Here is a 277,097-nt window from a genome sequence, read left to right on the forward strand (position 1 = left end):
CCCATGGATATGACAGGCCAACTGTATTTACCTGTCTGAAGAGCAGATAATGGAAGGCAGAAGTGGGGTCGGAGGGCCACATTCTAATAGATCACAGACTGGTTGGTCAATTGTGTGCACAGAGGCTAGGTTTTTGTGACCAATATTTATTTCATGCCACCTTTCTCTCAGAAGGGACTCAAAAATACCTGAAATTTAACCTCAATTGGTGGGTTATCTTGCAAGGTAATAAAGATTTGATGTTCCTTCCAAGGAATCAACAATGGGATTTTGAACTGGTTGATAGCTCTAACTTTAGGGTTACAAACACAGTGATTGCATGAAAACAACCCCAGAAGAAATGGACAAGGAAGTTGGCTGGAAGCATGGCAGGAGGAAGGCATCAGTGCAATGAGTCCTCTTCTGTCTCTTGGTGCAGAAGAAAATGCAAAAGATCCCAGAGTGAAGAAGTAATCAGCAACCCATTTAGTTTTGATTGAAGCATTACCTGGATTGTGCATATGCCCTTGGGTCTTCACTCCTTTTCTCCTAGGAACTTCACCTAGTGTTCCAAAAGGTCACTGTGACCTCTTACAGACATGATGGCTCCAGATATGAAAAGAGGATTGGACTTGGTAGCCCTTGAGGTCTCTTCCAACTCTGTGATTCTATGAAAGCATGGAGACCCCAAATACAGTGCAGGATATGCAAGATGCACTGTCAAAAGGGAGTGGAAATAAAAACATTTTTGTAATGTCAGGAGCTCCCAGGAAATACTTTGCCATGAGCAAAACATCTAATGGTTCTCCAAAATAAAATTGGTTTGTTTAGGAGACAAACTTGGCATCTCCTGAGACTTTTTGAGGCACCCTGAATTTCAGCTGAAGACCAGCCTTTTCTGGGACCACAATTTGTCCTGTTCTTGTGAATTTTAGATTATTTTCAGTGTTAACAGCCCGGTTGCTGCTTTCCCCCACTTTTGGCTTCCCAGGCTGTCTGCTCTTGCTGACGGAAGGTCTGCTAGCCCAGCCAAGATTCCTCAAGTGAAATTTCCCTCATAGATCTCACTGAGGCCCTGAAAGGAAAATGCTGTGACTCATTTTCCTGCCTGGTCACAAAGACGTTGGTGGGGGGAAGAGGGAAAGAGGAGGGATGGGTGGATGGATTGAAAACTTCCTGTAGAGACAAAGAAATGAAGTGTTGCTCAGAGGAATTCTGCCAAGAATTAAACCCTCTAAATCACAGTGAAATTGCCTGAAGTCAGCTGCCGTGGCAAATCCCACTTCTCCAGCTGCTCTGTGGCAGCCATAAATGGACCCAGGGAGGGTAAGCCACTGCGGCAAGAATGTAGTGGAATCAGGATTAAACACAGTGGAAACCTTTCAGTCTATTGACCCCTCTACCCATTTCAAAAAATAAAAACACACAACCCCCGGCTTCTTTTTGAGGTTCTTGCAGATTTTATTGAGGCCGAGTGAATCACCCAAACATTTCCACAGCTGAATCTATCAAGCAATATGCCCTTCAGCATTTGTCAGCTTGAAACGGACATGCTCATTTTAAATTGCTTGACGGAACAGGCTGTCCTGGTGTAGTCAACAAGTTTCTGTCTGTGTCTGTGTGACTGTTTGTGTGTGTGTTGTGTTCCTTCAGGTCGTTTCCAACTTATGGCAATCTTAAGGTGAACCTCTCATGGGGTTTTCTTGACAAGATTGGGTCTTATCTTTTTCAGATTGCTAGAACTGGATGATACTGGGGGTTTTTTTAAATGTGCATTACATTGTTGATACTGTGTTCCTTCAAGTCATTTTTAAACTCTGGTGACCCTATCATGGGGTTTTCTTGGCACAATTTGTTCAGAGGGGGTTTGGCTTTATCCTTCTCTGAGCCTGAGAAAGTGTGACTTGCGTAAGTGGGTTTCCATGACAGAGCAAGGATTTGAACCCTGTTCTCCAGAGTCGCAGTTCAACACTTAAACTGCTGCACCAGTGATTCCCAACTCCTGCCCTTCCAGGGGTTTTGAACTCCAGCTCCCAGAATCCCAGACCATTGGCCAAGATGGTTGAGGCTTCTGTGAGCTAAAGTCTAAAATACCTGGAGGACCCGAGTTTGGGAATCACTGCACTACACCATGTTACATACCTTCCAATATTTCACAAATAAAAACTGGAACACATGTGTCCAAAAAACATCAGAGAGTAGTCAAAATAATAAAAGTTACTAAGGAAAAACAGACATACTAGGAGAGGTTGCAGCAATTTACTTTTGCCAGAGTCTGCTGGGAAAGGATAAGATTCTATTCCTTGCTGTCCTCTTCTCCCTTGCTGAGTTAACTGAGTGCAAACTACTTTTGAACTTTGAATTCAGTTTGCTGCAACAAACACTTCTCCCTGGATCTACATCTAGTAATGAGGATGTTGTTACTGGGAAGTTTAGCATTGGTAAACTTTTATGCATACTCCTAACAACTTGACTCTGGGGAAACCTGTTACTGAGGCACGGTAAAAACCACCAAAAAATGGCGGCCTGCTGGCGCCTGTTTTTCCACTGGAGGGAAGCCGCAGCCGCCAAACCACGTGGCTTCCCTCTGACGCAAAAAGGACCCGCAAAAAGTGGGTTCTTTTTATGCCATAACACCTCATTATAATTGACCTTACAGAGAATTATGGTAATCCTATCCCCATCCTGACATGGCTTCCACGTCTGTCTTGTGTATATACATTTTAATAAAAATGTTCTGCTCACTTGGCAACTGGCCCCAAAGCAAACCAAACTAATCTTGCCAAGCTAACTGCCTGGTAGAAAGCAGACTACAAATGTAATAAATAACATTATAAATAACTGACTGGCCCAGCTTTTTAGGCCAGGATCCAATATATGTGCTTAGAAGGCCAAGACTGTGCAATAACACTCAGGAGAAAATCCTTCCAATTCCAAAAGACAATTTTCATATATTGCAGGCAGAGCATTCTTGCGGCTGGGCTAATATCTGGGAGGAATTTAATAGAGGCATCGTATAAAATCCCAGCCGGGATCTAGTGTCCAAGGAGCTGCCAAGATACACCGTTCTGTGTATCACCATTACAGTCTTGGGGGCAGTGCCTTAAGCAACACCATATGAAATTGCGTCTGGGAATCTACTGGCATTTTCTTGGGAAGAGACAATAAAAATCCACCTGCCAAAAGATTTATGAGGGATACCAATGCAGAGCTGAGCTGTACATTGCCTGCCGCTACTACTGCCCTTTCTAAGTAGCAGAAGAAACATTCCCAGTACTCAAACCAGTAGTATACTGGGGGTAAAGCAAACATCGAGAAAGGCAAACTATGTCACTGGCTTCAAAGGGTTTTTTAAAAAATCTCATACAAGTACTGTTGTCCTGAAATCTTAAACCGAGGAGACCTAGCACAACATTTGGGCAAGTCTAGCTTTCCCAACTCCATTTCTTTCTCTTTCCGTTTTGTGGTTCACTGGTTGAACAACCAACGGGGAATTTTGCCTGCAAGTGCTTAAAAACTACATTGACTGCTGGTCGTTTCTAGCCACAATTAAGTGCTGATAGTTATGAGACAGGGATGTAAATCTTTTCGCTAGTTTCACTCTCAAAGGAACAGCAACTGTAGGAATTCTCTTTTCACTGCGAGGAAGTCTTTGAAACCTGTGCAGTTTGCAAAGATTATTTGCAGTTCAAGACTTTTCTGACCAACATAAAAGCAAAACTGAAAACAAAAAAAAAACAAAAAAACCAGCATTATTGTGCAGAAAACAACTTTTTTGTGTGCAGAAAATTGCATTTACACAAAATTGTACAAAAAAAATTACAAAACCACTTGGGCTTTCCTGAGCAGAAAATTCATAAACTGCAAAAAAAAAAAAAAATCCTTGACACATGGTGATTCTTACTGGAGTTTTCCAATACCAGTCACTCTCCAAAGGGCTGGACCATAAAGTACAGCTGGCCCTCCACATTTGCAGTGTTGACTTTGTGGACTTGATTATTTCCTGATTTGATCAATATGTTCCCTCTTGGAATCTCTAGGTCCTTTAATGCAACTCTCTTGAACATTGACCATACAGAGAATCCTAGGGAAAACATTTATCTAGGCATTTGAAGGCCCTCCAGTGCAATTCTATGGTCATCTTTTGCCAGATGTTGGCCAGAGTTGCACTGGAAAACCTAGAGAACCCTAGAGCCATGTTCTCTCAGGCAAAAAGTGAGTTTTTAATTTGCATTTTTTTTTCACTTTCATGGGAGTCCTGTGCCCCTTGACCCCAATGAATGCAGAGGGCCCACTGTATTAGCAACTGCATTCATGACCCTACCTACACACTTGTATTGCTTGATGCAGTTGCTGATACTTTATGGTCCAGCCCTTTGGAGAGCATCCTTAACAACTCGTTACTTTTGCTGAGTGCCCCTGAAGAAGAATAAACAGTTAACCATCTAGCTTGTCTCCTTTCTGTTTTCTGCTTAGTACTCTTTCTATGCTTGTCAGAAGTTACCTTATTGGGCTACACAGACCAATAGTCCAAACTAGGCAGCTACTGAAGGAACCATCATTCATTAAATGGGAGGCAAATTCCCTTTGTGAATATAAGAGATTGTGTTGCACTTGGAAGAACCAGGTAAGTAAAACTCAGCACTGAATTGGCATTTTGCAGTTTAAGAACACTTCTTCGTGTTCAAAAGTAAGTGATGAGGCACTAAGAGGGCCAGCCCTACCATTAGGAAGAGTGAGGACCTGCTTTGGGCAACGGATTTTGAAGAACCATTAGAAGACAAACAATTAAATTATTCATTAATGTTTGTTGGTTGTTGTTTTGTTTTTGTTTTTTTACCAGCAGGCAAGAAGAAGAGACACTTGTGGGATTTTATGTCCTGGGTGCCAAATTGATTAACCATGACTATATGCATCTTGGTTTCTGAGAGAAGTGGGGTGATTTGGTTTTCTGCCTCTGGGAGTAAAATGTATTGGGCTGACCCTGGATGCCATAAGTATTTTCAAAGACAAATCCATAAACCTAACAATTCAGGTGATTTTTAAAAAATCAGTGCACAATTGGTTGTGCATTCTTCATTGTGCACTAGTAGGATCCAATGTCTTTTTAAATGCATTTATTTCCCTTTGGCAAGATCCCTACCCAGTGGGATTCCATGGCTGAGCAGGGATTCAAACTCTGGTTTCCAAGAGTCCTAGTTGAACACTGAAACCACACCACCACCCTGGCTCACTGATGTATATTTATACTATGCTAAATGCATGTAGATCCAGTGTGGTATAGTGGTCTGAGCATTGAATTATGAATCTGGAGACCAAGGTTCAATTCCCTGCTCAGCCACGGAAACCTTCAGGGTGGCCTTTGGAAAGTCACTCTCTCATCCTCAGAGGAAGAGAATGGCAACCCCCCCTGAACAAATCTTGCTAAGAAACTCCCATTATAGATTTGCCTTAGTGTCATAAGTCAGAAATGACCTGAAGGCACACAGCAAGAAAAATACATATAGAACCTCTGCCATAGTATTTACTGTTGCCTGGTGACTGGTGAAGGACCGCCACATGCTAACCATCACTTGCTACAGCAAAGTGATCAAAATATGTCCACGGGAGCCCCTTGTAACTGTAGAAAGTTAATGATAGCTTCAGAATTTCCTTTCTGCTCATATTCATTCCTTGCCCCCCAGCATATGTGCAAGCTAAGGATTTTTGCAAAATTTCTCAAGGCTTGAGCCTTCACAACTCTCAAGAAAGAAGGGGGAGGCATTCCATGCGCCTTACAGCTGACTGATTTATATATTTGCTCTATCACATTTGTGATTAAGTGTCTTAATACCAAACCTGGTCCTGCATATTGAAAACCAAACCAGCTGTCAAGTGTTGCACAACGTCAGCTGCATCGTGCACTTTCACAATGGCACATGTCCAGGGCTTTTCATGATGGGATCTGACCCTTTCTGAAGTTGCCTAAGGCTACAAAATCAAGCTGGTCTCATTCCAGAGGTCCCTGCTCTTCTTAAAGGAAATATTGTCGTAGATTAAGGCCCCAGTGCTTTGTCCATAGGAGAGCTCCCAAGAAAGGGCTTCTGTGTTTTGCAGGAAGAGATATGCTCCAACCCAAAAATTAACTCCAAGGTGTAAGGAAAGCAACACTGGCACATAAAAAAAAACAAACGTAAGACACATACATGTACATTGAGAGCAGTTGAGATTAGGGATGGTTTCCCCCCCTATTAATCATTTTCAGGTTTGAAAAAATGGGTTTCACAACATTCAGGAATCCCCATTGGAAGAGTATCAGAGCACCAAGAATTCTGCAGCTTTCTCCCACTATGACACCACCATGGATCTGATGAAGTGGACTGTCAAGCATGAAAGCACAGGTTAATGCTTTCTGTTAGTCTTAAGCACTGAAATAGTGTCTTCAGACTTTAAAACAGAAAGTCTCTGGTTTGAGGAAATGGTTTCCTTGGGAGAATTTCATTTTGTCAAATTATTTCCAAGAACTACAAGGTGTCTGGTGACAAAATATTTCCTTTATTGGGGATGAACAGCAACAAGGCATACTGCTTATTTCCAACCTTTAAAAAAACCACATAGGCTATGTAAAATATTTTTTTATTATTTTTTACAGTACACATAATCTGATATCACCAAGGAACAAGAAATGCAAGAGAACAAGATGATAGACAGAAACACCGTCTGCTTCTTGAGATACAGTATTCAGGACATTCCAGCTCCCATAGAGAGTAACTCTCAGTTTCATCCTAATTAAAAACTTAGAATGCGCTATACCAGATTCTAAGCATGTGTAACGTAGAAGCAAATCTCACTGATTTCAACAAAACATTTCAGAAGATTGATGAGGATGTGTGACTTACACTTCTTCCCATTCTTCCTGTTTTGAGCCCAACGGGGAAGATGCATACCAGATGCATGAAAGATGCACCAGATGCATTCAGTGAGTATCTAACATAATACATTCAGTGAGCATCTAACAAGACTAAAGTGTAGGGAGTGGAAGCGTAATATTCTATTGCTTCCTCTCTTACTTTTTGCAAGTATCCTTGACTTTTAGACTGTATGTTTAAAAATACCTTCTAAGGTACAGATATAGACATGGCACTCCTAAGAGTCACAGAATGCAGTCAAAATGGGAGTTTGCTTTTGCAGGTGTTTGTTGTCCAAAGATAAGAGGGGAGGATCACAGTACACATCCTACAGTAGAAGGCCCCCTTTAAAGTAGCTCTCACAGTCACTTTAAAAGAAGCAATCTGACCCTCTTCTTTCTTGAGCAGTACTATAACAAGAAATCAAGAAGAGTCACACTTTCGTAGGAAAATGCTGAGATGTCAGCATTTTTATTTTATTTTTTTGCTCTTCAGAAATTAGATATGGCTCTAAGAGTTGTCAATGGCAGATGAGATCATCAGGTCTTCCAAGGACTGCTCTGCGACAGTCCAATTTCCAACTCCTAATATGATTTCACATGAGTAAAGCTGGAAAAACATCTCCTACAAGGCAATTTTCAGAATTGCCAGAAAGAAAAGAAATGAAAGAATCCAAGCCACCAATGATGCAGAGATGGTTTAATGGTTTTGACCGCTCTTGTACCACTCTGGTGAAATGAACCAGTAACTTAGGTCCATTACAAACGGGCCTATAGTATGGACTGGGTCCGTATTAGGGTTAGAAAGGGGCGTCCCTTCCGGACGCCCCTAACCCTAATACGGACCGAGTCCGTACAAAATGGCAGCACCCGTTCCACACAGGGGGCGCCATCTTTACATAGAGGACGCGTTGCACCTGCACGTTGCACAGCGCTTATGACGCTGCGAGTGCGTCATTGGCGCCTCATGGCGTCATATCTGCACCATGGAAAGAAGCACCATTTTGGGGCTTCTTTTTGCTCCGCGAGGGAGCCGTGCGGTTTGGCTGCTGCAGCTCCCTCGCGGAGCAACCAGCAGCGGCGCGGGACTGCCCCTTCTGGGCGGTCTGTAATGCGCCTAAAAGAAAGTTCAGCTGAGAAAAATTACAGAAAAGTTCAAGCTAAAGTGTGTGTTACATCAGAATGCTCACTGAGCCATTCGGTTCCTTCATTTACAATCTCCTAGACAAGGGAGCTTGAGAGTATGGAAGAGACCTTGACAGTGGTCCAAGAGTTTTAGAGAGGTGCTCCTAGAAAAATGCTCTCTTGCTTAGTGCCTGGGTCCCTCCAAACCTAAGCCAGGGCAGCTACATTCAAGTGTCTGAATACCTGTAGGCATTCAAGCAATTCAAGGATTTCACCTGATTGGATCTGTGGTGCTGCTGTGGTACTTTCATAGCACCACAGATTCAATCAGGTGAAATCCTCTTTGCTAAGTCTCCTGTTCCATCTCTTTCTACCCTGTGCCTTTCATGTAGATTTTCCCATATTGCCCTTACAAGAAACTTGTTTAAAAAAAATCCCCTACCATTGGTGTCTTTAGCCATGATTGTATAGATAGCAAAATGTGAAGGCTTCCAATAGTTTGCCATTGACTGAAAATGCACCAGCTGCAGGATATCAAGCATAAACCTCTCTACACTCAGCATACAAGGTCTATAAATGAGGATGCTTTGAGGAGGAAAATTGCCCTGTGTCTCAGAGCAGCTTGCATATGATTGCCACTGCTGATTGTGGCTTCTTAACTCTACAAGAGCTTTTCCGGTCATTGGATAGTCAGATTAAGGGAACACTGATATATGCTATCCTATCCTAAGTTTCTTTTCTAAATGGGTTTTGCTATTGGTGCTATGGCCAAAGCTTCTGAAATTATTTCAACATGGACCTGCATGGGACACAGTGGCAGGATCGATCCCTGAGTTCAAGCTCTGCCATATACAGTATTTTCTCTATGGCCTTTGGCAAGCACCTCTGAGCCACCGATATCCTGACCAGATGATTCACTAGCCAGATGTGATCCACCTACAAGGGACTCAGAAACAATTTAACCACCTAGTCATCATTAAGTTTGCTTTGATGAATAATTAACAGCAGGTACTGTTTATTCATAAAAGCAGGATATCAAGCATAGAACACCCTTCTTCACTGAACCCCCAAGCCCTGACAAGGGCAAGGATGGGCTCACAACAGTTTGGCAAACCTCATACGAAATCTAGTGCATGAAGAAATAAAAACAAATAATGCAACAAGATTAACACTCTCTTAAAAGTTGTACATCAAAGACATTAGAGAGGACATTAAATGCAGATAGAGATGTTTGGTCCATTATTTTAAAAACTTCATACAATTACAACAGCATGGCACTTTCACTAGGGACCAACTAAAAAGACACAAAACAGTGAGTGAATATTTGAATTCACCAGACCATTCTTTCATTCTGGATGCTGATTTTTAAAAGGGAGGGAAGAACTGTTCCTAGACATGATCTAAAATAACACCAAAGTCACAGGCTTACAAAGTTACCATAATTTTTTTAAAAAAAATCAATGCCAGGAATACCTTTTCCACTGTACGTATGTATATATCAGAACCTCTACGGTTTTACTCCATGCATCCAAGTCTTCCCTGTTAACATCTCTTAATTTCTCTTAATATCCATTTGAAGAAAGGTTCTAATGAATTCAACGCCTCTCTCACACTACTGGATGTTTTGGTCAGTCACATATCATGTTACTGTTGTTCTTTGAAGATTAACTTCATTTGTACAGCATATGAAATGATTTAGTTGAGATATATATAATCTACACAGAGACATGGCTGGGGGGAAACAGTTTACAGCAATTAAAGCAGAATCTGGACTACACATCTAGTCTTTCTGACATTTTTGCCCATAGATATCTCAGTTTTTGGCATATTAAATGAATCCAAGTGAAAATGGTGTTTCTTTTCCTTCAGCTGCTGCAGAGTTCATCCTCAGATGTAATAAGATGATTATTGAAATGGATTGAGATTATCAAGGTCTTATCAGTGTGTGGCAGAGACATACGGAAGTGGCTTTTGAGCAATGGCCAGCTTGTGCTAAACTTCACATATCGGTTTGAATATATGGCTGTTTCGTATCTGTTATACTTTCAAGACATCTCCAACACACAGCAACATTTTCAGAAGTAAACAGCATCCATATGCTTAACAAATCACCCCGTTTTTGTTCAGCCATTCCACTTTTGGGTTTTCACTCTTTTTGAAGGCCACTGGAATACCGACACGGTACACAGGCTTAGACAAACAAGTTAATTCCATAACCGAGGGCACACCCATTTCTCGAGTCTCTTTTGTGTACATTTTCCATTTTTGCTCTTAAATTCACCTAGTCATTTGTGAAACTTACTTGAAAATCCGAAAAATACTACATTCCACTTTGTAGTGGTCTTGTCTTTTTCTGGTATTCATATCAGTACCTCAAGATCTATGTTACCAAGGTCTAAAAATCATGTTTTCTCAGCTCTCAGTGTGATCAAAGGTGTGCAACTGAATTTAGATGAGCTGTTGATCTAGGAAGGCCGTTTTCAAAGCCAATGATGGATGTGCAATCATAAATAGAGTACCAGATATGGCTCTTTTAACATTTTCCAGTGTTAAAAGTATTTCTTTTTCTTTAAAAAAAATCCATCTAGAACTATAAATGACTTGGAAATAAAATTTAGAATAATTCTGGATCTGTAGAGGGTATGTATCTGTGTTTATTCCATGTACCTTTTATTTTTTAAATGTAAAAATATTTTTTGAAAAGTTATCTACTGGAATGAAATAAAATTAATTTAATTTAAGCATATTTTTATTTTATGCACATTCAGGGATTTCTTAAATTTTCTTTTTGATATATTAATTCATTGATATTTATATATATTTATATTTATATAAAAATCTATCAGACTGTGACAACCAGCCTCAGCGATACAGAAATGCTTTCTACTATGAGAGAGGTGGAATTAAAGCCTTTCCTCTCTACAATGTTTCAGTGTGTTCAGATTGGTAAAATAATGTAATAACGCACTGAAACTGTGCAGAAGTGGAACGTAAGCCTTCTATTTGACTGTTAGGTTAATTAACTCCTCAGGACAAACTCATCACAGGCTAATGTGTCACTTCCAGGGCTGCTCAACAGGTATCTCTGGTGGTGCAACTGTATATCTAGGGTCAAGTTTAGGTATGAAATCCTTGAAATGCATAGATGCTTCAGTGCCAAATACATCCAAAACTTTCCTGTTCATGACAGCAAACCTAGAAAATACAAAATTTGAGAATAAATTAGAACATCATTTCAGTTAGAGTACAAAGTAACTCTGAAAAAGGATATCATGCTAACAGTAATTGATGAAATTCAATTCACATTAAGCGAAGAAAGTGTTAAGGAACTCAGCCTCACATCATCCCATGACAAACAATTATGAAATTGTGGATATATATCGATTATCATATACAGTCAGCCCTCCGTTTTTGCGGGGTATCTGTTCTGGATTCCCCCCCCCCTCCGAAATGGAGACTTGCATAGGCTTGAATTGGGCACATGCCTGCAAGCACACTCAATGCAAACCATGGGGGCATGCCCCATTCAATATAATGGAGGTCGCCCTTCCATGAATATTCAAGACTGCAGACCTCCTGTCTGTGAGAAAGGAGGGGAGACTGTATAAATATATGATATGATATCATATCGTATCATATAAAATCAACAACAACATTCCCCAAGTAAAATAAATAGGCCCAGAAAAGAACATTGAAGATTTCCAAAAGGCTGTGATTGTTCTCAAAGTTCGAATCTATTCAAAATGGTTTATATAGGATCTTTTCTTGAACTGCTTATGTGAGAGAAGCAAGGTTTCTACTTATGCAGTTTCACATGTATTTTCAGCTAAATGGACCAGAAAGAGTAATCTGATGCAATTGAGCTGTCTCTCTTCATAATTAACACACCATTTGCAAACTAAGAATGTTGGTTTAAGTATTTATCACCTCTCACCCCACTAAGGCCCCAGAGACAATGTTTAACAGATAAAAACAGTCCCAAAGGCCAACCCTGCTTTTAGAGACTAAACTGCTGTACAAAATGCAGTTATGGCTGTCCACCAGAAGCCCAAAAGGGATTGAAAAGCTCCATTTCTCTTGGGAGCATGTTGTACAAGGACAGGTTGCTTACCTGTAACCATAGTTCTCTGAGTGCAGGCACTGGATAACCCATTTATGTGATTCACAGAGACCATGAAGAAGAACCAAAATGCTACTACAGAGAAAGCTCTGTTTCATGTACCTACCAAACCAAACTCTTGTGATGGTTGGACATACAAAAAGACTTCTACTGAGGAACTCAGAGGAGTTTATCACATGGGAGGAATTTCTCTTAATTTTGAATAAAAAGAAAGTGGGGCCAGAACGCATTCACGTGAATTCGCAAATTCAGAGGATTTACATGAATTTCAATTGCATCTTCCCATTTCCCGAAAATAGCATGCCATTGCCCGAATTTGCGTGTGGTAGTCTATCACGCAATAATGTGAAGCCCATGATTGCATTCAGATTGCCATTGGATTATACTTTCAATTTCCCTTGTCTGATAAACTCCAGAGTTTCAGCAAGCCCATATGGGAGGACACAGACTTTCAGACCTCATGGTACCTTTTAAGGCTTTCCATGTCAAAACCAGCTTTTCAGTTTGGAAACAAATTGGAAACAACTGCAGCTGGTACAAGATTTGTGATATGATTCATTCAATTTCTATCCTGTCTTTCTTACGCCAAGGGACCCAAGGAGGCTTATACCATTTAAAATACAAGCTTAGCTAAACTATGTACTATACAAAAGTTTAAAAATAATTAAATGTCTATTAAAACCACATAGTTATAAAAGTTTTAAATACATTTAAAAGATAGTTTAAAAATACAAAATAAAAACAGAACACACCATCTTAAACAATATTCTGCCATATAATTAAAATCAGTCAATTGTCTGTCTAAACAGAAAGATCAATCTGCTGGCTGGAAGAGAGCAGGAAGGAAGCTAACTTGATAGCAACAGCATTTACATTTCTATACTGCTTATCAGTGAATACAGCACTCTCTAAGCAGCTTACAATCAGTAAAACAGTTACCCATTTACTTTAAAATGGGTACTCATTTTACCGACCTACAACGGGATGGAAGGCTGAGTCAACTGTGGAGCCCTGGGATCAAACTCACAACCTTGTGGCTACAGTACCAGCATCCCTGGTACTGATCCCTGAAGTGCATGCTAGCCACCAGTGTAGCCATAGCACCTTTAATTATTTATTGAAATTCTTTAATAGCCATAGCTCCCTAACATGCTTTTTTCAAGGAAAGCCCTGTGTAGAGCAGTGGTCCAATGGGAAAGTAATAATGTCATGATCCACTGTGGCCAAATCTACCTGGAATGTCCTTACAGCTATGTGACCCATTGCTCTTCTTTCTTCCATGCCACAGAACTGTGACTACAAAAGCAGTCTTCTATTTCACCAAGGGAAAATTTTGAATTAAGAAAATCATCATGAACAGGCATGGAAATGAAACTGTCAGATAAAAGCAGGAATGAGGGAATGTCCAAGGAAATGATGTGGCCAGCCCCTCGATATAAGCCTAACACTCTTGACATTTTGACATACCACTCTGCAACTAACGTGATAATTATTTATTTATTTTTATTTATTTAAGGTAGTTATACCCCGCCCTTCAGCTCTAAAGGCTATCAGAAAAGTTTACAATTATTTAGACAGTTCCCTGCCCTCAGGCTTACAATCTAAAATGAGATTATCCGATAATCTCATCATTTGCTAAACAATTCATTCACACTGGTGTTTTTCATGAGTTGGCCTTACAGAAAGGGAATTGCCGTTGCGTATCAGTAACCATTGTCAGTTACTCACCTTCCCCTTGTCAGCCGTAGTAGGAACTTCCAGTAGGAAGGTCTCAGGTTCTGAACTTCCATCACAGCCTATGAGAAAAATACTGAGTTTAACTTGGGGGGGGGGGGGGGGGAGACTGTGTACAACTATTTGCTGTTTCATGCTGATTAAAATGAGTGCTCTCTGAAATTCTTGCCTCACTTACCTTCTGTCAAAACAAAGTTTTATTCTTAAGGTCCTCTCCTCCAGATATAAGCTAGTCCAAGTATCACTGACTAAAGGTCAAAAAACAATATCTAATTCTGAGTCCTCAGCATCATTATAATCACATTGCCTTCTGATGACCATTACATCTGCAGCCCACCCTGTCAAAGAGATGCACATGGAGTTATGACAATAGTCACCATTTCCACAAAGAACTAGTGATATGAGCCCTCTGGGTGGGCTGTGCAACAGGCGAGCCATCAATTTACATGACAGCAGCAATTTTCCTTTTCACAAAAGATCAAGGACAAACTCACATGAGTTCTTTGCTCATGTGAGCAGTTATTTGTGGAAGCAGTGGCCATTTTATGTTGCATGAACATATTCTTAGCCAAAGGAATACTTGGCAAATCTTCCTCTGTAGTAGCCTTAAAACACCAGCAAACATTCTAGTTGGAAAATAAAAGTTTCAACCATCCTGACATAAGTATGAATAATTGTCAAACTGCCTCCTTCCAGCTCTTTTTTACTGCACTGTGATATAACAGTATGATCAGAGACAAAACTAAAGGTCTTTCAATTGAAGATCACATACTTACTGCCTGGAAGCAGATAGCTGTGGACACAGCATAGATGATACTGTCTGCATGAGGGAAATACGGAACTTTTCCAGCTTCAATGCCTTTGAAATACATGGCCTACAAGATAAAAATAGAAACACCACCCAAACAAATCAAGTGCATGATACTTTGTAGGATGTACAAAGCAATGGTCAGGTGACCAGCAGTATAGGTCTGGAAAGGAGGACAAGTGAAACAGCTGGTTCAGAACAGATGATGCCAGCCTAGGCCACAGTCTTGCCATCATTATGAGGATTCATTAGGACTTGGGAGTAACTTTAAACAATCATTTACTTTCAGTAAATTCTTTTTCAAAGACATTAACTGTATTGCACTAAAACTATAACTTCAGATTAAACCTTTTATTAGAGAATGTTTAGAAATACATGAAACAATAAGTAATACTTATCAAGTCCAAAGAATGCAATTGTAAATAAAAATATATAGTGATATGATAATATATAAGAATATATAAGAATTATATACAAAGCAAGTTTCATTCCTAGGATGCGTTAAATTATTAAAACATATTTTAAATAAAATAGAGCATACTAAAGAGGCCAAAATATATATCCTTTACTTTTAAATAACTGATGGCAATCACTAATATATCCAAACAGTTGCATACCATAAAAGGAAAGAAAAAAAAAGAAAAAGAAGAAGGGGGGAAAGGGGGGAGGAAGGAGGGAAGAAGAAAAAAAGAATGAAACATCACCGTTCCTTTTCTACCAAAACCGCAGCTGGTTCCTCATACTGACGATGGCCCGAGATGTGCTCAATGTAAATGTCTCTGGACCATCTAATGATATCTGATATCATTAGTTTGCATATGAGTTTTGCATAGCGCTTTCCCACTCCGCAAACTCTCAGCATAGGTTCATTTGCTGAATCCCAGGCACCCAGGGCTCCAACAAGCAATGCATGGACAGAGTCCTCATACCCCTTTGGTCTCAGAACATCAGCCAGAGGGGTGTACTTTTGATGTTTCCATTCCCTGGCCTCCCTCATGGCTGGCTTCCTGTTTTCAAAGGGGATGGTGACATCCACAATAGTAATCTTCTTGTGATCTTCATCTGTGATAACTATGTCAGGTCTCAGCTGACTATCTGTCTCAGGCACAGTTTGATTTAGAGCAGGGGTAGGCAACCTTTTTGAGCTGGGGGCCGGGTTGCTGTCCCTCAGACAACTGGGGGGCTGAAGCAGGGGGTGGAGCTTCCACCCTCTGGAGGTGGAGCCTCATGCCAGGGGTGGAGCTTCCACCCTCCAGGGGCGGAGCCACACACAAGGGGCGGGGCTTCCGCCAAAGCCCTGGAGGAGGAGGAGGGGTGTGCTGACTGATATCATCATCATCATCATCATCATCATCACCACTATCATTGTTAAAGCAGACCTTTCAGCAATAAATGCATCGAAAATACACAGAAATGCACTTTGGAAAGTCACACTGTCTCACCTTCAGAAATAATAAAAATACTGAAATAAAATAAAAAAGCAATAATAAAAATAATGAAATGAAATAAAAAGCAGTAATAAAATACAGAAATAAAATAAAAAGCAATAACAAACATAATGAAATAAAATAAAAAGCAGGAATAAAATAGTGAAATAAAATAAAAAGCAATAATAAAATACTGAAATAAATTAAAAAGCAATCATAAAAATAATGAAATAAAAAAAGCAATAATAAATTACTGGATAAAATTAAAAAGCAATAATAAAATAATGAAATAAAATAAAAAAGCAGTAATAAAAATACTGAAATAAAATAAAAAAGAAATAAAAATACTGAAATAAAATAAAAAAGCAATAATAAAATACTGGATAAAATTAAAAAGCAATACTAAAATAATGAAATAAAATAAAAAAGCAATAATAAAAATACTAATAATAATAATAAGAAGCAAGAATAAAATACTGAAATAAAATAAGAAGCAAGAATAAAATACTGAAATAAAATTAAAAAGCAATAATAAAATAATGAAATAAAATAAAAAAGAAATAATAAAAATACTGAAATAAAATAAGAAGCAAGAATAAAAATACTGAAATTAAAAAAAAAATAAGTATTGTATATTTTAAAAAATTAATAAAAAAAAACCCAAGGCAGACCTGAAAAGTCTCACCTTTCCAATTCCTCCTTATTTCTCCCTCGGCCTGAGTGGAGCCTAAGCCCCAGGCAGGCTGGGGGGGAAAGCCAGCGGCCCCGCTGGCTTCTCCCTCGGCCTGAACGGCGCCATGGCCCCGTCCAGGCCGAGAGGGAAGCCAGCGGCGACGCCGGCTTCTCCCTCGGCCTGAGTGGAGCCTAAGCCCCAGGCAGGCCGGAGGGGAAAGCCAGCGGCCCCGCTGGCTTCTCCCTCGGCCTGAACGGAGCCAGGGCCCCATCCAGGCCGAGAGGGAAGCCAGCGGCAGCGGGGAGGCAGGGAAGGTGGCGCGGCTGCGCGCAGGAGGCACCGCCTCCACCTTCGCCTCTTCCGCCCCAGACCTCGCTGCCCTCCTCTTCCTTCGCCTCCTCCGCACGGCCATGCGTGGTGGAGGAGGAGGATGGCAGCGAGGCACCCGCGGGCACCCAGAGCAGCGCCCAAGCTGCGGCGGGGCGGCAATCGGCAGCGGGACCAGGCTGGGGCCGGTCCCGCTGCCTTGGCGGGCTGATTTCGGCGGCGATTTCGGCGGCAGGAGGGACCGGGGGCCGGCGGAAAGGCGCCTGCGGGCCGCATCCGGCCCGTGGGCCGGAGGTTTCCGACCCCTGATTTAGAGAGATGGTGCCCATTGAAGCTAGGATAACTTTGGCCAGACGATTCATCACAGCATCATGCCAATGTTTCCAGGCTGTCGAGCATGGAGGACAGTTGCAGAGCACATGTGGAAGTGTCTCATTTGGATGGCCACAGTGGCGGCAATGTTTATCGTGGTGGCCATTTTTAACAGTGCCATTGAGAGGCACAACATTCAGGTGGGCTCGGTGAACAAAACACCAGTCAGCAAAACAGGTGAAATCTCCACGTGGTATAAAGTGGTTGCTTGAATCCCATTGCGATGTCACCTCGAAGACCTTGGATTGCTCAGAAGTGCAATGGTATATTTCTCCCTTAGGAGTTCTTTCGATGAACTTTCTAGAATCATAGAGCTGGAAGAGACCGCAAGGGCCATCCAGTCCAACCCCCTGCCATGCAGGAAATCTAAATCAAAGCATCCCCAACAGATGGCCATCCAGCCTCTGTTTAAAAATTTATAAGGAAGGAGATTCCACTACACTCTGAGGGAGTTTGTTCCACTGTCGAACAGCCCTTACTGTCAGGAAGTTCCTTCGAATGTTGAGGTGGAATCTCTTTTCCTGTCGCTTGCATCCATTGCTCCGGTTCCTACTCTCTGGAGCAGATGTCTTATGGGAGAAGCTTTGGACCTCTGGGTGGTTTCCTTTGGTGACGGTGAGCTGGGGACCCTCTTCAGCAGCCCACACCCATTGACAGCCAATAAGTTTGTTTAAGTGATGAGTTGCATTCCAGGTGTGGGTGAAGAGGGAAGAGAAGTCACCACCATCATGTCCAAATTCATTTTCCAGCGAACTGGAAAGATAGGTTGCCAAGTCACTCTCAGATGGAATTCTAGCAATGCGTTTTTGGATGACTTCTTTTAGGGAGTCTAGAGCAATAGATTTTAAAGTCTTGTCAGGGCAAGTGAGAAGATGATATGCATGGATGATGGTTGCAGCATCTCCTGAATCTCCCAGCTTAGGGATTCCTATTCCTCCATGTCGCTGAGCAATGTGCAAAATGTCATTGGTAGCACACTTAGGAAGATTAAGCCACTTCTTCAAAGAAGCCGTAATTGCTCGGTCAACTCTATTAAGTGCTGTTTTCTGGACTGACGATCCGCGAAGAGCAAAGTCAATCCTTGGGAGGAGGAAAACCCTAAGCGCGTCTATCTTTTGCCATGGAGCTAAGAGAGATGCATCGATCTTCATGGCATCCATTGGAATGGCATGCAGCAGAGCCTCAGGAGTCCGGCAGCTTTGGAAGCCCATTGGAGTCTCTAGGTGTTGGTAAGTATCTCCTTCTTTAAGATGGATCATGGGTTTCCACTGGATGGTAAAAGCAGTTGGCAAAACCCGATCCTTCAGGCTCCCATTAATGTGGAGCACTGCACATTTTTTAGCATTGCACTGTAGACCCATCCAATCTGCAGCATGTGCAGTCGCATTTATCATTTGCTGGAGTTCATCAGATTTTTCAGCTACTAGAACTAGGTCATCAGCATAGGCCAAGATGCTCACTTTACTGCCATATAGCTTGAAGCCACTGGGACCGTTAATAATATAGCGGAGGAGAGGCTCCATAGCCAGGTTGAAGATGATTGGGCTAAGTGGACAGCCCAATCACACTTGATCTTAGCCAAAAGGCCGAGAAGCGATAATTTATTTACAAAGTCCTTAATAAATTACTATTACTAACTATAACTATAATTACTATTACTAACTATAACTTCATTAGGGATGACCAATTTTATTGGGATTACTTTTGCAGTAATAGGGGTGCAGCCTCACTAAATGGTAAATGAGGAACATCACATAGCTCAAGTGACTTTATGCTGCATTTTGTTTCTATGTTTTCTCTCGTGCTTGCAAGGAAGCATATATAAGGAGAGACATTCACAAAAATACATACAGTATACATTTTTATGATGACTTTTAAAACAAAAATCAGAAATTGATGAGTATCTGGATGAAACACACTTAACACTGGAAAAATCAAGAAACAGCATGTCATGGATTTGTCCATCCCAATGTTCTCCAGTTCATTCATTTTCATGTTAAACCAGAAATCCTAGTGTATTGTTACAAGTAAACATATCCATTGTCTGATGGGCAAGTTGACTATCTTTTCCTCGTAAAAATTGCTGAGCTGGAATAATGGGCTTGCTATGCTTAGACCAAGAGAAATAAATGGCAATAAGGATGAAAAGAAAAGAGAAAAATCTATCTAGTTTCAGGCAAGCAAAACTAGAGAAATGTTGGGGAACATTCTCTGGCAGAAAAAGCAATCAGAAGAAATTGCATAGATTATTTTTCATAGGCAATTTTGTTGGGTGGGATCCCATATTCTGATACCAGATTCTATGGTTGTAAAATGAATTTGTATATGCCCAAATTTCATTCAACCATACTAACAAACTAGAAGCCTGAAGCCATTTAATTGGTTCCAATAACATCTACTACACTAATTAGTTTGTGGTTCATAGCTATTATCTATAATTAGAGCAAGAGAAATTAAAGGGATTTTATTTACAAGCCTATTGTGTTCGTATCCTTCTAGTGAAAGCACTTTCCTAATATCATACCACTGGATTTACATGCACAGAGGACATTTTATGTGAAGACAATGTCATGTTTCCTATATTAATTTTTCTTATATAGTGTTGGTGCGTGTTATTATACATCAAAGCAGTAACTTAAATAAAGTTACTTTTGCAGCCCTCTAAAAATAACAGTCGTGTACTCTTTTAAGTTCTTTCTTTTCTCTCCTTCTCCTTCTTCTAAAAAAAATTAGAAGTTCATTTTCATCCAATATTTATTGTCTCCTAAGCAGCACGGTTCTCTTTGGTCAGTTAGCTTTGGCTGCTTTAACACAGTAAACCACGCAAAGCTTCTCATTCACCACTGCCACAATGACCTGGAGTACACCCCAGACAGACCAAGCAGCAAGTGCCCAGTCCATCATTATTATAGAGCAACACAGAGCAGCAGAATATGCCATTCAGTTTTAGAGCTTTTCAGAACGTCCAAAGATACAAACAACAAAAACCAAGATGTACAGGAAATTCTGTATTTCTAAGCTGATTCTTGAGTTGACTAGTTTTACTTGGGATTATTTCTTGACTAGTTTTGCTTGGTGCCATTTTTTTTCTCAAAAGGAAAAAACTAACACATGGCTCCAACTTTATTCCTTGTTTTTTAATTTCGCTATGGTAAATAGACTTCCTTCAGTGCCAAGGCAGGCATGAAGATAAAAGAAATGGCTGCCATCAATACTGACTTTCCTAAACCAGCTGATATACTTCTTGAAACCTTTCTGCTGATCTCTTTTTCAGTCACAACTCCCATCTCACCCTAATTCAATTCAAATGTGGGACTAACAGGCTTATCCTCCAATGGTGTGGTAGAAACGGTCCTCTCTGGGTTGAAGAACAGGGCAGTCATGAGAGTGTGAGACAGGCATGAATGCAGGAGAAAGATTGCCACTTGGCCACTGACAAATTAGAACATGGACAGCAGGGGAGATTCAAACAAATCTGCCATTCCTGAGGAAATCCTGAAATATTTTTTTCCTCTTCCTTGGGGTCAAGAAAGTGCTTTTTTGAAGATAACAAGCCCATAGGGCACCCTTTTTGGACATCACAAGCCCACAACACACCCCAAAATTGAAAACTGTCCTAATGATAATAAAAGCACACTAAAATGTTGTGATTGCAGTTTATTCTCCCACTACAAAGAACCTTCAAAGAATCAAACAAAAAAGGCCACAAGGAATGAATATGATCAAAAACATCCCCCTGTGCCTCCTGTGAGGGAATGAGATTAAGGTGGGGGCGGAGGGAGAACAAGAGCAATGGCTTACCTCCACTAGTTTAGAAGCCAGATACATAGAGATAGTAGTGCTTTTGTAAAACATCATTGACATTCCTGCCAGAGACCCTGCATTAAGAAACAAGTCAGTCACATTCTTCATACTATACTACATAGAACTCTATGGCATTATTATTCAGATAAATGGACAAAAGAATGCAACAGCAGCCCTGCTGGATCAAACCAACTGTCTATGCAATTGAGCATCCTAGAACAACGAATCAAAGGACCTTGGAAGCAGAACATGAGTGCAGTAGTTTTTGCCACTATCAAACCTCTGCAACTAGTATTCAAAACCATGCTGTTTCAGATCCCGGAGGGAGCATACAACCATGAGAACCAGCAGCCACTGGAGGACATATCCTTAATTAATTTGTCAAATCCCTACTTTTAAAGTAAACTAGAATCATGCCACAATGTGTGGTAGCAAAGTCCATAATTTAACTATACACTATTATTTCCCTTAGTCTCTCCTGTACCCCACACCATTCAGCCTTACTGGAAGAGAAGGAAGGAAGGAAAGAGAAACAGAGAGACTTCTCTCTATCCACTCTAGGTACTATCATGGAGAATGAGCTCAGTGGCACAGATCATATACATTACATTCAGCAGGGCTCAGGTTCAGTTCCCTGGCATCTCCAGTTATGACTAGAAAATACTGTCTTAAAAGGTAGTGAGCTGTTCTCAACTAGTGCTAATGATACTGAACTAAATGAACCCACGTCCTGACTCAATTTAAGAGCTTCTTGCTAAGCCTCTGAGGTTCACTTTTTCCTCCTAAACAGAAAGGCCCCTAATTATTTCATTGTTTCCTACAGGAGAATTGCTCCAGTCCACTGATAATTCCTGTTTCTAGTTTCTTTTTTTTTTTAATCTCTACCAGTGTTAAAATACCCTTTCTGAACTGTGGTGGTCAAAACTGTATGCAATATTCTAAGTGGAATTACATTACAGATTTGTATGAAGACATTAAAATGACCATTGTATCTCTGACCTGCTATCTGTCTCACACATTCATGACTTGTGACATTGTCACACTTTCCTAGTCACATCTCCATCCTTGGATACGTGTGGACTTTATCTGCTCATTCCCCCCCCCCCCAAAAAAAAAAAACTAGAAGTGATCCAAGAGTCATTTCCATTTTTGAGACTATTTAGGGGATGAGAGAGAATATTCTTAAAATAGATTCATGCCCCTTGAAGGTTTATGGGACTATAAATCTCCATTTGGGGTCCAGTGATGAGGTCCCTGGGTGTCACCCTAGGGCCCTTGGCAGGCCATATGCAGCCCAGGAGCCATGCATAAAACCCACCCTGATTTTAGGCTGATGTATGGAATGTATTAGATTGGGTCATCTGGGACACAGTAATCAAGAAGGGCAGATTTACCTGCAATAAGTGCATGGAGTTCATCATCCAGGTTCCGTACCCAGCGCAAGAAACAGCTTGTACCCTATATTTTAAAGATAATCATAGGTACACTGTTAGATAGCAAAGCACAATAGTTTAGCCAAAAAGCCCCCAATAATACTTTAAAATTTTAATCAAGTAAACAGAGCCCTCTTTTACTACTCCAGCTGTAAAGGCCATTCAGTAGCTGCTTAGTACCATAATTGATCAAGTAATCTAAACATACTGTTTGGAGACAGATTAAAGGGTCATTCTTGAGCAGGACAAAGCCTTTCCTCAAATCCAAAAGAATATATACACAAGGTTTTTAAAAAACAACCATGACCTCCTTCCTCTTTCCAATATATTTAAATGTTATTTACTGATTAACATGTTTTACACTATCTACCCCTCCTCCCTCAAGTCCACATATCTCTTATCAACTTGTAAATGGCCATTGTGGATAATTTGTTTTCAGAAATTCCACACTTAATTCAGCATGAAGTGTTAAAAATTCTAGATGGTACTCTTTAAAGACAAAATATTTATGCTCATGGTAAACTAATAATTCAAGAAGTGGAGCTCAATCTCTCTCTCTCTCACACTCTCTCTGATTTATAGCCTGACTTTCTCCTCCAAAGATACAAGCAGCTTACAAAATTTAAGTCTAGCTCAAACCATACTGTTATTATTACAATAGTTTAAAATACAGACATCATTTCTATTGAAAATACATAATTAAAAACATTTTAAAATATATTTAAAGCATAATTAAAGCACAGATAATAAAAACAGAGCACACCACTCTGAATACTATTAAGCCATATGACTAGAATCAGGCAAAGGCCTGCCTAAATAAAAAGTTCTTAATCTGCTGGTGGAAAGCGACTGCTGAAGGGAAGAACCAGACCATCTGTGGAAAAGAGTTCTAGTCTGGGGGCAGCTATGATGGACCTCTGCCATGTCTTCACTGCAATGGGTCAGACAGAAAGCCCACCCCTAATGTAATAATATCTCAAATGTGCTGACTTAATACTTGAAGGGAGCTTTTAACATGAGAGAACACTGAAAATAAGAACTTTCTGGCCTTGCTTTTGCCCCATTATGCATACATGTCTGAAGCTGTACAGTTGAAAAGACTACCATCTGAATCTACTCTGACATTCCACTTAATGGAAAGACCAGCTTTTTTAGAATCTTAAGTGGGCATCCCAGAGTGGCTCAAGAGGCAATCCTTTTGAGGTACACTGGAGCTGGACACATAGGCATACAAATGAACCTAAAAGTTCACTTGGCTATACCCGCATTTGTATACAGTCAGCCCTTCATAACTGTGGGGGTTCCATTCCAGACCCCTCTGTGGATGCCAAAAACCATAAGTCCTGTTGGTTTTAATGGCAGTGTGCTGTGTGTGTGGCTGTGTGCACGCACCGCCATTGGGGTGAATGGGGCAGGACCATCTGCGCATGCTGAAATCTGCAAATGGCAAGCCCACAGTTGGAGCAGGCTAACTGTATTAATGGGAGTTGTGAGTTCACTGTCATATGGCTCCAATGGGGCATTTAGTAGAATAAGCAAGCAATCTGCCATAACTATTCAAGTAAATTATTTTCTGGAGTGGTGTGGCAAACTACACAAATGAGGCCTGTGCTAAATTAAGTAATGTAACAAAGTTTTTTCTCTACGTTGTTACAGAGAAATAAGCTGAATGGCTTATCAGGTCCTTCCCATACCCAGTCTGTGGAGACAAACTATATAATATCTCCCTCTCTCTCTCTGTCACACATTCGCTTTTTCAAGCTAGGACTATTCACATCTTCTTTTAGGTTTCCTTGATGCTACAAAGCTATGGAGTCCTATAAAGGTTAGATCATTCCTACAAACACAAGCCAAGTAAAATCCAATGGAACACCTTTTCCCCATGATGCTCTACTGGAAGGGGTATATATTTTATGACCAAATCTCAATAAAAAAGCAAATGTTTCCTGCTGAGGCTCATATGGTAAAAAAAAGCAAACGAAGACACTGATAAATACTCACTCCCCCCCCCTTTTTTTTTTATGAGGAAAAAACCTTTGATGGCCAAAATGAGTGCAAATGGGAGGTACTGCGGCTCAGGCCTTAGAATAATAAAGATGTTCATTAAGTGGATTGCTGGTTTTGCTGCTGTAAAAAGAGTAATGGTGGAATAATTAAATTCTATTTTTTTTAAAAAAAGACATCTTCAGCCCCTTAGAAACTTACTTTATATATACTGACAAATGACCCCAGAAAAGCCCCGAGCTGGAAATTTTCTTTGTTGTAGAAGAGTGAGAGCAACCGGGAAGGTTTTGTAAACAGATGCCGGAATGCTGATGGGATTCGAAGGCAACACTGGATCAAATAACCAACGCTAAACATCCTAATGAAGCCCTAGAGAAGATATTAAGAATGTGACATTTAGAGAGAGGGAGGCAGAGCAAATAAAAGTAAAACAGCAGTGTCAGGGACTCCACAAGTAAACCACACCATAAAACAAAACCTTAGAAAAGTTTTTATTTGCAAACATTCACTGGGACACACATACTGGAACCTAAAATCCAGTTTTTTGTTTAATTTTTCCTGGAGAAAAGATTATACTGGATCATTATTTTATTTCTAAGTTTTTCAAAATATGAGAAAGATCTCTCTATGATTATTGCATTTTTACCAAGTTTTCATTCAAGGAGTTGAAAGGTTTGTACAGGGTTCTCATCTCTGCTTAATCCCAGAACAACCTCATGATGTAAATTAGGTTGGGAGGCAGTGACTAACCCAAGGGCATCCACTGACCTTTGTGGCAAAGTAAAGATTTGGACCAGGGTCTCCTCAGTACTAGTCTAATTCAGTGATTCCCATACTTTGGTCCTCCAGGGGTTTTGGACTTCAGCTCCCTGAAGTCCTAACCAGATTGGCCAGCTATCAGGAATTCTGGAGCTGAAAACATCTGGAAGACCAACGTTTGGGAACCACTGGTCTAACATACAGTATTAATCACCAAACTATACTAGCAATATCTTGATCAGATGTGCAAACTGTGGTCCTGCACACAGTACTGGCATATAACTCACATGAGCCTTAGCTGGCATAGCCAACGATGAAGGCTCATGGTAGCTGTAATCCAGCTACATATGGAAGCCCTACATTTCACATCCATGCTTTAGACATTAAGACACCTGCTCCTGGAAGAGCACACTTTGTTTGACTTCCTGGATGAACCCAGAATTTATGGTTTAAATCCAGTAGTTAGTCCCACCTACAGTAGACCATAGGAGCTTGATAAATCAACATTTATGTAAATTCCACAAATTCAATGGGACTAAACCTGCGCCTCTCTTGAGTGCGCCTTTAGACCAAGCATAAATCAATTTCTTATCTGAACTTTCCCAATAGAATAACATGGATGAATGTTCATGCCTCACAACAACTTCTTGGTTTAGTTGATGATACTTTAGAACTTGATAAAGAGAGCAGAGGAGCGGGGGAGCATGGGATTATTTTACTTTACTCCTTTGGAAGCTTTAAAATACACCTTATATTCCTCCCTTTGTTTTTAATGATTGATTTGCGAGTCAAATGAACTCTACCCTTCCAACTGTCTTTGCCTTAGCTATACTTTCAGGGAGCTGGCTGGCTCCACGTGAGAAATTTAAGAATATTCATTTAATTTAAACAGAAACATACACATCATTTGAATCATAATTTTTCCCTTTAAAGCATCCTAATGGATCAAGCCCTTCCCTGCTCAGCTGCAGTACAGAAAAGAAAACAATGTGGTAGGGAAAAATCCTTATGCTTCACACTCAAACATCTGGAAGAATTACTGAGGGAATTACAGCAAACAAAGGTCTTCCTGAAACTATGAGGACTAAGGAGCTATATTCCATGCCTCCTGCCTGTTCAATCCCTGGGTTCTTTCAACAACCACTTTGCAATGTGTCTGGCCTAACAAGCACTAAAGCTGTGTGCTGAACTGTTAAAAGGTTTCCAGCCAATGTTAAGAGTCCATGATTTGTTTCCATTTGCAGCACACTCCAGCTTTAAGGCTTCAGGTAAGTTACTACAAACTGCAACTGTAAATACATACATACATACATACATACCACAGAGCCCTGTGAATAAGACTAAGGGACCATATACTGTATACAGTTTCTCCAACGCTCGTGAGCCACATATTGCCAAGGATTGCGCAGGGAAGTGGAAAAGCTGGACCTTGGTTTTTTTGTCATCAGCAGGACTAATGTATGTGTATTGTTTGCCTTCAAGTCATTTCCAACTTATAGTGACCCTATCATGGGGTTTTCTTGGCAAGTTTCTTCAGAGGAGGTATGTCATTGCCATCCTCTGAGACTGAGAGAGTGTGACTTTCCAAGGTCACCCAGTAGGTTTTCATACTGGCCCAATCTAATTTGCTGCCTGAAACAGAGTAGCAAATGGTGTTTTGCCCACCCAAAGTACAGGTAAGGGTTTGGGGCACATGAGGAAGAAAAACCTTCAACACCTCTCTTCATCTTTAGCCAAAAAAATACAATTACATCTAATTAAATAATTAATAATGTGCTCCATTTAAGTGACACACCAAATCTGTGGGTAGCAGATTGCCTCATTCTGTCAGGACTGGTATTTAGCATTTGGAATTTAGCAGTATGCCCACTATAAACACACAGGTTTATTTTACCTGTAATGGACAATGGTTTTCCAAAGACATGTATAGACATTTATTGTGAATTTGTTTCATCCCCCCTTAAAAGTCAGTCTAGTGGTCCCTCACACAATCATGTGACAGAGAATCTATTGAATGAATAGGATATCAAGCATAAAAAGAGCACTCATTTTATCTGTCCCATGTTACTGTGGCATGTTCTTTCTGATATGTGTAAATTCTATGTTTATTATGACATGTATAAATGCAAAGACACCAAGGACACCAGAGTCTCTATAAACATTCATATGTACTAGAAAGACAATCAAATGTCAGAGAGAAGTAATCGCTATATCCAGCTTTGATTGAGATGGCAACATACAGAAGTAGCAGTGCCTTAAAAGGATCAAGGTGGCCATTTGGGTGGCTTTAGACATAATAAACAATTTGCAAACCAGATTCTTCTGCTTTATCTGAAGTCACTGTCCACTTTACCTATATTCATACTGCCTCCACTCACAAATATGCTCACTCAGCTCCCTTAGCCTGTTTGCTCAGTAAAACTTCCAGTTCTCTGCCTTTCTATCCCATCTCTGATGGACTACTATTGAGAAAGCTTCTTTCAAACCCCACCAATGATGAGTTTTAGGAATCACAGAAACTTAAGACTGGGAGGGGATACAAGGGCAATCTAGTCTAACCTCCCACCATGCAGGAATACACAACTAAAGATACCCATCGAAATCTCCATTTAAAAACCTCCAAAGAAAGACAGTCCATCACTCTCTGAAGAAGGCTCTATTCCACTGTCAAACAGTTTTTACAGTAAACATAGCAGGGTTCCAGAAGAAGACTGTCAATTTTTTTTAGCTAAAATCAGACCTTTAAACCAGAGAGGAAGCAAACATGATACATCTTATTGCAAAGCAGATTGCAATGAGCCAAACCACATATTAAGGAGAAGGCAAAACAACTCTAGAGTTATTGACCTTGGGGAAATGTCCTTCTAAATCCCAAATACAGATGGTAAAAACCACAGTTTCAATAAATTAATACTTTTGTAGTTTTCCTTACTCCTCCCTTCCAACTTTACTGGAAGACCTTGAGATTAACCAGAACAGGGAGCACACCTAATTCCCAAGTAATCAAAGAGAGGATTAAAATACTATCAAGGATTTGGGATCTGGAAATCTTAGATGGCTCCAGCCTTCTCTGAATTTGCCCACTGCCTGCTGATTTTTATTTTATTTATTATATTTATAGTCTTCTTCTTTAATCAGAGTGTACGGAATGACTGGCAAGCAAAAACTGGTTGTCTTATATCGTTCTAAGAATGACAAGACTTGCAACTGATGGAGTAGACTTAAGCTTACGAAAGCTCATGCTACCAACTTCTTTCTCTTAGTCTCAAAGGTGCTGCAAGATTTCTTTGCATACTGATCCATACTAATATGTCTTTGTCTTTGAAGACTAACGATATTTTTCAGTCCTTCAATTAGAAGAGTTGATTTGTTACCTGAAACTGACAGAAATGAACAAAATAATACATTCTCACCCATTCTAGCTGACCAAAACCCAGTCTATCATGAATAACAGCAATAACAATGCTATTTATTCTCTTGGTTGCAATAGTAAGATTTTGTATTCCTTCTCAAGAGAAGACTAAAGTATTATTATGAATTAACCCACTTTGTCTACTATATAAAGTGGAAAAACCAGACAGCAGGTATGATGATGGAAAGACAAGCTGTTTGGTTGGAAAGGAAAGTATGACAAATAAGAAAAGCTGTTGGCAACTATCCATCATGGGGGGCAGGGGGAACCTTTCACACACAAAAAAATTCAAAAACATGTAGGCCTTTCTTTAAAAAAACACACACATTCCTGCTGATTTTACTTTCAGTAAAAGTCTCAAGTAATAGAAATATAATTAATAATGATTAATATAATACACCTTCATGCATAAAATCCAGGCCAAGCAACACCATTCATGCTCATTCTTCATTAATCTGACCCATTTTTTAAAATTATTGCCAAGAAACTGAAGCAATTCCAAAACACAGCCAGAAGTACCATTGGAGCAGATTGTAGAATATAGGGTCATTTTCATTTCAGAAAAAGTGCTCCTATTCTGAAACAGATTAGGGGTTAGAAATGATCCCAAATGGCCAAGTGTAGCCCTGGATGGCTCTGGACAGTATGACTGGCCCTCCAATACATTTGGGGGTACAAGGGCTCCAGAAGTCCCCAAATGGTGAGACTTCTGATGCTACTCCCCATTTCCAAGAGCCAGATTTGGCCTTGTATCAATTAGCAATTAGATGGTGGGATATCTTCAGAGAGAGGATGGAAAGGAGCAACTGATCTTATACAGTAGCTTGCTCCCTGTTTCTTAAACAAAATTAAACTGGTAAGATTCAAGACTGCACCAGAATCCAAAGGCTGATGGACTCCAGAGGAAAATTATTTGAAGTCTTTTTGCTACATCACAGACAGAACAGAACTATTCAGTTTCCAGTTAATCTGAAAACTTTAATCTTGTATCAGCAAACTGCCATTCAAGCTATTAGATAAGTCACCTATGTGCAAAAAATAAATTTAACAAAAAGAATGCCTAATCGCATCACTTACTAAACATTTGACACAAATGGCTTAATCAGCCAGAGTCAACCAGTCCAGATACTAGCAGACTGACGTTAAAGGGAAAAGGCAAATTTATACAGGATAAGGCTACTGTGACAGCATGCCTCCAAATATAGGTTACTTGGGAACAAGAATAGGAGAAGGCTATTGCTTTCACATCCTGCTTGAGGGCTTCCACAGGCGTCTGGCTGGCCACTGCCGAAAACAAAACACTGAACTAATTGGCCTTTGGTTGGATCCACTGTTCTAACCCATGAGGACGTTCCTTTCTATTTTGAATATATAATTTAAAAAATCTTGATGATTTATTTATAGTGCTGATTGTTGTGCAAATATCATTTTACCAGCTCAGTGTATGGGAATCTGAGGTACAATTAAACAGCCTAATGTGCACTGAGCGGCTACAACGTGAAATATGCATGGGCAGTGAAATTCAAACCAATGAAGATTGTTCAAGGGAAAAACCTTGTGTCTTATACAAGGCTTTAAACAGAATACAGTGTAGAAAGTGACATGTCTTGAGAAAATTCTTGATTCAGTGCACATATTACATGTCTGTCTAACAATACCACAGTATCTCCTGTTGATTGTCTCTTCTCTCTGACTGTCTCAAATTTTCAGATCTTAAACAGAAAACAGAGATCATCATACAATCAATGTCTTTTAACTCTGAGTTGGAAAAACAGAATAAAGTGTATAGTCTCATTACTGAGAGGGCCAGTGAAATGTAGTGGTTTGAGCACTGGACTAAGACACTGGAGACCAGGGTTCAAATCCCTGCTTGGCCATGGAAACCCATTGGGTGACCTTGACCAAGTCACAACTCTCTCAGCCTCTGAGGAAGGCAGTGGCAAACTTCCTCTGAACAAATCTTGCCAAGAAAGTCCTGGGGTAGGGTTGCCTTAGGATCACTGTAAGTCGGAAATGACTTGAAAGCACACAACAATAATCAATACTGAGAGAAAATATTTTTAAAAATTAAAGTTACAGGTGTACTGTGTACCAGTTTTTTTTTCCTTTTAACAATGGTATGCATTTATAACCTCCTAAAACTCCTTTTCTGGATACAGTGCTGTCAAATCTGTCTACAAGCAATGCCAAGTTGCTTCCACTAGATGCCATAAACAATAAAAGTGGTAGAAAACCCACAGTGCAAATTTAAGAAGCAGCGATACTGTTGTTGATTTCCTTTTCTGATCCTACCAGTTTGTAATAATTGAAAATTGAAAAGGTGATTGGCACTACATTCGTCCCTCCACATCTGCTGGGGTTAGGGGCACAAGACCCATGTGAATGTGAAAAAAATGCAAATAACAATAACAGAATCATAGAGTTGGAAGAGACCACAAGGGCCATCCAGTCCAACCCCCTGCCATGCACAGAAACACTATGTTTTTACCCGAGAGAACAAAACATCTCTCTAGGAATCTCTAGGTCCTCCAAGTGCAACTCTGTGGTTAACATCTGCCAGACAATGACCTTAGAATTGCGCTGGAGGAGCTACAAATGCCTAGCGGAGTGTTCTCTCTAGGAAACTCTAGGTCCTCCAGCACAACCCTATGGTCAACTTTAACCAAAAGTCTCACTGACGCGCTGAATAATCAAATCTGCAAAAATCAAAGCCGCAAATGTGAAGGGATGAGTGTATATAATAATACTCAGACAACTGAGTTGCATCTTATCTTTCACATGCTGTTTTCCCCCCACTTGCTGTGGAAAAGCCAAAACAATGAACTATGAAAATCTGGATGGGAAAAATATAAAGGCAAATAAAACTGCAGACATTTTCTCAAAAAGCTGCCCTGCTCAGTAGACATTCACTTTTAAAATGTGAAACCAAAATATGCTGGACTCCCACCAAAGGAAATTTAAGCAGGTGCTCTCACCTGTGCCAGTCTCATTCCAGCCAAAACAATTTCCCCACAGAGTTAATTCTTCCAAAGGAAAGAAAACACACACTGATCATATTCTGGGGGAGGATAATTTATATCAGTGGATGTGGACTGCACCCCCTTCAAGCAGCAACTGCAGACTTTCTCCCATTACCCTTAAAATACATTCACGGGCTGAGTCCAAAAAATCCACCCCAATGAGCCAAAGAGGCACAGCTGTATGGGTGCTGTTGCTGGTCAAGCTGCCGAGCACAGCACATTCTCGGTACTTGAGTTAGGGGAACGGCTGCAAGTGGGATCTGTTACACAGTTCTGTTCATAATTCAATTAGGCAAGATTCTCAGAGCCTCACTTTCCACTCTCTTTAAAAGCTAACCACAGACGCTAACTGAACACTTCTTCAAACCATTAAGGCTATGGGAACAGAACAACTTGATGAAGCAGACATCTTTGGCACATTCTTGTTAACAGCACACAGAAATGGATGCTGAAGTGTTGGGTCATAAATCAGTAATCCAGTATTATGACTAGCTATAATCCTGCAAAGGTGTGCAAGACTCTGAATTCTTCACAAAGTTTCATCAGGGTTAGGTTGCAAAATGAAAACAGGGTCGCAGAGAAACACAGAAGTCCAAAAATCTGGTTTATTCCTTAATCCAAGGGGTTATTCATTCCCAAAATGAAAAAGGTAAACTGCTTGATATGACCCCATGATACTGGGCTGAGAAAGTAGCTAAAATTATGGGTTTCAATTTCTGGAAATGTAACAGTAATATGAGTTCAGATGTGTACCACTTGCCCTGGGTGGAAAGAAAACACAGGTTTCTGAGATAGCAAATAGAAAAAGTTCTTTCTATTCTCTGAAGATCTTGTCATTTAAACACACTGCTTAAGCGCAGTGCAGAAGCCCTCCCACATGAGAGGTTCGTGATCCTCAGGTAAATTTCATCTGCTGCTCCTTGTATATCTTTTTGATAAGAACGTAGGAACATAAGAACTGCCTTGCTAGATGATCCTAAAAGTCTAAAATTATTCCAGATGCCCCCAAAAACCAACAAATAGGAAACAAAGGTGATTCTTTTCATCCCTTGCACTGGGTATGCTTTGATATTGTAGGACTGGCTTAGCTATTATAGCTTTTCACCACTGATGGAACCATATTTTATTAATGTGTCCCCTTCTGGTGTTGTTATATTAAAGAAAATAAACTAAAGCCTTTATAGCCATGAACCATTTATAGAAATACCTATTTGAGACACCAGAGCTCTTGAACAAGGGCAGCTACAGCTAAGTACTTATTCTATAACAATCCCAAAGTGTCTGCCGGCACATATGAAGTTCAAATGCCCATTCTAACCTTATGGCAGCAGCTACAGTACTAAATATGCCATTTTTATGAGCAAGCAGTAAAAATGCAATAAATCACATCTGTAGGATTATAAAATGGAAACTGAATAGAAGGTTATTTGATATAGTAATCTGGATCTCCCCAGAATTTAGAAAATTCTATATAATACAACACAAACACCAGATATGAATGTATCACACACACCAAGCAAAATAGGCAACTGGCATGTGCACAAATAGTATACTAGATGGTTCAAAGGGTTATGTAACACCTTTTTCCAGGGTGTATTATAGTTGTGAATATGCTCCACACAAGGGTCCTGAAAGGAACAATCGTTGTTACCGTCTTGTAACTTGCAAAACACTTGTCTACCTACACTATGACATAATTGTTCTCCACCAGCACATGATTGATTGATTATTTTGCTACTCACTTTAATGCAATATGAGATGCAATTATCTTCATAATGTTTACAACATCTGTGCCTTGGCCCATGTTTGCATCTGAAAAAAGAAAAGAAAACTGTATCTGTTTTAACAACTGCTAACTGCTTTTTGCACACCAGTAAAGCAATCGTTATACTATACATATGGTTTTCTCTTGTTACTTCATGAACATCCTTGTCATTATCATACTTCTTTACAATACTATCAAAATGTTTAACAATGTAAAAAAAAGCACTTAAATAACCTGTGGAAATAAAGGCAAGAATTTGGTTCTAGGAAGAGTTAGTATAATGTAACTAACAGACTGACCTGCTTACTGAGAAATTTGTTCAATTCTTACCCTTGCTATGAACTCAGTATCCCAAAGAGTTTAAAATTATACACTGCATTAAATGAGCATTCACTTTCCTGTGTAAGTTTGTTCTTTTAAATATTAGTCATGGGACACTGATCCCTATTGGAATCATGTCTTGCTCATGTTCTTTGTTAAGAAAGTGTGTGTGTGTGTGGGGGGGGGGGGTTCATCACTGACTACCATACCATCTTGAGTACTATTATCAGTATACCACATGGAACACACCAAATCTTGTCTGAGTTCACAGTTAAGCAAGGTCACACTTGGTTAATACTTGGATGGGAGACTTCCAATGAATACCAGGGATCTCCAGGTAGGGAAAGGAAATAATCCTGCCTGAAATGGTGGAAATCTGCTCCCAGCCCCTTTTGGCACTTCTGCTGTAACAATGGTCTGACTAAAGCAACTTCCTAAGTTCGAATTACTGTGTTAGCCTTTGGGAGGTTCTGAATCAATGTAAAAAGGAAAAACACTAACAGAGGAGGGAAGGAACACTCAGTGAGGCAGAAGACATAGGTAGTATGACAACCAGTGCAGCTGGGGTTACCTCCTACTGTAGCTTCTCATACTTTTAAATTCAGTGATTTTTGTGCAAATGTGGAAATATGGGACGTGGTTTTGGAACATATAGGCACCTATCCTTTTGCAACACCCTGCCTGTAACATCACAACCCTGTTTGCAGACTGTAAAGTAGCAGCATGAGGAAAGGTATAAGCTGAACTTTACAGAAACACTTACTCCTACCTTCATTTCTGCCCTGGAGGATGGTGGACTCTCCTTTTTTGGAGTTCTATAAACAGAGGCTGGATGGCCACATTTCAGAAGTGTTTTAGTTTTGTATTCCAACAAGGCAGGGGGTTGAACTAGATGGCCCTAGCAGTCCTTTCCATCTCTATGATTCTATTTCTTTATTTAGTAGGAAATGTTAACAATTGGCTAATATGTGCTCTACAATGCAGCCAAAGTTGTGGGAGGCACTACTGCATGAATTGCTGGTTTAAGGGCTACAGAAAGCAGGCAAAAATATGATTGCTAGGTTGCATGTTCACCTTGCTAGGTTTAGAGCAGTGTTTCCCAAACTTTGGTCCTCTATGTGTTTTGGACTTCAACTCCCAGAAGTCTTAGTCATGTTGGCAAACAATCAAGAATTATGGGAGCTGAAGTTCAAAACATCTGGATCAAAATTTGGGAACAACTAGTTTAGAGGACAGCCTGTGCAGCCCTCCAAAATCTGGACTCTTCACAACTCACAAGACTTCACTTTCTATGAGCATTACAATTGTTCAAATCCTACAGTCATGAAGACTTCAAAAGGCCCCATGGAGGACAAAGAATATGAAAAAGATAAATACTTTTGGGAGGGCTGTCCAGTTGTTAGACATATCAAGTGGAATTAAGAGTAAATCAATTTGATCCTGGTTCTAGAAATTAAGATTTCTCTTATAGTCAAATATTTGTGGTCTGAGCACAAAATAACATTACTCAATCTCTGTATTGTGCCAAATATTTTTGGAAGCTTTGAATTATGCGCTATAAAAGCATATCAGTCATAAATTATCCATGAGGTCAGTTTGTGTAGCAAAAACTATAATGAGGATGTGATCAGGTTACAGACTTTAGACTTAGTTATATCTGAAAGGAAACATATGGGAGGGAAACTCGATAGAGGATTAGGATTAAGAACGCAATGGTTTTTCAGGCATATGCAAGTGGGACGTTAGAAATACCAAAGGAAGTTTGTTCCTCTCATTTGTTGATTATTCAAGCCTTTTCAAGAAAGCCCTGTAGGGAGCGGTTTCATTACTAAGACTACTGACTCGGCACCAATAGCTTTTTCTGTGCTTCAGTTGAATAAGAGTGCAATCTTGTTTGTTTTATACCCTGCCTTCTCCTAATATTAGGATCCTAGGCAGCTCACAACAGGGAGAACTCAAAACACAATTGAACAATTATGTAAGAACATGATTAAGCAGATTATCATGTTTGTTTGTTTTTAAATCTACTAAACTAGAATATTTTGAATACTATTTAAAAGCACATCAGAGGAAAATATCCCCTACTAAAATCACTTTTCTCAGCAACTAGGTACCTGCCAAGAACCTGCCTACCAAAATAAATAGGTGTTTGCCTGCTAGCAGAAGTGCAACAGTAGGGGTGCTGGGAACAGCTACCAAGAAGGCTCTCTCTTGAATCCTTACCAAACATCAGTGAATAGCTCTAGAGAAGGGGTACCTCATGTAGAGAGATGTGGTTTATAAAGCTTTATAGCTCTATGAGTTTTTTGAATGGACTAGAAATGGACTAGTAGCCAATGAAGTAACCTATGTGGCTCTATCTAACAGTCTGGACACAACATTTTGGCTCCACTAAAGATTTCAAAAACTTTCCAATGGCAGTTCTTGAATGATGTGTGTTTGTCCAAATGGGACATAACTTCCTCATCCCAGACTAAACCAGTCATGTGCAAGAATAAGCTACTCACACTCAGACTCATGGAAATGGAGCTCTTGACTGCTCTTGTTCCTTATAAGAAGAACATGAAAAGCTGTTCCTTGCAGTCTTTACATCAGCTATTAGAAAGGGGATCTTGAACTGAAGATGCAGTCAGCAAACTCCAGGTACCTTACTCTCTATGGGTGAAAACACACTGAAGAAATAATCCAGTTTGAGACTGCTTTAACTGCCCTGGCTTAGCGCTAAAGAATCCTGGGAACTATAGATTATTATGGCACCAGAGCTCTCTGACAGAGGCAGCTAAATGTTTCACAAAACAACAGTTCCCAGAATCCCCTAGCATTGAGCCAGGACAGTTAAAGTGGTCTCAAACTGGATTATTTCTGCAGTGGACCAGAGTCAGTCTGGGGGCAGAAGGAGGGGGAGTGCAGTCATGTTCTTCACTCCACTTTTGAATCATTACTGTGGATGGTCACAGAAGACAGTGCTGTGATACAAGAGGCCAAACTGGATACACATCAGACTTTAGATTCTGACCTGACTGTTAGCATAAGTTACTTTCCACTGCTGTACAGGACAGCTCTGTGTCTAGACTCATTTCTTTCACTGTTCCAGGAATCCACCTGCCTGCTAGTAGGCTTGATTATCACTCCTTGTACCAGATCACACTCTGCTCTGTCTCCCTGTTCTAAATCCAAGGAGGTTCTTCAGGTTTTAACACAAAGTCTGATGTCAGCAATAAACTGGATGGACTGAATTCATACAAATTTAAAGATCAATCCAGAGAAGATAGATGTCTAGCCAGACAAAAGATGGAACAAAGATTAAACATTCAACTCTTGGACGGGATTACACTTTATTTGAAGAACCAAGTTCATACTTTGTGCATATTCCTGGTTTTGCCTTGAATCTACGTTTCAGCGAAAGCCTAGCTAAGGACAGGAGTGTCAATTGCACACATTCCTAGAAATGTTTGTTTGCCTGCAGATGAAGTTTATTTATTTAAAACATTTATAGGCTACTCTACCAACATTCAGAGTGGCATACAAAATTTGAAAGCACCACAATAAAAAAACCAAAACAACTGTAAACAATAATAGGAAAAACAGGTCCCAAACAATGAAACTGTTTTTATAGTATACCAGTGGTTCTCAAAATTTTTATCCTTGTGACCCCCTTTACATCTACATGCAGACATTGCATCCCCCACTAGACATATGGGCAAATCAGACCAGCACAATACGCTGGCTTGGGGCAGCGTGGGGGTGTGGGGTTTAGATGATGCATGCCCCAACACTGCCCCAAACTGGCATCATGCTGCCCTCCCAACCACACAGCAGGCAGCATTGTGGCACTCCGGTGGCATGGCATTCATATGCAACATGCTGCAGGAGTGTAGAAAAGCCACCACCGCAGAGGAAACTTGTCTGGTGCAAAAAAGGAGTGGCATTTTGCCACTTCTTTTTGTGTTGGAAAAAAGCCGGATCAGGGCTGTGGCATGCTGTTCCTCAAAGGGGCATCAAGCACTCCTATATGGCCATCTGTTTTGACCCATAGTATATGAATAAAAATATTTTGTTTAGTGTGTATATTTTTGTTCACATATTCATGCATATTCATATTTTAACATATTATAAGGATATAAGTTTACTCCTCCCTCTTCACTTCTTCCCTCAGCCAGAGACTCCAAGAATCCTCCTTGACTTTCTCTTTGTCTCCAGGACAGAAAATGCTTACAAAGGAGAAGGAGGAAGAGAGATCAGAGCCTTCGCAACTCTTATGCCCCTCGAAAGTGCTGCCTCATGGTTTGAGGAACACTGTAGTATACTATTAGTTCTTGAATACTACCCCAGAAAAATCAACAAATGGTTCATTTGAAAATGCTTTCCCTTATGTGCTTTCACTTACGTTTTGTTTCCTTTCTTTCTTTCTTTTTCTGACTGATATAAAAGCATTACTATAAAATACAGACTCACATGTACAGCTATAGATTATTTTTATTTTTGTTGCTTATAATGGTAAACTGATATACTATGGGCATTTTCCAATTGGAATGTATATAAACATATTATCAGAGGGAGCCATCAGGCAGACCCAGCAACATCAGGGACTGCCTGAAGGAAGAGGCCCCTCCCTCCTCAACTGTCATCTCGGCCTCAGAGGGAGCCATCAGGCAGACCCAGCAACATCTTGGACTGCCTGAAGGAAGAGGCCCCTCCCTCCTCAACTGTCATCTCGGCCTCAGAGGGAGCCATCAGGCAGACCCAGCAACATCTTGGACTGCCTGAAGGAAGAGGCCCCTCCCTCCTCAACTGTCATCTCGGCCTCAGAGGGAGCCATCAGGCAGACCAGCAACATCAGGGACTGCCTGAAGGAAGAGGCCCCTCCCTCCTCAACTGTCATCTCGGCCTCAGAGGGAGCCATCAGGCAGACCCAGCAACATCAGGGACTGCCTGAAGGAAGAGGCCCCTCCCTCCTCAACTGTCATCTCGGCCTCAGAGGGAGCCATCAGGCAGACCCAGCAACATCAGGGACTGCCTGAAGGAAGAGGCCCCTCCCTCCTCAACTGTCATCTCGGCCTCAGAGGGAGCCATCAGGCAGACCCAGCAACATCAGGGACTGCCTGAAGGAAGAGGCCCCTCCCTCCTCAACTGTCATCTCGGCCTCAGAGGGAGCGATCAGGCAGACCCAGCAACATCGGGGACTGCCTGAAAGAAGAGGCCCCTCCCTCCTCAACTGTCATCTCGGCCTCAGAGGGAGCCATCAGGCAGACCCAGCAACATCAGGGACTGCCTGAAGGAAGAGGCCCCTCCCTCCTCAACTGTCATCTCGGCCTCAGAGGGAGCCATCAGGCAGACCCAGCAACATCAGGGACTGTCTGAAGGAAGAGGCCCCTCCCTCCTCAACTGTCATCTCGGCCTCAGAGGGAGCCATCAGGCAGACCCAGCAACATCAGGGACTGCCTGAAGGACGAGACTTCTCCCTCCTTTAACTGTATTTTGTATTGTATTACGATTTTACTGTACACCGCTATGATCATCGTGGAATAGCGGTCTATAAATAAAACATATTATTATTATTATTATTATTATTATTATTATTATTAAATAAATAAACAGATGAAAATAAATAAGACTAAAAGGTCCTAGCAAAAAAAATTACACTCACACTTTGTCTACAAATTTCTTTGTTACTGCAATTATGTTCATTCGCTGTATTATATCTTCATGGCATTTTCTTTTTCTCTCTCTTTTTAGAAATGCTGCTTCTGGCGCAAATGAATGTGTGGGTATTTCTTCTTTTCCTACAATGAACCTGGAGGGAAGCAAAATATTCAACAACTACTTTGTTTCTTTCCTTTTCAACAATATACTGCAACTGCCTTTGGCTATGCTACAAAATGCATTTGTAAAGTCAGAAATTTAGGAATATTAGCATATTGCCCAAACAATTTCATATTTGTGCCATTCTGAAATTAAGTGGCATTATTTAAAATATAAAATACTATCCCTCGTTGCAGGTTTTAATATCCCACAGAGGTTTATTACTAAATAAAAGAACAATTGGAAAGAACCATAAGCTTCTACATACAACAACAAATTCAAATGCTTTAGGTTTTTAAAATCTTTCCCTGTCTGTGAGGATTCATGGTAATCTTAAATTATTGGCGCACATGTAATTTGATAATGTGGGAGCCAAAAGCAAAAATGACTGTCCAAAACATCATAAAGTAATGTGGATTTAAGTACTTTTTAAAGGTGGGAATCTCCCTTCTAGATGTCAGGTAAACAAGATTCCAAATCAAAATGGATTACCATATACTGCAGTAGTAAATTTTAGAAAATGAGCAAAAGGCTATGAATCTTGACTTTGGAAGAGATTTTAATATTTGTTTCTTATATGTCACTTGATATATTTTCAATTTCTTCTCTTGAAGGTTACACAACATTTTACTCAATTTGGGCTAGTCGCTTAAATTATAAAAAGATGATCTTTGTCACTTACTTTAATGCGGAGAATGTAAAACCTTTCAAGCCATCCTTGCATCTGAAATATAAACCAGATATTTTGCATGTTGTTAATGTGGTAGTATCCAAGCTCAAAGAGCACTCTCACAACAGAGACAACATACAACATTGAAGCTTTGCATTTCTTTTGTTTTGTTGTTTTAAAAAGTAAAACCAGCCACTTGGTTGAGGATCAGAGCCAACATGACCGCACATGTCAATATTTTGTTTGCAATATTTTTCTGAGAACATCGGTAACACAAACTGAACTACGCAAAATTCCTTCCAGATGAAAAGCAGCTTAAGCAAGTTTAGCAAAAGCCTAACAATGGGAAGTGGTGCTTTGGTTTCTCACTCTGAAACTTGCCAAAAATTTCTACTTTTCTGCCAGCAGATGTCCCTAATCAGCAGTAATTCAAATGGCAACTATCCATGCCAAAAATGAAACCAAAAACAAGCAAATATGCTATTTAGCTGAGAGACATACTGGTCAAGCTCATACAACATTTTATAGTTTTAGTTTACTTAAATATACTTTTATCCTCAAATACATGCCATTTTATCAGCTAAGAGACAGTTTTTATCTTTAAAGGACACAAAAGTAACACTCTTTGTAAGAGACAGAATATAAAAGTATGTTGGACCTGATATTTGGTGAATAAATGTTCACATCAAAGAGGCTATCATTATATTAGAAGTACTGAATTTAAAATACTAATGTCACACATAGGGTACATGAGTTGAAACAGAAAGGAAGATATTGCAAGTGATGAGTTAGTTTTGGGGTAACCAAAGTATAACACAGCTGAATTTCAAAAATCATAATAAGGAGTGGAAGGAATAATTTACTGGTGTAACAAGTAATGGTTTCTAGTTACTTTTACCATTTACTTTTAGGAGTATTTTAATAGGCCTTTTGGCAGGAAATTAAAATGTAATTTTCCAAAGTTTGCATACAAATGGCTAGCTAAATCATGATTTCACAGAGTACATAAACCTCTCTTGGTGATGGAGGTGACAACAAGCAAGGCAGGAGCACATCTGTAAACGCAGCTGTATGCACAATGCATTCATTCACTGAACTCAGTGAGTTCCAGCTGAAACAGTTGTTTGCTAGTTATTTGTAGTCTTTTCATGCAGGGCTGTTAGCTGTGTGTGTGTGTGTGTGTTGTGACCCTTATCCAAGCAACCTTAGCTAGACATGGGTCATGAGAGTTCTTTCATAGAATTTGCCTACTTTGGGTGAATTTGGGTGATCAAGCAGGCTCTCTGTCATAAAGTCTAGTATTGTCCACAGTTTTCTTCATTAATGAAATAAGAATATAAGATTTTGGGGGACAGCCATCAAACTCATGCTAAAAATTATTTGTGTGTCAGGGCACAGTGGCATAGCAACAGGCATTTGTTTCAATCCTGAAACCATGGAAAGGAGTGAAATATTTATTGACGAAGGTCCTTAAAATCATTCACATGAGTCCTGAGGGAGAAATATTTTCAAGCAAAACAACATACTTAACTACATACTTTAAGGGGGGGAAATGCATTGTTGTGTGAAGCATGGGTCTGACTGGGGGGAATCCCTCCCCACTGCCATGTTTTATATTTTTTCTTCAGACACATTTCCATACAAAGTAGTATTTGTTCCAGCCATGTACATCTGTGATATAAATGGAAGGCATTTGGGGTAAGAAAGTGTAAAGGTTCTAATCTTGTTTAAGTGCCACTAAAACTATGTCACACAGTACACATCAAGTCACACTCCCATACAAAATGTTCATATTTCAACACAGACCTAATGAGATAAGTTAGTATGGGGAAGAAGCCCTATAACCTGAAAAACTTCATGACTTAAATTTATTTAAGAACAATACTGAACTCTATTTATGGAAAGAACACCAGGAATTATAAATGAAGAACAATCAGTTATCTCAACAAAACCATAATTCCCTGGACTTTTTCCCCCTAAGGAAAGCTATGTGAGTTGATTTTAACACAGCTTCTATTTGTTATGTATGCATGTTTTAATCTAATAATGGGTTGCTATCAACTTTTGAATAGTTGTTCACTTGTATCACTGTTTTGCACCCTCAGAGATCCAACAGCTGTTTGCAGCCATCACCATCACACCTAAAGTCATCAGACTATTTTGGCATCTGATATGATGACTGTGTGCAGCTGCCTAGAAATAAAAACCTTATGTTTCAAGAAACATACACATAAATTAAGAAATTATACTTGGGGAAGGAAGGAAGGAGAGAAAGTATGGCTTAGCTTGGCAGTATTTTGAGTCATAAGGGTAATGGTTTTGGCTCACTTTAAAATTACAAAGCTTACCTAAGGGCATCATTTCATCTTTTATTCAAAATCATGTAGACACACCATTCTTTCACACAAAATGTCATGTTCAACATCCTCTGACCAGTTCTCTCTTGACTATTTAAAGGAGAAACAACCAACTTGCTGAGTCTGCAAGACCAGAGAAGGCCCGTTTATCACAGCATAGATCTTGGAGGTATCACTCACAGGGTTGCCACAAACCAAAGATCATCTAATGACACGTAACAACAAGAACTCCAATAAGGGCTGTTTATGTAGAAGGAAAGGACTTGCAGATATTACAATTCTTGTAGTTTGTTCTCATGGTTTTCTTGCAATTAAAACTATAGCCAAAAAAGAGGAGGCTCTGCGTTCTGTCTGCTCATGCATCAATATAGATAATCTAATGTCTAACAAGTGGTCCAGTTTACTGAGATCCAAAACACACTGCAGAAACTATTCAGCTTGAGACAGCTTTAACTGTCCTGGCTCAGCGCTAGGGAATTCAGGGAACTGTAATTTTGTGAGACATTTAGGCTTCTCTGTCAGAAAGCTCTGGCGCCACAATAAACTGCAATTCCCAGGATTCCTTAGTACTGAGCCAGAACAGTTAAAGCAGTCTCAAACTGGATTACTTCTGCAATGTGTTTTGGAACTGAGTATCGGAATCATGTTGAGAAGCCCATTCAAAATAGTGAGCCAGTCTGCAGGTGAATTGCAGGGCAGCCGGGGTGGTTGGGAAATACATCCAGGGCAACCTGAGCATAATGAAGTTGCACTCTGCTGAGTATCTGTCCCAGTCCATGTCAGAGAAGTAGAGAGTGGGATGCTAGAGAATGATAAAATTGTAGGGTGCTAAGGAATCTGACAAATATCCAAGCTCTTGCACTAAAAGCAATATCATGCTGGCCACTTTTTCCACCACTTTAAAAGGTAAATAGGATTGAGCAAGGTGTTAGAAGTGACAGAAGGAGGCAGAACGCATTTAGAGTAAACCCAAACAGACCAAGCAAGAAAGCAAATGTTTATTAACTGGATGCAGGAAAGGGCAATATTCTTAGCATGTTAGCTGATTTGGTAGAGAGGGGTGATAACAGCATCAATCAGAAGAGCAACTTTTATCTGACACACACACACACACCCTTGTTCAAGATGAAAAGGAGAAAAATACTCCTCTATTCCAAACCACATATTCATTTCCAACAGCAGGAATTACCACTTCCCTAAGTTAAGTGCAGCAACCCTGTGCTGAACTGTCCAATTTGAGCCTACCCTCAAACCAAGACTAATTGTTCTTGGGCTGCGCATGTGGGTGCACCTAATCTCCTCCCCCATTGTGTGGGAAGGCAAATCGGTCCCCACACAACATTGGGAGGCTAAATGCCACCAATTAGGTTTCCAATTTTTTTGATTAGTATTCCTTGCTGAAAACCTTTCAGAGGTTCCCATTCAGAGGCTGACTCATGATCTTTTCCCCAAGAACCCTGCTGATGGGGTTTAATGACTGGTAGTTTAGAACAATAAGTCGCATGGAATGACACTTGAAAGAAGCAAAAAGTTACAGAACCAAGTAAAAATAAATAGGTATGTGTGTGTTAACTTTTCTCATAAGAAGCTGTCATTATGGTTACATGCTCATATGCACCCCAATATAAATGTGTGCATTTTTACACATAATACTAGAATTGCCATTCCATTAAGGGACAAGGAACTTTATGGTGTTTGAATGTCACATTACTGTTTTCCTAGACATTACAGATGAGAGATCTACCCATGCCATTTTGATACTATTCCTGTGTTTCCTACAATGTATAATTTTGGATAGAAAAATATTTTTGTTTGTTTGTGTTTGTTTGTCATTTTATTGAAAGCATATGGGCCCTGCCTTTCTTTCAGACTGCTAGCAAGGGAGTTAAAACAACAATGTTTTAAAAAAAACAACTTAAAACTACCCTCCCAAGGGAATAAGTCACCAAAATACTACAGGCTGAGTCCTCTTTATCCATAACTCCAACATATTTCAAAATCCAAATCTGTCCATATGGGTAGCTGAGATATTGATAGCTTTCCTTTCTGGTTCAATATACTAAAACTTTGTTTCGTGCACAAAACTATTTTTAAAATATTGTGTATAAAGTTACTTTTTTAAAAAAGGTTATCTGACACTGCCCTCATTGAAGATGAAAAAGAAAAAAATATTATGTATGTGTATAAGGATATACAGTATGTATAAGATGTATACGAAACATAAATAAATTTCATGATTAGATTTTGTCCCCATCTCCAGGATAAAGAAATCCGAAATACTTCTGGACCCAAACATTTTCGATAAGAGAACAAATAGCAACAAAAAAAGTAAAGGATCGGAAATAATTAAAAAGCAAACTATTCGGCAGAAGCTCACATTTGAAATCCTTTCTCAAAATGAAAAAAATGTTCATCTCATACAAAGGCATTAGAGAGTGGGTGAGACAGACTGCATTTAGAAGGGAATTCTAGAGCTAAGGGCATCTCTGCCCACCTACCCATTGCTACTTTAGGCTTCAGGACAAAGTAATATCAGAACATAATAGTTAAAACATAACATTAGAACTTGATATGTATGTAGTTTACAGCTAACAGTAGCCTAAAGATTAATTACCAGTTAATGTACATGCAGATTAAAGCAGTGACAAACAACTTCAGTAAAAAGACTAAGGGAGAAGAATTCAACAGATGCCTCTTTTCCAAATTCATTGAGTCAAAGATAGCAAGTGCATCTTAGTCAAGTCATTGCAGAAACAGATTTCAGAATAAAAAAACAAGAACAGAATGACGGTTTCCCAACATATCTGTTTCTCAATGAAGTGGCATTCATAAAGAAGTAGCATACAGGATGAACAGTGAGTCTCAACTTTATCCAAAGATTGTTGACATAACCACAAGAATTTTCCACCATAAGCCAGTGGTGTGTCGAACAGCAGATTGATTACCACTTAACAATCAAATGGCAGATGTTGCTTACACTTTCAGAAAACATGGCATACAGAGGGGGGAAATAGCATTCTAAAAGGATATTGACAAGCTGGAATGCATTGAGAAAAGGGTGGCCATGATAATCAAGTCTGGAAAGCAAGCATTATGAGGAACAACCTAAGGAGCTGAGTATCTTTAGCTTGAAGAACAGAAGATTGAGAGGTGACTTGATAGCCATCTTTAATTATCTGCAGAGATGTCATGTAGAAGATGGAGTGAGTTTGTTTTCTGCTGCTCCAGAATCCAGGGCACAATGAAATGGATTCAAATTACAAGAAATGAGATTCCACTTAAACAGTAGAAAAAACTTCTTTACTATAAGAACTGTTTAATAGTGGACTAATCTGCCTCAGCAGGTAGTGGACTTACAACACTCCTGAGAGATTGGAGGTCTTTAAACAAAGCTGGATAGCTATCTCTCAGGAGTGTTGTAATTGTGTGTGGCATACGGTTGGACTAAGATTCTATGTTTCTGTGTGATCACAGAGATCCAAAACATACAGGTTGAAAAGAAACTGAAGAATTTATCAACTCTCTAAATAAGTAAGAGAGCCAGTGTGGTGTCATGGTTTCAGCATTGGGACGATGACTCTGGAGACCAGTCTTCTAATCCCCACTCAGCCATGGAACCCACTGGGTGTCCTTGGACAAGTCACACTCAGCCTTAGAGGAAAGCAATGGAACAACCCCCCTAAATAAGTCTTGCCGAGAACAATTCATGATAGGTTATCCTTAGGGCTGCCATAAGTTGGAAGCAATTTGAACTCAACAATAACTAAATAAGGAAAACATTGAGGGATAAATTCAATTGTTAGTCCCAACTTATGTAGACCCATTGAATCAATGGGACTTTCACAAGTCTTGGTTTAACAAATCCTAACTGATTCACTTACTGATTCAGTGGCTCTATTCTGGTTAGGACTATCAATTGAATTTCAGAATCCATTTTGCATTTGTGCTTTGCAAATATTTTTTGTCTGTCCACCTGGAATTTTAAAAAGAATATTAAGAAGTTTCAGGGGATAAATCCTCATTTGGCAAACAATTCTGGTAACAACATGCATGCTACTACCAGCATCATTTCAGAGGTGTGCCTCTTTTTGGTATAGATTATATACTGTACAACATTCCAGAATTAATTATTTTATAAAAATAATTAAGGAGTCATGAGACACATCGAACAATTCAAATAAGAAAGATCAACTGAGGCAATTTAACAAAACAGATGGGATTCTTTCTTTTTCTTTTCATTTTTGTTTTAAGATAGCAATCACAGAATCATAGAATCATAGAGTTGGAAGAGACCACAGGGGCCATCCAGTCCAACCCCCTGCCATGCAGGAAATCCAAATCAAAGCATCCCCAATAGATGGCCATCCAGCCTCTGAAGACCTCTAAGGAAGGAGAGTCCACTACACTTCGAGGGAGTTTGTTCCACTGTCGAACAGCCCTTACTGTCAGGAAGTTCCTCCTAATGTTGAGTTGGAATCTATTTTCCTGCAGCTTGCATCCATTGCTCCGGGTCCTAGTCTCTGGAGCAGCAGAAAACAAGCTTGCTCCCTCCTCAATATGACATCCCTTCAAATATTTAAACAGGGCTATCATATCACCTCTTAACCTTCTCTTCTCCAGGCTAAACATCCCCAGCTCCCTAAGTCGTTCCTCATAGGGGATGGTTTCCAGACCTTTCACCATTTTAGCCGCTCTCCTTTGGACACGCTCCAGTTTCTCAATGTCCTTTTTTAATTGTGGCGCCCAGAACTGGACACAATATTCCAGGTGGGGCCTGACCAGAGCAGAATAGAGTGGCACTATTACTTCCCTGGATCTAGACACTATACTTGTATTGATGCAGCCTAAAATCGCATTGGCCTTGTTAGCTGCCGCATCACACTGTTGACTCATGTTCAACTTGTGGTCTACATGGACTCCTAGATCCCTTTCACACATAGTTTCATTCAGCCAGGTGTCCCCCATCCTATATCTGTGCTTTTCATTTTTCCGCCCTAAGTGCAGTACCTTACATTTCTCTGTGTTGAATTTCATTTTGTTAGCTTTGGCCCAGTTTTCTAGTCTGTTCAGGTCATTTTGAATCTTGATCCTGTCCTCTGGAGTATTAGCTACTCCTCCTAATTTGGTGTCATCTGGAAATTTGATAAGTATTCCCCCAATTTTGTCCTCCAAGTCATTGATAAAGATGTTGAATAGAACTGGCCCAAGGACAGAGCCTTGTGGAACCCCACTGGTCACTTCTCTCCAGTATGAAAAGGAGCCATTGTTGAGCACCCTTTGCGTTCGGTCGGTCAACCAGTTAGAAATCCATGTAACAGTTGCCTTGTCTAGCCCACATTTTACAAGCTTGTTTGCAAGAATATCATGGGGAACTTTGTCAAAGGCCTTACTGAAATCAAGATATACTATATCCACAGCATTCCCTTCATCTACCAAGCTGGTAATTTTATCAAAGAAAGAGATAAGGTTTGTCTGGCATGACTTCTTTCTCTGAAACCCGTGTTGACTTTTTGTGATTATGGCATTGCTTTCTAGATGTTCACAGACTCTTTGTTTAATGATCTGCTCCAGAATCTTTCCTAGAACTGATGTCAGACTAACTGGACGATAATTGTTTGGATCCTCTTTTTTCCCCTTTTTGAAGATGGGGACAACGTTTGCCCTTCGCCAGTCTGCTGGGATTTCTCCTGTTCTCCAGGAGTTTTCAAAGATTATTGCCAATGGCTCCCATATTACATTTGCCAGTTCTTTTAGTACCCTTGGATGTAGTTCATCTGGTCCTGGAGACTTAAATTCATTTAGATTAACAAGGTATTCCTCTACTATCTCTTTACTTATTCTGTACTGAAATTCCCCTAATCTGTCCTCAGCTCCATTATCCTCAGGTTGAGCTCTCTTTGCCTTTTGTGAGAAGACTGAGGCAAAGAAGGTGTTGAGTAATTCTGCCTTTTCTCTGTCTCCTGTTAGCATTTTGCCATCTTCTCCACGCAGTGGCCCTACTGTTTCCTTCTTCTTCCTTTTGCTGCGGACATATCTTAAAAAGCCATTTTTGTTGTTCTTAACCTCTCTAGCAAGCCTGAGTTCATTCTGCGCTTTAGCTTTTCTGACTTTATCTCTACACAGGCTTGCTATTTGTTTGAATTCCTCTTTGGTGATTTCCCCATTTTTCCATTTCTTATACATGTTCTGTTTCAAACTTAGCTCAGTTGAAAGTTCTTTAGTCATCCATCCTGGTTTCTTGAGACAGCTCCCATTTTTCTTCCTCACTGGAACTGTTTGAAATTGTGCCTTCAGTATCTCCCTTTTTAGAAACTCCCATCCATCTTGAACTCCCTTCTCTTTTAGTATTGTTGACCATGGGATCGCACTCAGTATTTCTTTTACTAAAATCGGCTTTCCTAAAGTCTAGAATGCGTGTCTGACTATGCCTGGCTTCTCCTTTCCATTGTATAACAAACTGTAGGAGAACATGGTCACTTCCACCTAAGGATCCCACCACTTGCACTCCATTAACTAGGTCATCCCTATTGGTTAGGATCAGATCCAAAATAGCTGATCCCCTTGTTGCCTCTTCCACCTTTTGGACAATGAAGTTATCTCCAAGGCAAGTGAGGAATTTGCTAGAACTTCCCCCCACCAAGCCAGGGTATCTTTTACATTTAGTTTCTTCCTCTAATTGCCCATAGGATTTACAGTATTATCAAGGACATGAACAACAAAAATAGATCTTGTTCCCATGTCTATTTTATCCTAAAGTCTGCCACATCCAATTGACATCATCCAATTAGATTTTTTTTAAAAAAGGGAATTCGATATTTGAAAGAAAAGTAGTATCGGTTCAGATCAAAGAAAGTGGGTAAAATACATTTCAGTAACAAAAAGGGGCAGAAGCTTTTTTAGAAAATCACAATTATATCAAGTGACTTGCTTTAATAAAAGATACTTTTAGAAGCTGTAAAACAAAGAACACCATTTGCATTGAAAATAGGTTGTATGGATTCTTTATAAGCTCATGATTCTCTCACAGAATGCAAATTTTTGAAATAAAAGATCCAAGCACTGTAGTGCACAAAATCCCAGATTGTTCTATACTCAAGAATAAATCGTGTTGAATGTCTTCAAAAGTTTTTTTTTTTTTTGGTTTTTGCACATTCAACTCCAGCATTGGCCAGGTTTATGGAAGCTTTGTTTTAATTATGATAGGGATGTAATTCTTCATTTTCTTCTTGAATGAAGCAATGAGTAAATATACTAACTTTCTGCCCACTGCAAAAAATTACACATTTTGTAAACTTGGTCTGTTACAAATTTTGGGACCTGGGTCTGTGTAAAATTCACACATGGGTGTTTTGTTTTTTAACAGAAAAAAGAAGCATTTTCTGCATAAGAAATAGAATTGCCTGGGGGGAAAATAATATGACTTTCTGAACAGAAAATGTTGCACAAAAATGAAACATTTGGAGACTTATTCTGCCCAAATTTGGACATGGTCTTATGCAGAGAAACCATGTATTTTCTGCACTGATAGCAACATTCTTTGCACCAAAAATAAGACCTCTGTACAGAAATATTTTCCTTCACAGAAAATGCTTTATATCTCAAACCGTGAAAATTTTCAGTCCATGATTCTTTTTGTCAGAGCTTCTCAACGCTTTTTAAACCATTTCTGAATTTTTGAATATTTCAAGTACTGCTTCTATCCCTAAACTATGGGTGTTTAAGTATTAATAACCTCAGTGTTTGACTTCTAAAATTCATCTTTCACAGGCCTTGACCTGAGGTCTCTTTGGATGATAAGGAAACGTCTGAAGACGTTGTGTTTTGGTTCATTTTATTTTATTAAAAAACCATGTATTACACCTTAAACAGTCTTGGTCCTTATCAGTGAAACTTCCTCAAGATGACCAAGATTTATCATTTAGGCAGATTTCTAGGTGGTGGTGGTGGAGGTTGGGTGCTTTTAAATTGTTTTGAATTCATGGCGACCCTAAGGAAACCGTATTATATTGTTTTCTAGGCAAGATTTGTTCAGAGGGGGTTCTGAGGTTGAGAGAATGTGACTTGCACCCAAGGTCACCCAGTGGGTTTCTATGGGCAAGTGAAGATTCGAATTCTGGTCTCTAAAGTCATAGTTCAACAGTCAAACAAATACATCATACTGGCTCTTCGAATACTTTTTAAATAATTGCTGTGATTTTAATTATGAGTGATAATCTCCGGTGCACTGCAATGACAAATCTAGGCATTTGGGTTTGCACCAAACTAGATCAGACACTATTGTGTAAGCTAGGCTGGCCCTTAGCAGGTTAAGAGGAAAGGTTAAAAAGAATCTGAAGCAACAAGAGTGTGACAAAGTACTTCCTGCCAGAGAAGGAACATTGCCTTCAAAATTGTAACTTCAAAGTTAGAATCAGATCCCAGCAAAATCCAGACTGTAATAGAATTACTGAGAGAGGGTTGACATCCACATATACATGTAAAGGGAGTCACATGGGTAAAAGGTTTGAGACCCATTTTGCACCGCAGAAATAATCCAGTTTGACACCAGCTTAACTGTCATGGCTCAATGGTGTGGAATTCCAGGAATTATAGTTTTGTGAAGGTTTTCTCCTTCTCTGTGAGAAAGCTCTGGTGCCACAACAAACTGCAAGTCATAGGTTTCCACTGCATGGAGCCACAGCAGTTAAAGTAGTATCAAACTGGATTATTTCTGCAGTGCGGATACAGTCTAAAGAGTCAACAACTTAAATGTTGCTAATATAGCACAGAAACTGGAAGGAGGTCATTTAAAACAGAAGGTAACCACCTTTCTTACTTTCTAGATAAAGAAGCGGCATTAACTAGTTCACCAAATTAATCAGACATAACGTCTGATACACGTTTTACCATTTTTACATACAAAGTGTGCAAAGCTTCCCCACTATTTTTTATCAGCTCTGAAGACAACGAGACATAAAATATATCCTGTTCATTTCTGACATGCAAAGAGTTGAAATGTAAACATTTCTGACAGGGCAAACAATTGGCAGCAACAAACAGGAAACAATCAGTCAAAAATGATTTGTTCATGTTATCTGAACAAGGACAGGGGAAAGCAGGGGCGAAAAGTCACAAGGGAAAAGAGCTTTCAGGGTCTTCACCTTCTGCCCTATGACCTGAATGGAAAAATGTGGGGGCAGGCAGAATTGGGGACCCCGCTCCCACAACATACAAAACATACTCAGTCTTGGCAATGTTTTCTAAGACTTAAAGAAGAGAGCAGCCATGAAAAGCTGCAATCTTCAGCTGAAGGTATATGGATTGGGGAACAGGGGCAGGCAATGCTTGACATTATTCCTGTTAACTGTGGAGTGTGAAGTCTCTGCAGATGTTGTTGGATTGCAACTCCCACCATTCCTCACCATCGGTTATGCTGGCTAGGACTGTTGGGAACTGGAGTTCAACAACCTCAGGAGGGCCACAAAAATCCTTACCCTGCTATACATGCTATTTTCTACGAAAATACCCCTTCCCCTGATGCTTTACACCCAGTGGAGGTGAGCCACTTTTTGGTGGTTTATATTTAGAAGGAAAAACACATACAGGAAATAGGAACCTTCATGTATGATTGTAGCTTCTTGTAGCCATTTTGGGTTGGAAACACTAAGTATTACGTACAGCTTTGTCCCAGAAGCTAAATTAAAATTAAAAAATCTACTTTAATTGTCACTTTGTCATTTTTGTATGTTTTTAATTGTACTGTGCTTTTAAACTGTAAGCTGTTTTGAGTGCCAATTTTGGGGGGAAGCAGGATACAAACAAAATCATCATCATCATCATCATCATCATCATCATCATCATCATCATCATCGTGTATTTTGCAGGAACAAAGGAAGGGAAGGGACAGGATGTGCCAGGCATTCTAGTGACCTAAACATGAGAGCATGTATAATTTTCTGGAGAGCAGCAAAAGACGTGGCTGCTCAAGGAGGAATTTATTTTACATTAAACTGATCCCTCTATTGTTATGCTTCTTTGTGGTTTTACATTCTGAGAGTAGCTGCATTTCTCTCCAACTACTGTATTGCTGCGACATTGTGGGTTGCCTTGAGGTTCTTCAAACTGAAAGGTGGGTCTTACTATATATACTCGACTATAAGTCAACCTCATGTATAAATCAAGGGCAGATTTTGGGGCCAAAATTATGGATTTTGATATAACTCATGTGTAGGTCGAGGGTAAAACTTCGTAGCATGTAACAAAGGATCTAAAAGACAAAGCAAAGTAAAGCAATGCCAAAGAACTTACAAAATTCCAGTAGGCATATCTGTTTGTGGTCACCCCAAAGGCTTGTTGGATTTGAGAGTAGAGGCAGGGGGATGTCAATGCTTCCAGGACAGATTGCACTCTTCACTTCCACCAGGGAGTGTTTCATTATGATTAAGAGTTAAAGTACAGTACTTACAACAGCCCATGGATAAGTTGACTCAGGTTTTTTTGGATAATTTTTTAACTAAAATTTCTAGACCTATACAGTATATATGAAAAATATTGTCATAAATAAGAAACCAAACAAGATCAAATGACAAATCTTCTAAAATGTATTTAATTTTTCAAGTGCACCTCTGAGAGTTTAGTACAGTGAGCTGGGGTTTGATTCCTGGACCCCCGTGGATACCAAAATCTGTGGATTCTCAAATCCCATAAAATACAGTGGCATAGTAAAATGGTGCTCCTGATATAAAATAGCAAAATAAAGCTTTGCTTTTTGGAAATTATTTCTTTTTGGAATATTTTCAAGCCAAGGATGGTTAAATCCATGGATAAAGAATCTGTGGATATGTAGGGCCAACTGTATCAACACTGGAAGTTCATATCATTTATTTATATCCTAAAATCATAGAATTTTAGAGTTAGAAGAGACCACAAGCCCAACCTCTTGCAATACAGGAATATACAATCAAAGCACTCCCAACAGATGGTCATCCAGCCTCTGTTTAAAAACCTCCAAAGAAGGAGGCTCCCCATATTTTGAGGAAGTGTGTTCCACCGTCAAACTGTTCTTATCTCTTTCTGATGTTTAGGGGGAATCTCTTTTCCTGTAGTTTGAATCCACTGCACCATGTTCTAGTCTCTGGGGCAGCAAAAAAACAACAAGAACAACAAAAGCTTGCTCCATCTTCAATATAATATCCTTTCATATACAGTGGGCTCTTGTTATCCATTGGTTTTCCATCTGTGGATTTGAGCTTGCACGGATGAAGGTGTGTGTATGCAGCCATGTGCACATTGCATCACCATAGCAAACAACAAGACTTGAGGTCCTGTGTTTTTAATTATCTGTGAGGGGAGGATCTGGAGCAGATTCCCCACAGATATGAAGGGATGCCTGTCTTTAAACATGACAATCATGTCCCCTTGTAACTTTCTACACATACCCAGCTCCTTAAGCCATCCCTCATAGACGCCCTTATAGGGCTTAGGGTCTGTTGTAGGCCCTAAAGCAGCTTACAAAACTAATGCAATTAAATATTATATATTGAGAGTTCCTGCATGGAAGGAGGTTGGACTGGATTGCCCTTGTGGTCTCTTCCAACTCTATGATTCTATTAAATATGCATTAATTTAAACAAACTAAATAAATAAAAAGAGATTCCACCTCAACATCAGGAGGAATTTCCTGACAGTAAGGGCTGTTCGACAGTGGAACACACTCCCTCGGAGGGTGATAGAGTCTCCTTCCTTGGAGGTCTTTAAACAGAGGATGGATGGCCATCTGTCAGGGATGCTTTGATTTGGATTTCCTGCATGGCAGGGGGTTGGACTGAATGGCCCTAGTGGTCTCTTCCAACTCTACGAATCTACGATTCTATGATTCTATATTAAAAACTAATAAAAAAACTTAAACCATTTAAAATGTTTTTAAAAGAAATTAAGAACAGGGGATAAAACATCACATTAAAGATGTATATGTGGCTATCTCAGTAACATCTCACCATCTTAGGCAGGAGGCCTATGCTTAGGCACTATGCTTCTCCTGCCACTGTCATTCAAGCCAACCCATATGTGTCCACTGCAGCAACCCTATGTAAAGGTTTCCCAGCTTTGTGAGCATGCAAACCAATGCTGTCCACCCTGTGCATTTCATGAAGTCTTGTGTCTTGCCTAAGAGATCAAATGATGAGGCTACAGAAGCAATGAGAGGAAATTTAATTAATGTGGTAATATGTTCATGGTTTTTTATCAGGGATGACCCATGGTTCTAGAAAGAGAGTAACATATTTGTAAGGCGATGAATTTCAGAAAATGCCTTTTTCATGCAAACTGCCAGAATTCTTGAATATTAGGGAGCTCCTGTTTTGTTTTTTGGTTGGTAAAAAACTTGTTTGGTAAAAATATATATATATAAATCTGAGATACTGAGAATAACAAAGGGATTAATCACATGGGTTTGGATGTTACAAATCATAATTGACATGTGGATAGGATTCTGTTCCTAAGTATCAATGGGCATTATAGTTTCTGAATGAGCAGCTTTATTTAGGGCACATTCTTTGGAAAAGAAGACTTCAGGGCTGACAACATACTAAATTGTTACTCTGAGTTTATAATAATAACTTTATTACAGCCAATTGGCCAGCACGTTACTCTGAGTTTGACAAAATGTAACAGGCTTCTTACAACCATAACCATTCAAATAATTCTTGCAGCGGACTTTATTGGAGACTCTTGGGTAATTTATTTTTAAACTTAAGAAATTTCCAGCCCATGGTTGAACAATTATTTTGATACTGCCTTTAAAAAAATATATGATGATGTATCAAAACAGGAACCAGTGGGCATAATCCCACTCTAATAAATGGGAACTCTGTGCATGCGTGCATGTGTGTGTGTCTGTCTGTCTGTCTGTCTGTCTTCAAGTTACCTATTGACTGAAAGCAATCCTACGAATTTCATAGGGTTTTCTTAGGCAAGGAATTATCTGAGTTCCTTCCTCTGAAATATAGCCTAAACCACCCCCTCCAAGTACTAACCAGAGCTGATCCTGCTTAGCTTCCAAGATCAGATGGGATTTGGTGCTTTTAGGATATTTATGCCTTGCAAATAGCACAAGTATGAACCTCACAGGATTGTGCCCTTCTGCAGAACCCCTCATCATACAGACGCCCCAATCCAGCAAGGGAGCAATAAGCACATAAATGCTGAACCAGATGTACATCTGGAGGCACATTCCCATCTGCACCATAATAGCAAATGAAGCCTTAGTTAGTGGAATGAATGCGTCTCTCAGGGCATATCTGCATCCAGGACTACCAGTTGTTACACATGACTAACTCCTGAAGGCTGCAACCAGACTGGGGTCAGAATGCTTTACTATGCAATTCTTTATGCCTAATTTAATTCTGACAAATCTCTTTTTAAAAACATACAAAAGCAAATCAGCAACCAAGAGAGGCTTTCAATGCTTCACTACGAACATGTGCGTGCCTTTCACCACAGTTGCTCTGATCAGGCAGATGCTATCTAATACATAGACATCTCAAGGAGAAATAATAATAATATATGTAGTCAAACAGCTGGACTCCAGCTTAAATAGACACAATAAATCACACACAAATGAATACTAGTCTGCAACAGGCCCATCCTTCAGTGCCACACCGGAATCTGCTTGAACTAACTGAAAGGGGCCTGTTTCCAAAGAGGACTTTGAGGAACAGGGCTGAAGCTCTGATCGAGACTCCATGTAAGTGACAAAAACAAACAAACCCCACAGAGAACATTAACATCCCAGTAACGAATGTTTACCAGCCCTGTAGCCTCAACAGGAAAGCATGGATTGAATAGAACTGGCTGATAAGACAACCACACTCTTACACACCCCACAATATCCTTGATCTGAAGGGTCACAACCTTTGCCCTCAAATCAATCACATAATAGAGACAGAGGTTCTCCTCCTTCACTTAAAACCTTTGCAATTATTTGCTAGACACTTCAGTAATTGAGAAAGCACACATTCAGCCTTTCAGTGCTGGCTATTTCCCAAATTCTCTTTCTCTCTTCCTTTCAATCTCTCTTTCACACACAAAACATTAGTCTTGAGAGGGAAGGGAATATATCTTTTATAGTTTGTGTTTTAACAGCTACACATATGCACACTATTCCTCTAGTTAATGCACAGACACATACTCAAAGTATTATAATCATGTAGTTTCTGAATATTCTTTCTTTTTTCATTTTAAATATAGTTTAGCAGGACATAATCTAAATGAGGAAATGGAAATAGTAAAAGAGAGTTCCGGTACTTAGGATCTAACGAAGATTTGCGTGGCGACTACAGTCAAGAAATAAGAAGACCAGGAATGGGAAGGGCAGCTATGAAGGAACTAGATAAGATCCTAAAGAGCAAATACATACATCTGAGCACTAAAGTTAGAATTGTAAAAGCCATTGTATTCTCCATCACCATTTACAGATGCAAGAGCTGGGCAGTGAAGAAAGCAGATAGAAAGAACATCAACTCATTTGAGATGTGGTGCTGGAGAAGAGTCATTAGGACCATGGACAGCCAAAAAGATATGTCTTGTGGTCTCTTCCAACTCTATGATTCTATGAAACAAATGGGTCCTTGAACATATCATGCCTGACGTTTCCTTGGAAGCCAAGGTGACCAGATTAAAGCTGTCATACTTTGGCCATATAATGAGAAGGCATGGCTCATTAGAAAAAGCAGCAATACTAGGAAAGGTAGAGGATAGAAGAAAGAGAGGAAGACCACACGCCAGGTGAATGGACTCAATCAGGGAGGTCACAGGCATGAATCTGCAGGACCTTAGCAGAGCAGTAGAGGACAGGGCATCTTGGAAATGTCACATTCACAAGGTCATCATGAGTCAGGATTGACTCGAGGGCAGTTACCAACAAGAAGGACCTAAATATTCAGGCGAAACTGTGTTGACTGTGCAGCAAAATACAACAAAACCCATAATCCACAAGCAGCGATACCATTTTGGGTCCAACTCCAAAGCATACAATTCATTATGCAAGCTTTCAAAGCTTCACTAGTTTCTTCATCAGACAAAGATGTTAAAAATCATACTGGAGAAAAATGGTGACAATGTTAAGAGTCACAGGTCTACATAATAAATGTGTAATGTATTTTATGCTTTGAAGTTGGCCAACAGATGCTCATCAGTACAGGAGAGGGCTCACTGGATGGCACTTTGTTCCTTCAAACCCAAAGAGAGCCCTGCCAGCTCTTAATTTAGGTTGGACTTCCAGAAATTATACATATGGCTACTTACTAGGTTTCTAATTCAAGATCATATTCCATCTTTCCAACAACTGAACCAAACTGCATACAGCGCTGAAGAGCAACAGTTATAATTCCAAGCAAAACATCCAAGACCAAAGTCATCAACCTGGCTCTGTACCGAGACACAAGCAGGGAAGCACCACTGGTTCCAATAAGTAGTACATGACTGCAATCAATTTTGACAACTGTGGATATTTTTCTACCTTCCAGTAATTCCTTTGTGCTCAGTTCACCCTCCCACCCAGCTCCCTTCAAAGAACATTCAGGAAAGAGAATGAAAACTATGTCTAGCACTTCCAGATCCAAAAAATTAAGCTGGGCAGAACAAAAACGGCAGGCTTTTGCTGGACCCATTTAGATCTCTGAGGGGTAAAATGGGGCCTTTGGGGCCTGGGTGGTCTGCATAACATCCACAAATATATGAACTGGCATCTGTGCAGAGTAAATATTTTCCCCTTTCCCCACAAAAGACATTGTTTTCTTCTCTGTGCAGCAGTAAAGCAGGTTACAATGAGTGCCTGACAACACTGCTCCTGTATAAACTATCCAGTGTTTAGTATAGTCCCAGTGTTCACGTATCTCATCCCAAGATCTCATTTCCACCTTCAAACAACAAACCAACAGGGGACTCAAGCAAGGCTTTGAACAAAAGCCTCAGACATTACAACATATGTCTAACTTAATAAAACGGCTATGGAAATGAAATTTAAAATGTAATCTAGAAACCAGGCTTTCCACTGTTGTTTAGTTGTGTCTTTTAACGTCAACAGTCTGGTCTCTGTTTTTGTCAAACTACTGGCAAGAAAGACAGATTTTGCTGCTTCTTTCCTGCTGAAAACAAGCAACTGAAATCTCAGGGAGGCTAACAGTAGCAAAAGCCTAAATCTTCTTCCATGATTGTGTGTCCAGTCCTTCTTGTTCACAAAACACATATGAAATACTCAGCAATTCACAAAAATAAAAATTATAATCAGGACACCTAAAGGACTATAAACTCTAAAAATTTATCTACAAAGATCACTGGGAACAGCCCTGCCTCCATGTCTCACCACTACCAGAGATATGCTTGGGAGGAACATGGGAAAGGATCTTTTCCATTGCTATGTGCTTAGTCTCGGGAACTGCATGCCCCAAGAAATACATCCATAATGAACAAGTACAAACATATTTGACATTTATCTGTTCCAACAGGCTTTAGTAAGCCTGGCCTATAAAGTGTTATTCTTTTCACTTTTAAGAGAAAGGCAGACTTTTCCATGACATGGTGGTGTGTTAGCTGTTTGGCACAATTGCTAGTGCCAGGGAGCAGCAGGATATGGCAAAAGGACCATGTGAAAAAATATTGTCACTGGTCCCAATTAGTGTCCCTAGTAAAGGGGACTCAGAGGGGGCTCGTGGTGGTCCAGTGCCAGCCCTAGCAACTGATTTTCTCCAATTTAGAGAACCCAATCATGGAAGGAGCTGAGGTGATCCAGAGTTGCCACAACTGTATGTCTGCAGCTGGTAACCAACTTCTGGCACCAGCGTCACCTTCTACCCTTTTGTAATAATTAAGATGGCAGTCTATGGATATTTTATATTAATTAAATAAGTGTAATGCTGGGTTTAGATCATATCTTTTGCTTAGTCTTGAATGTGTATCAAACCAACTTTCATATTTTTACCAGCAGTCCAGACTGCTAGGGTGAAGGCCCGGTCTACTTGATTATTTACCTACAGACCCAAGTGAAAAATGTTGTCTGCTAAATTGAAATATTTATTTATCTATCTAATTTATCTAATTATACAATTTATCTATTCTTTCATCCAAGTCATTGATAAATATGTTGAATAGCACAGGGGCCAGGACAAAACCCTATGGCACCCCACTGGTCACTTCTCTCCAGGATGAAGAGGAGCCATTGCTGAGCACCCTGTGGGTTCGGCCAGTCAGCCAATTACAAATCCACCTAACAGTTGTGTTGTCTAGCCCACATTTACTTACATAAAGCACAGCATCTTAAGAGTTGGAAGGGTCTGAAAGGGTAATATAGTACAACACCTTGCCATGCAGGAAAACACAACAAAAGTATACCTAAAATAAGTCCATCCAACTTCTGGTTAAAGATCTCCAAAGAAGGAAAGTTCATCACAGTCCATGGCAGTCTATTCCACTGTCAAACAGCAATTACAGTAAAGAGGTTTCTTCTAATGTTTAGATGGAATCTCTTTTCTTGTAATTTGAATTCACCGGTGCTTGTTCTGTTCTCTGGAACAGCAGAACAGACTGGGCCAGAGTTAAGGTTCACAGGTTTCTAACAGAAAGCAACTTCATTCCCCGCACCCACCAACACATTAGTATAGAGTAATGAAAACGCCTGGGTTAAAAGACTTTAACCTTACCCCACATCACAGAGTTCCCTCTTTCCTCTTTACACCATCTTTCTTTCACACTGGCCTCTCTCTCTATGCTGATACACATTCAACTGGGGTTAGCAACCCGTCAGCAATCTTTTATAAAATGATGCAAGATTTTGAATTCCTTCCAGAACTTAAGATCTTTTCTTTTAAGAATTACTCCCTTTGTCTTGAGAGCTGAGAAACTCTAGGTCAGTGAGAAAGAAGAGAGATTGAAGAAGTGGGAATTTCTCTATAAAGGTGATCGAACATGTTGCCAAAACTAGTTTGAAGTAAGGGCTCATTGAAGTCATAGGAAAGTGCATGCAAATAATTTGAGATAATAATCACTGTTGCCAAAGTTTCAAAAAGGAAGTAGAAAGTTCCAGATTAATGCTCTCTACAATTGCACAATGAAGTGTTTCACTAGCATAGGTTCCAAAACAAAGAAATGGGATAAAAACAACCCTAACACTGATGTGAAACAATTTCCTGTGATGTAGCCCATCCACTGTTCTTCACATATGGAAAAGGTTCATCTTCTCTCATGGGCTTTTGGATTTGCTCACAAGATGTCTCCTTAATAAACATGCTGGACAAATTTTACAAACCAACACAAAGCACTGTCAACAGTGACAGGTTCCATATAGGTCTGCAACCAGATGAATTCAAGTTCTCTCCCTTTCTGTTTGTTCATATGCCAGATTCAGAATCTACAACTAATCAACATTTCTTGCATTATTGAAAAGCATAAAAAGAAATTCAATATTGGTAAGGTGACCACAAGCACCTGTTTCCACACTCCAAGGCAGTTTAAAAGAACTTTGTACAGTGGACCCTTCATATTGGCTGGCTGGTGATCTTCAGATTTGACCACCCACAGATCTCCATGCACCATACGGTTAAATGGTTGTGCATGTATGCGGACACACTGATGCAGACATGCACACATTGCCGCCACTGAATAACATGGGCCATGCTCATCCACGGTTTTTACCTTCTGTGGAGGGGGAGCATGAACTGAATCCCCCAAGGAGGGAAAGATTCCACTGTACACACACGGGCCTTCCTTACCCAAGGAAGTAAAACTTAACCCAAAATAAAGATGGTAGCATATCCAATCTTCTCTGTCCAAACTCTTGCACACACATGGTGCAATCTCTTACCATTAATACCTCCATCACTGTGTCCTGGTCTCCAGAATATCAGAAATTACCAGAAGCTCTTGGAAGCCACAAAACCAGGAAAGTGCAGTATGTTATCAGATTGCTTCAGTGGTATCCAATGTGATCATATTCCCCAAACGTTGCCTAATAATTAGCTCTGTCTACATGTCAGGTTTAGACAGTAGAGAAAGCAATAGCATTTAGCATTTACATTGCTATACTGTGAACTCAGCACTCTCTAAGCAGTTTACAATCTGTAAGCCAATTGCTCCCAACAAGCTGGGTACTCATTTTACCGACTGATGATAGGATGGAAGGCTGAGTCAACCTTAGAGACCTGGGATCGAACTCACGTTGTGGCTGAAGTACAGGCATTTAACCACTATGCCATCAGGGTTCCTTAAGGTCCTTCTTAATCTATCTGATGTGGGGGAATGACAGCTTTTCCCCCCAATATGCCAGGGACTGTCACCATATTTGTGCCCATTGATTATAATGGTTTTCTCCACTGGAAATTCATTATGGACTGGCAGACAATAGCTTGAGGACAAGCATTGGTCCATGGACCACTACTTTGAGTAGCATTACTATAGAATATAAGAGTATTCTTTGTTATGGAGCTCTTTCCCAAATCACACTTGTTTTTACTTAACAAATCTTGCCAAGAAAATCTCATGTGATAGGTTCACCTTAGGGTCTTCATAAATCAGAAACAACTTGAAGTCACACAACTATTTCTAATTTGGATTTCAGCATCTAAGTCTGAGCATCTTCTAGAATTGTTAAGAGACCTACTTACATGGGGTTGTTTTTGAGAATGAGTATCAAGTCAATAGACAGTGAAAGGTTGTTCAACACTTTTTTAATGTGCAGAGTTGTGGTGTGTTTTCCCGTGGATTATGTACTTTTGTTACTTGATCCCTTTGGATGGAAGCAAACTATAAATAAAGAAGAAAAAGGCCCCCAGCTGAAATGTATGATGGCAAGGTCAGTTCCTTTCACATCTTTTTGGTAACCCCATCACAGCTACATCCCAGCATGACAGCAGGGGAACAGAGAAAAATGATTTTAAAATTAATCACTTGGCAAGTTTGAAACCATATGAAAGACAGCCTGTTTTATATCATGACCCAGTCCCATATTGCTCACTCTCCAGTAATCTCATACTTATTTTATGGCAAAATGCCTGAAAGCAAAAAACCACAAACATCTAACCACAAAGTTGCTTTTCTTTTCCTCCTTGGGCCTAACAAGTTAGCTTACAGGAATAGAACGCTAAGCATTTTGTAAATAGTCTGTTTAATATGCTATTTTTTAACAGTAATCTCACAAAATTTGCAAACCATCTATGAAAATACACTGGAAACCTGTTTATCTAAACTATTTATGAGCAGGCAACCTGGATAACAAAATGGTGTTGCATTTATAAAATCTATGTAGACCTTACTTATTGTCCAAATATGAATCTGATATAAGGTTCAGAAAAGAACGAAGATACTGCATTGGTACAGAAGGCTGTGGCTTAATTGCTTTTTTAAAAGTCAAAATTATCTTCTACATCTCCCAATTTAAATTCATTATAAGGATGACATTTTAAAGTGCCATCATATTTTAAAGTTGCTGGTAACAACAAAAAAACAAGATAGTATATACTACAGACAAGGAAATGTGTTACTTTTTGTTACTCCTATAACTTTAAAAATACAATTTTTATTTATGCTATGTTTGTGTGTCTGTGACCTCAATATGTCTGTCGGCTTATGGTGATCCTATTAATCTTTCACAGGGTTTTCTTAGGCAAAGACCACTCAGTTTGTCAGTTCTTTCCTCTGAAATATAGCCTACAAAACCTGGCACTTGTTGGCCATCTCCCATCCATGTACTAACCAGAGTTGACTCTGCTTAGCTTCCAAGATCAGACAGAAACAAGTGCCTGTAGCATATTTAGGCCCTTTATAGACTGAATACTGCTTGTAAAATTATTTTTACATTAGGCTGAATCCAGATTTAGTCAGAGCCGACTCAATGGAGTCAGTGGGGAAATGGCTAAGTTATGACTAAGTCATGACTAATCATCCATCTCCACTGTAGACATAATGCAGTTTGACACCACTTTAAGTGTTTTGGCACCATCCTGGATCTGTAGTTTTACAAGGTCTTTAGCCTTCTCTGTCAAAGAGTGCTGGTGCCTCACCATACTATAAATCCCAGGATTTTGTAGGATGGAACCATGGCACTTAAAGTGGTGTCAAATTGCATTATTTCTACAGTGCAGATGCACCCTAAAGTTAGGAATCATTCATTTTAATGGGAACTAAATTAGATTTCACTGATTTCAATAATTAAACCTGAGTCTAGATCATCACCGTAAAACAAGAGATTGGCATGCAAAGATTACAGGATTTTCAAAAATATGCCCCAAGAAGTTTGGTGCTGCTTACTCCCAAGTAAGTAAGCACATGGTGGCAGCTTTAAGGAGAAGTAGATGTCACTGCTATAGGAAAATGTTATTATCTGTCTTTTGTCCCCCAGTCCCCTCATGGCCAAGAAAGAGAGTGGGAGCTGTCTGCACTGAGATCCGTCCAGACCATCTTAACAGACAACACAAGCAACATCTGAGACAAAATGTAGGCCTGTGACTAACACCGCCACCTTTCTTCTCCTGTATGATTTTTAACATCTTTGCCTGATAAGGAAACCAGTGAAACTTCAACAGCTTGTATGATGTACAGTCGGCTCTCTGTATCCATGGATTCTTTATCCATATTTTCAACCATCCATGATTTGGAAATATTTAAAAATATTTATAAATTCCCAAAATGAAACCTTGATTTTGCCATTTTATATAAGAGGCACCATTTTACTCTGCCACTGTATTTAATGGGACCTTTGCATCTACAGATTTGGTGTCCGTGGGGTGGGGGGGAAGGGGAATCTGGAAACAAACCCCATTTGATACCCGGGGCCCACTGTATTTTGCTGCTTTTTAGTTGATCCAATAATGGTATCACTTTTTTGTGGATTTAAGATTTTGTTGTATTTTGCTAAAGGGTGTTGTCCCCTCAGATTTAAAAAATGCATAATGTAGATTTTAATCACCAACACAAACTGTGTAAGATTAATAAATGCATAGCCAAATAAATACATAAATCTCATTTAATTCACTCATGTTTACTCCCAAGTAAGTATACATATATTTCCCATATAAAGGCCCCATCAAAAAGAGATGTTATGCAAGCATGTAATGACTCAGTACAGCATGTACCAATTTCCATGGGAGTACATCTCAAAACAGGAAGCTCACACTGAATATCAGGACAATGTTGTAGGCTGCAACACCAGTAAATGTGCCTAGCATACAAGAAAGAATAAGCTCTTATATCTTCTTTATGGAAAACCTAATACGTTAAGAGCCAATGTGGTGCAGTGGTCTGAGTGTTGGGCTAGAACTCTGAGAGACAGGGTTTCGACTTGCCACTTGTCCATGGAAACCCACTGGGTGACCCTGGGCAGGTCACACTCACTGAGCCTCAGAGAAGGCAACAGTAAATTCCTTCTGAACAAATCTTACCAGGAAAACCCTTGGATAGGTTTACCTTAGGGTTGCCACAAGTTGGAAACAACTTGACACACAAGAACAATAAATACAATAGATAAATGGACCATAACAACATTGCTGGACATTTAATCTGAAAGCTTCCAGGAGTTTCAAGCATGGCCTGCTACCACTTTGAAAACTGTGTTATTTCTATGCAAAGACCAAAGAGGGAACTCAAATCTGCAGAGCTCAATTGCTTTCCCATCATCACCCTTGTAACATCAGCCTTGTTCTCAACAATGCCCCAGGAACTGAAAGCTGCAAAAGTAATGTACATCATTGTTGGCAATCCCACCATACAGAAAAGCATGCGGGCAGCTGGGACACAGAGGTCTGCTGTGTAGCCCCAAGCAACTTATTCACTGAGGCCTGAGAACCAGCAAAGCTATTTCCCCCCTCTTTTATTTTGCATCTAAGGATGACAGGAACATGATTAACAGCCAAAGGCCAATCACATCAATGCATTAAGAGGACAAAAGGGCTTTGTGATTGACAAGAGGGGACCTAAATAGGAAACTGAGGAGACCTGCTCAGTCTTCCTCCAGGGATGGCTTTGGACAGAGACGCCTGAAACATTAGCCCTTAAAAGCTTCTCCTATTACGGCCAGCTCACCTTGCAGGTAAACATCTCTCTGGTTCAGAGAGTGAGGCACATATCTGAAACAGAACTTCTGCTAAAAACTGATAAGAGGAAAGGGAAATAACTGATGGCGAATTGTACTATTGTAGATTTCAGAATAGTTTTCTGCCTCTTTGGTATCATCACCTACAGCCAGATCTGATTTAGTTTTTTTTTAAATTTTATTTATTAATTTATACCCTGCCTTTCTTCTCAAATAAGGTCCAAGGCAGCTTACATCCAATTAATAACAAGATTCAGCTAAAATCTATTTGTACAAAAGTTAAATAAACAAACAATGCTATAAAAATATAGAACAAAGAACACTGTTAAAAATACTGATGAAATGAAAAACAATGCACATGGAATGTGTGGGACATACTGCTTGAAGAGAAAGCCAAATGTTCACACAAAACCCAGCAGTAAAGAAGTTAGTTGCACTTCAGAGTTAATCAAAAGGACAGAGAAGATAGCGGTTTGAGGAATTCAGCCCCCCAAAACAGGCTAGCTGCATGAAAAGGGAGAGTGATTGAGAGCAAAGGTACTACAACAATTCCTAGGCAGCATTTGTATCAACAGATTTTCACATCTTTCTCATTTAGTACTCTTCCAGCTTCACCGAATGTAGAAACTGACAGATAAAGATATCAACGTGGTAAAGATATGATTTGTACACAGCACATTTCAAATCCCTAGGTGGCAGCATCAAACCTCTTGGCACAGTAATGGAAATGTAATGAAAAAGTTCTACACCCCAAAGACTGGTTGAGTTACAACTTTCCTTATGCACAGGGCATAGGTTTCTTGCTCATGCTACTTATGTGGAATACTGCCTTACTGGAAAGATGAACTACAGAGTATCTTAATTAGCATTACAGCCATTTTTACATGGGTAAAATGCAGTGCCTTTGTGGTTAAGACACCAGTTCTAATGATCAGAAGATCAGAAGGTTGGCAATTCGAGGCTTGGGTGCTGCATGATGGGGTGAGCTCCCATCATTAGTCCCATCTTCTGCCAACCTAGCAGTTCAAAAGCATGCAAAGCCAAGTAGATAAATAGGTACCACTTAAGTGGAAAGGTAACAGTGTTCGGTGCAGTCATGCTAGTCACATGACCACCAGAGCAGTCTTCGGACAATGCTGGCTCTTTGACTTAGAAATGAAGATGAGCACTGCCCGCTATAGTCGGTTACGACTAGACATCCATGTTAAGGGACTACCTCTACCTTTAAAATGCATACATGAGTAAGACTTCAAAGCCTTTAACTGCACAGATCATGAAATGCTATAGAATGCCCTTAAAGACATGGGAGTGCCAGAACATCTGATATTCCTGATAAGAAATCTGTACTTAGGACAAGTGTCAGAGCAGAACATGGAGAAACAGAATAGTTTACAATTGGCAAAGGGGTCAGACAAGGTTGCATCTTATCAAGCTACCTGTTTAACATATATGCAAAACATATTGTAAAAATAGCAGGCTTAGACATAGAAGGAAGAGGAATGAAAAAAGGAAGAATTAACATCAACAATCTAAGATACACAGATAACACCATAATACTAGCAGAATACCTCCCAGGCCTGGAACAACTACTAAGAAAGATCAAGGAAGAAAGTGCAAAGGCAGGCCTACTATTGAACATAAAGAAAACAAAAATAATTATCAAGGAGAATTTAGACAAATTTACCCTAGACAATGAAGACACAGAAGTAGTAAAAGAGTTTTTATACCTGGAATGAAACACTGATAGAAATGGCGACTGCAGCCAGGAAATCAGAAGAAGATTACAAATGGATAGGGCAACTATGAAAGAACTAGAAAAGATTCTAAAATGCAAAGATATACAATTGAACACAAAAGTTAGAATCATGCAATACATTGCACTCCCTATTACCATGTATGGATGTGAGAGCTGGACAGCAGAGAAAGAAGATGGGAGAAAAATCAATTCATTTGAGATATGGAGCTGGAGAAGAGTGCTGAGGATACCATGGACAGGAAAACATCAAACAAATGGGTCCTAGAGCAGATCAAGCCAGAAATCTCCCTAGAAGCCAAGATGAAAAAAATGAGGCTGTCATACTTCAGACATATCATGAGAATGCACAACTCATTGAAAAAAACAATAATGCTAGGAAAGGGATGTAAAAAGAGAGGAAGGCTGCATGCTAGATAGCAATATCAAGTACATTTCTATACCGCTTATCATGATAGATAGATGGATGGGTGGATTCTATTAGGGAGATCACAGGTATGAGTTTGCAAAAACTAAGCAGAGCAATGCAGGATAGCGAGTCTTGGAGCTATCTCATCCATGGGTCAAAGTCAATTTGAGGGCAGTTAACAACAACAACAACAACAACAACAACAACGGGGACATTCAAATCAAGTTTTACTGTCCCCATTGAAATGCTGCAATTCAAAAGTATGTGATGTGGTCAAGAAGATCATGCTCTGAATATGAACCTGTAAATGGACACAACAGTGTAATCTACAGTATTTGCAAATGGACTTTCACACAGTAATGTTTTCTTGTTTGATTCCAGAAAAGTATAAGTAAATGTCTGCACACACTGCAAGTCATGAATACATACTCTAGACACAGTGCCATATACCATGGACAATGCAGGCATCCTTCCCTTTAATTCCCAGCACCCCTAGACAAAAAGCTTCTACTAGGAATGGGGAAAAGGAGAGCACACAATTATGCCACACAATCTGGTTCTCCTGAAAAAGCTCCTTCCCTAAGTTCTTTCCATTAGAAAGCCCATTGCTAGTTAAGCTAGAACAAAGGGGCCAAAGATTGACCAGGTTAATGATGACCATGAGGCTGTTGTGAGAGGCCTGCTGGATCCCATGACTTGGGTCATAAAGCAGGGGAATGGGAGCAGATGTTCTTCTGGTTCTTTCCAACATTGCATGCGGGATTTCATACTCACCTTATATTTGTTTTGTGAGAGTTTCATCAGAAAAGACATATGGAACTATGGAACACAACGGTGTTCTTTGAAAGAACTCCAACTATAACCATCAACAAGCTGCAATAACTATTATTTACTGACTTAATGTAAAACACTGAACCAAGCCGAAAGAAATTTCTCTTCTGTGTTTTATTTTTCCCCAAGTTTAAGAAATGGGAGTCAGATGTATACAAAACTATGGTACCTTAAGATGTAAACAGTTTGCTTCTATCCGCCCTTCCCCTGGTGGTGTTTTATTTGTTTTTTAAATAATATATGCACAGTAGCAACTATTTTCAGGAAAGAAACGTCTCTAAATATCAACTACTGAAATCTCAGCAGAGAAAATGGAACTTATTAAATTAGAGCTTGTATAATAAAATGCTCTCAGAAAATGGATCCTGCCTCAAAAATATCAAATGTGCCTCTGCCTGGCACAGCTAATGGAATTACTGCAGGGATTAAATTTCAACAGTGAGACTTCAGTAATTGATGTAGAATATGTTTCAGGTTCATGTGGTATGTTGGCAGTAACCATACATTTTTAGGTAGGCTTCTCCTTCTTACAGAGGCTCACTCTTTTCCCACCCCCCACATCCTGTAGTTTGGGTTATGCTCCTCCCACTCACTCCAATAGGTGAAAGGGATCTAGGAGTCCAAGTAGACGATAAATTGAACATGAGTCAACAGTGCGATGCGATGTGGCAGCTAAAAAGGCCAATGCAATTTTAGGCTGCATCAATAAAAGTATAGTGTCTAGATCAAGAGAAGTAATAGTGCCACTGTATTCTGCTCTGGTCAGGCCCCACCTGGAATATTGTGTCCAGTTCTGGGCACCACAATTCAAAAAGGACATTGAGAAACTGGAGCGTGTCCAAAGGAGGGCGACTAAAATGGTGAAAGGTCTGGAAACCATGCCCTATGAGGAACGACTCAGGATGCTGGAGATGTTTAGCCTGGAGAAGAGAAGGTTAAGAGGTGATATGATAGCCCTGTTTAAATATTTGAAAGGATGTCATATTGAAGAGGGAGCAAGCTTGTTTTCTGCTGCTCCAGAGAACAGGACCCGGAACAATGGATGCAAGCTACAGGAAAAGAGATTCCACCTCAACATTAGGAAGAACTTCCTGACAGTAAGGGCTGTTCGACAGTGGAACACACTCCCTCAGAGTGTAGTGGAATCTCCTTCCTTGGAGCTCTTTAAGCAGAGGCTAGATGGCCATCTGTTGGGGATGCTTTGATTTGGATTTCCTGCATGGCAGGGGGTTGGACTGGATGGCCCGTGCGATCTCTTCCAACTCTATGATTCTATGATTCTATGATTCTAAATCCCATACAGACAACCTGTAGAGCCCTGTGGGGATCTGCCAGAAAGAAGAACACAATTAACTGTTAACTAGTCTAAATAGTTACATTTTAACTAATAAAGCCTGTTGATGGACTTGCCATACAACTGGTCCCTGGCTTGGTGGACCTATTGTGACAATTCATCATGCATATGATAAATTGGGCTCAAGGCCATGAAGGTTCATCCTGCGAATCTTTCTTTTAGTTGGCCTCAAGGTGCTACAAGATTCCTTTGCATACTACTGTTATAAGGTTAGCCACTGTGTGGGTGAGCGTCTTTCCCAGACTAGGATTTCATGGCAAAGTCTGGTTCAAAGAACACCAAAGAACACTGTCTTCTTCTGATGTTGGAAAAATGGTCTTGCCTTGTTTTCTGCTAGAACACATGCTCAGATCTAATATACCATATAGCATAAAACTCCATATAGGAGTTACAGCCATCCCTCTTTATGCCCACAGCTTGTGTGTGTGTGTGTGTGTGTGTATAAAACGAGAGAGAGAGAGAGAAAGAGAGAGAGCAAACATTGGTTTTACTATTTTACATAATGGATTCCATTTTACTGTGCCATTATATTTTACGGGACGTGAGCTTCCATGGATTTGGTATCCATGCTAGGTCCAATAACCAATCTCCAGTGGATACCGAGGACCCACTGTACAATTTAAAATTGAAGGTTTTTTTTTCTTTGACAGATCTTTTAGTGGAGAAATTTCTCCCCCTGAAAATGGATAGCAGAGTGTTATCCTTGCCTTACCATTTCATGATTCCATAATCAGCAGTTCATTCAGCCTTCCTATAGGTTGATGATAGTCTGCTGCATGGAGTTGGAGAATTTTTAAAGTCTCCAGACAAGTTCTTCCTCAGATGAAATCAGACTTAATTCTGACAAGAGGCCCTGTTAACACAGAGTGCATCCACGCATCTGCATGGACTCACTGATGTCTGTGAGATAAAGGTTAACCCAGTCTCCCTCTTGCCTAACCATGGAAATAGTCTTATTTTCACAGGTGCACAGATGTTCCAGTAAAGAACTGTACACTGTTCTGTGTGGTGTTGGTGGTCAGACATTAACATTCCTGTTTCAGAGTGGTAGTTAAATCACCTTAATATCATCTTAATTGCTATAACCAGTTGACAAGGTGATCAGTGATAGGGTGGAAGATAGGTACAGAATGGATCAGGTTCCATTCTGATTGATCACATAATCCACATTTTAGACAAGTTAAAACACTGAGGGCTTAACTGGAAAATGGGATTGGGCCGTGGGAGAAAGGGCACCCATGCCTGTCATACCTGCCAATCTCAGGGTGAGCCTGATCCCTCTCCATCTCTCTATACCAATAATAGTTGAAGTGGCAGTCCCTTGACCCGAACTGCTACTCCTGGTGATCTCCCAGAAAACAATGGAAATAATTGCTGTTTCCTCAGACCAGAAGGCATGGGAAACTAACACATTAGTTAGCAGGGATGTCCTTCAGGACTCCCTGAAACCCTCAGTCTTTTCCTTATTGAAATTCTTCCAGGAAGACATGGTCGGGGGCCTTAGGCCACCACAGCCATAAACAGACTTCACTTATAATCTCACTGTTGTGACACAGGCAAGGGGCTAGGATGGGATGGCATCCCATCTCCATGGTCAGAGACTCCTCAGGTGACTTGTTGCTCGCCTGGTCTACACAACACCATTTCTTTTCTGGGATTTATACAGGGTGCTGAGGGTGCTGACAGTCTTAGTTCCTAAGGGAGATACCTTCTGATTGCTGCCCCTTTGGTACATAGGGTCTCTGAGCCCGGGGTCCTGCTATCACAGTAGCAGCTAAATGTTATAAGAACTGACTCCATGGCAATTCAGCCAGACCCAGACTCCACCCTCAGGGTGAGCTCTAACCTCCTCGGAGTTCAGAATCATATCCCCCTCAGCCTTCTCCTTCATTCTCCCAGACATTGGAAAGAATATAAAACATACACCATGCTGGAGAACCAGCCACCCATAAAGGACAAACAGCTTTCGTTCCTCTGACACTCCACTTTCTTCTTTCCTTTTAGCCCTATTCTATGGGCAAGAAGGCATCAGACTCCACACCCTGCATTACTACCTGCCTTAAATCCTTGGGAGGTTACCACCAAGTCACCCATGCCAAAGAGTGCAGATGCATGAACACCTCTAGCCATCATAGGTCCTATAGCAAAGACCATCAGGGTGGCCACTTGGAAGTCACCATACACACTAGTAAACTATCATTAGCTTGAGAACTTGGCTTGGCTAAAGCTGCTGTTGGCAGCAGGGTCTTCAGGCAGGTGCTCAAACCTATGTCACTGAAGGGCCAGCACCACCCACCCTGTTTAAATCGGCTTTGATAAATCCCAAACTACAGGATGTGGTGGTCTTATCTACTGGGAAAAGGGACATTGGCTCTTACCTGTGATATGTCCATCCTGGCCTACCCTCAGGGGTGCTGGCGTGGGAATGGTTCACATCATTTGGGGAGCAAGTTAGAATGCTCACTGGCTGTCTCGGTCGCTGTCTAATTCTCTTTTAATTTGATATACAAATAAATTGTTTATGTTTTTTTCTGGATCATTCAGCTGTTGTAGTGACTGGCCTCCAGCCAAGTGGGGGTCACCAGAAGATCTCTCTTTTTTACTTTCTGCCTATCTGGAGTGAGTAGGAGGAGCATAACCCAAACTACAGGATGTGGGGGCTCTTATCTACTGGAAATGGACATATCACAGGTAAGAGCCAAGGTCCCTCTCTCCCTTATCCAAAATAGGGACCAGAAATATGTTGGATTTCAGATTTTTTCAAATTTGGAATATTTGCATATACATGATGAGCTATCTAGGAGATGGGACCGAAGTCTAAGCATGAAATTAATTTGTTTCATATATACCTTATTTTATACAATAATTTTATACAATATTTTCAATAATTTTCTGCATGAAACAAAGTATGCTTACACTGAACCATCAGAAAGCAAAGATGTCACTATCTCAGCCACCCATGAAAAATACTTTGAATTTTTGGAGCATTTTGAATTTTGGGGGATTTTTTTTGGATGAAGGATAGTCAATCTGTACAGAAAACTGAAGTGGATGGACTCTCACACTCTGAAATGAATCCTCAAATAAGAGCCATTACACCTTGTTTGTTTGCTAATGTATGCTGAATAACCACAAAGCCAATAAGGTAACTAATAAACGTCATCTTTTCTTAAATGTAGCCAAAAATCAACTGAATTTTGAAATATGTCTTCTGCTGCTTTCTTTAAATTTATACTTAAACATTTATGCTGATTATTTATAAGTTTTGCTTTGGTGAACCTCCTGCAGAAAAGACTATGGAAAAAGGGATATCGACTAGGTACATTTAACCCTGGTTCCCTTGTCCTTGTCATTTGCCAAGTAAATAATAAACTTGAGAGAGTGTTTCTGAACATTTACAAGTAGTGATGGAAATCATGGGTTAAGAAGATCTCTTGGGTGTGGCATGTCCAATCCACATGAGTCCCTAGCAAAGTAGTTATCAGCATAAGGGGTTGTGTATTTCCCCCCAAAATGAAACTGACTTCATTGTGGTAATGGTGAAAATGATGTACAATCCAAGATAACAATTTTGGTGAGCACAACCACCAACCATCCTCAACAGTGATGCCCTGAAAAGTGGTTGTCACTATCTCCGTATTCTAGTGAGGGGCTTCTTAAGTAAAAACAACAACAATGGATCTATGTATGCGTGCAAGTCACATTCTCTCAGCCTCTTTTGAACAAATCTTGTCAAGAAAACTCCATGATTACCCCAAGAAATGACTTGAAGGCACACAGCAACAAATGCACTTATACTGAATTTGCTATATCTCTAGAGTAGGGGTTCCCAACCTTTTTGACTCGCAGAGCCCTTATTTCTATGGTGGAAACCCTAAGAGGCTGACCCAATGTCTTACAAGTTAATGGTGTTTAGGAGTATATATAAGAATATATTCTTATTCTTTAATTTCATTCCATTTTTATTCCTTTCATATTCCTGGAGCAGCTGTTGAGCCCCTGGGAAGTGCATGCAGAGCCCTAAAGGCTCCTCAGAGCACAAGTTGGGAACCCCTGCTCTAGAGAAAATGACACATTATTCTGGAAATCAAACACAATCAAAACATATGCCAGTGAATCAGAACTTGTGTATAGGATACAAACAGCACCCTATGAGCTGGAAAAATTACACGGAACTTGTTCAGATACTCTAATGCAGGTATAATGTATTGTTATTTGACCCACTTCCATTACAACATGGGCCAGCATGTTTTTAAGATTAGTTGAAGCTTCTAACATGTCTGTGATTATGTCTTATAGCCCAGCACTATGCAACAGTACTTACAACTGATTTAATGATATTATTATTATTATTATTATTATTATTATTATGCTATTTATTTATATCCCACCTTCCTCCTGGCACAGGGACTCAAGGTGGCTTCCTGGCAAGGAAAATATGCAGAAGTCACACACTATGAGTTCCTAGAATTTAATAAATGCATGTTTTAAAGGCCCCTCTTGGTTCATAACACAAGCCACTTATTGAGTACATTAATTTGTGATCAGAGTGGCTGAGTTTGTAATGACCCCTAGTATCTTTGCTAGAAAATGTAATTTATTTTACTAATTCTGGTTATACAATTTTGTGGTAGAATTATCATGCCTTTGGTTGCAAAAGTTTGAAATAAAATGACAGGTTCTCACCCATCAGGATGATACCTTGAAGCAAAAGAATGTTAATAAATTTATATGCTTGACTTGAGTTATTGGTGGAATTTTGCTTCTTGACGAAGTCAGCAGTGCTCATTCTGGTGGCTAATGAGGATTGATGTTGATTAGTATAATGGAGAAATTGAACCAGGAGAATTAAAAAGAACCCTGAATTTAATACCAAGTTTTCTGAACTAAAAATTGAGATTATGGGGAGGAATGAAATATTGTTTGCGAAAACAGTTGTGTAGGTACTGTTGCAATGTCTACTAGTTACAAGGGTGAACAATGCAATCTTCAGTTTGAAAGGCAAGCAACTTGAAAAGATTTCATTTTCTATTTGCAATTAAAATCAACTAAATCATGCCATACAGAAATTACTATTTTATGTCACTGATTTTTTCTCTCAAAATTGTGCAGAAGTTTGAAAAAACAACACTCTAGTACCAAACAAATGTTTAGCCTTTATTTAAACTGGGCAAAAGCAGTCAGGTTCACCTTGAGAATCAAAAGAAAAATCAGCAGCTGTTTCATCAGACCATTCTAGTAAATAAACAACTTCCAACCTTGACATTAACGTAGAAGGTTACAATGTTCAAATGGCGAAATAGTTCAAATTTTAACAAGTTAGATTAGATTACAGGCCACTCTTTACCAATATTACACTAGATGATTTTATTTTAAGGACAAAATAATCCGTTTCTTACTAATAATCATCATGCCACTAACCATGAACCAGTGAAAATTAAAGACTGTTGGAACAACTCAGTTTACATTCAGTACATCCCACCATGTCATGCAATTAACGTGACTCAAAAAAGACACTTTTTAAACACTTTAATGCATTTCTTTAAATTTCAAAGCAATATGGCATCTTCCATAAAAGTCAAACTACAGACAACAAATATTAGCATGCATTTCTAACTTTCCCCACCCTGTAACTAGTTATTCAGCAGTAGAAAGAGTTTTACTGTGTCATTCCCAATTAAGAAGAACAAGAAAAAGACAGCTTCATCCCTCTCCTGGACAAGATGATAGCGTCTTCCCATTCCACACACAGACACCAGCTGGACGTGCAGTTAGTTTTTCAACACTCTTGATAAAACAGGATCCTCCACTGCACCGAGAGTAACAGGTTGGCTCAACAGATGCAGAAGAAGGCATGGGATATACAACATATCACCACTACTCCTTATTTTCCCCACCAAAAGCACTACTGTCTGAGAGGGCTATCTCACTCCACTCTATGTTAAATCTGGATCTGAATACAGAAATCGAACCATACAGTTAATGTAAAGATTAACATTCATCAGGGAACTCACCAGATGAATATTAAATTAATGTTATTAAGTATTATATCTGCAATGGGAAAATCAGATTATTACTGACTAAGATGGAAGGAAGGAATAAGCCTTATGTATCTACTGGACCCTTATAAACCTATTTCTTGCCCAGCAGGCAATCTCTTTTGTGGTACATCTTAGTCCCTGTTTTTCTTCACCAAGGTTCACTAATCTGGATAATCTATAAACTGATCACAGGTTTGTGTAGGTTCATTTGTTAGGATGTGGGAAATCCATCTCCAATCCAGCACATTCTCATTTCAACGTAAAATAAGGCAAACACTGATCATTAAAGACAACTGAACTGAAAGATTTAAAAAATTGTTGCTGTTTTAATATGTTTTGTGAACTATTCTGATAATATAACAATGTTTGTTATATGGTAGCATATACACACTATGAACACAACAGACAAATAAATGAATGTGATTGTCTTTCTTTCATGATCAGACAATCATTTTTCCTTTCGAAATTTGCAGCTGTATAACAACAGTGCTATTTACAGTGGTAGTCCCTGAGCCATTGGCTTCTGCTCCTTGGCAGGTTTCCTCCAGGCAGGAAAAAGGTACAATTGTATCCAACGGACACAAAATTAGTGCCAGTTTCTGGCATATTGAAAAAACTGTTAGAGAAAAAGATCTTTGGGATGGTTGATGTCTCTTGTTACCGGTGGTTCTGAACTGGTACCAACTGGAACAGATGTAGTCTTCTCAGCTACTCAATATCAAAGTAACTTCAACACAGATTTTCACTCAAATGAGGGTTTATTAACTTTGTTGCTATTTACACTTTACAGCAAGCTACTATACATCTATACTCTTTTAGAGTCCATGCTAAAAGCTTGAATGTGACATCAGTCTTTGTTCTCTCACAAGATCAACTTTCCCACCAAGTGGACACACCTCTTTCCCATGAAGTCACCATGCTACACAGGAGCATAACAATAATACATTTGTTGATATTATGTCTCAGCACATGTCCTTGAAGACTTGCTCTTCCGGGCCTAGACTTTCTGGCCTTCAACAGGAACCATTTTAAACCTTAGTTAACCATTGACACATCTGAACATTTTCAATACAATTTAGAAATATATTTTAACATGCCCCTCCAAAATGTACAGATGTGGAATAACACTGTGTATTTACATTTATATCTTTGTGGAGTTAAGGAACCATACCAATTGCACAAGAAAGTTGTTCATGTCTTTCTCCAGAAAGTGCCTTTGTCAAAACATCTGCCAAGTTATCCCTTGTGTCAATGTACTCTATCTTTAGGATACCATTCTGAACTAACTCTCTTACATTCTGGTACCTTACTCCAATGTACTTAGTCCTGCACTTCAAATTCTCAGCCTCTGCCATCCCAATACATGATTGTGAATCCTCAAAAACCAAAGTAGGCTCAGTGCAATTTTCTCCCAGATCACTTAACAACTGTCTAATCCAAACTATCTCTCCAGACAAATCAGACAATGCAGCAAATTCTGCTTCTGAAGTACTAAGTGCTACACAATTCTGTTTTCTACTTCTCCAAACAACTGGACTACCTGCAAACTTAATCACAATTCCTGTTATTGACTTCTTTTCTGCCTCACTTGCAAAAGAACTATCTGCGTAACACACTAGATTCTCTTCACTTCCTTGAAACACAAGCTTCTTGTTCTTGCTACCTTTCAAATACCTCAAAACATGTTTCACAGCCGTCCAATCATCCACCTTTGGACTATTTGCACTTCTACTCAATAAACCAACTGCAAAAGAAATATCAGGCCGTGTATTGTTAGCAATGAACAACAAACTACCAATTACACTTCTGTACAACTCAGGATTATCAAACAATTCAGCAGACTCTGCACTGGCATAACCAGGAGTCATTGGGCTTTTCACAGGCTTTGCATCCTGCAATCCACACTTCTCAATCAGCCTCTCAATCTTTTTCTTCTGACTCAACAGACATCTGCCATCATCTGTCCACTCTACTTCTATCCCTAGGTAAGCTTTCAGATTTCCCAAGTCCTTCAATGCAAACTTCTGAGACAATTCCTTTTGTACCTCTTGCACTTCTTGTTCTGAATTAGCTGTTACACAAAGATCATCCACATAAATCACAAGAACTACCCCTCCTCTAGTGTAAACACAAGCATCTGCAACACTTCGTTTAAACCCAAGCCTTTCAAGCTCAGCATGAATACACTGATTCCAGCAACGTGCACTTTGTTTCAAGCCATACAACGCTTTATTCAACTTACACACTTTTGTCTCAGTATTACTACCAAAACCAGGAGGTTGTTCCATGTAAATTTCCTCCTCAAGCTTAGCATTTAGGTAAGCCGTCTCAAAATCAAAATGCCTTACCACTGTTCTTTGCCTCACAGCTAATGCAAGCACTAATCTCAAACTTTCTGGCTTTGCAGTAGGTGAGAAAGTTTTGTCAAAATTCTCAAACCTTTGCTGTGTGAACCCTTTAGCTACCAACCTGGCTTTGTACTTTTGACTATTATCAGGCATTTCCTTCTTCTTATAGACCCACTTGCAACCCACAACCTTGTGGTCTTTAGGCCTATCAACAATATCAAAAACCTGCTTCTCAACTAGAGACAAGAATTCTTGGTCCATAGCAGAAAACCATTTGTCTTTCTCCTCCTTAGGAAACTTCTGCAACTCTTCAAAACTCTCAGGCTCATCAGCCACTGCACAACAAGCAGTTGCAGTCTGAACAACAAATCTGTCAGGAGGCTTTCTCACTCTCTGAGACCTCCTAGGAATCAACACCTTTGTTCTACCTCTCTCATCCTCACTTTCTGAACTAGTTTGCACCTCAGTGTCCCTCTTTGACACAACTTCAAACTGACTTGTGGTGATGGGTGTGTGTAGTGTTGGCTGTGTTTGAGTGTGTTGTGAAGTACTGGGTTTCTCCTCCTCTGGAGACATTGTGGACATTGTAGGCTGTCTTACCCCTCCATTTCCAGCACTTTGCCCCAGTCGCAGAAACACTTCCTGATTGGAATGCAACCTCTCCCAGCCAGAATGTTTCTCAAAATTGGCACTTCTGGACAACAAAATTCTCCCATGACCCTGGTAAAATTTATAACTGTTGCCAGAATAACCCACAAACATCAACCTTTTCCATTTACGTTCACCCTTCTTTCTGAATTTTGCTGGCACAAACACATTTGCAAATTGCCCAAACACCCTCAGGTATTTTAAGTTTGGTGGTCTACCATGTAGCATCTGATAAGGTGTTTGCTTCACGGCTGAATTCCACACCCTATTTGCTATATGGTTAGCCATTAAAACTGCTTCACCCCAAAATTTTTCAGAAACATTAGCATCCAATAACATACAGTCTTTCATCTGCTTCAAAACACCAATACGTCTCTCTGCCAACCCATCTTCCTGTGGAACTGCAGGATTAGTGGTGTTGTGACGTATACCTTTCTTCTGCAACCAATTCTTAAGGTCAGAAGATAAAAATTCGCCTCCTCTGTCAGTGACCAAAGAACCCACTTTGTACTCAAATTGGCGCTCTATTTGATTCACCCAGTCTTTGAAGACTTCAGCAACCTCACTTTTCTCCTTCAAGACTTTCACATAGGAGTACCTTGTGTGCCTGTCTACAATTACCAGAAAATACTGACTTCCCCCAACAGTTTTAGTTAAAGGCCCAGCCAAATCAGCATGCACCACCTCAAACGGCCTTTTGGTGACACATTTTGTTTGCTTGGCCACTGGAAAAGCTTTCAATTTGATCTTACTGCAAACAGAACAATCAAGATGATTAGGACAAGAATTCATTTTGAACTCAGGACAAACCTCTCCTAGCTTTTCCAAACCTGAAAACCCTATATGACCAAACACTCTGTGAAAATAATGTGCACAATCTGCATGTAAAGGCACATTACTGACACTGGCACACTCAGCTTTGTCAAGCATAAAATACAATTTATTTTTCTTTTGTGCTTTTGCACATACCTTGTTCCCTTTGCTAATTATGCATTTATCTCCTTCAAATTTCAAAGCATACCCATCTGTTGTTAATGCAGACACACTAACAAGACAATTCTTCAATTTGGGAACACACAAAACATTTTCAAAATCTTCCCCAAAACTAGGAACATGTACAGTACCCATATGTTTTACCTCTCTGGGAACACCATCAGCCATTGCAACAGACTGAACATTTGACACAGACTTAGCTTTCAAGAGCTTATTGTCATTACACATATGGTTAGAAGCCCCAGAATCCAGCATCCAGACTGAACTCACTGTGGCTGCTTGATGGGCTTTGCAGTCATTGTCCCCAGCCACAACTGCCGCTCCACTCCTGCAACTAGCACCTTTTCCCTGCTTCTTCTTCGATGCTGCCAACTTCCAACAGTTCTTTTGGACGTGCCCTGGCTTCTTGCAATAGAAACAAGACTTGGACACTGCAGCCTTCTCCTGCTGGCAATTCTCCACAACCTCCAGTGGGTTGAATACCTTTGGTATCTGTCGCTGCTGCCTCTGGAGCCCTTCTGACTTCCGTCGCTGGCTCTCCTCCAAGACGCGCGCCGACACCAACTCAGCAGTCATCTGGTCTTCAGCCATCCCTTGGAAGCTATGCAATATGTGCTCAAAGTCTTGGGACAAACTCCCAAGCAAGATGTACGCCTTTTGCTCCTCAGGCAAGGTGACACCTCTCAGCTGCACTTGTGCAAACAGGTCATGCATTTCCTCCAAATGCTTCTCAGGATCTTGGTTACTTTGCATCTTGCAAGCATATAACCTTTTGCAACAGAGCATCCTGGACAAGGCAGTGCTACTTTCATGCACATTCTTCAAAGTGTCCCAGACAGCTTTAGCACTAGTCTTGAGCCTCACATGATTAATCTGGTTAGGCTCAACAGTGAGTAAAATTGTAGCTCGTGCCTTTGAATCATCAGCACGTGTAGCCTCAGTAGGACCTTGTTCCACAACACGCCAGAGACCCTCACGGTCCAACAGCGATTCTGTGTAAACAGCCCAAGAGCTGTAATTGTTGTTGTTTAACTTGGGAAATCTTGCTGCCGCCTCCATGATTCAAAGCAAACGGCAAAACAGCCAAGAGTCCCAGCAAAATGTCCAACAAACACTGTTATCTTCCCATTTGCCTCCCGGCACAGGACAGATGAACAACACAGAGCTAACTTACAGCTGGAAAAAAAACTCCACAGCAGATTCTCAGTGGAACAGGAACTTCAGCAACAGCAGACCCTCCAGAAGACCATCTCAGCACACCAGCTTGGCAACCATCCTGGGAACCATCCTCAGGCAAACCATCTCGGCAACCATCCTAACCATCCTCTGCTACCACTTGTTAGAGAAAAAGATCTTTGGGATGGTTGATGTCTCTTGTTACCGGTGGTTCTGAACTGGTACCAACTGGAACAGATGTAGTCTTCTCAGCTACTCAATATCAAAGTAACTTCAACACAGATTTTCACTCAAATGAGGGTTTATTAACTTTGTTGCTATTTACACTTTACAGCAAGCTACTATACATCTATACTCTTTTAGAGTCCATGCTAAAAGCTTGAATGTGACATCAGTCTTTGTTCTCTCACAAGATCAACTTTCCCACCAAGTGGACACACCTCTTTCCCATGAAGTCACCATGCTACACAGGAGCATAACAATAATACATTTGTTGATATTATGTCTCAGCACATGTCCTTGAAGACTTGCTCTTCCGGGCCTAGACTTTCTGGCCTTCAACAGGAACCATTTTAAACCTTAGTTAACCATTGACACATCTGAACATTTTCAATACAATTTAGAAATATATTTTAACAAAAACATAATTGTCAGTCCCTCACATTAGAGAACTGGAGAAGCACTGCACTAGAGTAAACCATTTTCTGTAATATATTCCATAAACTGCAGCTGCCATGTTTCCTCATTTATATTATCTATTAATAAATAATATTTATTTTGTTGTTGTTGTTGTTGTGTCCCTTCAACTTGTTTCCAACTTAAAGTGGCCCTAAGGTGAACCAATCCCAGGGTTTTCTTGGCAAGTTTCTTCAGAGAGGGTTTGACACTGCCATCCTCTGAGGCTGAGAGAATGTGGCTTTACTTTTCCACAAATACCACCAAAGTGAATAATAACAAAAGCTGAACAAATCTTACTAAGAAAACCCCATGTTAGGGTCACCTAACATGGTCGCCATAAGTCAGGAACAACCTGAAGGCACAGAACAATAACAACATTTACCAATTGTACAGGATTGTCATGCTAGCTTTTCAAAACCAAAGTAAATTTACATCAAAGGTAGGAAGCCTTTCCACACGTTCAGAAACAACTGGTTCTTGGGCACATTTTTGAAAACAGATGATATTTCATTTCATACTAAGAATGAGAAAACCCAGCTACTAGTCAAGAGCTTGCATCATGAGATGTATCATAAAGTTCTGCCATGACAGAACATCTTTACTGATTCATCCCACGGGACTCACTTTCATAGAATCATAGAGTTGGAAGAGACCACAAGGGCCATCCAGTCCAACCCCCTGCCATGCAGGAAATCCCAATCAAAGCATCCCCGACAGATGGCCATCCAGCCTCTGCTTGAAGACCTCCAAGGAAGGAGACTCCACTACACTCCGAGGGAGTTTGTTCCACTGTCGAACAGTCCTTACTGTCAGGAAGTTCTTCCTAATGTTGAGGTGTGCCCCTTCTCCATAGCCATTTAGTGACCAGAAGCAAGCAGGCCACCGCTGATTAATGTCTGGCTAAGACTACAGCAGACACATGACAATAACATCATCTTCCAGGATTTCCCGGGAACTCCCAGAAAGTCCTGGAGATTGCCTTCATCATTGGGCATCTGACTACAGTCACACAAACAGATGCTTCTTAGCTGTCATGTATTCCCCACTAGCCACTAAATGGTTGTGTTAGGTATGTGGGGAGGCAGCATGAAAAAAGTTGGGGTTGGGGGGTGTCATAGGACAAGGTGCACAGAGAATTCCAATCTAGACAACAATTTTTTAAAATAAGATATACATGGGATTGGATTTGTGCCTGTGTATAGATGTGATGCTGGAGAATGTGATGCACGGACAGCCAAAAAGACAAACAAATGGGCCCCTGAACAGATCAAACCAGAACTCCCCCTGGAAGCCAAGATGATAAAACCAAGGCTGTTGTACTTTGGTAACCTCTTGAGAAGGCATTAATCATTGGAAAAGATATTAATGCTTGTAAAAGTGGAGGGCAGTAGAAAGGGAGGAAGACTGCACACCAGATAGCTAGACTCAATTGGGAAGGTCACAAACATGAATCTACATGACTTAAGCAGAGCAGTGAAAGAGAGGGTAGCTTGGAGATGTCCCATGCACAGGGTTGCTATTAATTTCGGCCAACGCAAGGGTCACTAATGTCACTAATAGGATCTAAGATCCTATTTTCTACATATGAAGTAACTGTGAGCAGTGTGGACTTTGAGTAGAAAATTAGTGGTGGGCACCTGCAATCCACCACATTATTTGCACAATACGTAAGTGATACTGCCATAGGCCTGAGCCTGAAGGACTTGGACAGAACAGTGGAGGGCAGAGGTTCTTAGAGATGTCTCATCCATGGGGTCACCATGAGTCGAGGTCGACTCAAGGGTTATCAACCACAGATTATGGCAACCTGCAACTGACACTTATTCAAGCACTGCTAACAGCTAAGGTTGCTTAATTTGAAAGAGAAAAATTGAAAGACATTTAATTCTCCAAGCCCCCAGTGATGGCCCTCTCTTTTCAAACTCTGTAAAACTATATAAAGGGAGATACAGTAAAAAACAAAACAAAACAAACAAAAACAAATGGAAACCCAAAAAGCAACAACCTACAGTAATACCCTTTTTATTACATTCCCCAATCCCTGTTTCTTACTATAAAAACATACAGCTTTCTCTTGTTTTTAAAGGGTACTTTTCAATGATTATTTAAATTACTTTTTCCATTTTTTCACATAACTTCTGTTTGTCCTGATTTTCCATTCTCTTATCTCTCATTTCTACCTAATTTTTCTTTATTTTCTTTCCACATTATTTTATTTTTACCATTTTAAGTATTAAATGGTTTCATTTTCCCATTCTGTTTGTACATTTTCTTCTTAATTATGGATTGTTGCCTGTTTTACTTCCTATTCTGTTGTGTTTTTCTAATTTTATATATTTGTCAGTCAACACACTTTCCTAACATTTTCACCCTGTGTTCCTCACAGGAGCAGCACCTCACCCTGTCACCTTCTTCAGCTCTTACATTCATTCATTACCTGTCTTTCCCCCTATATTGGGACACATGGCAGCTTCCAAAAGTTAAAACAAAGGCAGCTTACAAAAATCTTTTAAAACCACATAAAATTATTGTTATATAGGTTGAGTATCCCTTTGGACCAGAAGTGCTCTGTATTTTGGATATTTTTTTAATTATTTTGCAATTCCTCTATTCGCATATACAGTAGACCTTTGGTATTTGCTGGAGTTTGGTTCCAGGACCCCTCATGGATACCAAAAGCTGTGGCTGCTCAAGTCCCATTAAATAAATATATAAAATAGCATAATCAAGATTTTTGGAATTCCTATTTTAAAAAATATTTTCAAATTGGGTGGTTGAACCCATGGATAAATAATCCATGGATATGAAGGTCTAACTGTATACAATAAGACAGAATGAGGCTGGAGAGTGACTGAGGGACTGACTAAATGGGCCAGGAAAACATGGGCTTAGCCCCCATGCTTTCCAAACCAAAATGCTAACACAGATCAGTCCTGGGCTTGCATGGGGATGTGAGGGTGTTTGTATGCCTGCCTCACCATGCACCACTACCTCCATCTGCCATTGTCACTCGTGAGAAGATCCCCCCTCACCACATCAGATGCAGCAACGAGAGTCTATTCACTAGCTGCATTGATGGACAGAGATAAGGGGCATGCAGGGCCATCTAAGCCAGGTTTTGCTGTGGAATAACTCCATGGCAAACAGGGGTCAATCTGATATGTGTTACAGTCCTTTTACCCAGGGATCCATATCCAGTCTGCCAGGATCTGGCACAATCCTGACCCTGGGTTTTGATCTGCATTGTCTAAAGTGTATAACATAAGGCCAGGAGGAACACAGGCCTTGGAACTTGTGCGGACAACCCCCAAGGATCTGTAAAATAGTGGAAATCCAATGTCATGCTTGGCACAAATCCATGCATCCTGCCATTTCACAGATCTTCATCTCTCTCTCTCTCTCTCTCTCTCTCTCTCTAGCTGCATCTTTCTCCAGCCTCATAAATACAGTACAGGTACATAGCTCAGTAAGGTTTGGATTCTGGAGTATTTCAAATGTGGAAATTCCGGAGAAGTAATGCTCAACCTGTAATACAATTAAGAAAGCCACAGAATTATCTCCCCCTTTAAAAACCCATTAAAAGCCAGAAGGAAAAAATAACTAAAGCACCATTATAACAGCACACCATTTAAAAGTCCTTGCAAGCAATTCCTAAAAGAGCAATGTTTACATTTGACAATGGAAGGATAGCTAAACTGGAGCTGACCTAGCCTTCCCTAGGGATGCTAAGGACCTAGTCTCCTCTATGGAGTCTAGGAGCAACCACCAGGAAAGTCGATTCTTATATTCTCACTCAATGTGCCTGGGAGGTGATGGAACCAAGACAAGACAGCAGCCTCCCCAGAAGATCTCAGAGTCCAAACAGGCCCATTATGGGGAGATGTGATCTTTCAGCTAGCCCCATGTGGAAATGAAGATAAGTTCCTATTTGTATGGAGGTTCTCTATATCAGTAAGAATACTGGATGCTCCTGATTCAACTAGAGATAATTCTTTACATATGCAGCTTTCAAAGTGAGGAAAATAATGATGGTTCAGGAATAGGCACTTCCCTATTCTTGTGTTGATGGAAGCATGATGAATAACACTTGAACAGGGCTGCATCTGTGCAAAAAACTACCTGTCACCATTTCTGTTTTACTCCCAGTGCTATTCGCTGGACTCCTCCTCTGAACATCCAGAAAAGTGGGTCTACTCACTTCACAATTTCACATAATAAAATCTATTTTTCCTTCTTCCCCTACAGTTTTTAAAAAAGGAAACACAGATTAATTTCTTCTGCAAAATGTACTTTTCCCCTATTCTCCATGTTCCTCCTGTGTATGGCCTTCATCTGCCATGCTTTGCCTTCAGAATCCTTCAGTTGCACCAGGAAGCCCAGGAAGGCTTTCTGCTTTAGGGCTTTATATAAGAATGTGTAATTTTAAAAGTAAAATTTTAGGGTTCACCCCCACCTTCTCTATACTTGTTTTGGCACCCACTTTAGCCATTTACAAAGTAATCATTTCACTAAGGGGAGAGAGGTGCAGATGCAACAATTCAACTTGGTTCAATAGAAAGCATCTCATATACCTAGTTACGGAGTCCTTTAAAAAGGCATGATCAGAAAATATCAAATCTGAGTGTATACTATTATCTTGGATAATATTCCCATAAATAAGGACAGCTGGCTCTTACATTTAAGGAGCTGGGAGAGTTTAATTATAGTGTGGATCCCAAGAGTGATGCACCATGAACTATTACATCTACCATGAAGGATTGCATTGCTACTGGAAGAAAGAATTGAGTGGTTAGAGGTATTTGAACTCACAGGACTTTGTTTTTGTTTTTAGCAAGCATGGGTTAAATAAAGAGGAAAATCCTGTTCAGTGTTCCTCCTAATGGATTTGGTGTCTATTCTCAAAAGTGGGGGAAAAGAGGAAGAAAATTTGTGTTACCTGAACCACAGGTTATTAGGGCTTACCATGATTTCATTGGGTTTGCATTTTATTAACTCCTCCCCAAGGAAAAATCAACTGCTGCAAACAACATTATGCAACACATTTTTTAAATAAAAAAAACCTTTTCAACTGGTCCCTCTATCTCAAGTTCCATTAAGATTTCAAAGAGTTCTTGCAAAACAGAGAACAAATGAGGCAACATAAAAAGGGTAGTTAAATTAGTACACTTTTCTTTTTTAGATTTCTCACATTCATTGCTGAAGAAGTGGATTTGGACTTTGATCTTTCAAACAATCACAGGAGCTAATAGGACCCCTTTTGTAGGAGATTGGAAGCCTTGTCATCTTAAGCAGCAATTGAATGCCTATACAAATGACAGCAAACTGAAATCTAAGCAACTTATTTGCAAACAAATATATCTGAGATCAGAATGACCGTTTCCTTTCTTTCTTTCTTTTTCATTTCTGGTAAAGTAAGTGGACAGAAACCTCTTAACATCCTTAATAACTAGTTTCTGCTTGCAACCCTAGCTTTACACTTTCCTTTCTAATGTTTAGCAGTGATGAATTAAGACATGTCCATTGTGAATTACCACTAAGGATTAATAACCATAGCAACCAATCTCAACCATTGTCCGTACAACTTCAAGAAAATTACTGGATTTTGTTAAAGGTATGCTGCAATGGGCTTGTATTTAGGTATGTGTCATGAATAGACTAAAGGGTTTAGTCTATATGCATTTCTACCAAAGTATGCAGCACATACCTTTCCATACTACAAGTTAATTTCACATTCTTAGCCTACAGTATATAAAGAGACAGCAAAATACTTGGAGTGAACAATGGTACAAGACAAAACAAACAAGTAGAATTCCTAGCATAAGAACATTATCCATGCATTATAACTGTTTCTTTTAACAAACTAACACAGAGTATAACACTCTCAACATAAGAAAAGGAAGCCATACTTTGACTTTTTCCAAATCTGTCAACTCATGGCCACATGTCATTGCAATAGAAACATAGCATTATATAAATTAAATTTTACAGTGTACAAAGCATTCTGAAAGCTATATAAAATCAGGACTGATAAAACATGCTCAATCTTGTTCTAACAGCACTCACTATGAATTTTGCAGACACAAGCGCAATATTTATTCATGGGGGGAGTGAAATATCTCTTCAATATTCTGTACCAACATTGTTGTTGTTGTGTGCCTTCAAGTTGTTTCTGACTCATGGCAACCCTAAGGTGAACCTAACACGGGGGTTTCTTGGCAGGTTTCTTCAGAGGGGATTTGCCATTGCCATCCTTTGAGGCTGAGAGAGTGTGACTCACCCAAGGTCACCCAGTGGGTTTTCATGGCCAAGCTGGCATTTGAACCCTGGTCTCCAGAGTCATAATCCAATGCACAAACCACTACACCATGCTGGCTCACTTTACTGGTTCTCACTTTACTGGGGGGGGCGAGTGGTGTGTGTGTGTGGGGGAAGTGCAGTGCACTCAGGGTACTGGGAGGAGTGTGCGCAGGGAGAGATGTGCATGACCAGAGCGTGTGGGATGGTGCAGGGGGGCTGACCAGGTGTCACCCCCTTCTGGGTTGTCACCTGGTGTGGTCCACGCCTCTGCACTCGCCCAGTGATGCTACTGCTCCTTTGCCCAGCTTTCTTCTGAGAAGGCCAGGTAGTAGAGGTGGAAGAGGAGCAAAAGCTCACCCCTCAAGTCTCCTCTGTCGCTTGAGCTTCTCCTGAGGAGAGGTCCAGGTGGAGGAGGGGAAGGACAGGCAACATTCTTCTGCCATTTGCCTTTCTCTTGAAGAGAGGGCTGGGCAGAGGAGGATGAGGATGGAATGAATATTAATTAATTTTAATGTATATTATTAATTAGTATTAACTAATTCTAATTAATAGTATTAATTAATATTATAAATAAATTAATATTTAATTAAAACCTATCTGCGACCTGAAGAAGTTTAAACTTTTGGCCCCTACCTTCTGCCAAGTTGTGCAGGTCTGCGTTAGGGTAACCCTAAGTCAGAAAAGACTTGAAGGCACACAACAACAACAACAAGTGACATAAAGGAAGAAGCAAAGGGAAACAATGCCAAAGATCTTACAAAATTCCGGCAGATGTAACTGTTTGTGCTCACCCTAAAGGCATATGGATGAGAAGGAAACTTTGATAAATGGTGCCTGCACAATGTGGAAGCAACCAGTCACCGATTGGGCTAAGAAAATGTGTACATGTCAAAAGAATGTAAAGGCAACAGTTAAGACACAGTAATAACTCTTTTCAGAAAAGGAACCATTCCCTATTTTGAGTAGAGTGGTGAAAAGCGAGAGCTCCGTCTGCTCCAGAGAACATTAAAGAAGCATTTACCCATCTACTCTCTTGGTGATCCTTTGAGGGGAAGTGCCAAACAGCCATCACTGCCATTATTTTCCCACCCAGGCATTCAAAATGGCCAGAAGTAGCACCACAGCTTCTTTTAGGTTCTCCTGGGATAAGGTTTCATCTTTTGCCACTCTTTTTTTTTAATTTTATTACAATTTTATCACCTTTTGCCACTCTGAGTAGAGAAGAGATTGGTTCCTTTTTGGTAGGAGTTAAGGTATAGTTCTTATATTGACCTGTGAATCTAGTCAACCCAGGTTTTTGGAACTGTTTTTGTTTGTTTGTTTGTTTGTTTTTAACTAAGGCCTGTTACAGACTGCCAAAATAAAGCTGCTTCGGGTCTCTTTGGAGGTATGCTATTTAAATGATGCATGGGTCCTAAGAGTCCGGAGGTCGCGCCAAAGCCACACTCCATTCCTAAGCACTGGAGAGCAGCTTTGGTGCAGCTTCCGGATTCTTAGGATGGATGCATCATTTAAACAGCATACCTCCAAAGAGACCTGAAGCAGCTTTATTTTGGCAGTCTGTTAACAGGCCTAAGTGCCACATGGATGACAACCACCATCCCTGTTTCATTTGCAATGTGTCAATATTTCGTGCTGTAGATACTCCTCTCATCCTGTCCTCCACATTGCAGCATAATAGGTACTTACACAAGGGTCATAGTATGAAATTAAACATCCAAACAATTGATACTTTTTATAGGCAATCTGCCTATTCTGTTTAACTTTCCCTGACTTTCAGCTGTAAAAAAAAATCAACTCCCAAAATCCTCAAAATGCACATGTCCCAATAAATAGGAAAAAACAGATAGATATAGATTTACTACAGCCAGCATGGGAGACCAGGATTCAAATCTCCACCCAGCCACGAAAACCCACTGGGTGATCTTGGTCAAGTCACACCTTCTCAGCCTCAGAGGAAGGCAATGGCAAACCACCACTGAACAAATTCTGCCAAGAAAACTCCATGATAAGTTTGCCTTAAGGTCACCATAAGTCAGAAATTATGTTCTATAATGTATGTAACAGCATACATTTTACCCATCTAAAAAACTAAACATCAAGCATAAGGGAGAAAATAAAGTACTTCACATTAATCACATCAGTACTACAAGTACCCTGTTGCTTTTTAACAAAGCAACATTGGTCCAAGTGCAAAGGGTTAAGAGCAAGCCAGATGAACTGTTGCTGGAAGCATTTTCTGTTCACATTTGTTTAAAACTAATTTAAATGGTTTCCTAGACTGCCCATGGCACAGATGTATTAAGTGAGATGCTTGATAAAATGCCTGAGCAAATCATTTAGCATGCATTACCACAGCCAAGTTAGCACAATGAAAAGAGCTGTCATAAAGCAAAGGTCAGCCACAAAACAATGTGATCATCACAAAAGATGCCAAGTCAGACATAAACTGGCCAAGGAAAAGGCAGACAGAATTATGACTGCTTTGCTCCTTCACAGATCCCATGCGTAGGTTAGAAGAGGTTTATACCATTTGTTCTACTTACAGCACTTGATTTGAATGCCAACCACTAGCTTCGTTGCCAAGATTTAGGAGCCCCCCTCCCATCTCCAAAATCCACAAAAAGGAAAGGCTGGAAAGAAAATACCTAGGGAGCTTCACAGTCTACAAAATCTGTTAAAAACAGTTTCAACATCATGCCATAACTTCCACACACATTGTTGTTTTTATTATAATCCATTATTATCATAATTCAGTATTAGGTAAACTTGTCAAGCAAACCCCACGGCAGGTTCACCACAGGGCCGCCATAAAACGGAAACAACCTGAAGGCACACAACACACACACACAGCAGCTAACTCCATCCAGCCCAAATTGACTCCCTATTCCCTAATTTGCCTTTTGAGCAAACAGGGCACCGCTGTCCTATGTGAACTAAGCTTTCATTTGCTTACCATCATCTAATCTATTATTAAACCAGACATTAGTTTAGAGCAGTGGTCCTGAAACTGTGCCTTTTACGAGACTTTGCACTTCAGCTCCCAGAAGTCTCAGCCATGTTGGCCAATAGTCTGGGATTCTGGAAGTTGAAGTCCAAAATCCCTTAAAGAGCACAGTTTGGGACCACTGGTTTAGAAAGTCTCACTGTTCTTTTAACATCTAGTCTAATGAAGAATTCCAGAGAATTTGGGTCAACACTATGAAAATTTGTCTTGTTTTAATAATGATATTATTCTGTTGTAACTTTTGGATTTTTTTAAAAAGTCAATAAAACAGGTGGCTACAATTCATGTCTACTTCGCACTTGTTCAAAGTATAACCTGACTGCAGTTTCATCAGGGTTTCTAGAATACAAACAGCTAATCATGTTTTAACATTTTCATGATTTCCAGTATTGTGAGATGTATTTAATTTTTTCTGAATTTTGGGATGTATTTTATGGTTGTTGCCTCTGCTGAGATCACCCTGTAGAAAACTGGGGGGAAAGGAGGGGAAGGAGGAGGAGATGTTGATGGTTGTGGTGGTGGTGGCAGCGGCGATGATGATGATGATGATGGGAACACCAATGGTTTATCAATTCACTTACCAATCTAGGAACATCACCTTGGGGAAAATATAGTAGCCTAACTTTCCCCATTCCTTTTTCCGGCGGCCTGAGGCTGCCTTAGGTGACCTCAGAGCAGCTTCCAACTGCTTCAGGGGCATGCATTGTCTGCAAACCCCACCTCCGGAGCAGCCAGAAGCTGCTGTATTTGGCCCATCTGCTTCAGGCTCAAAGCTTCTATTAAAAATATAGGAAAACACTAAAACAATATTGCAAAGCAACCAAGCAAATTCTGTTATATGCCATTTATTTTCCATTTTTCTTATCAAGTAGGTACCCTACACCAGGTATTACAAGAAAAGTTTCCCAGGGTAATTGCAAGCTGTCAGCAATTAAAAAACAAAGCAGAAGGATGGCTACCAAGGTCAGAAATGTAAAGAAATGTAAAACTACTTTTCTCAGCCTTCCTTATCCCAACTCTTTCCCTCCTCCTCCACCACCACCACCAGGTATATCCCTGGCTACATTTACAAATGATTTTATGACTAGAATAATTAAAAGCAAAATACAACTGTTCCTGGACTTTTGCAAAAAAAAAAAAAAAAGAAAGAAAGAAAGAGAGAGAGAGAGAGAGAGAAGTCACAGTTGACAAATTCAGAGAGCTATTGCTGTTCTCTGCAGATATCTATTAACTCCAAGAGTTGGAAAGACACAGTTACTTTAGCAAACTACCCAAGGATATGGCACAATGAAACAATTTAAAGAAACCAGGCATGAAGAGTCAAAAGGTGCTCTGGCACAGGACCTTAGGGTCTAAATGGTTTATTGTGGCATCATTTTTTTCAGTTGCATAAAGTAATCTGGAAAAAAAAATAGCAGGCATATATGCTCACATACTGTAAGGTTTGTAAAACTGTAGCCCAACAGGTAATGATCTCTTGCAAATTTAAGGAGTTCTCGGTAGATTTTAAAGACAGCTATGGTTTTACTGAAACAAGGTAGTTTTATACCACGCTTTAAAACAAATCAGAGTTAAAATTAACCAGAGTTCAGACATAATAGTACACTAAGGGGCTCAAAAGACGAGTGGTGGTGAAACTTTTTGTCCCCAATCCTTGCCATGTTAGAGTCCTACAATATCAGACTGCTTTACCACAAGCCACAAAATCTCTATTTTGCACAAAGGCTCATCCATAAACAGATCAGCATGGAAAAAGTTGTCTAGCCACAAATTAGAAAATAACTGATTTGTAATGAGTTGCCAAATGATTATGGGATACTTTGTTTACAGATTTACATTAAAGCCATGGTAAAACCAATAATCAGCTGGCAACATGTATACCTCTCAATAGTCTAAACACTGGGCTTTGCATCAGATAGCTATCTGATGTGAGGTCCTGACAATTTTTTTCCCTACAGTACCTGAGGCTGGTGCCACATTTGTGTCCATTAATTACAACTGCTTCTTTCGTTTTTTCAAGTTCTCCAAAAACTGGCAGCAGATAGCTGAGGTGGGATTGACACCAGTGCATGGCCCAACACTTTCGAGTTGCACTGCATTAGATTGTGAGGGAAACACAGGCTATTTCATTGGTATTCCACTTGTGTGTGTGTGTGTCTATCTATCAAGTAAAACACCATTCCGTTCTTCTGATTAACCCCTACAAGCTTCACCTAACCCATCCCCTGCAATGTCTTCTCTCCAGGTGGAGATAATGTGTATCTCTGCCCTTTGTTAAAGTGAGCTAGAAGGCAGAAATAGAAAAGGCAAAATAAGCAATCAGCTCCAGGCATGAAATCTTTGTTTGGCAGGAGACTTTAACAAAACAACTAAAGCCCAGGGAAGATATGGATATGCGGTAGATTTCAAATCTTGGCTCTACAACCGCAGGAACAGTCAACTGCTTATTTGCCAGACTTGAGCTCAGAAGAATGTTGCTAACAACCAGATAAATATTTTACAGCATTAATGAAATGAACTTTTTAAAAAGGTGTATGTGAGAGGGAAAGAAAGAGAAAATGCACAGGAAGGCAATGTATTTTAAGTGATGCAAATAATGCAAATAACTTATTCACTTCTGCATTACTGTATTTATTTCTCAGGATTTCTGTTCCCCTTTCCTCCCTGCAGAAAGTGACTCAGAGGAAATCAGACAAAAAAGCAAAAATAGATGTGTTCTTTAAAATATTCCATTCTCTTTAAAATACAGAAAGGGAAAAATCACTATATGCAGACTTCTAGCACACATCACCACATCTTCTTCACAATGCTCGTAATATTTGGGCCTCCTTCTGTGTACTAAGAAAAGTATATGGCTTTGGAACTACAAAAGCAGGAACTAGTCCACAGATAGTGTTCTTATTTGTTTATTTTTCAAATATTTGGATATCACCTGATGTCATGAAATCTCCAGCAGTTCACATTTTAAAAGTACTGTAGATATAAAAGCCTGCACTAAGAAAAAAATTAAGCACTATAAGAGTAAGTGAAAATGATTAAATAGCTACTTACTTCCTTGATTATCTCTTATACTTCCTTTTTAGACAATTGTGTTAAATGATAAGTTTTCAGCAAAGTTAATTTTTTGTACTGGGAAGTAAGAATTATAATTCTAATTGCTACAACCCTTTCTTTTTCTAAAAGAAAATTGGAATATTAATCATTTTCTTTTTCACATAAAAACATGAATGTATAAAAACAGGACACTTTCCATTTCAAATAAAACTTCAATATAAATAATATAGGACAACATACCTGAAAAAGAACATAAACAGGGCAGCTGTAATGCAGAACAAAAGGACCTATGAAGAGGAAAAAGAACATGTTGTAAAGAACTAATATTAACAAGTATATCAAAACTGAGTTTCAGTTGTGGAAACCTTAAATAATTCAGTAAGGGGTTCTGAGGATTTCAATTTATTTATCATTAAACGTGCTTTTTATGACTGTATAATGCATTCTTTACATGATGCCTATTAGCAATTATCAGGGGAGTTTAAACCTCTGTTATATAGCTTTGTAAGGAAACTGAACTTATTTCAGAGCACAGCTCTCCTAAATTAGTTATTCCCAGCTGCATAAAATTCAATGAAACAGCCATTCTATGGATTACAACAGAATTTTTAAAAATAAAATGTCTGAAAATCCCTTATTTCCAATGTGCACTTTTCTTGCCAATGCAACATGTTCACGTTTCTGTCTCCTCAGTCCAGGGAGTCAGAATGCAGAAGACTCAAGAGGCAAAGAGAAAATGGGGCAAGGGGCAGTAGTTTTTTGGGAACATGCTCTTCCTTTTTGGTACTTTGCAGAAGCCTCTTGTCCCTAGTTTCCAAACTCTTCAGAAGAGGTTACCTTTTATTTCCTGCAAACTGGTAAATTTGTTAAAATCTTCACACATGGGTGTACTTTTCCATTCACAATTTTGAGTCAATTATGCAACAGGATTAATTTGAAGGTGAGTATGCATCAGTCAGAGTAATCATGGTGTAGTGGTTTGAGCATTGCATTATGGCTCTTGAGAGCAGGGTTCGAATCCCCATTTGGCTATGGAACCCAACTGGGTGACTTTGGGCAAATCACACTCTTTCAGCCTCAGAGGATAGCAGTGGCACACACATAGGGATGCCATAACCCGGTGGCCCCCGTGACAAACCCGCTTTTGGGGGGCCCCTCCCGGTCCCAGTCCGGTCCGGCCCCTAGCCCCCGGTTCGAGCTTTCCCTGCCGTCCTGCGCGCAGCTGTGCGCCACTCTCCCCACCTGGAGCACTGGCGTAGCCTAGAGAGCAGCTCTTCAAAACATCTGCCACTCAGAGCTATTGGCCAGCCCACTTGGTATATAAACCTTGCAAGAGGCATTACTTTCCAGGTTACAGTGAGAAAAGAAAAAAAGGCCATAAATCATTCATGTTGTCTGGGAGTTTAATTGCCTCATCTTTTAAATGTCTACCGCGTCAGTATTCTTGTAATTCTTTATCACAGGATCGTTTTTGAGGCCCTAAACACCTTTACTTGTAATATGCAAATTTCTCCCAAAGCTGACCAATGGGAAAGAAGCAATCAGCCCTCCATTTGGGTTGGTTTTCAATGGCTTGGTATAGGAAGAGGTTTTGCCTTGCTTGTAAATAGGAAGGGCTTTGGGGTAGCAAAAGGCTGCAGAAATAGTTTGAGCCCCCCTTAAACATCCATGGCTCAGTGCTATAGGATTCTGGGAATTGTAGTTTCTTGTGGCACCAGAGCTCTTTTGACAAAAGGAGGCTAAATGGTCCACAGAGGAGGCGTTGCCTGGGGACAGAACGGTGGAAGAGAGGAGGCTGCGATGATGAAGTTCTCTGCCTGAGAATTCTAAATACCCCTCCTTAAAACTTCCAATCCCAGAATGCAGCAGGAGGCAGCTAGAGGAGTCACACTGGAATCATAGCTCATTAAGAGTATAGTGTGATAAACCTCACCGAGACTTCTCTGTCAGTGATGGCTCTGAGGCCACAATAGACTACAATTCCCAGGATTCCCCAGCACTGAGCAGTTTCAAACTGGACCATTTCCTCAGTGTGGATGCACCTGGGGAGGAATTCTGGGCACTGCAGTTCAACTATGTTTGGAGGGTTATGGGACTCCCTGTCAGAGATAGTTCTGGGGCCACAGTGTACTACAATTCCCAGCATTCCCCAGCAGTAACCCAGGACAGTTAAATCACTCTCGAACTGGATTATTTCCTCAGTGTGGATGCAGCTTTGGTGAGGAACTCTGGGCATTTCAGTCCAGCATTGTTTTATTTCTGCAGTGTGTTTTGGACCAGAGACAAGGTGACCAGGCATCCTCCTCCTTTTCCAGGACATGTCCTCTTCTGTCAAATTTCAAAATGTCCTCCATTTGGATCATGGCTAAGAAGCATGGATTTATAATTACATGGGTGTTTTTAGCTTTTATTTTTGGCCATGTCCTACATATTTTTGCTTGGGTGCCCTACATTTTGGGGTGAGGGCATTGGTCACCTTGGTCAGATAGCTTTCCAGGGGTTTAACTGCTATTCTGCTGTGGAGCTGGAACAGAGCACCATTCCCAGAATTCCATAGCATTCAGCCGAGGCAGTTAAAGTGGTCTCAAACCAGATTATTTCTCCAGTGTAGATGCAGCCCAAGCCTTTTGCCTCTCTTATGCCTGAGATTTCAAAGCCCAGCCCTGGCACCACAACAAACTACAAATCCCAGGATTCCATAGGATGGAGTGATGAGAGTGAAAGCAGTGTGGCAGCAGCCTAAGTGTGATTAATGCAGTTCTTAACATGGTGCACCTCTTGCCTACAGAGTCTCCCAGGCCCCAGCGGGGCTTGGGAGAGGCTGTCTCCCAGGCCCAGCGAGGCCTTGGAGAAGGTTTAAAAATGTAGGACCTTTTTTTTGTTGTTGTTAATTTCCTGGCCAGGAAATAAAAAAAAAAAAGTCCTACATTTTTAAACCTTGTCCTACATTTTTCCCGGTTTTGAGGTCCTCCGGGATGGCAACCCTACACACACACACAGACACACTGAAGAAACATGCCAAGAAACCCCTATGATAGGTTCACCTTAGCACTGCTATCAGTCAGAGATGATTTGAAAGCATACCACCACCACCACCACCACAACTCCATCAGTCAGATGTCAAGCTGGAAACACTAGGAATCTTTTAAACTTGAGCATTGTTAATAATTGTAATATTCATCTGTGATAAATATATTTACACTAGTTTGAATGGAGTATGTAACATTGTGATGTGCTCAGTGTGAAACATTTATGTAATTTTTGTTAAAACATTTTGTTTTACATGTTATAGAGCCAATTATGGCTGTAAAAGTTTTAAAAGGTTTTAATTGTTTTTGTAAGATGGTAAATTTGATGCTATAACATTGTATATGGTTGAGCCATGGTGGCGCAGTGGCTGAATGCCTGTACTGCAGCCATTCACTCACAAACCACAAGGTTGTGAGTTCATTATCAGCCAGGGGCTCAGGGTTGATTCAGCCTTGCATTCTTCCAAGATTGCTAAAATGAGTAACCAGCTTGTTGGGGGCAACTAGCTTATCCATTGTAAACCACTTAGGGAGTGCTTAAGTGCACCGATAAGTGGTACAGAAATATACTTGCTATTGCTATATGGTTGTTAGGAAGAAACGGTACTATTGTTAATTCTAATATTGGAAGTAATAGCTTTCAGTTCACTGGACATATATTCAATAGGATATAATATGTAGTAAAATTAAATCCTACTCTGGTTTAGCAGGATTACCTCTGTAACAATTTACTTCCATGACATTTGTTGCCTGTTAACAACAAGAGTCCTCGAAAGTCTTCCAGCCCTGCCAACAGTGAGGTCCATCCATTGAATAAATGGGAATTTTTTCCTTGTGTCTGTCCCTGAATAAAGCAACAGCAGAGAAGCAAAAAGGATGGCAGACAGCCACAGCCAAGGAACTAACAGATTTGAGGCAGCACTCCAAGGGACCCAGGACTAGATTTCATAGAGGAACCATACTGGCTGGCTCAGCACAGCCATGGGTTTTTTTCCAGGCCTCCACAGCAATCACAAACAGGAAAGTGATTGATGCAAAACTATAAGGTGCTTTTAACATCTAGTGCATAGTATACCATTGGGCTGAAGCTGACAACCAGAAGTACTGATTCTAAGCACAGACCATTAGAATGAACTTGTTTCAAAGATAAAATCCTAAGTAAACATCTCATTACCATGTGCCACACATAGAGCTGACAAGGCCTGGCTCTGAGTCTTAAGGGGGCTGGGGGAATGTTAGTGTTTCTAATTCTGTGCAGTTGTGGTCAGCATTTGATGCATCATGCTTAATGACATCACTAAGGGATGCCCCTTGTAAACAGGTGATATCATGAGAAGTAATCCCAAGGATTCAAGTTTTAGCCCTGAAATTTCAGGGTTTGTGATAGTTCCAGCCCAGAAACCCTAGCCCAGTGTTGGTGAACCTTTTACAGACTGAGTGCCCAAACTCCAACCCAGACCCCACTTATTTATTGCAAAGTGCCACGTCCCTCTGGCTTTCTAGTAAGAAACTCTAGCAAACTTTGTGCAAGGGCTACAGCATGTGTGCCCACAGACAGGGCTCGCATGCATAGGTTCGCCATCACTGCCCTAGCCAAACATCCATGTTAACCAAGAACACCTCAGTTTGTATCATTCCTATCTTCACATCACTATGGGGCTGAGTAAATGGGCCAGGATATCACAGGCTGAGCCATCCCTGAGCTGACCCAGAACCCACTACCAGCATGCACTCCTTACCTAGCCGCACTCTTGCTGGTACTGAGAAGCCCTCCATTGCTTCATATGATGGGGAAATAGGACATGTGGCTGCACCCATGCAGCCAGGCACCCCATATCTGCATCCGATGCAGCGTTGGGAAGCTTCTCAGTACCAGTGATGGTGTGGCAAGGGTAGGAGCGAAGGGAGCCATATAAACAGCCAGGGATTGCCATGTAGTTTCCACCTGTGGCAAACCAGAGGTCAAATTGACCCAGGGTGAAGGCTGTTTAGGGATGCAGTGGCTTAGTGGTTAAGATCTTGACTCTGATGATCATAAAGTCACAAGGTCAGCAGGTTGTCAGTTCAAGACTCAGTCACCATGTGACTGAGTGAGCTCCAGTCACTAGTCCCAGCTTCTGCCAACCTAGTAGTTTGAAAGCATATAAAAGTGCAATTAGATAAATAAGTACCACTTTGGTGGGAAGGTAACAGTGTTCCATGCACCTGGGCATTTAGTCATTCTGGCCACATAACCATGGAGTCATCTTTGACAGTGCTGGCTCCCTCGACTTAGTAACAGAGATGTTCACTACTCAGACTCGACTAGACAAACTTGTCAAAGGGGAGACCTTTACCTTTTTAAAGTCTGTTTACCCTGGGAATGAAGCAGATACACTAGATCCATGTCCAGTCTGCCAAGACTGGCCCCGATCCTGGTCCCAGCGTTTTGCCTTGCATCATCTGAACTGGAGAACATGAGGCAGGGGGGAACACAGGCCTTTTTGGCCCATACAGACATCCTTCCCCAAAAAATGCACATGAAAGATTTGCATCAGGTTATGGGTCAAGTGATAACTAGAGAAGCATCCAAACTATGGAACAACACTTGTTTCCGTAGTTAATGAAACTACAGTTGCACATATAAACACTGCTTGCAACTTTTTCTTCCATGTGTTTTCATTGCTACCTGCTGACACAGATCCACACATAATTTCAGCACAGATACGTTGCCACAGTTGCATATCAGCATGTCGGTTCAAGTTAATTATTTTATTTTTCCAACAGTGGGTGATGTTGGCAGCCGTCCAAATTGCTACAAGGGCTTTTTGATCGTTAACAGCCAACTTGGGAGTATGTGATTAGATAAAGAATGGATTCAAACTAAGACACCCCCTCCACAAAAGACAAAAATAGTCTGTGTTGGTTTTTAAGCAGCCTTTCAAAAAACAACAACACAAATCACAAATTAATTGGTGGCATTGCTTCTACTGCCCATAAAAAGGACTATGACATTCAAAAGTACCTTTATAACATTCTAGGTCATTGGTTAGTATAATAATGGTCTAAATCTAATCTTTGTTGTTTACCAGCTCCACAAAACAAACCCTTCTCATCAGTGTGCTTGGCTTAGACATTAAGTACAGCACATTGTACCAGCAACACGATCTGGAAGGTGACCTTCCAGTAGGACAAGTTTGAAGTCACACCAAAAAAGAAAGAAAGAAAGAAAGAAAAGAAATTTAAATATAGCCCTTAGTACATGAAACTGGCACAAAGATGTTTATATGAATGTTTAAGCCATTTTTAATTGACCAAACAAATTTGGCTCTCTTGAGGACAGAAATAAAATTCAGTCCTCTCCCCATGACTGTGATTTAAGCAGTGTAATAGATTTCTAGTGGCAACTCCTTGAGATCATGGCAAAGTCACAAAGAGCTGACATTTGGCTTCAATGACTTGATACTGTTGTGTTTTTGTAGTTGTTGTTGTTGTGTGCCTTCCAGTCATTTCCAACTTACAGCGACTCTAAGGTGAACTTATCATGGGGTTTTCTTGGCATGTTTCTTTGGAAGGGGGTTTGCCATTGCCATCCTGTGAAGCTGAGAGAGTATGACTTGCCCAAAGTCGCCCAGTGAGTTTACATGGCCAGGCCAAAATTTGAACCCTGGTCTCCAGAGTCATAGTCCAATACTTTAAACCACTACACCATGCTGGCTCTCAGCTATTTTCAAATGGGATCTGTTTCTTCTTAAACTATAGGTGTCCATGCTGCATTACTAAGTGCTTGATCTACAGACTTCAGTGCTATATAACAAAATATATCCCCATATGGCATGGGGAATGGGGAAGAGCAGAATGTGGTTTAGATAAATACAAGGTCAAAGCCTCCTTGAATTTATATAAGTAGTCAATCACCAAAATCCTAAATCTAGGGAAAACAAAACAAATACAAGATAAAAGACTAGCTAGATAAAGTCAAAACTTCACTTGTTGATTATATGGGTGCAGGAAGTATTCAGAAGGGCAGGATGAAATACAAACTCTGCCCTATGAAACTGAAGGCTTAAATACGCCAGGAGTGGGCAAAGGACAACCAGGCTACATATGGCCCCTAAGGCTCTTTTTCAGGCCTTGCAGTCCCAAAACAGGTTTGCCAAAAAGTGGAATGGCTGGTCACCTTTTGAAGCCTTCAAGTACAAATCACCTTCAATATTACTGCCACTTCATACTGTTTTACACTAAAAGCCCCCAAAGCTTTCTTTCAAAACCAGGAGTGTGATTCTTACCATTTCTAGTTTTGCTTTCGCAAGAGATTGCATTTTGAGGTGGGATCCTGACAACTCAGGGCAACAAAATTGGGCTCCAGACCATCATATCTTCCCTAAGCAAAACTGCCTTTTGGATCATTCTGAATCAAATTGCAGCTTGCACCTCACCTCCACTCTGTCAGCTTGATATAATGGTGCTCATGAAAGTCCACAACTCTTAAAATTATGCTGATGAGGCTTGAACTCAAATGAAAGTGATGGTCCACACTAAAGAAATTGAAAACAACCTTGTAATACTCGCTCCTTGAGCCTACAAATAAGCTCTTCTGTGTCCACAAGAAAAAAGAGACATGGAACAAGCCACTGGAGATACTATTCAGCAAGAAAACACACAGGGGCAAAACAGATGGGCATAATACGCTGGCTTAGGGGCAGTGTGGGTGCATGGCACTTAGATGGTGCACATCCTGATGAGGCCTCAAGCCAGCATCACACTGCCTGCCCAACCAGATGGTGGGCACCATTGCAGCAAAGCACTTATACACCGCACACCACAGGAGCGCTGCAAACCTGTGGCAGCAGCAAAAAGGGCACCCTTTCCCCATCACAAAAAGGAGCAGCTTTCTTCCACTCCTTATTGTGCCAGGAAAAGGCCAGTTTGGGGGACACGCCATGCAGTTGCCACGGTCCCGATCTGGTGTACAAAGGGGCAGTATGAAGCTGTCACTTTAGGGCCAACTGTTTGCCACCAAACACTCCCCAAATCTACTAGAGTTTACATACCCAACACAGTTAAATTTTGCTTCCATCAGGTTGCAGTGGGTGGGAATGACAAAGCATTGCAGAATTTCAATGGGAATGTAATGTTACACTGTGCCATCCAGAACCAGAGTTAATATCCTGCTTCTAACTGATCACACATGAACAAAGCCTAAACACCCCTATTGTGGTATAAAGATTTGGCAATTTGCCTTTGCTAGGTTTCCATTAACCAATCTTAACTCCATTCCAATTTCTTCCAGTTTTCTACTTTTAAAGAGAAGGGCACATGACTGTTAACACAGATCCATTACATTTTACATAACTTTAAAGTAAGTGATGAAGACATGAAAACAGCTGAAGATTTTCTATAGCTTGGCTCAGTTAATAATCAAAATGGAGACAGTAGTCAAGAAGAAGTCAGAAGAAAGTTAAGACTTGGAAAGGCAGCTATGAAGGAACTAGATAAGACCCTCAAGTGCAAAGGTATATCTTTGAGTATCCAAATCAGAATCATATATGCCATAATATTTCCAATTGTGAAAGTTTAACAGTGAAGACAACCGACAGGAAAATAATCAACTAATTTGAAATGGACAGGAAGAGAATCTTATGGAAAAAAGGCTGCCAAAAAGACAGATAAATGGGTCCTAGAGAAAATCATGCCAATCTATCACTAGAAACCAAAATGATTAAACTGAAGCTTTCATAGTTTGACCATATCATAAGATTGCATGACTCACTGCAAGAGATGGCAATGCTTGGGGAAATGGAAGCACTTGGAATAAGGGAAGATGATATTACAGATGATTTGATTCAGTCAAGGAAACTATGGCCCAGAGTTTGCAAGTTCTAAACAGAGCTGTTGACCAGGACTCTTGGAGGTCTTTCATTCCTGCGGTCACCAAAAGAAGCCACCTTGATGGCAAATAACTATAATAAAAAAATTAATAATCAATTTTCTATACACAGTTTTGCATTGATGCAAGCAGTTTGCTCTATAATAATTATGTATCTTTGATTTATTATTATACAAATTTTGGTCTTTATATTCTAATATATTCATTTTTGGAAATGCTTTGTTCTGTGAACTGCACCACGTAATTCTGAGAAGTGTGAATACAAAAGGGAAACAGCATTCTGGCTTGTACACTGATTCTGGAAGTGCATATAATATAAGAAACAGTGTGGTTGGAAACATCAATATGCTCATTTACAGAGCACTTTACTATTACAGAAATCATCCTTATTGTATTTAAACAGATTGTAGCCCTAAGCCTGGGACACCTAAATCAAAATGTATATACAATCTGAGATAGTTTGATTAAGTTAGCATTTAAAAGGACCATGGTAATGCATCAAACTCAGAGCATCAAGTTAAAGTTTTCTTTTCTTTTCTTTCTTTTTTTTAGGGGGGGGGGCAAAATCAAATTGCTCTTTTCAAAATAGACAAATATGTTTCATCCCATATAAAATTGTAAATGTGTATTCAAGGGAAACCAGAGCTGTAAATTAACCTGCTGCTCTGTTGGAATTCTACTCCATTTTTTCCTTGCCATGACCCATTCATAGTTGATTGATGTCAGAAGGTCAACAAATGGAGCTCAGCAACATATACAGCTTGAAACCTTCCAGCTGCACAAATAGATACATCCAATAGAAAGACTAAAAGTATCTCGAACAAATGATATATACTGGGAGCTCTTTTCATACTATTAACCTATGCAACAATGTTTTTATTAGATGCTCATTAAACTACCAAAAGAGTGTTAACTTTCAGACTACCATTCACACATCAGCAAACTGTGCTCATAAAAACATCATCCAGAGCTCATCACATCAAAACAGGATTATAAGTGGTAGATATAAGGGTATACAATGTTTTAGTAAAATCATAGAAAGGTGTATAAAAATGTTGCAAATCAGGAGTACAGTCCTTTCATGTATCAATTATGTAGCCTCATTCAGATGAAGACTCTGAAACACATAGTTTGTTCAAATGTAAGCTTGCTTTATTAGGTGGCATTTAATGTTGTGGCCAATTTATAAACCCTTTGCTATGACTGAGCTTAAAGAAAAGCCTCTGTGGTTTTTCTCTTGATTCCTATGTAACTTGAAAAATGCTCCCTGCGTTTCCTTTGTCTGTCTCATTCACATATTGCTAGTTTTCTAAGATCAATTCTCATTATTATACTAATAAACATGGGCAGACACCACATACAAATGTCCCCTAGCAAGTATAAATGATATGCATAGGCATCAAGTCTCCCTCTAAAAATAAATAAATAAATAAACCCATATGCGTACACGCACACACTAAGGGGAAACAACAGGGTGCTGCTTCTATGGATTTTCAGAGTATAGCTATCTGATGCCACAGGGCCCAGACAAGGACAATTATGTATCAGTCATCAAATCCAATTTCCTATGTTTTCATGGTTAAAAGTGCAAACTAGCTATAATGAAATCAAGATACTAAACAACATTCCAACCATGAATGGCTGGTAGCTTCCATGTCACTTAGGTGGCAACTTTAACAGAGGTGTAAGACATTCTGAATGCTTTATCTACAAATAGGTTTAACACTTTCTATCACAACATTGAAGTCCTCAGCTGTCACTAAACCCAACCAAAATCTTCATGGTCATTGGAATCAATGAGTCCTATGCCAACTTGTTGCTGCTGTGTGCCTTCAAGTCAATGCCGACTTATGGAGATTCTAAAGCAGGGGTTTCCAACCTGTGCTCCAAGGTGTTCCTTGGCAGCTCCAAGAAAATAAAAGAAACAAAAACTGAATGAAATTAAAGAATAAGAATACAGTGGACCCTTGTTATACGCTGAGATTTGGTTCCAAGATCCCCCGTGTATAACAAAATCCGTGTATGCTCAAGTCCCATTAAATATAATGACATAGCAAAATGGTGTCCCTAATAAAAAATGGAACATCAAGGTAAATTTATACTTTTTTGGAACATTTTAAAACCGTGTATGCTTGAATCCGTGTATAAAAAATCCGTGTATAAGAAGGGCCGACTGTATATTCTTATACATACTCCTAAACACCATTAACTTGCAAGACATGGGGTAGGCCTCTTAGAAGTTCCACCATAGAAATAAGGGCTCTGCGAGTCAAAAAGTCTGGGAAGCCTTGCTCTAAGGGGAAAATATCATATGGTTTTCTGAGGCTGAGTGTGTGGGAATTGCCCAAGATCACCCAGTGGGTTTCTATGGCTGAGTTTGGCGGGGGGGGGGGGCGTGTCTATAAAACCCTCTGTCTGATTTAACTGCAGAAACATCCCCAAGGGATGTATGCACAATTCTAGCAATTTGATGCCATAGTTCCAGTTTTGTAGTTTGATGTGGAATTTACAATTCTGAATGAATTCCCCTGAAATACAGCATTAGAACATTCTGGCATAATTACCTCGCGAGACTCCAAATATCCCAAGATTATAGAGGATGGAGCCATCCTCTAAAGTGGTATCAAAGTGCTATTAGTCAGTGATGTGGATATACCCCAAATCAGCAGTGTGACTGCTTTCCAAAATGGACTATGAGGAAAGGTTTGGCCAAGACCGTGATCCTTCAGCAATGAACAAAAACATTTATATTCTTTCTTGTTGCACTACTAAGCTGCTAAAGGTATGTAGTTTTTAATATGTAACAGTAAGGAATGTTAATGTCTGTAAATTGTTGCCCTGCAGAAAACGTGGCAAATGCAAGCTCAAGTTTTAGGAACATGAGGCTGATGAAATTTTTGTTCTTTTTTTTTTAATGGTCACACACTGCCATGCAGCTGCCTTGGGTTTATCATGGAACAGCTGTTTTGGATATCACTATCAGGGACAGGGCACCTCAGTGCTGAGCATGAGAAAAAGAGAGATGGAGAGAGGGAAGGAAAGGGAAACAGACATCCTTGTATGCTTCAAGCAGGCAATGAAGCAAAAAGAAAGAAATGTGGCCTAAATATGCAGTTTGATCTTTAGCTAAGTATGGGAGAGGAGGATATTCCACACTTTCATGAGTCCCCACCCATTCAACATTATTTTTATTGATCAGTCTTGTTCTTAAGATTTTATATTAAGAACCCTGGTCATAGTTACTTTTGTATGTGAATTTTTATACCACACTTCCTTAGTTCCATTGAATGAAAGGGGATAACCCACCTGTACAATTACAGTCGCCCCTCCTTTTTCGTTGGGATCCGTTCCGAACCCCCTTGTAAAAATGTAGTTTCACATATATTCAAGCCCCATTGGCTTGAATACAGGTGTTCGCCACGGGTGCACACCCCATTCATTCTCCCTCAGTTCATCCCTTGCGAGTCTGAAAACCACAAGAATGGGGAGAGGACTGTATAGTAGTTTGATATTGCTCAAAGTGCCTTGGCTCCATCCTAGGACATGTGGGCGCATTACAGACGGGCCTAAGAGGCGCCGTCCTTGCGCCGCGATTATGTGCGAGGGGTGGTGCTTCCAGACGCGCCTTGCCCCTCGCACGTAACCAATATGTCAAGATAGTGGCACCCTATACAGATGGGCGCTGCCATCTTGACGTAGCGCACGCTCTGCGTCCGCACGTCCCAACCTAAAAGAGACGTTGTGAGTGCACGCTTTGGCACTTGCAATGTCTCTTCCGGGTTGCCGGAAGGAGCGCAATTTTCGTGCTCCTTTTTTGCAGCACGGACGAGTCGCGCGGTTTGGCTGCTGCGGCTCCTCCATGCCGCAACTGGCAGCGGCCTGAGACCGCCCCTTTTGGGCAGTCTGTAACGGGCCGTGGTTTGGTGAGGTGCATGCTAGAGAGCTTTATGTCTGTATTGTTGTTGTTATCTGCCCTGAGTCGACCTCAACTCATAGCAACCATGTGGATGAGACACCTCCAAGAACCCTTATCTTCCACTTCTCTGCTTAGTTCCTGCAAGCCCATGCCTGTATCCTCCCTGACTCAGTCCATCTAGCATGTGGTCTTCCTTTCCTTCTTCTGCTCTCTACTTTTCCCAGCATTATTGTCTTTTCCAGTGTCCCATGCCTTCTCATTATATGGGCCACAGCACATCAGTCTTAATTTTATCAGTGTAGCCTCTAATGAGATCTCTGGCTTGATCTGTTCCAAGACCCATCTGTTTGTCTTTTTGGCTGACCATGGTATCCTAAGTACTCTTCTCCAGCAACACAACTCAAATGAGTTGATTTTTCTTCTGTCTGCTTCCTTTCCAGCTCTCACATCAGTAACATGGTGATTGGGAATACAATGGTTTGGACGATTCTAACTTTTGTGCTCAGTTGTATATCTCTACTCTTCAGTAGTTTTTTCTAGTTGTTTCATAGCTACCCTTCCCATTCCCAATCTTCTTATTTCTTGGCTGCAGTCACCATTCCTGTCTGTATTTGATCCCAGGTGTGGGAATTCTTTAACTTTTTCGATTTCCACATTTCCTTGATTGAATTTATGTAGCCCTGGTGGCGCAGTGGTTAAATGCCTGTACTGCAGCCATTCACTCGAAACCACAAGGTTGCGAGTTCAAGACCAGCAAAGGGCCCAAGCTCGACTCAGGCTTGCATCCTTCCGAGGTCGCTAAAATGAGTACCCAGACTGTTGGGGGCAAATTAGCTTACTTGCTAATTTGCTTACTTGCTGTTCACCACTATGATCTTTGGAATAGCGGTATATAAATAAAACAAATTATTATTATTATTATTATTATTATTATTATTATTATCTCTTATATGGTCATAATTTTTGTTTTATTTATGTTCAGCATTAATCCTGCCACTGCATTTTCATCTTTCTTATTAGCCGTTCCAAGACTGTGATGCTTTCTGCCATTATTATGGTATCAACCACATACCATAGGTTGTTGATATTTCTTCCCCCTATCTTTACTCCTCCTTCTTCTGATTCTATCTATGCTTTTCTTATGCTGTTTTTGGCATAAATTGAAGAAGTAGGGTGATAAAATGCATCCTTGCCTGACCCCTTTGCCTATTGGGACCCATTCTGTTTCTCCAAATTCACTTCAGACATTGGCCTCTTGTCCTAGGTACAGGTTTCTCATTAGTACTATCAAATGTAGTTGGACTCCCATGTCTTTGAATGTGTTCCAATGCTTTGCATGATCTATGCAGTCAAATGCTTTCCTGTAGTCAATAAAACACATGCTGATTTTTTTTCCTGGAATTCCTTGGTGCATTCCATTAGTCACTATATGTTTTCGATGTGGTCCCTGGTGCAACTTCCTTTCCTAAAACCTGCTTGCACCTCTGGAATTTCCCTCTCAATGTATGGTTGGATTCTATGTTGCAGAATTTTGAGCATAATTTTGCTTCAGTGTAAGGTTAATGTTATGGTTCTAAAACTGCTGCATTCTTTTGTATCTCCTTTCTTGTGATGTATATAGATCGTTTCCAGAATGTTGGCCATCTCTTTGTTTTCCATATTTGTTGACATATTTTAATATTAGAGTTGCTTCTGTCTGTATCCATTGTAGCAGTTCCACTGGGATATTATCCATTCCTGGTGATTTTTTTTATTTCTTCCACTACACTTTTTAGGATCTAAAATGGACAGACTGATTTACCTTACATAAGGCAGATTTCTATGTTGCTACTAATTCACTAGGATCCTGCTGATCTTTACATGAATGTGTACTGTCTTAGAAACCTCTAGGCTGACCAGATTATTTCTCATATTTCAGAGATGGAGAATGTGCAGCCCTCCAGACTTGGTTGAACTGCAATTCCCATCAGGATCACAATGGGCCATGTTGAATGGGGCTAATGGGAGTTGCAGAGCAACAGTATTTGGAGGGCCACCTATTCCCCCGCTTCACCATAACGTCACGCTGCTCTATACAGAGAAAATTCAACCCACTTCATGTATGCAGCATTAATGCAACTGCTTCTGGACTTCTGTGCTATTAGTATAAAATGCCAAAACTTAAAGAGTTCCCTGTGCCAGCTTTCTAAATAAATAATATGCTAGAGGTATTGGTGGGAAAGAATGGTAGACTCTACCTTCAAGATTAATACAGAACGTGATTCTTAATTTGCGGACTTGATTGCCCGTCCCTCAGAACAGGTATTCAAAATTCATTAAATCTAACTTTCAAAGAGCCAAGCAAAGATATGCACATGAAATGTGTTTGTACAAAAGTCAAAATTCTTAATTAGCTTCCACTTTGTCATCTTCTCAGCTATCCTGAAACGTTTTAACTTGTACAGAATTGTAGCAAATGTTTGATACGCTTGCTACCTTCAGCTAACAGACATTTGCCCTGTAAGAATTGTGAAGCTTCTTTGGACTTCTTAAGATCAACAGTCAGGCTGGTATCCAGTATTTCACATACTGTTCCACAGTATGCCGAAGGAAAGGAGATACTCAAGGGACAATTCACCAGAGCTTCTTGACCTTTGCATGAAAGACTGGCCTGACCTTCATCATGTTCAGTTCTATAATTGTTTAATTGACTTTTTGAAAGTAACAGATTAGAAAATAAGAATATTCACAGCATATTCCATGCATTTATTCATTTTATTTATAGCCCATATTTCTCTACATAAGTGGGACACAAGGCAGCTTACTGTTTAAAAGAGAAAAGGTTTAGCTAAAAATTTTAAATAATGCAACTAAACTATTAATAACATTAAAAAGAATTTTAAACTGTGCATTACAGATAAAGAATAAAAACCAGAATCAGTAGAGCGCTCTATTAAAAACCCTATTAAAAACACTTTCCAAACAGAAAAAAGCAGTATATTGTCAAAAGCCTGCTCGAACAGAAAAGTTTTGCCTAATGATGGAAGGACAGCAAGGACGAGGCCATTCTACTCAGCTTAAATGCTTAGGAACATCCATGACATCTGGTACATCTGCAACAGATGATGCTTTTAGAAACTTAAATTATGGTGTTTTTTTCAACAGGAAATCATTTAACGCTAATTTGTATTCAGTACAAGGCTGCAGACAGCACAAAATGTACATACTGCAAACTATGTTGAGTTACATAACAGAAAGACATTCAAAGGGAGGGGATCCAGACTTAGGTTGCTATATCCCCACGCAGCCATGGAAATGCATTTGGTGACCTTGGACGACTCACACTATTTCAGCCTCAGAGGAATCATAGAATCATAGAATCATAGAGTTGGAAGAGACCACAAGTGCCATCCAGTCCAACCCCCTGCCATGCAGGAACTCTCAGTCAAAGTATCCCCAACAGATGGCTTTAAGCCTCTGCTTAAAGACCTCCAAGGAAGGAGACTCCACTACACTCCAAGGGAGTGTGTTCCACTGTCGAACAGCTCTTGCTGTCAGGAAGTTCTTCCTAATGTTGAGGTGGAATCTCTTTTCCTGCAGCTTGCATTCATTGCTCCAGGTCCTAGTCTCTGGAGCAGCACAAAACAAGTCAGCTCCCTCCACAATATGACATCCCTTCAAATATTTAAACAGGGCTATCATATCACCTCTTAACCTTCTCTTCTCCAGGCTAAACATCCCCAGCTCCCTAAGGCGTTCCTCATAGGACATGGTTTCCAGACCCTTCACCATTTTAGTCTTTGGACACACTCCAGTTTCTCAACATCCTTTTTAAATTATGGTGCCCAGAACTGGACACAATATTCCAGGTGGGGCCTGACCAGAGCAGAATACAGTGGCACTATTACTTCCCTTCATCTAGACACTATACTTTTACTGATGCAGCCTAAAATGGCATTGGCCTTGTTAGCTGCCGCCTCGCACTGTTGACTCATGTTCAACTTGTGGTCTACTTGGATCTCAGATCCCTTTCACATGTAGTTTCATTCAGCCAGGCATCCTATATCTGTGCATTTTATTTTTCTGCCCTAAGTGCAATACCTTACATTTCTCCCTGTTGACGTTCATTTTGTTAGCTGTGGCCCAACTTTCTAGACTATTAATGTCATTTTGAATTTTGATCCTGTTCTCTGGGGTATTAGCTATTCCTCCTAATTTGGTGTCATCTGCAAATTTGATAATTATGCTCCCAATTCTGTCATCCAAGTCATTGATAAAGATGTTGAATAGCACTGGACCCAGGACAGAACCTTGTGGGACCCCACTGGTCACTTCTCTCCAGGATGAAAAAGAGCCATTGTTGAGCACCCTTTGGGTTTGGTCACTCAACCAATTACAAATCCATGTAACAGTTACATTGTCTAGCCCACATGTCATTAGCTTGTTTGCAAATGGTAAACCCTCTCTGAACAAATCTTGCCAAGAAAACCCTGTGACAGTTTCACCTTAGGGTCTTCACAGGTCAGAAATGACTTCAAGGTACACAGACAACAACATAGAGAAAGATGAGGCAGATGTCCTAAGTTGAAAGAGGGGCTCGTTCTTGTACAGTTTCCTCCCTGCACTCACAGGGGAATAGAGTACAACCTCCCCCCCCCCAATGAACGTGGAAAACCACAGAATTAAATAAATATAAATTGTGGAAAAAAATAACCTTAGAGAACACTTCTCTAGGAATCTCTAGATCCTCCAGTGTGATTCTATGGTCAATTTCCAGTGGAATCTCTAGGTTGTCTCTAGGAATTATTAGGTCCTCCACTCGAAACTGACCACAGAATTGTGCTAGACGACAGAGAGATTCCTAGAGACGACATATAAATCAAATCTGCAAATCATCAAATCTGCAAAAAGGAAACCAGCAAATGGGGGAGCGGTGGACACTGTACTGTATATGGTTTTATTTTATCTAATACTAGTGTCATGGCTTCAATTCACCTCTCAACATCCTGGTGAGGGCAACATCCTCCCATTCTCACCCCACCCACCTTCAATTTGGAGGAGAGAGATTTTAAAAAGCAGAACCTAGAATACAGTATAGTACCTGATGAAATCCTTAAAGAAAGAAACAACAACCTGGGTGCATTGTTTTCCTTTTGTTACCTTTGTATAGCAGTTATATTGTGCTGTTGTTGTATTTATTTGATTTATATCCTACCTTTTTCCCAATATGAAATCAGTATTGTATGCTATGAGAGACAACATGGCATAGTGGTTTGAACATTGGACTATGACTCTGGAGACTAGATTTGAAATCCCTAATCTTGCCAAGAAAACCCCATGATCGATTCGTCATAGGTTATCATAAGTCTCCTTCGTTGGACGTCTTTAAGCAGAGGCTAGATGGCCGTCTGCTGGGGATGCTTTGATTTGGATTTCCTGCATGGCAGGGGGTTGGACTGGATGGCCCTTGTGGTCTCTACCAATTCTATGATTCTATGATTCTAAGTCATAAATTTTTGAAGGCATACAACAGCAGCAGTAACAACAACACTGAATGCTAGTACACTTCTGTGTTCAATTTGTATGCCCTAATGTAATCTCTTCTAATATATGTACTGTATTTTACACCATGCATGCTGATTCCATTGTGTGGCATGGAGTTACAAAAATCAGCCTAGGGCCACATGCAGACTACAGGCTACAGTCTTCCCACCACTGCCCTACAAATGTCACTGTTTTCCTCATACAGTTGGCTTTCCTTATCCATATATTCTTTATTCACGGATTCAAGCTGCCATGGCTTGAAAATATTCAAATAATATATAAATTCCAAAAAGCAAACCTTGTTTTGGCAATTTTATATAAGGGACACAACATTACTATACCATTGTATTTAATGGGACTTGAGCATCCACGGATTTTGATATCCACAGAGGTTCCTACAATAAAATCCCAGCAGTTACCAAGGGCCCATTGTATATACATCACACTGAGGTGTATAAAGGTTACATGGAATTGCATGAATCAGAAAATGTACTTGGGTTTTTAAAAATGGCAGAAATGCAACAAATTTAAAGTACAGTACTTCAAATTTTTCTATCCGGAGCTTTCAAAGTTAAAGAATCAGTGGGAGGAGGCCACTTCACTCCTGCTCGACTTCTTTGCTCAAGGAACTGCAAAACAAGGGAAACTGGCCTATATCCAAGTAGCCTGGGTGGCTCAAGTGGTTCCTGTGCTAGACTCAATGTCTATTTTTGTCATGGTCATCACAGATTTCCATGCACTTTTAAACAAAATTATTTGTTAGCATTACCCGACTGATTTTCAGCTACTCTTTGTGAAATATTATCCCATAAATTGTATAAAATGAAAGTCTACTTACAATTCCCTTCCTTGGATCACATTAAATACTATGTAATTAAAGTGTATTAAATATTCCCTTTCTCAGGTCACACACCCTTCAAACTTGGCAGCTGAAGACTTGGACAAAAGTTTACTTTTGGAACAGCATCAAAACAATGGATATGCTCCATTATTATTATTATTATTATTATTATTATTATTCATAGGGCTATAAATTTACAGAATACAGATAAATTGATAAGTTTATGATAGGTTACAACATGTTACTGTATCTGATTGCTTTCAGAGAGTTTTGAGTATAATTGTGCTTGGCTAATGTTTTAATGTGCAACGGTCAGTATTCATTCTTCTTTTTTCATTGATATGGAAGAATATTAGTGAGGATTTCTGCAATGATTTTCAATGAACTGGCATATCTACATCACATAAAGAAGACATAACAAGGGAACCCAACTTCAGCTCCTAGTTTTTTAAAATAATAAAAAAATTAGCACTCTGGCAAATATTTGTCACCACTTTTTAGACCTAAAGTAAGTAATTCAATAGTGATCCATCATTTACCCTGTCTCTTAAATTCACATGTTTTATGGGAAAAGAATAAAACAATTTGTCAGGCTCAGATTGGGCTCTCAGCCAATATAGCTACACCTACACCACCGCAGCTGTTAAGATACTCTTGAACATTTCTGCCAACAAGCCTCAAGCAAACTGTAGAGAGATAAGATCAAAAGGATGACTAATACATGATATTAAACAAGAGATTGTATAGATTCTTGTTAAAGCAGTGTTGTCTGATCACAGTGAAATTATTAGAACTGGCAATTACAGAACATGACCAAGCTAAAATGGAGAACACCTGTCATTAGGAGGGAAAAACCTAACTCAATCTTGAGATTTTATGGTTCGCTAACTCTGTATACATCCTTAGGAATGACATCCATTCTCTGTAAATACAACCCCAGCCACCTATTTTCATGCTCAGTATGGTATGTTTTCTGTGATTCACATGAAGATAAACAAAATAAATTGCAGTAGAGTGATGAAAAAGACATTTTCTAGTTGCTTTCTGCTGCATTTCAATGTAACTTCATGTTTCAAACTAAATCTTGAAAGAACATGACAGAGGTCAAGATGGACTCGCTCAAGAACTTTGAGGGCTAAGCAAGTTTTACATTCAACTGGGTTTCACTGTGGTTCAATTTGAACAAAAATAATAATTAAGGAGTCCAATAAAATATATCAAACAGGAAATTTAAAAAAGGAATGTGATTCTATCAGGCTGCATTATGTACTGTTCTATACACCCACGTGCAGAAATATGTGTTAATGAATCAGAGTTGAGATTGTGCATCATGCTATCTCTGCATTCATTACACCTGCACTCTCTCATGTACAACACTCACATAGATTAATCCGGACACATTACTGACAAATGTTTTCTCTCACACACACCTTGCATACCATTCACATTCCTTGCATTCGCTCAAGCTGTGATAGCCCTGGCTGCTCGCCTTTCTGGTACACTGCTTTTTCACTAACAGAATGCAGCACTTCTGTCCCTACATTTTGCATGGTGAGTGCTGACAGTTTTACTTGTGAGCAGTCACAAGGCCTTCTTTTATACCAGATGACTCTTTAAACCTCTCTGTTAGAGTCTTAACATCACTAACTAATAGAGTGAACTGTAATAATTCTACTTCATTTCAAACTTTCCATCCCATTTTTCCTTTTCGAACAATAAAAATGCTACCAAAACACCTTTCACAAAACAAATTCAGTTCAAACACCTATAGGAGGATCTTATGACCAGGACATCGTTGTTGTACTTGTTGTTTGCCTTCAAGTAGTTTCTTACTTATGCCTACCCTAAGGTGACCCTATCCTATATTTTTCTTGGCAAGATTTTCTGGGAGGGGGCTGCAATCCTGAGGCTGAGAGAGTGTGACTCACCCCAATATCACCCAATGGCAAAGTGAGGATTCGAACCCTGCTCTCCACTGTCGTAGTCCAATGCTCAAACCACTACTGGCTCTCAACTTCTCATGCAATGGAATGCAGAGAGAGTAGTTCAACACTTTTGCCACTTGTAGCAGCAACATAATCTTTTTATGCAAGTAAGAAAAGCAACAGCAATGCGACAAAGTGCAGTGGGTGACTCTGGCTAACTGCTGTACCCAAATGCCTCTGTCATTGTTGGAGGATGAGACAGCCATATGGCATGTGTTTCCCAACAGAGAGACCAACTCTATCAAAAGCTGATTATTTCTTGAAAGCCTAACTTGGAGTTTGGCAGTGTTGAAACCCAATCACTATGAGAAGGGTGGCTTGGAAAATCACCTTTGCCTGGGCACAGGATCCATCAAAGTCAGGCTTTCAAGAAATAACTAGCTTCATATAGACTCTGGCAGGAGAATGAGGCATAGCTATCCCAGTGGAGTATTCCACTTCACCAATATCAAAATAAGACTGTGGCTAAAATCCATATATATTAAATATGTTCCAGTATAGCAGTGATTTGAGCACTGGACTATAACTCTGGAGACCAGGGTGTTGTGTGTTGTACAGAAAGGGAACTAGGGAAGTAATGAGTTTTCCTTCTTAACTTAAACTTTTTGGGATACTAGCAGTGCTCAGTTATTTAAGATTCTTTCTTAAGGCTGGATAATTGTTCTCTCTTTGATCTACACTACAAAGTGATGGGCAAATACATAAGGAATACTATATCAAAACTCACATTTTCTTTAAATTCTATTAATAAAACTAAATTGTAATGGAAAGTATTTTACCCTGACTGAGGCTGCTGCCACATTGTAGAAATAAAGCAGTTTGACATTACTTTAACTACCATGGCTCAATGCTCTGGAATTCTGGGATCTGTAGTTTGATGGGGTACCAGAGCTCTGACAGGGAAGGCTAACTATCTCACAAAACTACAGATCCCAGGATTCCAGAGCAATGAGCCAAGGCAGTTAAAGTGATGTCAGTCTGTGTTATTTCTGCAGTGTACAACAACCTGAGAGACTGTTATTTCTTCAAATTCATGTCTTTTGACACTCAATGCTTACAAAATTTACTGGTGTGAAAACCAAAGGGCACTACCAAAATGTTCTAGGGCTTCCTGCCAGTCTCAAGATCAACTTCATGTACTTTTCAGATCAACTTCTACTAAGTACAGACTATGGGCAATCCTCTTTAACTTACATACAATACATGCAATTCAAAGTCAGTCTGGCTGTATCTAAATGCCAACAATTTATCTCTGCCCAAAACATTGGAAAGAGACAGATGACACAGGATCTCAGCATGGCAAAACAACTCAATAACTTCACACTGAGATGATGATTAGAAGTGAAATGAAGTCATATGGTCACAAGTAATCCCTTTGCAACACCCAAGCACTCAGACTGAAATTCTTTTCAGCTTCCTCCCCCCCCCCTTTTTTTTTTAAGGCCAAGCACTGACAATAAAAACAGTTCTAATTGGTGCGAAGGGTGATGCAGAGAACTATGCTGCTGAACCATGTTTTGCAGGATTCATACAAATGGATTAAAAGGTGTGCCTTTAAGAATTAGGGTCAGCAAAGAAAGAGGGAGTAGCAGAGTTGTCCAAAACACAGAAAGGGGGAGGGGGTGAGGTCAAACACAAATTAATTCAACTAATGTTTTAATGAGAAATGCCCTTGAGGAGAGCAGCTGGTTCCTGGTACACATTGTTTTGCAGTTTGGGGAGCTGCCCTATGCATGCATTCCTTCCCTCTAATGAAATGATGGCACTGTCAGGAGTGTAGCTGGTGCAAAGGATTAAGTTAGGGAATCAACATCTAAACTGTGTTGCAAAAATCATCTTGTCCAATCAGCATTCCAGATTGGGGATCTCGGATGAATTAATCCATATCTGTACCATGCCTGTGAAATATGTCCAAGCAGGCAGCCCCAAACCAATAAAAATGTTAAGTGATCAAAGTGCTTCTGAGGTCACAACATAAAATATATTTAACATTTTAAAAAAAATATTTCCCAAAAGCTGGTCCCAAGCTTTCTACCACTATATACCACATGGCATGTGTACTATTTATGGGGCAACCACAAGCAGCATCATAGATGTTATAAAAATCGGGTCATTTCCAACTTATCATGACCTTAAAGTGATCCTTCAAAGATATAACTGTGTTAGTCTCAAAGTTAGTCCCAAAGGTGCTACAAGATCCTTTTGCACTAAGATTACCTTGTTATCGTTGTTGTTGTTGTTGTTGTGTGCCTTCAAGTCATTTCCAACTTATGGCGGCCCTAAGGTGAGCCTATCATGGGGTTTTCCTGGCAAGATTTCTTCAGACAGGGTTTGCCATTGCTACCCTCGGAGGCTGAGAGCATGTGACTTGCCCAAGGTCAACCAGTGGGTTTCATGGCCAAGCAGGGAATCAAATCCTAGTCTCCAGAGTAATAGTCCAACACTCAAACCACTATGTCATGCTGGCTGTGATAGGTTACTATATCACTGGTTTTCTCTGCAAGGTTTTTTATTCCAAACAGGTTTGCCATTGCCATTCTCTGAGCATGAGAGTGTAGCCTGTCCAAGGTCACCTAGTGGATTTCCATGGTTGAGTAGTTCAGCACCCAAAACACTATACCACAATGGCTCTCCAACTGAAAGCAATTTGCAGAAAAGCATAGCTATATTGCTGTAATGTCACAGAAACCTAAAATGCAAGTGGGAGATTGAAAGGAGGAGGCCTGAATATATGGTAGGTCACTGATCAGAAGGCAAAGAAGACCTTCAGAGATTGGGAGACTAGCAGACAATGAAAATCTTGGGGAAGGTTTAGGAAAGAAATAATGTAAAATTGACTGGATAACCAAGGTTTGAAATACTGAACAGAGGAAAAGTCTACATGTGTAGCAAACTGAAGATCATAGATCTGACCTCACTTGGCACTGGATGAGATGCTTTCATGTCCAAGACTGTTCAGGGACAGACATTTGAGGCTTGTTAAGATGGCAATGTGTGCTATTAATGGTATGGAAAGGTATGTGGAAAGACCTTTCACACAGAAATCTTTCCAATGTGCCATCTCCTTTCTTAAGAGCTTCCCCGTTCTTCCCCAGGTGGTTGGCATAACTAGAGAAACACAAATAGTGTTTGTGAGACAGCTCCGTGCCTTATTTGTTTTATGTTATTTATTAATATATTTACATCCTGTCCTTTATCTGAAGATCTCAGGGTGGCTTCCAAGGAAAGCTGCTTAAAACAATAAATAATTGCAAAAGTTTAAATGATTAAACTATATATTAAATAGTTTTAAATATTTAAGAACAGACCATTTAAAACTAGATAAAGCAACCTTGAACAATATAACTAGAAAACATGTGCATCCTGGATAAAATTAGGTTGGGGTTTTTTTTAATTTTTTAAAAAAACAGGTTTCCACTTGGAGCCAAAATTATTCTAATCATGATCCAGCCAAACCTCCAGAGGGATGGAATTACACAACCAAAGTGCCACTACAGAAAAGGCCCTCTCCTATGTCCTCCCAAAATGTATATATTCATGTATAAGTCCAGAAATTTTAGTTAAAAAAATGACCCAAAAAAACCTTGAGTCGACTTATACATGGGTCAATGTAAGTACTGTACTTTGAGTCATATTTTAAAAAAGGAACCATTCCCTGGTGAAAGGCAAGAGTGTAAACCTGTCCTGGAAGCACTGACCACTCTCTGTTCTCTCATCTATCCAGCCTTTAATGTGAGCACCAGCAGTTATGCCTGCTGGACTGTTTGCTTCATCCTTTAGATCCTTCATTACATGCTCTAGGTTTTTTTCTCAGCATACCCATTAGCAAGTTTCTTCAGAGGGGGTTTCACATTGCCAACCTGTTGTTATTATTATTATTATCATTATCATTATTAACATTTATTTGTATAGCACTGTAAAATTTTACACAGCATTTGACACACCAGAGATAAAATAGACATAAAACCTGCCAGATGGTATACAATCTACAAACCAAACAAAGTTTTAAAAACATCGAGCCTCTGAGGTTGAGAGAGTGTGAGGTCCAAAATCACTCAGTGTGTTTACATGGCTGAGCCGGGATTTGAACCTTGATCTCCAGAGTCATAGTCCAGTGCTCAAACCACTACATCAACCTGGCTCTCAAGTCTCAATCTAGCCATCATAAAAAAGAAAGAAAGAAAGAAAAGAAAAGAAATATAATCTCATTAGTTCACTACAGTAAATAACTCTCTTTACAAGGTGATTAATGCCACACTAATACAGGCAAAACGGGACCAACCAGGATAAGGGAAGCCTGTGTTGGAGGATTAAAACCACATTCGCTTTTTTTTCCATTGTAATAATAAATGGTGTAACAAATACTTTCAAATTACACCCGGATAACAACAAATAAAGCTTATTGTTCCATCAAAGGCTTGCCGTGACATCACAAACCATAGAAACAGGGGTCAGAGTTATTTGGAGAGTAACTGGATCCCAGAATTAGAGCCTGGAACAACAACTACCATGGCTAACTTGATTGTATTTGCCCTCCCTTTGACTTAACATAATTGCTGTACCTTACAAAAACATAATGGTGGTTCTCAGAGCACTAGTCCGGCTATATCAAGCCATGCATTGATTGCTGCCAACTCAATCACAACTACTTTTTAAAAGCTTAAGTCCAAGCAAGATTGATTGCTATTAATTTGACAGGTTTTTCCATCTTGGTTGAAATTAATACTGCTCTCTTTCAGGACAAGAAGTAAATCAACCCATTAGTAGGACTCAGTATTTGTCTTTGTGTGCTAAGCTGAAGTAACAATGAAAGTAATCACAAAATAAGCATTACAGTTAGCCATCCCCATTTGCAGCTATGACTTTTTCAGATCTGATTATTTGTGGATTTGATTAATCAGTGCACCCTTACCTTACGCGGGGATCCGTTCCGTCTCACCCCGTGTAAGGGAAATACCATGTTGTGATGGAGCCCAACTGAAAACAATGGGACTTCTGTCCGCGGCATGGTGCACACGCCATGGGCACCAGGGACGTAGCCAGGATTTTGGAAAGGGGGGGTCCAGACTAAATGCCACCATTTTGAAAGGCTAAGAGCCCCTCCCCCAAGACACAAAAGGAGGGTCGAGCATTTACCTCAGGATGGCACCACTTTAACTTCCGTTATGGTTCCGTGCTATGGAATCTTGGGATTTTTTGTTTTGAGGAGCTGTTTAGCCATCTCTGTCAGATGCCACAACAAACTACAAATCCCAGCATTCCATAACATGGAGCCAAGGGCAGTTAAAGTTGCATCAAACTGAATTATTTTTTCAGTGCAGATGCAAACAGAGTCCTTTCTCTGAAGGTGTTTACATCAGATAAATTCAGCTCGATAAAGCAAAGTGCAGCTGCTCAAGCAATGAGCGGCAGCCACCCTGTTCATGCTCAGAGACACTCTGTTCATGCTTTGAGACACTGTATTCCAACTTCTGAGCTGAGCTAAGAACCCAGGTTGCATCCACACAACATTTCATTCCCACTTCCAAGAGGGATTTTTAATTCCAAGACACACACACACACACACAATTTTTAATTCCAAGACTCTATCTATCCACCTATCTATCTATCTATCTATCTATCTATCTATCTATCTATCATAATTTTAAATTCCAAGACATTATACCTTCCTTTCTTTTTATGAAAAACAAACCCCTTTAAGAGAATCCTATTTTTGGAGAAAGGCAGGGTATAAAATCAATCAATAAAAAATTATAGTGCAATAGTCCATCAGTGCATGGCTTGCATTATAAGACTTTATGACTTTAAAACTTTATAAATTTAAAAACAATTAAAATCACAGTAGGATCAGAGTGCTATAGAATCATGGAATCATAGAGTTGGAAGAGACCGCAAGGGTCATCCAGTCCAACCCCATTCTTCCATGCAGGAACTCTCAATCAAAGCATCCCCAACAAATTATGTAATTTACATTGTACATTGTAGAAAGACATACTTTAGATTAAAGCTATGGAAAATCACCGCCTTGAGTCCATATATTGGGAGAAAGGCAGGATATAAGAAAATAATAATAATAATAATAACAATATCTGGGTATTGTAGTTTTGTGAGACATTTAGCCTTCTTTGTCAGAGAGCTCTGGTGCCACAACATACTACAAATCCCAGGATTTTCCATAGCATTAAAGTGGTGTAACTGGATTATTTCTGCAGTGTGCAGCCTTATTAGACTGCAGTTCCCAGCAGTCTGTGGTGCTGCTGGATGATGGGGCCTGCAGTCTAGCATTGCCTGGAGCAGGGCCATAGGACTCCACAGCCTTGATTCATCATCTTAGATTAATCATAAAATCATAGAGTCAGAAGAGACCCCAAGAAGGGCCATCCAGTCCAACCCCATTCTGCCATGCAGGAACTCTCCATCAAATCATCCCCATTGACATGCTGAAAAGGGGCCAGTTAACTGTATTTTATTTTATCTGTCTTTTAAAAAAGAGAAAAAACAAGGCTGGAAGGAAGCGCCTTGCTTTTTTGCATCATAGACTCTCCTCTTTTTTTGTTCTTGCAAAAATCCAGAAATGACTGTTTTTGAAAACCTGAGTTCATTATCAGAAGAAATGTACAAAGTAGAGTCCGAGTCTCCTTTCTCTGGACTTCTGAAATCTGAATTATTCCAATATCCAAAACTGACAATGAGAGCATCTGGTCTGACCCCAACTCAAGGAAACTTGGGAATCCTGAAGGTTTAGAGAAATTACTGAATTATTGAATTATACAATTCTGCTCAGTGTACAGAAGCACAACATTATTTTAAAAATATTGTGTATTAAATTACCTTCAGCCTATGTCTATGAGATGCATATGAAACATACATGGATCCCATCTCCCATTATATCCCATTAGACATAGTGTATATAAATATACCAAACTCTGAAAAACTCCAAAATCCAAAATACGTCTAGTCCTCAGCATTTTGGGTAAGGGAGCCTCAAGTTGTAGTTGATAAGAGATTATTATTATTATTATTATTATTATTATTATTATTATTATTATTATTTTACTATATTGTATATGGATATAACTGCTGAAAGGAAAATTCGAAGTCACCTTTTATTTCTTTTATACAGTGCTACCTCGGGTTACGAAATTAATTCGTTCCGCGGCGCCGTTCGTAACCCGATACATTTCGCAACCCGAAAAGGCTTTCCGTTAGCGCTGGAAAGCCGCTAGCCGCGCTTCGCATTTAAATTTCGCGCCGAAATGAATTTCGTAACCCGAAAAATCTTTCGTTACCCGGAACAGTTTTTTCCAATCTAACTTTTTCGTACCCCGGAAATTTCGTAACGCGATCAATTCGTATCCCGGGGTACCACTGTATTTCCTTTTAGAAGCTTCCTTCGTTTTTCTTTCTTCCTTTCTCCCCTTCCTCTTCCTTCCCTTTTTTCCTTCCTTCCTGTCTTCCTTCCCTTCTTCTTCCTTCTCTCCTTCCCCAGGAAGAGACTTTTATTCTGACAAAAGCACAGGGGAAGAGGAGGACGAGTGGAAGGACTGGGATGGAGAGGAAACGAAAGGGAAAGAAAGCACAGGGCCCACTCCCCCTCCCTCCCTCTCTCTAAGCCTGCAACTTAAATTGTCTTTCCTCTTTTCCCTCTCCATCTGAGCCCTGCGTGCTTTTGATGGAGGGGAGGAGGGGGGAAGGAAGGAGCTTGAATGTCCCCAGGGCTGAAGGGGGGGGTCCAAACCCCCCCAACCCCCCCCTGGCTATGCCCATGTGGGCACTCACACCATTGCCTCTTCCGACGCATGGCTTTCAGCATAAGCAGAAAGCCATGTATGATGCGGGCGCACTGTATGCTCTCTCTAGGAATCTCTAGGTCCTCCATTGGAAGTTGACCACAGAGTTGTGCTGGAGAACCTTGAAGTTCCTAGAGAAAAGACTTCTTTAGGCATTTGTAGGTCCTCCAACATGATTGTATGGTCACTTTATGACAGTTGTTGATCACAGAATTGTACTAGAGGACCTAGAGATTCCTAGAAAGATGTTGTTTCAGGTAAAAAGAATAGTGGTTGTTTTGTTTTTGTTTTTTTTAATTTGCAGTTTTTCCACATTTCTTAATCCCTAGCCCCAGCAAATGTGGGGGGGGGGGGAATCTGCTGTGGGGTTTTCTTTGCAAGATTTGTTCAGAAGTGGTTTACTTTTGCCTTCCCCTGAAGCTGAGAGCATGTGTCTTGCCCAAGGTCACCCAGTGGGTTTCATGGCTGAGCTGGGAATTGAGCCCTGGCCTCCAGAGTCTTAACACTCAAAGCACTATGGCACCCATCAAAATAATGCTAGTTCCTCTGAGAAGCAGAACTAGCTTCTGTAGTTTAGTTATCCGGGCTAAATGAAATGTTCTTTGTGCATGCACAGAAACTCTCCAATCATTTCTTTAAATAAGAATTAGCTACTGAGGCAGAGTAGTACAGAGCTCTGCTCCGGTGCCACAACAAACTACAGTTCCCAGAATTCCATAACTTTAAGCCATGGCAGTTAAAGTGGTGCTTTCTGCAGTGCTGATACAGCCTCTGTTTGTATGCCAGTATCTATCACAGACACTATAGCTGCATCCTGTACTACAGATCTCAAAGTGAGCAGCGGGCTAGACTACAAGACCATAAATATCCATTGCAAACTTTGATTCAATTTCTGTAATAAAATGAAATGCCTGTTTATGTGCCTTACATTTCTTTGCATTTGTTGCATTACTCTGTCAACAGATTTCCCTTATCTTGCTTGCATTGAGAGCCCTAAAATATCAGTTTGATTAAAGCAAAAGGCAGTTTCTGCTTTTGGAAACCCCAGTTTTTATTCAAGAAGCCACTTGCTAAACTGACTATAAGCTTTCCGAGGTGCTGATGCTTCCACTGGGAAATAATCACACTATTATTCCTTTTTAAAGGAACATTTCCCTGTTGCTAAATACAGTTGCAAGATTGAGTCTGCATATCAGACCACAAAAATGCCAGGCACCAGTAAAATCTTTGTTTAATAAGGCTATAAAAGAAAAGAATGCTGAAACCAACTGCGGATTAAAAATTGCTAGAAAGGAAGGGAAATATTAGCAGTGGATTCAGCAGCTGATCTTGTTCCCTCAAACACAAGGCTGTCCCCCTATAAAATTTGAAAGCAGCATTATTGTGGCATTTTCAAGGTTTGGTGTTATAAACACTGATCTAGAGCAAGTAAGACACAGTATTTTTTTTCCTCCCCATTCAGGCAGTCAACTCCAACACATGAAAAACTGCAACTGGCTATTCACTTAGATGTGTCATTTTTGTGGCTGATTTTGTAAGTGCATATGCTTCATAACTTGAAGAGGAGGCTGAGCCATCTCTCCCACCATCTTGCCATCATTTTAGTTACTCTTTTCAGTGTAGGGCTGATTATTGTTGTTCACTGTGATCATCTCACTACAAACCAGTGCAGATCTTATTCCATCACACTTCTGTTTTCTGTAATTTTTTAGCAGTTTTGGCCACACACGTGCAAGCCCCAGATTCCAGAAACCTGGGGAGAGGTTGTTTATCAGTTTACCACACTGCTAAAAAGTAACTTTAAGGGCTGGAATCCTGTCAGTGCTGTTTGTGCATGTCTGTGATTCTTGGGATCAATTGTCAACTTATGGCGACTCCACAAATTTCATAGTGTTTTCTTAGTCAATGAATAGTCAAAGGCAGTTTTTCCAGTTCCTTTCTCTGAAACAGAGCCTATAGCATCTGGTATCCATTGCCATAGTACTTCCATCCAAGTACTAGAGATGCAATATTTCCAGAAGTTATGAAGCCATGGAGTGAAGACTGCTTTTTCTATTTTTTTCTGGAAAATCCCAGAAATTTTCATAATTTTTTAAAATGTAATATTAAGCTCCTTTACAGATTAAAAATCACTTTGTTACTTTGTGAGCTGCCTTGAATCCCTACTGGGAGAAAAGTGGCATGCAAATAAATAAAATAAAATAATAAAATAATAAAATAAAATATAAAATAAATCTATTTGGTGTACTAGTGATTGCTCTCCTTCCAGAGTCGCAGGTCCAAAACATACTGCAGAAATCATCCAGTTTGAGACCACTTTAACTTCTCTGGCTCAATGCTAGGGAATTCTGGGAACTGTAGTTTTGTGAAACATTGAGCCTTCTCTGTCAGAGAGCTCTGGTGCCACAATAAACTACTTTTTGCCTCCTTCTGCCACAATCTATACTGGCATAATTAATGTCAACATAGTACACCAACAAGATCCTGGTCCTGATCTACAACTTGCATTGGCTGTGTTGGATGAGGAATTCTGGAAGCTACAATACAAAAATGTAGCCTTGGAGGTCTAAGTGGGACCAACCTTGGTTTCATTCTGGAACCAAGTCAAAACATGACTTTTTATAAAAGTCTTTGGGACTTCTTGTTGTTGTGTGCCTTCAAGTCATTTATGACTTATGGCAACCATCAGGCAAACCTGTCATGGGGTTTTCTTGGTAAGTTTTTTCAGAGGGGACTTGCCATTACTATCTCAGAGGCTGAGAGCATGTGACTTGTCTAGGGTCACCCTGTGGGTTTTATGGCTGAGCTGAGGATTGAATTCTGGTGTCCTAAGTCATAGTCCAACACCAAAACCATTATGACATGGTGGCTCTTAATTTACCTTAAATGTACATTCTTTTAACTGTTGCACCCTTTTAAGTTGTTTTAACGTTGTCATGTTTGATATGTTTTTATCTTGTTAAAGCTATCTATATATTTTTTTAAAAGTGGAATACTTTTAAATTGTTTATTGTTTTATCTGTATGCCACACTGAAATCTTCTGATAAAGGGCAGGATAAAATTAGAGGCTATGAGTTTGCTTTAGGGGTAGCTTAAATTACTGTGCATTTTTGTCAACTTTTGTAATTTATTCCATTTATTTCACTGTGACTTTAAAATTTGACTTATTTAATGTTCTATGGACATTTCGTTGATTTTAATCATCATCCATTTAAATAAATTAATGTTTCAATTATTAAGAAATCTTTTTAATTTTGTGGTTTTTAATCATTTTGTGCCATGGATGCCTTTGAGAATCTGATGAATTCTGCTGACCTCCTCCCAAGAGCAGAGGGAGAGACACTTCAATACAATTCTCAAAGAAACAAGAAGAAAAGCAGCAATTTTTTTTTTTGCATGCTCAGTTCATGGATCTCCTGAAGTCCATCATCCATGGACCTCCAAGGTGACAATGGATCACAAGTTAAGAATCCCAATAGGAATCCATTTGCAGTTGCTAGACCTAATTCTTGTGTTCGTAACACTTGTCAGACAGAAAAATCCCTTTGCCTTTATCCTCTATTCCCATTATCACAACTATATAGTACATTTAAAATTAATTTTAATCCCCTCTATCACAGCCACAAAACTTTTCTAGAACCCTTCGCCAGTCTCCTGTGAATGTATTTTTCTCTAGTTCTCTTTTTGGTGATAGATTTATATTAAACTGGAATTACAGTAGTACATGATTCTTTGTGCCCGAGCAAACAAAGGACCCCTCTTATTTCCAATTGCTGGCTAACAGACTTTCATTTCATGCAGTAGTAGTTAGACATATGATGTGACTTTTACCACCAAGCATACAAAACAACTCTGCAATCGTTTCATGTAAGCCTACTTTGTAACATAAACCAGATTTTTCTATCAAGCCATGAAGTCCATGCAATTTTTGTTAAGTAGCAGCTTCCTGAGAACATGTAGGGAGAGGAGGGGAGGGCTGACTCAAAACACCATAGTAAGCACAAATCTAAAATACCTCTCACATTTCCCAGGGCAGGAAACTCCATAATGTACAGCTGACGTTAGCTGTCACCATATGATAAAATTAACTCCTGGGGGTAATAAGGCCTCAAAACAATTAACATTTTATACAAGCTAATCACATTTAAAAATCCGCAGAATCCAAAGAATTATTTTTTTACAAAATGAAAGGAAAGATCATTCCTTGTGGTGAATGAACAATTGAGAAATGGAGTTCTGTTGAAGATACAGCCTTTTTAAAATGATCTGGATATTCAGACCAGGCAATACTAAAAAGTAAAAAAAAAGGCAACTATTGAGCTACAGTGCAAGATAATATATTTACAATTATATTGTGGCCATTTTATATACCTATCCCAATTCCTGGGGTAACAGTAGAGCACCACATTCACAGCAAAGCTTGATAGGACAGATTTTTCAAGGCATTTGGGAGAATAAAGACCAACATTGTGTCTTTTGGAAATATCTTCTTTGCCATCATCAATTTAATAATTGGAATATTTTGAATAAATTTGCAGTAAAGGCAGAAAAATCTAAAACTAACCCCCTCTGTTGCCTCCAACAAGAGAAAACAGACTATGAATAGAGATTATGGTTGCCAGAATGAAAAGTGGAGATAGCTCCAGTGCCATGGCTATGTAGAAGAGGGAATTTCAGCAGGTGCTGCATGTCATGCAGCTAAGTAACAAGCAACACCTGCTGAAACTCCCTATTCTACACAGCCATTAAAGGTGCAGGATTCCTTTCCAGCTCTCTCTCTGATATCCCAAATACAGATAAGTACAGTGGGCCCATGGTATCTGATGGGGTTTAGTTTCAGGACCTATCCACCCCCCATGGATACCAAAATTCATGGATGAACAAGTCCCATTAAATACAATGGATAATAAAATGATGTCTCTTATATAAAATATGTTTGTGAGTATTCAGGCCATCGGTCATTGAATCTGTGGATAAAGAATCTATGAACATGGAGGGCCAACCGTACCCAGCAGGTATTGGAAGGAGAATACAGGGGAGATGGGGATAGTGGAGAGCAGTTTTGACATTGCAAAGAGTGGTCAGCATAAGTGAATTTATGGTATACAACCTAAAAGGAGAGCCATGCTGGATCAGATCAAACACCCATCCAGGCCAGCATTCAGTTACCATAGCAGCCAACCAGAGAGGAAGTCCACTAACAAGCCATGAGTGCCTGTTATCCATACTGCATCCTATACTGGAAGAAGCATGGTATATTAAATTCTTTTACTTCAAGTCGAGGCTCCATTTTTTGCAAGATACTTTAAGTAAAGACACAAGTTGAGTCTCAACTCTGAGAGCCAACTTTTAATAGAAAAACAGAAGATGGGCATATTTCTTGAAGGAGAACAACAAGCACATTAAGACATAGTCGGAATTAAGGTCCGCAGTGTAGACTGTCCCTGCTACACATTGGAGGGGCTTTCCAAAGCTTTAAAAGGATCCTTCCACCTCCACCCATTGCCTAATGCATTTAATGTTCCCTTCCAAGAAATGTACCTGCACTCTGGGGGCAGATCTTGACTGCTGCTCAAAGTGAAAGATGCCAGTAAGTCAGTTGCTAAAGATATACAAATTGCAAATCAAAACAAGATGGTGTGTTATTTATTACTGAGTCAAGTCCAAGTTGATTCACTGAAGTAACCTGAGTCTGAGTCAAGTGACTCAGTCTACATCACTGGGAAGTAGCATACAGTCATCCCACCTAGTAGTCGTTGAATTTGTCTAAACACGTTTAAAAGTTGTTCAAGCTGGCAGCCATTACTACAATTTGGGCTAGTGAATTTCAAAGTCTACATGTTGTGTAAAGAAGTACTTCCCAATCTGAATATCCACCCAATGGTTTCAGCCAGACCACTTTCTAGTAGTGTAATATTGTATTTTGCATTACTGTTATGGTTGTATTGAACTTTGTTACTTGCTTTGTTGTTGTATATGCATATGTATGCTGTAAACCGCTTTGATCGTAGGAAAAGCGGTATACAAATAAATCATATTATTATTAGTAGTAGTAGTAGTAGTAGTAATACAAGAAATTGTCCTTGCCCACTTTCTCCAAACCATGCATAATTTTATAGACTTCTAGCATTTTATTTATTTATTTATTATGGTATTGTAGCTCAAAAAGGTTCCTCCTTACTCTCTTTTTCCTTGGCATGAAAATCTGTTTTTTTTAATCCCATATTTAGTGGTGCATTTGAAGTGTATAAGTGGTCATTCTCCTCTTTGGCATATTCTGAATTTGTTCTGCAATGAGTAGAGATAAACTGGGTGGCATTGCTTTTACTACTTGAAAGTATTCTTCAGAAAAGAATATGCCTTCTGAGATTTGCTAAAACCAACCCTCTCCAGATAGAGGGCTAGAGGACAAGAAGGTGTGGGGGAAAGTTGGTACCAGGGCAGGCCAGACAAAGCCATGAAAAATCTTTCCTCATTAAATGTTTAACTTTGCCACACCATTCATCATGTAACTAGCCTTCACTATTTCTGGACAGGGCTTGTCCTGTCTTGCAGAGGTCAGTAGAAAGTGGTTTTAACATTTCTTCTCTTAAAATCTCTTTTCCCTTCTCTTCTCTGGCTTGAAATTTGAAACTGGATTTATCTTCACTAATGGGGAGATTGTTTTCCTGACAGCTTTTCTGCCCTTCCCCTTCTGGATCAGTTTACATTCCCTTCTCAGGCACCAGTCTACCCATATCAGATGATCTCTGAGAAAAGAAAAGAAAAGGCAAGATATCACCATGCAAGCAATGAGGTAAGATAAGACTAGGATCGCCATTGGAAGTCTGATTTAAGGTGTCATATTACTGCAGTATTTGGGAATTTTATTTACTTATCCATCTATTTATTTCAATACGTATACCCTGCATCTGACTATCCTGGATGTTGTATAATAAAATCAATAAGAATACTTTAAAACAATATAAAATTATACAAACAATTTAAAGGCTAAAAGGACCATTTTAAAACTTAAACACAAGGAAGCTGAAAGACAATGGTTAAAACAATTTACAGTCAACTCTCTGTAGCCACAGATTCTTTATCCACAGATTCAACCACCCATGATTTGAACACACACACACACACACACACACACAAATTCCAAAAAGGAAACCTTTATTTTGCCATTTTATATATGAGATGCCATTTTCCTATGCCGTTGTATTTAATGGGACTTGAGCATCCACTGATTTTGGTATATACAGGGGATCCTGGAACCAAATACCAGCAGATACCAAGGACCCACTGTAAATTGTGTAAATATGGATGAAATCAATCATGCCCCAAAAGCTTTAGTAAACAACCACATCTTTCCTTAGCAATGCTTAGCATTAACCAAGCCTCTAAGCAAGGAAAGTGTAGTAATAATAGGGGAACCACAAGAGGAAAGGCCATCTCCCATGTCCTCTCACAGCATATTACTTTGACAGGACTGTAAAGAGATGATTTTAAATTGTAGAATTTTTAGGTTCAGGGAGTAAGAAAATCTGGGGAACATCATTCTGACCAAGTGAGCATTAATCTATGGAGCCAGCATAGAACATACTATTTTTAAAAAACAAAGTTTTAAAAGTGATTCACTCAACATTAATGCCTAGTTCCCATATGGACAGTTAGTACTTCATGATATATATAAGTGGCAGATTTCTTATTCCGCCAGCATTTAACCTTGTTTAGTAAACAGGTTTCATTAACAATAGTTCATACAATATTATTTGATGTTTCATTATATTTTTGGATGGACCTGATGCTTTGTGAACTGGAAGACTCCCTTCCTACCTTTCATCACAGCACAACTTCCAACATAAGTAGAATTAGTGCTTTCTTAACTATATCACCCAGATGCCTTCTTCAAACACAAAGGAACAGAGAACTCTAGACTTGTAAAGTTGAAGGCTTTCATAGCCAGCATCCATAGTTTTTCAGGGGTTTGGGGGCTATGTGGCCATGTTCCAGAAAAGTTTCTTCCTGATGTTTCACCACAGGTGCTGGCGAAGCGTCAGGAAGAAACTTTTCTAAAACATGGCCACATAGCCCGAAAAACCCACGAAAAACTATAAATCTAGACTTGTTTGCTCCTTCTCTGTGTTCTCCTTCCCTGAACTTTACATGCCTGAAAGCTATTGGACTGGTACTTACTTCTCAGCCAACATTGACCGAAATGAGCCATGTTGCATATGGAGGGCAAAATAATAATTAATAAAGAAATACTTATATTGATAAAAGAGACATGTGAACATGTCCACTTTGCTTTGGGACCACCAGTTATGGGACTTTGGATATGTTCCATGGCAACAGCCTCATCCACTGTTGGAATACAATCTCTAAAACAGCCTCCAAGCCATAAGAAATATTCTCCAGCATGTGTTAGACATTCCAACTCAACAAACAAAATGCCATCCACTCAACAAACAAAATGCCTGATCTGTCATGGAAAACCACTTGGTGACCCTGGGCAAGTCATACTCTCTCAGTCTCAGAGGATGGCAATGGCAAACCCTCTCTGAAGAAACTTGCCAAAAAAGCCCTGTGATAGGTTAACCTTAGGGTACCAATAAGTCAGAAACAACTTGAAGGCACAACACCAGCACAATGAACAGTCCCTCCTTTCCACCTTCCTGTCAATAACAACAGCATGAATTAGCATGTTCTTCCTCCACACTTAGTAAGGCCATGCCTCTGTAAGAATAAAAGTAACTGAAATGGTACCATCACACTGCCAAAGGAGTGGCATTGTCTCTTGTTACATTATCAATATTTACACTTGTATCGTTTGTTACACTATCCACTATTTAGAATATATTTGGAATATCAACCCAGAATTCTCTCTTAAACAGTTTAACACAAACTTGGAGCCCATATAGAAAGCCAAATCTACTCTGTGATAGCTGTGCCTTCAGCGCCGTTCTCTTAAATATCATGAAATTTTTTTACTATACATCACATTGACACTCAGAGATTTTTTTGTCTGTATCCCACCCCACCTCCAACTGACAATGCAGATTAGATTTTACTGTATAACATCTTCTTTTTACAATTCGCAATTCATTACATAAAGTATAATAAAAGGGGAAATCTTCCATCGTTCTGTGCACACCTAACAACTTACATTTGATATGGCTAAGTACCAGAAGTCTGATATAGAAAAGACCTAATTGCTTGATTTCAGCACTGTAATTCTAGAGCCCTGACTATTACAATAAAAAGTTTTCTCCAAGCCTTCTTTATTTGGCCTATAGCAGGCTGGAACAATGCTAGCCTTTAAGAGGGATCAGAGTTACTCTTGTATTGTTAACATGATGACAAAAGCACTGAATACACACCATGTTTAATTATGCTATCATTTTATCATGTTTGCAATCAGAGGTCCAGAAAATCCAGGAACTAACACAGCCCTCATAAACTTTTTCCTCCTGTAATTGAGGTTAAAACTTTGTGTCTTTCATCAGTGAAGCTCTAAATAAGTCTGCAGTTTTTGCATAATTATATTTCTGGTCTATTTCCTGTGAACTCTCAATAGACTTTCCTGTAAAACACAACCCTAAGTTCACATCCTCTCCAACCAAACTCTGAACTCTCACCTCCCTCCCACTCTTCCCTCCCCCAAAAGTGAATTTCAAGCACGTACACGATCCCCCCCCCCTTTTTTTTTAACTAGCTAGACTAAAAAAAGCACAACCAATTCACACAAAGGCAATATTACGGCCTAGAAACAAAGACATGCTTTATCAATGGCATGCTTTATCCTCATTTTGCATCAAGTTCACTAGTAAACAACAATATTTTTGACTTCTTGCAGTTTGCTAGACTTCTTCCTTGAAAAATGCAATCCAATATTAAAACTGAAGCAGTAGTGAACTTTGCACAGCCACTTAATTAACCACCCTAGGGAGCTGCAGGTCTTTCTTTCTTTAATCCTACTTTATATATGAAAGCCTTGTTCATCTGTGAACTACCTTGTTTCCTGCGAACTAAAGAATCTCTGGTAATTCCAGGAAGAAGTGCACCTGAAATGGTCCAGCGAATTACTTCAAAGAAATAACTATCTCATTTTATCTTGTTCTCAGTGGACTTGACAAAGTGCGAGTCCCCTTTGAAGGACATACTGTGTGTTCATTCTACTACAGTTTGTTTAATACACCTCAATCTCAATAGACCCTCAATTTTATCTTTGCATTTTTTATTTAAAATTTCCACTGCTTGTGTGAAGAGTATCAGTCAAAAAGGAACAAAACAAAACAAAAACATGTGAAGTCAAAGGCTTTCATGGCCGGCATCCATAGTTTTTTGTGGGTTTTTCGAGCTAAAAGAACTCCGCATTTCTAATCACATGCTACCATATCTTTTAAAATTATTTCTTGCCTTCTAAATAGATTAACAATAATGTTCTGCATTTTTTTTTACCTACCTCTTACCCTCCAACTGTCCTGGTTTGGAAGCGACACACCCATCTAGTCTTTTGCTGTCCCACTTTCTCAGCTGCTTTCAAAATGTCTCCATTTCTCTGTCATCCTACTTTAATCCTTCAACCTCAGGTGAAGGGACCGATTGTCATTTTACAGCATGTTGTGAGGTAGAATTCTATATGTATAACTCAACACTTGAAGCCAAGTATCACTGGAAAATGTGGACATTATGTGAAACTAATGTGTAATCACTCAGTATCTGAGAATATAGCAATAGATTTATCAACTGTGGAAAGTTGTTGATTTTCTATATTCCAGAAGACTAAGACAATATGAAAATAGCCATTGAAGGAAGCGCAATACATCCCGACTGAAATTCCTTTATACTATCATATATGCTCTTTCTATATGTTCTGGAAGTGCTAATATAAAGTACTGATCCAAAACTGAAGACTTAGGCCTGGTACATACCGATGCTTTGCGGTGGCCCGGGGCCGAAATTAGGGCTGGGGAGCATGGAGACATTCTAAATGATGCAGCACACAATAGACATCACCACGGTGCTCCAGGGCGCTAATGGTGCCTTGGCAAGGGTGCGGAAAGGGGCCGTATTTTGCGGCTTCTTTTTGGAGAGCATCGCTGCCAGTGCTGTGCAGTTGCCACAGCAACAATGCAGAGGATAAAGGGGCAGCCTTTGTTTGCCGCTCCCCCCTGCATGCCCAGCCCCTTAGTATCTCCCAAAGAATTGCACTTATCTTAAAATATTCATTAATATCAAAAAATGAATTTCTAACATTTCACTGTAGAGACCAAGAAAGAGATTCCCAAACAAGTGAAATGTAATCTTTATTTTAATCCATTAGCAAAGGTATCCCAGACACTTCTCAGAGCTTCATAATCCACCAAGCAGGCTTCTGTCCCTTGCCTTTCAGATCACTATGCCCATCCCCAAGTATTGGGCCTGAACAGACAGGCCAAAGTAAAGCTGCCTCGAGTCACTTTGGAGGTATGATGTTTAAATGCTGCATGCGTCCTAAGAGGTTGGAAGCCACATCAAGGCCACGCTCCAGTCCTAAGGACTGGAGCACAGCTTTTGTGCAACTTCTGGCCTCTTAAGACTGCATGTCATTTGAACAGCATACCTCCAAAGTGACCCGAAGCAGCTTTATTTTGGCCTGTCTGTTTGGGCCCATTGTCTTTGACTAATGTGTGCATTAAAAGTTCTTTATAAAAAGGAATGTTACTGTGTAGCTCCCAGACTTCTCCTACTTTTCCTACATCTTACCGAAAAAGAAATGGGCCCAGGAAAGAAAAAAGAGACAACAGAAGGGATGAAGACAGAAAGAAATCAACATAATTTGGTGTCATACAACAAAGATGCACTTAACTACATGTTCCAACTACTGACTACAAAAGAGAACTCAAATGTTCAGCTAGTTATCATGGATTTTCTTTAGATTATGCTTCTTAACAGAAGCTCTGTGAACAAATCTGGGTGCACTGCTCACCTCTGGAACACTGTGTTATTTCCAGAATTGCAAAAACCAAGACTTAGCCATAGGCAGTGTTCTTTAATTTTAAAGTATTTAATACCTTAGGGCTCCAAACACCATCTGATCTTAGAAGCTAAGCAGGGTCTGCCCTAGTTAATACTTGGATGGGAGACAACCAACAAATACTAGGTCCTGTAGCATATATTTTAGAGTAAGGGGCTAGCAAAACCATCTCTGAGTATTCCTTGCCTAAGAAAACTCTATGGGGTTGTCATGTCAACAGAAGAAATGCATACACACATGAGTTTTTAAAAGCACCACCTTAGATGCCTTTAAGAAGGCACTTAAGATGGATCTCTTCCAGCAGGCCTATCCACCCAATCTGTCATAAGAGATTCAAAAATGCGCCACCTCCATTTGTAATGGTATGTATTTTAGATAACGATTTAATTTATGCATTGTATTGATAGTGGTGTTACTGTTTTACTGAGTGTATTTTATATGATATTGTAGCTTTTATTGTTGTAATGTTGTTTTTATTGCTGTAATCCCACCTCGATCCACAGAGAGAGGCAGGAAATATAAATTAAAAGTATTATTATTATTATTATTATTATTATTATTACAGCAAGGTAACTATAGGAACTCCGAGGCCATTTTTCTGGTCCATGAGCCCTTCTGGTCCAATGTCCCCACCACCGGGGGGGGGGGTCACAAAAGTTCATTTCTACCCCTGGAAATCCCTAGGAACAACAGTTTTCCATTAAAACACAGCACACGCAGGACTCCCCTGTAGCTTGTTTGGCTTTCAACTACCCTTTCCCTAAATAGGTCATACAAAACTTTGGGACACTTCTCGCTTTGATATTTCCTCCACTTGCCTCCTGCTTTTTTTCTTTTCTTTTTTTTAAAGATATTTGGGGATACCGTGACTCCTTGTGGGTCCTAAAGGTGGAGAAATGGCCTACAGAACCCCCAAAACTTACTACTCACCTCTTCAGCTACTTCTTTCTACGTATAATACTCACAGTGTAGAAATTTTCTACTTAAGAGTGTCAGTAGAAAACTTTCTAAACATTAGAACTAGTACCTCTGTTTTCATATTCTCCTCTTCCCTCCCAACCTCACTTTCTTTTTATGCTATGCCTTTTAAACTGAGATTTTATCTTTTAAAACTTATGTAGGCTGTTTTGGCTGAACAATAGATAAATATGTTTTAAATCCAGTTTACCAAAAAGTTACATTTTGAGATACAACTCTTCAGATGCTTGCATTGCAGCAACCATAATCCTCTCAGCCAGCTGGATGCTTCTGAGAACTGTACTCCTATAAAATGACTTTTCCAAGTTTTGCACATCTGAACCAGTATTGTCCAGCACAAGTTGCAACCTGTGATTCTGCTGACTGTAATTCTGTTCTAGAACACAACAATCCCACTGAACACTGGGAATGTTCTTCATTTCAGAGGGCTAAAGTTGCACAAAAACGCTCAGAACAGATGTGTTTGACTAAATAAAACATTTTATCCCGCCTATATGGGCTCTCAGCAGCAATTAACCAACAATATTATTCCCAAGCTGTTCTAATTTCCTCTTCACACTATTGAACTGAGGTGCTGTCTAAGTAGAAACAGGCTTGCAAACCTAGTCTGATTGAAAACACACAAAGAAAACATATGCCAAAAGGAAATGGGCAAAACCTATAAGGGAAACAAAAAACCCTTCCCCACATCTTTCAGAAAGTACTGAAAACAATGGAGAATGTAGAGAGAACTGTCCAACAACTCCAACCTGAGCTGAAAGATAAATTCTGAACTTTGCTCCTTATTTTTACAAGTCTGCATAGTCTGCACAGTTAAAATCGCCAAGCTCCAAAACATTTGGAGGAAACAGGAAACATCATATGGCTCTTCATATGTGTCATTTTTTAAAACACTGAGGTATAACCTGACCTCAAGAGGACCTTAATGTTTATGGGCCGAAGGGAATAATTACCCAAAGTGAAAACAACTGAGTCAAAACCAGAACAGCCCAGCCAGGCAATATATTCCCTTAAAACAGCCAGGAGTCTGACTCTTGGATCAGGTAACACATGCTGATGCTAACATGCTTCATCACTTTGCATCACTGCAAGATATAAATTGATATTTGGAGCTATCACGTTACTGAAAAGAGCTGGGAAAAATGCAGTCTTTTCACACCAAATTATCTTTTATGTCATGAGCAGGTAATTTTAAACATAGTTTGCTGGAGCCCATTTAGTCTAAGGCTATTATGTCATTACAGCTGTAAGAATACCAAATGTTTTTTTAATATAAATGATACACATACATACATACTAACATACATAAGAATAAATCAGGCCCTCCAACATTTCATGGATGAAAACAGGATCAGTTTTGTGCATAATGAGCACAGCCAGGAAAAGAGCCTAGTTGGCCCAGCACCACAGTCTTTTGGACTATGAAGCATCAACCATCCCATGTGGCTGCAGCTAGGAAAAGATGCTGAAGGACTATCTCACTATAAAACTTAATAAACATGACAACTAGGACCTCAGTTTTCTTGTTTTCTTCTTCCCTCCCCTCCTCACTTTCTTTTTATGCCATGTTTTTTACATTAGGATTCTCATATGTTTAAATTGATGTAGGTTGTTTCTGCTGAACAACAGGTAACCACGTTTTAAATCAATAAATAATCCCAATATAATCCCAATGCTAATATAAAAACAAGAGAAATGAATATAGGCAGGTGGTTCCAGAGGACAAAAGCACTGATGAAACTTCTCATAGCTTCATTGCCATGTGCTTTGAACCTACCTCCCACAGGAGGCTAAGCTGGTCCCTCTAAGATCCGTCTACCAGGAGGAGCAGATTGTATTATCTAGACAGGATTTGGGCCATTTAACATTTTGCTGTGGAATGGTCCCTTAATATCCCACATTCACTGGGGTTAGGGGCACAGAACCCCCGTGAAAGTGGGAAAACCACATATTAAAAAAACCACTTTGTTTTTAACCTGAGAAAACACTTCTCTAGGGATCTCTATGTCCTCCAGTGCAAATCTATGGTCAGCATCTTCTGGAGGCTGACCACAGAATTGTGCTGGAGGACCTACAAATGCCTAGAGAAGTATTCGCTCTAGGAATCTCTAGGTCTTCCAGCATGACTTCCAGTGGACGCTGGCCATCGTTATGCTGGGGAACCTAGAGATTCCTACAGAAAACACATTAATCCAATCCACGAATAACCAAAGTCAAAGCCGCAAATGTGGAGGGCCAACTGTAGTATGTGCTGTTCTTTTTTCTCATCGTTATGTTTTAAGTACTTTCAAACTGTTTTAAATTCGTACTGTTTCCAATTAAACAGTTGTTGCTGTTTTTAACTGTTTTTACTTTTATTCTTTCATTTTAATCTATGATGTGAGCCCTATACTGGGAGAAAGGCAGGCTATAACATTTAAAAATATAATAAAAAACAAATTAAATGGACAGATAAGGACACATTTAAGAAGCTTTGCGTACCCAGTGCTCGGTTTCTGCCATAAGGGGTTTAGTTTACCGACTATGCTCAAGCCCCATTTAAATGAATGGGGCTCGTGCATGTGGAGGCACGGCGGCACCACAGGCGTGCACCCCATTCATCCCTATGGGACACGCTACCCCTTCTTCCTGCGCGGCTTTCAGCGTATGCTAAAAGCCGCATATGATGCGGCCGCACTGTATGACTACATTTAACACAATATAAAGGACAGAGTTTGAAAATAAACAAAATCCACACAAAAAATGACTCCTTTGGCCAACCAAAACGCCAAAAACTGAGTCCCAGTTTTGGGGAAAGGGCAGGACATAAATAAATATAAATAAATAAAAATTGCTGTGCATGCTTCAAAGCTTCACTGTCTTTTTCTTCAGGCAAGAATGTTAAAAATCATGCAGGAGAAGAAAAGTGACAATGTTTGAGTCAGTTTTCTTCTGTATGATTTCTAACATCTCTGGAGTATATCACATGGAGCTTTTTGGAGATTTTCCAACTCAGTTCCGACGTGACTGCACTTCAAAAGATGTGCATTCACATCATAAAGTGAATGTGTTATCAGATGCCATTCCTTTCTATGGGAGCTCCTTGCGAGGTGCTTCCACAGTGATTCCAAAGTGACCCCCTCATTTTGGTAAAACCAGAAAAAAAGTGACTTCACAGAATTCGCTTCCAGGCTCACTTTGATTGCACTTCGAATTGGTCTGGTGTGGAAAACCACTCCGATGTCACCCCCCCTTGGCCCCCTGTGTCCTGCTCCGTCATCCCCCTCCTCCTGCTTCATGCCATCTCCTCCTCTCTGCCAACCAGTCGATCCCATCATCCCCTGCATCCTCCTAGACCCCGATCTGCTCCCCTCGTTCACCCTGCTGCCTATCCCATCATCCCCTGCCTTCTCCTAGACCCCGATCTGCTCCCCTCCTTCACCCTGCCACCTATCCCATCATCCCCTGCCTTCTCCTAGACCCCGATCTGCTCCCTTTTCAGCCTGCCGCCAATCCCATCATCCCCTGCCTTCTCCTAGATCCCGATCTGCTCCCCTCCTTCAGCCTGCCTCCTATCCCATCATCCCCTGCATTCTTCTAGACCCCGATCTGCTCCCCTCCTTCAGCCTGCCACCAATCCCATCATCCCCTGCCTTCTCCTAGACCCCGATGAAGGATGACAGCTAAGGAGGGGGCAGGAAAGGAGGACAGCGTCCAGAGCCCCATTGAACATGTGCAAGGGTGCTGATTTGAATCGTTGAACCCTCTGGTATGGTAATACAATGTGCACTCACCACGCTTTGCTTGACTCCACATCACGTGACTTGTCTGGAATCGAACTGACTTCGCTTCTCCCTCGATCCGGAAGGGCAACAGAAAGGCAACCAGGTGTGGTAAAACATCACGTTTTAACCTTAATTCGCATTGCTAGAACAGGAGTGACTCTGGATCTGAGCTGCAACCCCCTCCCCCCCCCCCCACGTGTGATAAGGTCCTCTGTCTGATAAAGAAGCCAAGGAAACTTTGAAAGCTTGCATGATGTATGTTCTGTGGGTGTGGATTTTTCTGCATGTCCAACAAGGCTACCCCTGAATACATTTCCAGAGCTTGAAAATTTTACTTTAAGGCTATAACTTACAGAACTGTCCAGGCTGAAAGCTTTAGCCCATTTTTCATGTGACATTGCTGAAAATATGGTCCTGCCTGCCATTCGGTGTGTATTTTAATGCATGCTTTTAGTAAATGCCCACCATGTTAATTTTCCAAGGCCCTGTTTAAATGCAATTATCTAAAACAACAGGAAATTTCTCTGCTATAAAACATGACACAGTGGAACAAGATACCAAAAAGGAACCACAGAATGCCCTCAATGGGGCTATTCAAATCAGGATAGCCACCCATCCATTAACAGCCATTTAGGAATAATTAACTCAATCACACAACAATGAGGGGTGATAGGCCACCCCACTCATTAGAGGCCCACTTTTGGCATTCATGATTACATGCTGAATTGGAACTGATGAAAAGCAAATGGTTTTTTAAAAGAAAAAGAGAACAGGAACTTGGCAAAATTACATTGATAGTTGAGGTCTGGCAACTGTAGATGACTACAAACTAAAACACAACTCTGACATATGAACACCTTAGTGTTTTAAAGAAAACAGAATGCAACTTTAAAAATAAAATGTTGATGAATATTTGTCCTGCCACTTAGACCTTAGCGGTGTAGCAACATTCCAATAACATGTATCCTACTGGACTGCTAGGGAAAGACTGGTTGTAGAGGCTAAAACATTTAGAGGACATCATTTGGGGGGAAGGCTGGTACAAACACCAGGGAACCACTATATGTCTGCTTGATTTTTTAAAAGAGCACAAATCAAAGAGGAGACAGCTAACATATTTGAACAGAAATAAGAATGTGAACTCCAATGTTCTGAATGTTTGTATCAGCTCCAAGCTTTCAAACTGTAAAATAAATCTGATACAGATAGTTGGCAGACACAGTGAGGCAAAGATGCTCAGCTAAAAGATGGGAAACTCATAGAACATTGTTTTTTTATTTTATTTATATACCGCTATTCCAAAGATCATAGCGGTGAACAGCAAGTAAGCTAATTTGCCCCCAACAGTCTGGGTACTCATTTTAGCGACCTCGGAAGGATGCAAGCCTGAGTCGAGCTTGGGCCCTTTTGCTGGTCTTGAACTCGCAACCTTGTGGTTTCGAGTGAATGGCTGCAGTACAGGCATTTACCCACTGCGCCACCAGGGCTCGAAGGCTTTAATGGATGGGTTTTTCGGGCTATGTGGCCATGTTCTAGATTAAGATGGCTACATAGCCTGAAAAACTCATAGAATATTTCTAGAGCAACTTGGTAGCCCTTTATTAATATCATAAATTAATAGACAATATGGGCAATGAACTGTTCAGAAATTCCACATTGATGTGATTCACAAGCATAGCTGTATCTCTTACATTTAATGTAATTACGCAGAAATATAAGAACACAGGAAGCTGTTTGATATTTGGCTGAGATCACTGGTTTATGTAGCCCTGTTAATAATGACTGGCAGTGCCTCCCCAGTGTTTGAGGGAAGACGGCCCTAGCCCTACATGATGATTTCTCATCCAAGTGTTTTTCAGGCCCAAGCCTGATGCAGCTTCTGAAACCAGATAATATTGGATGTGCTGTTAGTGGCATTTCTTGTTGTAAAGTGTTATCAAATACGCCTCAATTTATGGTGACCATATGAATGAGGCTGCCAGGAGGTTTTCATACGAACAGCGCAGCTCAGGTCTTATAAACTCAGGGCCAAGGTTTCCTTGATTGAGTCAATCCACCAGCAGTCTTCTTCTTTTCCAACTGCCTTCATCTCTACTGTACACAATAGTCTTTTCTAGTGAGTCATATTGTATCATGAGATGCTTGATGTACGATAATCTCAGTATTTTGGCATTTTGGCTTTGAGTAATTTGCTCTCCAGCCAATTTATTTGTATTTATAATAATTTGTGGGAGGATGGTACTCCTTCATATGTAATAATTATATAAATATAAAAGTAGAATGGAACTAAGTCAACCCAGATGCTACAAGAGAGATCAGTCCTGCATGGGACAAGCAACGTACCCCCTTTCCTTCTTCCATATTACTTCTTCCCTTATTACTCCAACAATGTAGAGAGGATGTGTGCCTCAGCATTTCCACTCTTCCAACCCAGCCTAAGTCTCAAAGTGAAAGCAAGGAATCTTACGTAATCAGGGAAGTCATAGTTTTCAACTACAATAGAATATGAAAACCTCATTTCATGCTGTTGCAAGGCAGCCACAACCAAATCAGAAAGCGCATAGGAAATCAGGAGCCAAGTGCCTATACCACTGTTCTTCAAAGGCCAGCTCTTTCAAATCCTGCCTGAAGGACTAGTTGCACATAATGGAGTCATCTGCTTCTGCTAAAACTGTAGAAGAGAGGAATTTCTGCAATAGGAAAGAAAATATAAATGAGGGAGATGTAGAAACTAAGACTTCTGGGGAGCTGAATCCAGAGCTCGTTTCTGCCAGATCCTGTTCTTTGGCAAATAATTTTTTCCACTGCAGGGCAGTAGGGATGTAGAAGGTTTACAAGCATTGTGAGACCAGGATGGGGACCTGCCAGGTTGCCTGGTGCTCTTTTCCTCACACCTCTTCCAAATGGACTGTTTCTGAATAGTCTCTGTACAGCATTATCCTACTCCAGCCTTTCTCAGTTCCACCTCACATTTATTAGCAAGGAATAGGCTGGCTGCCTTTAACCAAGCTGACCTCCTTTTTCCCAGGGAGATAGTGGGGAGGACTCCCACAATATCGTATTGGATAGGTGGTCCAGTATAATAGCCTTATATGAGCTGCAAAGCAGGATGCAGAACCAGAGATGCAGGAGGTTGCACTTTCTTTGCACTACAGAAGCAACAGCAGAGAATCTGAAGCATCCAAACTGTAGTATATTACTGCATAGGAAAAATTTCAACCAGATGAATCCAATCTCATTTCAATTATACCCAATCTCTAAAACAAGGAAGACAAAATGTATTTCAGGATCTCACAAAAACATGTTTTTGATTTTCCTGCCTATTAGGAGCAAGTGGGAAGAGCTACCCATTCTACGGGAGGATGGGCCCTTATCTGCTGGAAATGAATGTATCACAAGTAAGTTCCAACGTTCCTTTCTGTCCCCTCCCATTGAACTTGCCCAGCCATGACAACACAGTGGCTGGTTGGAGACAGGGGAGCATGTTAGTGAGAAGGGGTGGGGTAGGCCACACATACCCACCAGCAGCCCTCCACATGAGGTGTCACCATAAGTAGCGATGTCACTGATATCAAAAATGGCTGAATGCTTGGACATCTTGAAAAATCTTAATTTGGAATAGTAATAGTCTGCAACATTTTTGCTCTTGAAAGCAAAAGGAGAAAAGGCAGAGAAGTGGAATCTAATGCCAGTAGAACAGTAGCTTCCAAGAGACCTGATGGCAAGAAGCAGATAACACTGTCCTCTGAACATCATGATGTTGCTTCCTAATCTGCAATTTCTGCTGCCTACAGCATTTGTCTTGCTCTATATCCCGATAGGACTGGTCTTGATTTGGAGGTCTACTGAAACATTAAACACATATGCAACAGTGCAGTGGAGAAAGAGTAATGCAAAAAAAAAAAACCTTGAAAAGTCACCACATTTCTGCAAGATTCTTAAATCTAGTAGCAGTCACAGAGCAGCTCAATTCCCAGTAGCCGGGACATATGCAAGCCTCTTAAAAAAAAACAAAACACCAGCCATACTTACATTTCTATTTTTGTGTAGTGAATGGAAAGGCAGATCCACTGCTATAATAGGAGCTTCTATATAGGAAACTAATTAATGCCACATGTCTGCGTAAATTACCAAACCAGATGTCCTCCTTGAAGTAAAAGAGAGAGTGTACATGTTCCTGTTTCCCCCCAAAAGCAACTTAAGAACAAAGAACAAAGCTGCTTACTATATTGTGGACTATACAGCAGTGGACATTTATCACTGTTTTCTTGTTAATTTAGATTTATTGTCTACAAAAAATATATGAATCACTGACACATGCATTTGTGGAAAGAAAGTCAAATGACTCCCAAGTTAACTGTGTAAAATTAAGGCCAAAATCCAGAAAAAGTATGTGGCTCGTGGTAAGAGACTGTACACATGCAGCTAGGTAGTTTTGTATACATTTACTGTTTTGCCAAAAACGCAGAATGCGATTTCAGATTACCATCTTTAAAACACAACTAGTGATTTGCAAACAACTGCCAAAAGCAAAATGTAAACAAAGAAAAAAGTGTCACATTTGTAAACCAATAAGACTGCTATTGCAATGAATTCAGGTTCCTAATCTCATGCCCCCAGAGTCAAGACAGGATGGGAACAGAATTGACCACAAATTTTAAACAGGAACTGGGTGTTCGTGAAATACACAGATTGTCCCCCATGGTCTCAGAAAGGTCAGGAGGATTTAATATGGAAAGGAATGAATACATATTCATGAGACATTTTAATTTTATTTTTATTTTAGATTGTTATTAGTTTTTAACACAATCTAATTTACAATCAAAATAATATACAATTAAAGATAAAGAAGCAAGAGGGGAGAGAAGATGAGAAAAAGGAAAAAGAAGGGGAAAAAAGGAAAGGAAAGGTGAGAGAAAGTGGGGGGAGACATATAACAAAACACAGTAGGGTTCTGACCCCACCTCCACAATTCTCACTGTAATGAAAAGAAAAGCAAAAAAGAGGGGGGAAAGTATTATTTCACTGTTACAGATCCAATTAAATAATCCTACTAAAATTACCAACAACCATAGCCACAGATTATTATATTGTTAGATTTCTTATTGCTCAAAAAGTCAATAAACAGTTTGAAAAATATTTCAAAAAGTTTTCAACTGTCTTATCTTTTAGAATCCAGGTTATTTTAGCCATTTTAAATCCATCCTAAGAAATGGTCAATATCATTTTTATTTTTAAAGCAGACTGACAGCCTAAAGCATGGTTGGAAGGATAAAGCAGATTACTAAACCTCTATTTCAGGGGTAGGCAACCTGCGGCCCGCGGGCCGGATGCGGCCCAGCGAGGCCTTGGGACCGGCCCCAGCCCAGTCCTGCCGCCGATTGCCGCCGGGGCCTTTGGCCTCTCATGCGCAGGGGCAAGGGGAGCAATTGTCTATTGACGCCTCAGAAACATGCATTTATATTAACATTTTTTTAAAAATCAGCAATTTTTTTTGCATGTCCTCCACTTTTTAAAAAAAAAGTGTCCACCATTTGAAAATGATGTCCTACATTTGTCCCAGTTTATTTATTTATTTAATTTTAAAAAAAAATTATTTAATTATTTATTTTTTTGGCTTCGGCCCCCCAGTTGTCTGAGGGACAGCAACCCGGCCCCCGGCTCAAAAAGGTTGCCTACCCCTGCTCTATTTGATGCACTGATACACCTATGTACCATTCCAATTGCCAAGACAGGAAGAATGTAGCTTAGCTCAGAATTCTCTTGCTGCATGACACTAGTAGTTGCTCTTTTTCTTGCACAACAGTGGTGAGGAAGACAGACAAAATCTGCTGACCCTCAACAGCCCATTTGTCCAGTGCCTTATTTCTGTCATGGCTGCTAGAGACACTGTCTTTTTCCTCTTGCTGCCACAGCTTAAGGTGGCATAGTTACCCTACTGTAGAGCACCAACAGAATTTGGGCCTCAATCTATGGCTGGAGCATACACTGTGAACAGAGTTTGCATATTAGGTTAATTTCTGTCTTTACACAACTAAACATTTCTTGGTATTAATTTTCTGCAATTTTTAGATGTCCAGCAGATAATTTTGGAAGCTTTCAGAATGTGTTTGAAAATATATTGCTGCTTTCAAAATCCATTTAGTTTGGTTATTTAAGGTGGTGGTTATTATGAGCTTTCAAGCTAACTGACTTATGGAGACTATACACAGAGGGTCCTTGGTCTCTACTGAGGTTTGGTTCCAGGACCCTCCATGGATACCAAAATCTGTGGATGCTCAAGTCCCATTAAATACAATGACATAGTAAAATGGTGTCCTTTATATAAAATGGCAAAATTGTTGGGGAGGGGGTGGAATTTATGGTGGTGCTTTAAATATTTTTAAGCTGTGGATGGTTGAATTCGTTGATGAAGAATCCACGGATATGGACAGTCAACTGTACTAGGGTTTTCTTAGCAATATTACACATCTTAGCAATGTGTAAATTTACAGCACTATATAAATAAAGGATAATAATAATAATAATAATAATAATAATAATAATAATAATAATAATTCACAGGTAATTTGTCGCTGCCTGGAGAGTTTGACTCATCCAGAGTTACCCACTGAGTTTCCACAGTTGAGTGGCAGTTCAGACCCTGGTCTCTCAGAGTCCTACTCCAATACTCAAGACACAATAGCATACTGGTTCAAAGAGAGGTTAATGTGATTTAAATAAATACCTCAAAGACAGCAGCTACCAGTTCATTCCCAGGTACAAGTCAAAGTACTGGTTATGTCCTATGACCCAGGCCCAGACTATTCAAAAGTCTACATCTCCTCCATGAGCCCACTCAAGTCTTTCCATCTTTGTGGAGGGCTTTTTCTCTGTTTTACCACACTCACAAACTCACCTGGTAAGGAAATGGGAGAAAGTCATCTTGGTAGACACTCATAAGCTATGAAACTTTTTCCCAAGAGAGGCTTGACTGGTTCCCTCTCCTCTTTCTCTTCACCAACAGGCAAATACCTTCCTATTCAAACAGGTCTTCTCCCTTTAACTGGTTGGGCTCAAAGGATGTGCAATGGGTGCACTGTTTTTAATATGTAATGTGTATTAAATGTGTTTGCAATTGTTCTTGAATTAATGTTTAGTGCTTAACACTTTTAAAAGTTAGTAACCTAATAGAAAGAGAAGAGCCCCTTTTCTTTGGAAGTGCATGCATTTTGCATGCAAAAGGTCCTAAGGTCAATTCTTCACATCACCATGTAGGATTGTGAAAAAGCTCATCCTAAGCCCTGGAATCATACCATCAGTGTAGACAACACTGAGCTAGACAGCCAAATGGTTTGACTTGGTATATCAAAGTATATTTCAATGTTCTTAAATGAACTGACAACATGTCCAGACTCTTCCCTCTCTTTTTCTTCCCAGATAGCCAAATAATGATTCGCAAAACTGTTAAGCACTTGCAGATGTCCAAGCTCATCACAAGCTTAAAATGTCCCCATAGCATTCGGACATATTTGTTTCCAACTTTAATGTTTGAGGTCAAATAGATGGGACTACAAGTTTTCAGATTCCAGGAAATACTTTCAGCAACTGTTCCCCAGGAGAAGTAACCAAGAGTTCCCATCATCTCAACTCACACACTCTTGTAATACTACATCTGTCAGTTTATTTCTCATTATTGCATGCCTTTATTGGACAAGTAGATAGCCAACCACACAGGCTGCTCAAACAAATTGTAAAATGGAGAGAGAAGAGAAGAAAAAGGAAAAGATTAATTTCACTCACAATACTTTTTTTGGCCATGACCATGAAAATGATTTTATGAGGATATGCATCAGTTATAGTTTCTTGTCTCATGTTCCAACAGCATTGGTGTGTGTCCTATAAATATGAGTTTCTTCTCACACAAGATTGCTATTTGAAATAAGTGTCTTCTTTTAAAAGAGCAAAATTATATATTCACACAAATAAAAGGGCATGCTTAAAATCTAGGAAGACAATACATGGAGCGAAAAACATTGAAATGTTTTGATGGGATAGCAAGGTAGTTGGACAACAGATCAAAACAAACATGTTAGCTAACAAGAAAGTTAGCTGTGTTTTCATTGCATGTATTTAATTTACACAATTGGATAACAAGAAAGAAAGACCTTCACAAATTAATTATTGGGATTTTTCATTACAACACCCTATTCTGCTCTTTCAATGCTGCCTTTTGGATTACTGTCAGTAATCAAGGTAGTGTCTATGACAGATGTGTGGATTCAGAAAAGTATCGAAAATGTTTCAATCCAGGAAATAAAAGAGTTGTGCATCAATACACCACCTAAACATGGAATTTCCTACCTCTTGCCCCAACACAGCATTTGTTTGTTTTCTATACTTATCATCTTCCTCTTTTCATAAAAGATGTGCCATTCTTTAGGCTAAGTATAATATTTCAAGATAAAGAAAGAAAAAATTTCACAAAAGATGCTGAAGATACATTGTTGAAGTATCAATTGTTTTAACTAGAGAAGATACAGTGAGGCTTCAGTTTTGCCTAATAGGATACTTTGATCTGCACAACATCTAAGACAGTGTGGAGTCATAAAATAGGAGGGATAATTCTATAAAAATAAAAAAAGCATGTTTGTTTCAGTGGTTTCAATTCGGTGTTTCTCTCCTATTATTTCTTTCTTAAAATATCTCTTTTTGAATTTATATATAGTGAAACATCCTACTTCTACATTACAAGGGGAAAGATCTATATGCAAACATTTAGAATATAAATAAAACATTACAGAAATAAATCCAATGTTCCTTCCAAACGAAAAAGACTCATTAATAAGAATGGGAATTCTTAGGCACCATTAATTTTAATTGGTCTATTTAGCTGGGACTAACATTGGATTTAAAACACTGGTCCAAAACACACTGCAGAAATAATCCAGTTTGAGACTGCTTTAACTGCCCTGGCTCAGTGCTAAGGAATCCTGGGAATTGTGGATTATTGTGGCACCAGAGCTCTCTGACAGAGAAGGATAAATGTGTCACAAAACTACAGTTCCCAGAATTCCCTGGCAATGAGCTAGGGCAATTAAAGTGGTCTCTAACTGGATTATTTCTGCAGTGTGTTTTGGACCATAGTTTTCACTGGAATCATAGGGATTATTAGAGTTATTTCAAATCTGTTGTTGCTATGTGCCTTCAAATTGTTTCCAACTTAAGGCAACCCTAAAGTGAACCTATCACAGGGTTTTCTTGGCCAGATTTGTTCAGATGGTGTTTACCTTTGCCTTTGTCTGAGGCTGAGAGTGTGTGACTTCTTCAAGGTGATGCAGTGGGTTTCCATGGAGGAAAAGGAATTTGAACCCTGGTATCAAGAGTTATAGTTCAAGACTCAAACCACTAAGCATTAAAACATTTCAGATTGGAAAACTGATTTTGATTTCCTGGGTAAAATTATAAAATCCTGAATATTCTGGATTTTAATTAATTTTGTTAGGTACAGAAAGGAACTGGTACAGAGTCCATAAAGCATCAAGTATTATTACAGGCATTTATGATGTAACCAGAAGGAAAAATCCAAGTACTGTATTTACTTGCTCTTTAGCTTCATTTTGCCAAGAGTTAACATTCTTCAAGCATACATGTTCAACGGTCTAGCAGGGTTAAAGAGTCTACAAAAGTATTATTTCTCACACTCTCAATGGGCATTCCAGGAAATCTTTACTGTACTCAGTTTTCCAAAAATGTCAGATAAGAGGCAACCAAGTGTGAGACATTTCAGCTCATGCGATCATGTTCTTACTATCATAAGTTGCTAAAAATAAAAAGTAATAAATTGGGCACTTATTTATACCATAAAATAGAGCTACTAAAACAATACAAAGGGAAGCACAAAACATTCAAGAACTTGTGTATGTGGAAAGAGAATATAAATGTAAAATGAACATTTGCCTTTTCCACAAAATAACATGATAGCAACAAAGCATTCAGACAACAGCGATGGAAACTGGAGATGATCAAGCTATCCGTGAGAACAGAACTTTTGAACTCACAATAATAATGACATCTTTGTGATATGGAGGAAAGGGGTGAGGAGATCAGATGTCTAGGATCACATCACTATTTTGCTCTATAATATGCCTGTGACTGGGTCTTGGTATGCCCTCAAGCTGAAACCGTACAAAATAAGAAAAAGAGCATGCTGAAAACAATATTAATTAAGTCAGGTTCAACTTTAGAGTGACTTTCATTGCTTTTTCTGTATGAAAGGAGCTACTTTATGAACTCCAGTTGTCTCTCATATACTATACATTTTATTAAACAGACAGATGATTATGCTAATAAGAGTTAAAATTAAGCAAGCACAGTAATTCAACAGCATCAAGAATACATTCCTTCCTTAAAGAAATGTCTTGTTTGATACAAGTACATCACCCTTGTTTATACTGCATATAGTATTAAAAGAACACCCGGGGTTTGGAAGTTCAAATGTTTTCTTTTATATTATCAATAATCAAGTATATAAAGTTATCACACTTCTAAGGGTTTCAAACAGGTGTTTTACATTCACAGCAGCCCTTTGAAGCATGGATATGAAATATAACGATTTGTCTGAAATTATTCAGTGAGTTTGGTAGGAGGAATGGTGTGACATACATGTTGCTCTGTGGGCAGATGGCTGAGGGCAAACTCATTTTAATGTGTGTCATATTCATCCATGCTTTAAAACTCCATGGAAAACCATAAATAGAAAACAAGTGATAATTTGGATGAAATCATGGAATATTATATACATGCTTCTATTTGCTATATTCTAAACAGGCATTTATCTATGTGCTATTCATATCCATCACCCTCATCCATAAAACACATACCAATCCTCACAGCCTTCATGCTCAAAGCCAACTAGACACACATGCATCCCCATTGCCATGTCTTTAATTTCACCCAGCTGGTCATATACCACTTTCATGACACCTCCTTACGGATCTACGAATCTTTCCTCTTTGCACTGGGCTTTTCTACTGTTGTGGTTATGATTTATCAACTGCAAATCTAAAAAGCTTTATCTTGTTTAATTTTTATATCTGGAAGAAGAGACTCCTCCCTCCATAACTGTCATCTTCCAACCTGTGAGGGAGCTGACCAGGCAGGCTCAGTTCCATCAGGGCTCCCCTGAAGAAAGGACTCCTCCCTCCATAACTGTCATCTTCCAACCTGTGAGGGAGCTGACCAGGCAGGCTCAGTTCCATCAGGGCTCCCCTGAAGAAAGGACTCCTCCCTCCATAACTGTCATCTTCCAGCCCGTGAAGGAGTTGACCAGGCAGGCCCAGCTCCGTCAGGACTAGCCTGAGGAAGAAGAGCCCTCCCTCTGGTCCATCTGCCTTGGTCCAGGCCTCAGAGGGAGAGAAGAATGCTGGACCTGATCCCCTCCCCTCCCCCCCCACCATTCCCTTCTCTTTTTGTGTCGTATCTTTTAGATTGTAAGCCTGAGGGCAGGGAATCGTCTATTATCCCCTCTGTTGTAAGCCACCCGGATTTCCAGTGATTGGGCAGCATATAAATAAATCCTATTATTATTATTATTATTATTATTATTATTATTATTATATCTGATGCAAAATACTTAAAGTTTTTAAGCAGTGCTGCACAACTATTTTAACTAATCTATTGTAATAGTTGATCACAACCAAGTGATACACAACTATTGCAATTAATCTTGGGAAGTCAAATGCAATTTTATAATAGAGTTTATTCCACATATATGTATAGGAGACAGTATATATACACTTACTATGAAAAAGCAGATTCTACTTCAGAAGGGCCGTGCCAGGCCCTGAAATGCATTTCTAGTTTTAGCAACTGCTTTTAGCAACAGCAGTGTACCATCTGCTAAAGTATATAACTACTGTCCACTCAAGAAGACAGATACAAGAATTAATATAATTCAACGCATAGGCGGGTTATAGACCGCCATTTAGTACGTATAGAATACGTACTAGGGTTAGGAAGGGGCGGTGCTTCCACACACCCCTAACCCTAGTACGTATTCAATACGTACAAGATGGCAGCGCCCTGTTCATACAGGCACTGCCATCTTGACGTATTGGACGCTGAGCGTCCGTACGCGTCGCGGGCGTTGTGATGTAGTGAGTGCGCCCCTGGCGCCTCGCTACATCACAAACGCGACTCAAAAAGAAGCTCCATTTTGGAGTTTCTTTATGGGTCCGCATGGGAGCCGCGCCGTGTGGAGGCTCTGGCTCCCCCGCGGACCAACCAGCGGAGGCGGCAGACCACCGCAAAGCAGCAGTCTGTAACCCGCCATAATGAGAATATAAGTCCCAACTATCCCTCCCTTCTCCAGATAGCTGCAATGCAAGCAAGGCATCCTCCACTAGCTTATTTGAACTTGGTTGCCTGCATGACCACCAGAGAAATCCATTCCCTAAGAGGATTTTTCCCCAATGGTTGAGGAGGTGCTATGTTCAAACAGCCAAAAATCTCTTCCCCCTACTCCAAGGGAAGGAGCATGCAAAAGTCAGACAAAACCTTCAATGTGCCATTTGCCTGGACACATCTGTAATTAAGAGAAGTGTGGAGACTCAATGAGCTAATCCTATCAGAGAACACTTTCCAGGCCTCCACACCATCAAGTGCCTCCACTAGGGACTTAGCAAAAGCCCATTGACAAGGCTTGCCAAGCAGCTGCTAAGATATTGCTTCAGTCCTGGCCACAGCCCAATTTTTTTGGCTGCCCCAAGCAACATGATCTGGGCAGAAATCACAAAGCTATTAGAGCATTCATTAGAAGACAGAGGGGCAGCAAGACAGCCTTGACATTCAGCTTTCTGTAGTAGCCTGGATCCACGCCAGATCCATCTTAACCTATGTTGAAAACAGTGGCATTTTGAGATGTGTTTTGACCCCAGTAGGCTTGCACCAAAAGGTGTGTAAAAGCTGACCCTACAATTCAAATTGGCAGCCTGCCCCAAGAGAAAAGAGAGATTCTGGGAAGTATGTAAAGGCCAGTTTCACAATGTTTGGGGGAAACAAACCCCTCCTTACCACAGCAACCAAGTATCACTCCCTGTCCAAGCCAGAGGACTAACTTCAGGAATTCAGATATCTTATAACCCCCAGTTTCACACTGCTTGTCTGCAGCCAATAAATAGAAAATCTGCTCGAATTGTCCTACATAACTCTTATGACAGAGACACCAACATATCTATGGCAGATATATAACTTTCCTTGCAAAATTAATTGGGGTTTCTGGTACACAACAGCCTAGAAACAGGTTTTTCACTTTAAGACTTTGTGTGAACCAAGAGGAAATTGGGGGGTGACCCTTTTGCCAAATTCATAAATAAGGAGATTGTTGCTTGGTGATGAGCAAATAATGTGGTTCTCTCCGCAAACTTACCTGAAGATTTTGGGAAACATGGGAGCATAAACCAAGTCAACTTTGTCAAGCCAATCACTATTCCCAAGGGTTAATTTTGGGATTATATCCAGCTTTTTTATATGTAATACAATTTGGCACGAGGAACATTAAGCTATAAAGCATAGTTCATTAATGGTCAGTATCCCAATTATAATGTCTTGGAAGCCTGACAGATTTCAGAGGCACGCACTTAAGTGTGTCTGTATTTTTTTTCATTGTCCCTTGGTAATGGTCCTTAAAACATAACTGCAAGGCTATTTTTAAAGAGCAGAAGGCTAGAGAACAGATTGACACAACTAGAAATAAAAGTAAATTCACAGCGCTCCTCAGTTTTCCCCAAGACTTTAAAAAATGCAAAACCTCTCAGACCCCAGTGCAGCACCTAAGCCCTTGAGGAGTCATGGCTGACCTCTGAATCAACATACATTTTCCAAAAGTGAGTTTTGATGGAAACACTTCAGCAACCAAGAGAGAAATGTGCTCAGTCCTGAAGGCAATTATATTCTTGAATTTCATTACATCCCTTGGTACTATTAGACACCTTAGAGATCAGTCAACTTCATGGCCATAACAGTCCTGAGGTAATTTCCCACAACCGTGTGGATGTTGTTGAACAGGAAAACCATTCCAACCATTATCTGTCTCACTTGGATGAATGACACTTGGCAACAACATGTTCAGGTCCTGTGCCAAAACCCTGTCAATAATTCTGTAATCCATATGTAAACAGCAAATAATACAGCTTTCAGCATAAAAACCTGATTTCTTATGTGGAAAGGACGACAAAAGAAAACTGTTTTCATAGCCAGAAGAGACCGTGGGGATGAATCTCCTGGCATGTCCAATAGCTGAAAGCAGGAAGCAAGGGAAAAGATTTCCCTCCAACATTCAGCATTATAAACTGCAAATCCATCTGAGCCTGGAAACAAGCCAGACCAGAAGAGTCATAAGTGACTGTTCATTTTCGACTTGTATTTTTAAAATCTGTCTGCTACAGAGCAAGATGGGGATCTGTTATTAATTCAAGACTAGTTTTGTTTTTTCCTGCTTACTCACAACTCCACCCAGAACCTATCACACTGAGAGAAATAATAATATTCAGTTATGATGTTTCATCACTATCATGTATTATTTACTAGGTGTTATACACTAGTTAAAACCAAACACCAGTGGCCTGCCCCCAGGGCTCTTATCTATTGTTGCCCTATTTTCTCCTTCCCAAACATCAAGCTCTGATATGGGCAACCTTTGATCGTCCAGATGCTGGCAAACTATAGGCAGAGGGACGTTGCAAAATGTTTGCCCAAAAGCTTCAAGATACTGTGGTAAGACTGGGACCCCATTTTTAAGAAACATATTTGAAGGCTGAAATATCACATACCACATCAGATTTAGAAGACCAAGAGCACTTCTCTTCATTGCTCTTCTACATGAACTGCCCAGACCTTACCCTTGTCGGTTGTTATTCCTGATGAATAAGGTGCAACTGCAATGGTAGTCTATGGCCATCATGAAATAGGGTTGGCTTTAAAAAGGATTTTAAGTTCTGTTTAATATTCTGTTTTTAAAAGGTTATCAAAATTATCAAGGTAAATTTCTAACTTAGGTTTGGGGGTTTTTTGTTTGTTTGTTTTTGGGGGGGTTGTACTTTGCTGTGCAAAAGACATTTTATAAATCACATGTTCCACTGTAAGCAAGACTACATCTCAGGCATTAGCCATTCTACAAGTCGCAGCTGCAACAAAATTGGACAGTGAAGGGTGTTCTGGTTCCATTTCCCTGGAAGTCACCCATATGTTCTTTCAGAATATCTTCCACATTTTCTTTTCCACTTACTCTTCTCAGGACTGTGTGGAGATAACTAATAGAGGAATGATTGTGGTGATTTTTCCCTCTCAGTAACTACAAGTATTTATTTGCACAAAATTTTGATTTTAAAAGTATTCTGTACATAAAGGCAAACAAATATGACTTTACCTCTCCATGTCTTAGAGGAGTAATCGTACCCCTTGAAACTCCCATGCGAAATAGTGTTTCTGTGGCCTGCGTACAAAAAGAGAAAGTTATTTCAAAAAGGAGTCAATTTAAAAGCACAAAATGAAGGTGTCTTTTCTCATGCATTGTTAGTTGAAACCTGACATGCTGCTGATGGGAGAAAATCCCATACTCACAAATGCCAGTTTTTGTTAAATCAGCACTTATTATATTAAAATAATAGTATAATAATAATAATAATAATATTGTAATAAAACAATAGAACACATAGTAAAATAATAAGTAACAATAAAAGATGTTGATTTTATAAAATTAAATATAAAGTGTAGACATGCCTTTAATAACTTCACAGATATCTCTTATGGAATAAAAAGATCTGTCATGTTTTGATACAAAACTATTAAAGAAAATGTAAGAGTTTCCAAAAACGGTCATTAATTGGAAAGGACAGGCATGAAATAATTCTCTTTTTTCAAAAACACTAATACCATACAATACTTTTGAAGCTAAAATTGAGAAAAAGAAAAATAACACACTAAGTATTCGCTGTTTTATCAGTGTTTGTCATTTGGTCATGAATGAAAGAGCTAAACGGTTAACTCACTATAGGAGGGATGCAGTGGCCAGATTCCAAAAGGTTGCTTGAACAGGTGACACAACACAGATAACTTTTGAAATACATAGTGATAATTGGTATTTTTTCCCTTTAAAAGGGCAGCTAGTGGGTGAGCACACACATAACCAATATTTCCCCACACTTCATGTCTTAGTCCATAAGCACTTTTATTTCTTTTAACATTTTGTTTCCCAAGTTGCAATGGCCAACTCACAGGCTTCCATTTATTAGCTCATTTACACCCACGAGAAGTTCATACCAACTCCAAGACCTAATTCTCCTTCACCCTCTTGAAGATTAAAGGGCTGAGAGTCTTATTCAACCTTTGTGTTCTTCAGAACTGATTCTTTTCATCCATTCTTTCCACCAACATTTTAAGGATGTCTCAGTCAAATAGTGTATTCTGTCAATACTGCTAAGCTCCTGTTGTTTCCATTGAGAACCAGTGGTGTGTGTGACTTTCATTCTTCTTCTACTAGTAACAGACTTCCTTTAATATAGTTGGAGTCACACAACTAAAATCAATTGTCAAAGCTCCTTAGAGAAAAAGTTAGATTCACAGCATTTGTGAATCCAGGACTGTGGATTTCTTGATAGAATCACCACTCACGTGTGCTGAATGTTGCTAAGAAGATTAGAACTATACTCGAAGTGACCTACTTAAATGGGTGTGGGGGAAGGAAGTACCCAATGATCCCAAAGCTGCTCAATAGTAGGGTTGTGGAGTTTTTAATGTATACAGAGACAGCTAAGTATTAAAGGGCTTACACAATTAGTCAAGTCAGAGAGAGTAGTAACTGGGATGTATAAGAAGTTGTATTAACATAAAGCCCTGGAAAAGTATTCGAAGTGCACATGAAGTTTAGCAAAGTTTCATTTAAAAAGAAAATGAAAGAAAGAGAAATTAAAATGAGAAGGGATATTAAAAATTATTGGCACTGCTTAATTTAAATGGTAATTCTGCTATGAATGTATGTTTTCTTTAAAAATTTCACACACAAATCTTTTCCAAATTTTAATATTGTACTCTTACTGTACAGAATTAGAAAGTGCAACCCAGCAAATTTTTATTCAAGCTGTCATCAGCTTTTTTAAAAAACTGCATACAGGTTTTGCTCTTAAAGTCTTAACAGCTTTAAATAAATAACATCATCATCATCATCATTATTATTATTATTATTATTATTATTATTATTATTATTAAACTATGTAATGCCTAAGGAACATATACTTTTTGTACAAGTACTTTTTGCTTTCTTAAAGTTTTGTTTTATCTAAGTTATTCAACCCACTTCAGGGTGAAAAAGACTGCCCCGTAGGAGCAGGTTTAAGTCACACCTGAGAAAGCCAGATTGGGACCATGGCAACCACACACTTTTTTGTCAGTCCAAAAAGAAGTGGCAAATAGCCACTCCTTTTTGCCCCAGGAAAAAGCTGGCTTTTCTGCCCCCTGCAGACTGAAGCCAGCTTTCAGGCGCTCCAGCAGCATGTAGCGTGTAAATGCCACACTGCCAGAACACCCAGAGGCTGACCCACATGTGGGCAGCTGGGTGGTATGAAGCTAGCTTCTGGGTGGCTTCAGAGCATGCACTGTCAAAATGCTGTGTTCTGAAGCTACTTGAACAGTTGTGCAAAGGTGCAGTCTGTTTCACCCCTTTGTTACCATATAGAAATCTTTCCCAAGCTGTGCACAAAGCTGTACAAATCATGATCAGATCAATTAGAAAACTATTATCAAATTACTAAAAACAAAATTATAAAGTTAAAAAGAGGTACACAGAGAGAGCACAAACTGTTACTCACCACACTGTCAAATGCCCACATCTGAAATGTGGCCTGCATTGAGGCAAAGGTATATATCCTCCAGTGCTTTTGAAAAGTATGCAGGAACAACCACATAGGCACACTCCACACATCCAAAGGTATATATCCCCTGAAATTCCTTGTGTACCTCCCAAATTACTCTGAAACAGAGACACAGGCCTGTTACAGACAGCCAAAATAAAGCTGCTTCGAGTCACTTTGGAGGTATAGTATTTCAATGATGCATGAGTCTGGAAGCTTCACCAAAGCTGCACTCCAGTCTTTAGGACTGGAGTGTGGCTTTGGTGCGGCCTTTGGACTCTTAGGACGCATGTATCATTGAAATACCATACCTCCAAAGTGACTCGAAGCAGCTTTATTTTGGCTGTCTGTAACAGGCCACAGTATCTTCGGAGTTGTCTACACGGGCCAAAAGACCTAGGTTTCCCCAGCCTCACATCATCTAGATAAGATAATGCAAGCTAAAACCTCTGGGGAAGGATCAGGCTCAATCTTACAAGACCAGACACAGATCCAGAGGATCCAGCCTGACTCCAGGGTAATCAGCTAATGCTCCATTGTAATTTACCTCTGGTTTGCCATGCAGTTTCCCTGAAATGCCACAACTGTTCACACGATCCCCTGCAACATTCCTTACCATGCCATGCATTGCCCTGAGAAGCCCTCCACCACTGCATCCAATGCAGAAACAGCATGCTTGGCCACGTGGGTGTGGCCAGAAACCCTGTTTCTATGTGGCAACAAGAGACAGGGCATCTTAGTCAGGGTGATGCATGGCAAATTAAGGAGCATGCATCTGTCCTGTCCCAGGTGGGTGCAGGGATGGGTGTGTGAACCCATCCCCATGTTGACCCAACCCGGGTCACCACCATGGCCAGAATAGCACAAGCTGAGCCCATACTATCCTGGCCCATCTGCTCAGCCCTTCTGACTGCCTTTGAGTTTATTCAAATATTCACAGAAAGAAAGGCAATTGAACCAAATCTCCTGGAACTATGGCAGTTAAGAATGCAAGTTTTAAAATGATCTCGGCCTCAGAGGGAGCCATCAGGCAGACCCAGCAACATCAAGGTCTGCCTGAAGGAAGAGGCCCCTCCCTCCTCAACTGTCATCTCGGCCTCAGAGGGAGCCATCAGGCAGACCAGCAACATCTTCGACTGCCTGAAGGAAGAGGCCCCTCCCTCCTCAACTGTCATCTCGGCCTCAGAGGGAGCCATCAGGCAGACCCAGAAACATCAGGGACTGCCTGAAGGAAGAGGCCCCTCCCTCTTCAACTGTCATCTCGGCCTCAGAGGGAGCCATCAGACAGACCCAGCAACATCAAGGTCTGCCTGAAGGAAGAGGCCCCTCCCTCTTCAACTGTCATCTCGGCCTCAGAGGGAGCCAGCAGGCAGACCAGCAACATCTTGGACTGCCTGAAGGATGAGACTTCTCCCTCCTTTAACTGTATTTTTATTGTATTAACGATTTTACTGTACACCGCTATGATCATCGCGGAATAGCGGTCTATAAATAAAACATATTATTATTATTATTATTAAGTATGGGAACTGTGCATTTCTCAGCAAGCACAAAATTGATCATGTCAGGGCCATGAGACCTGTTGCTTTCCATGACACTGGAGTGGAGAATCTGTTTCATGTTTTCACCTGAATTTTAAATGAACCATTCAAGACACTGACTGCTATCCCCCAAATAGTTTCAGAACCTTACAGAGCTCATTTAAAGTTCAGAGTTAAATCTGGATCAGAGTAATTGCTCCACTAACACACACCCTACCAGACACTGCTACATCATGAAGAATCTGTCTCCTTGATATGCTTGCCTCTTCCGAAGCAAGCGGCTTCTGATTAGCCTATCATTAAAAACAAATCTTCTCCAACTTTTAAAACAGCTTCCTCTTCCACACATCACTGAAATCAACAGCAGAATGTTTCAAGGCAACATGTTTAGGGTTTAAGTTTTTGGTGCTATTCAGCATCTATAGCAGCCCCATGCAAAACTTTGTCTGGGTGTCTCTTGCATATCATAATTAGTGTTAAAGTACACACCCACCTGACTGAGATAAGATGACATGGGTACTCTATCTGCCTGGCTTTGCTTGATCCGGCTAGGCCTGGCAGTCATTAATCTGCATTCTGGTGGTCTCAGTCTTGCAGAGAAGGAACACATCCGATGCAAAGTAATTTGTACCCTTCTTTGTCCTTTTAATTTCCAGTCAGCTCAGGTTACTCCTTACAACCCAGAACACACCTGATTTTGGAAGCTGGGCAGGACCTGAACAAGTTAATGCTTGATCATACTAGTTATGTTTCCTAAATCCTGCCTGGAATGTATTTATGTTATTTTATTTACTTCCCAACTTTTTCCTAACACAAATAAATTTTAAACAAAATGTAGCCAAAACAATATATAGTACAAATACTTTCTAAAAAAATTAAATAAGCAATCAAATTAAAACACTAATTTAAAACAATTTTAAAAGTGCTCAGAGCATAATAATGGAAATAGAAGTAAAGCACATCTTATTATAAGACAGCGAATAGCCAATGAATAGCTGAAGGCCTGCCTGAACAAAAAAGTCTCTGGGGCAGCAGAGAACAAACCTGTACCCACAAGCAGAAGAGCCCTCCCTCCATGGAATTTGACACCATCTGGCCTAGGATCGGGACTCTTGGGAGAAACAGCAGGCCCAACTCCATTGGGCCTACCCTTAAGAAGAATAAGAGCCTTCCTCCAATCCATCTGCCTTAGTCCAGGCCTCAGAGGGAGAGAAGAACTGCAGGACCTGATCCCCTTCCCTGCCACCATTCCCTTCTCCTTTTGTGTCATGTCTTTTTAGATTGTAAGCCTGAGGGCAGGGAACCATCTTATTAAAAAGACTGTATGTACAGTGCTGTGTAAATTACAGCACTATATAAATAAAGCTTAATAATAATAATATTATCCAACTCTGCGACAGCCTTCTAGATATTTAAAGAGTGCAATCATGTCACTCTGTTTTACCAGACAAAACATATGGCTCAGTTCCCTTAATCTTTCCTTATATGTTTTGTTCTCCATACCTTTTATCATCCTTGTTGCCGTTCAACCTGCTCCAACTTGTCAATTACAGTGGACCCTTGTTATACGCTGGGGTTTGGTTCCAAGATCCCCCGTGTATAACAAAATCCGTGTATGCTCAAGTCCCATTAAATATAATGACATAGCAAAATGGTGTCCCTTATAAAAAATAGAAAATCAAGGTTTGATATTTGAAATTTATACTTTTTTTAACATTTTCAAACTGTGTATGCTTGAATCCATGTATAAAAAGTCCATGTATAAGAAAGGCCGACTATATCTTCCTTAAAATGAGTTGCCAAAACTAGTGCAAATTATAGTAGGAGTCAGACTGTTACTGCACTTGTTTTAGAACTACAATTCTAAAATATTATTTGCCTTATTTGCTGCAGCATCACAGTGCTGCATCATATTCAATTTATGATCAAGAGTAATTCCAAGGTCCTTTCACATGTACTGTTGCTAAGTCAAGATTCCCCATCCTATAAGTGAGCATTTAGTTTCTGTAGCCAAAATGCAGAGTTCAGCATTTGTTTCTGAAGTCATCTCCAACATACAAGCATGTTAACTGTAGCACCTTTAATGTGGTGAGACAAAGGGGCAAACAGGCATATCCCTGCAAGCAAAGCAGACAGACGTCACAGAGTACCAAATTCTCTCCAATTTGCCCAAATTACCTAATTCAAATTTAACATGAGCCAAATTCAGAAGATGTCTTTAGGCAAGGAGCTATTTCGAGGGTACAGGGGGTGCTTGAGGAGAAGGGGTGATTGGTGATTCTGATGGAAGAAGTAGGAGGCTGTAGAATTGAACGACTGGCATTAATAAGTACTACTACTTATAATAGGTGTAACAGATACATATATGTGTGTCTCACTAAAACACAATATTTTTGAAGACTTCCATTCCACAGCTCATATGTACTCCTGAAAACTCAATCTATTTTAAAGGAAATAGCAAATCAGATACCTCAGCATCTCATTGGCCAGCACTCACTGCAATAAACTCTGAACCAGTTCAGATTCAATGGATTCACTATGTGATTCAGAAGATTTATGTTTGAAATTATTGTCAAAATACTTTTACACTGCATAGTTATATCATCTTTTACATTCCCCAAAGGCAGAAGTAAGTTTGGGTATGCAATATTTATAAATGAAAGACTACACTACCACTGAATTGCGGGTTTTTCACATCTATTAGCTGAGTTCAGTGATTTATGCATGAAAAAAATGAAAATTGTATCTTGCCCTGACTGCTAGTAATTTATCACAAGCCAAGAGTAAACAATAAATATTACCAGTTGCGTCTAATCTGAGTGACAGACAAAGCTTTTTTGTTTCGATACACATATGCCATACAATCCCTCCAAACTAATCAGAAACAGAAGAACAAGATTTAACCTATTTCACATTTCTTAAAGTTACCCTTGCATTCTGTCTAGACTGATGGCTAATTAGAACAAAATCATTTCTGGTGAAGGTTACATGTAATCTGATAGAGAAATAGTTAGTTGGTGCAATATTTACTTTTAGAGTATCATCAAAGTGGACCCAAAGATCTACAATTAATTGGGTGAAAACAATTAGAAGGTCAAGAAACCCATTCTGGTATGCATTATAAGGGGGTATTTACTTTTCTAAAACTGGTCATTTTCTCTAGGAAGTATACTGGCTGCCCAACAAGGCATGGAATAACAGACTTTGAAAACTGACGTTGACATGGCCATGAAAATGTTTCACAGAATATAAACTATGAGATCATGCAACTGATTAGCAATACAAAGTACTGTAAAAAAGAAACTACATGTCTGCTGACTTCTACATGTGAATTAAATACCTAGCTGTTATGCAGAATCTATGACTACTGGACAATGCACTGCCCAGTCCAAGGGTGAACTTTCAATTACCTTTTTGATTTAAAAAAGCCAGAATGATTTTTTGTTCTTTATTGCTCGGGCACAATAAAACTAACATCCCCCTAAGTAATCAAGTATGCAAAAACGGGATTGCCCAAGTGAAGAAAAAATATATTTAAACATCCATACCATTATTTGGAGCAGGGGCAAGGAAGGCATGGCTGCCAATCTTTTCTCTAATTCTTTACATGATAAGCAAAACCAAAAAGGAGGGTTGCTCTGAAGATCTCACAATACAGCAATATCAATAGCAGCTACATTTCTATACCGCTTCACACTGAACTAAGCAATAAGCAATCTCTAAGTGATTTACAACGTGTAGGTCAATTGCCCCCAACAAGCTGGGTACTGATTTTAGCAGCCTCGGAAGGATGCCAGGCTGAATTGACCCTGGAGCCCCTGGGTGGAATCAAACTCACAATACGTTAAGGTTTTCAGACTCCAAAGAGTCTGAAAACTCCATGAAAAGGCTGATCAATCATGACACATTCTAGAAGGCCATCTCTCTGTGTGTGTGTGTGTGTGTGTGTGTGTGTGTCAGAGAGAGAGAGAGAGAGAATATACTGCAAATGAAGATTGTCATCAAGAAGGAGCTATTCCATCCTATGAAACAGGAATAGGCAGTTACGGACTACAACTGCTATAATCCCTTTCCACTGGCAATCATGGTTGTTGTTGATGGGAATTGTAGTCCAAAATATCTGGAGGACACCTACCCCTTTTCTTGGCAGCCTTTAGTAAGACTGTTTCCAAATTTGAAAATCATGTACCCAGATCTAGATACTGATTCTGCCTACTGATCATGTCTCATTTCCCTGACAGCTTTTTGAGTTCCAAGCATTGGCTCCATACTTTAACACAACCCAATCTTTTCTTGCTAGAAACACTGCCAGACCAAAAATAAACTGGAAATATGACCAAACATGTAAACGCAGGACAACTGCACTACTCCCTGCATAAATGGTGGTGTCACAGCAATGCAAAGACAAATCATTATTAGATTCCAGAGGCTGCAAAGGCACTGAGGCTGGCGCCCGTGGAGCTAATAATTCAGGAATGAATGAATCCCTCAGTGTGCTTTACAGCAATTAAAATATGTATATTTTATAAAGTGGCACTCCTTTTGCTTCATTTGTGCTAATTAACCACAACTCAAAGCATTATCCTGATACACCATATGACACATTTAACAGCCTTATAAACAGGGCACCAGGACAGAATTCTTTGTGTGATTAGGAGCACAAAATGGGACCAGATTAATTTGTCACTAGGAAAAAAAAGGAGAAGGGCTGGAAACAATCCAACACTTCTCAGTAAGTGTTGTTTTACTAGCACAGCACTGTTGTTAAGTAGACTGTAAATGAACTTCCAGCCTGCCTAGGTGAATGCCAGGAAACAATTGTATCACTGTTCTTATAACTTGTGTAAGGTGTTTCTGTACTCAGCTACCCCCATCTCCCTCCAAGACTGTTTCCTGCAGTAGCTTATCTCACCAGCAGACATTTATTTCTGCCACAAATCATTTAAATCCAACTTAGCATCAAGACATATAGTTCATAAACTCTACTAACAATATGCAGGCTTGTAGTACTCAAAGCCACAACTCCCAAAAAAGTACTTCCATGTCCCCACAGTCACCTATCAATAACTGTGGAATAAAAATAAATTATTTCCATCAATATGTGATTTCTTAACAAATTCCACAGCTAAATTCTGGGTGCGTTTTCAAACCGAAAAGATCTGCTTTGCAGCCCTGGTTGAATTCAAACATCTCCTTTTCATTTAAGATGATGGAGCCTGTTTTCAATAAAGAGTACAGGCATGCCTCAGTTATCAGCGCCTCTGACAAAGAAGCTCCTTTTTACAAAGGGTTTCTGTGTCCTTAGGCTTTTCTTCCTTGCCTTCTGTCTAGCTGGAAGATTTTTTTAGCAGCATATGCACTGGGATGGTAAAGGACAGCTGGAGAAACACAAACTTTCTGTGGCAGTTTGCAGAAGAATGTCAGTGGTAAAAAAATGAAGTGTGTGAACTGAGAAGGATTAGAACCTGCTCTAGCCAATCCTACTGTTGCTGTCTGCCTGCCTTTGTTGTTGTTGTTGTTGTTCTTATATCCTTTCAATCTTGTTTCTAATTTACAACGACCCTATCACAGGGTTTTCTTGGCAAAATTTGTTCAGATGAGCTTTGCCATTACCTTCCTGTAAAGCTGAGTGTGTGACTTGCATTTGGAAGGAGCTTTCAATAATTTTCTAGAAGGTTCAGAATGTTTTTGTTTGCTTCTGTAAGGATTATCTAACCGGGTTGTTTAATTTAATCTAGCCATATTGATAGTTTGCATTAAAACTTTGCTGAAACATATTAAACTGCTCTTCTTCCTGGAGAGAAGTGACCAGTGGGGTCCCACAGGGCTCTGTCCTGGACCCAGTGTTATTCAACATCTTTATCAATGACCTGGATGACAGAATTGGGAGCATACTTATCAAATTTGCAGATGACACCAAATTAGGAGGAATAGCTAATATCCCAGAGGACAGGACCAAGATTCAAAATGACCTGAATAGACTAGAAAGCTGGGCCAAAGCTAACAAAATGAAATTCAACATGGAGAAATGTACAGTATTGCACTTAGGGCGGAAAATAAAATGCACAAATATAGGATTGGGGACACCTGGCTGAATGAAACTACATGTGAAAGGGATCTAGGAGTCCAAGTAGACCACAAGTTGAACATGAGTCAACAGTGTGATGCAGCAGCTAAAAAGGCCAATGCAATTTTAGGCTGCATCAATAAAAGTATAGTGTCTAGATCAAGAGAAGTAATAGTGCCACTGTATTCTGCTTTGTTCAAGCCCCACCTAGAATATTGTGTCCAGTTCTGGGCGCCACAATTCAGAAAGGACATTGAGAAACTGGAGCGTGTCCAAAGGAGGGCGACTAAAATGGTGAAAGGTCTGGAAACCATGCCTTATGAGGAATGACTTAGGGAGCTGGGGATGTTTAGCCTGGAGAAAAGAAGGTTAAGAGGTGATATGATAGCGCTATTTAAATAGTTGAAGGGATGTCATATCGAGGAGGGAACAAGCTTGTTTTCTTCTGCTCCAGAGAACAGAACCCGGAACAATGGATGCAAACTACAGGAAAAGAGATTCCACCTCAACATTAGGAGGAACTTCCTGACAGTAAGGGCTGTTCAACAGTGGAATGCACTCCCTCAGAGGGTGATAGAGTCTCCTTCCTTGGAGGTCTTTAAACAGAGGCTGGATGGCCATCTGTCAGGGATGCTTTGATTTGGATTTCCTGCATGGCAGGGGGTTGGACTGGATGGCCCTAGTGGTCTCTTCCAACTCTATGATTCTATGATTTTATGATTCTATTATTCTTTTTTCTTTTTCTTTTCTTTTCTTTTTCTGTTTTTGTGGCATAGGAATCTATCATGATACTTTCCATGATATTTCTGTCCCTGGTGCCCAAATGTCTGTTTAAAAAATATTAATGCTAAGAAACATATCTACTTTGTTCATGGAAGTATACCTGTATCTTTATTTTGTATCCCCTCCCTAAGATTAATAACACACACCCTTTCAAGCACCTTATCAAACTGGTAATGGTAAATTATCACACATTATCAAACTTGTGGTAATGTGTGTGTGACACAATATAACAAAAGGAATACACAAAAGGAATGTGGCAATACTCTAAAAGTAGCATAACACAGAAACAAAATAAACAAAATTAAAGTTTCAGTGTCTAGAAACACGAAAGGTCTTCACCTAATAGAAGACATCCCGGCAGCATATCAGGCAATTCTGCCTGCAAAACAATCATTCCAAAGCCAGAACACTGCCACTGAAAAGACTCATTTCCCAGTAATCCTAAATCACAGCTCATATCAGAACAGTAAGAACATCCTTTCTGTTTCTTTTAATTTTATTTTTATTGATGAAATCACACTGAAAAGCGATTCCATCTAAACATTTAGGAAGGCCATCTTTATTCTAGGAATGGTGTGATAGTGGAATGGACTGCCTCAAAGTGTGGTGGACTCTACTCCTTTGTGGAGTTTTTTAAAGCCAGTTTTGAATGAACATCTTTCAAGAGTGTTTTAGCTGTGTTTTGCTGCAAGGCTGGGGTTGTGGTCCATTCCAGATATATGGTTCTATGATTCTACTGGAAGCCATCCATGGAAAAAAGATGGTGCCTCCCGTAGAGTTGTCATAACCCAGCTGCAACTGGGATTTTCCCGGTTTTGGCAGCACCGTCCCCCTCCCGTCCCAGGTGCCGCCAAAAACCGGGACAACCCCGGCGGCCCGCAGGGCCTCGCTGCCCTCCTCCTCCTCCACCGCTCATGGCTGCGCGGAGGAGTCGGAGGAAGAGGAGGGCAGCGAGGCATAGGGAGGAGGAGGCGAAGGTAGAAGCGGCACCTCCCCACGCAGCCGCGCCACCTTCTCCCACCTCCCCGCGCCACCCACCTCCTCCTCCTCCACCCCCTCTGCCCCAGGCTGCGCGGCCGCGTGGAGGAGGCGAAGGTGGAGATGGTGCGCCTCCTGCGTGTGACCACGCCAGCGTCCCCGCCTCCTACGTGCGACTGCGCCACCCACCTCCTCTTCCTCCGCTCCCTCCGCCCCAGCCGTGCGGCAAATGGAGGAGGGGGAGAAGGAGGAGGAAGAAAAGGAGGAGGGGGAGGAGGAGGAGGAGGGTGGAGGAGGAGGAGGAGGTGGAGGAGGAGGAGGTGGAGGAGGAGGAGGAGGAGGGGGGAGGAGAAGGAGGAGGAGGTGGAGGAGGAGGAGGTGAGTGAGTGAGTGAGTGAGTGAGTGGCCAGAGGCCTCAAGGTGTTTTTATTGGGGGGGGGGGGGCTTTTAATGCTAACAAGTCTCCCTTGTTTTGACAATGATAGGGTGGTGGTGGTGGTGGTGGTGATGATGATGATGATGATGATGATGATGATGATATGAGTCAGCTTCAGAGGCATGCACGCACTGTTTCTGAAGCCGAGAGAGTGTGACTTTCCAAAGTACCTTTTCTGTGTGTTTTTGGTACTTTAATGGTGATATTGATATCAGCAAGCCTCTGAGGCATGGCCAATGTAAATTGCTGTGATTTTTACAAACTCATGCGCAGTGAAGAAAAACCGAAGTCCCTTGACCAAGTACACACTTCTGAGAAGTACAGTTGGTGCAAGAACTGTGAAACCACCTTGACATCATGTTCAATATGCATAGCCATGTTAAACCATGCTAAGTGTTAAACCCAAGGGGTATGGTTATGGAATAAGCCTCTGATGCAAGAGGCCATGTTAAGTAAAGCCATGTGAAATGCCCAAATGTGCTGTTGTGTGTGTTTTGGAATGGGGGAGGGGTGTTTGGCCAGAAAGGGAAGTACATTTCTGCCATCTGTCTAGAAATAATGCCCAAATGTCCTCCATTTTTATCATGCCTAAGAAACATGCATTTATATTAACATTTTTTAAAAAGCACCAAATTTTTTGCGTGTCCTCCATTTTTATAAAAATGTGTCCTACATTTGAAAATGTTATCCTACACTTGTCCTACATTTGTCCCGGTTTGGAGGTCCTGACTTATGGCAACCCTAGCCTCCCGGTATCTTGGTCCCAAGCCATGAAGAGCTTTAATGTCAAGTCTAGTACTTCAAATTGCACCTGTATGAAGCTAGTGCAGGTGGTATAACACACTCCTAGTATTTACAGAAACACCTACCTACCCTTTTACCAGCCTGCCCATAACTTTAGATAATAGGAAAACACATATCCCAGTGGCATGACATGTCATCGGCACAGAGCACCTTCTCAGTAGTGGCACCTGAACTATGAAATACCCTCTTCACAACAGCATGACTAGAGTCAAACATGGAATCGCTTTGGTATTTACATCTCAGGTTTTCTTTGTTTTAACTACACATGTTACTTTTGTTTTTTATTAATGCAACATATTGTTATTGCTTTATTATTTCTACACTGCCATGATATCTGTAAGAATGAAGAGTGTATTTAAATTTTACAAAAATGACAATTAATAGTAGAACCAGTCAATAGGTTAGCGGCTGCATTCTGAACCAGCTGTAATTTCAAACTATTTGCAGAGGCTGTCAGACATGTGAAGTATTAATCTAACCTGGAGTTTATCAGATACTGGATAACTGAGGCAAGGATGGAAAAGAGGCCATTATACCTTTCTTATGAGAAAGTACATGTGTTTATATTACTGTATAATTTAGTAATAAAAACAACCAAATCTAAGAAAGAAAAGTAATACAATCTCAGAATTTAATTAATTCAGTCATACAGTGGGCCCTTGGTATCCACTGGGGTTTGGTTCCAGCACCCCCCGTGGATACTAAAATTGGTGGATACTCACGTCCCACTAAATACAATGGCATAGTAAAATAGTGTTCCTTATATAAAATGGCAAAATCTAGGTTTGCTTTGTAGAATTTATATTTTTTTAATATTTTCAGTCCATAGATGCTTGAATCCATGGATAAAATATCCATGAATAAGACGGGCCAACTGTATACTGTAGCAATCTCTTTTATCATGGGCTGTGATCTACAGGACCAGAAGTTTACACAACTGTCTTCTGATACTGACATATTTCTTACCTCATTTTGATTAAAAACTGCCTATCACATACATGTGTGGACCTAAAACAGGGGTCCCTAAACATATTGTTGGACTGGAACTCCCAGCTTTCCCCACCATTAGCTATGCTGGCTATGGCATGCTGTCCAACAACAACTGGGGGCCTGCATGGTTCCCACCTCTGGCCTAAATCCAAGTGATAGTCCCAAATAGAGTAAATAATGAAATTTACACATGCATTGGCTTTGCATTCAGCAAATAATAATAATAATAATAATAATAATAATAATATTTATTTATGTTTCCCCGCCTCTCCCGGTTTGGTTTAATAAGAAGAGCAGTTACATTTAGACTATGAACTGCAATACTTTTAAACAAACAGTGGCTGAAATTCAATTTTTTTAACATAACAATCTGCTTAAATCATTCCTTCATAATCATGTAATTGTCTTACACATTTGCCAAAACATTGGTCAGTTTACAAGTGTGCCTTACATGAGTATTTAACCTCTTCATAAGCATTTAATCAGTCTTGGCCTCTTTGCAACTAATAAACTAACCCTCGGTTGCAACAGAAATAGGATAAATAATTTGCAAAAGGAGAGCTGGTAAGTACAAGCATCTGTTTTCAAAGTGTTCTCTGGAAAACCAACTAGTCAGATCACCCTCACCAAACCTTCTGAAGACAAGACATTAATAGTTGACAACTTCATCCCCATCTAGGCAGCTCAAGTTAAATATGGGCAGGAATATCAGTCAAAACAATTTCAGTTTTCAAATATCTGGAACCAATTAGCCGAAGGGGAAAGTTTCCAAAGGGCCACCCATTAATAAACACAAAATAATTTGTGTCTGCTGTCTTGTTTGTGATAATTTTTTTATTGCTACCTCAGTTTCAGATGTCACAGTAATTACTTCCATATTCTGATTAAAACATGAATTGAAGCCACATGTTAAAAGACTCACTTTCTCATCAAAAACTCAGGAATAAGCTCAGTTTTAACTTATTGAAACACTGACAGCTAAGAAAAGAGTTGCCTCATTTCTGAACTTTATTTTTGAAAAATTAACCCACAGAACTCCTAGGTTTCACTGCCCTGAAGCAATAAACCATTGTAATAGCTCCTAATTGAATCCCTTCAAAAGAAAATTAGTTAACCCTTCGATGAAAAAGTAACTAGGCCCTCTCAAAGCTTTACAGTAATTAGAAGATTAAGAGCTCTATTAAAGACAGGCAGGGCCACTGAGACAAACAGAATGACCCAACAAATTTCCTTAGTTTATTATGTACTTATTTTGATTTACAATCTCTCTTAGTCAAAGGTTTAGGATGCTTAACAGCAATTTTATGTCAGGGAAAAAGAAAATTGGAGCCATGTTGTCAGAGAGCCCAAGATAAGATCAGCATCTTGGGGGAGACAAAAAGAAAACTAGATGTTATGTGTGTGCAGGGGGAGACTATTTCCAAATATATTAGGCATACTTTGACCAGCTGGATCTCCTCGCTTTCCCACAGGGCAGCAAATCTTTTTAGTTATCACAGTTGGAAAGGAACCAGTCCCACACGAAAGATTAGGAGGGGTGACAAGTGGTATTTCAACCTCCCTATCGCCCCCGGTTTCCTCCTTCCCTGTTGCTATTGACATCAGTTCCCAATTTGCTTGAATCATTGTTTGTTCAAAATTCATGTGCAGGATAGCCCATTTGTGTGAGTCACAGAGACCATGAAGAAGAACAATACTTCTGCCTCAGTACGCCTATCTATTGCATCTCCAAAAAGTGAAATACAGTGCTTTCTCACTTATGAATGCAACTTATAAAGCCATGACCTTTCTTTTACTAGAGCACCATTCTTTCCTCATGCCCCCAGAATATTCACTCTTTTTCTGTGCTTTTCTTCAAAACTACTAACCTCTAGGTAGCATACACAGATCAGGTAGCAGGTTGTGGCAGCACTTCCCTTTAACAGTCTGTCCTGATATAATTTAAATTTGTTGGGACTCAATGAAGCCTTGAATGCTATCTTATACTTGTTTTAGTATTTAAAGTATTGCACAATAATGGAGAAACAGGTATAAGCCAGAAGAGATTGTAGTGTGAAGTTGTGTTTGGGGTCCTATAGCTAATATTCTTCAGTAACCAAGCAATTCCATCCCACCCCCAACAAAGCTTCTAAACAGATATATAATAGCACTTATGAAAATACTCATGATGAAGACAGTTACATATTTGTTTAAGAAAAAACATATGCACTGCCAAAAATCCTCTACTAAAAGCTTCCTATACCAAAAACACACGGAACACCAAACTGATTCAACTGGTGATGGTAATTTTATGTGGCAGTTCTGACCTGGTGAACACTTTCCTTATAGAAATCCACGAGAGAGAGCCAAGCGTTAGTAATGCAGGGTGGCAATAACTTGTTTGCCAATTTTCTCTAAGCCATTTCATGACAGGAGCCAAAATTGGGGAAATGTTTTCCAGAGTTTAAAAGGTGATACAATATTAATGTCAAAATCCTTAACCATTCCATTATTGAAGTTTATAGAGATAGTTTACTGGGTTTGGTCTTTTAGCTGGTTACATTTTCAAAGAAAGTGAATGTGTGCATGTGTGCACAGAGGGGTAGGTCTCCCTGCATGTATAAACAGTATATCTTCAGTCAACACGTTGAGTCACTTATACGTAAAGGAGAAAAAAATGTAGTCTGTGGAATGCAGAAACTCCTATTCAATCAACATTTAAGCAATTACTAGATTACCTTTACTTAATTACCCAAGTCAGTATTTCTTTCTCTGAAGGGCTAGGAGAGGGAGTGGTAAAATACCATTTTGAAAAGGCTAAATACTCTCCCAAAAACCTAAATACCACCTCAGCTGCCAAGGTCATGGACTGAGAAGCAAGTCAGCAAGCAGCCACTTGGAAATAGCCTGGGAAGCATCTACACAAAGAGAAATAGAGCTGAGTTTCAACTACCCTCTAAATTTTCAAATATTTCCTTCTACTTTCCTGGACTATCTATCCAGGATACTTTGCATGTAGAACATTTCAAGATGCAAACATTCTTGCAAATTAATGTTGCAAACAGATTAGGCAAGATAAAACTATCCATCTGTTATTACACAGTCTTAAGTGTAGATATTTGACATTGGTTAAGTTTAAAATGTTCACACGTTTTGGAACACAACTTCTATAAGCATCGACCAGCATAGCTGATGGTTGGGATGATGGAATCTATAGTCCAAAATGTCTGGATATTATCAGGCTGGGAGAGATTATTAGATTTTCCAAAATTATCAACTCTAGGGAAGTACTTTTATCTTTGGCTTTAGCAACACCAAATTCACTTGCAAAATGAACTGCCTTCCATCAAGTCTGACATTTACAAGCTTTGCTAGAGCTTTTCCACTCTAGTTTCTATCATTAATTAAGGCACATACAAAAATGTCATTAAGACAAGATTCCAAATAGCCCACCTCCCCCATATGCTGAGCCTCAGTGCCTGTTTTCATAATACATTTTCATTCCAACAATTTTAAGATCATTTTCATTGTATAATATCCACTCTGTTACTTCTCTGTCCCCTACATGTCTAAGATGCCTGGGAGATGAAAAAGTACACTGTGAAGATACCTTCATTATAACATTCCCCATCTTACAAACCTCAGACAGCTGTCTCTGCTTCAAGACAGTGCTTCATCGCATTGAGATGAAGTAAAATACAGTAAACAGTATGGAAATTCATTGTTGTTGTCATTGGCTATAAAGTTCACTTCACCTTCCTATCACAATCCTATCAATGAGAGACCGCCAAGAACCTCAGTCATCAACAGCCCTGCTAAGATCCTACAAACTCAGTACCTTGGCTACCCAGACTAAATCTATCTGCATGTAGGGCAATCGTCCTCTTTGTGTACTGCCTTGCACATTACCAAGTATTATCATCTTTTCCAATGAGTCATGATATCGCATGATATATCCACAGTATGGTAGATTCGGTTTAATCATCTCGGGCCCTTTACAGAAAGGCCAGTATGGGGGCAGTTGGGGTGTAGTGTCCTCACAACAAACACCCAACTCTGCCCACCCAGGGCGCCCTGATGCTACACACTGCTCCACATTCTACTCCTGCCCCCTCTCTGTTGCACTATTCTGGCTCTCTCCTTTTAACTGTTTTTGCTATGCTTCTTCTGTGCAATCCCTACCAGAAACCTCAACTTTTAATTTTTTCCCCAAGCTGTAGATTCCTTTCTGGGTTTGTTATTCACAATTTCTCTATCTGACTTTCTCAGAAGCTTCAAAGAATGAAGTTTTTCATTAACCTTTTAAAAAATTAACTATTGCTGCCAATACAAAGTTTTAAAAAAAACTTTTAAGTGAAGCTTTCATAGAATCATAGAGTTGGAAGAGACCACAAGGGCCATCCAGTCCAACCCCCTGCCATGCAGGAACTCAAAATCAAAGCATGCCCAACAGTTGACTCTCTTTTAAACTGGTCAATCCACTTCCTCAGATACATCTACCTTAGAATGCTTTTCAATATCAAGTTGAGTGTATCATATTCCATTCCTAACCTAAGCAAAGTTAAATTTGCACATATATACTCCTTTTCAGGGCTCATAAAACACCATTGCTAACAACAGATAGTAAGCTTGAGCAGGGCCTAACTACACCCTGAATTTTATGTACGACACTTGTATCTTTGATTACTTTAAGCTTATGGTTTTACTTGGCCTGGACCATCCAAGCTAGTGATGGAGCTACTCAGTCAGACTCAGGTTCTGTTTTGATCCATCCTTAACAAGTGTCCTCAAAGTATGGCAGTAATGGTTGCAACACCACAAAACATTCAAAGCAAGCAACTTGCTCATAAAAGCTAGAAGTGACCTGAGAAACTGCAAGTTATTTCATCTAATCTGCTTCTACCAACCTGCACATCAAATCCTAAAATTATGAATCTTTAAAGAGCCAAACCAAATCAAAACCATGGCCTGAAGATGCATACTTCTCTTGTTTTTAGTAGCCTCAAGCTCCCTGCACCACTGGGGAGGCATGGTGAAGTGGGAGCTACTTGACGCTACATGGAAACTGGGATAGAAAGAAGGTATTTGCAGAGGTCCTAGATCAGGTCCTACTGGCTCCTAACCACCAACTTTAAGGTCAGTATCAGGAATACAGTCCAGTTCCTTACAAAGTAAAGGAGCTCCTGACTTGTCAGGCTCTACACCCTCTGACCTCTGAGCCTTAATCCAAAGCAATGTCAGCATACATGCCCACAAGTGTCTTTGACCAGGTTAGACTAAAAGGTAACCAAGGCACGTTACAGAGCGCCCAAAAACTGTGCTCTGCCGGCGCCGCTGGTTGCTGTGTCTGGGAACTGCAGCAGACTAACTGCGCGATTCCCGGATGCAACAAAAAGAAGCCAAAAAAAGCGGCTTCTTTTTGTGCCCCGGAAGTGGCACCGCGAGTCGCACACTCGCGGCATCACTTCCGCCACACGACGTGCGGACACTAGACGTCCGCGACGTCAAGATGGCAGCGCCCATGTAGAACAGGGCGCTGCCATTTTGTACGCGCCAAGCGCGCACTAGGATTAGGGGCGTCCAGAAAGGACGCCCCTTTCTAGCCCTAGTACGTGCTTGGCGCGTACTTTTGGCCCATGCGGAACGGGCCCAAGCCTCCCTAACACAGTAATATGAGAGTTACCAAGATGTTGTGTTTATTCAGGACTGCCTTTGAAAATGAGCTGGAATCTGTATTGACAAAAAAATATGAACTTATCATTTTTGCAGTCTGCAAGATTAACATAAATGCAGATGTATATTTTAGGTTTTTTTTATCAGCAGGAGGAAACTAAGCAGATCAGCATACAACTACAAGTGTGTGTGTGTGTGTGTGTGTGTGTGTGTGTGTGTGTGTTTTAAATCACAGAAAAATGTTTTATTCATGGCGAAAATTAATCAACATTCATCTCTTCAGGAAAAAAATATCAAGTAAAGAAGATGGCAAAGGCAAACATCCTCTGAAGAAAATCCCATGATAGGTTCACCTTAGAGTCATCATAAATTGGAAATGACTTGAAGGAACACAACAACAATGAGCATCCTGCATATATATCAATGCAGAAAGGAAAAAGAAATTGTCTCCCAGCACAATATAGAACTTGGATAGAACAGGAATGCTGGTGGGATTAAAAGATACCCAGAAAAAAATGGAATTAGATTTTCACATCCCAACACTACTCTTGTCGAGGTAGAAAATTCAGACTAAAATAAGTAAAATACCCTCATCTGCCCACATGGCTTGACTATCTAGATTACTGCACTACACTCTTATAGTGCTGCTTTGACTGCCTCCTGCTGCATTCTGGGATTTGCAGTTTAGGGAGGAGCATTTATAATTCTCAGGCAGAGAGCTTTTAGGCATTACTGAACTACAAACATCAGAATGCAACAGGATGCATCCAGAGCAGTAAAAGTAGAATAGCAGCACTGTAGGAGTGTAATGCGGTAATGTGGTCAGTCATTGTTCAACCACACTTTGCGCATCACTGAAGTGGGTTGGAAATGCTAGCAAGTGTGCTCCATGCACAAGGCTTCACATACAGTTTCTCTACCTATATTCCCATTCCATAATTTTTAAGTAAAATATTTTATTATTTGAATAAGCAATTGGTATTTGAGAGTAGAGATATTACACATGTAAGAAAAATTCCTCACACACTTTTTCTTCTCATGCTGTACAACAAGCCAAGTTGCATAATTACTTACCATTACAACATAAAAAGAAGCACTCAATTGTCACTCTACCATAAGGTGGACTAGTGTAGTCCTGGGACAGTATTTGCCAAACACACACCCCACATTTTCTTTGTAACCCCAGCCCCACTCACCCTGACATGACTTTTCTGTTTAAAAAAAAAGGTAGGTGAATTGGTTCCCCTGGAAGCCTCCAGAAAGACTGGTTCATCTTTTAAATAGTCCATACACTGTTTAAGGTTGAAAATACAAAATTTTCAAAAACAGCAATGGATTTCCATCCATGTCTGGGCTTTTTCTTTCTTTTGGGGAGAAGGGAGGATTTTGGGACCCCAAAAGGGATCCAGGGAAAGAAAATTGACCTCTGAATACCCTAAAGTTGCCCATCCTTACTCTAGAACATTTCTGTATAAAGCTTCTGAAATGAGTTAACGAGTGGCAAGGCAACATAGCGTAAAGAGCAAATAAAAGCTAAAATACTGAATGCTTTCACTGGCTCCTGCCAGAATTTCTGGGCTGAAGTGACAGATGAGGTTTCCTGGGGCTAACATGCCAAAGCCAATTAGCCATGTCAATCCACAAGTATGCCAGCTGCCAAGGTCTAACATTATTACTGTATGATTTTAAAAAGTGAAGACATCAGCAATGTTAAGAGTTCACATAACTCCTAATTTTAAAACTTGTCTCAAAAAGATTTACTGGAGTGGCAGCAATGACCTTAGACTTTGGCCTTTGAGAAGTCAATACCAATGCTATTCATTCTCTGTAACTTGATTATACCATGCACTGTTAATCAAATTAGCTGATATTACAAGCCTGGAAAAAAATCTGGATTATCACATATTTTTTGCTTATGTTTCATATAACTTTCTTATTTTAAGGGTATCAGTTCATGGCAGCATTGTCCTTGCTATGCTCCAAACTACATATTCCACAAAATATGAGATGTTTAATATATACACAGCTAACCACTGAAGGCATCAATTTTCAAAGGGTAAAACGCATTTTTGGGAAGTGTATTGAGCACTTTCAAGCTAACATAAAACATGCTTGCTCTGCAATTGCTTTAAAACATGTGCATTTCATTTTTAATGAAGGGACTCAGTTATTGTTGAGATTCAGCATCGTTCCTTGGGAAGCTTTTGAATGAAGAGATAATATGATTTTTCTCCACAATCTTACCTGACTCAACATGCTTGCCTAACTCAACAGAAGAAATATTTAATGGACTAAAAACCATTTTGTATGGGCCACAAATTATTAAACCTAAATGTCTTTCAAAAGACATTTAGAAGTAGTTTTCAGAGACATTAGAACACATTAAGTCAACATTTATCCTCCACTTTAAAATTTATTCTCCACTTTTAAAACATCTAATCCTTATATTTAGCTACACATAATTTCATACATGATTTTTAAAAGTTTCTGATTCAAGGGACTCTTCTGTAGCATTGACCATCATTTCACTGAAGCATTTCCAAAATGGCTACAGAAGTGGGCAACTAGAGAGAGATTGGGGCCATTTTTCTTCCAGCATCCCACTCAGGAGTATGCCACAATGTGACACAATCGGAACTGACATCACAACACTTCTTTGGATGATTTTTACAATCATTTGAGCAGAGCTGGGCATTTGAAAATTATGTGAAGATCTTGCAGGTTTGTGGTAGTTTTACACAATTTTTGGTGGGTTTTAGGGCAAAAAAACAAACAAACCATCCAGAGACATTTGGAATAATTCTTCTCATTTGCGAATTGAGAAATGCTTTTGTGAACCACAAAATTGTGCCCCACAAGCTCCATCCACCCTGCAAGCAAAGTTCTCCCGAACTCTGAATTAGAAAATTGTCATTCTCTTCCTACACATTGCCACACTCTTACCGTTATTCTGAATTTTATAAGCATGCACACAAAATGACCCTCCCTAATGCAGCATCCCCATCTGACCATGGAAACCCACTGGGTGATCTTGGGAAAGTCATACTCTCTCAGCTTCAGTCAATGATAATGGCCCCTCTGAAGAAAGTTGCCAAGTAAAGCCTGTGATAGTTTTGCCTGAGGACAAGATGATCATAAAATGTAGGACGTTCAAGAAAACAGTAGGACATTACAAAATAAAAGTTAAAAACTCTCATATAAATGTACATCTGTGCTTCTTAGTCATGCTCAAAATGGAGGATATGTTGGAATTCCTCCTGGACAGAAGGAAGAAATGTAGGACATGACCAGGAAAAGGAGGATGTCTGGTCACCCTGCCTGAGGATCACCATAAGTCAGATATGACTTGGACAGCCCAATGGTAGAAGTCTGGTTAAGTAAGTTAATGGGTTTGGTGCAATTGGCTAAACCTACATATCTCTTGAGAGGATAAGATTGGGAAAAGTATAGTAAAACTTGGACACCTCTATACCAATATATACTAATATATGAAGTAAGTTAAAGGTATTAAAGGGGGAAAAAGCTGAATAAATCAAAGCATCATCAGGTTTAGGTTCAAGTTAGGGTTACAAACCGCCATTAAAGTACGGACTCAGTCCGTACTAGGGTTAGGAAGGTGCGGTGCTTCCGCACCCCCCTAACCCTAGTACAGACTGAGTCCGTACAAAATGGCGGCCCCCCCCTTCCACATGGGGGCCGCCGTGACAACGTCACGACCGCGCCGCCTCTACACGGGGTGGCGCGGACGTGATGTTGTCGGTCCGTGCCAGGGCGCCTAGGGCGCCCTTTCCACGGACCAGGAAGGAGCTCCGGTTCGGAGCTCCTTCCTGGTTTGCGGCGGCACTTTGCTTCGCTGGGCGCAGCCTTCAGACGGCTGTGCCCAGCGAAGCAATGGAGAAAGGGGCCAAGCGGCCCCTTTCTCCTTCTCCCCGCCACCACAGGGTGTCCTTGGGGCTTGAAGCCCCAAGGACACCCCTTTTCAGGCTGCGGTGTTTTGCTGCTTCCCCGCAGCCTGAAAAGCGGCGGATCGGGGCCTCAGCGGCTGCCGCTCTGCACACTGAGGCCCCGATACACCGGGGGAAGGGGCGGGTGCAGACTGCCCCAAATGGGCGGTCTATAACCCGCCTAAGTTAACTTACACAATTAGATGTAGGTAAAGGGAATTACCTATAACCTGGAATAACACTGGACAGGAAGAAGTCTGTGTTAAATTTGACTTAGTTGGAATTCAGGAAGTTATCTTTTATGTTGTTTGTTAGAATGAATTGGATATATGTTTCATTGTGGTAGTGTTAGGTTGGGGCTAAGTTTGTGGATATATGATTGTTATGGTTGTATATGAATATGTAATGTAATATGTATGTTTATGTTTTTTTTTTCTTTCCTTTTTCTTCATATGTTAGTTTTGTGTATTTTTATGCAATAAAAAATAACAAGTGTTCCTTAGATTTGATGTTACTTCTAGTGGACAGACTTAATACAGAATTAGAGCAGACTAAACTTAAAATTGATGAGTCGTTTTCTAAGTTATCTTTAGATTTTTCTGGTCAGGAGATCCAAAAACGTATGGAGACATTAGAAAGAGAATTGGATATATTCACAAATGAACTCAAAGCCTATAAGATTAAGAAATTTAAACGTGATGAGCTTGATTATGTTAATGAAACAGTGTATCCCTGACTTAAGAGTTCATCTAGCAAGAGAGTACGCTTTGCAGAGAGATCCAGTTTTCCTTCAGATGGTGAATCCTCTGATGAACGAGGATATTCCACAGACACATCCACTAGGGAGGAACACTCAGATGAAGGTTTTTTACAAACAGGTCCACGCTTACGCAGATCCGCCCGGACAGGCCCTCGCAATTTCAAATACACCCCAAGAAGAAGAACAAAGACTTAGTAGTAAATTTGTCCTCACACAATTTGTGCCAAGAAGAGCATTCTTTATTAAATAAAGGCCTTTCATTTGTACCTACCCCGAGCTACAATTCCTTTCAAACCAGGATAGACATCTTCAAACTAGTAAGACAACTTAAATTGCGTTCTTTCTTTGGTGAATCTCCCCATAATTCCCAACACACTTTCAAACATTCCTCTAAGTTTATTCCTCCTGGAGTCAATCACAATATAGCTACCTTTGAAGAAGTAGTGTTAAGAGATGTTGAGAAATTGGAGGCCTCTTTAAGGAAACCTTGGTACAACTTGAGCTATCAGGAACATTGCACCTTACAGGAGTTAGCTTCCAAACAGGAGATTATAATTAAACCAGCTGATAAAGGGGGAGCTATAGTACTCCTAGATAGAAAGGATTATTTACGTGAGGTGATACGTCAACTTTCTGACCATATTAGTTATCGAGCTTTAGACGAAGACCCAACTAACTCTATTAAGTTTGTGATTAAAATTTTGGTACAAGAAGCAGAAATTCTGAGATATATAGATTCCTCCACAGCATCATTTTTAATACAAGAATATCCTCGTATCCCTATTTTCTATGTGTTACCTAAAATTCATAAAGAAGGTTTCCCTCCACTAGGCAGGCCCATTATTTCTGGATCAGGATCCCTTTTGGAGCCTTTATCCCAATATTTGGATTCTTTTTTGGCTCCTGTAGTAGTTAAAGTACCTTCATATATTAAAGATACCCGTCATTTCATACAGAATCTAGAGAATACAGAGGTCAATCCTCTTGGGTGTTTGGTCACCTTGGATGTGAATTCATTATATACTTCCATTCCCCATGTAAAAGCCAGAAACATAATAGAACAATTTCTACACTCCAACAACGTAAAAAACCCACCTATACATTTTTTTTGTTGGATATTTTGGATGTTATCCTAGAAAAGAACTATTTCAGGTTCAACACACAATTTTTTCTTCAAATCAAAGGGGTAGCGATGGGTAGCCCAGCAGCCCCAAACATTGCCAACCTGTATATGGCTAATTTGGAATCGACACACATTACTAATCCTGACAGTAATCCTTTCTATAAATATTTCCAATACTATGGAAGATATATTGATGATATTTTATTGTTTTTTCAGACAGATCGAAGGTTGAATCTTTTTTTACTTGGATCAATTCTGTGAGTCAGCACATTAAATTCTCTTGTCAATTCGACACCCAATGCATTTCTTTCCTAGACGTAGAGGTCTATATTCATAAGCACAAGACTGGAGTCCGTAATTTTCACAAGACAACAGACCGCAATTCCATGCTACATTTTGCTAGTTGTCATCCTCATCAATGGAAAAAAAACTTACCATATTCCCAATTCCTAAGATTAAAAAGGAATTCTTCCACCAACATCTATTATGAGATGGCAGCTGATCAATATCAATTAGAGCTACAGGACAGAGCTTTTCCTTCGTATATAGTACAAGATGCTAGGAACAGAGCTACCCTAAAGGCCATTCCACGTTATTTCTTTCCTCAAACAGAAACACAGATAACAGGATTATAGGCTCCTTCACTTTTAATCATGCTGCTCATCGTATTAAACATATCATTCGAAAACATTGGTATATGGTACAGAATATTCCAGGCTGTTCGCAGGTACCCATTATAGCGTTAAGGAGAACTAGAAATCTCAAAGACTCTTTAGTTCATACAGATTTTCAAGTACGTGCTCAAGACATATCCCATGTTAGAGGACACTACAAATGTGGTCATTGTAGCTGTTGTAAACTATCTTTAAATATAAAATCTTTTACCCATCCAATAACAAAGGAATGCTTTGATTTGAAATCATTTACTAACTGCAATTCTGTAAATGTCATTTATGTGATTGTATGCCCATGTCAGAAAATATATGTAGGTCAAACTACTAGGCCATTAAGAACTAGAATTTCCAAACATAAAAGTACTATTCAGAATAAAAGTTTGGATACCACATTAGTTACACACTTTTCACAATTACATCATTCTCCAGATTCTTTAAAATTCTGTGTAATTGAGCAAGTCAAATTTGGTTCATTTTATAGTGGAAACAAACAAACTAAACTCTTACAAAGAGAATCTTTCTGGATTCATAAGTGAACATCTAACACACCTAAGGGTCTAAAAGAACGTTTAGATTTAAGTTCGTTCTTGTAAGGCTGCTGTAATTTAATCATTAGACAATGGCGGGTTATAGACCGCCCATTTGGGGCGGTCTGGACCCGCCCCTTTCCCCGGAGTATCGGGGCTTCAGCGGTTAGAACGGCAGCCGCTGAGGCCCCGATCTGCCGCTTTTCAGGCTGCGGGGAAGCAGCAAAACGCCGCTTCCCCACAGCCTGAAAAGGGGTGTCCCTGGGGCTTCAAGCCCCAAGGACACCCCGCGGCGGTGGGGAGAAGAGAAAGGGGCCGCTTGGCCCCTTTCTCTTTTAGTCCGCTGGGCACAGCCGTCTGAAGGCTGCGCCCAGCAGACTAAACCAGGAATGAGCTCCGAAACGGAGCTCCTTCCTGCTCCGTGTTCAGGGCGCACTAAGCGCCCTGGTGCGGAGCAAGGACGTATGGAAGGGCTGCCGCCGTTTAGTGCGTGATGAGCACGCACTAGGGTTAGGGCAGTGCAGAAGCACCGCCCTTTTGTAACCCTAGTGCGTGCTCGTCACGCACTAAAGTGCCGGTCTGTAACCGACCAATATTACACATAAGGGTAAAGATGTAATTACTTAATGTCAGTTCATTAAAATGGGATGGAGGACAGGATGATAACCTAAGGTTAATTGTTGTTATTGTTATCTTTTGTTGATAATGTATGGACAATATGTCATAACAAGTGGATGTTTACTACAAATGCCATTGGATGTACATGAATAATATTGGGATATAGTACATTCAGCCAAGTTTTCAAGCTTACTTTGTAGGACTTGTAGGACTACACAACCTAATGGATATACCTTTAAGAAATCACATGCACTAGATAATCACCTGTAGCCTATTGTAGAGGCAAGGTATATTACAACATACACTCTCTGTAAATTCTTACTGAGCAATCTTCTGGTCAGTCAAGCTAAATTGTTTGGAGACGTGGGTAAGCTAAAATATTGTAATCTTGATATTTTGTAACATTAAGTATCTTATTGTCCTTGTAAATTGCTGTACTAATTTCTGTTAACCTTGTATGTCTAGAAACATGACATAACTTGCAATGTTAGTCCAGCATAGAATGATTCAAGTTTGCTGAGGAAGACCAACTGAGTTTCGAAACAGCCTCAAAGCACTCCGGAGGTAGCCATCCTGACAAAAATAATTTTCACCATTAAAAAGGTAGAATCAATGAAGGACCTTGCTACCTGTAAAGACCACATGCCATATTTTCATGCCTCAATGCTGCAAGCACCTATGATGTTTTTTTCAGATTGATTGGACTGGATTGCTGCAGCTTCATTACATGGACTTGGATCATTAGAGACAATTACCAGGATACAGTATAGTGTTATATATGCATACATAGTTGTTCTAATGTGTGTTATGGAAAGACAATATTGTCAATATAAATGTATATGTTTTAGACACGTCTCGGTTGTAATTATCTAATTATCCACACACAGTAATTGTTGTTTCCCTTCTTTTTGGACTATTGTAGTGTAAGCTTGCTGCTCTTCGTTTGTGTCTTTTAGGTTGTAAGCCTGAGGGCAGGGAACCGTCTATTATCCCTCTGTTGTAAACCACTCGGATTCCCAGTGATTGGGCGGTATATAAATAAATCCTATTATTATTATTATTATTATTATTATTATTATTATTATTATTATGGACCAGAGCGCTCAAGAGTATTTCTGGAAAGTAATTAATTACCATTGTAGTACAATGCCTGTCTGCCCTTATCCCCTGATTAATTACTGTTAGAGTTCTAAAGTAACTCTTTGTCTCCTTCTCAAAAGTAATACACTTAATTACATTTCTATAAAAATATGGATGATATCAAGATCTTGCCCTCAAAAACAAACAAAACACTTTCCTTCCATTTACTTCACTGTCACCTCAATATCCACAACTGAACGTGAGGCAGCACATCAACTATGTGATTTTTTCCTTGCCTATTTACTGAGTTCATACCTTCCATAACTAAAAAATAAACTAAAAAGTTACAATTACCCTGAAAAAAGATTCAATGTATCCCTTGTTATGTTTCAACCAGAATCTGACATAGTTATAACTTCATTATTGGAGGAACGAGTTCATTATGACTAGTTACTAATGCCTAGTTATTTCCAAACCCTGGTACAGTATATAACTATTATGTAGCACTATTTTTTCTTTGCAACTCCTTCTAAAACTGGAGCAAAAATCAATTATTTTTTTAAAAGACATTTAAAGGAGATACAGTTAGCCCATCATACCCATGGATTCTTTATCCAAGGCTTCAAGCATCCACAGCTTGAAAATACTAAAACAATATAAAGAAATTCCCAAAAGTAAACCTTGATTTTGCCATTTTATATAAGGGACACTATTTTAATGCCATTGTAATTAATGGGAATTAATTTTGGATTTTGTTATCCACAGAGGGTCTTGGTTGGAACCAAACCTCAGGGGATACCAAGGGCCCACTGTAATTTAAACCACATGTTGGATAATTAGCATAGAAAAGTCTGAAGCTATGATTAAATTTCTCCAGCTGTTTAATTAATGTTTTCATCTACTCATTGGTGGGTTCACATACCATTGCCCCAGTTTTCATACTTGATGTTCCTGTACTCAGGAATACAATCTTCCTTCCATGTGAAATTCATCTTAAAACTCCCCAAGCAAATAACATTCTTATTAACCACCAAGACAGGGAACCCATCTCTTACCCAGAGTTAATCTCCAGCCCTTGTCAGATCAATGCATTCACTGGGATTTATCCTTGCCTCACTGCCTGGCCTATTGCCCTGTGGCCTCCCTTGACCAGACTGAACTTGACAGTGACCCTGCCCACCACAACACCACTCCTATGCCAGCCACTTTGTGGCATCACCCATGGCAGTTTATATTATTAATGTGCCTAATAGCCCTAAAAGGCTGGCAACTCTTTCTTTCCATATGACAAACTACAGCGAGTTTAAACAAGGAAGCACTCTGCTCCTCTGGTCCACAAAAGAAAATGGGAGGGAAAGGAAAGGGATCATCAATAGGCTCATTCACAGAACAAAACTAGTGTAAGATTATGTTTAATCTGTGCTCCAGGGATAGGCATCATGTGGCCTTCAAGGTGTTACCCTGGCTACTTTAGCCAGGTGAGGAATTCTGGATAATGCAGTCCAACAACATGTGGAGGTCTGCATGATTCCAACCCTATCACAGAAAAAGGGAAGCTACCATGCCCTCTCTTACACTTCCAATGTCACTTTCCTTGCTTTCAGGAAAGTGTTTAGAGACATCTACTTTTAATATTTTCCTTTAGCTTGCTCTTTCCTTTCCTTTAAGGGGAAGAAAATTTTGATATGCCAGTGGCATGAAATCTGGGTGGAGAGCTAGAAGCAAGAGACCACAGCAATGGAGAAACAGAAGTCGAAACGTAACCACAAGCAAATGTGGTTCATAACCACAAGATGTGGTTTAAAAAAACCTAAATGTGTCCATAACCACAAATAAATGTTTTCATTTGTGTCTTTCCTTTTATCCTACACAAATCCTGCCTCAACTGGAAGCTCTCCAAGGGCAAGCAACTATCTCTTTTGAGAAGAACTGCTAAAGCACCAAGTGATCTGAAGACTAAGATGAGCAACACATTGGTGGACTGCCATACAGAAGTGCCAGGCTCTAATATTCTGCCCTTCCCAATCAAGAGCTATGGGTAAGACGTCAGTTATTCTCAGGGGTGGCAACTTTATTGTGGAACTCCTCTTCCAGGAAAGCCCACTTGGCTAGCACTAGGCTATTTTTAGAATGCTAGTGAAAATAACTCTTTATCAAGGGGATTTGTTCTGCCAGCTCCCATTCTAACCTAGTCTAGACTTATTTCATTACTCACCACAAAACTGGTATTTTTTTCAGTTATTATCTTAACTTTGTTACTGGTGTATAATTGCTTTATACAATTGCATTTAATGTTTTTGTGTGCTACTGTGGCTATGTCACAACACAAATGTAGCTTCCCCAAGATATATGTGTGTGTGTGTACACATAATATATAAGAAGTATATAAATGTAGGAAATAGAGATCAACTCTGGCTTTTCCAGTGAATACCACAGCGGACATGGGATATTTTCTGAATTGTTCTTCTTTCTCCCATCCATTTTTCTTCTATTTAAATGATTTTAAGATTTTTCCTCATTTCAAAGTACTCTGCTGTTTAGTGTTTTGCCACGTCCGATGGCTTTTGCTTTCAGGAAACTTAAGTGGCATCCTACTTACAGGCCTTTCTCCTACCTTATTAGACAGAAATAACTGCAGGGATCACATTTCACTTTCACCCTCCAGCTGGAATCCTGGGGTTCTCTTTGATCCCAATATATCTTTAGAAGGATCGTCTTATATATACATATATGTTACCAATACATCCCTTTTACCATCTTAGAAATGTCTTGCCTTCAACATGTGCAATCCAAAATAGATCTGGAAAAACATGTGCATGTTTGTGCAGCCTCGAGGACCAGCTACTATCACTCTAAATTCCTTGGTATTACAGAAATGTTGATTCATTGATTGCAACTGGTTTAGATGCAGCAGCCCACATTTCTAAGCTATATGAAATCTAATATTACTCTGCAGACATCTTTTTGCACCAACTTCCAGTGAGGTCAGTTGCTGTGTTATTAAATTTGCAAGTCAAAAAATAAATCCCACTCTACTGTATAAGATCTGCCTTCAACTCCCTTTACTTGTACAATTATTCAACTTTCAAACTCAACATTTTCCATAACTGGCATTTACTTAATTGCACAAGATCATTTATGGCAGTATCCAAACTGCACAATTATAAAAGTGTGGTATCACTTTAAATATCATGGCTTCGCCCAATGAAATCATTTGTAGTTTATGAGGTACTTAGACCTCTCTGGCATAGTACATCTCAAGACTATCCTGAGGGACTGGCAATTATTTTCTTCCATTGTGCCAGGCACCATTGGTACAACTTTTTCTTTCTTTCCTGGAAATCTGCCAAGGACTGGCAGCCGATGACTTACGGACTATCCCTAGTCCATGGACCACCACAGTGAGTAGCTCTGCTCTAGAGCTCTCTGGCAGAGAATGCCAAGTAACTTTCAAAACAACAATTCCCAGGATTCCATCAGATGGAGCCATGACTATTAAAGTAGTATTAAAATGCTATAATTGTGTACTGTGTATAAACCCATGTCAGTTACTACTGAGAGTCACTACCTATTGGATCCTAGTTCTTACAACAACAGTTTAAAATCTCAAGGTCCAGTTAAAAGCCCACAGCAACTACATGAAAGGTTCTGCCACATTTTTTTATTCTCAGTCTCGGGTATTTTCCAACATGAGTTTGCATTGTTGTTGCTGTGTGCCTTCAAGTCGTTTTCAACTTATGGCAACTCTAAGGCGACCCTATCATGGGGTTTCTTGGCAATACTTGTTTAGCAGAGGTTTACCACTGCCATTCTCTGTGGCTAGAAGCTTGTCACTTGTTTTTTATTATACCACTAGCTGAATGGCACTTGAAGCTACACCAACCCATACCTCATACCCTAAAAGGGTCCATGAGGCTTCCTCTTTTCCCAATCCTCCTTCCAGTTCTTTTCCAACCTCAAGAATTTTATCAGAAGTACTTCAGACAATCCTTTCCTGTCTTGCCACCATGTTTTTGTTTTATCCACAAGAATCTCATGAGTAGTGTCTTAGTTCTCTCTTGGTTTGCCACCTTTTCTTTCTGCCTTGGAAATCTCAACAGCAGTATCTCAGAGCCCCTTCTCCTGTTTTCTTGTCCTTTAAAAAAGAAATCTATGATGATGATGATGATTATTATTATTATTAACCTTTATTTATGAAGCGCTATAAATTTACACAGCGCTGTACATACAATATTTTTAATTAGACGGTTCCCTGCCCTCAGGCTTACAATCTAAAAAGACATGACACAGAAGGAGAAGGGAGCGGTGGAGGGAAAGGGTAAGAGGTCCAGCAGTTCTTCTCTACCTCCAAGGCCTGGACCAAGGCAGATGGACTGGAGGGAGGGTTTGGCTTCATAATGGATGGTTAATCATTTTCCAGGGAAAATACATACTCTCAAGTAGGATAATGCATATACAGTACATAGCAATACAGGAAATGGTTTGATAAACAGACAACAAAAGAAAACCAAATAGCAAGCGACAATTATGTAATGCCTGGGAAGGCTACTCTGAACAGGATGGTTTTCAACTCCGTTTTGAAGCTGGTTAAAGAAGTGATGGCTCTTGCTTGTGGGGGAAGAAAGTTCCAGGAGTGAGGGGCAGCAAGTGAAAAGGGGCGAATCCGGGATGGGGCAGAGGAAATCCTGGGCTGAGACAGCAGACCTAGACTACCAGAACGGAGGGCCCTGGTGGGAAGGTGAGGAGAAAGAAGGTCTGATAAGTAAGGAGGGGCCAGTCCATGGAGGGCTTTAAACGTCGACAGCAGGAGCTTGTACTGAATACGGAAAGGGAGGGAGAGCCAGTGAAGGGATGCCAACACTGGAGAGATGTGGTCAGAGCGGTGGGTGGAAGTGATAATGCGTGATAATGCGTGCAGCTGAATGCTGGACAGAGATTAAAGGATGGAAGTGAGCAAGAGGAAGCCCAGCCAGGAGGACATTACAGTAATCAAGTCTTGAGACCACTAGGGCATGGACCAGGATCTTGGCAGTAGAGGCGGAGAGATATGGTCGGATTTTGGCAATATTGTATAAAAAGAATCTACAAGCCTTGGCTGTGGTCTGGATCTGAGGGATACACGACAGAGAAGAGTCAAAGATAAAACCAAGACTGCGGGCTTGCTGGACTGGTTGAATAGAAATGTTGTCCACAGAGACAGAAAAGGAGTGTTGAAGGGTGGGCTTAGGAGGAAAGATGAGTTATGGCAGGTCTTTATTTCTTTCTTCTAAGAAGTCCTGTATTTGAAATTTTGACTTGAAACTGTACACTACAATCTTTTTTGGGGCAAGGTGTTGGAATGTGTGGTGGCCTCCCAGTTCCAGGGATTCTTGGATGAAACAGATCATCTAGATCCATTTCAATCTGGCTTTATTATTTATGTGGATGACACCCAATTCTCTCTCTCCTTCTCATCTGAACCAGTGTCTGCTGTCACTAATGGACTGGATGAGGGTAAACAAATTGAAGCTCAGTCCAGACAAGAGGTGCTCCTGGTCAGTTGTAAGCAAATCAGTGAATAGGGATATTGTCTGTGCTGGATGGGGTCACACTCCCCCTGAAATCTCAGGCTCGCAGCTTTGGTGTGCTCCTGGACTCCACTTGGAACCTGGAGGCCCAGGTCTCAAGATGGCCAAGAGTGCATTTGCACAGTTAAAACTTGTACACCATCTGAGCCCATTCCTTGAGACACCAGATCTGGCTACAATGACACATGGCTTGATTACATCCCATTTGGACTACTGTAGCACGCTCTATGTAAGGCTGCCCTTGGAAACTGTTTGGAAACTGCAGTGAGTGCAAAATGCTGCGGCCAGAGTGTTGACTGGGGATGGCTACAGGGATAATGTCACCCCCTTGCTTAAACAGCTACACTGGCTACCAGTCCATTTCTGGCCAAAATTCAAGGTGCTGATTTTGTGCTTTAAAGCCCTAAACGGTTTGGGTCCAGAAGGACCGCATCTCCTGAAATAAACCAGCCCGAGCATTGAGATCGGCAGGGGAGGGCTTTCTCTCAGTCCCACCACCTTCACAAGTGCAGTTGGTGAGGGCTCAAAAAAGAACCTTCTCCGTGGCTGATCCCATATTGTGGAACTCCCTGCCACGCGAGTTCGGGTTAGCCTCCTCAGTGCTCTCCTTCTGCTGGCAGCTGAAAACATTTTTATTTAGGTAGGCATTTGGTGTTTAGATTTTATTTGAGTGCTGATTTAATGTTTTATGATTATTGTTGTTTTGAATTAGGCTGTTTTTATCCAGGTTTTAGTTGTTAGTAGTGTTTATTTTTAACTTTTGTATTCAATGTTTTAACTTTTTTATTTTTTAATATACTGTAACCTGCCTTGAATCTCACTGCAGGAGAAAGATGGATATAAATTGTGGAAATAAATAAATAAATAAATAATAAGAACACATTCTGCCAAATTTTTAGGCTTCTACCACAATTTATTGATGAGTGTGGCCATTCCCCTTTTTCGCTTCTATTGATCCTCCCCATCAAATTGCAACTTAAAACTGGACATAGCAAGCTAGATGACAATTTTGAAGCATTTAGCACATTGTTCCAATGAGTTGTGTCACAGACACACAGACATTCTCTTTTATACAGAGATACAGTGCTACCTCGGGTTACGAAATTAATTCGTTCCGCGGCGCCGTTCGTAACCCGATACATTTCGCAACCCGAAAAGGCGCTGGAAAGCCGCTAGCCGCGCTTCCGATTTGAATTTCGCGCCGAAATTAATTTCGTAACCCGAAAAATCTTTCGTAACCCGGAACAGTTTTTTTAAATCTAACTTTTTCGTAACCCGGAAATTTCGTAACGCGGTCAATTCGTATCCCGGGGTACCACTGTAATCTGGTTTTCAGTGAAAGTTACTTTGCTGCTGCTAATGGATTTGAAATTTTACTGCCTGCATTTTACTTCCCCTTGTCCCCATCCTCACTTGGCCAAGAAGGGGAGTGGCATTTGCCTACACTGAGATCCCTCCAGACCATCTTTTTCGGGTTTTGGACTGTTGTATTTTCTTGCATGGTTGTGGAGAAACACAGGCAGGATAAAACATTCAGGGCAAACAATACGAGTCAGGCCGGGAAAAGGTGGGGGCTGCTCTTAGGAGCAAATATAAAAGGAGGAAGAGCAAGTGATATATAGAGAGAGACCAAGAGCCTGTTGAGGCAAGAGGTTGTTTTAGAACAGCCCTGGTGGCACAGTGGTTAAATGCCTATACTGCAGCCGCTCACCCACTAACCACAAGGTTGTGAGTTCAATACCAGCCAGAGGCTCCAGGTCGACTCAGTCTGGCATCCTTCCACAGGTCACTAAAATGATTACCCAGCTCATTGGGGGCAACTAGCTTACACTTTATAAACCACTTAGTACATCAGTAAGAGGTACAGAAATGTACTTGCTATTGTTAACTGCCAGGAGATGCAGTTAGGTTTTAGGGGTTTAATCTGGGTGGGATGCAGACTCCCCCCAGACCAGGAGACGAACTTTAGAGGGGACAGGAGAAGTCCAGTATTAGAGTAGATTTACATCTAGGAAATCTGAGAAATATTAGAAACTGCCTGAGGATTTATAAAAAGGGATCTAAACTGAGGAAGCTAAACTGTGTTTATGTTAATCTGACAAATAACCTGAGGAGTTAACAGCTAAAGAAGCTGGGTATAGGTTCTGCATGAACCAAGACAGGAAAGAATTGTACATAGAATCAAGTGAGAGAAAGTAGTAAATTTGTAACAACTGAAGTAATTTGCACACTTTAACATAAGGTTGAGAACCATTCACTGAAAAATATACAGTAAAAAGTTATGAATGTAAATAAAGTTCTTTTCTTTGTGTTCAACAAAGAGTTGCCTGAAGTGTTTTACAGATAACATCAAACACGCTACCAAGTATATTAAAAAGCTACTAAAAGTATATTGTGCATTTTGGTTCACCAATAAAGGTATCACTGTTGGGTGGATTTTTGTTTGAATTAGCTAAATGGCCAACACAGCTACCCCCTGAACGTTTTCCAAAAGTAATAAGAACATATATTAATAAAGACACTTCAGCTAGTGGGTGGATAGCCTCCACATAAATAAGAATTGGTGGCAGCTGATAAGGATTGTTATCACATAATAACTGGTGCCAAGTGGTGGGATCCAAAGGACCCATTGTGTAGGAATCAGAGAGAGAGATTTGGTGGAGTGGAGTCTCCATAAGGATCAATACAGCTACCTCTGAATGTATATCCTCTTTTATTGTTATACATATTACATTATTCCTTGTCTCTGTTCATGCTTTTCATTTTATTTTAATGGTAGGGTTTTAAAAAAAAATGCAAGCCACCTGGAGTGCTTGTAAAACATTAGGCTATAAATATTATACAGTGTGCCCGCATCATACGCAGGCACGCTATACGCAGCTTTCAGCTTACACTGAAAGTCGTGCAACAAAGAGGAAATGGTGTGCACTCCCACAGCACACGCTGCACACTGCGGCATGTGCACAAGCCCCATTAGTTTCAAGGGGGAAACTGCCTTATGCGGTGGGTTCCAGAATGGATCCCCCATGTAAGACAAAGGCGCGCTATAAATAAAGTAAATACTTCATTTTCAGTTTTCAGTACAGCCAGAAAATAGCATCAGCACCACCAACTGTGTTATTACCTATTCTGTCTTTTTTGTGCCCCAGAAATTCTATACAACAAAGGCTCACCAGGCAGTACTTAAGATGTACTTCTGTGCAGAGTAGCTTGGGATACCAAGTACCCCAATGTACGATAAACGACTAGAAGGCTGAGATGAGCCTCCCACTTCTTCCTTCCTGCCCAGCACTGCAAAACAGAATTACACATGGACTAAGCATGTAACACCACCACACATCAGTTGACTATATTCATCTGAGAGCGGCATAAAGCTGTGGACGCCTGGTAAGAACAAACCCCTAATCTTGAGAAGAAACAGACCTCAACTTTCATTAGAAGGGCACAGAGTTCAGAAGCAGACAAAACCATTTTGAGACAATCACATAAATTCCACAAGTCTCTAAATATCAGGTATTGTACTTTGCAAAAACTCCCATCCTAGATTCCAGTAAAGTAGTTAAAGGAATGAGCATCCAAAAAAAAAAAAAAAACCCCAAGAAATAAAACTCGATGCATAGCAAGTGTATTTATTTTCAATATTTTCAATATACAAGTTGATGGTTAACATTTTCAAAAATAACATCAAACATTCTGCTCAGAATATAAACCTACGACACATAGCTGCATAAATATTTTAACATGCAAGGGAACTTTCAGGAAGTAAAACAAAGTTTATCCATTTGTGTCCAATACTAAAATAAACAGATTTTCACTTAAGTTCATTCCCAACATGTTTCAGCATGGCTGAATCCATTAGTGAAATCTAGGCATAATGGAGCCAGGATAAGGTTTGCATTAATGGAAATGATGCATTTTTTAAAAAAAATTGTCTACTGCATTTCTGTGTTTATATATAAACATATAATAGTATTACTTACCAAATTAGCCATGTAAATTGTAAGCAGCCCTCTCCTAGAGACAAAACAATACATAAAATAATTATTAAGGCCTGCTGAACTTAACATATGTTTTATCAGCCCAAATATACTAAAAACCAGCAATTCCTCTGCAAGGTCTCAGATAAAATTAGTCTCAAAAGCAAGAGGGATGAAAACACCAACTTCGCTTTGCAACTCATTTACATTGGTGGCTTGGTCTAAAAGGATGGATTGTCAAATTCACAATATGGTAGTAATCCCAATATTTGTACTCGCTCTTTATTCACTATACATAAGAGGCTGGCAACTTCAGAGCATTGAGGGACCATTTTATTTGCCTCCCAGGACACACCAGAGGCCAGACCTGAAAGTAAGCAAAAATCCAAAATTGAAATCAAATTCAAGTGACTGGATGTCTACTCCTTGTTTTGATTTCTCGAATTCTAAGGTTGTTTGAGCTGAGAGGTCCTGTGATCAAGATCAAAACCATCACTTAAACATGATTCGGGGAGCAGAAAGTCTATTTTGTTTGGTCAGAGAAAGAGAGAGAGGCCTTTTTGGTATCACAAGAGAAAAAAAAAGCATCAGGAATGGAGTACAAAAAAGGGGGGGAATCAGGTGTGCTGTGTGTGTGTCTCATGGATATGAATTTCACAGTTAAGATGCTAGGTTTGAACTTTAAAACTACACATTTGTTACATTTATATCTTTATGACTCCTACAATAAACTTAGAAGAGTGTGGGGTGAGTACACAATTTTTACCTGTAGGAGATGTTAAGCTACAAGGCAATAATTGGTCAAGTTCTCTAACACGAAGATCTTCATTCCAAGTCAGAAACCCCAAAGCAATGTATCACATTGCTTCCACATTTTGTATTCTATGTAGAGAAAGATCTGCAGATTTTATCTCCAACTTTGATATTTAAATCAGCCAAGCTCACTCCCTTCTTTATGCCAGGTTAAGATAGCTATTTCAGTTCTATCCAACTTGTTCTGAACTGCCTATAGATGTTGAAGCTTTAGTATACAACACACCTGTTATCCTCTGAATATCGTAACATGAAATATGTAATATGTACCTACATTAATGTTTAGTGTGTAACCCCCATACTATCCATTAGAGGGTTTTTACACATATATGATACATTCTGCTATAATGTGTGTTTTTACAATGCGCATTAGCAATAACACAATTAACTAATAGAAAAATACTATTTGCAAAACACAAACTCTTATTTGGCTATGGCGTGATTCCATTGTGAGCATTCAAAATTGGTGCCTCTTAGCATCCCACCTGTTAAAGGGCAATCCCGTCTGCCCTCATCTTAGCTGTTCAGTTCACCAGTTGTGCCAGTTTGAAAAGTGAGGGTGAGGTGGCTGGAAGGAGAAGATGGGAGCATCTGCAAGCCAGGGATGAGATTTTAAACTGGGATAGGAGTCAGTGAGGTGGCTGGAAAGAGAGGTAGGAGCATTTGCAAAGACAAGATTTTAATCCAGGACAGAGTGAGGAAAGTGGATGGAAGGAGGAATGGGAGATTTTAAGACAAGACAGGTGTCAGTGAGATGGGTGAAAAGAGGGGCCGGAGTGGTGTTTACAAGGATAAGATTTTTAAGCCAGGACAGGAGCAAGTAAAGTGGATGGAAAGAAGGGTGGAAGCATGTGCAAAGATAAGATTTTAAACCAGGACAGGAGTGAGAGAGGTAGATGGAAAGAGAGATGGGAGCATTTGCTAGGAGAAGATTTTAAGCCAGGACAAGAGTGAAGGAGGTATATGGAAGGAGAGATGGAAGCGTTTATGGGATAAGATAATAAGTCAGGACAGGAGTGAGGGAAGTGGACTGAAAGAGGGGTGGGAGAGTTTGTGAAGTATGAGATTTTAAGGTGGGAAAGGAGTGAATGAGGGGGAAAGAGTGGGAGGGAGCATTTCCATCTACCTCTCTCACTCCTGTCCTGGTTTAAAATCTTATCCTTGTCTGTGCCAAGGATTGGCTATTTAAAGTACTGGGGGTCTCTCAACATTGTAAGCCGCTTTGATAGCCTTGGCTGAAGAGTGGGGTATAAATTATTATTATTATTATTATTATTATTATTATTATTATTATTATTATGGCAAGGGCGGTTCCAGAGGTTTTGGAGCTGTAGTTTGCCCACTCCTGCCATAAATATTTATCCTCACATTTTTCAATGATAAGAGTCACCATTTATGCTTCTAATTAAAATATATTCATTAAAATTTGTGGCAAATTAAATAAGCATCTTCCCTACCAGCGATATTTTTGAGATTTGCATTAAACTCTATTTCTCCCATAAGTCCTGTTATATTTAGAGTGCAGTTTTCTACAACAGAGACTATTTAGGGAACACAGCTATTGCATTATAGCGGAACTTACTGTACACAGTTCATTGCTCAGCAAAGAGAATCTATCTTCCTAATGAATCAACTGACATTAAGAGGGATGAGTATAAGGTGCTCTTACTCTAGCTGAAACAGAGGTAAATGCCTCGATTAGCCAGGAAGATAGAATCCTATGCTTGATATTTCTCCAGGATGGGACCAACTGGTATCATCACATAAGCCCAAGATAACAAGCTGAACCCAAGCATATGGTACCCTTTCAGAAGTCTGGGTTGCATCCGGTTTTAATGGAATTCAGTTGAAGAGAATACATTTAGCAGTGTGTCAGCAATTTATTTGCATATTGTGTATAGAGACAAATTCCTATATGTATTATTCAAGCAAGAGACAAAGGTAATATGAGAATTATATTATCGACATAAACACAATTACACAAACCTGTTCATAATAGCTATTCTTCAGAAAGGAAAGTGTGATCTACAGACAGATTTATTTTTATTTGTAAAGCAAGGCATCATTTAACTTCCATAACTAAATCAAATACAGATAGTTCAAACCCAAAATTAAATCAAGAAATCACAAATTTATCTTCCAAACAGCTGCCTAACTAAACAGCCCAAAATTCCAGATCTAGAACTATGATGGGGGTGAGAAGGAAGTCTGAAATAACAAAGCAATGCAGTCAATGTTTAGGTTATACTTAATCACTCACACCCACCTATTTCCTCCTTTCAGCTGAAGTCCGACAGTGAGACACCAGTGCAAAAGTTCACTTAAAACTAACACGAACGGCTAATAGAGAACACAAACAACTTAAGTAGTGAATTTTCAATGTAAAAGGAGAACTCAAATATAAGTTGTTTGGAAAGCCAGTATCTATCATAACATATGGTTACTGGATTTCCAGTTAGCAATTTCAATCACCATTTCAAACATCCAAATTAAGTAAAGTAGACAAAATACTGCAGTAGGGTAGAGTGATATGTCCACAGCCTGATCAGAATGGACAAACCTTAGGATTAAGCAACAAGCTTGTTACTCAAAATATTCAAAGGTTGTTATAAGTCATCTATAACAAAAGTACATCAAATATGCATCAGCAAGTCTTAACACATGGAAGGAATAACCTGCTGCATACAAAAATTTGTCCATAAAAGTCCCTTTAGAATTTTCTTCTACTATCCACTTGATATTGATCTTTTACTGATTGATTCCCACTCTTTCTTCACTGTACTTTGCAGTGACCAAATAATCAACTAGGGAACAATACTTACAAATGTAACGGCTTTACTTGATGTTTGTACACACGGAATTGTCTTTGTCAAACACCATTACACATGAGCCAAGTTTATGTATTCTATCTGCCTGCTTACTATTATGGAAGCCTGAATATAAATGTCAAATTCAGATAGAATAGCTCTGCTACAGGATACCATTCATACTCACCCAGCCCTGATTAGCCCAGAAGTCTGAAATAATGTAGATATGCCATTCCTACAAAGATCTAAAACTTTATATTAAAAGAAGAAGAAGGAAAAGGAAAAGGAGAACAAGAACAAGAGGAGAGGTGACTTTCTCTTCACCTCTTTGTTTTTCTCCATCAAAGTTGGCTGCCCTGGTGGACAAATCTGAAGTTAAGGGTGCCCTAGAGACAGGGTGGTCAAAGCATTCTTGGACTCTGTGAAATGGCTTGCTGGAATGTGAAAGTATATGCCATAGTTGATACTTATACCCTAGCAAAGCAGAGAGTAAGAACACCTGATGATGCAATCTTTTCTGTTTGATTTTTCTTCATAAACAGATGACTTATTTTATAGGACTATACCTATCATTTTTGACAGAGCCTCACTACACTATCTGATTACTTGTTATCTTGAAAAAAAACTTTGAACCCATATGAGTAAAAGGAAATGTAGAAATTTTGGTTGGAGCAGATAGCATGATCCCAAATCTCAAAACAGGGCTTACAGCCTCAAATAGCTTGTCCATGCTTTCAGCCCCAGGTAGTTTGAACTGACAGTTTATTTCCATGTATATATACCTGGGCATTTGAAAACAGCTAAAATGAGATTTTAAATAATTAATTTTTACCATTACTAAGCAAAACTAAAGAACATTGCATTTTTACACTACGTTTAAAATTAAAGCAAATAATCTATATAATCAGAATATCCAAAGATGTTCTACCAACTAAATCCAATCCTCCAGAAATGGGCTACGCATGGTACAAATACCATATGAAGATTCAACTTTAGTGTGGTAAGAACAAAAATTATAGTACCAGGAAATACAGGTATCTCAAATTTAAACCTGGTGTGGTAATAATCTCCAGCCAAAACACTTAAGGACCAGTGCAATTGCAAAACAAAACAAAAACCTATAAAATAAAAACTTCTATTGTAGAAAGTAGCTAAAGTTGTATGTACATTTACAAAAAAGACAAAACATGGGAAACAACCCCAAGAATTTCAACTCAATAGATCTTGAAATGTTGTCTAAAGATTAACTCATTGGTTTTTTTAAGGCGGGTTACAGACCGCCTTAAAGCAGTGGCCTGCACCTGCCCATCTCCCCGCCGGATCAGGGCCTCAGCAGCCAGAGCGGCAGCCGCTGAGGCCCCAATCCGCCACTTTCCAGGCCGTGGGGAAGCAGCAAAACGCCGCTTCCCTGCAGCCTGGAAAGGGGTGTCCTTGGTGCTCCAAGCCCCAAGGACACCCCGTGACGGCAGGGAGGAGGAGAAAGGGGCCGCTTGGCCCCTTTATCCTCTGCATCGCTGGGTGCAGCCGTCTGAAGGCTGCGCCCAGCGACGCAAAGCCAGGAAGGAGCTCCGTTTTGGAAAGGGCGCACTAGGTGCCCTGGGGCGGCCTCAATACGTCACAACCGCGTTGCATCGTTTGGAGGCGGCGCGGTCATGGCGTAGTGATGGCAACGGCCGTGTGGAATGGCCGCCGCCATTTTATACGCACGGAGCGCGTACTAGGGTTACGGGCGTCCAGAAAGGACGCCCCTTTCTTTTTTTTAAATAAATTTTATTAAATTTACAAAAACAGACATACATAACATAAAACATTTAAGTCACAAACACAATCTCTCATATCAATTGTTTACCATCAGATGGAAAAATTGAAAAAGTTTTCTTCGTAAACAATCCTCTCTCAAATACCACCTTTCTCTTATCTCTCTTATCCTTCACTCCTCTGAACCTTTCCTCCAATCTTGCGTCCTCTACACTCCATAAACTTTCTTCACTTACACTTACCCTCTTTCACATACTGACACATTTTCTTCACCTCACCAAACATTCTTCCTAACTTACAAACCTTTGGTAGGTAGGTAGTTTTTGTAAGAAAGGACGCCCCTTTCTAACCCTAGTACACGCTCCTCGCATACTTTAAGGCCCGTTTGTAACAGGCCTATGTTTCACAAACATTAATTACTTGATGCTTGCCACTGGAGACTATTACAGATAATTTGTTCTCACTAACATTAATGGCTGGAATTGTTCTATTCACTGAATTAGCATTCATTAATTGTTGTTTAAACCATTAGGTTTTAGATAAACTGACAGAAAATGACATGAAAGGTATCAAGCTGAACCTTATGAGCACATTCTGTTATTATCCCCTCCAACAATTCTCTGTTTATTCTGAATTTGTCTTTCTCCAACCAAGATTTTTATCTTTCCGATTAGCTATAAATTTTAGGTGGCCCTCAAGTGTTTTCTAGGAAAGAATGAAACAACTGTAAGCAATGGTGCCATTCCCTGGTACTGCAGGAAAAATATACCAATCCACCACATCAGATAGCTTAAAAAGCACTGGACTGTATAGAACTGTGGCCTGGGAATAGTGGAACTCCAATAGATCTGGAAGTTGTCAAGATGGAATATCTGTCCTAAGATATGAGGTGTCATCTGACAACCTGTTCAATTATTTACTTATTTTTGCCACTGGTCTCCATGCTATCATTTGTCTTAACAAATAAATAACACCATATTATCTTCCTCTTCACTTTTAAACAAGAAGCATGACCTACAAAGATCAGCAGTAGACCACAGTTGCTATGTAAGAGACAGGGATCCCATGTTCAGTCTGTGGCATCTCCAGTTTAAAAGATCAGATATCTAACAAGCCTACTATTCTAGGCAAGGGTGGGAGGACATGGATTTAACTAACTGTATCTGTCATCTCCAAACTCCAAATGTATCGTGGATGGGTGGAAGGCAGAATGGCAGGGTGGAAGGAGAAGGTAAGAGAAACCAAGAGAGGAAGAAATTGATGTAGAAATTTATCTAAGTATCCGCCCCAGCAATAAACACAATAAAGGGACACAAAGAAGTTCATTGTATCTCCCTCCCAAATAATAATATAGAAAAACAAAATCAATAAAAATAGAAAGAGAATTTAAATTATTCACGCGTTTCCCACCTAGAGAGCCTCCAACATCCATACAAACCAATGGGGTGGGTACCAGACATCAGCCCTAACAGCTTGACATTCAAAAGACCATGGCTCCTTGAGGGTCTCTTGCAGAGCAAAGGAACAACCTTCCCACCACATATTTCATCCCTCCATTTTAGGTATGGTCTCACAATTTTCTTGATTCATTAGAACAAGTCAGCCAGGACAGAACCATGTGCTACATTCCCTCCAGTCCTAATCCTGCTCCTTCTGAGACCTTCCTGACTTATTGAATCTGGCAAAAGGAGGTGATACTTTCTTCAAGAACACTGAATATATCCATCCCTAATTTGAATTATTTCAAATCAAAAGGCTGTCCCTGTTTTTCTTCAAAGATTTCCTCTTTCCCACCCTCCTCTTTCAGGCTCCCCTAATCAGCTCCTTTCTCCAAAAGCTGCTCCTTGCAGCCCCTACTACTCTCCAAACTAACAATTTAGAACTAACAATTGCTTACCAGCCCTCCATTCTGAGGATGTTTATCACTGTCCATCAGTGTTTGATAAATTGGGGGGGGGGGGGTTAACCTGGTGTTCATTCGCTCATAAAAAAAGGCAGCTGTGAAAAATAATTTCAAACACACTTCAGATTAACAGGTTTTTACAGATTACTGGAATTTAGAAAAGGAAGGGAGGGAAAACAGATATCATTTTCCAAGATGCATGGTCAGAAGCTGACAAACAAGATCAAAGAATAGTTGAGTAAAGTTAGAACCCAAATATGCATGAACCAGCCTGAAATATATATGAAAAAACACTAATCTTCCCTGCCCACCTTTACAACAACACTGAAAAGTTCAAATACTTTGAAGATGAGAAAAGAAACTCCTATTATCTCTGGCATATGAACTTTCATCTAAAAATTCCCAGGACCTTTACAAAAACTGCTTTGGTGGTCAAAGGGTTTCTGCTCTCTTCTACAGACTGAGTGGGAGAATTTCAAAGACAAGTAAAATGGATATTAAACTCCCAACCATGGATTCAGTTCAGTTTAAAAGTGATTCTGAAGCAGAACATTTGCAGAACATTTGCTTGTGTTTCCACTTGTATATATACTTTGCTCTCTATTATAACAATGCATTTTCACTTACAGACCTATACCACCTCAATAATTTCAATAACAGCTACAATTTAAAAAAAACACTGAAAACTAATCAGAATATTTACCAAACAATATAAAACAGAGAGCTGTCAGCTGCTTCTTTTCTTTTCCTTTAAATGTGCATCATTCTGCGCTAAATTTGTAATATGCAAATATGCATATATTTTGAAGCATTTTTCCTAATATTCTTAAGAAATAATGAGCACACAGCAAGAAAAAGGCCTCAGCTAATGAAATATCTCTTTGCTCTGCTTTTGAGATTTCAGGTGCAGACTACAAGTCAGCTTCTTTATTTAACGCTGAAATTCTCATTATGCCTTCTACTGAATTCGGCATTGTGTTTTTAGCATTTTGTTGAAACATCCACAGAATGCAAATGTCATAATTATAAAGGTCTCTCTGATATTGTAAAAGTTATGTTTTTGGACTACAGCTTCTAGAATCCCCAACCGACATGTGTGTTTACTATTTTAAAAAAATAAAACATGGTACAGTACTAGCAATGCACACTGAGATAACCTATTTTACCCAAACTGACTTGTGAACTTAAATCCATTCTGATGCAGAGCAACTACTGCATAGAAGCACCAGAGAACAGGAAATATTTTTATAGAATTAGGCACTGAAGCTTGAATATACTACGCAGCCACAAACATTAATTTGCAATAATATTTAGCCTGCATACAATTTGTGTTTAAGTTGTCAAATCCACAAAAGCCACAGCAATGTTGTGGTGATCAGCTTATTGTGCACATACTGTGGGATATTTAACAGACGGCATGCCATAATCGCTAAAAACATTATGCCATACAATCAGTCCCTGTAAAAAAATTGTTGATTTTTTTCCTTACTCCTGGAGAGCAGAAACTCGGGACTGTTAAAATTTCAAAATAGGAAAGCTCATTACAAACTACAGACTACTAAGAAGGAATCCGTCTCAGTTCACAATTAGCAAAAATGAAGATTCTGCTTTTTTAGGACAGTCTTGTGAAGCCCTTGGTAGAGGCAAAAGCAGGCATCTCATAGAGTTCCATCCCAAAGTCTGGAGCAATCATTGTAAACATTCTGCTAGTGTAAGTCTCAGAGTTTCTTTTCCACCCCTTCCCCCAAAATAAAGGCTCTTGAACTAAAAGGTGTTAGATGTAGCCTAAGGTTCATTTTTATAGCCAAATTATAAAACCTCAACTTAGGACTTAATAACGGTACCAGTGAAACAGCCTGCTCTACAGCAGGGAGACAGGCGCCACTATAATGTTAACAGCCACTAAGTAAACACTAATTCTGCCTAGAGGACACTTAAAGGGGGAGAGGGGACACAAACATACACACCCCTTCAAAGCTGCACTGGAACTTTATTTTGATTAGTGGTAATTAGATTTCTTTATTGGAATACATAGTAGAGTAATTAAACAAGGAAAGGCATAGAGAGCTAGGCTCATTAGGCAAGTAATACAACAATTAACTTTTAGGGAGCTCTAATTGCCTTTCCTCAAACTGTACTAAAATTTACACTTTCCTTTTTTATACATCAGGCAACTTTGCTTGCTTGGCAAGGGCTAATAAATGACTATGCCTTAGTAGCAGTTTTGAATTAAATATGTAATTGGCAAAATATTTAAGCAGCACAGTAATATCTAACTCATGGTAACTGTTCACTCAAGGGAGTTTTGTTTTATTTTTTTCAATTTAAAAACATCTCTTCATCATTTGGAAAAGTAATGCATAGAAGTGCCCCAAAACTTTCCAAGAGGTTTAACAGAGCTGCACATAACGCAGAATGCCAGGAAGGATAGGGAGTTGCTTCCCTGTTCTTTGTCCTGCCTCCTCTTAGCTTTCTCAGATAAAAATCCAAGAAAAAAGGTACTCCCTCTTTACAGTCTAACACAATCAATTCCAAAGCCGACTCATAAGTAAACAGAAGGGATGACATTGTTTTTCACTCTGGGTTTTTCTCTTAGTCCATGGAGGGGAAACGCTAGGTCCCAACTTTTGACACTCTCTAGTCACTAATGCAGAGAAAGCAAGTGAAAAGTGAAACTGGTCTAATCCTGAAGTCAGACCTCAGTTGGTTTGGAATTCTTAGGATTCCTGAAGTGCCAGCTGAATTCATTTTAACTCTGAATCCCCTAAAGGCACCAGATTCTGTCTGATCTTGGAAACTAAGCAGGGTCAGCCCTGATTAGGACTTAAGATAGGAGACCACCAATGAGTATCAGGTGCTGTCAGCTATATTTCAGAATTTTCTTGCTCAAGAAATCACTATGAAATTCAATACACACATTTAGAGAGAAAAAGCAAGGAGGCACTTGCAAGTCAGGATTCAGACAGTTCTCAAAAGGCTGGGCAAGCAAACCTTGCTTCCTCCACCTTCCAATATGCACAGAAAATGAGTAAGCAATGAAGCCATAAATGTCGTCCACCTCCAAAGAGGGGCAACCATGGATGAGGGTTGAATGGATGATCACAGCACTCCAACTTAGCTCCGCCAGCCAGGGTTTTTTTCCTCCTCTGCTATGGTGTGACCAATCTGCACAGGTTAAGAACAATTTTGATTCTCAAGGTCACCAGTTCTATTCCACCAGCCCAGTGGTGTCACTTGGGAACGCTCTTCCAGTGAAGTATAAGGTATACCCTGAAATTCTGGTTCCAAGTGGCCTTGCCCTCAATCATACAGATTGTACCATGTCTGTGTGTGCCTGTCCATAGGTGTGCTACACTCACAAGGATTCTTGTAATATATAAGGTTTCCTTTCATGTATGACGGATATTATGGAACAGAGGCTACCCAACATTGCAATACTTATTTATGAGTAAGGATACTTAGGATCATACTTGGGATGATGTCACACATGATGCACATACTTAAGAAATACAAATAATGAAAAAGTAGCAGAGAAGGAAAGAAAATGATTCATAAAAAGATAACCTAAAGGATACAAGGGCTCTTGACATGCTCTTCATAGAGACACAGTTGGAAAAGACCTCAAGGGCCATCAGATCTAACCCCATTCTGCCATGCAGTAATACACAATCAAAGCACCCCCAACAGATAGCCATCCAGACTTGGTTTAAAAACTTCCAAAGAAGGAAACTCCACCACATTCCAAGGCTGTATCAACTCCATCGTTCACTGATACGACAAAGTTAAGGAATATGAAACATACACTCTTCAGTCCAAGAAGACACTAAATGGTGAATGATCTTATAAATCATATGCATCAAACTATACCTCAATCTGACCAGCCCTCATGTCCAAGATATTCTAGCTAAGAGAGGTTGCTCTTACCACAAATAACTCTTTGTTCCTTTGCATTTGTCCAGCCCAACCTAGGCTGGCATTGTCTTCCTTATTTTGAGTCACTCATTGGTCATTCCCATTTATTCTCCTAATCACAATTCCCCATACTGCTAATGAATTACTACAAGATAACTAACCCAGGAATGTGCCTGTATGTATTTCTGCTAGATAATCAGACTCCTGGTTCCTATGTGAAGGAGATAAGAGTTGTCACTAAATAAGACCTCAGACCCTCCATATTGTAAGACTGGGAGGATGGCATCTTTCTAAGGGCATACAAAACAAAAAAACAAACAAACAAAAACCAGAATTAGTTATGATGGTTTGGAAAGGAGGAGAAAATTCAAAAGCATGTAGAAAGGAAGTAGTGGAACAAGGCTTCTGAGAAATGAAATCATAGAATTTTCAGACTCAGCATTGAATCCAATTCATTTTTGAAAATGATGTCTCAGAATAGATATCAATATGATCATAGCCTTGTTAATAAGCCAAAAGATTATAACCATCATATAACCATTACTGCATTTAAAAGATTTTATAGAAAGATATAAAAATAAAATACCAACCGTCCCAGCCTGAAAAGCCAAGTTTAGTCTCTTGTATAAATATATGTGATCAAATACTGGGCTTATAAACCAGAAGAACAGAAAACAATTAATAATCACCACATGTACCTGACAATCAAATTAACTCCCACTGATAAAGTGCACAGCTTGTTTGAACTCTTCCTTTACACCAGTGGTTCCCAACCTGTGGGTCAGGACTCCTTTGGGGGTCGAACGACCCTTTCATAGGGGTCGCCTAAGACCATCACAAAACACATATTTGCATGTAGCAATGAAAATAATTGTATGGTTGGGGGTCACCACAACATGAGGAACTGTATTAAATGGTCGCAGCATTAGGAAGGTTGAGAACCATTGCTTTACACTGATGACTGATTTAAATTGACCAATAAACAGTGTCTCCTTGGTCCTTCTTCCCTGGAAGAATGACTAACCTGCATTCAACTGCTAGCACATAGAGCTTTACTTAGTCTACTTACTGATTCTCTGTGCTTAAGGTTGCAAAAATATGTATATTGCAACACTTACGTTTGGACTCATTAGTAAGTCCTTACATTTCCTCACAAGCAGCCCTGAAATGAGAAAAGATTCTCTCTCACACGCGCACACGCACGCGCACACACACACACACACACATATTTTATATATATATATATATATAATTTTTAAACCAGCCTATTGGATCAGAATAGTATATTTTCAGAGTATTTTAAAGTGATCAGTGCCACATCAGTGAAGCAGTGTTTATATTACTCTGTATACTGCTTGCCCAGAAATTCTCCACTTTTTCCACATGCCAGAACTGTCCAGAACTGATGGTGGGAAGAAGTGCAGTGTTCTTTTCCAAATGAAAATCACTGTTCTGGCTACCAACCTATCCAGCCACCAAAACAGGACTGTGAAAGTGAAAAAAAGAAGTGATGGAAAATTCATGAGAGCCGGTACACATAAAACTGCTTGCCATGTGGAGTTATCACCTGAGAGGTAACTTCAAGCAGCCTCCCAACTGGCAAGCATCATGTGTGACATCATGAAGTAAGAGGTGTTAATTATTCCTGTTCTTTTAGTGCTTCTTAGAAGGCAGTATAAAAATCTACTGCCAAGTTTTGGCTCATGTAACAACTTGTGTATTTTTACCAAGCAACACTATTTTTTCCAAAGTTTCTCACATGCAATAAAAGGAAGTTCAAATTGTTCTTGCAAGAGAGGCAAAAAGCCATCCCAGTTCTACTCATGAAATGAAACCATAATGATAAATGGAGTGATATCATATAAGCAACTAACCATAAAGACAAATGGAGTGATAGCATATAAGCAACTAACTTACAGAAACCCTAGCACCCCATCATCAGGAAAGCAGTCACAAAATGTTCCACATATTTTAACCACTACAAACAGGAGCAAACAGGAGCAGTATTCTCTACAGGAATTCACTTCAATAGTTGATGTCATTTTCCCTTCTCTAACACTGAACAAACCTTTAAGAAGGAGTCCTCAGTCTCCTTACAATCTTATGAACTGTCAAGATTTAGTTTGGGAGTCAAAACAACCCTAAATCAAAACTGAACAGAGCTCCATTTTTTCCTAAAGAAGCACTCAGACTGAACATTGTACATTCCAAAGACATCAGAATTTTTTTGTAAACCTGAAGGAAAAAGGAGGAGCAAAGTTTAGTGCTACAAAGGAAGGGTTTATTATTACTGTGAGTAGACAACACATTTTGGGAAGAACTTGTTCTCAAGCTAAATCTCTGGAAAGGCAACCAGGGGAGACCTTCCTCACTGTCTCACTATCAGTTCCCTCTTATGATTACTGTATATACTCAACTATAAATCGACCTCATTGGCAAGTTTTAGGGCCAAAATTATGGATTTTGATATGATAAGTGGATAAGGTAAGTGTAAAACCCAGGAGCATGTAACAAAGGATCTAATGAGCCAAAGAAAAACAGTGCCAAAGAACTTACAAAATTTGAGCAGGCACCACTGTTTCTGCTCACACTAAAAGCTGAATAGATGAAAAAGTAGAGGGGGTCCATGCTTCCAGGATGGTTCCTTTTTTACCTAAGAACTAAAGTACAGTACTTACATTGACCTGTAGATAAGTCGATGCAGGTATTTTGGGGTCAATTTTTGACTAACATTTCTGGACTTGTACATGGATATATACAGTATGTGTTAAACGTGGACCAGAAGAAAACATGTTACATGGGAAACCAATCAGGGCTACTAGTCCACAAAAGTGGTTGAACCAAACAAAAAAAATACAAACAAAATGCACAGTATACTTGCTGACTCCACCAGAAGCAATCATCATCACCACCACCACCACCGTTACCTGAAGTAAGATTATCTGAGAAGTTATATACTGGGCTCGTTCTATGGGTTTTTATACTCTTTCCCTTGCAAGGGATGGGACTGGGAAGATCTAGACAGGCTCTGATTCCCTTTTGTAGTAAACATACAAACTGAAACAAAAAAAGGGATGAATCACCAATGCACAAGTGAGCTGACACAAGACTAATGACACAGTAGGTATTCTGTGTTTTTGAAATGGTCTACATGGTGCAATGGAGCAAAGAGAACATATATGTCAGCCTGAAGCAAAGCAGGAATGTGTCTGGAATAGAAATTAATCTGTAAACCCTGGGGAAAAAATGAAAAATCCTAGTCCTAAATAGATTATATCCACTAAACCAATTGATGAATGAATGGTAAGTCAACATTTTTGTAAACCTCAGTGATGAATGCATCTAACATACTTGAGACTAGCTACTGGATATAGGCCAAGAATATGTGGAGGTGGGGAGAGAGAGACAAGAAATCTATGGGTTTGCAGTGTACCTTTTGGGAAAAGGAAACAGAAGACACTATTGACTTGCTCTGAGAAGTAGCTCACCCCAATAGTACACATAGCACTAAATGAGCCAGTGTAGGTGGCACATATACTGTTAATGATTCCAGGATAGCTAAGCCTTCAAGGCCCCAGGCAGAACCCAGCCTACCTGCAGGGCAAGTTAGCATTATAATAATGGCCTTCTCCCACTTAAACTGAACTGGCTGGTTATGCACACCAGCCAGAAACCAAACTTTTACTGGAATGAACCAGAACCAAACTGGAACATCAATAGCTGCTGAACATGAACTGGGGCACAAACCAAAACTACAGTGGTTTGATTCCCGGTTTGCAAGAGCAACTAGATGTCATGGCTTGGAGAGAGAGAAGAATAGGCAGGTACAGCTCCATCACGCCTAGGCCCCAGCAGCTGAATAAAGGCCCTCTCTCCATTCTATGTGCCACTGCTGTGACCACAGAGTGTATGAAGAATAGGCAGCATCTCTGCTGGACCTAATGCCTTCTCCTGCTGGCATTTTCCCTGTGTGTTACATTAGATTGTAAGCCTCAAGGCAGTGAGAAGTCATATGAACAATTTATAAACTGCTCTGGGAGCCTTTTTTGCTGTAGATCGGGGTATAAGTACTCTAAAAAACCATAAGGGCAACATAAAAATTTAAACACTACAAACTGCTTGACATTCTAATTAATGAAAGTCTTACTGAGACTTTAAGTCAGCAGTAATCCTCTCAGACAGAGAAAAGTGATTTTAGAGACAGCATCCTTGCATCAGTAGTTGTCATTTTTCTGTTTGCTCCAAGGAAGGAGACAAAGACTGCATCTCTAACAGTATTCCTGGCTTGTAACAAGGCAGAGAGGAGCAAGAAATCCTAGGAAAATATTTGGCTGCTCAGAAGTGAGCAGTGCTCAACTTTGATGGGGCAGAGGAAACAGGGATCACTCTCCAGCTAACTGCCTCTTAGGTTCCTGTACTAATGCACTCCTTTGTGTTTCCTATTCCCAGCAATCAAGAGTGAAATAAGAAATGCTATTTGAACCAGGTGCAAGCCACATTTACCTTGACTCAAAGAAAAGGCCACTAGCTCCATTACACAAAACAGAGCCCCCAACTAGGGATGTAAGAGGGAAGAGAGGGAACCTGGTGTATGTAAAAGAACCAATATAGGAGGGCTCAGGAGAAAAACCCTATTCTGCATTTGCACAAATAGGATACAATAAAAAATAACAGGATTTTTTTTCTCCTCATGTCCAGCATCTTGTGAACAGAATGTAAGGAATGCTATTTTTGTTTTGTTGTTGTTAACTATCCTCAAGTCGATTTCGATCCATGGTGACCTTGTGGATGAGACGTCTCCAAGAACCCCTGTCCTCCACTGCTCTTAGTTCCTGTAAACACTTATTTCTGTCCTTAACAGAATCCATATGTCTAGCATACAGTCTTCCTCTGTTTCTGCTTCCCTCCACCTTTCCTAGCATTCTTGCTTTTTCCAATGAATCATGCCTTCCCACGATGTGTCTGAAGTACAATAATGCTGTATCCTCAATAAAAAGGCATGGCTAGTTTCCAGCTTCACAAGCAAGTCACTCCTCAACTTCTTGGACCAGATGTCTTTGGACCAGGAAATACCATCTCTTAGGAGGTTCTCCAGTGCTTTCATCATGGAAGGAAGGTTTCTAGAACTTTGCATCAGTTCTATTGTCAAAGCCTCCCTTGGACAACTTTGGAAACTGTTGTGTGGTGAAGATAATAAGTCTTTTGTTTAAGCTCTCCAGCCCTCTTTACAAAACTATTAACGTACAATGATTGCCTGCAGGAGAGAATGAATGTAAACCCACTTACATCCTCCCGTCATTCAACAGAACTCAAGGCAGGGTGTAGGATCCCACAGGTTTTCCAGCTAGGCACTAATCTAGACCTATATGCCTCCAAAGCTTAGCAAAGTTGCTTTTCTTTTTAATTAAACTCCCAGAATCCTCTAGCATGATACTGGGAGTTCTAATCCTAAAAGGTAAATTTCCAAGCTCTGCTTCTGCAATGCAAAGGTGGTACAGTTCATAAATGACAGGGATGTAGGACTATGAAACTTGTGATGTAGATATAGTCAGCTGTCACAAACTTGGAGCATAACTGTATATTCCAAAGAGATCAAGAAATATTATTTATACTTTTATACATAAAATATGAAAACAGATCTCATGCAAGCAAATATATTTAAAGCCCAAACAAGGAAGCAGATAATGAAAGAGCATCCTACATTTGCAAGCATATCCCTAGTGGCAGGGAGCAGGCACTAATCCTGAACAGGGACAAGGGTTTAGCTGTGCTGACTGAAGACAGACAGATTTAGCTCACTTCCCTAAGTCAACACAAGGAGATGCAATTCCCACTCCCAGTGGTAATTTGGTGTGGAAGCTAAAATATGTTCCCCTCCAACATAGCCTGGAGGAAGGGGAAGGGGAAGCTGGTCATAGATACAGCTCACTATAGCTGCTTTGGAGAAGAGAGGATTCAGATCCCCTTCACCCTGGCCTGTGTGTATTGGGGAAGGGGAGATTTCCCACACTTTACTGTCACAGCAAATTTTGCAGGGCCTCTATATTTGTATGCACATGTTTTGAGAGTTAAATTGTACAGATTAATACAGCAAGAAAAATATAGCACCCAAAACTGGACTCTGCACAGTGGGAGGGGGAGTGCAAGAACAGAATGGCACATTTTCCTTCTCTAATTCTTGGCAATCTCTATATGCCAGCTTCTTGCCAGGCCTATTTCCTTTCAAGGACCCTAGCAGGAGTTCATGAATACTGCACCTGTTCTCACTAATTCCTTTCACCCTCTCTGGTGACTCCTTCAGTTGTAAAGAGCAACTATGGCTGGGAACAACATGAGCACAGCAGGAGGGAAAATGAAGGGCTTCATTCCTGAGGACATCTTTAGGAGACTGAGTAGAAACAGACAACTAGAGAAGGGCAGGCGGATGCCTTAGATAAGTGTAGAGGTCAAATGGAGCAACAAGATACAGAGATGAAGGGTACTGTTATGGATCTGTGTACCAGTGAAGTGTACTGACAAGCAATGTGATCCATCAAATCATGCAGGTAAGACAGGCCAACCATTTAGTCTTGAAGAAACTTACAAAACAACAACTTTCACAGAAAATCCCTCCATGAAACCTCATTTTTCCCTCCTGCGTCTTTCAATTGTGTAAGGCACATTCCCAATCCAAAATTTGCCACACAGTGAAAGAAGCTCTTTACATCAAATTTTCTATTACTTCTAACACACTTAAAAATTGGATTGATCAACACTTGCATCATAATGTAATGAGCTGGACTGCCACAACTGGAGACACTAGAAGCAGTCTTTTTCAAGGAAAACCTCAAGGAAAAATACAGATGTGTAGCTCAAGTGGGCAAGAATAGTGTATGGAAAGCTAAAGCTCAATATTAACTGAGACTAGCTAGGGAAGCAGGAAGCAACAAAAAGGGCTTTTCAAATATGTTCAAAGCAAGAGAAAGACTAAGAAAGAGGTACCTAAAATGGACAAACATGCAGGAATTAAGTGGAGAGATATCCAGAGCTGGGAAGAAGAGCCTAGTGAACACAAGAGGAACTAGTAACCATTACTGTGCATTCATTGTCATTGCTAATGGTGCATTAGGAGCAGAGGAATAAAGGTCATGACCTATGCCATATACAATATAGAATGTCACCCTTTTAGAAGCTCTAAGTTCACAAAGACCTTAACAATGACAGGATATTCATTTTTACACATATATAATTCTACTAACCTAAGTTAAGTAACACCAGAGCATATACTAGGCTTTTGAAAAAACTGCACAGAAATTATACAAACAATAAGATATCAATATCATAGAGAGGGAAGAAGGAAGCAAGAAAAAAGGGCTTTTCAAATATGTTCAAAGCAAGAGAATGACTAAGGAAATGGTGGGATCAATGTTCATCAAGGACAGTAAAATGCTAACAGATCTGACCCTCCCAAGGTGTTGGCCTGGCTCTTTGGAGCCTTCATGGTGTCACTGGTGGTTTTGTTGATTTTGTAAAGCCTAAGGTTTGCCACTGGTCCTATTTTTAACTTTTTCTCCAGCCGCACTATCTTGAAATCTTCAAAATACATAGCAATAATCTTTTTGTCCCATTATTTGCAAAAGAATCTATACAAACGTCACATTTTGAACTACTCCTTAAAGTAGTGCAATATACTTGGATCTCATCAGATTTAATCCTGGATCTCATCAGATGAGAAAATTTGTAAGAAGAAATTTATGGCCAGCATTTTAGACGTTGTTGAAGTGACTGGGATAACAACAGAAATTGATAAAGCAATATATGAATTTATTTATAAATCCACTAAGATGAATATTGCACTATTATTTTCCAGATGAGGTGGAATTGTACAGTGTACCCTTTGTATCTGCTGGAATTTGGTTCCAGGACCCCGGTGGATACCAAAATCAGAGGATGCTCAAGTCCCATTAAATACAATGTTGTAATATAATGGGGTGCCTTATATAAAATGGCAAGATCAAGATTTACTTTTAGCAAGTTATGTATTTTAAAACCATGGATGGTTGAATCCATAGATAAAGAATCTGTGGATACATAGGGCTGACTGTACTTGTCACTCCTCCAGCAAGGGTCGGAGCAAAATATTAAAAACTGATCCATTGGAAAATGATGGACCTCAAGGCAAAGGCTTCGGCTCTCCAAAAATACAAAATTATCTGCATAATTTTACAGGTGGTTTTCCAATATCAACTATGTGTTATAAAGGCATCAGATAATTTGGTAAGTAACTAATGTGAGAGGAATAACTTCCAGAAAAATAATTTAAATGTTGCTGTATCAAATTTGTGCATTCAGCCTTCCAGCTCATGTTTATGACCACTACACTCCTATATTTAAAAAAATAAAATAAATTGCATACTGCTATATATTTATCTATTTATTTTCCTACACCTTGAAATCTGAATGACTCCCACCCAAAACAATGCAGAAACAGCAAGTGAACACATACCTGCTCTTCCTCTCAATAAGAATAGCCACATAAGAAGCTGGCAAAGCCGCACCAAATCCAGGTGTCCAAAAATAGAATTTCCCCAGGATCTTTCTGAAAAATTAAACATGTAATTTAAAAACATGCATAGCCATTAAACTCACTGGTTGACCTTCAGCAAGTCACATGCTCTCAGCTTCAGGGGAAGGCACTGGCAAGCCTCCTCGGAAAAAATCTTGGCAAGGAAACCACAGCATAGGTTTGCCTTAGGATCATCATAAGTCAGAAATGATGTGAAGGCACACAACAGACACACACATAGAAAAATAAACACTACTGGGGTTTATAGGCTGCATTTAAATCAGGACAAAGTATGGCCCCAAGGCTGTAAGCAATCCATTCTTAGTAGGATCATTATTTGTTAATTGCTTTTCACATCCATTTAAAATCTGGGAGTTTCCAAGAAGATAATAATGATATACAAAATTCTGTATTATAAATAATAACTTATCATCATCATCATCATCATCATCATCATCATCATCATTATTATTATTATTATTATTTCCCACCTTCCTCTCGATACAGGGACTCAAGGCAGCTATTAAATATTAAAAGCCTTTTTGCCAGTCCAGCCTTGCCACAAAAGAGACCAAGTGACCAAGAAATCAGAGGTGAACAAAGGGATATAGTAATGCCAGCAAGTGGAAGGATGGGAATGAGACCAGAGGTAGGCAGCACTGGCAGAAGTGACAGGTAAAACTCAAAGACTTTTGATGATGGTGGCGGGGGGGGGGGGGGGGGGGGCAGAGTCAGAGGCAGTCAAACCACTGTGGCCTCAGTTCCAGAAGAGAGGGAAGGGAGAACAGAGCATCTCCACCTCTTCTGTTTCCAAGAGCAAACATCTCCTGCCAGACTGGACTGGCTACTGAGGACTACATGATGAGGAAGCCTCTGAATGCAATTTACAATTTAAGTTGGGCAAGAGACCAAGCGGGAAGAGACTTGGTTATGGGTGGCAATGTAAATGTCTGTTCCTTTCCAACCCAGTAAAACTACAGGAACCTTGAGCAAAAATTTCCAGGGCCAGGAGAAAAATCACTGGGGCTTGAACCCACTCTCAGTGGCCCTGGTTTGTTTATTTGTTTATTGGATTTATATCCTGTTTTTCTCCCAAACTGGGATTCTACTCATTAGAAACGGCCAGCAAAAGAAAGGACGAGGTGGTGATTTTTGTAATTCTTCCCTCACCTGCAGCCCCCTGTTATCTCTCTTCAGCAGTCTTCTGAAAAGGGTTGGCTGGCCCTCCAGAACAGAGTAGGAAGAATCAGGGGGTTGGCTTTCCCCTTCCTTCCTCCAGCAGAACCCTCTACCAGATCTCTGTCCACCAGATCTCTGTGAATGGAAAGAGCCATTCCTTTTGAAAAAGGTCAAATGTGGCTCCACATTTATGTATTTATGAACAGGCTCAGATTGCAGACTAAATGCAGCCCACTGTCATTTCCTGATTCTTCTTAACTAATAAATCAAAGAAACCTCATAAAATGAATAGTTTTAACACCATAGAGCATACATATTTTACAGGTTTATATTTCAAGATTACTTGACGCAAAAGTACTATGTACATTTTTTGGAGTGACGAGGCTTTTTTTTTTTTTTTGTCCCATGACAAGCTGTAGGTTGATCCATGCTATCCCATCTCATGTGCTATGAACAGAAATTCATAGCAATCTATTTTGAATGCAGAGCACCAAGCCACTTCAGCCAATTTGGTTACGTTACAGTGACTACGATTAAAATTTGATTTCTTTGGACATTATGTACATGTACATTTCACAGCATTTCAGTCTGAGGTTCTGACATTTTTTAGAAATACAGTGGACCCTTGTTATACGCTGGAGTTTGGTTCCAAGATCACCCGTGTATAACAAAATCCGTGTATGCTCAAGTCCCATTAAATATAATGAGATAGCAAAATGAAAAATCAAGGTTTGATATTTGAAATGTATACTTTTTTGGAACATTTTCAAACCGTGTATGCTTGAATCCGTGTATAAAAATTCAGTGTATAAGAAGGGCTGACTGTACAAACAGGTAAAAAAGTAATTGTACAATGAACTGAATTACAAATAGGTAAAAAGTAATTGTACAATGCACTAATTGAATTTTGAAAACAGATATGCACACTACAAGGGTAAACATTCCTTTTTTGAGTGGCAGTCAATGATTCAAAGGCCCGGTCCATACGGGCCAAATGCACCATGCTGGTGGTGTACTAGGGTAATTTAGCAGAGGGTCATGAAACGTCTTTCAAAAGAAAAAATGTGTCTTGCTTTGAAAAATCAAAACAGAAATAAAATTTGAAATTAATTATGAAACAGGACAAATCACTAGCCCTAACTTTTGATAAAGACATAAAAATCAAATCCACTAACCTTAAAATGCAGAAAAATGCAATATATAGACTTCCATTTGCTGTCAGAAAAGATGTTGATTGCAGAATTTCAGGGAGCAGTTTGTGCATGTAATAATCAAGTTTTCTCTTTCGCAAAATTGCCGCAATCTGAAAGAGATATCAGTTGGAGATGTTTTATTTATGTACTGTATTTTTGTCCCACCATTCCTACAAGGAGCTCAAGAGTACATGGGAATCTTTTCCTCTAGTTACAAAACCTTGTGAGGTACATCACACTAGTATGACAATGACAATTATATTAAAGGAAATTTATATGCACATGTAGATAAACTAATCAGTTCATGAACTATAACACTGATTCCCAAAGTGGATGGTATGCCCCCCCCCCGGGGGTGATGGAAAGGTCCAAAGGGGCATTGAGGGCAAAAGGGGGCAGCAGGGGGCCTTTTGTCAAAGTACTGTTGCACAAAAAAGACATTGGCTTTTAGGACCATAGTGAAGTTGAGGGTTACATGAAACCTCTTTTCAGGGTTCCCTAAAATCACAACTCAGCCTTACCTATCATTTTGTGTGGTGGTGTCTCCCACACTTTGCCTGCCTGCCTGCCTGCATGAGCTCACACCCTTAGGTGCATCTTTCACTGGTGGTAGTGGCTAGGAAACTCTTGTGTCATTTGGGTGCAGGACATTCCTTCTATGGTTCAGAGTGGTGCCATTTTGGGACACGGCTAGTGCAGGAGAAGTGACAGCAAAAAGGAACTTTGAAATCTGGGACCCTGCTTCAGCTTTGTGAGCTTTGCTGAGACTTGGCTGGCAGGTTGGAGCTGGTCTGCTGCTCCTGTTTTCTTTCATCGGATAGACTGAGAGAAGAGATAACAGAAGAAGCAATGTTTGTGTATGTGTGGGGAAGACATGACTCTGGGGAAGGAGGGAAAGAAGTATCTGGGGTTGATTTGTGGAAAGAGTCCTTCACCTTGGAGCTGCTCTTATAGTTAAAATCTCTTCCTTTCCCCATCCACACCAATCTCCAGTCCAGGACATGTGGCCTCTATAAACCCCTAACACACGCACCAGCTGTGCCCATCTCTGCTACCTTAAAGAAGAATTGAGAAGCCTTCACTAGGGAGAAACATCTGGTCATCTTTGGACCAGAAACCAAGCAGCTGGCTGAGCAGTGACCAAGAGCAGTTACATGAAACTTCTTTTCAGGGTCTTTGCTGGAGGGGTGGCATGGGTGAGAGGTTTCTCAGTTGTTGCCAAGCCAGCTTGCTTGGTTGCTGCTCCTAGGGTAACCAGGTGCAAAGGGAGCAGTGACTGAGTTCAGTTGTTTTGAATTTGCAATAGAACAGTAGACCTAATATTAAGAAATGTGCATGGAGGTTGTTGGGGGTCATCGTCCAAGATGAAAGGGGGGAGTAACCAGAAAAAGTTTGGGAACCACTGAATAACAGATTTGTTAAACACTATTAAAATGAAGGTATATTTAGACCTTCTCGCATGAAGCAATCAATTCATAATTGTGATGCCATAAGGAACATTATTATTTTTCATTTTAATTAGATAAACAGGTAAATGTCACTTACTGCATGGATAGAACATATCACATAAAGTACTACTGTATGTACTCCAAACTTAGGCATCATCTTTTGACTTCCACATAAAAAAAATCAATTTTAGTTTTGATTAAAATAGCTAAAAAGAAATCTCTAGTTTCCAAACATATGACCCAATACATTGATGGGTTAAAACTGATATATAGATATATTTAATCCTTAAGATTATAATCCTGTGCACATTTGGAGGTCATCCCAACCAATTCAATAGGGCTCACTATTAAATTCAATAGGGCTTACTTCTGGGGAGCAATGTACAGTATAAGATTGAACTCCACAAATATCACCAACAATGTTCTCATCTTTTCCTATTTAAAATACATCAGTTATATGAAAAGAAGAAGGTAGAGTTCTCATGCTTAAGTACTGACAGAAGAAACTTATATATCATACACACACACAAAGGTTCAAACAGCAGAGAGAACTTCAAAGCTTAGTTTCTGGTTCTGTGTTTTACATCAGACATTAAAACTACATCGAATGCTTTTAAGAAGCCTAAACATTGTTCGTAAAATTTTACACCTTGTAACAGGGGAGAGAATATACACTACCATTCTTTTTCTTACACTAGCAAGTCCAGCACTAGGGGGGGGGGGGGGTTAACCTTAAATTCTTCTTGCACTTCTATACTGTGTCTTTTTCATATACTGTAGTAAGATGACAAAGAAGACAGAGTGAACTCAATAAGGAGAATTCAGTCAACATTCAAATTTCTCCGTAACAAGAACAGATGAAGGGACTACTGCTGATGACAATGAGTAGAAACATATACCAATCCAGACCAAACAGAAACATCTTTGATCTAAATTGCAATTCTACACCACTACATGTATTTTAAAAAAATCTGATACCGTACTATGTTTAAATCAAAGAGATTACTTTGACTTGACTATGTTTAAGTCAAAGAGATCACAAACCAAATAAAGTTACATCCAGGATCTTCCTTTCACAAGGCCCTTCCAATTGGGGTAGACTTCCTTGACCAATATACTAGAAATCTTCCAATTTAACCAGACTTCCCTGACTCTCTATGTAGCACTTTCAGGAAGCTGTAGAAATTGCTGTGGGAAGAAAGCATGCATAAAACTGGATCCAAATCATTATTTATTCTTGAGAGTTATTAAGCAGGAAGCATGAGAGGAAAAAACTATCATTCAATAGATGTGCTGCACTTCAATAAAGAAGATCAAGACCCAATGTGTTGACTGTTTTATCTGGGGGGTTTAAATGTCATTCTTCCACGACAAATCATACCTGCAATTATATATTATTATCTGTACTCCATGAAAAGGTTCTGTACTTCACAATGTTCCATTCTATTTAAGTAAGATTTCCTAGAAACCCAAAGAAGAATGGGAGGCTAATGTGCCTCTCAGGACCAATTCCAAAATAATATTTTATGGTCCTGGAATGGCTCCTAGAACAATTTGTTAGAGACACACATGGGAATATCTTTTTAATCCAACCAACAGCCCAATTCTATGCACGCTCACTCAGAAGACCTACTATGCTCAATGGGGCATACTTCTTGGTAAGAGCATAGGAGTACTGTCTCATTATCTACACATTCTCACTGCAAATTGCACAAGCTTTATCCAAGAACAAAACCTTGACTCACAGAACAACCTTACTGCACACTGTACGATCAATCCAGATTAAATATGTATACATGGACATAGGATGACGTGGCTGAGCAGTAGTCAGTGGCTCAAATCCAAAGCAGATTTGTGTGCTCCCATCTCCTGCTTAGGTAACACTGAACAGTCAAATCTCTCTGCTGTCCTTCTTTTAGCTTCCTCCCATCTTCCACATTTCTTCCCATTTTTCTTTTTATTCAGGTACCTCAAGGCTAGAAGGGACAAAGTGTCTAATGTCATGGATCCTGGAAACTGAGATGCGGGACAGACTGCCCGAAAAGGGCGGCCTGCCGGTGGCCTAATTTCCTCCGGAGGGAACCCGCAACCGCCAAACTGCACAGCTTCCCTCCGCAGGAAAAAGAACCCAGAAAAAACAGGTTCTTTTTGTGCCAAAGGTGCAATATAATGAGTGCACCACTGGCACACTCATTGCGTAAGTGCCATGCGGTGCAGTGTGGACACTGCATGGCGCTTACATAACAATGGTGGCACCTGTATACACAGGACGGTGCCACTGTTACGGTGCCACGCCATGTTAGGGACTGTGCAGTTGCCGCGCAGTCCCTAACTCTAAAATTGGCACCAGCATGGCACTTTTACACAGTCTGTACCATGCCTGAGATGTCTTTTTAAAATGTTATCTATGGGCATTGATTGTTTAAAAATGTATTTCCATTTAATATATTTTGTCCATTATTCATTGATTCTAGGTGCCTAACACTGTTACTACTGCTACTAAATCCTAACCTCCTAGACTCAGCCCCTACCTTTTAGAAGCAGGTGTGCCTGGGATTTTGCCACAAAGGACAGGGCAGCCTCATTCTAAGCTGCTTTACCAAATAAATACAGCCTAGATCCCTGCACCATCAGTTTAAAACTGGCAGATAAAATCCTATTGCTTCCTTTCATGCTGGCGTGAGCAACTACAGCAAGGCTGGGGGCTACTTTTCTAGCTGGCCAATTGCTCAAGGACATTCCTTTTTTTTTTAAGTAACACTAAAGTTTGCCACTTTTTATTTGTCTTTCATTTGCTTTTTTATATAAAGGGCACAAGAAAGTTACCCCAGCAAGCCTTAAGTAACCGTGTTGTCTTTTCTTTCTTTTTCTTTTTTTTTTTTTGTAATATATTCCAGTGGTTCTGAAACTTTTAACCCTTGTGACCCCCTTTACATCCACATCTGTATGTTGTAGCCCCCTTCACTTGACATAGTATATAAATACAAATATTTTCTTTCTTTAGTATGTTATTTTTGTTCACACATTCATGTATACTCATATTTTAACATCTTATAATGAAATGGCTCTCCTCCTCATCCCTTGGGCAGGGGCTCGAAGTACCCTCGTCTTTCTGTTCCCCTCCAGGACAGAAAAGGTTTGGGAAGCAGAGGCAGCAAACAGGAGGGGGATTGGGGCCTCCAAGTTTCACGCCCCCTTAAGCAACTCTCACACATTCCTGAGGGTTCTGCCCCACCATCTGCTCCAGAGAACAGGACCCGGAACAATGGATGCAAGCTACAGGAAAAGAGATTCCACCTCAACATTAGGAGGAAGTAAGGGCTGTTCGATAGTGGGACACACTCCCTCAGAGTGTAGTGGAGTCTCCTTCCTAGGAGGTCTTCAAATAGAGGCTGGATTGCCATATGTCGGTGATGCTTTGATTGAGAGTTCCTGAATGGCAGGGGTTGGACTGGATGGCCCTTGTGGTCTCTTCCAACAATATGATTCTATCTGAGAACCACTGATACAGTACATTTATTTGTATTGCAGTAAAGTGAGGATCTGAACAAGGAAAATATAGTCGGCCCTTCATATCCATGGAGGTTCCATTCTTGCCCCCCCCCCCCCGATGCCAAAAACCACCAGACCTCAAGTCCCATCGGTTTTAATGGTGGTGGGCTGTGCACACACACTGCCATTGGGGCAAATGGGGCAAGGCCATCCACAGATACTCAAATCCGCAGATGGCAAGTCCGCAGATGGGGCAGGCAGACTGAAGTTAAGACAAAGCAACTGGTTAGAAAAGCCATCCATTGTTCAATGGTCAGTCTGTGTTAGCCTTGCATGAATATGCATTTTATGACATCAAACCCCAAAATACATCAGCTCTGTAAATACATTACAGAAAATGTATTTTGGGATATATTGGTCAATCACTCTACATCACATATACCCTTCTGCAATGTTCAATATAGCAATAGCAATAACAAGTACATTTCTATACCACTTATCAGTGCACTTAAGCACTCCCTAAGCGGTTTACAAAGTGTAAGCTAATTGCCCCCAACAATCTGGGTACTCGTTTTAGCAACCTCGGAAGGATGCAAGCCTGAGTTGAGCCTGAGCTCTGGCTGGTATTGAACTCACAACCTTAAGATTTATGAGAGAGTGGCTGCAGTACAGGCATTTAACCACTGCGCCACCAAGGCTCATCCCCCTTGAAGGGCTGCCTGAAGGACTCCAGGCACACAGTATCAGCCAAACAGTGACTAGGAAAGCAACCCTGTACTTGGCAGCCCCAACTCCAACCTACCCCAGTCCCAAATGCTGTTGTGCACCAGTGGAAACAATGGGTAGATCCTTCTGCTTTGCTGAAAGAGATAGTGGATGGCTCCTTCTACAAAATCCAAAAAAAAAGACAGTGGATACCTCATTTACCCTCTTTTCTCTCTCTCTTTCTTCTTCCTGCCTGTGTCTATGTGGAAATGCAATTAAATATTTATTCTGAAACTGTTTGAGTGGACAAGGGATATGAGTTAGATGTCATTTTTCAAGTTGAAGTAGAACACTGCTCATGGAGACCACAGGTAGTCTCAAACTGTCAAATATTTTTAAAAAAAACAACCTTGATTTAAAGCAAAAAAAAATATTCTTTGAACTATACCCCAACAAGCAAGGAAATGCTGACCACAGATCATATACATTCACCACATGCCACTCAAAATATGGCCATACTGATGGGCCCTTTTTGCATCAAAGGTTTTTTCCCCCTCTATTCCTCGCCTTTCTGAAGTATAGTACGACATACACATAATGCCTGGCGAACGTCTGGATTTAGTCTGAACAATGTAAAGCAAAGAATAGTAAAGTGATACACTGTAATACCTGATTTGTTATTTCCCACACCTTGCCTTAAACAGTTACGTTGAGAGAATAAAAATGCAATTTTGTTACATTTCAAATGTAGTACAATGAGCTAAGCGGGGAGTTTTTTCCCAGTGTAATGGGTAACATTTTCTACTTATTTTCAGAAGTTAGTTTAAGAGTATTTTAACAGGAATATTTCATGTTTTGCACTGATTTTTTTAGTGCTACATACCTTTCCAAAAATTAACAGTAGTAACCAGTGCAACAAGTAGCACAACAAACTAGTTTTTCAACATTGCAATGAACAACCACAAAGGGTTACTTTTAACATACCATAAAGGACACTAATAAACTACTTTTTAAAGCCAACTTTTCAATAAATAAGTAAAGTTACTACAAGACAACTTAACAGAAGAGACTATCAGAAGCACCTGGCTTTGCCCATTAATCCTACTTTCATGGCAGTGTCCTTTCACCCATCCTCCCAAGTCTTTTTCTTTCCAGCTAGTCTCTTGCCTCTTTTCAACACAGCGCTCATTCAGATTTTCCATGTCCTACCGCATCTCTGCACCCTCACCATGGATCAGGCATTTCTCACAGGGTTGTGCATGTATATGTGCCTTCAAGTTGCCTGTTGAGTTATGGCAACTACACAAATTTCACAGGGTTTTCTTAGGCAAGGAATACTCAGCAGTCACTATGTCTTCTCATAAGAACTTCAGCAGAGGGTAAATATTTTCAGTGGACCCGTCCCATCCATAGGAGTTCGGTTCGGTCCAGTTCTAGCCCCCACACACCACGGATGGCAAAAAATGCAGATTATCACACCCCATATTATTCAATGATGGCAAAGTGTGCACATATACGTGAGCACGGATGCATGAACATGCCATCATTGAAAAACATGAGGCATGGTGATCCACAGGTGGTCAAATCTGCAGATCACCAGCCCACCAATATCATCCACTATCTGTGGAGCAATTGAAACTTGCCACCACCCTTGGGGGTTCTTCTATTATCTGATTGCATAGTAGTCCCAGCTTCTGCCAACCTAGCAGTTCAAAGGCATGCAAATGCAAGTAGATAAATAAGTACCACTTGGGTGGGAAGGTAACAGCATTCGGTGCAGTCATGCTGGCCACATGACCACCAGAGAAGTCCTCGGACAACTCTGGCTCTTCAGCTTAGAAATGGAGAGGAGCACCACCCCCTATAGTCGGTAACAACTAGACACTCATGTCAAAGGGCTATCTTTATATTTTATGGTAGCTGGTACTAGAAACTGACACTGAACCAACTGTTAACAGCATAACCATACTCCAAGAATGCATTGTAGAAAAATGCAGTGATCCATCTTTTTCCATCCAGACACAGTGACTTTTCTAAGGGGCTTTTATCTCCACACAGTTATCCCAACCTCCCTGTTCCCAATGCAGAAAAAAGGTTAAAGGCCATTTTTAAAAATATATTTCTGTAAAACAGGGTTGTTAGTTCAACCTTTTAATAGAGATGCCATTTAATATGACTGAAGCTAATAGGTCACGAAAAGGGTTGCCATAATTCTCTACTATAAACCGGGACAAAATGTAGGATAAAATTTAGCCCAAAATGTAGGACATTTAAGAAAAATGAAGGACCTTAAATGTCCTACATTTTGGGATAAATTTTATCCTACAATTGCATAATAGTGCATGCATGATTTACTTTATATCTTGGCTTATATAAACAGATTTGAGTTGTACCTGTATAGTACACTTAGATAATTAATTAGCTTACTTGCTGTTCACCGCTATGATCTTTGGAATAGCGGTATATACATAAAACAAATTATTATTATTAAATTATTACCATTTTAACCATCATGGCTCCGTCCTAAAGAAACCTGCCATTTATAGTTTGGTGAAGTATTTAACATTTTCTGATTTAGTCCACTCCCCTAAACCACAATGCCAAAGCTATCCGATTTCAGGTTTCCACTACAGAATTAAACTGGTTTAACCTTCACCAACTCTCTTCTATAAAAAAAACATTAAAGGAGCAAAAGCTTTCTCCAGTTTTCACTGCAGCAAATTTACTTTCAGCTGTCCTGTCCATATTGTCAGAACCCTTATGGATCAGTACAAAAGAGCCCACCATAGACTTCTGGAAAACTTACAAACATAGAAAGCTACAGCCCTACCACACTGTTTCTCTGCAGCAATGAATATTCAGTGACATTCTGGATGGTTTCACTTAGCGACCATAGCTAATATCTGACCACACATTTGATGTTATTTCATTACATACTGTACGCTGCCTGAGAAAAGCTATGCTGAATCAGGCCAAAAGTCTATCCAGCTCTATGTTATTTTCAAAAAGTAGCCAAACAGTTGTATATGAGAAGCCTGTCAGCAGCGCATGAGTTCAACCATACTCTCTGTTTTGTACTCCCTGACAGTTGATATATTGAGATATACCACAAAAAATATTAAATCCAGCATAGCATTAGGAGAGGAATAGAGTGACCTAATAAAGTTTTTCCAGTTGCACAAACTGTAGCACATTTCACACCAATCCTTGCCCAACTGGCCGCACAACCCGTTTCACAACCAGTTGGGCAACTAGAACTGTAAAAAATTCCCCCCTTGAGCATAGTCAAGATCTAGGTATATGGGGACATGTAATTTGGGCTGACACTGCTGGGATCCTGGCCACAGACTGGCAGTAGGTGGAAATAATGCAGTCACTACTTTAACTGCCGTGGCTCCATTTTACAGAATCCTGGGATTTGTAGTTCTGTGAGGGGTCGGCACTCTTTAGCAGGTAATGACTAAAGACCTTGTAAAACTACAAATTCCAAGATGGAGATACAGTACTTAAAGTGGTGTCAAACTGCATTACATCTACAATGTACATGTACCCTCAGTATAAATCAAAATAAATAATAAATCCTATTATATTTTAAAGGAATCTAAACTAATGACTATCAGTCATGAGAAATGCTTAGTCCCATTAACTAAAATACATATTAAGCCCTTTCTTCCATTTATTTGGAAGCCAAAAAGTGTCTGAGGGACCCAGATTTCCATGATTATGAAGAAGGGAGAAAAATATCTACATTCACCTTTTTGCCATATAATGCAGTTTTACTTTTTTAAAAAAAAATCTGCAATGTCCCTTTTAACCTGGTAGACTGATTTAAATCACATCAATTTCATTTAGAAAAAAAACCCAACAGGCAACCAATTTCCTATAGAAATATATACCTGAGTAATATATTGTCTAAGGACTTACACAAATCTGATCACCAAACCATGTAAATTTACAAACATAGCATTGTTTATACCTTTTCATTCTTAATATATGTCTTCCATCTGTCAGACTGCATATACTTTGAACTCCTTGCTTTTTAACCTCAGAAAAGAATGTCTTGAAAAGATTTCCTTACTGAATTAGTTTTTCAACCAACAGTCATGACATGAACATAGGGACCAACACATTGGACAATTTTGTCTTTTCTTTTTTGCAGGATTGCTCGTATTTGCTTCCTTTTGGCTTGCCATAGATTCACATTCACAAACATAACCAGTAAACAGAAGGTTTCAAACCTTGATCTCCAGAGTTGTACTCTAAAGCTCAAACCACAGCACTAAGCTTACTCTCTAGCCTGCGTCTTTTACATTAGCTCAATCCCAACTACAGCAGACCCACTGAATCAAGGGAACATATGTAAGTACTGACATAACAAGTTCCCAATGATTCAATAGATCTATTTAAGTAAAAATTTAGGCTTATTGTTTTGTTGTTGTTAACTACCCTCAAGTCAACATTGACTAATGGCGACACTGTGGATGAGACATCTTCAAGATTCCCTATCCTCCACTATTCTGTGTCCCTGCAGATTCATAGATTCATAGAATCATAGAATTGGAAGAGACCACAGGGGCCATCCAGTCCAACCCCCTGCCATGCAGGAAATCCAAGTCAAAGCATCCCTGGCAGACGGCCATCCAGCCTTTGCTTAAAGACCTCCAAGGAAGGAGACTCCACTACACTCCGAGGGAGTTTGTTCCACTGTCGAACAGCCCTTACTGTCAGGAAGTTCTTCCTAATGTTGAGGTGGAATCTCTTTTCCTGCAGCTTGGATCCACTGTTCCTGGTCCTGTTCTCTGGAGCAGCAGAAAACAAGCTTCATACCTAGGACCTCCTTAACTGAGTCCAACCATCTGATATGTGGTCTTCCTCTCTTCCTAATTCCCTCTACCTTTCCTAACATTACTGTCTTCTGTACTGAGTTGTGGCTTCTCATGGCCCGGGGGCTGCATGAAGTATGAGAGCCTCATAAACCAGGCCTGCACAACATATGGCCCGGGGGTGTGCAGCCCACTGAAGGATTTCAGGCGGTCTGCAAGGATGTGGGACAATGTCAAGGCTCCTCCGCTGCTTGGCTTTCTCCCAAGGAGAAGGCCACACAGAGTAGTAGGACAGCCAAATGCTTGCCCTCCACTGCCCTACTGCCTCCTGAGGAGTAGGATGGGTGGTGGAGGGGGGATGGGTGAACACTGCCCTGCTGCAAAGCTGCTCTGCTGATCAGCTTTCTCCCAAGGAGAAGGATGGGTAGAGGAGGAGGATGGGCAAACAACCTTCAAAGTTCCCCCTCCACCTCGAGTCTCCTCCATTACTTGGTCTTCTCCCGAGGAGAGGTCCAGGCAGAGAAGGAGAAAGACAGACAAGCCTTCTCTGCTGCTTGGCTTTCTCCTGAGGAGAGGGCTGGACGGAGGAGGAGGAGGAGGATAAAATTATTTAATTAAAATCTATCTGCTGCCCTAAGAAGTTTAGCCTATTTTAATGTTGGCTCCTACCTACGGCCAAGTTGTGCAGCCCTGCTCTAAACCAAGATTGGGAAACCTTTCTTGGCTCAAGGGTTAAATTCAACTTCAGATATATTCTCTGGAGGAGCATTGCAGCAACCAGCAAGGCCAAAGGCAAAAGGCTAAGGCCAAAAATACCAGCAGATTTAGCTTAAAGTTCCTGCTGCCAATAATACATCTTAGACAAGGCATTTAACCTTTTTAGAACAGGGGAAAAATCTGTACAAAAGCTGGAAAGCACATGATGGTAGTACAATGGGGAAGGGAACCATTGGGGGAATTCCAGAGCCCAAATGGGACCCCAAGAGGATAATTCAGCCACAAGTTCCCCATCCCTGCTGCCTTCCTTCTTTTTGCACCCCCAAATTTCTATGAAGTCTGTTTTTACTTCCCAGAACAAGCCCTTCCTTCTTTATACCATCAAGAGAACACCTCCACTACTCTCCTTCTCTTTTCCTACCCATACATTTCTGCATTCCATCTTTTCTCTTCTCACTCAAGGTGCATTTACACTGCAGAAACAATGCAGTTTGACACCACTTTAAGTGTTGTAGCTCCATCCTATGGAATCTTGGGATGTGCAGTTTTACAAGGTCTTCAGCCTTCTCTGCCAAAGAGTGCTGGTGCCTCAAAAACTACAAATCCCAGGATTCTTTAGGATGGAGCCGTGGTAGTTAAAGGGATATCAAACTGCATTATTTCTTCAGCGTATATGCACCCTCACTTGTTCACACACTGAGGAATCTAGAATGTAAATTTACTATACTGTGTTTCCAGCTATAACGGAAAGTCTAGTGCCAATTCTATCATTAAATCTAAGGAGAGAAGTGATGCAGATACACGAATAAAGACATCCTCTCATTTCTGCCTTTACTTCTGATAAATGTTGTCAGGCCTTAAGTTCCCATGCAAAGTTTGGAAATGATTGGAAACAAAATGGGGATTTTAAACTCATTGAGAAAATCACAGTTCTAGAAGTTCTAGAAGTACAGTCCCAAACTTCTAGAAGACCAGATGCTGAAAACCACTGTTAAATCATACTTATACCTAGGTAACTAGATATAGTGTTGCACCTTGAACCCGTCAGCTTCATACCCTTCAGATCTTTTAGACTATACATCTATTGCATGGCCAACAGTCAAAGATAATGGGAAATGTAGTCCAAATAATCTGGAGAGCACCAGATTCCTCAACGCAATACACAAAGCTAACTCTGTACTGGGACATATTTAATGTTTGCATTATTTTTAAAGAGGTCAGCACTTTACAAACTGATTAAATATTTACAGGGCATTAAAAGTGTTTATCAAAGCTACCTATACATACAAAATACTGAGTATGAATATATTACAGTAGGCAGATGCTATTTGTCATTCATTCAATTACCATTACATTTGATCTTGGCTTTGCTCTACTAAGTTCAAATACATGAGCTCAAGCATCTGACAACTACCTTTTACATACAAAGGTTATTTACAAATTCAATGTGTAAAAACACGCAACTTGCAATGTTTAGACCAATGTAATCCCTAGCTCAGTGTTGGAAAGACTGGCTGGCAACGGCTCTTCTAGGCCAGCTGTACACATCTTTCACAACCCATACACCTTACATTATTTTATACAGAGATGCCATGTACTGGACCTGGGATTTTCTATGTTCAAAGCATTAACCTTTAGATTTTCACAGGTTATTGTCATTAACTGCCCTTGGGTTGACCTCAACTCATGGTGACTCTGTGGATGAAATATCTCCAAGAACTCTTGTCTTCTGCTGCTCTTAGATCCTGTAGATTCAGGTCCATGACATCCCTGATTGAGTTTAGCCATCTGACGTGTGATCTTTCTCTCTTTCTATTGCCTCCCACCTTTCCTAGCATTATTGTCTTTTCTAGTGAGTCCTGCCTTCTCATGATGTGGCCAAAGTACAACAGCCTCTATCTGATTATCTTGGCTTCCAAGGAGATTTCAGGCTTGATCTGTTCAAGGACCCATTGGTTTGTCTTTTTGGCCATCCACAGTATCCTCAGCACTCTATTCCAGCAGCACACCTCAAATGAGTTCCCTTTCTTCCTATCCACCTCCTTCACTGCCCAGCCCTCACATCCATACACTGTGATGGGGAATACAATGATTTGGATGATTCTAACTTTAGTGCTCAGTTTTATATTTATTATTTTCAGAATCTTCTCCAATTCTTTCATAGCTGCCCTTCCCATTCCTAGTCTTCTTCTGATTTCTTTACTGCAGTCTTCATTCTGATCAATATTTGATCCAAAGGTACAGGAACTCTTTAACTATTTTGATTTCCTCACTGTCTACATTGAATTTATATAGATCCTCTATGGTCATTATTTTTGTTTTCTTTGTATTCAGTATTAAGCCTGTCTTTGCACTTTCTTGTTTGATTTTCCTTAGTAATTTTTCCAAGTCTGTGATGTTTTCTGCTACTAGTATGGTGTCATCCACATATCTTACAATTATTGATGTTTGTTCCTCCTATCTCCACTCCTCCTTCTTCTGAATCACAGGTATCTACCATCACATTCAGTGTTCAGCTTTTGGTCTATCACGGTAAATACTGAAAAAGCAGTGCTGGTGACCTACAGCTTGCAAAAGAAAAGGCACATAACTTGCTGGCCAAAAACAAAGAGCCCATACAGACAAGCCAAAATAAATCTGCTTCGGGTCACTTTGGAGGTATGCTGTTTAAATGATGCATGCGTCCTAAGAGACCAGAAGCCACACCAAAGCTACACTCCAGTCCTAAGGACTGGAGTGCAGCTTTGGCACAGCTTCTGGCCTCTTAAGATGCGTGTGTCATTTAGGGCCTGAACAAGCGGGCCAAAATAAAGCTGCTTCAGGTCACTTTTAAGGTATGCTGTTTAAAAGGCACCCACATCTTAAGAGGCCAGAAGCTGTGCCTTAGGACTGGAGCATGGCTTTGGCGTGGCTTCTGGCCTCTTGGGATGCATGCAGCATATAAACAGTCTACCTTCAAAGTGACCCAAAGAAGTTTTATTTCGGCCTGTCTGTGTGGGCTCAAAGCCTATTAAAAGATATAAAACAGAGACAGCAACTGTGAATTTGGGAAGGATCTTCCACTCAAAGGTAAAGAATGCTGTGCTTTGAATGTAGAGTTTCTTAGGTTTTACTAAGGTGTGGTACAGACTGTGCAAAAGCACCATGCTGGCACCAATTTTAGGATTAGGGACAATGCTGCAACCTCACAGTCCCTAGCCCTATCACGGCATGACACCATAACAATGGCAGTGCCTTCTGTCCACAGGCACCACCATTGTTACATAAGCGCCATGCAGCGTCCACACATTGCCACGTGGCATTTACATAATGATTGTGCCTGTGGCATACTCATTACATCTAGGGTTGCCATAATGGAGGACCTCCAAACCGGGACAAATGTAGGACAAGGTTTGAAAATGTAGGACATTTTTTTTTTTAACTTTCCTGGCTAGGAAATTTTAAAAAAAAGTCCTAGATTTTTAAACCTTGTCCTCCTCCTCCTACTCCCGGCCTGAGAGGGAGACTAGGCCTGCTCCCAGGCCGGGAAGGGCGGGGGGAAGCTTGGCATCGCGGCAATCGCCGCGGTGCCAGCCTTCCTCCTCCTCCTCCCGGCCTGGGAGGGAGCCTAGGCCTGCTCCCAGGCAGGGAAGGAGGCGGCGGCCGCTCCTCATCGCGGCAATCGCCGCGATGAGAGCAGTCTCCGCTTCCTCCCCGGCTTAGGAGGAAGCCTGGGCCTGGCTCCCAGGCCGGGAAGGAGGCAGGGGCCGCCCCTCATCGCGGCGATCGCCGCGAGGGGAAGCGGCCTCCTCCTCCTCCCGGCCTGGGAAGAAGCCTCGGCCGGCTCCCAGGCCGGGAAGGAGGCGGGGGCCGCCCCTCATCGCGGCGATCGCCGCGGTGGGAAGCGGCCTCCTCCTCCTCCTCCTTGGCCTCGCGGAGGCCTTGAGGACCCCACGGCCGGAGCTCCGACCGCAGAGCCGCCTCGACGGCCTCGCTGGGGCCCAGGAGGGAGCGTCTCCGCGGCTGGAGCTCCAACCGCGGAGAGCCTTCCCAGGCCTCAGCAAGGCCTTGGAGCCGCCGCGGGGGCTGAGGTGGCCGCGGTGGGCGGGGCCGTCCCGGTTTGGGCGCCAAACCGGACTGGGACCGGGTTGGCACCGCCCAAACTGGGATTGTCCCGCCCCCCGGCGGGATATGGCAACCCTAATTACATCGCACCTTCGGCGCAACCCCCCCCCCCAGTTTTTCCAAGTTCTTTTTCCTGTGGAGGGAAGCTAAGCGATTTGGTGTCTGCGGCTTCCCTCCGGAGGAAATTAGGCCGTCTGTCCCATGCCTTAGGCACATTCAGCTTAACAAATGAGGCAGCAAAAGAAAAACGTCTATCTGAGAACCTGCAGAGCTGCTGCCGAACAGAATAAATAATAATAGGATTGATGGTATAAGATTAGCTGTCCATTTCCATTGTTTTTCTCAGTTCATATTCTTCATTTTAATGCCACATCACAGTATATCTCACTTCCATGGAATGAAGATAAATGTACAATTTCAGTTAACTATGAACTTCAGCAAGGCAGAGTCCTCATTTGAAACTGAACTTTGAACATCCACTGAGATAGACAAAATGAACTGGGAGAACTTATATAATATAACACAAAACATACAGAATGAAAACTTTCAACACAGTAAGAAAGCTAGAGTAACAAATGAGTGTTCAGAATTGTGCATTACTTTATACCCTCAGTTCTCAGTCCTGAAATTGCCTACGCAGACCTGGACCTTTCCTATACAGTGACACTTATTAATACACACACAGAGTATGTCTGTACCAACAGTTTAGAAGCACTATTCTTATTGATTTCCAGTCCTTTCAAAGTACAAAGTGGGGTGGGACCCTGGATAGTCTTTGCTATCATACCAATCTGGATTAATTATGGAAACACATAGCATATATACTTGACTATAAGTTGACCTCATGTATAAGTCGAGGGAAGGTTTTGGGGCCAAAATTATATAGTTTGATATGCCCCATGGGTAAGTTGAGGATAAAACTTAGGGGCAGGTAATGAAAGATGTAAAGGTTGAAGCAAAGGAAAACAATGCCAAAGAACTTACAAAATTACAGCAGGTAAAACTATTTGTACTTATATTAAAGGCTGAGTGGATGAGAGAGTAGAAGGGGGTCAATGCTTCCAGGGCAGATTAAACTCTTGCCTTTCACCAAGGGATGTAAAGTACAGTACTAACATTGACCCATGGATAAGTTGACTCAGGTTTTTTGGGGTCAATTTTTTAGCCTAAATTTCTAGATTTATACATGAATATATACAGTCGGTCATTTTTTTTAATATCCAAAAGATATGAGGAAAGAGAAGTGAATGTCCCTGGCCCTGGCGGGTAAAAGAACTGGGGAACACACAGTGATAACAGAAGAGATGCATCCAAGGAAGTACACTTCAGTCTACGAAAGCTCATGCTGCCAACTTCTTTCTTTCCGTTAGTCTCAAAGGTGCTACAAGATCTCTCTACATACTGATTCTACACACTAACATGGCTATATATAAGATATAAGATATAGCCACGTTAATCTGTAGAATCAGTATGTAGAGAGATCTAGTAGCACCTTTGAGACTAACTAAAGAAAGAAGTTGGCAGCATGAGCTTTTGTGGACTTAAGTTTACTTTCTCAGATGCACACTCTCTCAGCCTCAGACAGAGTCAAGGACAAACCCTCTCTGAAGAAATCTGCCAAGAACATTCCCATGAGAGGGTGGCTTTGGGCAAGTCACACACTCTCAACCTCACAGGCAGGCAATGGCAAACCTCCTCTGAAGAAATCTTCCCAAGAAAACCCCATGACAGGACTGCTTTGGGCAAGTCACACTCTCACAGCCTCAGGGGATGGTTTGAGCACTGGGCTCTGACTGGAAACTAGGGTGTGAATCCCAGCTCAGCCATGGAAATCTACTGGGTCCTTGAGCAAGTCACTCTCTCTCAGCCTCAGAGGATGTCAAAGAGAAACCCCCTCTGAAGAAATTTCCCAAGAAAACCGTGTGACAGGGCTGCCTTGGGCCAGTCACACTCTCACAGCCTCAGGGCATAGTCTGAGCCCCTCCTGGGCCATGGAGTCTATCACACGGGAGGAATTGCTCTTAATTTCGAATGAAAAGAAAGTGGGGCCAGGATGCATTCATGTGAATTCTCTAGTTCAGTGAATGTATGTGAATTCGAATTGCATTCGAATTGACTTCCCATTGCCTGAAAATAGCTTGCCATTGCCCAAAATTGCATGTGATCATCTCTCAGGCAATAACATGAAACCCATGATTGCGTTCGGACTGACTTCCCATTGCCTGAAATTGCGTGTGGTAGTCTATCACGCAATAACATTAAACCCCATTATTGTGTTCGGATTGCCGTTGGATTATACTTCCAATTTCCCTTGCCTGATAATGTCCTATGATTCTGGACACTCGGGTTCGAATCCCAGCTCAGCCATGGAAATCTACTGGGTGTCCTTTGACAAATCACACTCTCTCAGCCTCAAAGGGAGACGATGGCAAACCCCCTCTGAAGAAATCTTCCCAGGAAAACCCCATGATAGGGCAAGTCACACTCTCACAGCCTCAGAGGATGGCAAAGACAAACCCCCTCTGTAGAAATCTTCCTAGAAAACCCCATGAACAGGGCTGTCATGGGCAAAGCCACACTCTCTCAGCCTCAGAGGGACACAATGGCAAACCTTTTCTGAAGAAATTCCCCAAGAAAACCCCGTGACAGGGCTGCCTTGTCCAAGTCACACTCTCTCAGCCTCAGAATGAGTCCAAGATAAACCCTCTCTGTAGAAATCCTCCAAGAAAACCCCGTGACAGGGCTGCCTTGTCCAAGTCACACTCTCTCAGCCTCAGAATGAGTCCAAGATAAACCCTCTCTGTAGAAATCCTCCAAGAAAACCCCATGACAGGGCTGCCTTGTCCAAGTCACACTCTCTCAGCCTCAGAATGAGTCCAAGATAAACCCTCTCTGTAGAAATCCTCCAAGAAAACCCCATGACAGGGCTGCCTTCTTGGGCCAGTCGCAGTCTCTCAGCCTCAGGACATAGTTTGAGCATCCCCTGGGCTATGAGACTGGACACTCGGGTTCAAATCCCAGCTCAGCCATGGAAATCTATTGGGTGTCCTTTGACAAATCACACTCTCTCAGCCTCAAAGGGAGACGATGGCAAACCCCCTCTGAAGAAATTCCCCATGACAGGGCTGCCTTGTCCAAGTCACACTCTCTCAGCCTCAGAGGGATGCAGTGTCAAACCTTTTCAGAAGAAATCCCCGTGACAGGGCTGCCTCCTTGGGCACAGTCACACCCTCTCAGCCCCAGAGGGAAACTGGCCATAGGCACAAGCATAAACCCACCCTCCCCTGCAAAACAAGGGGGAGCCTATGGAAGATGGAGGAAGAGGAGATGGGGTGCCCCTCTGTGTGTTGCTTCCCCTTCTCTCACGCCTTCCTCACCAGGTAAAGGGTGCCGTAGATGCGGAGCGACTCCCCCAGCGCCCCCCGGGTGATGTGGAGGAAGGCCCTGCCGCAGTGGGGGTGCCAGGTGTGCCCGATTTCGTAGCAGTTGTGGGGGATGGACTTGCTCAGCGCCGCCATTTTGGAACAGAGGGGTTCATTACAAAAAAAAGAAGGGAGGGGGTGAGGGAGGGAGACAGCGAGAAGACCGCACTGCGCAGGCGCGGGCAATGGAGGAGAAAGGTCGCGCGGGGAGGCCGGGGTTACCCTCGGTCAACCGCCCCTTTCATTCCCCCCTCTCATCCTTGCTTCTCGGCTGGCGTGAGACGCCTCAGCCAATCAGGGAGCGGCTCTCATCCTCGCTCCGTGCAGCGGCAGAAACGGAGCGGTGGGTTGGTGGGAGGGGGAAAGGGGGCGGAGTTGGCGGCGGTACCTCTTCTCCTCCCCTCCCCCCTCCCCTTTTGAGACACCCGGGCTGTCAATCAAAGAGGATGGAAGCTTGGGATGCTCTGCTGCTGCTGCTGCTGCTGCTGCCTTCATCTTCTCTTTCTCTTTTTGCAAAGGGAGGGAGGGCATAATGGGATGTATTTTATAATGTTATATATATATATATATATATATATATATATATATTTGTATTTTATTGCTGTTGTAAGCCGCCCCAATCCTGTGGGAGAGGCAGGATAAAAATAAATTATTATTATTATTGAGCAGCATCACCAAGTGTCCTCCTTTTCCCAGATGCGTCCTACATCCCAGCATTTTGTCCAGGGGGGACATTCCAAAATGCCCTCCATTCTGAGCAGGATTGACTGTTTGTTTGTTTGTTTGCAGTTTTGTATTTTAATAATAATTTTTATTATTAATAATAATATTATTTCTTTTTAAAAAACATAATTATTTTTATTTATGTTTAAAACACACATAAAATTCTTACATACCACTTCCATACATATAATAATAATAATAATTAAATATATTTGTGTTTCACCGCCTCTCCCAGTGGATCGAAGTTGGATTACAGACTACTAAAATCAATAGATATAACACTCTTATAAAAACATAAAATATTACAACAGCAATATTACATCAACACTCATCCATATAACAGTACAAAATTCCATCAACCATCCAGCATCCAGGAGCAAGGCAGAATATCATTGTCAGCAGGGATATAGATCTTCACACTTCAGGGGGAAAAGCTTGACAAAAGAGTACAGTTTTAAGTCTCTTTTTAAATGTTTCCAAGGGGGTCAGGAGATGGAGCTCCTCAGGTAAGCTATTCCAGATCCGCGGGGCCATTATGGTGAAGGCCTTTTGGGATGAGGAAACATATTTGGAAGATGGTGTTTCCAGTAAATTCTTACCAGATGTTCTGAGTGTGCGGGGCGGATTATATGGGGAGATGCAGTCCCTCAAGTAACTCGGGCCCAAGCCATGTAGGGCTTTATAGGTGATAACCAACACCTTGTATTGTGCCCGGAAGCAAATAGGCAGCCAGTGAAGATCTTTCAACTTAGGTGTTATATGGTCAAACCATATTTTGAACTAACTGAAGCTTCCGGACTTGGTACAAGGGTAGCTCCATGTAGAGCGCATTACAGAAATCTAGATGAGAGGTTACCAGAGCATGTACCACTGTTTCAAGGTCCCTTTGGCCCAGGTAAGGTTGCAGCTGGCGTATCAACCGAAGTTGATAGCAAGCACTTCTGGCCGTCACATATACTTGAGATGTCAACTGCTATAGCTATAGTGCTATATAAATAAAGTATAATAATAATAAAAAACATTAACATAACAATACATCTGATCCTACAAAGCAAATGATTACTTAATTAATTAATACCCCAGAGGACAGGATCAAAATTCAAAATGACCTGAATAGACTAGAAACCTGGGCCAAAGCTAACAAAATGAAATTCAACAGAGAAATGTAAGATACAGCATTTAGGATGGAAAAATGAAATGCACAGATATAGGATGGGGGACACCTGGCTGAATGAGACTACATTATTATTATTTATTATTATTAACCTTTATTTATAAAGCGCTGTAAATTTACACAGCGCTGTACATACAATCTTTTTAATTAGACGGTTCCCTGCCCTCAGGCTTACAATCTAAAAAGACATGACATAAAAGGAGAAGGGAAAGGTGGTGGGGCTAGTAGGCTAATACATATACATAGCAATACAGGAAATGGTTCGATAAAACAGGCATCAAAAGAACATCAAATAGCAAGCGACAATTATACAATGCCTGGGAACGCTTCTCTGAACAGGATGGTTTTCAACTCCGTTTTGAAGCTGGTTAAGGAAGTGATGGCTCTTGCTTGCGGGGGAAGAAGGTTCCAGGAGTGAGGGGCAGCGAGTGAAAAGGGGCGAATCCGGGATGGGGCAGAGGAAATCCTGGGCTGGGACAGCACACCTTGACTACCAGAACGGAGGGCCGGAGTGGGAAAGTGAGGAGAAAGAAGGTCTGATAAGTAAGGAGGGGCCAGCAGCCCATGGAGGGCTTTAAACATTGACAGCAGGAGCTTGTACTGAATACGGAAAGGGAGAGGGAACCAGTGAAGGGATGCCAACACAGGAGAGATGTGGTCAGAGCGGTGGGTGGATGTGATAACGCGTGATAATGCATGCAGCTGAATGCTGGACAGAGATTAAAGGACGGAGGTGAGAAAGAGGAAGCCCAGCCAGGAGGATATTACAGTAATCATGTCGTGAGATCACTAAGGCATAGACCAGGATCTTGGCAGTAGAGGCGGAGAGATATGGTCGGATTTTGTGAAAGAGATGATGGAGTCCTAGTAGATGACAAGTTGAACATGAGTCAACAGTGTGATGCAGCAGCTAACAAAGCCAATGGGATTTTAGGCTGCATCAACAGAAGTATGGTGTCTAGATCAAGGGAAGTAGTGCCACTATATTATGCTCTGGTCAGGCCCCACCTGGAATATTGTGTCCAGTTCTGGGCACCACAATTTTAAAAGGATGTTGAGGAACTAGAGCGTGTCCAAAGGAGGGTGACTAAAATGGTGAAGGGTCTGGAAACCATGCCTTATGAGGAGAGGCTTAGGAACAGCCCCAAGTGAGGCCTGGCAGCCTCTTTTGCAATCCAGTGTGTCTCCATTCCAGTGAGGTCACAGGCCTCTTTGTAGGCAGAGACATCACTGCAACACCACTGGAATGGAGACACACTGGATTGCAAAAGAGGGGTCCCTGTTGAGATGCAAATGGACTTTAAATTTCCTGGATTTTGAAAATCTCCCTATTGCCTCACGGTCAGAAGAAGGAGGAGCCTGCCTGCACAAAATATATCCTCCCCAGTATACCATCTTTACTAAGGACTGAAACAACATGCAGGCATCTGACTAACATCTCCAATTGGTTTTTTTTCTCTCCTGTTTGGATTGTAACATCTTCCCTGATGAAGAAGCCCATGGAGCTTTGAAAGCTTGCAACAAATATATTGAGCATTTAGGTTGGCCAATAAAGGTATCACTGATAGATTTTCATTCATGTAAGATAATTTTATTCACAATAATTTTAATCATTTTGTTCATGAAACAAAGTTTGTGTACACTGAACCACCAGAAAGTGAAAGTGTCATTATCTCAGGACCATATCGCACACGCAATTTTAAACATTTGGGGAACTAAAGGAGGACGCTCGTGTGCGCGCCTCCAACCAAAAACGGAGTTTACCGCACACGAAGACATCCTCCAAGAGGCCCCGTTCCATCCCCTGGCACGCACCCATTCCCATCCAGTCCTGACGGGCACCATTTTTGGCTGACGGAAGGTAGTCCGTCAAGCAAAAATCACGCCCATCAGGACTGGACGCGAATGGGTGCGTGCCGGGGGACGGAACGGGGACTGTTGGAGGACGTCTTCGTGTGCAGTAAACTCCGTTTTCGGCTGGATGCACGCGCACACGAGTGTCCTCCTTCAGTTCACCAAATGTTTAAAATAGCATGTGCGATAAGGTCCTCAGTCACCCCTGCAGACATTTTTGGATTTTTGAGTGTTTCCAATTTCAGGATAAGGCAAAATCAATTTGTATGTGGTTCATATAAGAAGCTCACCCACCAGGTGGCAAGTCCAGTTCAGAATCACTATATTGGACCCATTTTAAAAAGCATAGCATGGGCGGGATTGTTGTTGTTTTCCCCATGAACATCACTGATGTGAAGGTTGCGGGACTTCTGGCCTTGAAAAATAATGTTTCCATGTTGTAGCTAGATTCACACATGCAAGCATGGTATGCATGTGAGCGTGGTAGGGTGCAAGCAATAGGAGTGAGAGTGAGTAAGGAATAAGAGGTGTGGAGGAAAGCTTGGAGATTATTATTCAGACTTGGTCAAGTGTTCTTTAGGGTTCCTTCTCTTGGCCATTGTGTCCCTGTCCTCCTTCACCTACACTGAATGTGGAGGAAGCATTAATAGATACCTGCTGCACTTCACTGTCTCTGCCCAGGAAAGGAGGAAGTAAGATAAGCATCAGCCTCCTCCCACAAAAGGTATTCTGCTTGCTTCCTTAGTCATCAATTCTTGCGTAGGTGGGTTTGCTTCAAGGCTCAAAAAATTCCTGGTGAGAGGTGACATGATGTGCAAAGGAATCGTACTGCATCTTTGAGACTGAGGTCTAAAACACACTGCAGAAACAATCCAGTTTGAAACCTCTTTAACTGCCCTGGCTCAGTGCTAGGGGATCCTGGGAATTGTAGTTTATTGTGGCACCAGAGCTCTCTGACAGAGAAGGCTAAATGTCTCACAAAACTAAAGTTCCCAGAATCCCCCAGCATTGAGCCAGGGCAGTTAAAGCGGTTTCAAACTGGATTCTTTCTGCAGTGTGTTTTGGACCTGAGAGAAAGATGTTGGTAGCTTAAGCATTCCTTGACTTAAGTCTACTTCATCAGATGCACAGTTAGAGAGCTCACTGGGGAAAATATAATTCTAACAAATAAATTACATTAAATATGCTTAGTCCAACCCCAATCCAAATTGGAGAGAGGCTAGTCTCCTGGAATACATCAAACCTCCTTTTCTTGGCAAGCATCCTCTCCACTTTGGAGTGGGCTGTGACAGATTGGTTGCATTTGCTACCTGGGGGGCATTCCCACTTGGCAGATAAAACGGATTATATTGGCGTGATTCTGATTCGGATTATGTTCCTGGAATAATTCAAATTTTTTCCATCGTTTCCATTACCAAAAGGGGCAAATTACATCGATTCATTTAGACCCTGTTTTCGTTCCCATTTATTTTAAATCACTTTATTTTAAAGCGGATTAACTTGCTCCCCGTTCCCATTTGTGTCCACAAGCTGTCAATCAAGCGTGTAGGCTTCAGACGTCACAAGTCTAGGGGTTTTTTTTATTTTTAGGGCAGCCAATGACAATCGGCTGCATCCAAGGCTCTTCTGTTGGGTCTCCCCAGACTAGAAGGAGGCTTGACAAATCGGATCAAGGAGGAGAAGGCAGCGAGCTTCATTATTGGGGAGAGAATCTTTGGGGAAGACAGAAGATAAGGCTCGATCCCCCCCCCCCCAGATCCCTGGGCATCCAGGCTATCCATTCCCCAAAATCGCTTTGCCTCCCCCATTGCTCAATGGGCTGTCTGTGGGGCAAACAAGCAGGCATGTACAGCAAAACCCATCCCATAGTTCCTCTGGAAGGAGCCTCCTTTTCCCAAAATCGCTTTGCGTCCCCCATTGCCCATCCCATAGTTCCTCTGGAAGGAGCCTCCTTTTCCCAAAATCGCTTTGCGTCCCCCACTGCTCACTGGGCTGTCTGTGGGGCGATCAAGCAGGCATGTACTGCAAAGCCCATCTGCTGCTCAGGCAGAGGTGAAAAAAGAAAAAAATAGTTTAAAATGGTGTTCAATGTCTCTCCTCACACATCGGTCTATGAATGAGGAGCAGAGGGGAGGTTACAATCCACCAGGGGAAAGCTATGCGAATTGAAGAAAATGGTGCTGGCGATGAAGAAAGAGACCAAAGAGGGTGACACCCCCAGGCCAGCCCCTTGAGCGCTGCTCCTCCCATCTCCAGGTTCCTGAATCAGACACCCTTTCATTCCCATTCGGATACAGCAAATTGTACCCCGCTTTCAAAAATAACCCGCATTATAAACTACTATTATTTTAAACCAAATTATAGGCTGATAATCCGGTTTAAACATTTAAATTCAATTTTGATTCGAAACGTGGTGGAAACAAATGAGGGGTAAGGGAGATTTAATTCGGGCTTCTGTGGGAACGATGCACCCTAAATTCGGATCATGACCTGCTTTATAGGTAAGTGGGAATGACCCCCTGGACCATGAAGACAGGCTGCCAATGTACCATTCATTTTGCCACCCAACAATCTCCCTGCCTGAGCTAACCAAAATTATCTCTTTGTTCTGGGGATAATTGTCCTGGTGATCCTCACTTGGGACTGTCCAATTTGGTGTAGCTCAGGATTTACTGTGCACCATGACAACCATGCAGTTTCCTAACCCATGTAGCACATCATACTGGATTTGGTTGTCTTGGTTGGGCAAGACATGGGTGATCCAAAAGCGAGGGGCTGAACATCTACCCTGTTGTCATGGTATGACTTCTGAGTCATGACAGCAAGTGTGGCAAAGTAATTATTCCCTACCTCCATTACATTTTCCCAGCAAAGCTGTTTCACATGGAAGAGTATTTGTAACAATATAACCCTGAAAGAGAAACTAATCACACATGCTGAGATAAACTTGCAAGAAATATTGGAGGAAAAAGTATCAACATCTGGCCCAATTTGAACACTGTGCTTAGAGCAATTCCATCAACAGAGGCATCCAGAATTCCATTTGGTCCATTTGTATCCAATGAGCCTCCACTGGTGATTCCTGAGGATGCACATAAGGTTCTTAGATTAATTCAAACAACTGTTTGCATGTTCAGCTCTTATCCATCATTGTCCTCCATTGTCCTTGGAATCTAGTTCCCAGAATGGCTGGCAGCGTCCAGATTAGGTTTCTTGAGAGACAGTCTCTTTACTGTCCCTATCATGAGAGACTGACAGTGCTCTTTCTCACAAAGAGCATTTAAAACTGTCTAGACCCAACAGGACAATCTGTCCTTATTAGATAAGTAAGTTAAAATGGATGAATACTGAGCATACAAGTAGTCATCTTGTGGTGCTCATCTGACAACTTTTTCTGTGTCTTGGCTTATTAGATGTGTAATAAGGACAGGATGTTCCCTAACTGTGGTCTCTAAGGTTGCACCTTAACACTGGAAGATCTACTGAAAATCAGTGACATCTAGTAGCTTCCATCACAGTAGGCTGGTAAATCCATGCCAGGTTTTATTGGGATTTTTAAACAGGTATCCAAGGTACTGAACCTTTGAGCAGAATAGATTTTGCACATATTTGGGGGATAGGGTTCAGCACTTTGGGTCATTCCTTTACAGCTTGAATTAAAACCTGAATTCACTGCCCTATTGACATGGGAGCTGGAAGGTCATGCTTTCAGGTATATGTCTGAGATCCGCTGGTGTAGTGTAAACTTACATTTGCATAGGTAAGCGGTAGTTGTTAAACAAATGTGCTTTCCTGTTCCCTCCGCATGAAATGAGGAATACACAATGGAAGTGTCTCCAGTTCCAGTGCCAAAGTGGTACAATGAAAGCATTGCCAAATACAGTCAGCTCTCCATATTTGCTAAGGTTAGAGGTACAGGATCCCTGTGAAAGTGGAAAAACAACAAATAAAAAACCCACTTTTTTTTTCCCTGACAGAACACCTCTCGAGGAATATCTAGGTCCTCCATTGCAACTGTGTGGTCAACAGCCACTGGAATTGACTATAGAATTGCACCCAGCTGCTTTTTCCAGGTATTGGCAAAGGATTTGGTGAGCAAGGCAGCAGGAGGGGAGGAAGGGCAGGGCCAGGTACCATCTTCCCCCCTGCCCTGGCAGCCCTTTCCGGATCTGCCTAGTGATGCCACTAGGATGGTGCAATGGTTACATTGCAGATCTACACTTATTCAGCAACAAACTGTGAAAAAGCCACCAGCAGATAACATCAGAAAAAAATTGCCATGGGTAGAACCTTCATATTTTGCAACACAGAAAATCACAGCAAAGGTGGTTTTCATATAATCAGTTGTATATGCCTGTATGGATCAATTTGTTGTTTGCCTTTGTTATTTGCCATCAGGTTGACTTCAGTTTATGGCAACCCTATGAAGGAAAGACCTCCAAGATCTTGGGTTCTCAGCTCCCCAACTCGAGACTTGCAAACTCAGGACCGTAGCTTCCTTGACTGAGTCAATCCACCTGTTATAAGATCTTCCTCAGTTCCTTAAGCCTTCCAGTCTTTTTCAATGAGCCATTCATCTCATGATATATCCGAAACACAACAGCTTCAGCTTAGTCATCTGAGCTTCTGCAGAGACTTGAGGTTGTATTTTCTCTAAGATCAGTTCATTTGGCTTTGATAGGAATGATAGCTTAGGTCCAAAACACACTGTAGAAATAATTCACTTTGAGACCATTTTAACTGCCCTGACTCAATGCTAGGGAATTTTGGGAACTGTAATTCTGTGAGACTTTTAGCCTTCTCTAACAAGAGAACTCTGATGCCACAACAAACTACAATTCCCCAGGATTCATTAGCACTGAGCCAAGGCAGTTAAAGTGTTCTCAAAGTAGATTACTTCTGCAGTGTGTTTTGGACCTTATTCAGTATGAAAATCAACAAGTCAACATGTGATCCAAAGAATAGCAGCGTTTAGAGTAAAGGCCAGCAAGTGTAGAGAAAAGTATGTAGAGAACATATATATGAACATAGAATTTGAGTTAATATGTTTATAAAAGGCTTCTTGCTATAATATCAATGATGATTTTCTTTTAAAATTCTTTGCCTAGGCATGTACTTGTTTAATTTTAATAATCATGTTTAATGTTGATTTTGCAATTGTAATTGTATGCTTTGTTTGCAATGGTCATGGGATTGATTTTGTTTTTAATGTGTTTTTATCTTGTGAACTGCCTTGGATCCCTTTTTGGGAGAAAAGTGGCATTAAAATGAAAAAGATAAATTAAAAAAATCAAAACGGTGGGAATGCCATTGGCCTGTGTGTACTTATGATGTGGTACAGCAACATCAGTCCCTGATTTCTAGGCGCTGTTAAGTACAGCATTCCAGCCTGTGCTCCAAATTTCCTCCAAATTATAGCATTAAGCAGTGAAGACCTTTCACATTATTGGAAGGCAGTTGCTTTTTGAAATGGCATGTGACTCTATATGTTGTTTGTTCTTTTCTCCCCCTTTTAAAAGTAGAACATGATCTCAAAATACCCTTGTGTCTACTGATATTTCAAGGTAAGGGAATTCGCTGGAGCCATTCCCATTTTCCAGATGTCATCTTTCCAAAATAAATAAGGGGTGAATTGTTATGCACAGCAATATCCTGCAGTGTGGGGGTTTTTTCCCAAAGAAAACTGGATTTTTTCCAGCAATAAATGTGTATCCTTTCTTACAAAGATATTGTGATGATTTCTCTCCGTTAATCATAACTTTTTCCACTTCTGAAAATTTATAAAATATCTCCCCCTCATATAGCTGAACTCTGTGAAACACTCCAAAGGATTAAATAATTTGCTCCCATCAACCCTTTTCTACATAACAGAAGAATGGTGGAACCATCCAACTGCAGGAGATCTTGCTCAGAAACAAGGAAATACTTCTTTGTACAAACTGATGGCTGTCCTATGGGACTCATTGTTACAAGATGTTGGAAACTCTGGCAGGAAGAGGAAAACATTGATCCATATTCTCTCTATTGCTTAGAAAATTACTCCTACGGCATAATAATTGGTTACAGCCATAGTTTTAAGCAAAAAATTAAGTACTTTGTTAAGAGTTAAAGGGCTTTTAAAAAGTGATATCTACTATTATTTTGGACTCTCAGAACAAACTAAAAGTATTCCCTCCAGCTGCATTTTTAAAGGCCTAAATGCTGCAATCTGCTGTCTTATTATACAAAGTACACCTAAGCAGCCCACAGACAATATTTAAACACACCTAGATTTAAATAAAAGAGAAAAGTATCTAAAGGGATTAAGGAGAATTGCATAACAATATGCCCAGACCTGTCTGCAATGACATATAAGAACAATGCTCAGAAGTTCTTTTTAAAAACTTGCAAAATATCATTCTAAACTATGCTTTTAAAATGCACCTGTTCTGCTTCAGAAGAACCTGTTGCTCAAGCTCACTGGGAGAGTATTTTGTAATCATTATGCCTTTTACTCAAATGTTAGTGTACACACACACAAAAAAAATGGCAGACCAATAAAGTATTTCCAAAATGACCTATTGAACATCAAAACAGCCAAACTGATTCAGATCCAAGGTTGATTTTTTTTCCAGAGAAGAGCAACCAAAATGGCCAAAGGTCTGTAAACCATGCATAATGCCAAAATCAACATTAAACATGATTATTAAAATTAAACAAGTACATGCCTAGGCAAAGAGGATGCATCTTGCATTTTAAAAGAAAATAATCATTGATATTATAGCAAGAAGCCTTTTATAAACATATTAACTCAAATTCTATGTTCATATAAATGTTCTCTACATACTTTTCTCTACACTTGGTGGCCTTTACTCTAAACGCTGCTGTTCTTTGGATCACATGTTGACTTGTTGATTTTCATACTGAATAAGGTCCAAAACACACTGCAGAAGTAATCTACTTTGAGAACACTTTAACTGCCTTGGCTCAGTGCTAATGAATCCTGGGGAATTGTAGTTTATTGTGGCTTAGGGAACTGAGTATGTTTATCAGGGAAAAGAGAAGGTTAAGAGGTGACATGATAGCTATGCTTAAATATTTGAAAATATGTCATATTGAGGATGGAGCAAACTTGTTTTCTGCTGCTCCAGGGGCGAGGAAATGGAAGAATGGATTCAAGCTACAGGAAAAGAGATTCCCACTTAAACTTTAGGAAACACTTCCTGATGATAAATGCTGTTCGACAGGGGAAGAGTCTGCCTTGGAGTGTGGTGGAGTCTCCTCCTTTGGGTTTTTAAAATGGAGGCTAGATGGCCATCTGTTGGGAGTGTCTTGATTGTGTATTCCTGCATGGCTAGGGATACCATTTGTCCCAGAAAACCAGGAAAATCCTGGATTGAAGAGACTAAAGAATGTCTCAGCTGGGTGAGGCAGTTCAAGCAGTAAATCCCAGATTTTGTCATCATCACTAGCCAGTGGGTTAAAACCTGACAGTGGCAATGAAGCAGAAAACTCTACAAGAAGTTTGGCACTGGCGTGAGCCTCATATTTCCCTACAGGCTCCATTTACCACAGCATAAGTGTAGCATTTCCATCTTGTTCTTCGATTTCCTCCTCCTTCCCCTGACAAGCCCAGAAAGCAGGAAAGGAAAGGAGGCAAGCAGAGATGGCCTTGAGTTGTGTGGTGATTGTGTCTGCAGCTTGAGCCTAGAGCTAGGCAGCAAGGTGGAACTTTGTTTCCAAACAGTCTTTTCCTTTACCTCTGGGCCCCTCTATAGGAAGACAGGACACTCACTATTTTGAGTGTTCTGAGCAATAAAAGTCTTATTAATCCCTGGTAGTGTCTGGCTTATAGTTTCTTAAAATACCTGACCGCAATCACATGTTGAACCAAAAAAAAAAAACCACCTTTATTTACAAGATAGTTGGTTACAGTATCTCTCTTCTGGTGGATTCAGAGTTTATATGGTGTTATGTGCTTAAACGGTTACAGTTTCACATATGACTTTTGACTAGACTCAGATCTTTAAAACTTGGTTGCTACTTTGTGCCTTTTCCAGCAACACCAATTCACTCTCCACACTCGATCTCTTTTTAGGCCAACCTGGGTACTCAAACCCCTTCCAACTGCCCCTTTTTAGCAGTGTATCTCAGCCACCTTGGCTGTTGAAACCCCTCAAGGTCTAATAAACCTCTAACTCAGAGCTCTGGTCCCTATCCAATTCCCTATCAACCTCATATACTTGCTCCTGGGAGCAGCCCCCACCTTTTCTTGGCTAAGCTCCCATTGGTTGATGCCTGGCTTACTCTGATTAGGTGTTGTCAAAGCTCCAATCAACCTTTTCTCCACATATGCATAATTATAATAATTGGCATAATATGCAAATTAGATGCCCCTGAGGAGCTGCGATATGAGAATCCTGTGCATAGCACAAAGTTGGACTGGATGGTCCTCATGATCTTTTGAACTCTATGATTCCAGTTCAAAATGTTGTCCACAAATTGATCAGTCACTTTCTCTGAAGATGCCAGCCACAGATTTATCCCATTTTATGTGCATTTATTGTAATATATTGAATATATTACAGTATAATAAAAAGGATTACTAGCTGACTCAGGAGCTAGCATGGGCAGTAAATTCTAAGAGCATCCAAAATCCACCCTTTTGCATGTACGAGCAGCAATAATAGTGGTAATGAAATGATAATCCACAGAGCAATACAAAAACACTGCTTCACAGGCACATTCTACAGTTCCAGCTCCACATTTCCAGGATGAAAGTGAATCAGATGATAAAGATCATGAGGGCAAAACTGGGTACAGAAATCAGCACACAAACATTTGTTGAAAAGCACATTCTTCTAGTCCAACAACAATCCAGTCTATGCAGGAGTAAATCTAGTGGCTTAGATCATGAGTTCATTCCAAACCTATAAAAGCAGCTGGCATTATTCCTCATGAAATTAAAGTTGTAAGTTATTATGTCTTCATTACTGATACTACGTACCATTCAGTTAGCTAATTATTTGTAACACATTTCTTTTACGCTGTGATTCTGACTCCTCAGAAGCAATCTTGTCTTGGTGGTTATCAGAGCAGAGGACTCAGTTCTCTGGCAATACACTATCATTTAGGGTTGGTTTTTTTAAAAAATGTTATAAACTTTATCGTATTAACATGTAGATACATACAACATCTAACATTCTTTCCATTATTGTCAGCATATTGTTATTTCCAGCCTCATCTTCGTATACACATGTACACACCCACACACCCACACCAACCCGAACAAAGAGACTAACATCATAAAATAGAATCCTTACTTCCTTAGTATAACACTCATTTTGCTTGTTTGTTACTGCATTTTATTGTCACCTTATATTACCACTATTACTATTTTTCGGTAACTTCAGTATCCATTACTCATTGGTAATTTACATCTCCCTATTCTTATCCTTGTTAAATAGATTTTATACTTTCAAATCTACACTCCTACTATTTCCAGTCTCTTCCCATTGTTTACCACAAAAAAACTTTACAGCCTCCCATTCTTTCTCTATCTTTCTCTCATCTTTCCCATGAATAATTCCGGTCAATCGGTCCATTTCCATCATATCATACAATTTCACTAGCCAATCGTCAACTGAAGGTACCTCATTTGATTTCCAATGTTGTGCCAAGAGTAGTCTTGCTATCATTTAGTTTTGTGAGTGCATGCCATCAGTAACAACCGATGTATGCTATCCTGTTTCCTTGTAGGCTGTTTGATTTTATTTTTGTCTATGACCAAATATTAAAGATTGATTTAGTGACTTAACTGGTTGCATAATTTTCCAAGTTTGTTCCTTCTTCTTCCCAGAACAATCATTATTCTGTATCCTGCTCCCTGTTCTGCTCCAAATCCCCAGTGATTCACCCCCCAAAAGCTGGATGATTAGTTTACCTTTTAAAAATCCCACCATTTTACTTCATGTCTCAGTGCTTTATAGTGTTTTTCATTTTAATAAACTCCCAAGCTCTCCAGTCCTTTTATGTCTTTACAGCAGTGTAACTGGGGATAACACTAGCAGAATGACTCTTTCCCACATTGTGTGAATAGGTATGCCGTGTCTCTTGAACATGAGACAACAGTGTGATGTAGCAGCTAAAAAAGCCAATGTGATCCTAGCTTGTATCAATATGGGTAATGCCTAGATCAAAGGAAGTAATAGTACCACTCTTTTCTGCTTTGATCAGAGTTCACCTGGAATATTGTGTCCAGTTCTGGGCACAACAATTTAAAAAGGATGTGGACAAGTTGGTGCATGTCCAGAGGAGGGCAACAAAAATGGTGAAAGTCTGGAAACCTTGTCCCATGAGGAGTGGCTTAGGGAGCTGGATATATATAGCCTGGAGAAGAGATGGTTAGAGGGGACAGCATAGCCCTGTTTAAATATTTGGAGATATGTCATATTGAGAATGGAGCAAGCTTACAGAGAAAGAGATTCCACCTAATAATAATAATAATTATTAGTATTATTATTATTATTATTATTATTTATATCCCGCCTCTCTACTAAATGCAATTGGGGTGGCTTACAAAGTTAAACATTGAGAAGAACTTGCTGACAGTAAGAGCTGTTCAACAGTGGAATAGGTTGCCTCAGAGTATGGTGGAGTCTCCTTCTTTGGTGGTTTTAAAACAGAGGCTGGATAGTTTTTTGCAGATTTTTCAGGCTATATGGCCATGTTCTAGAAGAGTTTCTTCCTGATGTTTCACCAGCATCCGTAGCTGGCATCTTCAGAGAATACTTGCCTGGAAAGGAGTTGGAGATAGATAGATAGATAGATAGATAGATAGATAGATAGATAGATAGATAGATAGATAGATATAGTGTGACCTGGAAAGGCAGGAGTGATTTGTATGTGGATTGTTCTGTTGCTAATGGCAGGCCTCAGGGTGGGAGGGTCTGCAAAAGAGGAGGATTAGTGTCTGCTTGATTCCTGCTCATTGTCTTCTGGGAAGCCCCTGACCCTGGGAGATTTCTCATTTGCATTTGTTGAGTCTTCATCTTGCTATTTTTCAGGACTGGTATCCAAACCTTGTTTACTTTAAGAGTTTCCTCTTTCCTGTTAAAATTGTCCAGGTGTCTGTGGATTTCAATGGCTTCCCTGTGCATCCTGACATGATAGTGATTGGCCTGGTCCAGAATTTCAGTGTTTTCAAACAGTATTTTATGCCCAGGATGGTTTGTAACATGTTCTGCTACTGCTGATTTTTCTGGCTGGCCCAGTCTGCAGTGTCTCTCGTGTTCCTTGATTCTTGTTTGCACACTGCATTTGATGGTCCCTATGTAGTCTACAAGATTTGGCTTACCCTCCCAGCCTGAGGCCTGCCATTAGCAACATTCTCTGAAGATGCCAGCCACAGATGCTGGCGAAACGTCAGGAAGAAACTCTTCTAGAACATGGCCCCATACCCTGAAAAACCCACAAAAAACTATGGATGCCAGCCATGAAAGCCTTCGACTTCACATAGGCTGGACAGCCATCTGCCAGGAGTGCTTTGATGGTGCCTTCTTGAATGGCAGGGGGTTGGACCCTTGTGGTCTCTTCCAACTAAGATTCTATTTTTCTTTTCCTAATGCAATGGTTTTTCAGGAAGCAGTACAACAGTTGCCAGAAAACACCTGAGCATTGTTCCATGCCCAGACACAAAGAGCCACTGATCAGTCATTGGAATGATACAGGTAAGTGTTCTCATGCTGCCACCTGGCTGGCTGCCATTCTCCTCTCTCTCTAGATCTCCCTGTAATGTTGCACTTTGTTAGCTGTAGATAAGATCACAGCCCTAGTCTCAGGAATAGATTTCACTCAAGTTGTAAACCTGTATCTTTGCTGCAACATTTCAGACTACAGCTAATGGCTCTCATGTTCCTCCAGTTAAATAAGTGTTCCACAGATAGAAAACTATATTTCATGGGGAAAATTTAAAACACACACAAAATTTAAAACACACAGGGTGGGATCCTGTGATCTAATTCTTTATGTGCATTTTTTAAAAAATGTTATGAGCTCCCCTCTGCAAGTTGTACAATCTAGACCCAAGCACTATATTAATATGTATGGAATAATATGCGACCCAGCATGGTATAGTAGTTTGAGCATAGGATTGGGACTCTGGGGATCAGGATTCAAATCAACACTCAGCCATGGAAATCCTCTGGTGACCTTGGATGAGTCACACTCTCTCAACTCCCAAACACTCTGTGATAGGTTTGACTTGGAGCTGCCATAAGTCAGAAATGACTTGAAGGCATACAATAATAACAACATATAGAATCATAGAATAATAGAGTTGGAAGAGACCACAAGGGCCATCCAGTCCAACCCCCTGCCATGCAGGAAATCTAAATCAAAGCATCCCCAACAGATGGGCATCCAGCCTCTGTTTAAAGACCTCTAAGGAAGGAGACTCCACTACACTCCGAGGGAGTTTGTTCCACTTTCAAACAGCCCTTACTGTCAGGAAGTTCCTCCTAATGTTGAGGTGGAATCTCTTTTCCTGGAGCTTGCATCCATTGCTCTGGGTCCTGTTCTCTGGAGCAACAGAAAACAAGCTTGCTCCCTCCTCAATAAGACATCCCTTCAAATATTTAAACAGGGCTATCATATCATCTCTTAATCTTCTCTTCTCCAGGTTAAACATCTCCAGCTCCCGAAGTCATTCCTCATAGGGCATGGTTTCCAGACCCTTCACCATTTTAGTTGCTCGCCTTTGGACATGCTCCAGTTTCTCCACATCCTTTTTAAGTTGTTGTGCCCAGAACTGGACACAATATTCCAGGGGGGGGGGGCTGACCAGAGCAGAATATAGTGGCACTATTACTAGTATAGCATAGTATACCATAATATAATACAGGTATATACTATTGTTGTTGTGTTCCTTCAAGTACTTTTGATTTATGGTGACCCTAAGTTGACCATATCATTTCTTGGCATGATTGTTTGGAAGGGGATTACCTTGACCTTTTCTGAGGCTCAAAAAGTGTGAGTTCTTTATACTTTTTTACATCCATGTCTGGCTGTTCCTGTTAAGTTTTGACAGAGTCTGGTCACAATTACTACACCAAACCCACAGAACAACACATCCACTGCTCCGTAAAGGGATCACCTTGAGAACCAAGTACCTGATCCAAGGAGGGATCTCTAGGGAGAAAGGGGTTAGTGACCAGAACAAAACGTTTGGAACTTTGGGACCAACCTGGAGATTGGATCCATCACACAAGCCTAATGGGGAATGGCTAAGGGAGTTAGCTATGTTTAGCTAGGAGAACAAAAGACTGACAGGTGATTTGCTGTTGTTGTCTGCCTTCAAGTTGTTTCTGACATAGGACAACCTTAAGATGACCATATCATGGTGTTTTCTTGGCAAGATTTGTTCAGAGGGTGTTTTTTTTCTTTGCCTTCCTTTGAGGCTGAGAGAAGGTGACCTGCCCAAGGTCACCCAGTGAGTTTCCATGACTGAGTAGGGATTCAAACCCTAGTCTCCAGAGTCATGCTCAATGTTCAAACCACTACACCACACTGGCTCTCAGGTGACATAACAGTTAACTTTAACTATCTGAAGCAATGTTGTGTAGAAAATGGAGCAAGTTTGCTATCTGCTGCTCCAAAGACCTGACCATGAACCAAGGGATTCAAGAAAAGAGATTCCACATAAACATTAGAATTTACATATATACAGTATATATCCTATACTGTAAGAGCCTTTTGACAGTGGAATACAGGGTAGCAGACCATTTTTTAACCAGAGATTGGAAGGGCATTTTTCAAGAGTTGCTGTATTGTCATTTCTGTCATCCTCTACATGTAGAAGTGACTTTTTAAAGAGAAAAACATTTTGATTATTGCATTTTCAGAAACTTGCCCTCCACATATCAATAATGGGATGAGGCTAGACCACTCTTCCTCATACTAACATTATGTAGTGTTAGAATGGCTGAATAGGACTACAGTCTAATACACACAGAACATTTTATGTCCTGGAAAAATATCAGTGGACAAATCTCTGTGCCTCTGTGTTTGTACATACAATTTTCCCAGGCTTCAAAAAAATTAGAAATACCCTAGAGATGTGTTTATGGGGCCAAAGTAACTAAGGAACTGAATATCTGGCAGTGGCTCCTCCATATGGGACCTAAGTTACCACTTCCCATATTGTTTTGCCTGCAAAATATCTCCTTGAAGAGTTTTCCTGTGAGAAATATTAAAAACAAACACTGAAATTCATCCACACCATCAATATTATTCACTGCCTTCCTGGGCAGGCTTGCAAAATATTTTGATGGACAAGTGATATAAATAGAGCTCTCATCAAAATAAGAGACCATTCAGAATTCTAAGATGGATCAATACAAGTAACAACAGTCTAATGTTGAAAGTTCCTGTTTTACTATTAAATCACATACAACTCAGAATATCATGATAAGAACACATTAATGTCTCACTGAACACAACATCAGCTACTATTGAATTCAGAGGATAAGACTAAACCCAAAATTCAGAGACAGAAAAGTAAACAGGAAAATGATATATTACATTTATATTAGAAGGGGATAAATTAATTCTGGAAGGTGCATCTACGCAGCAAAAAATGCGGTTTGACACCACTTTAAGTGCAGTAGCTCCATCCTATGGAATCCTGGGATTTGTAGTTTTACAAGGTCTTTAGGCTTCTCTGCTAAAAACATGTTGTTGCCTCACGAAACTACAAATCCCATGATTGTGTAGGCTAGAGCCATGGCAGTTATAGTGGTGTCAATTTGCCTTATTTCTACAGTGTAGATGTACCTGTACATTGGTGTTAATTTGCCGTGCCAATTTAAATTAAACAACTGCACTAGAAACCTTAATAATGAGGCTGAAAAACATCTCTGTGTTTTACCTATATGTGTTGCTACACCCTGCGTACCCTACATTATTTTGAGGTACAGATATTTTGTTATATTTTCTTATATTTTAGCACTTCTGACTGGTCACATAGACTTGAGGGCATGCGGCAAGGACCCACGTAATTTAATGGGTGTAAGTAGTGTTGTTTTCCATCCCCTTCTGCTGGATGTATTTCCTATTGAAGGTGACAGACAAAGGTTTGTTAGCTTAAAAAGCATTAAGCCAATCTTTCTGCTAGCACCCATCCTAATTCCCACACCACATCCGATTCCAAACACCCTGGACTTGTTCTAATCTTATACTACTTCATTAAATCATTGTCACTGTCATCATCCAGAAATATTCCTTTTGTAACTCTGAAGTTAAAAACCAGGTATTTATCACTCATATAGCGATCCAAGCAGGTATCTCTTCAGGAATTAATGCAGCATGCACTTATACATACCATAGAAAAGGGCTGTCTGTAGCTGCTCCAATAATAGAGGCATGGCAGTTTTCAGAGATAGCTGTCAGTCTATTTCATATAACAAAAGGAAGCAGTCCTATGGCACCTCTAAGACTAACTGATTTCAGCAGAAGCTTTCAAGGACTGTAGGCAAGTGTTTGCCCTAGCCTTTCCTTGAAGCTGAGAGAGTGTGACCTGCCCCAGGTCACCCAGGGGGTTTCCATGGCCCATCCGGGAATCAAGCTCTGATCTCCAGAGTGTAGTCCAATGCTCAAACCACTCCACCACACTGAATCTTGATACTCTTATGTCCTCAACCGTCTTCCCATGATCTTGTCATCTATTGACATGCCTTGTTGGCTTGCAGTCAGAGCGACCAGATATCACAATGCAGGACAAGGCACCACAAAATATAGGACATTCAAGAAAAGTGTAGGGCATTACAAAATAAAAGCTAAAAGCACTAATATAAAGGTAAAACCATGCTTCTTAGTCCTACTCGAAATGGAGAGCATCATGGAGTTCCTCCTGGACAGAAAGTTGAAATGTAGGATATGTATGGCAAAAGTAGGACATATGGTTACTTGACTGTAGGCCACTTCGTAAACAGATGCATGAAATGAAGCTTCAGTAGAGAGAAATATATAGAAGTGTGTAGGGAAGGGACTGGGAAATATAATGTGTCCAAGGCTATTGTTTTGTTTAATAATAGAAATGCAAAATATCCTTGCATGGTGACTGAGTGACAAATGCAGCCTTAATCATAGATCCAAAACACACTGCAGAAATAATCCAGTTTGAGACCACTTTAACTGCTGTGACTAGGGAATTCTGCAAACTGTAGTTTTGTGAGATATCTATCCTTCTCTGTCAGAGAGCTCTGGTGCCACAATAAGCTACACTGCCCAGGATTCCCTAGCACTGAGCCAGGGCAGTTAAAACGGTCTCAAACTGGATTATTCCTGCAGTGTATTTTGAATTCTAGGCATAAGGTGGGGTTGGGAATGCACAGCCTAGAGGCTGAATTCAATCCTAGAGCTGATTTTGTGGCCTCTTGGTCCCCTAGAAATAACAATTAAAAATGAATTTGTTGCCCCCAAATGCTCAGTAGAGAGTACTGGAAAGCATTAAACAATGTGGGTGGATGGATGTCCAGGGTGCAGCCTTTCAAGGTCCCCTAAGGAACAATGCAGCTCCCTAATCCTGAACAGTAGTACATCCTTAACATAAAGAGTAGCTAAAAGAACAAAGGTGGGTGGCAGTTTTGCATTCAAGCACAGATAAGCAGGCAAATGCTTGTATTGTAGAGAAGTGTCTTTATCTTGTTGATGTATTATCACATAGATAGTCAGTGCAGAAACAATACAAACATTGTCACAAAAGAAAAGTACATGCCAGCAAAGAATAGAACATCCTGGGCTAGACAAACCTCCATATAAAACATCTTCCAGTAACTGGATCCTCTTGGATACAAGTAAGAGAGGGCTGCCTTACTTCTACATTGCTATGGGTCAGTCCTACTTGCTTGCAGTAGTTGCAAATGATCATCCTATCTATACCCCACAGTTCAGTGGGTATGATTATGACCTCCACTTCAGAGTCCAGCTCCAGTTCCATTAGTTCTCACTTCTGCCAGCAGGCAGTCTTTTGTAAAGCTACTATCCAAACTGCTAGGTTACCGAGATGACATCCACAAATTAATATATAATCGGAGAACTTAAATAGCTCAGATTAATGGTAACAAGAGGACTCTGGGTAACTTCAAATATTTGGGATCTTGCCTATGTATAACTCTCAGAGCACAAAGTACAACATAGGGGCTGTGCAGACTGCCCCTTTTAGAGCCAGATCAGGGCCGCAGCAACCACACGCTGAGGTCCCGATCTGGCCTTTCCAGGGTGCAAAAAGGAGCTGCAAAAAGTGGCTCCTTTTTGTGCCCTGGAAAGGGCACAATAGCCGTGGCACCGCAGCTTTAAGGCACTCCTTTGGCACTGCGTCATGTAGACACAGCACCAGTGGAGCACTGTGATACCGCGTGCCATGTGGAGCTGCACGCAGTGTCATGCCACACTGGGGGCAGAGTCAGGGCATGTGTCATGTGGACGCCATGCCCCAACTCCACCCACAGGCCCTTAGTTTTATTAATTAACAGTAATGGGGAAAATCACCATTCACACAATATAATTCACACACACACAAACTAAGATAATAGAAACAATGGTATTGGATAGCACACTGAAAGATTGCAATGGGCAATGGTTATCAGTTTTAGAAGCAGAGCTCCAGTCGAGGGATGAATGCTTCCCATATCCCGCCTGGGGGCGGGACTTTCCCGATTTGGGGTGGGTCCGCACGGTCCCGCCCCGGTTTGGCCCCGCCCCCGGGACTCCCCCCCCAGCGAGTCCTCCAGGCTTGGCTGGGGCTTGGAGGACGTCTGTCTTCCAAGCCCTCGCCATGCCCTGGGGGCTCCTCCGCGATTGCGGAGTCCTCCAGGCTTGGCTGGGGCTTGGAGGACGGCTGAAGCCAAGCCCCAAACCTCTGCCTGGCTGCCTCCGTCTCTGGGGGGGGGGGGGGGGAAATCCCGGGGGTGGGGGCAAAACGGCAGCCAAGCAGAGGAAAGAGCCTTTCCTCTTTCTCCTCCTCCTCTTCTTCTGCCTCCTTTTCTTCCTCCCCTTCTTCCTCCTCCTCTTCTTCTTCTTTCTCCTCCTCTTCCTCCCCTTCTTCTTCATCTTTTTCCTCCTCTTCTTCCTCCTCTCCTCCTCCTCCTCCTCCCCTTCTTCCTCTTCCTTCTTCCTCCTTTTCTTCCTCTTCTTCCTCTTCTTCCTCCTCCTCTTCTTCTCCTCCTCCTCTTCCTCCCCTTCTTCCTCCCCTTCTTCCTCTTCCTTCTTCCTCCCTTTCCTCCTCTTCTTCATCTTCTTTCTCCTCCTCTTCTTCTCCTCCTCTTCTTCTCCTCCTCCCCTTCTTCCTCCCCTTCTTCCTCTTCCTTCTTCCTCCTTTTCCTCCTCTTCTTCATCTTCTTCCTCCTCCTCTTCTTCTCCATCTCTTCTTCTACTCCTCCTCTTCCTCCCCTTCTTCCTCTTCCTTCTTCCTCCTTTTCCTCCTCTTCTTCATCTTCTTTCTCCTCTTCTTCTCCATCTCTTCTTCTCCTCCTCCTCTTCCTCCCCTTCTTCCTCCTCCTCCTCTTCTTCTCCTCTTCCTCCTCCTCTGCCTTTTCCACTCTTCCTCCTCTTCAATGCCCAAATATGCTGTTTGGAATGGGGGGGGAGGTTAGCCAGAAAGGGAAGTACATTTCTGCCATCTGTCTAGGAACAATGCCAAAATGTCCTCCATTTTGATCATGCCTAAGAAACATGCATTTATATTAACATTTTTTAAAAAATCATCAATTTTTTGCGTGTCCTCCATTTTTTTAAAATGTGTCCTACATTTGAAAAATTTGTCCTACTTTTGTCCTACATTTGTCCCAGTATGGAGGTCCAGAATTATGGCAACCCTAGGGATGATAGAAGTGACAGATACTCAACAAGGCTCCCTGAAATGTGTGGGGGAGGGCAGCCTGTGTTGAGGTGCTAATATGAAATCCAGCAACATCCCTGCCTTATTTCAAACTGAGCCAATGTGTGAGAGCCAAGGCAGGCTTTGGAAAGAGTCTTAAGGCAGTTTTTCCAGAATGGGAGTCCCACCTGGTTGATAGTTTTAGCTTCAGAGTTACAAAAGGAGTATTTCTGGTTGATGGCAGTGACCTTGATTTAATGAAGCAGTGATAACATTAGGACAAACTCCAGGGAGTTTGGAATAAGATGGGATGTAGGAATATACTATCAGTGCCAGCAGAAAGACTGGCTTAATGCTTTAGGCTAAGAAACCTTTGTCTGTCACCTTCAAGAGGAAATGCACCTTCAAGAGGAAATCTGCCTTATTCTGCAACTCAGCTCAGGGAGAATGATGGGGACTGAGCTGGGGTGAAAGAGGATATTATTATCTCTGCTAATCCAAAATCCTGGTTCTTTCACCATGAAGATCTTAGATCCCACTGCAATACAGCTCAGTTGGCATGACCCATCGGACCAAAACCAGAAGGCCAGTCCAATTGCTTTTGGGTCTAAGTCTAAGATGTCTTGAAGCAAGTGTTCTTCTGTAACTATGCTGTGGAAGTCTTGTAGCACTTTTGAGACTAACTGAAAGAAACCAAACCAGATGATCTAATGCATCTAAGGAAGTAGACTTTAGTCTACGAAAACTCCAGCTGCCAACTTTTTTCTTTCAGTTAGTCTCAAAGGTGCTACAAGATCTCTCTACATACGGATTCTACAGACTAACACAGCTATGTCTTTGAATTCTACCACTGTGCTTTGGAAGGTTGTATGTGAGTCAACAACTTCAGAGAAAAGAGCTGTAAACTTTCACTGCTGTGCTTTGTGCTGCTCCAGTGATGCAGAGCGACCATAAAACCCAGCTGAACAAGCTGGTTACACTGGCTTAAAGGATGCTTTGTTTCATTAATATGACCAGAGTGTACCTGTGAATTTCAAGTGAGTTCTCTGAATGCATCCAAGAGATAAGGCATGCAAATTTGTGTGTTATGCTCTGTTAGTGCATGGTTTATATTAACTCACATGGAAAGACTAGTAGCCTGATGTGTTTGAACACAACCAAGTGTTATTCTGTTCTTGTGGGAAATTTTTCACACCTCTTGGGCATAGAACTAGTTTGTAAATCGACACAGTCCACAGGTTGTCAAAATTTTAACAAGTCCCACACATACACTTTTAATGGCATACCTTCGAACATTTCATAGATGAAAACAGGGACACATGTGGCCAGAAAACAAACAGCAAGGTGGCACAAGTTACTAATGAGGAAGAACACACAAACTTGGAGTTGCTGCAGCAGTTTGCTTTTTCTGGGAAGAGCAAGATTCTTCCCTCTCCTCTTCCTGCTGCTGAGTTAACTGAGTGCAAACTACTTTTGCACTTTGAATTCTGTTTGCAACAATGGAAGTGAGTTGAGACAAAAGGTGAAAGTAGGAGGAGGAGGGTGAAAATGGGACATTTTAAAAGTAGCTGAAATAGAATAGTAGAGGATTAATAATTACTATCCCTGCTAGTTTGGGACAGATGGAGGGTATATACCAGATTTGTTGCTGTTGTTTGCTTCCAAGTCACTTTTTACTTATGGCAGCCCTGAGGCAAACCTATCATAAGGTTTTCTTGGCAAGTTTTTTCAGAAGGCGTTCGCCATTGCCATCCTCTGAGGTTGAGAGAGTGTGACTTGACCAAGTTCACCCAATGGGTTTTATGCTTGAGTGGGGAATCAAACCTTAATCTCCAGAGTCATAGTCCAACACTCAAACCACTATGCAACGCTGGCTCATACACATGCACAAAAAACCCTAGAGGTGAAACTTCTATCACCAAGACAAAGCATGTCTTTGTTCTAGATTATTGTTTATGGCATGAGCTGCTATTAAGGGCATAAGAAAAGTCCAGTTTTTGAAAGTGTAATTTTAAATTTAGAAGAACAATTTAAAGAACTGATCAGTTTCATATATAGTGCCATATATGAGATAGTGAGTACAATATTGTTAACCTGACTCCACAGTCCTTGTACAGGATCCAGCTAAAAAGAACCTTGTAAATCCCACCAATTTACAAACATATGTTTAACACTCTCCCGTTGAAATCAGTGGGGATTTTAACTGTTTAGATCTGGCTGGATCATGCCCCTTTTGAAGAGGTCATGGCCACAATATAATTCTTCATATGGTTCTTTAACCCAAGATGAAACAGATGTAAATCAAAATCCTTTTGTAAAACCGGGGATTCTTTTTGGCAGGTACCATAGCATAGGAATCTAACTTTTCAAAGCGGAATAACATCCTGAAAATGATCAATCTGCTCTTTCAAAACTTATGGATTCATCTGGTATTTTGGAATGAAATTTCCCCCCAAACATCGCATAGCTTCACAAAGACTGGCAGGTTTTCAAATTAGAAAACTAAGCTGTTTAGGGGGAGAACTGCAATCATAATTGAAAAAGAGAGCCATTTGCAAAGGAATTATGTTTTTAGCATTCTCAAAAGCTGGGAAGGGAAGATCAATCATGGGAATTTTAACAAACCCAGCCCAAACAACCAAGTAAAAGTTAATATTGTGTCTGTTAGTGCTATTAGTGTATATTTCAAGACATCTTCCAGCTGTTTCTGAAAAGTCTGTTTTATTAATCACATAAGTAGCCTCAAGCAAAAGAGGATTCTAGGAAGTGTTTTTCCCAATCGAGCACCTCCAGCTTGCTGAAGACTTCTGGGAGTTGTCGACTCATGCCCTCCAATATTTCACAGATGGAAACAGGGACACATGTGGACAAGCCACCCCTGAGCATGATCAAGATGACAAAAGTTATTCACAAGGAAGCCAGGAGATGCTACAGCAGTTTCCTTTTGTCTGAGCCGACAGGGAAGGGAAAGATTTCGTTTCGCTTCTCCTCTCCTCACTTCTCCTGTTTGCTGATTGGAGTGAAATCTGTTTTTGTATTTTGAACTCACTTGGCAGCAATTGATGTAAACTAGTGACAAAGAGGGAAAGTGGGAGAAGAAGTGAGAAACCGGGGCATTTTTACAGCAGCTGAAAAATGGGACAGCAGAGAATTACGGTAATCAGGACTGTTTCTGTCGTATTTGGTTACCAAGTTTCAAATTACCGTTCAGCCAATGAAACCCACTGGGCAACTTTGGACAAGTCATACTCTCTCAGCCTCAGAGGAAGGCAAAGGCAAACCCCCCTGTGAACAAATCTTGCCAAGAAATCCTATGATAGGTTCACTATAAGGTCATCATAGGTCAGAAATAAAAGCACACAACACACACACACACACACACACACAGAGAGAGAGAGAGAGAGAGAGAGAGAGAGAGAGAGAGAGAGAGAGGTCTTGAGAGATCCCCCTTTTATGCATGGCTCCTACCCTATTTGTTTTTTGTTTTCTTTCAGGCCCTCCTCCTGTGCTGTTGAGAGCAGACTGACATGCAGAAATTAAGCAGGCCAAATATTTTCAACCCCTTATCTCTAAGCCACAAAAAGCTTTAACCTGCATAATTTCTAAGTGACATTTATAGGAACAGAACCAATAAAAGAGGTAGCCACTTTATCACAGTGAGGGAAAGGAGTGTTTCTTGCATTTTTATCCTCCTCTTTTTATCATTTAGCTGCCATCACTCACTCTCCTGATATTAATTTGTTTATTCCATTTATCAGAGGTGGCCAAATTCTAGATGGAGCCAGGGGCCATTTGACATACAAACTCTGCAAAAATGCAAGTAGCAGAAAATGGTATTCATAATCACCAACATTTCATGGATGAAAAATAGGAGACATGCAGCCTAGCAACATCACAGTGGGGTTGAGATGGCAAATGTTATTAAAGAGGAAGAACATACAAACTAGGAGAGGGTGCAGCAGTTTGCTTTGGTCTGAGACTACTGGGAAGGGCAAGATTTTGCCTCTCCTCTCTTCTCCTCTGATTGAATTAACTGAGTTCAAACTACTTTTGTAGTTTGAACTAATTCTGAATCATCTGAAGTAGGCTGAGGAAAAAGGTAGGAGAAGGAGAGAGAAACTGGGACATTTTAAAAGCAGATGAAAATGTGGCATGACAGATGATTAATCAGGACAGTCCCTGCCAAATCAGGAAAGTTAGAAGGTATGGGACGTGTCCAGAAGTCCAATTCTGGTTTTCAAATGGAACTATTTTTGAGAGTAAAATGGAGAATTAAGATTTTAAAGGGAGGAGCCGTTTGCTGCTCCTGAAATCTAACAAGAGTGACAAGTCTGCTTCTTTGCTAGGTCTCCCCCCCCCCCCCCCCAGTTCTTGGATGCTACACTCATCTGGGGGAAATTTAACCCATGGGTCTCAGGGCTATTTTGTGGGCTCACCACTTAAATTTCCCCAAATTGCTCTTTGAAATGTCAGGGAGCGGGGAGGAAATTTTGTCATGTTCCCTCTGGGCAATTTTTGGCACAGAAGAGGTTTCTCTTCCAACAGGAAGCAACCCAGAGGTTGAACATCACTTGCTGTCTAGTTAGCAACCAGTGTGGCTCTTTCAATTGGGTCCTATAATAAATCTCCCTGGAAGCAAAGATGACAAAATTGAGGCTGTTCTACTTCAGCCACATCATGAGAACGCAGAACTCATTAGAAAATACAATGGTGTTGGGGAAGGTAAAGGGCAGTAGAAAGAGAGGAAGTCAAAATGAATAGGCTCAATCAGGGAGACCATGGCCCTGAGCAGAGAGGTAGAGGATAGGGGGGCTTGGAGGCATCTCATACCATGAGTCGAGATCGACTGGAAGGCAGCTAACAACAACAACAATGGCTCTTTCAGCACAAGAGTAATAGTCATAAAATCGTAGAGTTGGAAAAGGCCTCATCAGACATCAAGACCAAACGTCTGCTCAGTGTAGACTCTCACCAGCATGTACCTCTCCAGCTTCTTTTTGGCAACATCCAGAGGAGGAGACTCTACCATCTCTCTAGGCAATTGGTTTCATTGCCAATCCACTCTTACTGTCAAGAAATTCTTTCTAATGTTCAATCAAAATCTATTCTCCTGTAACTTCAAACCATTAGACTTGGTCCTACCATTTGAAGCACAAGAGAACATCACCTCCTCTCTGTGAAAGTCCTTGAAGTACAGCGTGCCTGCGCCATACATGGGCTCGCCATACACAGACTTGACATCACGCAGATGGTGAGCCCTCATTAAATGAATGGCACACCTGCCCCTGGTGTATATGGTGCAGCACACAGGAGTGCACCACCACTGAAAACAATGGGACTTGAGGTCCCACTGCATTTCTTTTACACAGATGTTTGTGTGTCTGGAACGGATCCTCCGTATAAATCAAGGGTCCACTGTATTTAAAGAGAGCAATCATGTCACCCCTCAGTCTTCTCTTTGCCAAGCTGAACATGCCCAGCTCCTTCACCCTTCCCTCCTACGTTTTCCTCTCCACACCTCTTATCATCCTTGTTGCCCTTCCCTGAACCTGCTCCAACTTGTCTATGTCCTTCTTAAAATAAGATGCCTCTCATAGCTCTCCCTCTGCAGTCAGAAGATTCAAATACAGAGGAGTCAGATTTCCAGGAATTTACAGCTCTCTGTGATTGGCTCCAGATTTAGGCATCTGTAAATGGGCCAGCATAGTATCATGGTTTGAATGATGAACTATAACTCTGGAGACTAACCATGGAAACCTACCAGGTAATCTTGGGCTAGTTACATTCTCTTAGCTTCAGGGAGGCAAAGGCAAAACCCCTCTGAACAAATAGTGCCTAAAAACCCCCAGGCTAGGTCCACCTTAGGGTCACCATTAGTCAGAAATGACTTGAAGGCACACACCAACAAGATCGGGTCACCAAATACCTTAAAGGTACTAGATCCCATTTGATATTGGAAGCTAAAAGGACCAGCTCTGGTTAGTAGTGGGATGGGAGACAACCAACAAATATTAGGTGATGTAGGCAGTATTTCAGATGAAGGAACTGGCAAAACCACCTCTGAGTATTCCTTTCCTAAAAAAACACTATGAAATTCATGAGGGCACCACAAGTCAACTGGTGAATTGAAGGTGCATGTGTGCACATGTACACACACACACACACACACACACACACACACACACACACCATTTTGTCCCTTGCATTGCTCAGTAAAGTATCTTGAGCTGGACCTGAGAAAACCAGCAGGCTCAAAGTCTGGAGAGTTGTTGCTAGTCAGTATAGACCAGAATAGAGCCTGGGCAGAGAGAACAAAATAAGGGCATTGCACCCTCAAATAGGAATACTATCCTCTAACTAAATTTTTCTTCGGTCCCCAAATTGCAGAGATTCAAAATCATCCACACCTAGAACTATTTGATTGGCTCTGCTCATATTCTCTTGGAAATTTTGCTTTCACAGAAATTGAACAATTAACAGGGAGGATTCTTGGGGGGAGGGAGGTTTGGCAATGCCCTCATTTTGTCCTCCTATAGTTAGAGGGGAATGAGGTGCACAATATATATCCCTTCAAATTAGCAATGTACCCAAGCTCTAGTCTAGATATTGTAAGACTGCAAGACCCATCAGCCATATATAAATTCTGGGGAAACTACCATTTTTGGTCCCAGAAAGCCTCAGACATCATAGCCACTGGCTGGTGGTTTCTGGGACTTTGTGTGCAAATATAACTATTCCAAGCTCTGCAAAGTATAACTAGCAAAAGGCAGCTTCTTATAGTTCTAAATCTGTAGCGGACGCTTCTCAGGGGCACGGACTTCCGCATTATCACCTGCTTATAGTGCCTTCGGATCAAAGGGCTGCTGAAGCCACAGGAGCTGAGAATAGTAAATAAATTTGGCAACCCTACAGGTAAGTAGGTTTAGGATTGCAGCCCTTTGAAGTTATTATGGTGAAGCAGGAGGTTCTCTGCAACCTAATCCAACTTTTGAGCTCCTTCAGCTGTGGAGAGGAAGGGCTGCCACTCTTCGCACAGACAGAGTCTCCTGCCGGTTGCTTTCCAAGTTGAAGGGCAATCGCTTCTCCATCATGAGCCAGTTGATCCTGCCAGAAAGCATCTCCTGTGTGGGTCATTATCTGCATAGCAAAAGCATTAAATCATTTCCTGCCCCAAAGCTTGCTTGCTGTCTGGGCCTCAAGGTGGGAAGAGCTCCATTCCAACCCACATTAAAATATGACATGCATCCAGAAGGTCATTCCTTCTTTGCAACTGGGAGTGAGGGGGGTGGTGGGGAAATGTTTCAGAAATAAAGTGAAAGAGGAGGTGAGGGAGAGAACACCCCATATCTGCTAATACCCTGGAGTTAAAAATGTGTTTAGATTTCAACAGACATAAAGAATTGAAGTAGCAGGATTTTAGTTGACATAAAGAAAGCAAATTCTCTCTCTCTCTCTCTGTGCTCTTTTGTGTAGGATTGCCACATCACTATGGTAGTGTTGTCCAGTTTCATTCTTAAACAAATCTTTTTCCACCTGAAATGGCAAGATACAAAAGAGGACAATTTTTGCAGGTGTCACTTGTCCTGTAAGATGTAACTTCCAGGACGCTGCAAGCTGCAGGTATCACTTGTCCTGCTGAAACTCCTCTCCTGCAAAACTATTCAACGAGCATCTGGCCTCCCAATCTACCTCCAATTTATGGAGCTGAACTAGTAAAGACAGCTAATCTAGATAGGAAGTATCAGAAGGTGGGAACATGGGAGAAGGCTCAGTGACTATCCTTTGAGTTCTGGAGCTCCCTTCCTAGAAAGGTTAGACCAGTGCCATCTTTGCTGTCTTTCTGCAGATGTGTGAAAACTTTTGTTTTGTTGGGCAGGGCTTTGAGGACTGACTGCTCATGGGGAACAGGCCTTGCAAAATGTGCTGTATTGTTGTTTTCTTTTTCGTGGCAATGTTTTTAACTTTGTTGTTAACTGCCATCAAGTTGACTTCAACTTATGGAACCCCTATGAATGAGAGACCTCACCGTATCACCACCAACAGGTCTTGCAGACTCAGGCCTGTGACTTTCTTGATTCAGTCTATCCAGTTGGAATGCAGCCTTCCTCTTCCCTCCACTTTATCAAGCATTATTGTCTTTTCTTGTGAGTCGTGTCTTCTTGTGATACTCAAAATACTACAGTCTGAGTTTAGACATCTTGGCTTCTAGGAAGTGTTCAGGTTTGTTTTACTCTTGGGCCCATTTGTCTTTTCACCAGTCCATGGTGTTTGTATGACTCTCCTCCAGCACCACATTTCAAAGAGTTGCTTCTTCTTTCTATCAGCTTTCTTCACTGCCCAGCCTTCACAACCATACATAAAAATGGAAAATACCATGGCATGGACCTTCCTAATTTTAGTATTCAATTATATATGTTGATACTTCAGGATTTTGTCTAATTCTTTCACCATTGCCCTACTAAGTCCTAATCTTCTTCTGATTTCTTGATGGCAATCTCCATTCTAATTAAGGACTGAGCCAAGGTATGGAAAATCCTGAACTATTGTCAACTTTAAAATTATGTAAATCATTTGTGGTTATTATTTTTGTTTTTACCTAATTTTGGTTTTATTGGAAGTTTAATAACATTTTAAACTTTTCTATGAGCTGTATTTTTTGCTAATTGTTATAAGACACTTTCTGGGGAAAAGGTACAAAATCTTTATCTATCCATCCATCTGTCCCCCTTTTGTCATTGCTGTCATCTAAGGCAATAATCTCATTATGCCTAGTGGCAGTGCTGGTCCTGACACATCCCTGAGGAGGTTCCACTGAAGCTATTCAAGTGGCTTGGTGTATTTCCAAGACTATGGGTGCATCTGCACTGTAGAAATAATACAGTTTGGTACAACTTTAACTCTCATGGTTCCATCCTACAGAATCCTAGGAGGCACCAGCACTCTTTGGAAGAGAAGACTAAAGACCTTGTAAAACTACAAATCTCAGGATTCTAAGCTACAGCATTTAAACTGGTGTCAAACTGTGTTAATTCTACAGTGTAGATGCACCCTATGACAAATTGAAATCATGTTGCTTTATGGTGTGTGAAGGCACAAGGAGTAAAACCTGCCATCTAACTACTAGCCTACTCCAAATAGCCAGGGATCACACCTTGAAGACAAATGACTAACATACCATGGTCACTAACAGCTCTAGTAGGATTTGCCCTGCCAGGTAGCAACTCATGGTTCTTTCCTGCCAAATTCATATAGGTGATCTCCATATGCACACTGCTTCTCTAAGGATCACCCCCATACTGAGAGGATTAATGCATTCTCTTCCACAGTATATAATGCAATCTCTTTTCACAGTATCAAAGTGTTATAACTTTGATACCACTTTAACAGCCATGGCTGCAACTCACGGAATCCTGGGATTTCTAGTCTAGTGAGGCACTAAAGTGCTCTGGATTATATTTCTCAATATCCCACCTTAAACTTTCAATCAGTCAAACTTTCAGTTAAGAAATAAGACTAGGAATGGGAAGAGCTGCCAGGAAAGAACTAGATAAGATCCTAAAGTGTGATGGTACACAATTGAACCCTAACATTAGAATTGTCCAGACCATTGTATTCCCCATCACTATGTATGGATGTGAGAAGTGAACAGTGAAGAAAGCAGATAGGAGGAACATCAACTCATTTGAGATGTGGTGCTGGAGAAGAGTGCTAAGGATACCAAGGATGGCCAAAAAGACAAATAAATGGGTCCTAGAGCAGATCAAGCCTGAACTCTCTCTGGAAACCAAGATGATGCAACTGTTGTATTTTGGTCACATCATGAGAAGGCACAATTCATTAGAAAAGACAATAATGTTAGGGAAGGTTGCAGACTATAGAAAGGGAGGCAGACCACATGCCAGATGGCAACTCAATTAGGGAGACCTTGGGCCTAAATTTACAGGACCTGAGCAGAGCAATTGAGGACAGGGGATCTTGGAAATGTCTCATTCACAAGGTCACCACGAATCATGGTCGACTCAAGGTCAGTTTACAACAACAACAATAAATTTTCAATCCCAATTCTATAGCATTGGGGATGTTGAGGAGGGAGCAAGCTTGTTTTCTGCTGTTCCAGAGACTAGAACACGGAACAATGGATGCAAGCTCCAGGAAAAGAGATTCCACCTCAACATTAGGAGGAACTTCCTGACAGTGAGGGCTGTTCGACAGTGGAACAAACTCCCTCGGAGTGTAGTGGAGTCTCCTTCCTTAGAGGTCTTTAAACAGAGGCTGGATGGCCATCTGTCAGGGATGCTTTGACTGTGATTTCCTGCATGGCAGGGGGTTGGACTGGATGGCCCTTGTGGTCTCTTCCAGCTCTACGATTCTATGATTCTATGATTCTATGAGGATGGAGCCACAGCAATTAAAGTGGATACAAAGTGCTATAACTGTATCACATGTGTCAGAGCTAATTCTGGGTTAAACTTTTAAAACTATAACAATTACTGGGATTCAAGTAACGGCATTGGATACCTCTGAGCCTACCATGGGTTTCCCTACCACTGTATTTCAGTAGCCATGGTACCCTCCAGCAATATAGAAGCCTATCCAAAGCTTTGAAAAGTTACGTCTTTGATAAATTCCAGAATCCGCCAACGAGCATGGACAGAACACCTGAAAGGATTCCCTTGAATAACAGACTTAAGTTGCATCCACACTGCAAAAATAATCCAGTTTGACACCACTTTAATTGCCATGGTTCAATGCTATAGGATTCTGTGAACTGTAGTTTTGTGAGACATTTAGCCTTCTCTTTCAGGGAGCTCTGGTTCCCCACCAACTACAGTTCCTAGAATCCCATAGCATGAGCCACAACAGTTAAAGTGGTGTCAAACTCCATTATTTCTGTAATGCAGATGCAGCCCTAGACATGGGCTTATAAATATCATGTTTATTGAACAACGGGCCATGTAGATTGATTGAAAAGTTCCGGATTTTGTTACTGTTATTTCCAATTTTATACTGGGTTGAAATAAATCCATCTTGGACTGATCATACCAGGAATGGACAGAAATTATTCTGGGGTGAACAAAATGTGTATGGATCTCCAAAATAAAATCAGAAATAATAAGGACAAATCTGGTAGTTTCTGGTCTTTTTATTCAGTCTGGTTGCACCTCAAAATTCCTAGATTCTTCCAGCTGAGATGCTAGAAGCTATAGTTCAATAAAGCAACATTTCCAAGCTCTAGTGCCAATGTTGTTCCTGGAAGAAGTGGGGAGGGGAGAAGAAATGAGTTGTCAGCAAGTGCAGCTTTTCAAACCTGGAATGTCTATAATTTTATTCAATTTTCCCCTCCCACTGGAAATGAAACTGAATGCCGATTGGCAGGGAGGGGCGAGGGGGAGTTATGTGTGCATTGCTATTATAGGCTACATAGATAATAAATATGTTCTGTCCTTCTCCCATGCCTTCTGGATTCCGCACGTACTGTACCATATCATATAAAAAATAATTAAGATGTAGCTGTGGGTATGTCTGTATCAGCAGATTAGATACAAATGTAGACATTGGCACCAAAGGAGAGTAAAGGGTTTAAGATGATATTTATAAGCCGTGATCAATCAGTGTCCATGTCTAGCGCTGTTATTCAAGCAGCCCCTTTGGGGTGTTATCTGTGATCTCCCTGATATTACAGCAGGAGCCCGGATTCGTTAAAAGCACCGCAGGCGCCTGTATGTATAAGATTTTCTTGCCACTGATACCAAGCAGCTCAGCCTCACCCTCCTTGCATTTTCTGACTTTGATCTATTTAAGGAACCAATTATGCATGTACTTATCTGTATTATGGAAGCCTTGCTAATATATATGCATGAAGTATTTTGCTATCTTCTCCAGCTGTGATTAGCAGTGTAGTTTGCTGCTCCTGCCCCAGGCTCCTATTTTCAAAACACATGTGCTTCACAATCGCAGGGTGTTTTTAAATGTACTTTTTAGCTAACCAAGGTGGGGAAAAACACCAGAGTTTGGAAAGGTTACTTTTTCAGACTATAACTTCCAGCACCTTTCAGCCATCATGCTAACTAGAGCAGGTCTAAGAGATGTAGTCCAAATACAGTGGGGCCTTGTTATCTGCTGGGGTTTGGTTCCAGGATTTCCCATGGATAACAAAATCCGTGGATGCTCAAATCCCATTAAATATAATGGCAGAGCAAAAAGGTGTCCCTTATATAAAATGGAAAATCAAGGTTTGCTATTTGGATTTAATACTTTTAAAAAATATTTTCAAGCCGTGGATGCTTGAATCCATGGATAAAAATCAGTGGATAAGGAGGGCCAACTGTAATAGCAATGACAGCAGCAGCAAGAACAACATTTCTGTGGTCTATGGAATGGGATGGTGGTGGTATCCCTAAAATCTTAAGGGTCTGCCCTAATTATATTTGCCAAAGATTGGAACTTGCCAATTTCACCAGTTCAACTCTTCCCTCTTCCGTTGATCAGCTGGGCTGGGACCCACCATCCCCACCTGAAAGTTCAGTACCCTGTAACAAAAAAAACAAAACACCTCTATGGTTGTGTTAGATGGTAGTAAAGCCTGCTGAAGGCTGGCATGTGACCCAGTGGAATATGGATCCTCAGATCCACAACCCAGAGTTGGCTTGCAAGGACTCTCTATCCCGGGGTAGGCAACCTGCGGCCTGCGGGCTGGATCCGGCCCAGCGAGGCCTTGGGACCGGCCCCAGCGCCGATTGCCGCCGGGGCCTTTTGGGAGCAATTGTCTATAGAAGCCTCAGAAACATGCATTTATATTAACATTTTAAAAAAAAATCAGCAAATTTTTTCGCGTGTCCTCCAAAAATTTATAAAAGTGTCCTCCATTTGAAAATTTTGTCCTACATTTGTCCCAGGATATTTATATATTTAATTTTTAAAAAATTATTTAATTATTTATTTTTTGGCTTCGGCCCCCCCAGTTGTCTGAGGGACAGCAACCCAGCCCCCAGCTCAAAAAGATTGCCTACCCCTGCTCTATCCTATTCTTAAGCTGTTCTGTCATTATCTGTCACGAATGGATAAGAGGCAATTACAAGTGTTTCAAGTTTATCGCATGAAGGAGATCAGGAGTTTATCCTGGGAATATCCCAAAAACATTGCGTAATTATGTGAAACAATTTCACATGGCATCACATGACATTCTCTATTAGATTTAATACCTTTTTAAGGGGGGGAGGGTACTAGGAATTTGATATGTTTTGTATTTTTAACTTGTTAGCCACCCGATTGTTCTCAGAGGGGCGGGATACAAATAAATTTTATTATTATTATTATTACCACACAAAATCTGCCATTAAAGTGATCACAAAGAAGCATTAACACACCTCTTTTTACTTTCGGGATTTCATCAACAATTCATTTCTGATATCGCTTTATTTGCACAATTGCGTGTGATAATCATTCATGCAGTTACTCACTATTTTTACTTTATAAGTGGAATGCCTTATATGCACTTTAATCTCTCTTTAATACCAAAATTAGCCCCAGTGTGATAAACTCAATAGACGTGGTTTGCAGCCTTGGGAGCTGTTGAATAGAAGGGAGTTCCAGATTGCAGTCAGTCCCAAGAATCTTCTGCAGAAATTGCGCTCTGGTTTTCTGCTTGGGAATTAAGTTTTGTTTTGCAGCCTACAAAGCTATTTCGAGAAGAGAGCCCTGGTTTGTGGCCTGGGAGGCTATTGCATAAAGGGAGATTTGGCTTGCAACCCAGGAAGCTATTGTAAATGCAGAAGTCTAATGTCCACTTCAGCAGTGGTTTGCAGCAGTGGTTTGCAATAAGGAAGCTCTTGCTTACACAACTGGAAGCTATTTCAGGAAGGAAACTCTGGTGTGTACCCCAGGAAGCCACTGTAACAAGAGAACTCTGGTTTGCAGCCCAGAAAACTATTGCAATAAGGGAGTACTGGTTTGCACCCCAGGAAAGGAGCTCTGGTTTGCAGGCCAGGAAGCTATTGCAGCAAGTGAGCTCTCTGGTGGGTTTCCCAGGAAGCTACTGTAAGAATGGAGCTCTGATTTGAACCCCAGTAATTATGTATTGTAGGAAAGAAGTTCTGGTTTGCATCCCAAGAAGCTATTGCAATAAGGGAGCTCTGGTTTGCACCCCAGGAAAGTTTTGCAGGTAGAGAGATCAGGTCTGTATCACAGGAAACTACTGTAAGCAAGGAGCTGATTTGCATCCCAAGTAAGTATTGCAGGAAGTGAGCTCTGGTTTGCAGCCTGGGAAACAATTGCAATAAGGGAGCCCTGGTTTGCACCCTGGGAATCTATTGCAGGAAGGAAACTTTGGTGTGCAGTGGACCTTTCATTTTCGCAGAGGATCTGTTCCGCACACCTCCATGAAAATGGAGACTCACGCATATCCAAACCCCATAGGCTTGAATGGGGCGTGTGGCTGTGAGTGAGTGTGGGGTGCGTGCCACAGGGGCACACCCCATTGGTAATAACGGAGGTCGGCCCTCCATGAATATTCAAGGTCGCTGATCCCAGATGTGTGAGTTAGGAGGGGCGACTGTATATCCCAGGAAGCTACTGTAAATAGGGAGCTCTCATTTGCACCCCAGGTAAGTATTGTAGAAAGGGAGCTCTGGTTTGCAGCCCAGAAAACTATTGAAAGAAGAGAGCTTGGGTCAGTAACCCAGGAAGCTACTGTAAGAAGGGAGCTCTGGTTTGCACACCACAAAAGTATTGCAGAAAGGAAGCTCTGGTTTGCAGCCCAGGAAACTATTACATAGTAGTGAGCTCTGTTTATATTGTAAAACCAACAACTTTGGGGTGGCATTTGGACACATCCAGAAAGATTGGGCTTCTGGCTTACTTTCTGGAAACTCTCCAAAGCCTCATTTTTTGTTTTGTTTTGTTTCGTGTTGTTTTACATCAGCATATCTCCAAGCTCTAGCAGAGGTGACATCATATCTTAAGTAGTGCCTGTGCGTGCTTTTCACCTCCTCCCTCTAAATTCCTTTTCTCTTTTGTGACATGGTTTTTTAGACTATAAACCTCGAGGGCAGGGACTGTCTTATAATTAATCTTTATAAGCTGCTTTGGGAACCTTGTTCAACTTTTAAAAGCGGAGTAAAACATGCTTTAAGTAAATAATAATAATAAATAGGGATTAAGGCATAAGCCCCATTAAACAGAGAAGCTTTCTTCTGAGCAAACATATAAAGTGAGATTGCTGAGTGCCATAAGAGTTACTTTTGAGTTAACAAATGCTGAAGTTTACATTGTTAGTCAAACTTTACTTTTAGAAGAACTGAAGGAGGACCAGCTCTGGCATTAGACAGGGTGAGGCAAAGTGTTCAGCTTTGTAAACTACCTAGAATCAAAACTGATGGAGAGCAATCTGAAATGTTTCCAATAAAATAGAAATGGCAGCAAATGATTGGTGGGGCCCCCACATTCAGAGGTTAGATGCATAGGATCCCTTGTAACTGGGAAACCCACAAATAAAAAAAAAATTTAAAACTGAAGACATGTCTCCAGGAATTTCTAGGTCCTCCAGTGCAACTCTGTGGTCAACTTCTGGCAGAGGTTGACTATAGAATGCCTAGAGATGCTGGAGGACCTAGGGTTTCCTAAAGAGAACGTGTTAATCAAATCTGCAAATAATCAGATCTGCAAAAGTTAAAGCTGCAAACATGGAGGACCAACTGTATTTAGAATTCAAAGATACTGTATTGACAAAGACTGCATTTAGTTTATTGTTATACTTTTATGTGATTCATGGTATTAAACCATTTGTCCTTTTCTGCAACAGACATCAACATCTCTTCCATCATTGTGAGCAATACCATGCTAAACTTATGTGGGAAAAAGCATGGAGCCCTTTTTATAAGTTCATCCCACTCCTCCACCTCATGATTATCCTCATATTGTTTGCTAAAATGACATCCCATGTAGTCTTCTTAAAGAACATGGAAGGGACTGTTACAAAAGTAGGGGGAAGTCCCTTGTAATAATTGGAACACTGGACTAACAAATCCTATTTTTTTAATTGGGCTTCAGTGGAACCGCAGTCCTTGTGAATTATTGGTTTGGTCCACTGTGTTGGAAAACCTTAATAGGTGAATTGAGAAAGAGAGAAAGAGCTCAACAAGAGAAATGCTGCAATTGGCAGAATCATAGAATCATAGAGTTGGAAGAGACCGCAAGGGCCATCCAGTCCAACCCCCTGCCATGCAAGAAATCCAGATCAAAGCATCCCCGACAGGTGGCCATCCAGCCTCCGTTTGAAGACCTCCAAGGAAGGAGACTCCACTACACTCCGAGGAAGTGTGTTCCACTGTCGAACAGCCCTTACTGTCAGGAAATTCCTCCTAATGTTGAGGTGGAATCTCTTTTCCTGCAGCTTGCATCCATTGCTCCGGGGCCTAGTCTCTGGAGCAGCAGAAAACAAGCTTGCTCCCTCCTCAATATGACATCCCTTCAAATATTTAAACAGGGCTATCATATCACCTCTTAACTTCTTTTCTCCAGGCTAAACATCCCCAGCTCCCTAAGTCGTTCCTCATAGGGCATGGTTTCCAGACCTGCACCATTTTAGTCACCCTCCTTTGGACACGTTCAGTTTCTCAATGTCCTTTTTGAATTGTGGCGCCCAGAACTGGACACAATATTCCAGGTGGCGCCTGACCAGAGCAGAATATAGTGGCACTATTACTTCCCTTGATCTAGACACTCTACTTCTATTGATGCAGCCTAAAATCGCATTGGCCTTGTTAGCTGCCGCATCGCACTGTTGACTCATGTTCAACTTGTGATCTACTTGGACTCCTAGATCCCTTTCACATGTTGTCTCCTTAAGCCAGGTGTCCCCCATCCTATATCTGTGCATTTCATTTTTTCACCCTAAGTGCAGTACCTTACATTTCTCCCTGTTTTTTTTTTAATTTTTATTATATAAGTACATACACAAATACATTTCTCCCTGTTGAAGTTCATTCTGTTAGCTGTGGCCCAGCTTTCTAGTCTATTCAGGTCATTTTGAATTTTGATCCTGTCCTCTGGAGTGTTAGCTATTCCTCCTAATTTGGTGTCATCTGCAAATTTGATAAGTATTCCCCCAATTTTTTCCTCCAAGTTATTGATAAAGATGTTGAACAGTACTGGGCCCAGGACAGAGACCTGTGGGACTCCACTGGTCACTTCTCTCCAGGATGAAAAGGTGCCATTGCTGAGCACCCTTTGGGTTTGTCCGGTCAACCAGTTACAAATCCACTTAACAGTTGCCTTGTCTAGCTCACATTTTACAAGCTTGTTTGCAAGAATGTCATGGGGAACTTTGTCAAAGGCCTTACTGAAATCAAGATATACTATATCCACAGCATTCCCTTCATCTACCAAGCTGGTAATTTTATCAAAGAAAGAGATTAGATTTGTCTGGCATGACTTGTTTCTCTGAAACCCATGTTGACTTTTTGTGATTATGGCATTGCCTTCTAGATGTTCACAGATTCTCTGTTTAATTATCTGCTCTAGAATCTTTCCTAGAACTGATGTCAGACTAATTGGACGATAATTGTTGGGATCCTCTTTCTTCCCCTTTTTGAAGATGGGGGACAACGTTTGCCCTCCTCCAGTCTGCTGGGACTTCTCCTGTTCTCCAGGAGTTTTCAAAGATTATTGCCAATGGTGTAGTGGTTGAGTGCTAGAGTATGACTCTGGAGACCAGGGTTCAAATCCCCACTTGGCCATGGAAAAAATGGGTGACCCTGGGCAAGTCACACACTCTTAGCCTCAGAAAACCCCATGGTAGGGGTTTTGCCTTAGGGTCACCATAAGTTGGAAACAACATGAAGGCACACAACCACAACAACGTTTAGAATTCTATATTTAGGAGGGGACAAAAGGGCAAATTCTGTATAATGGAATTTCTATTATGTATTTGCATCTATGTTGTATATTTTATTTAGGGCTTTAAGATTGCATCCAAATGTTGCCCTACAACTAAACAGTATATGTAGAAGCATCCTGCAATCAAGTCTTGCACTGGCAACTCATTGGATGCTTGAAACCTTTGAGACAATGCATATATATCAAATTTATTATTCAGTTTGTTATACTGTTCATACATATATGACTTAAACTGTGGTTGGGTTTGCAATATTTAGTTACAGTTGACCCCACAGAACCCAGGAAGAGGTACAGAAGCAATTGCTAACAAAGCATTAGTTATCGACCAATCACAATGTTTGATTAATCTAGCTAAACAAATTGTTAATTGGTTTATGCACCTCTTAAACTAATTTATGTTTATGCTTATTCCTTGCCTAAGAAAACCCTATGAATTTGTATGGAGCCGCTGTATATTGACAGACGGCCTGAAGGCACATGCACACACATTTGAACTAAATATTGCTAAAGTTTAAAGAAAGTTCTGTACCATGAAAGAAAAGATATGACTTCTCTAAAGCAGAAGTTCATTCATTTATAGTAGCTGGAAGATGAGATTATCAAAGACATCTGAGCAAATAATAATAATAATGACAAAATGTGACAATACATTGGACACACCACATTATCGGATGATAGCTCACTTAATCCTAACCTGCATTTGCAATGCAGAAATAATGCAGATTGACAACACTTTAACTGCTGTGGCTCCATCCTATGAAATCCTGGGATTTATAGATCGGTGTGGCCCCAGAGCTCTCTGACAGACAAGTTAAAATATCTCACAGCACTATAAACCCTAGAATTCCACACCACTGAACCATGATGGTTAAAACTGTGTCAAACTGCATTATTTCTGTAGTGCAGATGCAGCTCTAGTTACTTATATAAAATATGAATCTAATAGACCGAGAATTCGGTATCAGAAAGATTCCGATAGAATGAGAATTCAACAGGCCAATGGATTTATCTGTTAAGGAAAAAGCAACATGGGATATACAGTGAATGAAATAAAACATGTATGTGAGAGTCAGGGTGACTCAGCAGAAGCAATTAGAAGCCACACAGGTGTAAAATCTGTTGTACATGCTCTGGTAACCTCGAGACTGGATTTCTGCAATGTACTCTACATGGGGCAACCCTTATACCAAACCCGGAAACTACAGATGGTGCAAAATATGGCAGCCAGGCTGGTCACTGGTGTTCCCAGGACCAGCCATATAACACCGGTGCTTAAAGATCTTCACTGGCTGCCTATTCGTTTCCGGGCCCAATATAAGGCGTTGGTGATTACCTATAAAGCCCTAAATGGCTTGGGTCCAGGGTACTTGAAGGACCGCCTCTCCCCATACATTCCGTCCCGCACCCTCAGAACATCCGGGCAGCTACTACTGAAGGTGCCAGGGGCTAGGCTTACCTCCGTCGCAAGGCGGACATTTTCCATCGCCGCCCCGGCCCTTTGGAACACGCTGCCCGCCGAGCTCCGCTCGATCACCTCCCTGGCCCAATTTAAAAGGGAGTTGAAAACCTTTTTTTTCCAGCTAGCATTCCCCGCATAAAAACCCTGCGGGCCTCCCTCCTCTTCCGTGGCTGTGAGGATGGGCTACTGGGGTTTTAGCTGGTGTCATTTTATTTTTATTCTTGTACATTGTATGGTGTTGTTTTTAACTATTGTATGTGTATTGTAATTTTATGTAAACCGCCCTGATCTATGGAAGGCGCGGTATATAAATAAAAGCTTTATTTATTTATTATTTAAAAGGTAATGTAAACAGCAAGTCCTAAATGCCAAGGACAGAAATGCAAAGTGGATAATTGAACACACCTGAGAATTGTTAAGTGGACAAGGTGAAATGATGAAATCATTAATTGTGGGTTGAACCAAGAGAACCAATGAGAGTGGATGTACACGCCCACTGGGTGGAAACAGACAACACTGGGTGGTATTTTGCAATGACTATAATAATGGCTATGAATCCCAATGTATTTTGTGGGTAGTAGTAGTGGATAGTAGTGAGGAGTTGTATTGGATAGTTTTGGAGCTGTATATAGTAGAATAAAGTAGATCTTTTATATAAGACTACTGAGTTGTCTGGTGTCTTGAGTGAAGATACAAGAGCCAGCTGGATCCTGAAGAAGTGGGAAGACTTCTGTGGAAGCAAGAGTGAGAAGGCTTGGAGAGTTTGTCA

General features: G+C 40.5%; 1 protein-coding gene across 1 annotated transcript; it reads right to left on the reverse strand.

Moving 5' to 3' along the window:
• Positions 1-6,494: 6,494 nt before the first annotated feature.
• Positions 6,495-234,526, reverse strand: LOC149320074 (transmembrane protein 135). The gene is made up of 15 exons (XM_089512873.1): positions 234,326-234,526; positions 215,642-215,769; positions 213,228-213,320; positions 193,553-193,586; positions 155,550-155,615; positions 94,684-94,730; positions 40,454-40,495; positions 39,617-39,763; positions 33,626-33,695; positions 24,894-25,061; positions 22,650-22,713; positions 21,253-21,329; positions 14,621-14,719; positions 13,839-13,906; positions 6,495-11,185 (listed from the first exon to the last, which is right to left on the reverse strand). The coding sequence occupies exons 1-15, from the start codon at positions 234,464-234,466 to the stop codon at positions 11,047-11,049; spliced, it is 1,383 nt and encodes a 460-aa protein (XP_089368999.1). The 5' UTR covers positions 234,467-234,526; the 3' UTR covers positions 6,495-11,046.
• Between the last annotated feature and the right edge of the window lie 42,571 nt (positions 234,527-277,097).

Source organism: Sceloporus occidentalis, unplaced genomic scaffold (assembly GCF_023333645.1).
Source record: "Sceloporus occidentalis isolate IW3139 unplaced genomic scaffold, rSceOcc1.0.p SCAF_2, whole genome shotgun sequence".
Lineage (NCBI taxonomy): Eukaryota > Metazoa > Chordata > Lepidosauria > Squamata > Phrynosomatidae > Sceloporus > Sceloporus occidentalis.

What these genes read in the sequence shown, in the direction of transcription:
- LOC149320074 (XM_089512873.1), bottom strand. Translation starts at nt 234,466, where the DNA reads ATGGCGGCGCTGAGCAAGTCCATCCCCCACAACTGCTACGAAATCGGG. An exon ending in CTTATTGAGAGGAAGAGCAG is followed by an intron (nt 193,587 to 213,227) that starts GTATGTGTTCAC and finishes TTTTGTCTCTAG; the next exon opens with GAGAGGGCTGCTTACAATTT. An exon ending in CTCCTCTAAGACATGGAGAG is followed by an intron (nt 94,731 to 155,549) that starts GTAAAGTCATAT and finishes TCCTCTTCATAG; the next exon opens with GTCCTTTTGTTCTGCATTAC.